This window comes from Amblyomma maculatum, chromosome 7 (genome assembly GCF_055883805.1).
Source record: "Amblyomma maculatum isolate TAMU_Amacu chromosome 7, ASM5588380v1, whole genome shotgun sequence".
Lineage (NCBI taxonomy): Eukaryota > Metazoa > Arthropoda > Arachnida > Ixodida > Ixodidae > Amblyomma > Amblyomma maculatum.
The window spans coordinates 119307284-119595641 of record NC_139350.1 but is presented as its reverse complement, the minus strand read 5'-3'; the positions used below and the strand labels follow the sequence as shown (position 1 = coordinate 119595641).

General features: G+C 45.3%; 2 protein-coding genes, 1 long non-coding RNA gene and 1 other non-coding gene across 4 annotated transcripts; 2 read left to right on the top strand and 2 right to left on the bottom strand.

Annotated features, from left to right (window-relative positions):
* Window positions 1–27989: 27989 nt before the first annotated feature.
* LOC146184559 (uncharacterized) lies at window positions 27990–32289 on the bottom strand. Its single transcript, XM_084608578.1, has 3 exons — window positions 32165–32289; window positions 32023–32120; window positions 27990–28285 (listed from the first exon to the last, which is right to left on the bottom strand). Exons 1-3 carry the CDS (start codon window positions 32287–32289, stop codon window positions 27990–27992), a joined length of 519 nt encoding a protein of 172 aa, XP_084464704.1.
* A 5685-nt stretch (window positions 32290–37974) lies between these two features.
* TRNAS-GGA (transfer RNA serine (anticodon GGA)) lies at window positions 37975–38047 on the top strand. Its single transcript has one exon. It is a non-coding gene; the product is annotated as a tRNA-Ser (tRNA).
* Window positions 38048–61800: 23753 nt separating this feature from the next.
* Window positions 61801–148891, bottom strand: LOC146184557 (uncharacterized). The gene is made up of 5 exons (XM_084608811.1): window positions 148785–148891; window positions 115706–115887; window positions 96254–96463; window positions 85416–85736; window positions 61801–61942 (listed from the first exon to the last, which is right to left on the bottom strand). The coding sequence occupies exons 3-5, from the start codon at window positions 96421–96423 to the stop codon at window positions 61894–61896; spliced, it is 540 nt and encodes a 179-aa protein (XP_084464937.1). The 5' UTR covers window positions 96424–96463; window positions 115706–115887; window positions 148785–148891; the 3' UTR covers window positions 61801–61893.
* A 9197-nt stretch (window positions 148892–158088) lies between these two features.
* On the top strand, window positions 158089–165705 carry LOC146184556 (uncharacterized). Its single transcript, XR_014708887.1, has 4 exons — window positions 158089–158859; window positions 159520–159604; window positions 160721–160829; window positions 165385–165705. It is a non-coding gene; the product is annotated as an uncharacterized LOC146184556 (long non-coding RNA).
* Window positions 165706–288358: the final 122653 nt, after the last annotated feature.

The window sequence follows — 288358 nt, the reverse complement described above, 5'->3', positions numbered from 1 at the left end:
TTCTTGGTCAATCCTTTCCATTTTAAGTGGAATGGCATAGCAAGAAACACTAAACAAAGCAAAGCAGCACACATTTAAAAGAGTTATAAGTTAATCTGGGTGTTATGACTTTGTCCCAAAGTATTTCTGTCTAGATAGTTGTGCAAGCATAGGAGTTGAAAGCATATGCCATTCTCCTACCTGGCAGTTTGCTGTTGACAGTACAGGTACCTTGTCCCCAGGCGCATTCTACACCTACAAGGAAAGGAAAAGCAGTGAAACAACAAACTGAAATCTGAATTCACACATGTTTATTTATAGATGAGCCACAGTAGACATGAAAGATAAACAAAAAAGATAATTCTTTTGATATGGATAAGGTTATCTATATATGATTTCTACAGCCATGAAGAAAAGCCATCCTTACTACTCTTTTGTGTGCATATTTTCATTGCATTGTTTGCACTGTTTCCTGAAGAGCTAGAAACGGAAGGGATTTGTATAAGTAGTAAACAGCTTAATGAATAGACCAGTGGTTATGAGCAATGGGTGGGTTGGGGACCTCTTGTAAACCACTGAATGTTGACTGCAGAGGGGGGTGGGGATTCTTGTGAGGACTGCTGTTGCTGCAGTTCCAAGAGATCAAACTGGGATAGGATGAATATTAAACTGACCTATTAAAATGTGCACTTGATAAGCCAGTGGGCCACAGCTGCAGAGGACATAGACAGAGGCAGCATGTCAGTATTCACGCGGCTGGAAAGGACTGAACTCTTTCAAACACCGCGCTGTTCTTTCTCTCACCCCAAATGTTTTGCTTGCAGCCCCATCTAGCAGTGCAGCAAGAGCTCGAGTTTAACCAATGCCTGCATCAATAAAAAGCTCTCTATCCCTCTCTCACATGCAGACTCTCAATTTCTACACTCCTCTCCTGTGTCTTTACCTTTGAGAAGCTAGTTGGCTTTGAACCTCCATGCTTTTAACCCTACAAAGCTGTCTTGCCAGGCCAGCGCACAGATCTATTGCATAAACTTTCTTTTTGGGGGAGATGAGTGTTTGCAGACTCTCAAAATGTCTTCGCGGACCCCTATTTAAGAAACACTGGAATAGACCATCTGGAATGCTTCCACCAGATTCCAACTTATCTGTTGTACTGTTGTCAGCCTTATTGCTTATTAATAGTTTTAATATCCATGCAGATGCACAGTGGCAATATGGCAAACTATAGTAGTTGTTGAGCAGTGGGCATACATAATATGCACAATTACAGCCAACATTTAAAATTGAAAGGCACTCCAGAGACAACTGTACTCCATGTTTCATGTTGACATAGACTACTGTAACTTAGGCTAATTTTTAATTCCCCATTAACTGAATGATAAATTAAGCTTAATTACTATATGCAAGCTTGTAAAGTGCCAGTGGAAACCAATCATTAAATTGTTTCCTATATTATATGTATCATGTAGTACCTTCTTGCATTCTAAAGTTCGCAGAATATGAGAAACAAAAGCCATGTGACCAAATGCTTATGCCAAGTTGCTGTGCTGCTCTCAAGCATGCAGTGACTGACTGGGATTCCTGCTTTTTACTGCACAATGGCACAATAAATGTTCCTGACCGAACATTCCAAAGGAGAATGAAAGGCTCTTTTCTTTGTTTTGCAGTCAGCAATGGTCAGTGATTGCAGCATGTATTTGCGCCTTCACATGAAACAGGCTAGAGATCTAAAAGTATACAACACTCTGTTGCGTCGCCATGCCTACAGTCGTGCTGATGCCGACCTTACCCACTCATTACATATTCTCGACAGCTGCATAATAGCAAAGCTCAAGAGCCCAATCAAGTGACCTTTTCTTTCATATTTTATAGGCTTTAAAATGCAAAAAAAAACAAGTTTGTGAGGCATACCGTGCAAGAAACAATTTAATGAGTGTTTTCTGAAGTTGTTATAAAACCTTGCGTATCTCACATGGGGGCTGCAGGGAATAATGTAGGAGTTAAGCAAATATCATCAGGTAAGGGCAAAATAACCTTTTTGAAATCTTAGCTTAAGTTGCTTGGAAATTTCCAAGCAACTTAAGCTAAGATTTCATTCAGTGCTTCTGCTATACAAGCTTAAGCTTGTATAGCAGAAGCACTGAATGAAGTCATACACTGCATGTCCCACACTGAAGACCTATCAGTAATAGAACATTCTGCTCAGCAAAACTGCTTTAATGTTTCGAAGTTTGGCACTGTCTACGGAAAGTGATAGCAGATTGACAAAGAATGATGATATGAACTTCATATCAGCATCAATTTATACAGCAAAGCTGACACAGCCCAGTGATTATTAATTTAAACAGCGCGAACAAGAAGACAAAGGACAAGATAAAAGGAAGCCACAGTACAAGCGTTGACTCACAACTATGCCTAAGCCTTTACTTCAAGGCCCAGATAAAAACAAATATGACGAAAACCAAACAATCACGTGAAACAACCCCTGTTTAAATTAATAATGTATGTATACCAACTCGCCCAACAAAGCATCTTGGACAGCCTAGTGATCATACAAGATGTCTTTGTCATGTTTGCAGCTACTATACAACAATTATGGCACAAAGTTCATATCTGGACGTCAGAAGCAACACTAAAAGAGTGGAGTGCGGGCACACAGAATGCAACGAAAGGCGCATTCGTCTATTTTCATTGATACTCTGAAGAGGAGTCATTTTGACAGCTGAATGAAAATTGGTTGAAAACATTGTGTACACATAGCTAAAATCAAATGGTACATGATGGTTTCACTTGCAACTGCAGTCTGCTTAGTTCAGGAAGCCAGAGCCCAGTACCATCTATGCATGGCCATCACTTCAGCTGAGCAGGCAATGTCCTTGAAGTAATTTATGAGCCACATTTACAGCACCACAGAATTATGCTGTGGAACAAATTCTAGCATTCAACTGCTTTGTCTAGGGCAATGTGCTTGTTACTTGCTTTTATTTTTATGCATATTGCTTCAATGAGAGCACAGACTGTAACCGCTGAAACCTCCTGTAAAATGTCACTTCCTTTGATTTGTAGATAAGCTTGATCACGCCTATGCCCTGCAAAGTTAAGTCAGTGTGTGTGCCAGAAGCTCGAGGTCATGAGTAGTAGACATGGGGATGTTCCTGTTTCCACTTTGCCAGTGAGCTGCAGTTTACCGATAGTGTGTATAAACTTTCTCTTCATCAATGAGTTCAGCTGGCCTAGCTTGATGCCTTATTTTTTTTATTATGGGTGCAGCGCATTTACGACAAGCACGAGAGGAGACACAGACACCTCGGAGTAAATGCACTGCACCGATGTCTAACCAGCATGCCAAAACATCTACCCTGTCCATTTTTTTGCTTGCACCCAGGCTCCTACTTCTTAAATTCACTCATCTTTTGCTGCTCTAGCTCTTCATTTCATGTAATATCCTGCGGGAAACACTAAATGTTTAAAAATACACTGCACCAGGAACAAAAGTAAAAATATAAAGAAAACTAAAAAAAAAGCCAGTGCTTTAATTGCAGCATTGACTATGACAAGGTGTGATTTGACAAATATCACCACAGTCATTGATTTAAAAGGAGCAAACCTATAATGCCATTGGGAATTCTAAACTGGAAAGTGGTCGCCTCTCTAAAAATGCCACAACCACATGACCACTGGTAATGTGGCTAACTTGCCACTTGTGAGTTCTTGCACCAAAAGCTGCCTGCACTTCGGGCTTCGGCCGCATTAGCATTTTTGTGCGATGTTGCTTTTGTGCCCTGGCCTTTAACTTTTCTTCCAGATTTTTTCATGAAAAAAGAAACATGGGCCTACTGAGATTATCATATCTGCTTTGTAGATGCGCTTGCACGTTGATGCCCTTCTGTGAAGTGTAAAGCATGAATCAAAACATCCAAACTCATGTTGAAAGTTTAACGCACTTAGTAAGTGTATCTCGTCCTTTTGTCCTCGGCTGCCAGCCCTGCGATACCATAATGCTCGACAACTACTAGCTAGCCCAGCAAAATATCCTGCATTAGTTTTAATAATGCTGATTGCACAAATTCAGTAATTTTTGCACTTGTTTCAGTTTCATGTTTTAAAATTGGAAGATGGATCAGCAGGCCATGCAAATTTCACTGTGATGTATCTTCAGCCGTCACAACTTGCAACATTCTCCGAGCCGGATTAACAGAAATAAGGGCCGTAGGCTAGAGTGCATGCAACCTCCCCTTCCCCCCCCCCCCCAATTTGGAAGTCCCTCCTATCACTTCCATATTATACTTCTGCAAATACCCCATTTCATTTTACCTACACCAAACTAAAAAAACAACGTGTGATCACTTTGACTGGTACAACAGTGGTGTATTATTTGGTAGGAGACCTCCCAGAGTGGAGGGGAATTTCTGTTTTTGCAGCTCGACAGGGTCTGACAAAAGCAAAAGCTAAACAAAGTAAGATGAGGCGGGGGCCTCATCTCTTCATTCTGATTTTCTCTCTTCATACCTGTTGCTCAACATTCAATACATTGTGGTTTGGGCTCCCTTCTCCCATCCTCGGAGATAAGGTTCTGTGCTTCAGCATCCTTAGCCCCAACCTTTATCCAGTGCTACATTCTATCCTATTCCGTACACACAACGTTCCCATATTTCTGTACAAAAAGATGAAATACAACTAAAGAGTGCATTTTTAGTACACAATAATGACAGTTGTATTTTGAAGCGTGCCGTAAGAGTACGTAATTTTCAATGCAGCACATATTCTTCAACAGTACCTAGTACATAGATATGCATATTCTCTCTTGCAACACATCCCCCTCAGAGGTGCCACGCATATGTAGCAGCTAGTGACATCGACATCTACATTTACACCATAAGACAACAGAGACAGCGCCATTTCTTGGCATCATCTGTGTTCGCTCCAAATGTGCAAAGTGATCTTGGGTGCCGCCAGCACCTCTTGTGCTAGATGAGCAAACCAGAGGCCTAGGCTTTAGGCTGTGTGAATCAGTATCATCGAAATCAGTTAGTGCTCTTATTCACCTCACACACATTTTCTGCAAGTAATATACTTTCAAAATGTAGACACAACAGTTTATATGCGGCAGGAACACAAGTAAATCGATGCCTACAATAAGAAATCAGATTGCCTAGAACAGCTGCAAGGTGAATACACGTACAGTAATAAGGTAGAAAGCTGGGCGAGTTGGTATATAGACGTGGTTGAAAAATCCACTGCACTAAAAAAGATGATACCTAAACACTTAAAAAACAGGACGAGCGCAGACTCACAACTAAGGTTATTTGAACAAACTGACGAGATATATATATATATATACAGAGAAACAAACGGATGCACCTGCGCAGAACCGCCAGATAGTAAAAAAAACATTACGTTTCAAGTTTTATCTAGGTATAAAAGTTCACACTCTGCAAGGGAGACAAAGGCTGGCTGATGCATCTATCACCTTTTTCCTGATAGAGTAGGCCTGCTTAAGTTTTCATGTTAGCCTATCTCGATGATGGAAAAGAATGCTAGTTTGTGAGAACTGCGGACAGCAGTCTTGTCTATTTTTATTACTGTTCTTATTTTTTCCTTCGCTGCATTTCCTGTAGTGCACAGCCATGTGCGAGTAAGCGTCGGATTATATATGGCTCCCAAATGCTCCTTCAGACATACATTTATACATCGGCCTATCTGGCCAACATACACCATCATCATCATCACCAGCCTAACTATACCCAGTGCAGGGCGAAGGCCTCTCCCATATTTCTCCAATTAACCCGGTTCTGTGCAAGCTGCATCCACTTGACCCCTGCGAACTTCTTAACCTCATCTGTCCACCTAACTTTTTGCCGCCCCCTGCTATGCTTTCTTCTCTTGGAATCCAGTTTGTTACCCTAAGCGAAGAGAGGACAACTGATGGTCGCTTAGGGTAACATACACCTTACCGCAAGATAAAGGGAACTCATACACAACCACACACGCAGGGGACATGCCATGATCTGTGCCTAATACTAAACTGAAATGGGCCAATACTCTGGGACGAATCAGTTTTTTGCTGTACAAAGGGACACAATCTGGCCAATTTGAAGGGTGCAGAAAAAACCTCTCTAACCTCATAACAATGACCACATTCTTTATGTTATGAGAGAGTTGTATTTATAAGAGATGATCCACGTTTAGAGTGTATAGTCGTGGTGTTTTTTAGCACAGTAGATTTTTTCAACTGAGTACAGTAATAACTGACTGCGATGATGCCAATAGAGAACTTATTCCCGCAGCTAATGTCACTGATTTTCCAAAGCAGCTGGATACACTCAAGGTCACTCACTGCACGTACTCAGTGAACACAGATGGTGCCCAGCGGCGACTATGTCTCTGGTGTCTTCCGGTTGTAACTATACATTTTAGTCGATTCCTGACATTTTTGTTAGAAAACATTGCTTGCTACAGATAAATGACAACAGAGTTTGAAACAAGATTCCAAGCACAAATAGTATTTTGGCCTGTCCAAAATTGAACACTTGACATTAAAATTAATAGTTAGGAAATGACAGGCTATTACAGCATGTTACAGAGACTACACACAGCTATATATAATGCAGATTACTGTCAGCACACATCAAACAGAATGCTTATAATTCCGCTCTTAACTCGCTGCATTTAAAACTTAAAAACAAATCATAATTTCAAAAGATAAGTGTTTATAACTTGCCAAATTTCTTGGGCAGAAATCCTGGAGGCGGCTATTTTAATCTTCAACCATTTCAGCTTCTCCTCCAGCTTTGTGACCTTTCTTAGCAGGGACTTGCTATTTACTTGCCCTTCCTTAGCAACCATTTCTCAATAAGCTCATCAACCGAGCTTTCAGGCGATGGGAGTCTTGTCCGAGAAGGAGCAGTTTTCTTTTTTACTGCGTTTCACCTTCAGAATACAGAAAGTATAGATTAACAAGTAACATCTTCAAGCATCCATGCAGCTTCTGAGCAAATAAAAGCATTCAGGCAAAATTCACCAGCTTACTTTATCAAATAATTGCCACATTTTGCACGCAACACAAATACCTACATGTGTTATTTCGGAACCTATAGTAAACCAAGATCTTGATATGGCTGGCAGAGGTGCTGGCTCATGGGCATCAGTGCCTCTGCCAGCATGACGTCTGGGCAAATACACTCCCCCCCCGCCCCCTACTGGGATGAGCGAGTTTGGCTCCATAAGATAAAAAAAGACAACATCCTGCCGTCACCCATGCACTGATGTGACATTCCAATAGGATCTGTTTGCCTATATGAGAATTGCACTACGTTTGCAAACTACTTTCATAAAAGGCCCAGAAAAACAGGAACACTGCTCAATGGACCTTTTTTTCTCATTCCTGCAGTAGCTAACAAAAAATGCAATAAGACTGCAAAGATGAAGCAATGCATGAAGCAATGCATTAGTATCAAAATCACCGAACAGCAGCAATGCATTTCTAGCAGGTGCACTTTGTGCATGCTGATCTGCACCTTTACAACAATGGGCCACCACTGTAATGAAGAACTCAAGTTTCTTTATTTCAGATATGAAACTGTAAAGAAATGAAAGATATGCACCCACAGTACAAGTGACGCGGTGATTAGAGACATTTTGCTATTGCAATCGGTGCTGCAAATGTGCACGACCGAGAATCCAGCTTCGGTGAAAAAGTCATAGGTGTAGTGATCCCGTTAGTTCGAATTATAGCCCATCACTTACAAGCAGAATAAGATTGAAATTTCAAGCTAACTGCTTGAAGAGGTTTTCTTGCAACATAGCGCTAGATAGACAGGAACACAGCGAGCCACACGGGACGGGCGTATGTTGCACCCGTCCCGTATGTCTCGCTGTGTCCCTGTCTATTTAGCGCTATGTTGCATGAAAACCGTCACCAACTCGCCCAAGCTTCCATCCTGCTTGAAGAGCCTCGGTATATGCTACCTTTTGAGAATGGTGCAATGACTACCAGCAAGCGTGCTCATGTATGTTATATGTATATATTGCCTGCCCTAATAAATAACTGCCTATTAACGGATCTATAGGCTTTGATTTTTTCTCAAGTAAAGAAACTGCACCACATCGGAGTCTATGCAGTGATACATAAGTGTCACTATAGTAATAGTCCAACGTTTTAGAAACATGTGCTCTTTTCTGGTGCACACAGATTACACACATATCCACTGAATCATACTGGTGTAAGCCAGAAGCATTGAAGTACTACAGCAGCTTCGATTGTGCAGGATGAAGCAGCTAGGGACCAATAAGTTGATTAGATCCGTGCGCCATGCCGCCTGACGTGTTACAGCCTACCTGCATGATGAAATGGCAGCCACTGTGGCCCAAGTGCAAGCTCTCTATATATCCCAACAATCGCCTTTTTCCCCCATTAAGTTTACATTACTCTCCCCCTACGTTTTTGACCATTCATTCAATATGCTCAATATATGCTTTTCTGGAATCCTGTACACTTACTGGTCAGTTTTCTAGTTCTCTTCCTCCACTGCAAGTCCGCACTCTTCCTATACAAATATTTAGGTAATACCTTCATTGCAGGTCGGTTTTGCTCATTCTCCACACCCATCCTTCCTACCAGCATTTATTCTATGCCTCTCAAGCTTTCAATGATATTCGCTTTATGTCACCCTGTACTGCCATATCATTGGTTTATTTCTAGTAGCGCTGGTACTTCCGAAAGTGATCTCTGGTGCCAATACTCCTTTTCACATACCTCTCAGCACCTTTACGCATTGTATTTTCATACTGCTCTATGCTTCATTACTCCGACATATCTCTTCCCCTTCAGCTAAATACTGTTCCTATTTTCCCACATACATATTGTCCTCGTTCGTCTATCCTGTAAGATATCTGTATTTTACAAAAGCCTCTCCTTCCTTAAATATCGATGACATGCTGTAGCAGACGACCCCACTGAATGTGACCGCGGTTGGATAAATTTTAATGGCAGCAGATAAATGCGCAACAGATGCACGTCCTTTTTTGTCATTTGTCTGCTAATTGTGCTAGCCTATGCAGCATGCAGAGAGAGACATTTATGGAAGCTAAACTTATTGCTAACTAAAGGACATGTGAAACAGCACTTTGCAATGGAATATGAGAATGTATGTACACATTCTATTACGTTTTCAGTGGTCAGCGTCAGATAATATGAGTATAAATAACGAGCAGATAAACTTGTCACACTTCTAGTTGGCAAGTACCGCCACCCGTGCAACGTAAACATTTGCTTGCGAGAAGACGCACGCGGCTCGTGTCACTGTCCGGGACAGCAAAAATGTCTAAATATGTTTCCACGGCCATCAGCACGTCAAACTGTTTGCGACTTGCACATTGCAAAATATGTGCCGATTATAATCTGCGGCGCACGCACAGTGCAGTGGAGTGCTGCAAGCCAAATAACTGCGCGCAAGCAGTTGCATAGTACATTGAACACATTATTTTATCGGACACTATTCAAGCCCTCAAGAAAAGCCGGCTCATGCCAATAAGCGAATGCGCACACGCAGGAATGCTTCAATAAAAGGGCGGGGAATGCGGCAACTGCTGTGAGCATGCGTACTCGCTGTCCGTTATTCCCTTATTCAAGAAGGGTTATTACTGTGAGCATACTTACTAGCTTTCCGTTATTTGTAAGTACTTTGGTGCGTACGTAAGCGTGGTTGTGTTTGACCGTACACACAGCGTTGACGGCGGGCCGACACCGATCAAAATCTATTCAACGCCTCCATCACCTTTTGCCGAACAATAATATAAGAGCCGCAAACTTACACAGAAGCTACATCAGCAGGCAGTAATAGTACGATCGAGACAAAAAGTATCGCAATATACTTATAACACATGCAGACATACATCCAAGAAGCAGAACGTCGCTGGGGTGGTAGGATTCTTGTACCTCACCGTTGAACGTCTCCTTCCAGTAGATTCTCTTGCATTTAGCAGAGTCAGCGCATGTGACCGGGTTAAAAGCTTTGATTACGGAGACGTCCACTACAGCTTTATACCCATCTTGTATGCTGCCCTCGCTTCTCTCACAACACAAGCCGCAGAGGCACTGGCGAAGCACACTGCGTGGGAATAAATAGACGCGCGCCAGCAGCCGTAACACTACACCAAGAAAAGTCGTTTCGGCGGGAGCAAGCCGCGGAGGATAAAAGAGGAAGCGGACCGGAGAGAGAATTTAAGAATGAGGCGGAAAGGCGAGAGTGAAGAAAAGAAAGCGGAGAGCGAAGTTTTTTCCTAACGGAGAGTGATAACTCGTTTCGGCGTGAGCTATGTGGAGAGAGCACGGGGACTGCGGAGCAGCGGAGGAGAAGGAGAAACGAGAAAGCGCAGCAAGTTTATAGATGTGGAGAGAATGACAGAACGCGGCGAAAACGTGAGGGAGGAAAAGAAAAAAGCGGAGAGCTTCGACAAGTTTTTCCTTACCCGGTAGACGCGAGGCAACGAAACATGGTGATGGTAGAAGCTTTAATTGCCATATATACACACGGGGGGGGGGGGGGGGGGGGGGGAAGCCCACTGGGTGCTCTCGAGGAGACATTCCTTGCAATGCAAAATAAAGCCCTTGGATCGCACATTCGCAATCCCTTTCATGGCATTGGAAATGATGCGGCGCTGGACTACTTCCAAGCTCAAATAAAATAAATCCAGTTATTTCATTCACGAATTATTAAGAGTATCCATGCTGAAGTGGAGGTTGGTACAACAATACGACAAAAAGAATGCATCATATCATAGCATAGGTTTGCAAAACAAAAACAAAAATGTACAGTTGAACAAGTACAAGTCTGTCAATAGGACATTCTGTTATGATTTGTGCATATGTTTCTGCAAATACCGATGATACGAGTTTTCCCAAATAATTGCATTGTCGTGAAGTTGAAAAAAACAACAACTGAAGAAAGGCTATGTCTGATCAGCTACCTCCTTTCGTCCAGCGTAGGAGGTGACGAGTTGAGATAAACCGAATGTGAGGCAAGGACTTTCGATGTTCTGTTCACTTAGTGTTGTCACAAGATAATATTCGATGATATCGAAGGAAAGTTCAAGCCATCGAATAAAATGAAGGTGTACAGATATGATGTGGATTATAGAATGAAGCATAAGGTGGAATTCCGCTGCAAACGAAGCTGCCGCGTGTGAGAGCCGGTAAAAGCAGCCGAAAATAGCGGTTAGGCTAAAAGCTCTAGAGTGAACGTGATTCAGTTCAAAAGTTTGGGGCAATATTTATGGGGCGGCAGAACAAACTTTCATGAGTAACTATAATTATGGTGCCGCCACCCCGTATGCTGAAAAAAAGAAAGGAGTAACAGGCAAACATTGCATAGCCGTTTATATTTTCCCAAAGACCATCTAGAGAAAGACCTCAAGCCATTGTTTACAAAATACAGTGGATACCACTTATAACGTAACCGCTTATTGTGAAGGAGGTACCATGTCGTGGGGGGCCACAACAGTGCACTAAACACTAAATGAGGATTCCTCTATCACCCTCACTGCACAGCTTGTGTTCTAACTAAAAGGTCTTGTTCCGAGACTCCTCATATTATTTGTGGGAATTCAAAGAGACAAGGATGCTTCAGCCCACCACATTTCTGACTGCCAAGGTTAGCACCACCGCCTTTACGAAAATGACCATGCGTTAGCGCATACACAGTTCATTTACGCGGTTGCGCGCTGCATGCGGTATACTGAAACTAATCTGTGCTCAGAAGACTTAGCGCGTCGCGTTTTGTTCATTTATTAATGAGATGCGTGTGTAGCTTCAGTTCAAAAAGTGCGGTACCGCTTTCAGTTCAGCGTTCGAGGTTCCGCGACCTACGTTATAAGCGGTCTACACTGCATGTATACTGGTCCTCGACTGCAAACTGGCAAAGAAGTGCCTAAAATATATATGCGGCAAGGTAAAAATGGTATGTAAGGAATTTTTTTTAACGTAGCCACACCATAACCGAATATTCCGAAGACTCCGACAAAAAGAAAAACTTCCAAGAACCATCCGTCCTGGAGACCGAGATCAAGTATCGAAAAAAAAAACACGACTTCTTCAGTTAGATGACCTGAAGCCACGTGAACCGTACGAGCTAGCCACAACGCAGAAAAAAAATAGCCCCAGAGAGCACAGCTGCGCACACCTGAACCTGCCGGCACCTTGACTCAATATAGGCTTTTAAATCTCCCGCCCCCCCCCCCCCCCCCATTCCTATCCCTTCAAACCCCACTCGCTCTCTTCTCCTTTATTCGTCCCTCCTTGCCTCTTCTCAACAAGCCCTGCGTCATCCGCGCCGGAGTCGAGCAGTAGGAATTTAAAAAGTGATAGTTGGAGAAGTCTCAAGTTCAGAGAGCAGATGCGAGCGAGGGGAGAGTGGTGTTGAGGGCTTTCACAATTAAGCAGCTGCAGCAAAGGAACTGACCTCGAACGAGACAAAAAAATAGAACAGCCGTAACGAAGGAAGCAGCGTCGTATACAGGGGTCGAAGGCGATGGGAGAGGGACAAGCTGGCGGTACCTGCACAACACGAAAAAATGGGGGTGGGGGGGGGGGATTTTTGTTTTTTGGCCGGGCCCGGGCTGGGCTCGGGCTTGAAGTTGCGGGCCTGGGCCGGGTCCGGGATTGAAGTAGAAGCGCGCGGATCCAAGCAGGGCTGAGGCTGTGCTGTGTACGGCCACGGCCGGTCTCGAGGGAGAGCGCGCGCTCTTTCTTACGGCCTTTTCAATCGCCGCGGTAACAATGGGAACGTTTCTCCTGAGTTACGCTCTCCGCCGCCGCAAGGAGCGCGACCTGCTCACTGTTCGCTCCGCGTCTGCTTCAGTGGCGGCGGGTGGCTTTTGCTTGGTTTCGCGCTGTTGCTCGCGAGTTTCGTGGTGAGTGCAGCCTGAAATAAAAGAAAACAGAAGGTATACATGCTGCAGCGGCATGTCGTCAACGTACTACGCACGTGAACGGATATAAAAAACACTGTCGTTCAGCAAACGTTCGACAAGCACGACATACATTGCAGCATGGTAGCTACTTTTGTCCATTTTCCCAATCGTGTTTCAGCAGTGATCACATCCAAGCTTCTTCAAGGCTAACATGACAGCAACTCGTCTGCAACAGCAAAACCGTCTTTCAGCGCTAAATGCGCAACCATCCATGTAGCACCGAAGATGAAAATACCTTCATAAAATGTAATGTAAATTGCAAAATGCTTGCATGATATAAAGTATTAGTATAACAGTCAAAGTAAACGTTGTAGGGTTGAGTTTTAAATGTTATTACAATTCATATATTAGCCAATGTGGGGTATTATAAACATTATATTAATTTTGCATATAAAAGTTTTCAATGGAATTTTTACATGATATTAAGCTTATTATGAAAACAATCAAAAATGGTTTTATATTCATGACACCACTTGTGCTGGCAGTGGTAAAATGTGGCCAATAAATGATGGTGATACTCGATGCAGTGACTTACAAATGAGTTCACCTGCTATATCGAAAGTATGCAAGAAACTTCTAAAGCGTTAAATAAGGACACTCTCACTAAAGACGCCCTATATAGCGACCCATTGCGGCTCTCTTCGGGAAAGTAAGGTTAATGTGCGGAAGGGAGCGACATATGCTAGATGCGAGGGCCGTAACAGCTAGCGGCACTTGATTATACATTCTCAAGACGAACGTTTCATCTGATAGCAAAATCAAGGCACCTTGCGTCGATGCCAAAAAAAAAAAAAGTCATTTCTGATATCCCGCAAACAGTAACCCAGGACCTGAAGGAAGTGATGGCATCTCCTACCATCCCATTTCCCACTGTCACATATTCCAGTTTACCTTACGTTGATGGATACATTAAGTTAACTTCGGATGTGACGCTTGTGCTATTCTTCTTAAAACTAGCGAAAGAAGCAGCCCCATGTAGCATACTCTTCTACAAGGACAATATTCGCGAGAATATTAACGAATTAAGAATATTAACGAGAGGCCAACTCGTTATGTGCATAAGCCGTGCAGGAAGATTTTGAGACTGAATTTTCTAGACGCAGGTCGCATTTTGATGAATTGATGAATATGTAATGCAATGTGCAACTTTGAAGGATAATTGTTTTATTGTTTGCCACTCTTTTCAATTCTGCTTAGCTGTTTATGCCCATTTCCTTGATTAAAAGTAGTCGCAAGACTACATATATATCTTCGGTCTTTCAACCGATTGATATGTTTTGAACGAAGCTAGAACAGCCCACTCCACTAGACAAGGGAAATTTTAACTATATGAGTAGATTTTTGTTCTTTACTCTGAATCTGAGACGCGCCATGAATTTTCGCCGGTGCCTCTTTTGATTTAAATGAAGACGGTAGCGGATGACATGATCAACACCCAACAGTTCACCATGCACTCACGTCAGGTCGCGCTACACCTGCTTACAACATTCAAAGCACATTGCATAGCGTGGTAAATTTATTTTTGTACAAAACGTAGGGCCAAAAAATGTTGAAGTGTAACCGAATTGCTTCATTCGACTGTGCACGGTCGCACTGACGAAGGCGCGCGCGCGTGAGCGGATTGTTGACTGTATTTATTCCTCGTACACGATAAATGTTCGATGCTGATTACGGCCTTTGTATAAACCATAAGGGGCGAAATGTCACGACCTACCGGTTGCAACTGACGCGGGCAGAGCTTAAAGCGAGCGCGCGTTTCCCTTGCGCGTGAACGGCAGTAGCGGAGGAGCAGCAGTGGGGCGGTGGCGACCCCACCGAGGCGCGGCGGGCGGTGGAAACAGACCCCATTGGAGAGACCGGTAGAGAAGAGAAGCGCGCTTTCCCTCGAGACCGGCCGTGGTACGGCTTATTCTTTCGGAAACATAGGAACAAGAGCACTAAAATCGTCCAAGTGGTTTATAAATAAACCCTATACTAGTACATTTGTTAACGTAGAATGAGAGAAAGCTCATTTGTAGACTAACCGCCAAACTCTAAAAGCTTCCTTACCTCAGTAAGGAAGCCTTCACTGCGGTTAGGTTTCTTCATGTTAATCTGGAAGCTTCTTACTGAGGAGCCCTTAGCAAACCCGTTCTCGGTGCTTCCTCTGAGCAAGGTAGCTAGTAGCTGCCTTCATGCGCCCTCGTCGAGCTCCGCGCCCTGGAAAAAGCGCTTCACCTTACTACTGCCACACGTGACTCCACTCTCTCGCGCGCGCGACGAGACGCGAGCGAGGCGATCCCGGCGTTGTGACGCATAAGCGTGGGAGCGTTGGCGCAGTCGGGAAGAAAATGGCATAGTGGGCCGACAGCTACGCGGTTGACTGCAGTGATTTTTTTTTTTACCCTTGCTTGTGAATGTGCCTTCGATGAAGCGTACGTTTATCCTCCTACAGCTAAGTCACTTCGCGATGTCACAAATCCTATGGAAATCTACTCGGAAGAGGGATTCGCGTTTCGCTTCCGATTTAGCAAGACGTCCGTGCTGGCCATCTTGGCGGAGCTGCAGGGGAAGGCCAAGACCGACCTGAGAGGAGCGCCGCGTCCACCGCTTCTGAAGGTGCTTATCGCGCTTCGCTTCTACGGCACTGGTGCAATGCAGACTGTGATTGGTGACCTCGTCAATGTTTTGCAGCAGTCCGTGTCGTGCTGCGTTTGGGAAGTAACACAAGCCTCATGCTTACGCCTGTTCCCAAAGTATGTGCAGCTCCCCAAAGAAGCGGAGATAAAGGGAGTCATGGCTCGTTTTCCATTGGCCGGTTTTCCGGCATCACTGGGTGCATTGATTGCACTCATGTCCCCATTGACAGTCCTGGAGGAGAAAACGCCGAAGTGTTCCGCAATCGGAAGGGATTCTCCATTAAAGGGGCCCAAAACAGCCATAGCAATACAGTTTCCCTATGAAACTGTATTGAAAGAATGTCGATGTAAGATAACGTGAAAGAATGTCGATGTAAGATAACCTTAGCGCAAACATTTTTTAAATGCGGCATTTGGAAGCAGAGTTATTTGCAATCAAATTTTGAATATCTGCGCCTTCGCGGCTTTCCTCCTCTTTTCAACTTTTTAGCGCGCGCAAAGGCTGGCCCTCCTCCAAGGCCTCGCCCACTGACACGTCACAACTGACGCATCTGCGCTTTTACTTTTTTTGCTTAGCGCCGCACGCCGCAACTTCCGTTTTGTCGCGCTTGCTTGCCGACGCGCCGCCGGGGGCCTCTTGTCGTCTGCTTCATCGTCATCGCCCTTCTGCACGAACTCGCAAGTTTTGTTGCCACGCTATACATCCCTGGCGTTGACCACACCTTCGATTTTGTGTTACGCCGTGTGCGCGACGTGTGCAGGACAGTTCTAGGCTAGACTGGTCGCTCTCTTGAGTTCGCGAAGGCAGTTATCGAAGCGCTGAATTGTTGTTGTTGACGGGACATGAGCGGGAGGTTGTTACAGTGTGCAGTCCCTGGCTGCGAAGGTATTGCTAGTGACGGCAGGAAAAGCATTCTGCACCAAGTGCTTCAAAACGCCAACCTCCGGAAACAGTGGCTACAGCTCATCGGATAGCCAGCATCGGTGAACAAAGCGTTTATCTACGTTTGCTTTACCAGGATATGTGGTTCGCGATGGGGGATCCCAACAAGACTGAGTCTGCGTGAAGGAGCGGTACCAACGCTGTTTCTTCCAACCCTGCCGGTTGGAAGAAACAGCAAGATTTGTCATGATCACTGTGAACTACACTGCTCAAAATAAACCAGCGGCGAGCTTACGATGGGATTTTATTTTTTAATGTTACGCTAGTCGACCCCACGCACCAATGCACCCATGTAAGCCGTATACTATCATCGTCGGGGTTCAGCAGCGGATTCTTCAACGGCGTGTACTTATGGGGGTCGAATCCCTTCTCGGTACTCATTCGCCGAAGTCGCTTTTCGAGCTCGGGGTCCATAATATCCGTACCGCAGCAAGGGCATGAGTTGTTAGCGAAAGACTAGAAATTCAGAATCGAGATCGCAGAGAACGGTCTTCCGGGCGTTGCGGGGGAACTCTCTCGTGCACCTTGCCCGAACCGCCCGAACCTTGAAACCTTCGTGTTTAGGTTCCTCTTGCGTTTGACTATACGATGCCCCTTCGTGAAAGATAACGATCGATTGTAAAGAAAAAAAAAAGGAAGGGGATGAGGAGAAGGGGACTGCGTAGTTGTGCGCTGTGGTGTAGTTTGTCAGTCGCGGTTCGGCGTCAGCTGACTGCAACGGAGAACGCGCGCGCCGACAGGAAGTAAACAAACTCTGTTCGGTGCCCTATTATTTTCGCAGCATGACTCCCGCCCTGTAGCATTTCTTTTTCTTTTTTTTTTTTTACGCCATGTGGTGTTTGCACAGAGCGCACTCTGAAATGTCGCGCGAATGGAGCCGCGTCCAAGTTCACCAACCGAGGCAGCCAGGAAAGAAACACGTGAAACCGAGATGGGCGTTGATAAGAAGAAAGAGAAGGGGGGACACTGTCAGGAATGAAGAGATGGAAACAGAAAAAAAAAATGTGCCAAGAGGCTTTACCCTTCAGCAAAAAGGGGGGAGGGGGGGTGGGGATCGCAAAATAAACGTTATCACTCGCGTGAACTGGGCGTGAACTGGCTTAGTTGCTCAAAGTTGTGCCTCTTTATCCCTAAGCGATCAGCTGCCGATCGGAAGTGTAAGAGTTGGTTTTGACAGGAGCATAGACAGGAGTTATACATAACTAGATTTTTCCTGCGGAAAAGGCGGGGGGGGGGGGGGGGGGGGAAGAGATAAACCGCAACAAGGGAAGAGGACTTCTCCAAATAGCTCACCGACAGCAATAAGAGCAGGAGCCTTCTCCGGTTCCTAACGGAAAATAATTTGCACGGGTTCTTATAATATGCCTTATGGCAAGCTTGCGTAATAAAGAAAGAAAAAAACAGCGCGCGCATGCAGTAGTGCAACGATCGAGTGACACAGTTCGGCACAATGTTACAAGTGGCTCACAAATTCACATTTATTTTTGTCCCAGATTTTCCAGGAACAGCGGGTACTGATCATCAGTCAGCTGGATGGAATGGAAGTGGACCTCATAGGAGATGGGCGTTGCGACTCCCCGGGCTACAGCGCCAAGTACTGCACGTACAACGTTGTTATCATTCAGACTGACCATATTCTACAATGGGAACAGGTAAGAATAGGAGAGGTAAGGCAATGCTGCAATACGAAAATTGGCAAGCTGCAATTCATATATATTCAGACTGACCATATTCTACAATGGGAACAGGTAAGAATAGGAGAGGTAAGGCAATGCTGCAATACGAAAATTGGCAAGCTGGAATTCATATTAACTGTGTGAAGTCAGCTGCAGTGCCCAATAGTGCGATCATGGGGCCTGGCCTCAACTAACGAGTCTCAGTGCAGTCTTTAACAAAAGGCGCCAATTTCTGCATATTATTAGGAGAAATTTATTTCAGCCTCACCAAGAGTGCCCTTGGCAAGTGCTGCTTGCATGTGTATATATAAAAAGAATAAATTAATCATTATATAATACAAACAATTGAATTACAAAATGTGTTATCGTTGCAAACCACTGGGGAAGAGGTACATTTGCTGACATATATTATTATGTAATGAGGTTTTAATTTCATCTATCTACAAACTGCCACCCAGCTATCTACACATATTGCAAGAGCAGCAAATCGCCCATACAGCACTACTTTGATGCTTGGCGCATTACTAAAGATGCATGCAGTTGCTTGCTTTAATAATTAGGGCGAATACATGGTAATAACATTATTCTATACTGCATTTACTAAGTTAAAAGCTGTGAGCAGGTCAAAGGGCTGTGAAGCAATAGAACCATGGATCCAGACAATCACAAGTCTATGTTGCTGCCCTGGGCCAGGGTAATGATGACCTGATCATCAGCATGTAGTGCAGCCTGTTGAACCACATATGCGATAAGCGTGATGGCCATGATAGACCATACAGCAAATGCCTGCATTAGCTCCTTGCAAACAGGCAACGGATGAGCAGAGGTAATCTGTTTTGTATAGGTTTTTTTTTCTAAAGTTTTTCACTTTGATGTTGTTTGGAAGATGCACGGCTCACACTTGTGGCATTTGTCAACCAATGATAAATTTAAGAGATAGGTAATGCAAATAGAACTTCACGGAAAAACCTTTTTACACATCCGCACATTACAGCAAGACATAGCCAAGAAAGAAACCCATAATGAAGTGAAGAAACAACATACTGTAAATGTGAGTGCTGAGACTGTGTCACAAACCCCCGCCTTTACGGTCAAAAGAGGTGCGGGATCCTCTTTACGATTACTCGTCGTTCCTCTATGAGGGTTGTGAACACATTTAAAAGTTAGGCCGGTCAACCCGTGAAGCACGTGTGTCGGTGTGTGATTGAGGAATAAGTACAAATAGGTCACTTTCTTTTACAAACAATTGAAGGTTTATAAATAGCAGACCAAAATTACACTGATAATAATAGAGTACAATGAAAGAGAATACAACGCCACGACAAGATATTGATAAAGACGAAGAAATAAATGATAAGAGAAAAAAATAACCCGACAATGAACAAAACAATGTGATAAAAATATGAAGACTATAAAGATAATAAAGCAGGTATTTCAGATATTATAAGTATGAGCAAAAGTTACATAAGAACACAGCGCAAAATACTACTAAGTCAGGTCAAAAGTTAACAAAGCGAAAATAATGTTCGATTGAACAACAGTCCGTGGCGAATGGAGTTCTCACGTCTTCTTGTTTGCTGAGGCGTCGAAGGCTGTGTTGCTCGGTAGCGGCGGCCGTACAGGTGCAGAGGACGATGCGTCGATCGCGGGCCCGAAGAACACAATACGCTTTCGGAGCACCGCGGAGTGGCCGGAAGTTTGAATCTTCCCAAACGCACTGGTGAGGGCGTTCTGCTGTCGGTTATTTTATACCCTCGGCCGACTGCGCAGCAGCCGCGTCAAGGACAGGCGGTCACTGCCCAATCGGCTTGTCGAATCTTGTCCAGAGGAGCGACGGAGTCCCGTGAATTTCGCTCTATATTCCAGCCATAAGCTCCCGCATCTTCCGCTGTATAATAGGTGAGGCAGCTTGTGACAGACTGCGAGATTAATTTAATACTGAGGCAGCTTGGTTATAACGCCAGTAAGAAACACAAAAACCATGGGATGTTGTATACTTTCTTACACTGACAATTGTTTGGTCAACAACACCTCTTAGATTTCTTGTCACAGTAAAATAGCAGTACAAGACCAGGTGTCTTTTAACGAATATGTTGCTAAAACTGTTTTCAACTGCAATGCAGCAGCTGTAAGCAGGTTCAGCCTCTATGATTGACTAGAATACACACCAACACTACCAACTCATCAAATATATAATATATATATATATATATATATAACAACGCGCCGACGGTATATATATATATATATATATATATATATATATATATATATATATATGTATGTATATATATATATATATATACACTGTCGGCGCGTTGTTTTTCCTTCCGGTTTGCATTTAATGCTCTTTATTCCAATAATCATCATAAGAGGAATTCCTGTAAATGTCAACAGTATAAACAAAAAAAAATGTTTGCCTTGCACTCGCAGACTGTTCGCTCCTTTGAATGCTATATATATATATATATATATATATATATATATATATATATATATATATATATATATATATATATATATATGTACATTTTTCACAGATTCATGCGCTTTTAGGAAGCTAAACTGCATTCTCATGAACTCCCTGTTCCTGAAGGACATTCGACAACTCTCCCCTAAAGCCCAAACATCCTCCCTTGAATCATTTCATAATTTGGTCATCAGATTTGCTCCCAAATCAATTGCATACTCGGATGATGGGATGCAAGCAAGGTAAGTTGAATGAAAGAGAAGGATTTGACATTATTTTTTACTCCAGTGCCAGTACGCATTCCAACTTTTCTGCATTGCATATGCAAACAATCAATCCTTGCATGAAGCATTTAATGTATGTTCATAATATTGTCATTGTAAAAGGAACAGAGGCCAGAGCAAATAGAACTCAGTAAAAAAAAACAAAAAAACAGAAGTTCATCTATGAAAGCCTGTGCTTCATTCGCACCATATCCTTTTCCTCCTTTCAATTCTTCAACTTGCTAAGTAGCCCAACTAAGCAGATCGCGTTTAGTTAATGCTACAATAGCCACTACGACCAGCATTCCCCTTAGTACAGTGCTTGATCTGGAGCTGTCATGTTATCAGGCCAGGTAATATGAGACCTTACAATTACGACTCACAGGAGTCAATTCTGACATCTGCCAAAAAAGGGCACTCACTATGTCAAGTGAATCCCAACTCCTGCTCAAAGTATGCACCCAATGAGAAATTTTCCACAATCCTTCCATCCTGACATTAAATACTCTGCTGTAAAATTAGCTGAACCTATCTTGTGTCTTTCTCTTCGAATCTCAAGACTGCTGCCATGTCTAAGGTAGTTTTCATACATTTTGAGGAGACTGCGGTGCACACTTCTGACATTCTAAGAATGCTTCATATAATATCGTAAAAACATATTTGCTAGCATGGTAGCACTAGCCATTCTATAATCCCCTTCCGTAGAAAAAGTGAGACAGGAGGCTGCAGACTGCACAATTGGAATTCACTGCTCTTATGTTAAAATAGGCAGATGGGATGACATAAAGAACGAAGTTGAGGACAAGCATGAAGCGCAGGCTGACAAAACACCTCGTCTCTCTTTTGTGCTCCTCATCTTAGTGCAGTCCCAAGACAAAGGCAGTTTTTAAAGAACTGGAAGTTATCAGCGCAAGTTTCCGACCCCTCTAGAACCATCTCGAATGTCCCGAGGCAACTGTATTGAAGCTGCAAGAATGCTCAAGGTTCACTTGACCACTTGAACTAATGATGATCGCTAGAATACGACAGCAGGGAGAGCACGGGTGATTCACGATATGATGTTGTATAGCCCATGTCATACATTCATTTTGCTGCTTGGAGATCATTGCATCACATTCTTAATTCTAAAGGCGCTGAACATAGTAGCTAAATCAGAAGCAATTTCTGCTGCAGTGTTGTGAATATAATGTATAATGGTTCCTTATGGTAGCATCTTCTGTATAATTTTGCTGGTAGGCAACAAGAAACACATTTTTTTCAAAAGTATGAAAAATTAATTCATATTTACCTTTTTTATAGGTCACATCTGGCTGTAATTCACTTTAATGAAAATTCCTCAAGGCTCCAGGCACAGACAAAAAAAGGAGATGACCGCTGGAAAGTAAAGATGGCAAAAGCAAGGAAAGGACATTTCTTTGTCGCTCCAGTGAAAACGCAGCCTACGTTTTGTAAGTTCAAAGTTTGTTCTACTTATAATATTACACGAAAAACTAAGTGCACTGTTGTAATCTCGATGACTATTTCATGCAGCGTACGTCCACAAGCTCCTCCAAGATGTGGAGAAACGGTCTGAGGGCTCTTCGCACAGAGAGACAGCTGCAAGCACAGCTTCAGAGCATCACTTTATGACGGATGCCTATGAAAGACCGTCAAAAGAAGAACTGATTGCTGCTCACAGACACAAATTTGCTCTTCACAATGACTAGTCAATTACACAGTACAACTTTCAGTGTGCTTAACCTAAATGCTAAACAGACTGGCATCATTTTTTTTAAATACACAGCGCAACAAACATAGGACAAGCGAGTAGACGGGAACAGCGCTGACTATCAACTGCATGATCTATTGAAAGAACACTAATATATACAAAAATGCTCTGAATGTTTTATCTACGAACATGCGCACTTGGTTGTCAGAGCATTTTTGTTTATATTAGTGTTCTTTCAATAAATCATGCAGTTGATAGTCAGCGCTGTTCCCGTCTACTCGCTTGTCCTATGTTTGTTGCGCTGTGTATTTTTAAAAAATGATGCACCAACTAGCTCAACTCACAGTTCTTTTGAGACTGGCATCAGCGCCGCAAAGAATTGGCCACTGGTGCCAAGAAAATTGTTTCAATATGTTTGCTGCGGCTGACAATAGCTGGAGCGCAGTTTCATATGACTTTTGTTGTCTGAGTGAGTGCAATCTTGTACCCATATCTCTGCGTTTTCCTTGAGGCTGCGGCTAAGCAAAAGTGCACACAAAACATGTTGCTGTTTGCTTATCGCGGCAACTACACATGGTGTGCGACCGCTCGCAGGCCTTTCAAGTATTATATCAAAGCTGCCGCTTGAAACAAAAGTAAAAAAGGCAGAGCAACTGTGGGTTCAAGGTGTGTAAGGCTAGATTGCGAATAATTATGCCAATCAGAGTTTTTGAGGCCAAACTAGAAGTAAATAGAAATTTCAAGTGAGCCGGCTTCACAAGTGACCATGTAACATCTCTCTTTTCATGGGCTTGCAGTTCCCCATCAGTTAAGCTACACAGTTTACAAGACAACAGTGTAATTATGCTGATTATTATTATGTGCGCGAAATAATACAGTGTTCTTAGCGGCAATTTAAACTGCTGAGCGACTCAATCAACTTCATTCAGATTTTTTTCCTCCTGTCGACAGAAAAACAAATGCTAAGGTAGGAACAAAAGGCTACTAATACAGTAGCTTGACGAGGTTTTAGCCCTGTTTGACATGGACGACAGACAGTCATATTTTTACAGTGATCTGCTAGCGAAAAAAAAAAGATCAGCAAGTAAAAGAAATGTGCAATATGGACAGGGGCTGTGTCGGAAACAAAGTGTGAGAAATGTACATGTATTTACATTCACTTGCCACTGACTCTTGTACACACTTTGAGTATCTTTAACTCGCAGAACATAAAAGAAAGACATGGTGACAAAAAATATTAAAGTGTCACATACATTCGAATGTACACCGGCTCAAGCATAAGAAACAACAAGGTTATAAAACTAAGAAAGCACAGTTTTTCGCCGAGGAGAGCAACTCTAGGAATATTCTCGAAATAAAGTCGTTTTCTTTGTTTCTTCGGTGCGTCCTCATCACTGCACGTCATGTGAAACCTTGCAAGGGCCAGATACAGCATGCGTATCCTAATACTACATGTTTACCGCGGCGGCTTGTACCTCTCCGGCTCTACGGCTTAGTCGTTTGTGGTGAAACTGCGCACGGAGCTTTGATATTACGGTAAACTTTATTCGCTCGTAGGAAGTTAGGTAAGGGTGCTTAATTCGTTGCTGCTGCGTACAATGCAAACCCGCAGTCTGTACCGGGATCGGGGCCGAAAGCCGCCAACGCCGGCGCACGATTCCGCGGGTTCGCGCACGGCCGAGCCAGGTAGGCGCAGTTGTCTTAGGTAATTTACTATAAGGCAAAAGTTTATAACCTACAAACTTACTACGAGACAAAATGCAACCTTCGTGAGTAGTTTCACGCAATAGCCGCCACAGTAATGATGCATCACAACAATGACTAACTCATTGCACCTGTGAAACCGTCGCTTATCTGTGCGCTATGTTCAAGCTAGTAAACACATTACTTACCAGCGTATGTTGTCGCCTTGACTCGATCCGAGGTGCGTATTTTGGTTTGGTGGACACAGGGACGGAGCAGCGGTTGCCTCCGAAATTTTGCTGCACTACGTAAGGCGCAGTGGATTGGGGCCCGACATTTAAAGCACCGACTTAATGCTGTAAACCTGTAAGCCGACTTCGAAGTTCATTTCGCATGGGCGACACAAGAAACGAGAACATTCACAGGCGGAAAGTGCCCCGCAAGTACACTGCTAGGAACTGAAACGAGACCGCCGCTTGCGACCGCGCCGCGATTGCCGTGGTGCCTGCGCGAAGGGCAAAGATGCGCGCGTGCGCGCGCGAGACCGGAAGTGCAGGAAAAAAAAGCTTTGAAAAAATGTTTCTGTCTAAAGAACATCCTAATTTTCTTTCCTGATAATTAAAAGTTAAGCGTATTTCCATTTTTCTGGCATAAGCGATAGTTTAATGGCTGTGTGACGTCGCAAAGTAGCAGACCAATAGTCATTCGAAAACGCATGCGCGTAGCAGCGTTGCACAGAGGAGGAGGAGGACTGGCAAAAGTCGAAGGAAAGAACGCGCCAATTTTCGAATGGGATTGTGGGACCTGCACTGCGCGTAGACGTGTATTATTGCGTTCAAATGTGTATCGCAGCATAATCTAGCGACTGAGATAGTTTGTGAGGAGTGCTCGGGAAGTGTTTGTGGGCCCCTTTAACGTACAGATAAGCTTCCGTCGTTTCTTTTCCGCTGAGACGTGTGCACGTTATATCATGTTCAGGACTTCCAGATACGAGATATTTCGATATTGGAAGGTATTTGTGCATGCAGTGTAATCGTTTCTTTCGTGCTTGTTTTGGTAACTGTCTCACGACGAGCGGGAGAGTGTTTACGTCTCGGCTCGAGGCCGCGCGTTTGTCACATATATATGCCACGTTCATATTGTTTTGGTGCGAAAGCTCATACGATCGTTAGAGGCGAGAAAAAAGCTTTCTTGTGTAGGTGTCCACCAAGAACTGAGGCATTGCGCCTTCCTTTCTACCAAAAGCAGACCAACTAAAGACGTTTTAACATTGCGCCAGTCTCTTCAGTGCTAAACCGCCAAGCAAAATCATGCCAAACAATGCTTTTCGGTAACCTAGGCAAGAGTGGTTACAACATGCACAATGTTTGGTCCACAACAGATTACAACATAGAAAAAAAAATGCGCACAGTAATGTTCCTGCGGAGCACATCAGGTTGTTATAAACTTTAGATAATCGCATAATACATTCCCATCTAAACAAAAAGAAAAAAAAAGGAACATATCAAGGGCATTCACTGGAAGAATCAAACATACGCTAAACTTACTGGCTGGAACTCTTTGCATATGAAAATTATTCTGGAGATAAGGTTGCTACATTGTAAGGTAACTTGTTCCAATCAGCTATTGTTCTTGGAAATAACGAGAGCTTGTAGGCAGTATATAGTTCTGCACTGAGGCATTAAAATTGTTTTCTCATGTTTGAACCGTGCACATTTCTTTCCTCACAGGCTATCACTGGTCCAGAGCTCCAGTTTTACTACGTTGTTGCAAGCTGGCCTGGATCCGTCCACGATTACTGGATATTTGCCAACAGCAGAGTAATAGCTCTGTATGAACAAGGACCTATGCCAGGCGTTCTCCTTGGCGACCTGTCTACCATATTCCTGATGCCACCTCTGAGGAATCTTCTATAAAGTGCAGAAAAGAGGTATATGGTGATATGATGATGGGGTGTAAGAAAACACTCGTTGAATGCTCAGAAAGAGAGTACATGTAGAGACACATTTAAAAAAAACGGTGCCTGGGAAACAGCTTGATTCCTCGCATTTACTGAAGTCGAACATGCATGAGGTTGTAAGTGTGCATGAATGAATTTGTACTAAAACAGATTTCTTGTTTCTAATGAATTATTTCCACACTTTCTGCCTAAGAGATACAACACAAGCCAGATCAGAACCAGGAATACCGTGGAACGGGCCTTCGGTGTCGGGAAGAGGCGCTTCGCATGCCTAAAAGTAAAGCTGCTGACGGCCACTGACCGGTCCGCAGCCATCATAACAGCTTGTGCAGCTTTGCAGAACATTGCATGTGCACTGAAAGACCCTTGCCCAGGTCCTGAAGAGGAAGACCCCGACCTGGGTGAAAATTACACCCCAGAGGAATCCGATGCGGTTCTGGGTACACAAACCCGTAGCTGCCTCATTCGCTGGTGCTTCTCCTCTGGGCGCTGATATGACGGAGTGGACTCTGTGCAAAGGTAAAGCCATTACTGTCAGCAATACATTACTGATTGAAAAAGCTATCTTGTGTTTCAGCCCCAAACAGTGTGTATCTGTTCAGTCAAGCAGAGACAGTCCTCAGCAAAATACAGCATGCCAACTGTACTGTGCATAAAGCTTTGTTGTGTTGCAATGAAAAACAAATGGAGGCTCATTGTTGAAAACACTAGTTTAAAGATTTTATTGGAACTTGAACACATTTAAAAAACACTCTGAGCAAACAAAAGAAAGAGTTGCGCTCAGAAACTGTGCATGTTTTGTGGCTTCGTAATGAAGTTGTAGGCACCGCTCTTGGCACATGCATTGCTGTCACATTGTCGCTTTCTCGTCTCCATGGGCATGCAGCATCAAGTGTTACAACATCGTGCTCCCATAGGGTGCAAGCACACATTGGCTATAAGCTCACAAGGACAGGTGACATCTAAACACATGACAAAATTAAATAATTGACTAATCGCCTGCAAAATAAAATTAAAGTTGAGAATTATGTTTATCATCTGTGATGGAATGTACTTATGGCCGTAACTACATTCATTGTATTTGAACATAATGCTTAAAATAATGTAGGTCACCGAATTGTTACTTGTATGTTTTCTTTCAAGTATGCGTTTGGCATTAGAACAGATAGACCACTAGGAATTCATCTACAAATGGTAAAGAATAATTGAGCCACTACTTCATGTTGTTTCGGTTTCATTAACGAAATGATGGTTGTGTCATGTTGTTCGCCTTTAGCTACAGTGATTCATTGTTTCATTCCTCGTGACTAAACATACTCTCCGTGTCAGAGGCATCATTCAGTTAATGAAACAAAAGTAACATCAAGAAGAGATTCAATTATTTTGCAGTTGTAGGCAACTGACTCTTGGTGATCCATCCATCCATGTATTACAATATCTAACGCATCATCTGAAAGCAAACACTCAACTAAAATTAGTTGTCCATAGTCCTCACTGCGAAAGTGCGAAATAAGAATTGTGCTATTTGGAGTCAGCTGCCTGGAGCTGCTCCCTGAGGACAGCCTGTTCCAGTTTCTGCACATTTTCGTTTTCTTTTAAAATGCGAAGCCGCATTTTATGTAGCACCTTGCGCTTGTTCCTCTCATCAGCATGCTGTTCCCTCATGTTGCTCATTCTGTTCTGATGCTCCTCTGTGAGACACCGAAACCTTTCCCTGTGTTCAGTTTTTCTGGTTTTTTTTTTCGCTCCTTATAGCATCAAGACGAGCCTCAAGCTCGGCGTCAAGCGTCTGCTGCAACAGCGCTAGCCTGCCTCCACGGGCACGCTGCACACTTGGTTCAGCTGCTGCCCTTTGGTTATGTGCAGATGCATCTGTTCCATGCACCGTTGTTTCAGGCCCTGTGGTTCCAGGCTCATCTGCTGCTCTATCTTCACTTTCCCTGGGTGGTGTACTTGAGCTGTGCACCATGCACTGCATAGCTGCCACATCACCTGAGCTGTGCTCCAGTGTTCGCTCTGCAAAAAGCAAAAACAAAAATGCTTCAGACATGAAATCCACATATATGTTACATGAAATAAAGTAATTATGTGCAAGAGTTGCTGTTTCTGTCTGATGGACTTTCAGCATACTTCAAAATGAAAAATAAAATACAGGAATAATGAGACCTGGCAACGGTTAAAGTACGGATAGGTTAGCAGCAGCGGCTGCTTTTGAAACATATGCAGCGCAGATCAGCAGTCAGTAATCGTGCAATTCCCAACCCAGTTGCAGAACAGAACGGTATGCACATTTTTTTTGCACACTACCCACAGCTCCTGCTTGTCAATACAGTACGGGGGAGCAGTCAACATAATCATTATGGTATAGTGGCGCAAAAACAAAATATAACGCATCTTATGTTAATGCAAACAAATACAAGCATAGATACTACAGCAGTGAGGCAAACGATTCATTGGATTTTGTGGAAACGACTTCCTGGGATAACTTGTACCATTAATTTATTTTTGGAAACAAAAATGAATTGTAGTCCCCTTCATGGATCACTGCCTTGTCGTGGCGGAGGGGCTTGCGAAACTCGATGAAGTCGTGAGCTCTGCTGTGTAGGGCCACCCAAGATAGACAGGTCACGGCAGAGAGTTCTGACAAAATGTGATTCACTGGAGAAGGTAATGGCAACACACTCCAGTATTTCCTGCCAAGAAAACCCCATGACCAGTCACAATACCATTAAATATATGGCGCCGGAAGATGAGCCCTTCAGGTTGGAAGGCGTCCCACATGTTACTGGGGATGAACAAAGGGCGATTACTAGTAGCTCCAGGACGAATGAAGCGGCTGGGCTAAAGCCAAAAGGACGCTCAGTTGTGGATGTGTCGGGAAGCGACCAGAAAGTCCGATGTTGCAAGGAGATATGTCACATAGCAACATGGAATGTAAGATCTATGACGCAAGGTAAACTGGATATCTTCAAGCGAGAAATGGACAGATTGAACATTGATATCTTGGGTATCAGCGAGCTCAAGTGCACCGGTATGGGAGAATTTAACTCCGGCGACCATTATGTTTTTTATTGTGGGCACGAATCCAAGAGAAGGAATGGGGTCGCTCTCATAGTAAACAGTAGAATGGGCAAAGCAGTGCTAGGGTACAACCCCAAAAACGACCGAATGATTTCACTTCGGATCCAAGGTCACCCTTTCAACATAACAGTTATCCAAGTCTATGCACCGACCACTACTGCTGAAGAAGCTGACGTTGAGAGATTTTATGCGGACCTACAATGCCTTTTAGACCTCACCCCATCATCAGACGTCGTTTTTCTCATAGGAGACTGGAATGCTAAGGTCGGGAGTGAAGAAATATCCGGAATTATAGGCAAGTTCGGTCTTGGCGAGCCAAATGAAGCTCGGCAGAGGGTAGTAGAGTTTTGTCAAGAAAACAACCTGACCATAGCGAATACTCATTTTCAACAGCACAAGAGGCGCCTGTACACATGGACTTCACCGGACGGTCTGTACAGGAATCAGATCGATTATATGCTTTGCCGGCAGAGATGGAGAAGCGCTATACAAGTAGTAAAAACAAGGCCTGGGGCCGATTGTGGCACCGATCGTCAGCTTCTTGTTGCCAAAATTAAGCTTCGATTGAGGAAAACGCAGAAAACTAGAAGGCCTTTCAGGTATGATCTGGATCAAATTCTATTAGAATATGCTGTGGAAGTGAGGAATCGATTTCAAGAATTAGATCTAGAAGACAGAGAGCCCGAAGAGATGTGGACTGATGTTCGTGATATAATACAAGAAGTTGCTACTAAGGTAGTTCCAAAGCAAAAGAAATTCAAGAAAGCAAACTGTTTATCTGAAGAGGCTTTGCAAATAGGTGGGGAAAGGGGGATGGCAAAAGTTATGGGGGAAAGAGAAAGATACAAGGTTCTCAATGCGGATTTTCAGAAAATAGCAAGGAGAGATAAGAATGCCTTCCTGAACATACAGTGCCAAGCGGTTGAGGACAACAGCCAATTAAAGAACATAAGAGCTCTGTATAAGACAATCAAAGATATCAAAGGAAGCTTCTGTGCTAAGCAGGGCGTGATAAAGGACAAACGAGGCATGGACGTCACTGAAGCCTCAGAGATAAAGAAGAGGTGGCTGGAACACACAGAAGAACTGTACAAGAAGGACCCGAATGTGCAAACCCAACATAAGACGGTTGTGATTACTGATCTCGAGCCGTGCATACTGAAGAGTGAAGTTGAATGGGCCTTAGCCAGCCTTTCTAAAAACAAAGCTAGCGGAATTGATGGCATTCCAGCTGAGTTGCTTCAAAACCTCAACCATGACGCTGTTAACATTCTGTATACATTATGTCAGAAGATTTGGACAACCCTGCAGTGGCCACAGGATTGGAGGAGGTCAGTTTACATCCCATTCCAAAGAAAGGCAGTGCCAAAGATTGTTCCAACTACCGCACGATCGCGCTTATTTCGCATGCTAGCAAGGTGATGTTGAAAATCCTCCAAGGAAGGCTGCAGCAGTATGTGGATCGGGAGCTTCCGGATGTGCAAGCTGGGTTTCGCAAGGGCAGAGGAACTAGAGACCAAATTGTCAACCTTCGCTGGATCATGGAAAAAGCAAGAGAGTTCCAGAAACCCATCTACTTCTGCTTTATTGATTATGCGAAAGCGTTTGCCTGCGTAGATCACAGCAGATTGTGGCAAGTTCTCCAAGAGATGGGAGTTCCAATTCACCTCATCTGTCCCCTCAGGAACCTGTATGAAGGACAAGAGGCCACAGTCAGAACTGGGCATGGTCTTACTGATTGGTTTCCGATTGAGAAAGGAGTGAGGCAAGGCTGCATACTGTCGCCCTGCCTATTTAACCTATATGCAGAGTGCATCATGAGGAAGGCCGGTCTGGACGAGTCTTCAGCTGGAGTGAAGATTGCTGGAAAACGTATCAACAACCTTAGATATGCGGATGATACCACTTTAATGGCAGAAAGTGAAGTGGAACTCAAGAGACTTCTGATGCGCGTGCAAGAAGAGAGTGAGAAGTTTGGGCTTAAACTGAACATTAAAAAGACAAAAATCATGGCATCTTGCCCTATCAAGTCCTGGAGCATCAATGGACAAGAAGTGGAAGCTGTGACAGATTTTCTCTTCTTGGGGTCCAAGATTACCTCGGAAGGAGACTGCAGCCATGAAATTAGGAGACGCCTGCTTCTGGGAAAGAGAGCAATGGTTAGCCTTGACCGCCTAGTAAAGAGCAGAGACATTAGTCTGCCAACGAAGATCCGTATAACTCGTGCTATGGTCTTTCCAGTTGTGATGTATGGATGCGAGAGTTGGACTGTGAAAAAGTCTAACCGCCGAAGAATTGACGCGTTTGAATTCTGGTGCTGGCGAAGACTCTTGAGAGTTCCTTGGACTGCCAGAAGATCAGATCAGTCGATATTGTCGACCATAAACCCTGACTGCTCATTGGAGGGTCAAATTCTAAAGTTAAAGCTCAGCTGCTTTGGTCGTCTGATGAAAAGAGAGGAGTCGCTGGAGAAAGATTTGATGTTGGGAAAGGTTGAGGGTCGCCGGAGAAGGGGTAGGCAGCGAACGCGATGGTTAGATGGCATCCTCGAGGCACTGCAGATGAAGTTATGTGATGTTAGGAAGGTAGTGAGAGACCGGAAAACATGGTCCATAGGGTCACGAAGAGTCGGACACGACTGAACGACTGAACTGAACGTATGTAGTGCATACCTGTCGCCATGATGTCTCGTATTTGCTTCGCTTTCTCTCGCTTCCACCGCTGTTTCATGTTGTCCCACAGCTTTTTTAACTGCTTCGGCTCTCGAAGGCTTAAGAAGGGCCTACTATTGAAGTCTCGCAAAGTCTCTCCCACGCTTTGCTTTTCGCGCTTAGCGAAACGGAGTCCGTGCGCTTGTTTTCAATGACAGAGCTGCGCTGTCGGATGAGCTCCGTCAAGAGGTCCTTTTCTTCCTCGGTGAAGTATGCTTTGCCAGGCATGGTCGTCTCCTTCGGTGGTCAGTTCAGGTAGTGATCCCCCCCCCCCAAAAAAAAACGCCAAAGGGGCGTAGCGGCGTGCAACAGGGCATGTACTTGCAGCGCAGAGTTGACATCGGCTTGGCTCGCCAGTGTTGATAGACGGCCGCCAGCTGGCGGTTGCCTTTAGCAATATATATGTTTCGCGTTTAGTAGACGAAATCGAAAGAAGAATGCGACACGCCTGTATGTCAGTAATTAAATTAAAAATTGTGCAACAAAGTGTATTTTTATTATTGAATAAAAGCGTTGGAGTAAAGCTTCTGGCGATACCCTCCAACGCGGACGCGTGGCATGCGTTCCTTACGTGAGGAGGCGTGAGGAGTATTTTCAGAGTACGCTGGCTGCCTCGATCAAAGACATGCGGAAAGGAGGCCTCGCATAAGGTTAGGAAGAGACCGACGGAAAGGAAGCTTTCAGAGTTTGGCGGTAAGGTTAATCAGCGGCACGTAGTGGTTTGTTAAAGTAATTTCAGACAAGCACGCCTGGCGGCGTACAACGACACAGCGAAAAAGTGGAAAAAGCTGAAAAAGCTGAAAAAGCGAAAAACCGGGAGCGCGCTTTACTATACAGTGCAGGTCTTATGAAGCGCTGCAACAAACATGGCTCCTGTGCATGAGCACGCGCCTGCTAAAGTACACAACACCGCTAGCTCGGGATTTCTCAGCAACCAATGAGCGCCCTGTGTCAGATCAAGCAGACTCTTTAATCTTCTCGATATTGTGTTACCACTTAAGACTGGATATTTGAAGCCCTATAAGAGCCGCCGGAGAAGGACCTTTAATCGACTGCTCGGCAGGCAGCAACTGGTGCGTCAGTACAAAGATAGCCTTTGCTTGCTTCGCACCCCCTGCCCCCCGCCCCCCCTTCTCAAAAAAGGAAAAGAAACATCTCTATGCTGCGATAAACGCCTTTGGATAAGAGCGCACTGCTTCATGGCTCTGCGGTTTTCAAGCACATATATATGCACAAAACAAGCGTTTAGCTTTATAGAGATGAAGGGCGGCCACGAATTCTTCACAAGAATATAGATTTTTTTTTTCCTTTTCCCATAACCTGCTCGCACAGGTTGCTGTGGCATATTTGCCTTGGGCAGTACGTATATGTGGTTAAGCAAATAACTTGCCCCAATATGTAATTTCTAATAAGGATATATATTTAAAATGCCTTTAATCCATAGTCTTAAACATACACTTCGAGCACAATATCATTCTATAAAAGGGCATGCCAAAAATTTCTTGACCAAGCATTTGCTTCTGTCGGTACTTTAGATGCCCTTCTCTGCTGAGAATATTTGTCAGATTGTTATCCCATCTTGATTTGTTATTATGTACCATATTTAAGCAATATTTATTGGTAACCTTATCAGTTCTATTCGGGACATAGATGGGAGTAGGTTGGCTACATCAAAAGTGCGCACATAGTAGTAAACTAAGCAATTACAAATGAAGTACAGTCATGACCGAAGGAAACAAAATCGCGCACAGCATATATCTACAATCGCTAATTCAGCAATTTAGATAACAGAAATAATTACTCATAGCTGTTAGCGCATACATTATTATTGGTAAGTTTATTGCAACTAGCTCCCTTCCAACATAGTGTCTCGCAGTAGGTGTACAAAGTAGGTTGGTGTAGGTGTAGGTGTAGAAAGCAGGTGTACACTTCCTCGTGCACTATCCGCTACATCGGAACCTATAGCAACTAGCCCAATTAAGAGCCTTGGTAGTACAGTCTTTTAAGGAGCCCGCGTAGGCTGGCTTTGTAGGGCCTATGCCGGGCCGAGTCTCGGAAGCACATGTTAGCATGGGCCCGGGCTTGGAGCCATGGCTCGGGCTTCAAACGATGGGCCGGGGCCAGGCCGGCTGGAAATTCAGGCCCGTGCAGTGCTCATCACTCCGCGCTGCGGCGGTTGCGGCAATTTTCGAGGGTAAGCGGCGTGCGATATGCTGAAACAATAATCAAGTGCTGAGCAGACTTAGTGGGTTGCTTTTCGCTCACTCATTAATGAGATGTTCTCGAAAGGGAAGTTACCCATCTGGCGTGAGCCATGAGGCCAAAAAATAAGTGCGATACGCGTTTGTAATGCGAATTTTCGCAGCTTCACGACCTAGGTGTTATAAGCAGTATACATTCTATACTGCGCTTTGACTGCAATATGGTAATACAAGTACATAAAGAGAAAAATCCGGCAACATAAGAATGATATGTAAGGAATTTTCTAAGGAAACGCGCGACACCTACCATATAGCCAAACATCCCCCCCCCCCTCCCCATACTCTGAAAAAAAAAACTTCCAAAAGCCCTTCGTCCCGGAGACGGAGATCAATTATTGAAAAAAAAACGCCTTCTTCAGTTAGATGACCCCAAACCACTTGAACCGTATACGAGCTAGCCACAACGCAGAGGAAAAATAAAAATTACCCCAGCGAGCAGTTGCTACCGCACACCTGTACCTACCTGTACATGCCGGCACCTTGACTTAAATAGGCTTTTAAACCTCCCCCTCTCCCCCTTCCTACCCCTTTAAACCCACTTCCCCTTTCCTGTATTCATCCCTCCTTGCCTTTTCTCAACAAGCCCTTCGTCACCGGGGCAGAAGTCGAGCCGTCTCCCAAACATCGCGTTTCTGGGAATTAAAAAAGGGATGGTTGGAGAAGTTTCAAGTTTAGAGAGAATCGGATGCGAGCGAGGGGAGAGCGGTGGGGAGCGCTTTAACAATTAAGCAGCTGCAGCATGGGTATCGACCTCGAACGAAAAAAAAAAAATAGGCGAAACGAAGGAAGCAGCGTGCTATGCAGGGGATGAAGGCGATGGGAGAGGGACAAGCTGGCGGTGCATGACAACACGAAAAAATTTGGGAGGGGGGAGGCTGATCTTTCTTTTTTCTGCTTTTAATGATTACGTGTCGTTGTGGAAGCCGAATATTTCTCTTGATCTAAGAAAGAAATTGGATTATTGAAATTTTGTGTTATGTATATTTTTGTGATAATGGCACATTAAGTTCAATGACACACTTTATTACATCAAATGAACAGCTTCCTTCAAGCCATTTAATTGTTCCATGCACATAAGCAGAATGTAACTACTTTTGGCCATTGTCAAGCATCCAAACGCACCATCTATTCAAGGATGCATTTTAGTATTGTACGATTAAGCAATCACGCCTGTAACTACATACTTTATTATGAATTGCTTCACTGTTTTCTTTGTGTAACAGCACCCTGGTGGGGAGTGATAAATTGTACCATCACTGTGTTTTGATAAGTTTGAGTGATTTTGACACCTTGTCATAGATAAAGGTACTGTGTTGTTTACATATGGATCCCCAGGTGATGTACATTTTCACCATAATACGACAAATGACCCAGTGACAATCCAGGTTTGGTTGATATATGAACACCCATATGAACTCTGCACCCATATGCCCAGTGCCCATATGATCCATATGGGCACAATACGGGGTACATATGGCCTCATACCACTTGCCCATATAAACTGCGACTAGTCCTATATGCCCCATATGGTGTAAATCTGACCCCATATTAATGGATATGTGGCCTATATGAATTCATATGTGACCTATAAAAATTCATATGTGGCCTATTTGAAAATAATATGAGTCCTTTACAGTAGGGCAGGTTAGCACAAAAGCTAACAATGGAGAACCATAACTACAGTCATTCTTCCTTCATATTTGAATACTAATTCTAGCCGATTTCGAAGGCATCTAGGTAAGAGAAGTGATAGAGCGAAAACTGATGAAACCACGTTACTTAATAGCCAGGAAATTGCAAATTCCTTCAATCAACTTTTAAAGTGTTTTCATGACAAAATCTATCCTTACTAGGCTGAAAGAATGTGAGATCGTGGTAATATTGCTTCCATCTCAACAAAGTGAATGTTATCCTTCCTACCTCAGCTTGATACAAAGGAAGGCTGCGGAGTGGACGGCATTTCAAAAACTTTTTTAAGACGCTTTGCTTCACAGCTAGCTGAGTATTTAGCCAACATGTTTTCAGTTTCGTTCCGTATAAGCAATTTATCCTTGACTGGAAAGTAGCGTGTGTAGTGCCTATTCACAAGTCAGGGAATCGATCAATTTTGTCTAATTACCGACCTGTATCAGTTATTCAGCTGTTGCAAAATTCTAGAACACCTTCTGACGCGTATCGTTAGGAATTTCCTCAGTAACAAATTCATTTCTCACCATTTCTGCACGGATTCCGAAAAGGAATGTCAACAGTTACCTAACTGCTGTTCATGACTTATCCTATGTTCTTGACAATTCCGGCCAAGTGGACATATTGGTCTTGGACTTAGCCAAGGCCTTCAATATGGTCCCACACTTAAACTTATTCATAAATTAGATCTAATAGGTCTCCCACAATCAATGCATAGGTGCACACTTAGAAAAGTGGAGTTAGTTTGTTTAGGTGAACGGTGCTGTTTTCGAATCACTGGTTATCACTTCCTGTGTACCGCAGGGAAGCAAATGGGTCTGTTACTGTTTCTTATATATATTAATGATTTCCCTGATGTCGTTCCAAATTCTGTATCCATAAGATTATTATATATGACTGCATATTGTTTAAGGGGAAATGAGGGTACTCGTTATAATACATGAAGGAAAGAAGCCAACAGTCGGCGAGGCCAAGGAAAGCGCTGGGTATGGTACTTTATCTTTTTTTTAATGTTTTACTTGGATAAGCACAGAAATTATTAATGTAATCTGTTTAGGGGAAAGATAATTAAACACAAAGTAGAAGAAAAAACAACGTGCCGATGGTGGGAACCGAACCCACGACCTCCGAATATCGCGTCCGGTGCTCTTCCAACTGAGCTACATCGGCCGCTGTCCCCCCTGCTACTTGCTTGGGTATTTATGTTGTCTGTATACGAACCTTGAGAGTGTTCACCAGTGCTTGTAGCTTACGGGGGTCTCGGCTATGGCAGTCTTGAAGCCATAGGTAGCGTAAGAGGGTTCTAGCACAGCTGTCGCCCTCGCTCTTGATCACGTTCTACGTGACGCTGGCGGTAACAAAGGACGTTCCACGTCCGCCGCTGTGACTGAGGGTGGCGCTGGTGAACACTCTCAAGGTTCGTATACAGACAACATAAATACCCAAGCAAGTAGCAGGGGGGACAGCGGCTGATGTAGCTCAGTTGGAAGAGCACCGGACGCGATATTCGGAGGTCGTTGGTTCGGTTCCCACCATCGGCACGTTGTTTTTTCTTCTACTTTGTATTTAATTATCTTTCCCCTAAACAGATTACATTACTAATTTGTGTCCTTATCCAAGTAAAACATTAAAAAAAAAGATAAAGTACCATACCCAGAGCTTTCCTTGGCCTCGCCGACTGTTGGCTTCTTTCCTTCATGTATTATAACGAGTACCCTCATTTCCCCTTAATTGATCTGCTTGTAGCTTACGGGGATCTCGGCTCTGGTAGTCTTGAAGCCATAGGTAGCGTAAGAGGGTTCTAGCACAGCTGTCGCCCTCGCTCTTGATCACGTTCTACGTGACGCTGGCGGTAACAAAGGACGTTCCACGTCCGCCGCTGTGACTGAGGGTGGCGCTGGTGAACACTCTCAAGGTTCGTATACAGACAACATAAATACCCAAGCAAGTAGCAGGGGGGACAGCGGCTGATGTAGCTCAGTTGGAAGAGCACCGGACCGGATATTCGGAGGACGTGGGTTCGGTTCCCACCATCGGCACTTTGGTTTTTCTTCTACTTTGTGTTTAATTATCTTTCCCCTAAACAGATTACATTACTAATTTCTGTGCTTAATCAAGTAAGACAATAAAAAAAAAGATAAAGTACCATACCCAGCACTTTCCTTGGCCTCGCCGACTGTTGGCTTCTTTCCTTTATGCATATTGTTTAAGCAGATAAGGGAAACTTCTGATCATGATATCCTCCAAGCTTGTAATACAGCTATTTACCAATTGTGTGTGGAAGGCCGCACACGACTTAACATCACGAAAACTGTACTCCAACGTGTACCGAGGAAAAAAACATTTTAGCTCAAGGCTTCGATATTAAAGAAGAAGCAAGCGACAAGCATTTAGTTTTGACACTTACCAATCAATTTAACTGGTCACCGCATATCGCACAAATTTGTTCTTCAGCATTCTCTACAGTCTGTTTTCTAAAACGAAAACTTAATCGCGTCCCATCCAATATTATGCTTTTGGCATATAACACATTCATCCGGGCTAAGCTCGAGTACGCCTCTATCATTTGGGATCCGCGCACAAAGAACATATCCGCTCCAAATGACTCAAAGGAAAGCAGTCAGGTTTGCTTTCCACACGTACAGCAGATTCTCCCACATTGTTAATAGATGAAAATAACATCCCGCTCCTTTCAGTCCTTCGCAAAATAAACCGAATTTTGTTCCTTCGAAAGATTTTATTACAGGAAGAAAATATTGCCATACTTAAATTTGTCCAACTTTCTACCTCACCGCCAGACGAACACGACACACTAGGGAACACACGCTGCAACCTATCTTTGCCCGAATAAATTCATTTAAGTGCAGTCTTTTTTCCCTCGGACCATCTCCAATTGGAATTTGCTGCCAGAATTTATTTTCCAATGTAGTAATTTTAGCAAGGCACTGCAAGATCATTTGCTTTTTTAGGCTGTTCAACTTTTCCTATTATTAATATTGTTCTATATTTGTTTCCTATGTTCACGCCGAATTGTGCTGTGTTTTGATTTAATCATCCACTTTTGTATTTTTAGGCTGCCAAATTTTGTATTATTATTATTATTATTTGGATGCGTTTGTTCTCGCCGAATTGTGCTGTGTGTTGTTGTATTTCTTTTTTCTGCGTGATTGTTACTTTTTATGCCCCTCGTGCTTGGGCCATACAGCCTGCAGTATTTTGAAATAAATAAATAAATAATACAAATATGCTGGTCGTCTCATACTGCGCCCACACACCTGCAGCTTTGTAGTCGCGGAAAAGAAATACCTTTAGGACAGCGGTAGCACCTTTTAAGGGCGTGTAAACGACGTTTGTAATTATGCTGCGAAATTATACAAGATGATGCTCAGCTTGTGAATGAACAATTTTTCGGCACTGTTGTTTCACATAACGGGTGTAACGTAAGGCACAAAAAGCGGCCGGTTGTGCCCATTGCAGTGCTCTAACGCGCCGCGCACAGAAGAGGACAAGGTCACCGCAGGCCGTGCCTCAACGCTAGGGAAAAAAGCAAGCGTGCATAGTGCTCCGCTCAATGACGGCGAGACCCACCCCCCCTCCCCTTACACACACACAAAATTAAGCGAGTGCCGAGGACAGCCCCAAGCAGTCACTCGTTTTCACCGTGCCATAACCGCGCTGTCTGAGTTGGCCAGCCTGCCCGCCCATCCTTTCATTCTTTCTCCGCATTGGACTTAGAGAAAGAGAGATGTTACATTCCCCTTTTCCCTTCCAACGGAAAGAGAGAAAAGAAAACACCAGCAGGATACTGCTTGAGGTACGGCGGTACGTATATAGAAGTGACATAGGCACTACGTCACTCGTGTTACGTGATTGTATGCCCAGAACCTGCAAAAATATCCCCCCCCCCCTCAAAACAGCCAGCACTGCAAACAGCGGGGGCAGTACTATTGAAACTATTTGTCCCCCATCACGATTAACTGCATATAAACCTCCATGCACTCCAAAGCCGTTAAGAATAAACAAACTGATGGCTCCCATGAACGCAGGCGCCGAGAAGCGCGTGTACACGGTGCTTGTCACTCTGTCAGTTGGAAACGGGGAATACCGTTACAGTTACGAGTCACTAGACCTCAGTCGGAACTCTCGACGCAGCAGCAGTTCAGTCAAAAAGGTTGCAGTCGGTGCTCAGTTCATGCACAGGTGTGTCTACGTTGTCAACAAAGACGGCACACGCGAGTGCGCTCAAGGTTACATTTAATGAACAGCGATATGGGCTCCGAAATTGCACGCGAGAATGGATACACACGATCTCTTCGCACGCGCATTTGCAATCATAAGCTGGTGCAGCAAATAGGCTGTTTCAATACGATAGTACCTACCTATTTCAGCTTTGACCAGCTTGTGCGGCGCAGCCGCGGCGAAGTCATGCGCCAGTGCCATGGCACGGGTGACACGACGCGCCCCTTTTTTTTTCGCTGCGGTCGCCGCTGCAGCTGAAGTGCTCATAGTGACGATGCTGTGGCGCCGGTGGGGCTAATGAAGATCGTGATTGTGAAGCCAAGGAAGGCACTGCTGGTTTGGTCGACGGTGAGCACACTGATCTGGACTTCGCGCTATCATAGCGAAAGAGCAACAAACAAACAAAACATCAACACACAACACATGAGCCATCAAAGTTGAAACAGTGCGCTATGCAGGGACGAATCGACAAACATATAGCAAAATATAGCTGCGACTACAGATTGCGACAATAAAAGAGTAAATGAGAGCAACACTACAACCGAAGACCGCAAAGAGGAAACAACATACCGACACTAAGCACTTAAGTTCTCCCTTACTGCAGTCACCTTTGCTGTCCTGTATACAAATCACACGTTCACATGATCGTGGACTGGTCAGGGTTTGCTTCCCCACTAAGTGAAGGTTCTCTCCGACATTCGAGCCAGCGATTTAGCCGGAAGAAGTTTTCTGCCACTCTCTTCGAGCGGCACAACGGTCAGTACACGTACAACGATCATAGCAGGAATGGAAAGTTCATATCATACCTTTCTAAGGGCTTAAACTTCGGCCCACACTGCAGTACCAACAGCAACACCTGGCTAATACCCCTCTCAACAAATGCCTTCAACAAATTAAGCCGATGAGCAAACAACAGGAAAATAGCTGTTGGTTAATTACAACCACCAGTAAGCAACACCCTGGAAGTACAGAGTTCGGCGTTGGGTGGTATAGCAAGTACAGCAGTTAAGCGCCGAGCAGTGAGCATAGGACTGGGCACGCCTACACAGTGAGGCGAGATGAAGGCTATTTTTTTTATTGCTGTTAGATGCAAACAAATACATAGTCCTTCAGATCACAACGTCTAGACTCGGCCTCGACTCGAATCTGGCGGCGGGGTTTCCCGCTCTCGGTTTTCAAAGTGCACTTCAGCAGCAGTTGCACCAGCAATCGCGGCGTCCGGCGACCACCACGGCGACCTAACATAGATGCTCGAGCGTGTTCTTGAAGTTGCGGTGACGATTAGTATTTACATGCAAGCGCCGAAGCTCTTCGGCCCGCGATCTGTCAGTGCTTCAAATCTTCGATATTCCAGGCTTTTCTGCACACCGGTAACTCAACAACGTCGGTAGCTCAACGACACTGGTAGCTCAACAACGTCGGGAAAGTCGGCCGTGACATATCGACCTTTTTTTTCGCGCATGCATTTGCACTTACCATTGAGTCTGCATGTTCATCTCCTAACGCAAGACGACTCGCTTATGACGCGACAGCAACCGTTACTTTGAATCAGAGCACTGCGCATGCGTAATCGAGTCGAGTGATCTCGCCACCTAGAAGCGCAGCAAGGAGATGGCGCGAAGAATTGAATATTTATTTATGTTTTGTGTTTTGTTTTTCAATAGACCTACGGCGCCCCTTGCGCTGCGCTCTTATCGCAAGCCACGGTACGGCGCTGGACAAAGAAGAGGTTGCCACAAGACGCCTCAACGCAATAATAATAATAAAACTGTTGGATCCCGAACGCTGTCGGAGCTGGATATTCCTCGTCTTAGTTCCGACATATTTGATGATCCGGTGTCCTATTTTCGACAATTTGCCAATTTGTTCAAATTGTGGCGTACGCGTGACGTATGTAGTAGGGCGGTGCCAGGTTACGTAAACACACAATCGGGTTACGCATTACAGGGTGTCTCGTAGCATCCTTGATCACCGCGCATTGGGTGCGCCCCAAAACTGGCGCGGTGCCCTGTGCACCGCGGCGGTGGCACCCTGAGAAGGATAGACATCGAGCACAAAATGCACCCCGCGGGTGCTTGCATGCTGCGACACCTTTCTTCTGGGGCACGAATTTGATTGTCTGCTGCCATCTCGTCAAACTACGTGCCCCACACACACCGTTGTAGAAAGCAACAATATCAACGGTACGAGGCATCATTCGGCAATGTCTGTAAGGAACTGAATAATGCCATGAAAGCGGCTACACGGTCGGTTAACCTACAGTACTTTCTGTTATGCCCCTGCAATGAAGTTTGCTGTATCGATCGCCGCGCCGTAACACATATCCTAGCGAGAAGAGCAAATACTTCTGAGGCGGCGTTTTAGGTCATTTCACACCACCAGCATGAGCTTACAGGAATCATATCACATGCTGTGTGGAAGCTTTGCGAGGCGTGTGTCAGATAAGTGGGCTATATCCAGAGTGCCTGGACAAGGACTTAATCTGTCACACTCCTATCTATAATGTTGCTGAACATGCTCGGTCGTTTATAGCGAACCAAACGGCTAACAGCAGCATTTTTGAGTCACGCTGCGGGACAATTGCAGCGGTATACCTATGCAGTGCAGGTTCCCCATATTACGGCGACGGTTTGTTCTCTACTTTTGTTTCCCGCAAACCGTAAGAGAGTTAAATCCAGTCACTGCACACAATCTTGATTACTCAAAAACAAGAAATGAAAGGACTTGTTCTTCAGCCGTCTTCTGTCTGTAAGGGCCCCGCTGAGCTTAAAAGAACACTTCTCATAGCCGTGCCAATCACACCGTAGCAGATGTTTCTGCTCAACCAGAAATGCTTTCGGAACTGCATATAAATCACAATTCACGTCTCAAAGGCACATGTCATACGTTAGATTGATGTGTCAAAGGATCAGCACTCTGCTATGTTAAGCCCAGACGGCCATAGACGTCCGACGGACGACCGACGGACGTCCGTTTTCGGACCTTCGGACATCCGACGGAAGTCCGGTTATATTCGATATACGTACAGCGGACGTCCGTCTATCGTTCGTGGATCCGGATCGCGTCCGGCGGACAGCCGGCGGACATTCGGACGTTTCCCGGAACTTGCTTGCAGGGCCCGCTATTAGTGTAAAAACTTGCCAATAACATTCGTGTAAAGCTCAGCAAGCATGTGCCATGAAACTTTCAGTCACCTACTAGTGCTCAATGCCTTTGTCGTGAGAGTAAAGCAGACAACATAATATGCAACAGGTTCAAGTTTCCTGTTGTCTGCTTTACTTTCACACACAAAGCGCTGAACAGCAGTGGGTAATTAAAACTTCCATCAAAGAGGCACATATGCTAGCTGAGCTTTACACAAATGCACCATTCCTGAAAACATGCTAAGTGCATAGGTATACCAGCATGTGAGGTTGTAAAAACAGCATTTTTTAGGCTTTAAAAACTGCATGCATATATAGTCTACATTAAAAAATATCCACTTTAAAGCTGCATGCAAACATAGACGGAATGGCGTGGTAAAATGCAGGCCAACTGGAGTATTAAGAATCTACTTGAATAGTTTTTTAATTATCCTTGGCTGTGACAGCTCTTCCCTTAGGGAGATGGTGGAGGAAGAGGTATTTATTGAAACCTAATATTTCGGAATTAGCGAGGCGATGAAAATGTCCTCTATGGGAGGCCTCCGCAGGCCGGGATTCCAGGAGCTGCTACCATCCTGTGCATTCGCTCGATCAGCTGTTGCTGGTCTTGCAGGCCTAAGCTGGAAGAGCAGGTTGGGCTCCTCCTGCAATAGAAGGGAAAATGAAATTCAAGTTATCTGTGCTGAACTTTGATTACACATCTCCAAAGGTACCTCGATTGCTTTTTCCAGATGGCACTGCATGCATGCATATCCATTCAGAACAGTTGCATACTATGTAGAAAGGTCATATAACTAACTGCAGCAAAACCCATGCAGGACACCAAAAGATACAAACGTAGTTTGACCAGAATCTGGCGTTCAGTATTTTAATGATTTTATGCCGTCTCTTTGAACATGCCACTCTGACTGAACATGGCATGTTATGTTTGCTGCTATGCGCCCTCAGCAATGCCCAGGACATGGAGTGCGCATGCAGAGGAACTAAGCATAAAGGATGCTGTATATTAACATAAAGCACAGCCAGAGCATTGCAGTATTACACAAGTACGCATTGGTGGCAGAAACCTGCATTTTGAGTGGTTTAACAGGCAAATTTCTAGTCATTGTTCCTGCTCTGAAAAGAAGTGATCAATAATAACATCATTTAAAATTGCTACCTTTTTATTCTGTAATCTGCACGTTTCGCTGGTTTCCATGTACCCTCTACCGAAGACATTCCCTGGGCGTGTCAGGGGTATATCGACATCAACATCTAGGCTACAAGCGTCTAGAAAGCATCTCCTTAGAGCAGCTGTGACGAAGTAAGTTATGTTACTGTAACTGATAACATGCAAGCTGCAGCAGCAGAATAAAGATAGATATTTGACATGTGGCTAAGGCCCAATGGGGAAGCATAGCCCGCAGCAGTGATTGCGCAGTTTGCATGCTTCTGCAAGAGTTAAAAGTAAAGTTATTTGTTTACCTACAGCGCTATATGTGACATTACAATAGCAAGGCTTATAGTTACACAAAACACAAAAAGCTGACAACCACAAGCTCCTGATGTATTACCGGCAGTATACAGTTCTCAACTACACACCACAAATTACAAAAAAATAATGGTCTTTAAAAATGCTGCCAGCTGTTCACAAGAAACACTGTACCTTTTTTAGGGGGGAAGGTAGTGGGCGCCAAAGAAACTGCCCCTGTCCAAGGACGGCCCATAATTTGCCCCTATGGAATATTGGGGACAGTTTCTGTGGACCACACAAACTGCAATCAAAGCACATAACTTTCACATCGAACAGGAAACTCGTACCATACTTGTCGATGTGAAAGTTGAACATTAGTTCTTTAATGTGTGCAAGAGAAATAAGGTCACATTTCGTTTATATCGCGATTCTAGTCCAAAATCTCCAGACATACAGTCCAGAGACTTTCGCCCCCGCAGTATAAGCCACCACTTGGGTAAGAGATTAGTAAAAGAAGTCTATAAAAGACATGAGTGCTGTTGGACAGCCATAGCTATATAATAGTATTGACATTAGAGTACTGCCTTACGGCGGGGCCTAGGGGATTACAAAAGCAAGAGTTAGTGTCCGCTGGTCCTCATTTGAACGAACAAAAAGAGGGGGGGGGGGCAAAGAAATCTACCTGAACTACATGTTTTGTGTGACATCAAGCCGCAGTTAGCATTAAAGATATCACACAGTTTTGCGGAAGATTTGGAAACCCTTTGCTGCTTTCTTACAGGATTGGGCAAAAGAGCTCACCATCTTCAGAAAGGCATGTTACATAGAAATGAAAATAGTGAATTTACTGCATCTGGCCACAACAACTTGTACACGGAGAGGAAGATGAACTGAAAACTTTATACATGAATGCACGTATTTACAACAGGTGAAACAACGAGCATGATCTATGCCGAAGAGGCAAGAGATCAAGATCTAGCTCAGAACGAGTTCTTGAGGCCGCGGGACCCAGTTTCATTAACTTCGGGACTCGGCTCACCATTTCTCATCCCCAATAACAACAAACTTACACATGACTGGCTAACAAACATTTTGGCATGTTTTTCCATTTTCATAAGGTTCTTCACCCTCTCCCTTTAACAAACAATGCAAAAGGCACCACAAATTCGTTTCACAACAAAGGGAATTTAGAGAATGGACCTCGAAATGATTGGCTCACTAGGTCACATGCCAAACTCTCTCCCCTAGGAAAGAAAAAGAAAAAAAAAATTAAAACCCATCAAAACGGAGTCCCACGTGCGCAACCATTGCCCAAAGCTTGCACCCTTGGCGGCTCCTTTTACGGGGCAATTATCGGCGACCGAGTCAGCACCATTGCGGACCACATCAGAAGAGCCAAACCACATCCTCCCGCTCCGCATCATACCATCACTGTTGCACACTTGCCCTGCTTCAACGCCGCCATCTCTCACCATTGTTGGCACCCAGGGTTGGAATCCACAACGAGACCCACTCAGCGCGCCTGCATTGAATAATTGTCACTTTTATGGGCTCCCCGTCAAGGAAGAGGGCCTTACACCCTTCAGCCTGACAGTGTTCGTTCTTTGAACATTATGCCGTTCTTGCAAAAGAGGCGCTCGTTTCAAAGGTGCGCTGCCTCCGGGCGATAGGTCCAGTCAGCGTACTAAGGGGTCGTCGTTGTATACTGTTCGTAAAGCTCCTTAAATAAAAATGAGCCCCCTACATGACGCAGCAATGAGAACAAACATCCTGTCCCCGCGTCTTCGAGTGCGACCACAAAGTCCTCGGAAGAAGGGACTTCTTTCCCTCTCTGCCTACGTTTCCGTTAAGCCGGACCCTGCTGTAGCTGCCTCTCTGTGCGCGTCTCCCCGACTCCTGTCCGAGGGCAAGTGGGAGACGGCCGCAGCTGAGCATTGAACAAGGGACCAAAAAAGAGTAGACTGTAATAATGGTGCCTAGCATACCCACCGATCCCTTACAGAAATCATTAAAGGAGTGAAAGCAACACATCGAATAACGCTACAATGATTCTAAGTGCAAAGCCGACAACTCCAAGTCATATAAATATATGCCCATCTCTGCACATTAACTAGACAGAAACAGTGCAGAGTAAACTAATAAATCAGTGTCTGGAACACTATTAAAAGGGGATAAAGGCTACGGGGGGCTACGATTATTAGTACCATTTTGCCTTTAAACTACAATATCATACTTGTTGCAAGCTTAAAATCAAAGATTCACACCTGTACCACCCACAGCAATGGAACACACATCTGACTCAAGTATGCAGAGAAAGAGCAAGCTAGACTATTACAGACTTGGTTGTTTTTCTGGCATTTCTGAGGGTGAAGAATCTTACTTGTCAGTAGCATGTATATGATTAAGAATCCTATGACAGTAAATGCATCACATTTTCTGGAGTGGCTTTTCTTTGCTGACCACATATGATGTGAGCTATAATTTATACAACTTGGCCTAGCTTTATTCTATAATAACAGAGCTATAGCAGGCACACAGTCGTCCACTCTTAGGCTGAACATGCGAGTGCGCGGCATGCACGTTTCGAGATGCCACTGCGTCCATCGCAGCTGCAAACCCTAGTGAAGAGGCAGACAGCGTGAAGTAGCAGCCTCTGGTCCCTCTACCGCCACTGGGGCCCAAAACTAGGGACCCCCCGTGTTTGTCAGGGCAGGCCTCCTCAGGGTCAGCTAGTGCCTAACCTCCTGTATTTGTATCTGATGGAAATGCTTTCCACCACCACCCCAAATACGCAGCTGCGCATCATAGTAGATGTGAACCAACAGTTCCTGGTCCTTCTACGCATAAGCCACTTTGCCTTGATGCATGCCTGCGCACCATAGTAAAGATGTAGACGACATGAAGCAGCAACTCATGGTACCTTTACACATGAGCCATTGTACTTTGATGCTCAAGTGCGCACCATAGCAAATATACAGACTACGTCACGCAGCAGCTCCTGGTCCCTCTATGCAGAAGCCACTTTGCCTCAATACGTACCTGCTTACCTTAGCGAAGAGGCAGACGTGAAGCTGCAGCTCCTGGGCCCTCCATGCACAAGCCACTTAGCATCAATGCACGGCTGTGCACTGTAGTAAAGAGGCGAAGGACGTTGAGCAGCAGCTCCTGGTCCCTCTACATATAAGCCATTTTGCCTCGATGCGCATCTGCACACCGTAACAAACAGCCAGATGTGACAAAAAAGCTCCTGGTTTCTCTACACTTAAACCACTTCGCCTCAATGCACGCCTGCACACCGCAACAAAGAGGCGGTATGTCAAATTTGTGCCAGAACAGTGCAGAACAACGAGTTAAGAAAAAGACAAGCGCTGACTTCTTCCTTGTCTCGTCTCCTTGTCCGGTTGTTCTGCGCTGTTCGGTCCCACATGCATAACCAACATGCGCAAGGTGCTGTCCTGGATTGTCAAAGCTGAAGGAGAGCACTAAACCTTTAGTTATTTAGTAGCTAGAACACAGTGCACACAGCCGTTCCTTCTATAAACTGTAGTTGCCATAAAACTCAAGAGAGAAAGATCAGCGGCTGCCCATTAAAAAAAACCAAAAAAAGAAATCCGCGTGTCGATGGAATTGCATACACAGGTTTGGGGTGCGACCTGATGCCGGTGAACACCTCCAGCAACGCACCCCCTCACCAGAACAGGAGTTGGCCACCCTGGTGCAGTAATTGGCCACAACCTCCTATGACAAGCTCCATAAAACCCCGGCCCTCAGTCACCAGCGGCTGCGGAACAACTGATCACGGCGGCGGTCAGACCTGTGACGCAGCAGGGGGTGCTAAGAAAGCCTGGCTCCGCTGGACAGGCCGCCATTGGAAACTGACCCTGGCAACGTTTAATGCTAGAACCCTAGCTAGTGAAGCTAGTTTAGCAGTGCTGTTAGAGGAACTAGAGGGCATGAAATGGGATGTCATAGGGCTTAGTGAGGTTAGGAGGCCGAATGAGGCATATACTGTACTGAAGGATGGACATGTACTGTGTTATCGAGGTTTACTGGAGAGGCGACAACTAGGAGTAGGTTTCCTTGTCAATAAGTATATAGCGGGTAATATAGATGAATTCTATAGTATTAATGAGAGGGTTGCTGGCATCGTAATTAGGCTTAATAAGCGGTATAAACTGAAGGTTGTACAGGCCTATGCACCTACATGTAGTTATGATGACCAGGCAGTTGAAAGCTTCTATGAAGATGTAGAATCAGCAATGCGAAAAGTAAAAACACAGTATACTGTACTAATGGGCGACTTCAATGCCAATGTAGGGAAAAAACAGGCAGGAGACAAGGCAGTAGGTGACTATGGCATTGGCGCTAGGAATAGCAGGGGGGAGTTTCTAGTTGAGTTTGCAGAGCGCAATAACTTACGAATCATGAATACCTTCTTCAGCAAACGGAAGAACCGGAAATGGACATGGAAAAGTCCTAACGGAGAGACTAAAAATGAAATCGACTTCATAATGTGTTCAACCCCCGCCATTGTGCAGGATGTAGAGGTAATCGGGAAGTGCGATGCAGTGACCACAGGATGGTGAGGTCCCGAATTAGCCTAAATCTGAAGAAGGAACGCAATAGATTAGTAAGAAAGAAACCCATCAACGAATTAGCGGTGAGGGGGAGGGCAGAAAAGTTCAGGATCTCGCTACAGAATAGGTATTCAGCTCTAACTGAGGATGGCGACACTACCCTAGGGGCAAGGAACAATAATTTCAGAAATATCATTACTGAGTGCGCGGTAGAAGTAGGCGGTAGGATAGTTAGAGAGGATACCGGTAAGCTGTCTAAGGAGACGAAAGATTTGATTAAGAAACGCCAGAGTATGAAAGCTTCCAATCCAACAAACCAGATCGAATTGGCCGAGATATCAAAGCTAATCAATAAGCGCAAGGTGGCCGATATAAGGAAGTATAACATGGACAAAATTCAGCATGCTGTAAAAAACGGGGGAAGCCCTAAAGCGGTGAAAAAGAAATAGGCATGGGGAAAAACCAGATGTATGCGATAAGGGACAAGGCGGGCAACGTCATCACTAATATGGACAAGATAGTCAAAGTAGCCGAGGAGTTCTATATAGATCTCTACAGTAGCCAAAGCAGTCAGGATCGTAATGAGATTGGCGGTAGGGAAAAACAGTCAGACGTTCTACCAGTGACGAAGGACGAGGTCAAGAAAGCACTAGAAACTATTAAAAGGGGGAAATCAGCTGGAGAGGATCAGATAACTACAGATTTGCTGAAGGACGGGGGGGTTAACGTGCTAGAAAAACTGGCCACCCTGTATACGCAGTGCCTGGTGTCATCGACGGTACCTGAACCATGGAAAAACGCAAACATTATCCTCATTCACAAGAAAGGGGACTCTAAGGACCTTAAAAATTGCAGACCAATCAGCTTACTGTCTGTTACGTATAAGGTATTTACTAAGGTAATCACTAATAGAATCAGGACAACCTTAAACAGCAATCAAGCAAAGGATCAAGCAGGGTTTCGGAAACGGTACTCTACTATCGATCATATCCATACCATCAATCAGGTGATAGAAAAATGCTCGGAATATAACCAGCCCTTATACATAGCATTCATTGATTACGAAAAAGCATTCGACTCAGTTGAAACCTCGGCGGTGATGCAGGCATTGCGAAATCAGGGGGTAGACGAGCCGTACGTGAAATTGCTGGAAGATATATATAGTGGCTGCACAGCAACCATAGTTCTGCATAAAGAAAGTAACAAAATTCCCATAAAGAAAGGTGTTAGGCAAGGAGACACAATTTCCCCAGTACTATTCACAGCTTGTTTAGAGGAAGTATTCAGAGACATGGAATGGGAGCAGTTAGGGATAAGGGTAGATGGAGAATACCTCAGTAATCTGCGATTTGCTGATGACATTGCCTTGCTAAGCAACTCGGGGGATGAACTGCAAATAATGATTGATGACCTAGACAGAAAAAGTAGAAAGGTAGGCTTGAAAATCAATATGCAGAAGACTAAGGTAATGTTCAACAGCCTCGGGAAGGAACAGCAGTTTACATTAGGTAGCGAAATACTGGAAGTAGTAGGCGAATATATCTACTTAGGACAGGTAGTAACCGCCGATCCGGACCATGAAAAGGAAATAACAAGAAGAATAAGATTGGGATGGAGCGCATTTGGCAAGCACTCGCAGATTATGTCTAGCAGCTTACCGGTATCGCTCAAGAGGAAAGTATACAACAGTTGCATCTTGCCTGTACTCACCTATGGGGCTGAAACGTGGAGGCTAACCAAAAGAGTTCTACTTAAGTTGAGGACAACCCAGAGGGCTATGGAACGAAAAATGGTAGGGGTAACATTAAGAGATAGAAAGCGTGCAGAGTGGGTCAGAGAAATAACTCAAGTTACCGACATTCTAGTGGAAATTAAGAAGAAGAAATGGACATGGGCAGGACATATAGTGCGAAGAGAGGATAACCGATGGTCGCTGAGGGTAACAAACTGGATTCCAAGGGAAGGAAAGCGTAGCAGGGGGCGGCAGAAAGTTAGGTGGGCGGATGAGATTAAGAAGTTCGCAGGGGTCATGTGGATGCAGCTAGCACAGAACCGGGTTAAGTGGAGAAATATGGGAGAGGCCTTCGCCCTGCAGTGGGTATAATCAGGCTGATGATGATGATGAACCACCGATTTTCGGGGTGCGTGACGGGGCAGCGAAAAACTGCCCCGGCGAGGGGCCCTTCCGGTGATCGAGGACAGCGGTTGCGCACCGGTGCGGTTGATCAAGGATAGATTGTACGCACCAGGGCGCCCCGGTGTGCACTGGTGCGGGCGATCGAGGATGCTAAAGCAAACCACTGTTTTAAAAATCCCTGACTTTTCCAGGTTTTCCCTGATTATTTCAGGCCAAATTCCCTGACGAGTGAAGAGGCTCAAAAAAGTAGCTGCTGTGATAATGAGCATGGACGAATAATTCCCAACAAAAAGCTATTTATTAATTATATTCTCCAGTTTACAATAGTGAAAGGCTGTTATTAGTGTGAATTGCGGGTAAAAACATCGCAAGTTAACTGAAAATTAAAAGCGCACTGATGCCAGATTTGCAGTAGCAAAAATTCTTAAAGAAAACAGCCGTAGAGTTAAGTAAGGGGAGACACGGCTCTCACAACGGTCGAAAATGGTCTAAATTGATTTTAAGAAAACACAATTTCAGACTACACAGCGCAACAAACATAGGACAGGCGAGTAGACGGGAACAGCGCTGTTCCCGTCTACTCGCTTATCCTATGTTTGTTGCGCTGTGTATTTTAAAAAAAAATGATGCACCAACTAGCTCAACTCACAGTTCTTTTACAATTTCAGAACATTTATCCTCTCGAGCACCTGCACTCAAATTATTAACGCTGAATTCGCTCCGGAAATGCGATAAAATCGGCTTTCAAAACGTCATTGCAGCCACGAAACGCCCCCCGAAAAGAATTTTATTCGAAATTCCCACGCGCCGGGGGCGTTGCACCGGCCGATCGCCGCCATCTTGGGCTTGGTTAATAATAATAATAATAATAATAATAATTGGTTCACAGAAAGGGAAAGGCGCAGTATCTGTCTACGTAGTTTAAAGCTGTTTTCTTTGTGCGCAATATGCGCTATCTCAAAATTGCTTTGCTCAAGCCGACTGGCTGCGCGCGCCGGTTTTCCGAAGGTCGTTATTGTCTCTGATAAGCTTTAAAGCGGCGCGCTTCACAGCACGCCGTTCCGAGTCTCCCATTGGCTGGCGTGATCGGCGCGTCATTTTTTTATTGTGTTTTGCGTTCACTGCCGTCGCCGTCGCTTGACGCGATTCTCCTTTTGCGCTCGCGTTTCTTGATGCACAGCTTTGTGCACAGTTTTTGCTTGCGATCGAGATGCCAGAAAACAGTAGATTGTAACCGCGCACACAAAGAGCCTTCGTAAGCCATAAAAAACAGGCGTGGAACAAAAATCACAAGACGACGGCCACAAGCGTGCCGTCGGGACCTGGGTTACAGCCGGTGCCAGACTTGCTATATGTGCAGGGAACGTCAACCACGCTACCCGCTGATGACACCGACGGTTCAAATTACAGCACGAATTGCATCCAGGATCACGGTACACTGAGTTGACGCCGACGCCGCGTACTACTCTACGGCGGAAGTTCGTTCTGTCGAGAAAGTCCGCGATCCAACGGGAGTATCACCTCGGCGTTTAGCCCGGAATGCATGCGGTGTTTTTTTTTTCGCGATTTTCGCGCCTCGAAAAGTGCCGTGCCAACTCGAAATACACGGAACGACGGAGCGCTGCCGCGACTCGTTCGATGCGAAAGCAAATGCATCAGCGAGCGGAAATAACCGCAGAGCGAGGTACGTGATAGAAGTGACGCTCTCCTATAATTCGAAAATTGCGAAAGGGTTCATTCCAACGCTACTGTGCGAAATGTAGAAACCGTACATAGGTCGCACAAGGATTTAGCGCGCATGGACGAACGAAGGTACCTCAAAATGCCCGCTCAAATCTCAGCGGCACGTTTTCTGTTTTTTTTTTTTTTTTTTTACATTTTTCGCTTCACGGAGAAAACACATACATAACTATCCGAGCGTAGGCCCTATATTCACAAAAAAGCAACATTCCGTGCTTGATCAAGAGTTTATTTTCAATGACATTTCTGCGGCCAAATTGCAGCCCGCCTCGTCGGCCATGTTGTAAGCGACTGCTCAAACCGGAAATGCCAGCTTTCCGCGCTCCTATTGGCTCGCGTCCGCAGCAACTTCCGTTCGACAGGACGCCACGCCGCCCGAGCTTCAAATATCTGGCATAGCTGGATCAGCGGTGGCGGGCGTTTTTTCCGACGCCAGGAGTCTAGTGTGCGCCGTCTGGCGAAAAACGCCGGCTTGACGCGGCAAAAACGCTTCATGTATTCCGGGCGGAATGCGATGCCGGTACCGAGTTCGTGATTGTGGACATAAAAGTGTTAAGCAATTTTATCGAGCACACGAAGCGCAGAACCTGCGGCGAAATCGCGAAGACGTGAGCGGTAAACCACTGGATTGTCAGAACGGACCTCAGCTTAGCTCAGCTCGCCGACCTCTTCCGCGCTGGCCGCAGCCGACGCGATTATTCCTGCTTTTTGTCGCGTACTACTCTCATGCAACGCTTATGCATATTTTATTGAGTACCCAATTCGTGTCCGTATTGCTTCTTCTATTGTGGCAGCTCAGCCAAGCGCTGGCGTGAAAGTAACATATATCGCGCCTCGTCTTGCATCGCGGCCACGGTGGGGGCCGCGCGCTTAGTACAAAAAAGAAACATCTGCATGAATATCATACTTGCTGTCCACCAACTTAAAATGAAAATGCCCTGCAGAATATATCGTGCCATTTTCTCTGACTTGGTGAAAGTTTTGATGGTTTCCCTGACATTTCACAGATTTTTCTCAGTGCGTGAAGTTTCCCTGACAATTTCCGGTTTTCCCGGTTGCTAGACACCCTGATTACAAACATGACCCCTGCCTGTGCCGGGTACCCACAAGCGGCGGCATCCACTGCCTGCTGCGCTAGCCAGAAGGGTCCCATGGATGCCTCCGGCTCGATGTGCACGCCCATTGTGATGCAAGAATCGTCGATTTAGGGCCACTACTGCCAGAACTACGCTCGATGGCCACATGTAACCGGTGAAGCTTGTGAATTCGCGTTCCGTAATCGTCGTAACTGTAGACCTGAACCCCGCGTAATCGCTCTAGGCCTACTCGTCGCAGAACTGGCCGGCAATTCAGCGCCGACTAACATTTCTGGACAAGGTCCTTGCTGAAGAAACGGGGAATATATAAAGTGTAGCTGCTTGTTTTCTTTTTTCTAACACCGTTAAGCTACAGACAAGCGCAGCTGTTCGGGTGCCATGCTCTCGCTCTGCATCCGATCCGACCAAAACAGATCGGGCGACCGTTCGCTGATCAGTTCCGTCGGCGTCGCGGGGACGAAAATCTCATTGCGGTGGTAGGCGACCCTTGGTCGTGCTAGTGTTGTCGCCGGTGTAATGTGACAGATCAATGTGTCGATAAGCTAAGTAACCTAACCGTGCAGCTAACTGACCGTACTGTTATTTATGCTGAAGGAAACATGCCTTACTCTATATCGCTTTTGTTCGGTACATTTTCATCAAGCACTTCTGGATGAGGGACGACCATTGTAATAATCGTCCACAAAAGAAAAAGGGACGTGCCCATTGGTATTGCGACCTGGTGTTCTGAGGTGGCATCTGAAAGAAAACCACGTTGAAGTTGGTCCTGCGCTGTCGCCAGAATGCTGTTTGTTCAAAAATCCTCGCCAGCCTTTTTCGTGAAGTCTATAGACCTGCTTTACGTCAAAAATTTTGATGTCGGCGCCTGGCATCGATCCCAGCATATGTCCCGCACACCTTCGCACGCTCAGTACTCAACTCCTGTAGTTGTCAGCACCCCTGTTCACCTTGCTATCCGGATAAATCAAAGCCAGCCCCCTGAGCACTGGCAGTTGGAGTTTAGTACCACAGCCGCCCTTCGACCTGCAATTCAAGCTAGGTTACTAAACGCTGCAGTACCCACCACTGCCTCAGGCCTTCTATGGCAGTCAGACCGAAGACGTAGGAAAACTGGCACGTCGAGTTTGAACAGGTCGTCTCGTTTAATCAGTGAAACGCCACCGCCAAGTTTGGAGATGTATTTTTCAGCCTGAAAGATGGCGCTAGTACTTGGTACGAGAAACGAGAAAATGCCCTAACATCGTGGCGCGAGTTCTTCCGACGCATCTATGAGCCTTATATCAGCGCGGATCGATGTGAACGGGCGAAAGGGCTTTACACTCTCGCATGCAGATACCGAATAAGACTAAGTACGTGGAGTACATGACCCGGCTCTTCTGGCCATCTGACCCGGCCATGGCTGAAGACAAAAAGGTGCGCCACTTCCTGTGCGGCCTTAAAGAGCAACTCTTCGCTGGCCTTGTGCGTAATCCATCCAGTCCGGTTGCAGTTTCTTGCGGAAGCAGTCACAATGGAGAGGATGCTCCAGCAGCGGTCAACCACCTACGACAGGCCGGTACTCGCCGCTTCGGATGTGGAGCCACCTTAGGCCTTCGCGGCTACCCCGAATCTACGCAACAGTTTTACGCGAAGAGCTCCAGACGGTTTCGGTGCTCTTCAGCCGATGGTCGGCTCTATAACTAGCATTGTCCGCGAAGACCTTCAAGCATTGAGGCCTTCGGTACCGGCTTCTGATCCGCCTTCTCCCACGGAGTACCATTGTCCAACTTATTCAGATATCTTTCGAAGCCCTGTACCTGCTTCACACGCCATTAACGCCGCCCGATCAAGGCTCACTGTATTCTGCACATATTGAGCCGTACATCGATAACCAACGACCACCCCAGCGGAAGGCAGATCTGTGGCGCACCCCAAATCGCCAGCGCCTGTGCTTCCATGGCGGGGAGCCACAACATCTATATCGCCATTGCCCCTATCAACAGCCGAGACTGCCCGGATTTCCCATCAACATGTCTCGCCCTTCATTAGGTCAACGACCGCGTGACATTGAGGACTACTTAGCCCAGCAGCGCAGTGCGCCAACATCACAGCGGCAGTCACGATCCCCGTCCCCACATCGACAATCGCCGCAGCCCGGATCCTCCTGGATGGCTCAGCGACGGTCGCCAAGTCTCCGCCGGGAAAACAACAGACAGCGAACTTCGGGTGCAAGGCCGCTTGCAATTGTCATCATGAAAGTCAGTCAAGTGCGAGAACCACCCACATCATTCACGTCATGAGAGAAAGCGAGGTCGATTGATGATTCAGCTCATCACCCTCAGACACACAGTCTTATCATACCCTGATTCATGACATCGTGGTCGTAAATTCTGCGGCAGGAGCCTATTCTTCAAAATGGTTTGCAAAAATATTGATATTGAAAACAGAAAAATTTCGAGAGCACAGTTACTCACTTATATTCTTTTAGATCTGTAATAATTTCTTTGTAATGACATAGCATAGGGCAACACTCACACAAGACACCCTTTGGCTAGACTGAGTCTGCGTGTATATTTGGTGCATCAGCATTCGGGTCGTCTCGCAACCAGAGGGCGAGGTGGTCGAATACCGGTATGTCATAGTATAATTTTTACATTTTTTTTTCATTGTGGCTAACTGTGCAGCCCAGACAGCTCTGGAAGATAGTCGAGACAACCTTCCCTGGTCCCGACGGGGGAATTCGATCGTGCACTGTGCAGCTTCCCGGAGGAACAACCCTGCGTCGTCCGCTACAAGCGCTCTACCCAGTAGAGCTTGTGCAGTTACTGCTATGTCTGTCAAATGCCTGTGCCATTTCGGGCGGGAATGTGTAGTGAACATTGTTCGCGAAAGAACGATTGTCCGCGCGGGGAATACTTCGACCACCATCCCCGCTCTTTCAGACACTCGGGCGGTCTAATTTACGACCTCCTGGCCCCTTCGAGGAGGACGTCGCTCGACCCCCTGGGTCGCGCCAGGCGCTCGACGACGGCTGGAGCCTCGAGTGGGGAGAAAAGATCGGGGCGAGGACGTGGGAAGCGGGGATAATGAAGACGGCGGTAGTTGGACTCGTTGGGAAGCAATCGCTAAAAGAACTTTGTGTGAAACAGACGCATTTGAAAGAGCTCCCTTTTCTATTAAGCAGTAAATTCAGTTGTTTACTCATTCGTTTGCTTTTCTTCCTTATCGATTACGTATTACTGAAACGATTAGACGTATAAAAAGCGTCTAGGTGTAGGGTTCAGTTCAGTTGAGTCGTGTGGGACTCTTCGTGACCCTATGGACATTATCACGCCACGCTTTCCAGTCTCTCACTATCTTCCTAATATCACATAACTTCATCTGCAGCGCCTCGAGGATGCCATCTAACCTTCGCGTTCGCTGCCTACCCTTCATCCGGTGACCCTCCACCTTTTTTCAACATCAAATCTTCCTCCAGCGACTCCTCTCTTCTCATCAGATGATCAAAGTAGCTGAGCTTTACCTTAAGAATTTGACCCTCCAATGAGCAGTCAGGGTTTATGGTCGACAATATCGACTGATTTGATCTTCTGGCAGTCCAAGGAACTCTCAAGAGTCTCCGCCAGCATCACAATTCAAACGCGTCAATTCTTCGGCCTGTCAGCCTTTTTCACATTCCAACTCTCGCATCCATACATCACAACTGGAAGGACCAAAGCACGAGTCATACGAATCTTGGTTGGCAGACTAATGTCTCTGCTCTTTACCAGGCGGTCAAGGCTGGCCATGGCTCTTTTTCGCAGAAGAAGGCGTGTCCTAATTTCATGGCTGTAGTCTCCTTCCAGGGTAATCTTGGAGCCCAAGAAGAGAAAATCTGTCACAGCTTCCACTTCTTGTCCCTTGATGCTCCAGGACTTGATAGGGCAAGACGTCATACTCTTTGTCTTTTTAATGTTCAGTTTAAGCCCAAAGTTCTCACTCTCTTCTTCTACGCGCATCAAAAGTCTCTTGAGTTCCACTTCACTTTCCGCCATTAAAGTGGTATCATCCGCATATCCAAGGTTGCTGATACCTTTTCCAGCAATCTTCACTCCAGTTGAAGACTCGTCCAGACCGGCCTTCCTCATGATTCACTCAGCATATAGGTAAATAGGCAGGGAGACAGTATGCAGCCTTGTCTCACTCTTTTCTCAATCGGAAACCAATCAGTAAGACCATGCCCAGTTCTGACTGTGGCCTCTTGCCATTCATACAGGTTCCTGAGGAGACAGATGAGGTGAATTGGAACTCCCATCTCTTGGAGAGCTTGCCACAATCTGCTGTAATCTACGCAGTCAAACGCTTTCACATAATCAATAAAGCAGAAGTAGATGGGTTTCTGAAACTGTCTTGCTTTTTCAATGATCCAGCGAAGGTTGGCAATCTGGTCTCTAGTTCCTCTGCCCTTGCGAAACCCAGCTTGCACGTCCGGAAGCTCCCGATCCACATACTGCTGCAGCCTTCCTTGGAGGATTTTCAACATCACCTTGCTAGCATGCGAAATAAGCGCGATCGTGCGGTAGTTGGAACAATCTTTGGCACTGCCTTTCTTTGGAATGGGATGTAAACTGACCTCCTCCAATCCTGTGGCCACTGCAGGGTTGTCCAAATCTTCTGACATAATGTATGCAGAATGTTAACAGCGTCATGGTTGAGGTTTTGAAGCAACTCAGCTGGAATGCCATCAATTCCGCTAGCTTTGTTCTTAGAAAGGCTGGCTAAGGCCCATTCAACTTCACTCTTCAGGATGCACGGCTCGAGATCAGTAATCACAACCGTCTTACGTTGGGTTTGCACATTCGGGTCCTTCTTGTACAGTTCTTCTGTGTATTCCTGCCACCTCTTCTTTATCTCTGAGGCTTCAGTGACGTCCATGCCTCGTTTGTCCTTTGTCACGTTCAGCTTACCACAGAAGCTTCCTTTGATATCTTTGATTGTCTTAAACAGAGCTCTTGTGTTCCTCAGTTGGCTGTTATCAACTGCCTGGCACTGTATGTTCAGGAAGGCATTCTCATCTCCTTGCTATTTTCTGAAAATCCGCATTGAGAATCTTGTATCTTTCTCTTTCCCCCATAACTTTTGCCATCCTTCTATGCTCAGCTATTTGCAAAGCCTCCTCGGATAACCAGTTTGTTTTCTTGCAATTCTTTTGCTTTGGAACTACCTTAGTAGCAACTTCTTGTATTATATCACGAACATCAGTCCACATCTCTTCAGGCTCTCTGTCTTCTAGATCTAATTGCAATCGATTCCTCACTTCCACAGCATTTTCTGATGGAATTTGGTCCAGATCATACCTGAAAGGACTTCTAGTTTTCTGTGTTTTCCTCAATCGAAGCTTAAATTTGGCGCAAAGTAGCTATGATCGGTGCAATAATCGGCCAAAGGTCTGTTTTTACTACTTGTGTAGCGCTCCTCCATCTCTGCCGGCAAATAATATAATCAGTCTGATTCCTGTAAAGACCGTTAGGTGAAGTTCATGTGTATAGGCACCTCTTATGCTGTTGAAAATGAGTACTCGCTATGATCAGGTTGTTTTCTTGACAAAACTATACTAGCCTCTGCCCAGCTTCATTTGGCTCACCAAGACCGAGCTTGCCTGTAATTCCGGATATTTCTTCGGTCCCCACCTTAGCATTCCAGTCTCCAATGAGAAAAAGGACGTCTGATGATCGAGTGCGGTCTAAAAGGCATTGCAGGTCAGCATAAAATCTCTCAATGTCAGCTTCTTCAGCAGTGGGTAACTGTTATGTTGAAAGGGTGGCCTTGGATCCGAAGTGAAATCACTCGGTCGTTTTTGGGGTTGTACCGCAGCACTGCTTTGCTCATTCTTCTGTTTACTATGAGAGCGACCCCGTTGCTTCTTCTGGATTCGTGCCCACAATAAAAGACATAATGGTCGCCGGAAAAAAATTCTCCAATTCCGGTCCACTTGAGCTCGCTGATACCCAAGATATCAAAGTTCAATCTGTCGATTTCTCATTTGACGACATCCAGTTTACATTGCGTTATAGATCGTACATTTCCTATTGCTATGTGATATATCTCCTTGCAACATCGGACTTTCCGGTCGCTTCCTGACACATTCACACCTGAGCGTCCTTCTGGCTTTAGCCCAGCCGCTTCATTCGTCGTGGAGCTACTAGGAATCGCCCTTTGTTAATCCCCACTAACATATGGGACGCCTTCCAGCCTGGGGGCTCATCTTCCGGCACCATATTATTAATGTTTTTTTGACTGGCCATAGGGTTTTCTTGCCAGGAAATACTGTAGTGGGTTGCCATTACCTTTTCCAGGGAATCAAATTTTTTCAAAACTCTCTGCCGTAACCTGTCTATCTTGGGTGGCCCTACACAGCAGAGCTCACGACTTCATCGAGTTTCGCAAGCCCCTCCGCCACAACAAGGCAGTGGTCCATGAAGGGGAGGGGTAAGGTACCCAGCTGCATATCGTCTGAAGAAGCAGACGCGGAGTTTTCATGCAAAACTGGCGACGAGCAAGCGAGAATGAACAGTCTCAAGATACGATGGAATTTTAGAACTATAAAGTATACACTACAATTTGTTTTTCACTACCTCTACCTTTTGGTTTGTTAGTTTGAGCCACTTCATGTTCGGCCGGTTGTGAGTGGGTTGGCGCTTTCGTACATCCGGACACACAGCTTAATGTCTCAAGTTCGGACTTGGTCGTGCCAACGGCATACTTACGGTGGCGAAATACAAAAACAAAGTTGCACTTAGGTTCAGGTAGACGCAAGGGAACACACGTGACCGATTTATTCTGCAGCCCTTTACTTCAGGTGGATCACAAGATTTAAGTTAGTCAGTATTTCTCAGTTCGCAATCGGGTAACAGACTAGTAAACTGTGGGTTTGAATGTAATGGCAGAAATAGTGACTTATCTATTACATGGGTTTGAATATGGTGACAGTAGTGACCATTATCTATTATGTGTGATTATGTGTGACTGACTTATAAACACTGTTTATTATTGAAGTGGCGTTACATTGGAGCAATTTCCGGCAGAACCCACAAGGCTAATCCCATCTGTAATCAGCAACAACCTCACATTCAACGTCTCAATTTCGTAAACGCTAGCAATAGAATGCTAGTGTAAACAAAATGCTTTGTTAAGGCGTTGGCTCTGGTTGCTCACAGCGCGTGAGGATATCATGGGCCTGTGAGCCAAGTGGTGTTATGTCGGGAATTTCGGTCGACAAAGTACGAAGCAAACCAACTGCAGGAAGATGTTTATACATCGACACTGCTTGTGTTAAAATATTTCAGGATTCCTGGGACCGGTTAACCTTGTCATGAACTACAGAGAAATGACACGACCAACCCTTGCTTTGCCATGCAAAAGAATTGAAAAAAATGAAACCGGCTTTTTCAAGCAGTTTTATAGCAAGATGATCCTCATGATGCCCGCAAATATGGTCGTGCATTTGGTAGAACATATGCACGATATTGCACACATCAATGCTAGATCCGCGGCATCCGGGGTCTTGAGGTCCCACGGTGCAACTGGAACCTAAAAACAGGGGAAAAAGGAAGAGTGGATGTTGAAAATACCGTTTTTTTTGTTTAAAAAGTGCAGTGCCATAAAGGCTTCCTAAAACTCCAAGAAACATTTATGTTGTAAGTGAGATGGATGAATTCTCGCCAGGCTCCCCGTTCTAATCACTCATGGTGAGAAGTATATCTCTACACAGGGTACAAGCAGCCATCACAATCCTGGTTTGACGCCAGAGCGTAAGCCGCGGTAAACTACCGTTTCCGCGATCTTAACCAGCCGCAAATCGATACAACTACGTTGTGCCGCCTGACTATCACAAGCTCTGTGATTCTCATGTACTATCAGCAGACGTTTACGGGACGTCATCGCGGGGAAAGTGATTATTTCGGCGCAGTAAAGTAAACGAGTCGCGTGATATCTATCAACGTATGAGGGAGCCTATCTTTTTTTTGTCGACAGTACATATATCAAGGGGCTGGGTCAAGAAGCACTTCTGGAATAAATATTTTTCCAGGAGTACGCACCTCGTCAACTTTTGCTACCGATGGTACATCTCTCTCTGTCCGTGTAATGAAAACCAAACCTGCTCGCCGTTTTACGGGTCTCTCTATTCTTGCTTTGCAAGCGCTGAGGTGGGCACTCTTCAGAATGGTTGAGCATCCTTATGAGCACGCACTTTTCCGGCCAGCATGGCGCCCTCTAGATTTCTCTCCGTAGTATCGAGTACGGAGTACACTGCTATGCTTTCGAGTCGGGGATGCTCGTGTGCGCTCTATGATAACGCGTTTTTTTCTTTTCTCAATGGGGCAGTAATTGACGCTTGCTAAGAGAAGCCTTATAGATGCGGCCGCCTTCAAATAGGTTTGTTATAGCCTGCTCGAAAACACGCAGGATATTTTGTGGTGCAGTGCCGGATGCGCCATTCATTCTGAACTTAACGCATGCTGATGCTTAGGTGATATAACACAAAACTGATTTAGCTTACTCTGCGATGTATCATCCCACTCACATAAAGCCATTGAAACACCTGTCGTATACACCGGGCGTTTAATTAAAAAGTAGACTTCGAGTGAAGAATCAATAAACCGGCTGTTCGGCTATGTGGCACATGACTAAATGATACGAGGTGTAACGAATGACAGTACGAACACAGAATAAATACGGTCATGGCGCTATGGCAACTGAAGATCTATTGTATGGCCTTGCCTTTTTTAAAATGTGCAGAGATCGGAGCCGAGCAGAACAAAAACAGTTTGCATGACTTTGTGCCGATAACTATGAGCATCAACGCGCTCGCCCCGCTATATAACTAGTTCTTTTTCCATCAGAAATACATCAGGGGTGCGACATAAACCTCACATTCACAGAATATGTAAGTATATTGACGATTGCGTGGTATTACTAGAGTATCACAAGGACTTCTGCTTTACTGCTAGTGTTGTTTCTGCGTTTAAAGAGAGCCTTCAAACTTCAGGTTTGACATATGAAGCTCCAAAAAATGACGGCATGTTTTTTGATCTTATTATGTCGGCTGATGCTATGAGCCAAGAGCCAATAAGCCCCTCCTGCCCAGTGCCTCTGCTCATTCAAAAGTAGTAAAAAGGGGTATCATCACCTTTTGCTTTAGGAATTCCAATCAGATATCTTGTTGTCAACTGCCAACCCACAGTTTCAGGCCTTTTAGCTGCTAGATACAAAAAAAAAACAGTTGCTGTTCTCTGTGAACTGCTGTATATTAAAGAAGTGTCAACATAATGGAGCTAATCAACGAGAGAATGAGACCGTAGTCATTCCGTACATGCATAGCGTTAGCCACAACCTGGAAAAGATTACAAGCAGGATTATCATGAAAGTTGTTTTCTCTGCACCTGTAACGCTAGGTAGACTGTGCGCAAAGGTAAATTCTGAAGAGGTGTCTCCTAAGGGCTGCTCCATAAAACAAAGTGAACCTTTCTGTACCATGTGAGGTAGGAGTTGTTTACAGCATTACATAATTTTGCGGCAAGGGATGTATCAGGTAAGCTGGAAGATATTTTAATAAACGGTTGTTTGAGCATCAACGATGCAGAGAAAGTTGCGGCACCTTGCTGCTCATCGCAGAGGCAGCAAATATTGTGCTCCCATTTTTTCCAACGCGCGTGTCATTAGTGAGTACAAAGAAAGACACCGCATAAATTATTGAACTATTCTAATAAAAAACCAGGTGACGTTCGTGTCAGCACCAATTTTATATTCCTGACGGAAAACGAACTTTCGTGCTTGGCTTAGCGTGCGCGTTAATGTCTTAAAATGATCTTCACAGACATATGCGAATTGCTTTTCTTTTTGTTCTTATCGGCTTCGAGCTTTGCATAGTGCTGGAAAATGCCAGGGCGTGCCATAACTCTTCAGTTGCAGCCGTGTCCATGTTTATTCCGTGTTAGTGCCATCCATTCTTGCGCCTTCTATCCACTAGCTCCGAGTGAAGCCTACTGCTGCTCGTGATCAGGCTTCTTGAACGCCTCTGGCTCAGCGCCCTGTAATGCAACCGTTTCTTTCCTCTTCCAGTTGCCGATTCGGGAAATACGATCAAACCAAGAATACTGCAAAGTAGAATTTAAAACTAAGGTCCGCGCGGTGATATATCAGTGGTTAGGGCTTTGCGATATCAGTGCACGTAAAAAGCCTCACATGGCTGAAATGTTTGTATTATTCCACTACAGCATACCTAACACACGCAGCTTTGAGGTGTAATTTTATGAACAAAAACACCAGCACATTTTTTTTTCCAGTCGGTACATTAGTCAATACGTTGTTTTGCAGTCAGTTGAAGTATGCCCTATACCTAAAGCTCCTTTCTACATGCGTCATCTGCTGACTGTCACGAGCTGCTTCTACGTGGGGTGTGGAGGCGGGTTGTTAAAAATGTTACCACCATGTTCTAAGAATCTGCCACATGCTTTGATTTTCTGTTGAAAAAATTATGTGCTGGATAGGGAACAAGGAATATAGTGAGTATAAAGGCAATAGTAACTAAAGGACTACTAGAAAATCTATTGTTTTCTCCCATCATCCCTGCGTTCCTATGATGTGCGGCCAGTGAATGATATTGTTTTGCTTGGAGCGGAACTTCGGCGTAGTTGCAAGTTGTCATATAATGCTCAAGGGTGTAGCCGGGATCAACGGGTGTGAGAATAATGTGGACATTAGTTCGAGCATATAAAAGCTTCCGAATTGGCATGCGACTCTTTCGGGAGAAGTATTACATTAAATATGCCAATGAAAACGGAATTTAACAAATTTTATCTGAACTATTTTATTAGTCCTTGTGGAATTTTAATTATGGACGACACCATTCCCAGAGGAAATGACTGCGGCTGAAGTTTTAAGAACACGAAGTGCATTAATTTTCTTTCTCAGACATTCACGACAGAAACTTTCTACTCCTACAGGTGCCACAAGGATAGGTAAAACCTTACATAAAGACAGCGGGCGGCCTCACCTTTTGCTACCGCCGTCTATTCCACACGTGCTCTCAGGGATGCGGATAGAATGACGCGTAACAGCGAGAGGGGTCAGCGTTACAGCCACAATTGCATTTGTGGACTGCCCGCCATTGTAGTGAATGTCACCCTCATAACATACAGGTCTCTTGTGTATTTTGTTAGCACACGCTTACGTTACAGTAATGAAGGACCAACTAACACAATGTAAATCTTCGAATACCATCCTGCAGTCTGATTGCTATCTTCGATTAAAACTGTCGCTTAAAATTTTGTAGACTGCAAGACTGTTTCCCAGCAGAGGTCGTGATAAGAGAGTGGCACCATTACGTGTTTGTTTCCGCCATGATTCAGTATCAGTGCCGATGACAACAGGCTGAGCAATGTACAATTCGGAGGCAATTATGCTACTTGTGAAGAAGATGGACCCCTTCGCTGGACGCTGATGAGAAAGAAGAAGGTGTGTGGAATTGCCATCACGCAGATCGTGTTGGTCTTGATCGCCCCGCTTCCCCGTCGACCTCGATGCCGTCCTGAACGTCCTTCTTCTACATTTGGTGGAGGTGCGGCCCGATAACCTTGTCTCACGCTGGAGCTTCGCACCCGCACGCTCCCTGTAACTCGCATGGCTAACGACGAACAGATCCCAGCCAACCCGATGACCCCGCCGATTGTCTGCTCTGGCTCCTTACGCCAGCGAGACTCTGCGCTCTTCAGCGGGACTGACGACTCTGACTGCGAAGACTGGCTTGCTTCGTACGAGCGAGTGAGTTTGTACAATAAGTGGGACGACGCCACAAAGTTAACAAACGTCACATTTTATTTGACCGGCGTTGCCACCTTGTGGTATCGTAACCAGGAAGCCGATATCACGACTTGGGACTCATTCAAAGCTAGTCTTACAAGCGTCTTTGGTCATCCAGCAGTACGAAAGCTCCGCGCCGAACAACGTTTGCAGGATCGAACACAGCGGCTCGGCGAGACATTTGCAAGTTATATTGAAGATGTACTCTAGCTGTGCAGTCGCGTAAATGCTCAGATGTCCGAGCCACAGAAGATAAAGCGCATCATGAAGGGCATCAAACATGACGCCTTTCAAATGTTAAACTCCCGGGATTTGACTACCGTTGCTCAAGTTATAAACCTCTGCCAGAGCTACGATGAGTTGCGCAAGCAGCGCATCCTCCCTCGACAGCCTTCCACGCTTGCGGAGTCACTTTCTGGCCCCTCCGCAACATCTGAGACCTCCTCGCTGCTGCAGCAGCTCAGACTTCATCCGCGAGGAAGTTGCTCGCCAAATATCTCTGCTACCAACAAATTGCGAGCTGTCCCGCAATTTGGCGCCCCTTCGACAGGTCATCGCCGACCGCGTGGCGGAGGCCCTTCCATCTGCCCCTCCGCCAGCGCCCATGCCTCAGACCGCGCCGGCCGTGGAGCCCCTCTCATACACCGACGTCCCTGTCGCTCCACCACTGACATGCGCCCCACTCCTATCGCACCACTGACGTACGCTGCCGTCGCTGCACGACCACGGCCGCCTCAGGGATGCGGATAGTGTACGCGGTGTACGCTACGCCTGTGCAAGAATTTCTTCAGGCCCCACAGCCATTGGTTCCACTACGTCCGCTGCGCCGCAATCCATGGCGAACCAGTGATAACCGTCCCATCTGTTATTCCTGCGGATTTCCTGGCCATATTTCCCGCTACTGCCGAAATCGCACTCCCGATGATTTTCTACCGCACCGAACGTCAGCTTCCTGGCAGCCGCCCCGAGGTCAGTACGCCGCCGGCGATCCATCTGCAAGTTCCGTCGCGGATGACCGTACCACCTTTTCTCCTCGCCGCTCAACCTCGCCGCGTCGCCGTTCTCTATCCCCTCTGCGACGCCGTACCAATCTTGCGCAAGAGGAAAACTGAATGCCGCAGTTCCTGAGGCGAGAACTGCACAACGAGCGAACTGTCAAAGGCCTCACGTATCTCCTGAAAATCTGCTTGAAGTTTGTGTTGACGGCGTTATAGTACTGGCTCTGGTCGACACCGGCGCTGCTGTTTCTGCCATGGCTGCAAGTCTTTGCCGTTCATTGCGCAAAGTGACGACACCAATTTCAGGATTGTCGCTATGCATTGCAAATGCCCAGCCGATAAAGCCTATAGCTGTGTGCACAGCACGAGTCGTCATTCAGGAAGTTGTGTACGCAATAGAGTTCGTCGTTTTGACTTCCTGCTCGCATGATCTCATCTTGGGCTGGGATTTTCTATCGCGACATAATGCGGTGATTAACTGTGTTCGTGCCGAACTGGAGATTTTTGCTCTAGACGAACCACCACCGGACGTTCCTTATCTCAAAGTCGTCGTTGCCGAAGATACTGATCTTCCTGCGTGCTATTACGTTCTTGTGCCCACCGCTTCTGCTTTTTCCCGCAGTACCGATCTACTTTTCACCCCATCACCTACCTTTCTAAACCGCAAAAGTCTCCCCCTGCCTTATGCCGTACTTTCTATATCAGCTGGCCTCACCGCGATCTGGATTTCTAATCCGTTCTCATTTCCCGTATCCCTGCGTCGTGGTGAATGCCTTGGCATCATCCAGCTCATGGATTCTATTCTCCCCGCTGACGAAACACCCTCTTCGCAGCCCGCTGATTTGGCTGCACTCACACCGCCTGTTCTTGCGCTGGACCAGTCTTCTGCCGACGTTTTTCTCCGCTCCATCGATGCCAGTCTTCCTGGCCCTCAACGCTCTGAACTCCTCGCACTGCTTCATCAGTTCCGCTCTTCATTCGACTCTCATCAGCCTGCTTTGAGCCGCACATCAACTGTTGCCCACCGCATTGATACCAGTTCCCATGCTCCTCTGCGCCAGCGTCCCTATCGAGTGTCTGCCACCGAGCGCCGAGTTATTGAAGCTCAAGTTCATACTATGCTTGAGAATGGCGTGATTGAGCCGTCTAACAGTCCGTGGTCCTCTCCTGTTGTCTTACTGAGGAAGAAAGACGGTTCTATATGCTTCCGCGTCGACTACCGTCGCCTGAACAAAATCACAAGAAAAGACGTCTACCCCCTTCCGCGTATAGATGATGCATTGGACTGCTTACAAGGTGCTGAACTCTTTTCCTCGCTCGATTTACGATCCGGCTATTGGTAGGTACCCATGCCTGCGGAAGATCGCCCTAAAACCGCATTTGTCACCCCCGATGGCCTCTTTGAATTCACCGTCATGCCTTTCGGTCTCTGTAATGCCCCTGCTACATTCGAGCGTATGATGGATACTATACTGCGTGGCCTGAAGTGGAAGACGTGCCTCTGCTACCATGACGACATCGTGGTGTTCTCGCCGGACTTTGCGACCCACATCTCTCGCCTGAAGCAGGTCTTGACATGCATTGCGAACGCCGGCCTGCAGCTCAACTTGAAAAAGGGTCGTTTCGCTGCTCGTGAGCTGACCATTTTAGGCCACGTTGTGTCGAAGGAGGATATACGTCCTGATCCCGCCAAACTTCGAGCTGTGACCGAGTTTCCGAAGCCTACTACCATCAAGCAATTAAGAAGTTTTTGTGCCTGTGCTCATACTTTCGGCGTTTTATACGGAACTTTGCTTCCATTGTCGCCCCGCTGACTCAGCTCCTCGGAAATACCTCAGATATTTCGCTGTTGTCACCAGCATGCGAGGACGCTTACAACACATTGCGCCGCCTCCTCACAGCCCCACCCATCCTGCGCCATTTTGACCCTGAGGCGCCCACCGAAGTGCATGCAGACGCCAGTGGTGTCGGCATCGGCGCTGTGCTTGCTCAGCGCCCCCCCCCCCCCCCCGGCTTCGGTGAATACGTAGTTGCGTATGCCAGCCGTACTCTCACAAAAGCCGACGCGAACTACTCTGTAACGGAAAAGGAGTGCTTGGCCATCGTGTGGGCCCTCACAAAGTTTCGCCCCACCTTTACGGCCGTTCGTTTGATGTAGTCGCGGACCATCATGCCCTCTGCTGGCTTTCATCACTCAAAGACCCTTCTGGCCACTTGGCACGGTGGGCTCTTCGTCTACAAGAATATGACATCCGTGTTATTTACCGATCTGGTCGCAAGCATACAGACGCCGACGCTTTGTCTCGCTCACCGCTGCCAGCCTCTCCGTCTCGGACTCTGCGGTATCTTCCCTCGACATCAGTGACATGCCGCTGAACAACGAAAGGATCCGTGGATCGCATCCCTTATTGACTACCTTTCCAACAATTCAGTGATTACCCCTTCACGCGCACTTCGCCGTCAAGCTTCCCCCTATGAGATTCGGGATCACCTCCTTTACCGGCGCAACTACAACTCGAGTGGACGGAAATGGGTCCTCGTGATTCCGCGCCATCTACGGACTAAAATATATACAGCTTTTCACGCCGATCCGCAGTGCGGTCACGCCGGAGGTTTCAAGACCTACACTCGAATCCGTCTTCGCTACTATTGGCGCGGTATGTACAACTCGATACTTCGGTACGTTCGATCGTGCTTGACTTGCCAACGCCGCAAACGTGCTTCTCACCGTTCGACTGGTGAGTTACAGCCTCTAACATGCTCGCTTAGATCCTTAGACCGCATTGGAATTGACCTCTATGGCCCTCTTCCGTACACAGCTGATGGCAATCGCTGGGTCATTGTCGCCGTCGACCACCCGACGCGATATGCCGAAACCGCCGCGCTCCCAGCTGCAACAGCCCGATATGTGGCCGGTTTCTTATTGAACAACTTCATTCTCCGTCACTGTGCTCCTCGTGAATTACTCAGTGACAGAGGCCGTGCTTTCTTATCTGACGTCATTCAAGCCCTGCTCGCACAGTGCAAAATCATTCACCGGACTTGCTCCGCCTACCACCCGCAAACCAACGGCCTTACTGAACGATTTAATCGCACCCTCGATGACATGCTCGCGAAGTACGTCGGATCCAACCACACAGACTGGGACATTGTCCTTCCTTACATCACTTACGCGTACAACATTGCTACGCAATCCAGCACGGGTTTCTCTCTGTTTTTTTTTTGCTTTACGGTCGGCATCCATCTGCTCCCCTTGATACTGTCCTCCCCTACAAACCTTACGCATCAGAATGTACCACAGTGACCGAAGCTGCACAGCACGCAAAAGAATGCCACCAGATTGCATGGACAATAACAACCGACTCTCAGTGGCGCCAAAAATATCGTTATGACACCATTCAGAAGACTTCACCGCCCTTCGAGCCCGGCTCCCTCGTGTGGCTATGTGTTCCATCCGGCAGCCCCGGCCTCTCAACAAAACTGATCTCAAAGTATCATGGGCCCTACCGCGTCGTCGAGCGCACTTTACCAGTGAACTATGTTGTTGAGCCGCTTACGCCATCTTCCGATTTGCGACGCCGTGGCCGTGAAACTGTTCATGTGCAGCGCCTTAAGCCGTTCTACGACCCCATCGTGTCTTCGTCCTCTTAAATCGCCAGGATGGCTCTTTTTTCCCTGGGGGGCATTGTGAAGAAGACGATGGACCCCTTCGCTGGACGCTGATGAGAAAGAAGGTGTGTGGAATTGCCATCGCGCAGATCATGTTGGTCTTGATCGCCCCGCTTCCCCGTCGACCTCGACGCCGTCCTGAACGTCCTTCTTCTACATACGTTTATCTGGAAATATGCAGGTCCACGCAGCAGCGTATTAATTTCTTTACTACATGCATGCCCAGGACACCGACAAAGGACAAGAAAGGAGAGAAACAAAAAGGCAAATGTGACGCAGTTAGACGAGCCGACTATGGCAATAAATTTGGCATGTTGAAAAGCAAAGGAACCCAAAAACATTAAAAGGGTAGAGACAGCAATATTTCGAGTTCTGATTTTATGGTTCTGCTTGATGCCTTGGTACCCAGTGGTCTAGAATGGGGCATGAAAAGTTCCAGCGCACCACGAATAATTAATTACACAGCGATTTATCAGGGTCAGTTTTGGTTTCCAATGTTAGCAGTACGAAATGCGGTTTGACGTCGACGACGCGCGAGCGCAAAAAGGTAGTGATGACGTGACCTCACAAACCTTCTTACGCGGATGTGTAAGCATTCGTCTGCTGTGAAGGAGACGTGCGTGACACATCACATGTGTCCGCGCTGACCACGACATCACCGTCGTTGTCGTTTCCGTCCTGGCCGTCCTCAAGCGATATTGATGATTTATGGGAAGACCATATTGCCGCCAATGTGGGCCCGCAGAAGCATTATTGGTTTGACCCTCTGGCAGCCCGTCACCTAGCCCGCCGCTCGATGGTCCGGGCGACGCTGCTGAGAGTGAGGAAGCGGGCTACCGCGATGTCCACCGAGGCAACAACTGGTAAGTAAGTGGTCGATGAACCGCATAAAATTGTAACGCGGTACGCTATGCAACAGCTACGTGTATCGTTTGTTATTAGTTCCTAATTTCATGAGGGCGTACCGGTTTTCGACCAGCGCCATATGCGAATGATTAAACAAAGCTGCTAATTGTACCTGAGTGAAATGAGTACTAGTATTAGGCACACGCACGTTTTCGGCCAGCGCCATGTGAGTGATGTTGCAAAAAAGCTGCTAAATAGATGAATGAGTGAAACAAGAATATCTTAGGCACGCGCATTTTTTTACCGATGCAATAACTGCAACCCTATGCGTCTGCTTATTCGCTGAATATTGTGCGCGTTGTGTGTCAAGCAAGGGCGGAAGTGAACGCTACCGAAAATTTTTGTAGGTGCCAGTGCAGCCGATGCCGCCTGATGACACCGAGCAGGAAAGCCTTTGCTGCCGCATGTGTGGAGTGTGAATGCCCTGGTGCAAGAAAACGCAGAATGCATCACCGAGAACGCTGCATTTTATGCCGCAGTGCTCAACATCCACCACGCTATAGAGGCCTCCATTTCGAACTGATGGACAACCGGCCGGCCGCTCTATAGTACCAGCGGGAGATACACTGGTATGTGACAAGAGTATTCACTCTTTAGTTGTGCTCAGTGCACCAATTTTCGTATCATAAAGCGCCTCTGCAAGATTTTGTATTATTACCTTTGTATTTTCGCAAAATTTGCATTGGCTCTCCAAAAATCTAATTCACAGTTTCGAAGTGACGCATTGTTCAAGGAAACAAGGCATCTGTAAATTGTTTAATGTCAGTGCATGCTGAAGAAACCTAGGTGGTGGAAACATCCTCCATGGCGTCCATCATAGCTAGAGTCACTTTGGTGCCTAAGTTCTATAAATCAAAGGAAACATTTTTCAAAACTGAATTTGTGTATAAGCCATATTACATCTGTGCTAAAACACAGATAGATGTAATATGGCCTACAGCTGCAATGCAGTGATAAAATCAAAGCTCTGAAAGTATATTTTTGGAACTGCAGTCATGTATTCTCACATTTGTTAAATCAGCTTTCCTTTTTCGTCCACTGCAGATTTGGTGCTTACTAGCAGTTTTTACGGTGTGTCTACCACCGGCTCGGCAAGTACAACAGAATGCTGCCAAGCGGTATGATACACGCAATAAGGGACAGATTCCCTTCAGAGGAATACACAGAATTTAGGTTTCCCGGTTTTAATAAACACACCTCGTACAAAAGAAAAAGTATCTTATTTTAAGTCGCCATTTGTTATGAAGACATAAAAGAGTGAAAAAATGAGTGGCATCAACAAAGGTACAGAACAAACTATTATGAGGCACACACAAAAAGCATGCTCTACAAAGCACTTCCTGTACAGAAGCCACATAGGTCCATGCAGACAAGGTACCAATGCCATAAGGTCAACATATGTACAATGTGGCACCATCAAATCAGCTCAGCAAATGCAGAAATAAGATGAACACAGCCCACCTATATACTGCGCATGTCAAGGGGACGAGAAAGCATGCGTGAGCATGCTTGCTATGTGAATAGCAAGCCAGTCAATGCATGCAGCTGGCATGAATTCTCATAACTTGAGGTGTCTGCAGCAAGTGCTGATCCAGTAAGCAACCCATGCAGCCATCCAACTTGTTTAGCTGAGGATTGAGATGATGGAGTCTTTTGAGAGGTTCACTCACATAATGAAGAACAATTACGAAAAGAAAAGCAATGTGACAACTATGAGAGGAGTAGGCTGGCCTCATTCTGCCACTTTACAGGAACAAACATCTGCTTAAATTGTACAGAGCAGTCGTTAAATATTAGTGGTCGCAAGTACAAGCCTCGGTAATTACATTTTGTGGCAAAGGAATCGCTGCCCAAGCAGACAAGCATGTTAACTGCTAACCTGCCGAAAATAAGTGGGGGCTGGATAATCTCATTCTCTACAATTTGTGTTAAATTAAGTGTTGTGTACAGGCCAATGTTCTACTGGAGCAGATATCCCGCATTGCAGGGAGTAAAGTAAAGGGTAGCAATAAATTTCGCTCGTAACACCTTGGTGAGGATAAGTCCCTTGTAGCCTTGTGTGTAACAATATTCGGCATTTTGGATTCAAGAATGCAGTGAAAAATTGCAAATGACTGAGAAGCGGCCTTGTTATTGTCTTCGTGTTGTGCAGTGCGTAGTACTGTTATCGCTCGCCTTGCCCTGTATTTTTGCGGATTTCATGTGCTAGCACAGACAAGTGTTTTAGTGCTCCTTCTCTTGCTTTGTATATTGTCTGGCCACGTGAAACGGGCGTCTCATGCCATGTAGTGTGTTTTTCTTGCATTGTGTATTACCGGATAACGTGAGATCCTCTGGAAGAACGGTGGGCCCGTCTATGTTGACTGGCTTTGGTAGCAGCGGCGAATAGAGTGGACCCAACGTTATACCTCTTCTCTCTGCAGTGCCACGTGTTTGGGCCCATTGCTGCACTTTGGTGCCAGGAAACAGCCTCAACAAAAGCCGTTGTATGCAGCCAAAATTGCGACCAGGACCAATCCGGTCTTTCTGCGGAGACTTTCTTGGACTCTGCTATCCAAACTTCGCGTCAACAAAGGAAAGCACAGACAGCATTGATATCTACAGCTCATTGTGACACACCCTTCGGCTTCTTTACTTTGGCAGCAGTGGTGAAAGCTCGAGGAAGCAAAGTTCAACTTCCTCTATCTGCAGGTATGTATAATTCATCTCACGTAGTTTGCCTCTGCTGCTTTCTTGTCGCTGCTGCTGCCAAGTGATTTAAATGTCTGTGAACTGCTTCAGATGCAACGAAACTGTGGATTGCGAGGATGAGTCAGTTGTCTGCTCTGAGTGCTTCTACAGCTACCACGTCGGCGCGTGTTCAGGGATGCAGGAAACGGTTGTTCGCACGAGGGGAGGCGCAGCTCGTAAAAGCTATAAATGCTAACTGTCGTTCAGGCATATCACTGCAGATGAACAAAGAAAAAAAGAGCCAGGAGGAAAGTGTTGATCTGCCTTGTTTGCAAACCTTCTTAAGCAGGCATATGAACTCTTGGCCTGGAATCTACTCTTGCTGATCTCGAGGCATCGGTGGAAATGATGCCATCCAAATATGATCAACTACTGCAACCTGTCGACAAACAAGACCAAACAATCGAAAGCTTGCAAAAGCGCGTCGAGAGGGTAGAAGGGGGACAGCAGGCAGATGTAGTAATGAAAAAAAAAAAAACAATTTGCGAGATGCTGGAGCACCGCTTTAAAATCGCGTTGGCGTTACTAGGCGGCGATATGATAGCGTCGAGGTTATGTTAGGCGGTGATTAGTTCACATGCGTGTCCTATACTCGCATGCTTGCCAGCCTGATAGCTAGCTTCGTGTGGGCAGCGGCATTTTCCGAGCTTGGCAAGGGCAGCCGCTTTTCGGCGCTCGAGCTCGTCAATCACCGTATTCAAATTCAAATTCATTTTATTTTCCTTGTGTGCAAGGAAGGAGCAGCCACAAAAAGCTACCGTTCGCGGCAGCTTGACGAGGTGGCTACCCCTACAAGTGATGACAGCAGCGGCGCGCATACATCGAGGAGTACAAAAACAAGCATATTTTAAACACTTCAGCTCACAATAATATACACATTCTGCTTTGCATACACAGCACGGTTAACAAAATCAACTCCACGATTGTTATTACAGACATGATAAAGAAAGAAATAGTCGAGAGTCGGAAAACACAAAAATTGTACACAAACACTAAATCAACAGCCAAGCACGAGAGACATTGGGGAAACAGAAGGATACTATCATAATAAAATAAAAACAGTTCGAAGGCCGTTCTTTGACATACAAGTGATATTATTTTTCGGTGATCCAAATTATTTAACATTGATAGAAGCGTATATGTCAAGGACTGCAGGGAATAGTTGTTTCGAGGTGTAGGAACATGCTAGTACTCGGGTTGGTGGGTATTAAACTGCAAGGAGTTTGGCGTGAGTTAAGAGAGATGAGCAAAGATCGGATTATTTCCTTTAGTGGCCATGAGATACGATTCGGCTAAACGATGTTTATACAAATTATCCATTCTAACTGCTTTAGAATAGTCAAACGACTCTGCAGAGGGAAAGTCGAAGGGAACATTTGCAATTATCCTTAATGCCTTTGTCTGCACAATGAGTAACTTGTTGATATTTGTTCTGGTTGTTGTCCCACAAATCAACAGTCCGTAATTTATTTTGAACATAATTAAAGAATTATATATCAACAGTTTTACTCGTTCTGACAATAGATATCTATTTTTATTAAGTAGACCAATTATCCTGCACAATTGTTTATGTAGTTCATTGATATGGGAGTCCCAACTCATACTGCAGGATAAGTGAACCCCAAGTGTTTTTATGCATTCAACAATGTCAATGGAAATTTCACCATGAGCTTTTTGGACAAGGCAACAGTTTTGTTCTTTGGCTGGAATAGTACCGCTTTTGTCTTTGCAGTGTTCATTAGTAGCAAGTTGTGATCCATCCAGTCTAAAACCAGTTTTAAGATCTTATTAGTGGTTGTTTCGATGTCCTCGGTTTTATAGCTGGTAATTAAAAATTTTGTGCCATCAGCGTAGCATACGAGAATGGCAGGAGGATCAGATATAATATCTTGCAAATCATTGACATATAGGGATCACAACAGTGGTCCCAAGACACTTCCCTGTGGTACACCTCTTTCAATGCATCTCAGTTCCGAGGAATAGTGATACATTATGCTTGCGATGGCTTAAATATGGTGTGAATAGGTTATACGCAACGCCGTGTACGCCGTAAGAGAAGAGTTTGTGCATTAACCTTTAGTGGCAGAGGATGTCAAATGCTTTTGACAGATCGATGTCAACCCCTCATGTTAGGAGATTATTCGAGAAATTGTGCAAAATTATTTCTTTTTGTTTTAATAATGCTGTTTCAGTTAAACAATTCCTTCGGAATCCATGTTGAAAGCTATTTAACAATGAATATTTAGACAGAAAGATTGCCAATCTACTGTGTATAAGTTTTTCAAACAGCTTAGAGAAAACTGGTAGGATTGAAATGGGTCTGTAGTTCTTTAACATATTGTTATGGGAACCCTTATATATTAAAATAACTTTAGCAACTTTCATTTTTTTCAGGAAATATTCCTGTTGATAAAACCGAGTTAAATATATAAGTGAAAAGCGATGCTATAAGGTCGGCTACAAACTTTACTGGTTTTACTTGTAGGTCTTCCGCGTCACAAGCACCACTGTTGTTCAAATTCGGAAAAGTAGATTCAACTTCGCGTTCGTCAGCCGGGGATAAAAACAAAAAGTTTGCTGTCGTCTGTGTCCACGAATTGCTCAAAATATCTCTTTCCGCTGAGTTTGAGAATTGATTTATATAAAAGTCATTGAAAAGGTTTGCCAGCCGAGCTCCGGAAAACGTTTCACCAGCGTAAAGAACTCATTGGACTTCGCTTTTTTCTGGCCGCGGCAGAGCACAGATTTTAGGTTTTTCCATAGCAAATCTGATCTTTTTGCATTTCGTGAAAATAAATCATGGTAATATGCTGCTCTCGCCTTTCTCAGTACAGTAGTAAGTTTATTACTCAGGCACTTGAATTTTGTGAAAACGTTTTCGTCCATTGTTTCAAAGAATATTTGATATAGGCTATTTTTGAGGGGAATCTTTTCTAATAAATTTGTGCTTACCCACGGCCGCCATAACTGGCTCGCGGCCCGGCTGCTGCGATGACGGAAACATTGACAGCGTCGATCGCATTCAATCCTGTTTTTTATTTCATGAACATAGCTGACTTTTTTTTTCTTTCGCTAATCATTTTTAACTTCTTCCCTCAGTCTGAGGCCGGATTTTAGAAAACAGTCCGCTGTGGTCTGCTATAAGTCTACTTTTTCATCGATTAGGGTTACGATTAGGATTACGAGGCCGTAAAAAGAGACTTAAATGCGACGGGCGCCATAAATGCGCTCCTAATCGCAAGCGCCGGGCCACGCACCATGTACGCCGGCCAAACGGCGGCTGACGAGAAAAAACGACTAAAAGAGGCAGCCAGTGGCCAAGCTCACAAAAAGCAACTGCCCCTTGAAACGCGCTATTAGGCAAGCAAGCCGGCAAATATAGGTCGCGCATGCGCATAGTCATCACCAAGGGTAACCTCGACGATATAGTGTTCTAGAATTCGACACTATCATATTGCTGCCTAGTGAGGCCAACGCTGTTTTAAAACGGTGCTCCGGCCATCTCGCAAACTTTTGTCCATGACTGTACGTAAATTAAAATAGAACTTGAATGCTATAGAACAGCACAGCCGATCCTTGAACCTAGCAATTCACGGCGTTCAGAGTTGTCCCAGCGAGAACTAGCTATCAAAAATCAATGAGTTAGCGGAAAATATAAAGCTATGAGCGGTGGCCCAACATGACGTTATTGCCTTGCACAGACTGCTGGCTAAATATTCTAAAATCCCCATAATCCTTGTTCGCTTTGCCAATAAACACACACGTGATGAGTGGCTTCAGAACAGATTAGAAGTGCAGCATTTATCTGAATGAGAACCGGAAAAGTGGAAATGCAGCGGTTGCAGCATGCAAAGACGTGGGCGGATGACCATGGATTCCGTTTTGCATGGTACAGACACGGAAGAATTTATGTGAGAAAAAAAAGCGGCGAGACCGCCTATCTGATCAAATACGAACGCGATCTTGACAAGATAGTGACCTTGGCCACCACTGTCTTGAAGTGCGGTTAATACACGCGAAGAAGAAAAATGAATTCTTCCTACTGGCTTCCCGAGGAACTGAAAGGCGTTCTTGGTTCGAAATATCACGCATAACCTAAACGTTTCTCTATAAATGTGCAGTCACTAAATAAATTTTCAAAAATAGAGGTATTGTTATCATCATGTCATTTCAGCAGCAATGTTATGCTCACGAAACTTGGCTGACTGATGATGATACGTTCATCATGATATAAAAGCTTTTTATTAACCGTAGCGCTGGTCGTGGTGGTGGCGCGACTTAATTCGTCAATGAGGAACTTAAATGTGACACACTTGCTGAATATTTTGTTTCCAGTGATTACTATGAAATATTAACGGCAATTACTGGCGAAATGGTTTTCTTTGTAGTCTACTGACCGCCCGATGACAATTGTTCAAATTTTGTTAACTTCCTTGACTAGTTTCTTGCCTTTGTAAATGTGAAAAAGTTAAAAGTACTACATGGAGGCGACCTGAATCTAGACGTTATGTGTGACAGTATTATTAAGCGGTGTTTGAACATTGTGATCAAAAGCAATAACTGTGGAAATGTCCTTTCTAAACCAACTCGTGTTACTTGTGCTACTGAAACTCTGCTTGATCTTTTTATAACAGATTATGGTGCTTTATGTGTTAAGTCAGAAGTAGTCGTATTTACATTAGTGACCACCTTGGTTTATTTATGGGGTTAATAATCCTAAACGTTGTAATAGGTTAATGCTTACTCATTCCATTCAGTGTGTGTCAGACAAAACTTAGAAAAGTTTCGAGATGATATTAGCAACACAGTGTTCTCTGAGCTTTATTCTTTGGAAGGCTGCAATGTTGCATATCAGATTATGACTAGCTGCTTACCGGTATCGCTCAAGAGGAAAGTATACAACCGTTGCATCTTACCTGCGCTCCCCTATGGGGCTGAAACGTGGAGGCTAACCAAGAGGGTTCTACTTAAGTTGAGGACAACGCAGAGGGCTATGGAACGAAAAACGTTAGGGGCAGCATTAAGAGATAGGAAGCGTGCAGATTGGGTGAGAAAAATAGCTCAAGTTACCAACATTATACTTCTAGCGGAAATTAAAAAGAAATGGACATGGGCAGGACATGTAGTGCGAAGAGAGGATAACCGATGGTCGCTTAAGGTAACAAACTGGATTCCAAGGCAAGGAAAGCGTAGCAGGGGGCGGCAGAAAGTTAGGTGTGCGGATGAGGTTAAGACGTTCGCAGGGCTGAAGTGGATGCAGCTAGCACAGAACCGGGTTAATTGGAAAAGTAAGGGAGAGGCCTTCGCCCTGCAGTGGGTATAGTCAGACTGATGATGATGATGTTGATGATAACGGTGATGAATGTTGAATATTAACTGTTCATTGATATTGTGAAAAAAGTGTATGCAAGCACTTTCTATATATAATTAAAAGGCGCTCTAGACGTATAAGAAAAGCATGGATTACACGTGAGATTAAAGCGAATCAAGGAGAAAAAGAAACTATACAGCACATTCATTAAATGTACGGATCCTGAATTGTTTGCTACGCACAAAGCTTATCGAAACAAGCTAAACGAGGGCATTAGGTTTGCTATAAATCAGTATTTCTGTGAATATTGTGAAGATTGTTAAAATAATTCAGGCCTGTTGTGGAAAAAACTTAATTCGCTGTTGACACCCTCGAGAAAGGATGGTGTCATTGAAACTATTATTTATGGCGATAATGTGCTCACGGGGACCGCTATATCGAATGATTTTAGTAGCTTCCTCACACATGTGACTACCATGCCTTTTGACAATACTGATTAACCATAAATTAATGGTCCCTTAAAACATAGCTTATTCCTCAATTTTGTTTCTGAGGTTGAGGTCATATTAGCATTTTTGGGACTTTCCAATAGTTCGGTCTATGACATAAACGATTTCCAGTCCAGGCCAATTAAATTTGTCATAGACATACTATCATCCCCGCTAACTTATTTATTCAACCTCGTCGGGGTGGCGCAGTGGTCATGGCGCCCGACAACTGTTCCCAAGCAGGCGGGATCGAATCCCGGCCTCGGTGGTCGCTTTTGGATGAAGGCAAAAAGCAAGGCTGCGTGATGTCAGTGAACGTTACAGAACCCCAGGTGGTCGAAATTTCCGGAGTCCTTCACTACAGCGTCTATCGTAGCCTCAGTCATTTTGGGACTAAATCCCACAAACCAACCATATTAACGAACCTTATTTATTTAACTTATGTTTTTTTAAGCGTTACATTTTCTAATCAAATGCAGGTGGCTAAGTAGTCATAATTTACAAGAAAAATTATAAGAACTCCCATGAAAAATACAGACCGATTTCTTTTCTTCCTATCGTCTCGAAGGGCCTACAAAAAATTTCTCCCGGCTAGAAAAATGCATACAAATAAAATAACATTATAACAGGATGAAGCTGGATTGTGTAGAAACACTCCACTGATCTAGCGCTTCTGTATGAAAAATAGTGTATCTTGGACAGCTTTGAAAAGCAGCATGTCGCACTAAGAACTTTCATAAATTTCAGAAAAGCATTTAACTCTCTAAAGCACGAATTGCTGTTTGGAAAGTTGGAAGTGTATGGAATTACAGGCCTTCTACTGCAACTTTTAAAATTCCATCATTCGAACTGCCCACAATATACTAGCATCAACCGGCTTGAATATAGCTTAAATAATAACAAATGTGGCGTACCAGATGGCAGCATATTAGAGCCCTTACTTTTCAACTTGTATAATAACGAGATAGTAAACCTCATTGACCAGGCACCGTTTATCTGTGGAGATGGCACTAGTATCTTCCTCTTCTCGTATGACTGCAATGGCCTGGTAGGCAAAAGAAACGGTATTTTATCCCAGCTAAACACCTGGACCGAACAAAATGGGCTAAAAATAACTGCAAATAAAAGCAAAGCTGTGTTATCTTCCAACCAAAGAACAAACTTCTGCATAGTAGTAAAATACTACTATTAAATTCAGAAGACATTGCAATAGCAGACAAATTTAAAACTGTCGGAGCCCTTTTTTCACAAAACAATGCCACGGAATCATCATGTAGACACTATAATGCCCAAACTCGCTCGAGTCGTAGAACATTTATATTGCCTGAAAACAGTACTTCCAAAGAAAATCAAAGAACTCATATAAAAATCATTGCTTTTGTCTCATCTGAATTATTGCCAAATTGTTGCGGACATGACTACCCTGAACAATCTGCAAAAAATTTACCTACTTCAAAAGAAAGTGATAAGAAGTATGTTAATGCTTAATTTTAACCAAAGTACAAGACAGTACATTGGAGGCGCGGATATTTTGAGAATTCTCTATATCTGTAGTTTTCAATTGCTGTCGAGGTATCATACTTATTATTTAGGACACTAGCCTGTCTAACGCCGAACGAAAAACTATCCCACGAGACAACATTCCCTATGGCAGATTAAAACTCCAACAAACTACGGGTTACAAATGATTACTTCCCAGCTACCGAAACACTTAAACACGTTACACCATAAAAATATTGATATAATTAGTAAACCGATCCGTGATCTTCGTGAGCCTTTCCTTCGCTGTAAAGAATATCCTGGTTGTATATTCTTCTTTTTTTCCCTTTTTTACAATGTGTACATTATAAGGTTTGAAAATATTTTTGTTATTTTGACATCGTTGACTAATATGTTTTTAATGTTACCGTGATGCCTTTGCACAAGTAGGGGCCCAGGGCTCGTCAAACACCTCAAGCTTTTTTCCTAGCACCTTTTCATCGTTTTGATGAATAAATATGTGTTATTATTATTATTATTATTATTATTATTATTATTATTATTATAATTATTATTATTATTATTATTATTATTATTATTATTATTATTATTATTATTATTATTATTATTATTATTATTATTATTATTATTATTATTATTATTATTATTATGTAAGCGGCTACAGGCTACTGCTACTTCAGAAGGCCTGACCATGAGAGGTGCTGCCCAATCGGCGACGAGCCGAGGGATTAAGAAGAGATGTCGAGAACCTAAAGTTCTCGTCGTGAGCTTCTGACAAAAGAAACTCTAAGCAGCTTCATGTAATTGGCACTATAAAACTTTGTCCGTCTTCACTTTAACCATGCTATATTAATATAAAGAGTTTTTTTATTTGTCAACCTCTTAGTTCCCGTCGTCATCGTTCGCGACCAAATGCCAGTCAATGACAAGAACAAACAATGAAAGAACCTGGAGTTGTATCCACCCACATGCTTGGTATTCTGAGACCACAGTATTTTCCAAATAAAAATAAATAACCGGATAAATTCATGAGCACTGAAAAATTTATTCTTCTCCCACCTTCCCAAGTCATATCATTCCTAAGACTTGGCCGCTTCTCCCAGTTTGTTTATGTCATATCGCCTGAGTAAGTCGCGTAAACCCCCGAAGAACTGAAGAATAAATGAATTACAAGAAACCTTTGGGAGAGAAATGAAAAACTGGAAACTGGCTCCATAGATATTTCCTTTACCGGGAAGACACAAAATGTGAAGGCCTCCTCCGAGTCATCATTTGAGAGAACTGAACATGGCAGCGAGCAACTGGGACGTTCGTACTTTCTAACTGGAGAAAACGGCTGAAAAGACCAGTTTATTGGGTGCAGTTCCAGTGAAGTTGTAAAGTACTTCGCAGAAGGTTTCCTATCGGTTGCCACCTCTTTTTGCATTGACATTGAAGTCTTGTTCTACTCAATATGGTAGATTTGAGGCAGTTAGATAACTTAAGTGAATGGTAAAGCTTACTTCTGGAGTATGGCAGGTGTAAGCACAGAGCCCCGCTTTCAATTGCTAGTTTTTTTTATAAACTGCGCAATCATCGAATTCAGTGGAATGATTTTTGTACGGAACATTGGCATTTGTTTCGGCTCCTCCGTGGCCCTTGTCTTCTGCGATATATGCATATCTGTCAGCCTTCAATAGGTGTGTCGAACTTCTTTCTTAATCTGGATGCTCAGGTGGGTTGGTGGTCCACAGATTTTGATACAGCGCAACAGATGCAGAGGAGAAGGGGACACAAACAGAACACACACGGGCACAGCGCCCGTGTGTATTCTGTTTGTGTACCCTTCTTTTCCGCGTCCTTTGCGCTGTATCAAGAACTTCTTTACGCTTGCTAGTTTTGCGCTCCTTTGCGATTACCTTTCTATACTAACACTGTCGCCTGATGATAATCTTGACGACGCCATCACTAGCATACTTGAAATATTCATGTCTTGTGGATGCCTTTTATGACTCACGAGCTGGCGAGCAATGCTGGCAGCTCCGGGACTTGAAGCTGCGTTTTGCGGACAGACACATTTACTAAGTCTGCAACCCGAGGACCACGAAGACTCCCTGTCATTTAAAAGTTCCGTTCCAAGCTTGTGAAGCTGCTAGCATTACTTTAGCCTGGCAGTTTGTCTTGGAAAAAAAGGTGTGTACATCCTTTGGAAACAAGCTTTACTGGGAAATGCAGCGCCACCGTTCAGAGGGATACCCTCATCACCTTATCACCACTGCGAGCGAAAGTTTACTCCAGAAAATTAAAGGACGAAAAAGCAGAACGATGATTAGAAGAAAGATCGTTTGCAGGTTATGATCTACATTCAACGAATATTACACAGCGTCAGAAAAGTGGCCAGCCGTTAAGAGGTTATGTCGTCTTCTTGGCAGTATAGAAACTCAGTAGTGTGTGCTTTTTTGAAGCAAGAGAGAAGACTAATCTGCAGTGCACAAAGAAGCTCGGAAAGCAGTTTGCGGGGTGTACCTCGGAAATACTGTGTAAATTCCCTCTCTCTTCAGGCCAATTCTATACTGCGCAGACTGGTAAGTGTTTCAGCGGAAGGGCACGCGAGCATACCTTGGATGTGAAGAACAAGTCGGAAGGCAATGTAGCCCAGTATTACAGTGGATGCAAAGGCAAGGCATAGGGAAAAAAAAGGTTCCTTGCATACCGATACTTGAATGAACAACCTTTTTGTTCAGATTAAGTGACAGGACTTGAAGGGAAATTGTGGAAGCTTTCTACATCAGTAAAACGAACAACTTTTACCTAACGAAATCTCTGTTCTGGAAAACCACCTGTACACAATTTTTCGTTAGTTTTTCTACTCACTGTTTATGTATATTTAACTTTTGCTGTCAGTCGTAGCAGACCGCATTTTTCAAGACTTTAATGTCTTGGTTTTAATTTTGGCCGTCCGTATCTCTATTGTTTCCTTGCCCCTTGTTTTGCCATTCTTTAGACTAATTTTCTGCCCTCTCCTTCGCCTCTATTCCAGTTTACCTTTGGTCCACCGCCTTTGCTTTTTTGTTTTACTTGGATCCTCTGCTGTCTTTGCTTCTCACTTATACTCCAGTTTTCTTTTAAAGGTTTATTGTCTTCTGCACTGTGTTCTGTTTTGTTTTTAAAGTTACCTTGGTCCCACTAGCCTCCACTACTTATACATTATTTCGAGATTAGTTTTCATCGTTTCTCCTAAACTTTCCTTATTTGTGTTTGCATGAGCGAGTGAAAAAGTGTGATCACGTGCCTCGGCTTCTGCCTTATAGTGTGCGCTTCCGTTTTTGCAAATAAAAGTTTACACCCTGCGCCTGTGACGTATTAGTCCCTTTTCCTTGTCTTTTAGCGCAGTTTTTTTTTCTTCAAAGAATCAGTGTTTGACCATATGTCAGCTGCCAGCGAGTGTAACCGTGTGCTATTTTTTGTGGTTGCGTTTTTCTCAGCTTTCTTAGTTGCGCGTCTTTCTCAGCTTAAATGGACACAATCACCAAGCAGACATGCCTTGGCGCTCAGCACAGAATGCCACCTGTCACCATTGAGCAAACAATAGCTGCTGCTGCCATTTTATTTGGTGTTACCTGATAGATCCTCTGGGAGGCCTCGTCGGTGAAGATGGCGGTGTTGCCCCGCCAGTCCACCTTCGCCATCTGCAGCGTCTGCAGACAAAACCCCTGATGCAGCATCTTATTCGGGTCCCCCACTGGCCGTTGCTTGTCGGCGGCAACCGACGTGGCGGCTCTGCGAACACAGGTTCCGCCAGACCCCATCCGACGGCATCGGCCTCAGTCACAGCTGGAAACCCAAAAACATGCTCGGTGGAAGGAGGAGCGGGAAGAGGACAGCTTGCCTGAGCGTCGTCCAGGAGCTGCCGCTCTGTCGGAGATGCCGACAGGGACGAGCTGCAAAGATTTAAGCAAGAACTGATGTGAAAATATAAAAAGTATGCAGTATTTCCATCGCAGCGCAGCTGTTTCTGTGACCCTAATTTGTGCAAGCAGTGCTCGAGGCAGAGGCATCCCCTCTCTCGCAAAGCCGCTGGACTATGGAGTGCGCATTTGCTTAGGTGTTGCACCGGGTGTCCCAGTTAAAAGTACTGTAAGGTCATCGTGCGCCTTTTTGTTTGGGTTTCTTTTTTTTCGCGGTTTCAAAGAGTCGTCCCGCAAGGCGCGTAGACGGAGCGCTGTCCGTATCAAAAAGGGGACCTTTTGCTTTGGTTCCCGGTGCGGCAGTCCGGCGGCGAGGCGGCTCGGGTCACGCGCTCGTCGCCCACCTATTTTTGTGTGAGAGAGGATATCTTTTCAGTGTAAATTTCCCTACGTGTATGTGTTCTCTTTTTTAGTTCTTTCCTTGGTGGGTGGCGAGTCTACACTGGCATTGAAGAGCGTTCAGCTGTTCTGTGTTTGGCCGCTTAGTTCGCGAGCCTCAAAACGCCGTTGGTGAACACCTTCAGGCGCCAGTACGTACGTCTGTACATACGTACAGACATTATCTCGTATGCTCGTTCGGGACAACGGACCGTCCTAAGCGGCAAGGAGACCCAACTCAGTGTGTCTGATCTGTCTTCATTTTGATTGTGTATATTGTTCATCTGCTTAATAAATTCTCCTAATTAAACCAGCTTTCTAATTTATTCGGCCCATTTGAACGATTTCCTCGAGAACAAGGAGGCAGGACCTACTCCAACAACGAGAAGAAACTTCAAAGAGCAATTATTAGAAGTTAACTACTCTAAAGATCCAAAAAAATGCGAAGTGTCTGAGCCAATTTAAACTATTTTAATATTTGTAAGGATGTAATTATTGGTATTGCCTTCAATAAGAAACCGTGGTTTAAAGACTTATAGTGCGTGTTTAAAAAAACAGCTGGCTGATAATTTCACACCACGGTAGCCTTGACGCAGCTGCATTTAGCGACATTTATAAAAAGCTCACAAAATATGAAATATAGTACACAGCTGCTAGCGCATATCCCATACCCAGCGCATACGCGAAGCTTTGTGGCGAGGAGTACCACGGAGAAAGGGGAAGCCCCGAACGCGTTCAATTCAGAAGTGCTGGAACTAAGTATGCACACAAACAAAGTCAAATATCGAGAAACTTCGCAGTCGAAAAAGCCTACATTCTGCTCCGGGTTTCAGGCCAGGAACCCCCAACTCACCGGGACAGAGAGGCTTTGCAAAGCACGAAAATTGTGGGGAAGCTGCACAGCTTTTTTTTTCGGAGCAATATATAAACGTCTACATTTTTTGCTCTGTGGGTGCTCTCATATTGTTCAATGAACAGTCGTGTGCACCCCATGCAATCGCTCTGGAAGCTGCCTGTCCAGGGAAGACGAATTTGGACAACTCCCTCACCTGGTGCTGAGGTCTAATATGGCTGCGCATGGGCGGTTAATGTCAATGTAAATATATACCTTGCTTTTACAAAGGATCCTCCTCCCTCTTGGAGAATCCCCCTAACACCGCACGAACATCCTTCCCAGTTCGAATTTGTGATCAATTCATTCTCGCAATGCCGTATGCTAGACTAAAAAGTTTACACATTGAAGGTGCTAAAAGGGTACTCCTGCAAAATACAGCCACTGGGGTACGTAAGCACCTTAAGTTCGATATATACACCTCCGTTGTTTTGTCTAGAAGGGTGCTTTTTATCCAAGCACCCGTGATTCTGTGTAAGGTGTAGAAAGGGGGCAAAAAACCTACTCAAAAATGTGTACACATTGCATTTCAGTACTTACCTATCCCTTATATAAAAATAGACGAGCCTAGAGTCACGGCTAAAGAACCGTCTATGAACCTCACTGTTCCCAAAGTTCAGCTCTAAAGAGAAGATCTGTGTTAAGCACCCACCTGAATATGTTCGCAGCATGCACCTTCCAAAATATTTATTTATTTATTTATTCAAATACCTCACGGGCTCCGATTGGAGTATTATGTGAGGGGGTTACATAACTGGGGTGCGAAACAGAAGCATGTAGAAGATGGTTATTTTAACATCGTTATGTTCAAAACGTTAACATTATACAATGGCAAACACAAGAAAAGAGAACAAAATTTGAAAAGCACACTATAGAACACACTTCAGTAACAGCACACTTCAGAACAAAATGTTGCTTATTTTTTCTTTGAAAATAACATAATCTGAAGTGTGAACAATGTTATCAGGAAGACTATTCCAATAAATGATGGCACGGGGCAGGGCTGATGAGTGGAATGCAGTGGTTCTTCCCGAAAGGCGTTTAAAACTGAGGTGATTATGCAATCGGTGAGATGTGCGGTCCGGTTTTGTGAGAGGTAGCTGGCCGTAATGCGTACTCTTAACGTGCCTTTTACCTACAGTGGAAAAACCATGTCTGTATTCTCCACATTATTAACTCTCTTCATGCCAGTGGGATATTTGCTGTATATTCAAGTAAGTTATAGTTATTTTTCCACCAATATAAGAAGGCATATAATCTTTTTGACTGAGGCCTTAGCATTTAAAGAGGTGCTTGTACTTGCTGATCAAATTTATGCTTTCTTTCGATTTTGCTAGACAAGCAGGTGCAAAGGAATACAAATCGACAATCACTATTTTATTCGTATATAAAGGAAAGCATAAAAGATGGAATTAAGAGAGAAGATACCTGCATAGACATCTCGACTAAAGTATCTGATAGTCACACCTACGATCACAAAAAAGTGGAAACCTGGCACCTGCAATAAAAAGGACTATATTTAATCAGTGCTGCTTTTGTACCACCCTTCCTTTTATCACACAGTGGCAGATACAAAACTATTTCAAGAAATGGTTTATATGCGAGAGAAAAACTTACATCAAAGTAAACATAATACCCAGCCTCATCGCTACAATTTTGGCAAGTCAAGCCGTCAAGCCTGTTTATCCACTGCAATGAACTTTTCTGGATCAAAATGAGCTGAATCAAAAATGAAAATGGTCTGATTAGCTGTGCCCTATTTAAATCCAGGATTAAACAGATTACTTGCAACCCTAATAACATATCGTTACGAAGCCGAGACCGCAAAGGGCAGGACTGCATCTCCTAAGAATAAGAAAAGAGCTGAGTCAGGCTAGTTTATGGACAATAACAGAAACGACAGAACAGCACTGTATAAGGTTCTAACAAAGGCGAACTAAATTTAGTAACAAAGTAGAACCTCAAGTCTCGCAACACGAGAAAGCTCGAAAGTCAACTGTCCTGGAAGTTGCGACGTCAAAAGTGCTAGGCGATCGAAAAGCTGATCATCGAGCGATCGAACAAACGGCTACCTGCAGCGGTGTCTACAAGGATTCATGTATGCAGCAGCGAGCGGCAACGTAAAGAAAAAGAGCTGAACAGCTTTGGTAAAATTGACAAGGTGCACTCGCTGATAGCTGCTACGGTCTCAGCTGCCAAAGTGTATGTGTGCTGGCGACAGAAGCAAAACACGTCTGGCGCTCGTGTTTCTGCGCTTCGCTGTTCCTTTTACTTTTGTATATTCCGCGGTTTCTACAAAGCTTCGGGTTTAGCGAGCGGTAACGTAAAACCAAACCGGTGTAGTAATTCAAAAGATGACGGTGACATCAGCCCGCTGTACACGAAGGCCGTAAGACATTCATTCGACTGAAACGCGTTCGCAGGTGTACTCGCCGCAACGTAGCGCCACGAATACACTGCGCGCTTTTTGACACTTGCCATATTTCCTTTGCGCTCCTTTCCTCATGCTAGCTACCGTTGTTAGCTGGGAAGTAAGACTGGACACCAGAAAGTACCATGTCCCAGTCTCACATAAATCATCAGCCCATCATCATCCGTTCCACACCTCCGAGAGCCCCCACCCTTCCCTTCCCAGGGTCACGTGGGTTCTGGGACAGTGTTTTGGGTTCTAGATGAGAGCCCTACCCGGTCAAGGAGGCACCACGTGATGCCGCCACAGGGGTGAGCTGCATCAAAAGCGAAGACTGCCTGCTGCGCCTACGTGGCCTTGAGCCAACGAGGCGTTGCACCTTCATGACTAGGCAACAGGTGCCTCTAAGGACGACCGTTACCTACGATGGAATCACATCAAAACAGAAAGTGTTTTACCAGTAACCAAAAAATCACAGACGGCTGATACCAAATCTCCGAGAACCTCCGCTCACCGAGAATGCGACGTTTCAGCTGCAAGTGGAACCATACTTCTCTTCATATCTTTGCAGTTACTTCATGGAGGCCTGCAAATCTGCTGAGTATGCGGCCGCGCAGCGTGCCAGCCCACCTGGTACGTGCACTAGACAAGTACGAAGACAAACTTGTAACGCGTTAACTTGGCAACGAATTGAGGTATCGCGAAGTCTGATACGATATACGCGGAAGCTGGAAAACGTCAGCTACACGATGGAGAGGTGCTCCAGGGAGAAGACACTGAAAACGTGTGCACAATGCCCTCTCTACCGCCACGAAACAGACAAGTTGGTCGCAAAATTGTTCGTGTGAACGCAGGGGATGATCCCCTGGCAAAGTGATTCAAAAAGGACGCTCTGCTTGCTTCCAAAACGGCATCATACTGGCGGTGGTGAGAAGGAAGACTTGGAGTGACGAGCCTAACCAATTTCTCGAGAGAAGCGAAACCACATCGACGTCCACCTTCACCTTATGAAGACGCTAAAGGCAGGTGGCTGCCTGGGTTTAAAAGGGTGATGAAGAGCCCAGCCGTGACACGCAGTGAGAGTGCGTACTCGGGATAAAAAGGCGGGGTCGAGTGGTCCGAAATTAAAAAGTCGCTTCGAGTGAGAGGCATGTCCGAGCTCAGTGTCACTTGGGTCTACTTGAAGTGAAAACCAGGAGCTACGGTTTCCAGGACAGGGATGCAGAGGTCCCCCGTATCCCTAGGCAACTTCATAAGTCTTTTGATTTTGTCCGGAACTCCGCCCCACAAGCAACAGAAAAGGAACCACTCCAAGCAGAGCTTCGCCCATGCCGTCAAAGTTGTTATGCCGGCGACATAGGTGAGCACCGAGTGCAGGAGGGACCGTGGGATAGTGGCCCGAGCCGTGAGCGGATGCAAAAGCTTCTGGTAATCTCTCGCTTTAGATTCAATTTTATCCTTAGCCAAGGACAAATTTTTATCTAAAACACCTTCTGGAGTGAAGTAAAAGCCAAGGAAGCGGACTTCAGACTTCATGGAAAAACCGAAACCAGGCTGAGGACTGGATGATGTACAACCAAAAAGAAATACAAGGTGCACTCTTCCAACTGTTATCCTTAGCCTCATTCGTCTCACAGTACATCTTCATGATGTCCAGGAAAGAGTAGACAGTAGCCTCACCCGGGACGACATTGGTCAGGTAATCTGCGTAGGCAAAGATGGGAGCTGCTGGAGAATGTGGTGGTAAAGCAAATCGAGCTATCCGACTGTCCCGAGAGAGCCTTAGTAAAATATAGATAGATAGATGTATTTATTGAAAGGAAAAGGCAGAGTGGTTGGCCGGAATAATTCAAATCTGGCCTGCCACTCTGAACTGGGGAAGGGGAAGGAGAGAAGAAAGAGGGTCATGATGGGTGACGATGTGGGAGAATGCATATTAAATACATATACAGACACAGTAGCTTGTTTTACAAGCGCGAATCAAGTCCGCTGGCGCACAAAAAACGGCAAAGAGCACGCACTGCCTGGACACCCTTCTCCTTGTCCTGCCAAGCGCCCAGCAGCAGTTCTTCCGACAGAGGCTTCTTGTCTAAACGCTTCAAGGAAGCCGCTAGCACACTTCTTTCGCGCGAATACCCTGGGCACACCAATAATATATGGTCCACAGTCTCTGGGATGCCACAAGTTGACCATTCCGGCGAGTCCATCTGTCCAATTAAATTTAAGTACTTGTGCGTGAAAGCCACGTTTAAACAAAGTCTATGTAGTAAGCATGCCTAATGACGCGGAATATCACGCGGAACATAAAATTTTAATGTTTGATCGAGCCTTCTTAGACGAATGTATCGGGCGTCTGGCTGGGCCCAGTAAGCTGTTGTAGCATTATTCATACAACTCGTAAGAAGGTACGTCGTGTCACCTCTTGAAAAGGCACAGCTGTTTGGAGGCCATTGATGAGTGCGCTTTTCGCTTCAACATCGGCCTGTTCATTCCCATGGAGCCTGCAGTGGGCAGGGATCCATTCAAACATTATCCTGTGGCCTTGCAGCTGGGCAGATGTGAGGAGCTCCATGATGTTTAGTGCCAGGGACTGATAGGCAGTGTGGCGTAAGAAGTTTCCCAAAATTTGTAATGCCGTTTTTGAGTCCGTGAATATACACCATTTTTGACGTGGTTCCCCACATATGTATCGAATAGCTTCCCGAATGGCTACAAGTTAAAGCAGCGATTGATGTAGAGTTATGTCCCAAAAGGAAATGCAGAGTCGTTTTCAGAGTTGGTATGACCACAGCTGCAGCGGATGCCTGTGCTGACACAGATCCATCGGTGTATACGTAAATATTGTCACGAAGACAGGGATTTATGGGTATCGGCAACAGGGGCAGATACACACAGTCAAGGCAGAGGTTCCCGGGAAATGGTAACACGAAGACACAAGCTCAAGAGTCCACAGTCCTAGCTAGCCGAAGCACGTGAGAGTCTCCAATTTCTTCGTCGTTCAAGCGCTACCTCGAACCGTCAGGTGGCATTATTCCCTCCCCTCAAAAAAAAAGACCGCAAGCTCACAGAAAAAAAACTGCTCCGGATGGCAAATACGACTTTTAGCGGGTAAAATACGGCTTCATGCGAAGCACATGCACCAGGTCAGACGATCACTGACGACTAGAACTCGGTACAGTTCCGTCTGGATATAATGAGGATATTCTGACCAGATGTGCGCCACAGTAAGTTGGGCCCACTAATTGGTACCACTGATTTCTTCAGTATTCCGGGAACACGAAGGTGCACCAAAGGTTTATCTATCGTCCAAGGTGGTTGGGCGGGACGATATGGGAGGGCATATCCTGTCGGTACTTGCGACTGATGGCAGCGGAATGCACTTGTAAAGCTGCAGTGTGGCCTTTCATCCAGAATCTTGCTGAGTGGGTGAAAACTGTCTTGTAAGTGCTCGTAAATATACACGAAGTGGTTCGTGTGATAAGTATATGGATATTGGGCGAGCATGTGCCTCTTCAATTGTACCTTTGTTAGAGGTGCATCTAGGCAGTCCAAGGCATATTTTCAGTGCCTGCGATTGTACGCTCTCTAAAGTCCGCAAGCATGAAAGTCTCATACTAGAGAGTACAGGAAGACTGTACCGGATGTAGCCAACAAACAGGGTCTCGTAAAGACGTATTAAGGAGCGCTCAGTTGGACCCCATTTGATGCCAGCTATGTAACGAAGTACATGGCAAAAATTAATTAGCCTTTTCTTCAACATAGTGACATGTTTCGACCAAGATAGTCGGTGGTCAATAATTACTCCCAAGAATCTGTGCCTGGAGACGTATGGTATTACGGCTCCATGAAGGGTAATCGGGTTGCGGTTAGTAAAAGAGGCTCGAACGCGAGCACGTAGAGAGCAGGAGATAAGGGGCATCCCTCCCGGACTCCACTGCCCACCTCGAAAGCTTCTGACGTACAGCCTAATAGAGTGGCGGCTGAAACTGGCCTGGAATATAGAACTTTGACCAGCGCTGGAAATCAGCCTATAGCGGCTTCCTCTAGGACTTGAAATAAGTATACATGGCTAACATCGAATGCCTTTTCCTGGTCAAAGAAGCCGAGAAAACCCGGAAGATTTCTGTGTTGAGCCAAAAGCAAGAGGTGCCTCAAGGTAAAACAGTGGAGTTGGGTAGAGCGACCTGGAAGACAACAAGCCGGATAAGGACCTATAATATCTGGAAGGGGCGAAGTGTGTTGAGAGGACAGGCACTTGGCTATAACCTTTTACTCGATATTTAGGAGCGTGATAGGATGCCAGTCTCGCAGGTGAGTGCGTCTCAACTATTCCTTAAAGAGGAGAGTAATCAACCCTTCCCATTGAATGTCTGAAGGCACCCCTTTACCCTGGAGCCTGTTCACAAGGGCGGTGAAAGGCTTCTCGAGCTACCACAGAACTTGACACAAAACTCAGTAGTCAGGACGTCCGAACCTCAGCTACGATTTTTGTGGAAGGGCTTAAGCGCCGCTTCAAATTCAATCTCACCCAAATTGGCCTATGATAAGTGAACTGGACTGAAGGGTCTTTAGAAAGGGAAAGTAACTGATAGAGAGTGGAATAGAACTGCACTGATGCTTCAAGAACAGCGTCCGGCGTGTTGGCGACGTGACCCGTAACTGGCTCTACCAATTCCGTGAGGGAAGTCTCCGTGTGAGCTAAGCGGCGTCGAAGGTGGTGCCTGTGGCACCAATGTTCCCTCTCCCACTGCGCAGTGCGCGCCATAACCCTGAAGCTATCATCACTCGTCTTAGCTGGAGAGGAGAGCGCTGAGTCCGCCCACCACTCGAGACGGTCATGCTCATTCTTTATTCAAATAGGATCTTGATCTGGCCTAGATCGTTCATAGCTTTCAAAAAATTCACACAGCGCGAAGAAACCGGACACAAGAAGGCAAGACACTAGACGGGACGGGCACTGTATTAATCCTCCTTTATTCGTTTAGTCACATGTCCACGGCGCAGCGGGCGCTGCCGTGTTTATCCTCGCCGCTGTCCACGTGACGCGATTCTTCCTGTTATCCCTCGGTCTTAAAAACTGGCGCACTGGTGCTGACGGTTGAGCCAGCGTGTTCTTTGTTAGTCGTCGGGCGTTCGCAGCGCAGAAATGTCTAATGTGCATTGCTTTCCTTGGTTTCTGCATTCTATGTAATTGCGAAGAAGGCGTTTATTTCTGTTAGGCTTCTGGCATGCTTGACAGAAGAACAGCATTGTGCACTGTGTTTGGCGGTCTCGTCAACCCGTCGTCACCGTCGTCCTTGAAATTTCAGGTAAGCATACCTATATTAGGTCCTCGTTTTGTCACATACTCAGCGTAAAATTAGGTAGGCTTATGTTTGTGCAAATTTCGTATTGAATGGTGTGTGGATATGATCGCATTTATAAGATGGGGACATCATGTTTCGCAGTCTACAAGCCATTGCTGCCGCTCTAACAATTACACCTTCTTGATCATTGGAGCTTGCTGCCTGCTCTCACGGCTTACAACTAATGTTCTGGATGCCTATGCGCGCTATTTTGTACATTGAAATCATTTTAACATGTGGAGTTTGACATCGCTGGCAAATTTGCCAACGCCGGCTCTTCGGTGGTGCTCGTCTACCGTGGGCGTAAGTTTCGCTGAACACGGAGCTTTGGTACAAACCTTCAAGGAAAAAAGTACGACCAAGCTTCAATACCCTCTAAGCGCAGCAGCGACGACACTATTTTGCGTGTAACTAAACCTTATTTGTATGTAAACATTCTGGGAAGCGTTGCGATGACCTAGGGCTCGGCTGCTTCATACGCAGAGCAAGAAGGAGCACAAAAGCTTGAGAAACACTCAAAATATTCTGCATTACAAGATCTGTATGTTGTTGTCTTTTTTTTCTCTCTCATGGGCCCATCGCTCAGTAAACTACTGTCGTCCTCGTTTTATTTTTTCTTTCTGCTGTTTATACTGGGCCGCGGTGCAGGCTACGCTCGCCTGCGATTGAACCCGCATTGAACATTTTGGCAGTAATCATTGTGTTAGGTGCCCTTAAGATCAGATGTGAAGTTTGTTATGCATGGAAGCCCACATTATTCAATTCCAGTTTTAGTTGTACGTTAATCGTCAGTGTGTCATGAGATATCAGAAGTGCGGCGGTCGTGGTCTCTCTCGAAACGCTCGAAATGGCCGATCGAAATATGGCAACTCTAGAAAAAGATACTGCCTTTGTTTTCTTGCAGGTGCGCAAAGACTTCACAGCAAAAAACGCTTACTTGAACCATATTTTTCATATGCACCCCGATGGTTGATTGCGAGTACGCTGTTGCTATGTTGGCCCCTCAGGGATGATAACCGGTCGACGCCGCGAGCCGCACCGGCTATATTTGGATACTGGGACCAGTGCGGGCCCCAGCGCACATACAGCGCTTCTCCCAGTGCATCGCAGATGCCGACGCACCCAGCGTCAAAAAGCTAATCCCAGCGTTTTTCTTCCATCGTACCAGTGCAACCAGTGTCTTCCAGTTACTGATTCAGTGAATATCGCAGACCTCGAGCGTGTCTAGCAGATCCAGTGCAAAACCAGCGCTGAAAGCTGACTGGTTTCGCATTGGACGCTGGTTTTTGCAATAGGGGACCTCGTGCCTCCATCAACAGCAGGGGACATGCCAAGCCCAATGCCACGTCATCTGATGGCGAATCAAATCTCATGTTCCTGAACGGTCAGATCTAAAGAGCGGATTGTTGAGAATCTCCACAACAGACTCAATCATGGCCACTGAATTTTTGATAACAGTAGTTACCTGGGAGTGAACTCCTGCGACGGATGATGTATGTCGGTGTCTTCGGGCACAGACGCCTCTGGTAGATGCAAGTAGACACCTCGTGGGAACTCGTCCATTGGGTCCTCGTGCAAGCCTCCGCCATAGACAGTGTCGGTAGATTCGATCACGTTCAACTTGGAGTGCGCCATCGCCGAGATTAGGGCCAGCGGTTCGCGAAGGCGCTTGACCCTGCATGCGGACCACTGGATTAAATAATGGCGCTCTGAATTGGGACCTGAAAAAAGAGCGATAAGCTTGCAGCGTGAAGCCATAATCGTGTTCGGAATTTAATGCAGCACATTCCGGGAGCACCAGAGTCTATCAGGATGGCGCTTCATCGACGATGCTGTGTGAGACAAAACATGGTCGCTGACCGCCCTCTGTGCAACGCGCTTTTGGCTCCCGCTATGTGAGTCCCCACAAAATGAGTTATTTCAGTTCCTGCAGATTTGATTGGGACCGAGCAGAGTCTCAGAATGTTTAGGAGCTCCATATAGAGAAAGTCCTTGAGGGCATGTCTAATAAAGGAACTGAAAGTTGCCCTGAGGTAACAAAAATAATGAATAGGGAAAAACATTTCTACCTGCCCTGTCTTCGTTTCGCCTTCGGGTAGTTTCACTCGCTGGTTTAATCGTCTCAGAGTGGATCAGCTATCTAGACAAAAAGTTCTCGAGGACGACTGAGACACTACCGGGTGGAGCGGTATGTCTTGTACCACACGATGGAGAATGGGAATTTCGTTCTGGGGGATAGTTTATGTAGTGCAACTATAGGACAGAAAACGAGTTTGCTTATACCTTTCTCCACACTTGTGAAGGCTTTCATCTGGCCTATAGGGATTACAGTTCTGCACAGAAGTCTTGCCTGTGCTCTCTGCAATGTTGAAGCCTTCGGTCGAAGGCACTTGTCGTGTCGTTACGATAGCTGCATTTTACCGCTCTTCCAGAGATGCTCAGCTGGAAGCAGTAATGCTGAGGCAAAGGACGCACGCGCGCACTAGAGCCCGAAGTGCGACAGAAGCTCCAAAGATATTGTACCTGTGTGCAGAAGACCGAAGTGTTATGCGTTTAGCTGAATGTAGCTCGGCAATAATCATGTACTGGTTTTAATAACGTGACACTGACACGTGTGTAGGGCTGATGAACACTCTCAAGGTTAGGTTACATGCTTACAAGGAGTATTAATGCGCCCCATTCCCGTCAAAAGAGTGGAATAATTCACAGTCGTTGCTGCAGCTAAATCGGTAAGAGCAGCTAACAAGGAATGGTGAAGCCGTGGGTTCAAATCTGATCACGAGATCACGTGACAAAGCCGATATGGCAGGTGCACTGGGCACGTGACGCGGCTGAGCGCGCTGAGCGCCGATATCGTTTTGTTTGCGAACAATATGACTTCAGGAAAGCACGTGGGTGGTGGACGCGCCTGGGCCGGCTTGCACGATAAAGTCTGAGCGAAGCCCAGACTTAAACTGTTTCTCTAGTAAGACCAGCCTTCTTTAAGACGGTTCGGGTTCCGAACGCTTAGGTTCGTCTCGTGTTCATCAGAGTGGTTCTTGAACACCCTCAGCAACCACTTAGGGCACTTTACCTCGTAACACAATCTGAAGCCGCAAAATGCAATGGCACGGATTTTACGCAGCGCAAGACTGACGGAATGCTTACATCTTACAGCGGGGGCAGGGCCAGCGCATCCCTGTATCTCCCTAAATTCTCTAATCAGGTGCCTGGCGTCCTTGTGTCTTAACTAAGACGGCACCGAGTCGAAATCGTGCAAGCGACTTATTCAAGTCAGGACTGAAGCCCAGTCTCGACTCCAATCTTAAACCGCCATACTAGCGGCCTATCCTTTAGACTCAGTTAAGTCTGGACTTAGCAAATTTACAATCCTGAATGTCACTAAGATGCATCAATACCCTGTTCTTAATGGCGTGTGCGGTGTCCGGCCTCCTCACGTGAACCCCCGCTGAAACAAACTAATGAGGCGCTATCGACATGCATCGACGGAGCACCAAGGAGCATTCGCTCATTAAGTATCCCGGCCTGCCTTCATTTTTTTTTCGCATGAGGCACACATATGTTTCCTCACTGACGAGTACGCGAAACACTTGAAAGTAGCCCGAGGTGGAGAATGAATATCGTTATCAAAGTGCTGCGCCGCAAACCACATCCAACGACTTCACGTTAGCAGAGTACAAGTTCAAGCATGCAGTTGACGTGAGTTGTTATGCTTTAATCGCGGTTGCCCTCGCTAAATATTAGCACGTCAAACAAAAAGCGAGTATATCAGCCTAATAAGTTATTCTTTTGCCTTGCACACTTTCCTGTTTTAGAGCACACGTCTTTTGTAACAGTTCTTGAATTCGGTGTTGTATAATTGCCGTTGTTACGCAAAGATCTAAGCGCCCGCTGTTAAAGCTAGTAGGTTATAGAAGGAGGGGCAGAGATCTCTCCATATAAAGGGTCAAGGGAGGGAGTGAGAGGCGACGGATATCGTTTTGGATGGTGGGTGTGACCAGAGTAGAGGAATGCGCCGCCAGAACGTTGGCTCCGCGGCAAAACTCAGACGAATATGGGGGAAGGTGAAGGTTATCACGTGGACGTGTGCCGAATAAGTTACTACCTCAGAGCAGTGCAGCGAGGAGAAACAGAAGAGTGACTACCGTGAAAGCTAAAACATCAGGTGAGAGAAGAAAATTGCTAGAACACTAGGCCGTGAATGAATAAGGGTGGTTGGGGATACGGCTGCAGTGTGTGCAGAGAGCAATGACGGGGGAGGTAAAATGGATTTGTGAGTGGGAACGTAAAGGAGGAGAACAATGGTACGGAGCGATCTGTTGTGAGCAGATAATCCCGAGCATGCATCCGGCATGTGTGTGATATGTATTGCATTGTATATCAGGTACAGAAGGGGCCACCCTCCGGGTTCTTCCCCCGTTGGCCGCCTTCCGGATACGCGTTGCGCTCTCGTCACGCAGGACAAGCGTATCACCACATTCGGCCTATCGTGTGAAGCACTCACCTACCTATGACGTCGCGCAAATTACTGCGCGCGTCGTATTAGCCACACATTGACACCGATAGTTGGCAACTGCAACGCAGACGTGATGGCAAACAACATACTATCTGCCGCACGAAAACAACTCTGTGCTCGCCAACGTCACTCCTCCCAACGTTTTGTCGAGTTTTGCACGGACTGAGGCCGGACCGAAAGCCCGTACCAAGCCCAGCCCGCGACTCGGGCTGGGACCGCTCGGAAGCCGTTTCCTTGGAGCTTGGGCCACGTCGGGAACAAGGTATATTTGTCTCGGGCGGGCCGGGCCGGGCAGCCACATCATTAACACAAGCAACTTTTGCGAAAGTGTGAATACGGTTATATTGAGATAGGTGTCCAGAATTCACAGCATTTTCCTGCCTTTACCCACGCGAGAGCGTCAGAGTTCTTTCTTGGCGTCGACTTGCTACTCCTACGGGCCTTCTCGCTCGTCAGTGAACGAGAAGAGGGCCGCTTGTGTGCTATTTATTTTCGAGTTTCGCATATCCACTTCGTTGACACCAGAGTGCTTAATATGTTTCGGTATCCGCTTCGGCATTCCCGCTACGCTGTCGTCTATCACACGTCTTAGTTGTGACTTGCTCTTGCATCGACATGTCCTAGGTTGAAGCGGGACAAAGCTCAATGCATTCGCGGTGCACGAGTTTCTTGTAGTTTCTTGGCATAGGCGAGCGCTATGGAATGCAGGGGTGACGCTTGCCGGCGCCGCGAAAACTTCACGTGAAAGGCAAACGGTGAGCCAGGTGAGCACGCCGAGTACTTGGCGGCCACAAAATCAACCCTTATTTGGATCTAGAGCTAGCCATTTTTGGAGAAGCAAGCAAGCTGCTTACCAAAACTTGATTTCCTATCAAAAATTATGGTAGTGATTCCAGCCGAAATTGGAGCACCAAAAGTTCAGCGCTACTGGATTCACTATCCTGGAGCGCCGATAATGGCTAGATTCAATGTATAACTTGTTGTTTTTTCACAATAAATTATAATGATGTTGTAAGAAAAAATACTGACTTAAAGGAAATGACACCAGGTGTAAATTTAGTGGACATTTGTTTACGAAATGCAAATGGCAAGCAAGCGATAATCTGCTGCAAAGTACCGCTTTTATTTTCAGGATTGAAACCACTCGAAAATAATTCGGCAGAATGCATCGACTCGACAAGGCGGGGGAAAAAGAATAAGTTAGCTGGTGCTTGTTTGTTTACAAAATGAAAACAAGAATTGGTTCCAAACTGAACGGAAGCAGTATATACCTGTTAAGGCCTACTCGCTAAAACAGTCATGGTACCAACATCTTTGTGGAACAGTGCTGCCAATAAGCTTGTACGGAAAGTCAACTTTATAACAAGAAACTATGTGTAGTTAGAGAATTGATATTTATGAGGGCATTAGGATTCTAGAACGGAACTTAAGCCTAGAAATAATGTATACGCTTAGTTTATTCCGAATACTTGGTATATTGTTACAAGAAACGAAACTTAACAATAAAGTGACAGACATGAAGAAGGCTTTTTTTACCTTTAAGCTGTGTTGTTGGGATGGATGAACGAGGCGAGGTGAGTTGACAGTTTTGGCAAAGCAGAATGTGCCGTAGTTCTTTCGCATCAGGCTGATGATAAATACACAGTCGGCGTTGACGATTTCGTGCCAGAAGTAATTTTGCGATGTATGATGTTCTTCATTGTTTTCGTGAACACGCTGACTCGGCGATATGAAGCGTTGAGCAGCGATAAGACATTCTTTGAGCTATATGCGTCTGTTTGCAGTTATTTACACTTCGTCGTCAGGTGCGACTTGCTTAGCAAAAATTCTCAAAATCTCGCCAAGAGTTCAATGGTTGGACACTGGAGAACTCCGGCAAGAGCAAGGCGTCTCAGCCTCACGCTACACAATAGACCCGAGTCTCGAATGTCCTTCGATCGTTACCTTCATCTCCGTCCGAGTCGAGAGTCTCGTTCGCCATCCTCCAAACAACCACCAGATCTCGTATTTGTGGACGCACGCTTAGGTGTTCGGGGGAAAATTTGGTTTTGTCAAATCGGGACTTTTCTCTGGTTCAGAAAAACAAAGTAAAACATTAGAAAACAGCCAGAAGGGCGATAGCATCGCACATGCCGCTTCTACTAATCGCCCTTGAGACGTAGAGCACCCGAGCGCTCCGGCGAGAGCTAAGCTGTGCAGAAAGAGTTTAAGCTGTTTTGCGGCAGGACGCGCACTCCGGCATTGTTTTGCCTCCTGTTCTCAGTGGCCATCCCCAAAGGCTCCGATTCCTTCCGCGCTCACATTGAGGAAGCCCTTAGAAACTGAGCGCTCGTGCGACTCGAGTCACGAATGGTGCCCTTCCGATATCGTGCTGGAGTTCATGGCACATGCGCTTTGTCCTTTATCCCTCTTAGTATTTACTAAGTGGACACGAAAGATGACTCATGTCGAGTTTACAGGCGCTCAAAATGAGGACAAATGAACGCAAGCATCGGGGAATGCAGACTAAATATGTGCAACCTTTGACTTCCTCTTCGTCCACATCGTATATTCGGACTGTATAAAACTCTTGCAGCATCCATATATTACCGGTGAATACCGCAGTGTAAGGCCGCGGAGGCCCATTCTCTAATGTTTCGGCGCGCGCGCTGCAGAGAGCGGCGATGGAAATTTCTACAAGCTTCGAGAGCGTGACGCGACCGATTACGCAATCTCGGCCACCGTTCTGCGCCTCCTCGCCCTCGTCGTCATGGGCTGAGTGACGCGTCCATTCCCCCGCACGGACCCGGCCTTCCTCCTCACTTTGCGCTGAAGGCGGCGCGTGCTGACGATATTCGAGTAAATTCAAGACCATTCTAGCGAGCCGAGGAAGGAAGGCGTAGCTTTGGCAGCGCTAAGATGTTTCCCGCTCCTCCTCCGCGTCTAAAAGATTCTGCGCTGGCTATTTAAGAGCGCGCTGCGCAGCTATCGGCGGTTCTGGTTCTGATTCTGGTTTGATTCTCGCTCGGAGAAAACAGCATAGCAGGCAGGCCCCGACTGAGAAGTCGTAAAAAAAGCGATGCGCTCAGTTTGCAGTTAGTCTATCGCCCAGTCTGTGAAGTGGTCGCCTTTCTGCCTCTTTTTTAAACACGTTTTCGGTACTTTGTGTCATTATTGTTATATAAAGTTAATGCTCGTCGTTTTCTTACTGCAAGTTCGTCGTCCTACGTCTCAGTGTGCTTGTGTGTGAACTACACGTCGCCTGCCGAATCGTGGATCCCCTTGCAGAGGTCCGGAAGATTTGAGGAACGTAAAGAAGCTGTCCTTTACTTGCGCAGTCGACAGTACGATTCGGCAACTGCAGCCCGCAAGCCTAGCCCGTTACTCGAACCGTCGCAAAGTTATTGGCGCTCATCGAAGACTGCCGCCCGCTTAAGGTGGAAGAGCAACGCATTGTGCAAGGGCCTATAGGGACCCCAAGAGGTGACGGTCAGAGGCAGCGGCGAAAGCAAGTGCCCACCAGCGAGGAGCAACGCGAGAAGGAGGGAGCAACCGTTGCTGAGGTGCTGAGATCTCCCGGTCGTTCAGGGTAGGAGCTTCATCAACGCGTGCAGCGGTGACGGTCAGAGACAGCGACGATTGGAAGTTCCCCATAGCGAGGAGCGACGCGGCGAGGAAGGCACAATCGTTGCTCAGATAAGGGGATTTCTTGTTTGTTGGTGTGCGTGGCTCTCGCATTAGGAGCGGGAAGGGCACGGTGTCGACGTGCAGTTCGATTAGTAAAAATGACCAGCAGAAAATCAGTGTTTTCCGGATGGACCAGTGTGTGCGTAAGGTGGGTTCAGACGAAAGGACCGGAGCGCGGATGGTCCGCGCGCGTCAGCATGGATCTGGTGCCCCGTGACCACGCGTCCGCACGTCCATCCAGCCTTCGAGCATTCACACGACGCCAGCGGACCATCCGCGTGTACCCTCCTCCCCAGCGCTGTTCGCATGCTACCGAAAACCTTTCTACCGGGAGTTTCAGCATGGACGCCGAACGAAACTGTCGTCTCGCTACTTTGGCTGTTCTACGTGAAGTGTTCGAGGGCAACGAAGAAGCGAAAAAGCGTTCATTTATTCCAAGCATTCTTTATTGCAAGCATCTTCAATATTCCATATCGGTGGGCAGCTCTCTACGAGCGCTAAAAACGTGACTGTCGCTTCATCACTGAGCACTTTTTTTCGCTACTTCACCCATAATCAGCACTATAAACCGAGTAAAGCTACAACTCTGACACACCCAGAAGCGCAAAGACAAATAATGCACTGCTGCGAAAACAGAGCGAACGACTCAGTCGACGCAGTGCAGTGCATGCAGCGACGCGGCGCTCGCACTGATACGAGACGAAAAGCGCGGGCGTAGCAACGCGGAGGTATCAACCATAAAGCAAAAAGAGCAAAAACAATCTCGGTCCGCGCCGAACGCTCTGTCCGCGTGGACTGAAAAAGGCGCTTGGCATATTCAGTGCGCTCCGCGATCCGGAGCCCCGGACGACCCCGCCGCTCTCTCGCCGTCGCTCAGAGCAGTGACGTCGGCGTCATGTGTGGCGCGGGTAGCGCTGACGCGCGCGGACCGTCCACGCTCCGGTCCTTCCGTCTGAACCCACCTTAAGAGTCCCCGTAGCCTCAGTGAGACGGAAGGATTGCTTAGCAAAGACGGAGAGTAAGGACCCAGTGAAGCGTCGAGAAACAGAGGCTGAGAGAGACTCGGAGGCTATTGAAATGCAAAGAGGAATGGAAAGAAAGTAGACCAGAAAGATAGAGAGAGAAGCCGAGATAGAAATGAAAAGAATCGAATTGAGAAAGCGTGAGCTAGATAAAAAGCGTTAGCTGAAGCAGAAATTAGATTACTAGAAATAAAACAAGAGTCCCATGGACGCCAGATCGAAAGAAGTAAAGCAGAAGAAACTAATGCCAGCGCAAAAAAGCTGCCCCGAACGGTGCTTGCAAGCGGCGTGTCAGGTGACGAAGCTAAGGAAGCCGTGGCGTTCAACGCGGCAGCGAGCAAGCCGGGGAAGACGACCTTCGCCAGGAAGAGCAATTTAGTCGGCCTGCGGCGCGTCGCCGGCTAAAGAAGTAAAAACCGCCAAAACTACGACGGAAGCCTTCCCAATAGAAGTGCCCGCGTGCGCTCAGATTACAGAGGGCGTTAGCGTGTTGTCAGGTGCACCGGAAGGCGCGTGGCAGCAGGCGACCGAACTCAAACTTGCTGTAGACGAGGTAATCGAGGAGCGGAAAGCTGCTGCGTGTTTACAAACTCGTCATAACAAGTTAAATGCAGCAAATGCGAATGAAACAGTGGCACCTGGCGCGAGCGCTTATAAAGAACAGGGCGCCACAGTTGATTCAGCGATAGCGGTCACGAGCGATGCGATCGGCGAGATCAGCGATTATGCGTTGACCGCTAGAGATGCTGCTTGTAGGGCAGAAGACTCAGCAGCTGTCACAAATACCAAAGTCAGCACCACAATAAGCACGGAATTAGTCACCGCTCGCTATTGTGATCCCGAGACGCTTCGTGATGCGACGAGTCCCCTATTCGAAGGCGAGCGGTTTGTGCAGACCTACCCGAGCCGTACGATGGGCGCCCTTCCCTAGCTCTAACGGGTGTCGAGATGAAAAAAATTCTCCACTTGAGCCACAGCGGCGTCGCGCCGGCTGGCGTGAGCGGTCTGCTCGCCTGTGCATGAAAGTGTGTGCACTCGCGAGCATGGAGTGACAAGTGAAGCGTGCAAAGAACACTTGCCGGACTTGACCATATGTGATCCGTGCAGAACTTCAGGAACTGGGACTGCGGTGAACGTTTGGCATGACGTGCAGTGACTGTGCATGAGAAGGTGCTTGTTGACAGTGGATGACAATATTTGCGACCTATCGTGAATGTGATCTGGGCCACCCGAGGACTGTAGACAAAGTGTGCATGTTAGCCGTGTTATAGAGGACGGAAAGTCGCGGCCTTTTGTATGTGTTTGGTTTGGCTGGGCAAAAACACCCAGCAATCCTGTTATGGTGGGGAGTGTAAGGCCGCGGTGGCCCTTTCCTTAATGTTTCGGGGCGCGCGCCGCAAAAAGCGGCGATGTAAATTTCTACAAGCTTCGAGAACGCGACGCGACTGATTACGCAATCTCTGACACCGCTCTGCGCCTCCTCGCCCTCGTCGTCATGGGCTGAGTCACGCGTGCATTCCTCCACACGGACCCGGCCCTCCTCCTCACTTTGCACAGGAAGGCGGCGCGTGCTGACGATATTCGAAAAAATTCGCAACCATTCTATAGCGAGCCGAGGAAGAAAGGCATAGCTTTGGCAGCGCTAAGCTGTTTCCGGCTCCTCCTCCGCTCCTAGAAGCTTCTGCGCTGGCTATTTAAGAGCGCGCCACGCAGCTATCGGCAGTTCTGGTTCTGATTCTGGTTTGTATCTCGCTCGGAGAAAACAGCATAGCAGGCAGACACGACTCAGAAGTCGTAAAAAAAGTGATGCGCTCAGTTTGCAGTCAGTCTTTCGCCCAGTCTCTGTTTGTTAAGTGTGTCGTCTCTCTGCCTCTTTTGTAAACAAGTCTTCTGTACTTTGTGTCATTATTGTTATATAAAGTAAGTTTCGTCGTTTTGTTACTGCAAGTTCGTCATCGACGTCTCAGTTTGTTTGTGTGTGAACTACACATCGCCTGCCGAATCGAGGATCACCTTGCAGAGGTGCGGAAGATATAAATAACGTAAAGAGCCTGACCTTTACTCGCAGGAAGTTATATCCGAGTTAGTGTGGTGCACCTAAATATTGGCATTAAGAATTGTCTTTTTTCTTAATTCAGCAGAGCAAATACAGCATACAAATACAATAGCAAATACAAGAAAGAAACCCATCAACGAATTAGAGCTGAGGGGGAGGGCAGAAGAGTTCAGGATCTCGTTACAGAATAGGTATTCAGCTCTAACCGAGGATGGCGACATTACCCCAGAAGCAAGGAACAAGTAAACGGAAGAACCGGAAATGGACATGGAAAAGTCCTAACGGGGAGACTAAAAATGAAATTGACTTCACACTGTATTCAACCCCGCCATTATTCAAGATGTAGAGATAATCGGGAAAGTGTGATGCAGTGACCACAGGATGGTGAGGTCCCGATCTAGCCTAAATCTGAAGAAGGAACGCAACAGATTAGTAAGGAAGACACCCATCAACGAATTAGCGGTGAGGGGAAGGGCAGAAGAGTTCAGGATCTCGCTACAGAATAGATATTCAGCTTTAACCGAGGATGGAGACATTCCTCTAGAAGCAATGAACAATAATTTAAGAGATATCATTACTGAGCGCTCGGTAGAAGTAGGCGGTAGGATAGTTAGAGAGGATACCGGTAAGTTGTCTAAGGAGACGAAAGATTTGGTTAAGAAACGCCAGAGTATAAAAGCTTCCAATCCAACAGACTAGATCGAATTGGCCGAGATATCAAAGCTAATCAATAAGCGCAAGGTGGCAGATATAAGGAAGTATAACATGGATAAAATTGAGCATGCTCTAAAGAACGGGGGAAGCCTTAAAGCGGTGAAAAAGAAATTGGGCATAGGCAAAAACCATATGTATGCGATAAGGGACAAGGTGAGCAACGTCATTACGAATATGGACAAGATATTCAAAGTAGCCGAGTAGTTCTATACAGATCTCTACAGTAGCCAAAGTAGTCAGGACCGTAATGAGATTGGCGGTAAGGAAAAACAGTCAGACGTTACATCAGTGACGTAGGACGAGGTCAAGAAAGCACTAGGAACTATGAAAAGGGGGAAATGAGCTGGAGATGTTCAGATAACTACAGATTTGCTGAAGGACGGGGGGGGGGGGATATCGTGCTTGAAAAACTGGCCACCCTGTATACGCAGTGCCTGGTGTCATCGACGGTACCGGAACCATGGAAGAATGCAAAGATTATCCTCATTCATAAGAAAGGGGAGTCTAAGGACCTTAAAAATTAGAGACCAATCAGCTTACTGTCTGTTACGTATAAGGTATTTACTAAGGTAATCGCTAATAGAGTCAGGAAAACCTTACACTTCAATCAAGCAAAGGATCAAGCAGTGTTTCGGAAACGGTACTCTACTATCGATCATATCCATACCATCAATCAGGTGATAGAAAAATGCTCGGAATATAACCAGCCCTTGTACATAGCATTCATTGATTACGAAAAAGCATTTGACTCAGTTGAAACCTCGGCGGTGACGCAGGCATTGCGAAATCAGGGGGTAGACGAGCCATACGTGAAAGTGCTGGAAGATATATACAGTGGCTGCACAGCTACCATAGTTCTGCATAAAGAAAGTAACGAAATTCCCATAAAGAAAGGTGTTAAGCAAGGAGCCACAATCTCCCCAGTACTATTCACAGCTTGTTTAGAGGAAGTATTCAGAGACTTGGAATGGGAGCAGTTAGGAATAAGGGTAGATGGAGAATACCTCAGTAATCTGCGATTTGCTGATGACATTGCCTTGCTAAGCAACTCTGGGGATGAACTGCAAATAATGATTGATGACCTAGACAGGAAAAGCAGAAAGGTAGGCTTAAAATTATTATGCAGAAGACTAAGGTAATGTTCTACAGCCTCGGGAAGGAACCGCAGTTTACATTAGGTAGCGAAGTACTGGAAGTAGTAGGCGAATATGTCTACTTAGGACAGGTAGTAACCGCAGATCCGGACCATGAAAAGGAAATAACAAAGGATAAGAGTGGGATGGAGCGCATTTGGCAAGCACTCGCAGATTATGACTAGCAGCTTACCGGTATCGCTCAACAGGAAAGTATACAACAGTTGCATCTTGCCTGTACTCACCCATGGGGCTGAAACGTGGAGGCTAACCAAGAGAGTTCTACTTAAGTTGAGGACAACCAACAGGGCTATGGAACGAAAAATGGTAGGGGTAACATTAAGAGATAGGAAGCGTGCACAGTGGGTCAGAGAAATAACTCAAGTTGCCGACATTCTAGTGGAAATTAAGAAGAAGAAATGGGCATGGGCAGGACATGTAGTGCGATGAGAGGATAACCGATGGTCGCTGAGGGTAATAAACTGGATTCCAAGGGAAGGAAAGCGTAGCAGGGTGCGGCAGAAAGTTAGGTGGGCGGATGAGATTAAGAAGTTCGCAGGGGTCAAGTGAATGCAACTAGCGCAGACCTGGGTTAAGTGGAGAAATATGGGAGAGGCATTCGCCCTGCACTGGGTATAGTCGGGCTGATTATGATGATGATGATGATGATGAGATTACATTCCATGTCAGTATGCAATGCTGGGATATCTTGCGTAGAATCATGATCAATCTGATAGTCAATCCCCGTACAGAACATCAGATGCTATTAAGACATCTTTAATGTGCTTTTTAGCCTACATAAATAGGCTTCGATATTTATTGCAGCCTATATGTTATTACGAATAACAGCCTTTTGTTATGCGAATGCTAGTTTTGCTCAGATCGTTTTTGATTTTAGCGTGCGTCCTTTATTATGGCGGAATGGTGAACAGAATTTCCTTCGCCGCCACAGATATAGAGCTTTCGGAGTAGTTTGTAGTAGTAAAGCTGGTTGTCCCTCAACATTTTGTACTTTAAGAACAAAAGAGAAGTTCGTAAAAAGTGCCAGTACTCATAATAGTTTTCATTGCAACGCAATATTTTCTTCTGTGGCATTATAATCTTATTGTAATTAGTATATGTTGTGGTTCCCTGCACCATGATTCCATAGAACAGTTTTGAATAGAAAAGTTTAGTATGCAAAAGTTTCTTTGTTCATAGGGAGGCTATATGGGCTACTTACTATAAATAACCAACGGTTCGTATCAGTTCATGCATTAAATGGTTCACGTGTGGCGTCCATCTCGATGACAATTCTTCCTGGAGCTACATGCCTAGGAATTTTTGTTGTGTAACCATGGAAGGGCTTAGCTCATCAAACTTCAGTGCTATTGTATTTTGTAATGGTTTGTTGACCCGGTGAAATACGATATGGGTTGTCTTATTTTTTAAAATTTTGTTCCAGCATATTTTTCTTTAGCCACATGAAGAGGTGCACAATTTAGTTCACTTTGATTTCGCGTATTGTTATATCATGCCGTGCTAAAAAAATACTAGTATCATCTGCGTACATGATTACTTCTGGTGGTTCAGTTATTTTGAGGATACCATTTATATAAGTTAGGAATGGAAACGGTATATAGATTCCTGTGGCACACCCTCATTTAATTTTAGTTGTGATGAGCTCGAGCCATTTATGCCTGCGATATGGTAGTGACCAGAAGAATAACACGAGAAAAGCTCTAGCGCTCTAACGTGTACACCATACATAGATAATGTTTTTAGTAAGATGCTGTACTGGATAGAATCGAATGCCTTTTTGATATCCAAAAAAGTCCTACTGTGTGTCATCTACCCTCAATGTTTGAAATTATTTTTTAAATTTATAATCGAACTTGCTCTATAGATTTTCTTCAAAATAACATTGGCTTTTTGTGATAATGATTTTGTTTATAAAAAAAAAAACTACGTTAGTCGGCTGTGAATGACACTTTTAAAGATTTCTGACAGTGCTGGCATCACGGATATAGGACGATAATTTGTCAGGTTATCAGTCCCCCCACATTGCTTTACTTGAGTAACTATATCTGTAGTTTTTGCGGAACCTCTCCTGTAGATAGCGTAAGATTTATAATATAAGCTAAATATTCAGATATACCTGTAGAATAAACTTCAATTCAATCGGGCCAATGCCATCGATTCTAAGGGCAGCGTTAATCAACTTGTTCATTAAGAGCTGTACCTCATGGGAACCTGTTGAATGCATTACATAAAGTCACGTAACGGTGTTGCTACCAATACTGGCCATTGTGCAATCTTTAATGCTGTACACTTATTAGAGCCAAATTTGATAACATTGATGTTCATAGCGTTGGCGGGAGTGCCGCTGCGTACAACATTGCCATCATTGGTAATTCCCAACATGTTTGAACTGCAATTTCTTCCCCCAGTGAATGTATTTATTGCATCCCACACTTTTCGAGGCTTCTCCCGTATGTTTTTCAATTTACAGTGGAAATATTCGTCCCTAGTTTTCTTCAAACCGGATAAAAGTGTGTTCCGGCAATTTTTTAAATTTCAAGAATAAAGCTGAGTCTCTTTTGTTCATATCCTCGCGATACGTTTTAAACCTTATTTTTATGCGACTGTAACGAAGTGAAGTCATCCATGGTTTCCGGAATTTTTTGTTTCTGTCAGAAGGGCCATTTTCTTCTGCAAATGCTGCATTATAGGAGGCACATAACAAAGCTAAGAATATGTCAAAAAGCGCTGTCAGCGTTTTTTTGTTTGTACACTTTGCTCCAATCAACTCTTTCGATTAAGTGGACAATGCACTGCAGTGTTGCATCATTGATGTTTCCACGCGGATGAAGCTGTGCTTCCGGATCTTTTTACTTCTCTTTTGGGACACTGCTATGAAGAATAATGGTAAGTGATCGCTACAGGCAGATAACCTTACGCCAGCATAAAATTCATGTCATTCTAAATTTGTTGAGCATATATACAACAATGTTGTAGTGTATATAGTTATTCTTGTTGGTAAGCGTAGACTATTTTCACAATGGTGCGGGAAAACAGTGTTTTTAGCTCATCTGCGTATAACTAATTAGAGAATAGGTCAATTTTACGTCTCCCAGAATAGCACATGAATGCTCTTTTCAGCCAAGAAAGCAGAAAAACTTGTCAAGGAATTGGGAGAATTTTTTTGTGTCCTAGTTGTGGCTGGTAAACCACTAAAATGACAAAATGTTCCCACTCGTACTTCTAGGCATTCGATATTGCCGCGAAACCTTCAAAACTATATTTGTTGTTTTTCAACAGCCACCGGCATACAGGCTTATCACTCTGATTCTGGATCGCGTATCAGTTCCGTAATCTTTGTTTGTTAATGCTCGATGTCGCGAGTCGTACCTTTATCAGTTTCGTTGTAGCGCAAGATGCACCCAGATCTATCTCGAAGATTCCGGCCACTCGTGTGTCTTTCCACAATGTTCCAGTCCGTGCTGGTAGCTGTTTGCGACGTTATCTAGATTGTTCTGTGCAGCCTTTAAATTCAGCGTTGACGAGTGTGACGGGCCTTCTTTGTTCGACGATCGACGAGCACGTTTGTTTCTATCGCCACCGCCGAGTTGCTTAGTTCGTTTGCGGGCGCAAGTCAGCCCAAATAAAGAGCTTCTTTAGTGCAATCATCAACCCTTCATTTGTGTCGTCGACCTCATCACCACCACGTGACATCAGGTGGAGGTGCTGCCTTTGATCGTTCAAGCGAAGACCCAAGCCGTGTTCCTGTCGCCCTGGAATACCAGCCTACATGTCACCGAGCCAGCCGCCGACTTCAAGGCCTACAACCCGAACACGGTCTGCTGCCTGACCCCATTCGACCTCGGAAGGCATCGACGCTGACAATGGCCCAGCCTACAGCACCGGTTGTTTTCGTCAAACCCCGTGAGCCCCCCTGCTTCCATGGACGACCGGATGAAGATGCTGGAGACTGGATGGACCTTTTCGACCATGTGGCAGAATTCAACGGTTGGAACGACACTGCGAAACTCCGGCAGGTCTACTTTGTTCTTCAAGGATATGCCTGAGTTTGGTTCGAAAATCATGAGGCAGCTATGAAGGATTGGGACATTTTCAAGGAAGCGTTTTTGACTGCCTTTTCAAACGTCATCAGAAAGGAAAGAGCCCAGGCCTTCCTTCAGTCAAGACTTCAACTTCCTAACAGCCTGTCCTGGCGTACGTTGAGGAGATGAAGCGCCTCTTTCGCCGCGCCGACCCTAACATGACTGAAGGTGAGAGAGTCAAATTTTTAATGCGAGGCGTCAAAGAATCGCTGTTTGCAAATCTTGCCCGAAATCCGCGAAAAACCGTGGCGGGATTTGAAACGGAAGCGTCTGCCATCGAGAAGACGTTGTACACCTGGATGCACCACTACGAGCGGCAACTTCAGCCAGACTACTCAAGCCACTACCCCAGCGCATCTGCAAGTGGAGAGAACCTTCGGGACCTCGTCCGGGAGATCGTGCGAGAGGAGCTCCGCCGATTGATGCCATCATCGCAACAACCCCAGGTGGCGACGCTTGCGGACGTCGTCCGTGAAGAAGTCCAGCAGGCGCTGGGCGTTCCTCAAGTGACGGCTGCGACTGTTCCAGCACAAGAGGCAAAGGCAATGAACTACACTGGTGCATTACGTCGCCCTGCGCCCCGACGTGATGACTTTCCGAGCCCTCGCCGCTACCATCCTGTTCCTGAAAACCGCCCCTTGGCCCCCGCCCGCCAAGCCTACCAACGACCCCCAAACCCCAGGAAGTGCGACTCCTGGAGGACTGCAAACAACCGGCCATTATGCTTCCATTGCGATGAGGCCGGCCACATTCTGCGCCACTGCCCGTACCGACGAATCGGTCTCCGCGGATTTGCAGTCGACGCTCCACGACCACGCCCAGGTGAACGACCACAAGAAATTGACAAATATCTGCGTAGCGGTGAGATTGCGCTGCCAAGCCATCGGTTCAGATCTCCATCGCCGTACAGGGCCCGCTTTGCGTCGCCAGGCCGTACCTATGATGAGAGTATGCGCGGAAGGTCCCCAAACCGCGCAGGGGAAACTAAACAGAGCAACCTTTGGAGGTGAGGTTGCTCAACGGCGAAAAGACGAACATCCTCCGCCGCAGACGACCACTAACGACGACGCAGCCATTTCACCGCCGCTCCACACGTCATCGACGACAACACGACCAGAGTGCAAGCAGACACCGCCGCCCAGCGAAGTAACAACGGTATGCCCCGGCCATGACCTGAAGAAACGACGGAGCCGAGATCGGACACTAAGGCCCAAGTGCAATGCGAGGACGCGAACAAGTGACCTTGAAGTTGATATCGACGGTCGCAGAGTCACTGCCCTAATAGACACCGGAGCTGACTATTCAGTCATTAGTGGACCGTTAGCCTCTCAGCTCAGAAAAGTTACCACCGCTTGGGATGGCCCGCTGATTCGCACCGCAGGTGGCAACCTGATTGCTCCATCGGGACGATGCACTGCAAGAATAACCGTAAATGGGCGTACTTACCCCATCAGCTTTGTGGTCTTGCAGCAGTGCTCCCGCGACGTGATTTTAGGCATGGACTTCCTAAATGAACATAGGGCTACCATCGACCTGCGATCCAAGCTCATCAAGCTCTCTGCAGGCAAAGCCATTCCTGCTACGACGACGTCGATGCAACACATCGCTCTAAACGTCCTCGACGAAGAATTGACCGTGCCGCCCCGATTAAGCGTCGCAGTCAGTGTAGTTAGCGCCAACATCGAAACCGATGAAGGCATCGTCGAAGGAAATGTCCAATTGCTCTTGGAACGAGGTGTCGGCATCGCAAGAGGCATCGTGAAATTCCAGAGGACGAGCTCAGGTGCTGGTAACAAACTTCACTGAAGAATACCGGCATTTCAACAAGGGCACGACAATCGCTTTTCTCGACGAATTAAAGGACCTCAAAGATGTATTCACCCTCCACGACCAAACGCTGGAAGACGCACCGAACCTATCCCGTCAGCCCACATTTGATATCAACCCGGCATTGACCCACAGCAGGAAAGACCATATTCTCAGTCTGCTTCGGAGCTACGGGGAGCACAGCTAGAGAGCCGCTTCTGAGCCGTCGCCGACTCCTCCGCTGCGCGGGTGACTCAGAGGTGCTGCCGCCGTCACTGTAGTGTCAGACAGCAGCAATATTTACTTTTTATTATTTCTTACGGTGAGGAGAACACTTCGCAAGCACAGCCAAGTAGCAGCGTACTATTGTAAGAACCACTTTGTTATGCAGTATAAAAGCTATTTTTTTGTTCTTTCATGTGGTAACCTTGTTTCTTTCATGATATGAGAGGAGGTGGTCTCCATCAAAAATCTAACGACAAGGGCACAGAAGCGAAGATCTTATTAGAGGGAAATTCTGGCTACTCAGCTCTGTTCGCTGTGGGAAATGAACCGAGCGGGCTGTATGCTGTTTCCCTCCTATCCGTTGTTCTCATCAATGTACCGAATTCTGCCAGCCTGTCACAAATAGTGGCCAAGCGAAGAGAATACCTGTTTAGCCTGCATGCATTATCTCAGAGGATGCGACAGAGCGACTGCATTAGTTCTTGTTTCGGTACGTATCTGTCTGTTCCCGCTCATATGACGCAATTCGGGCTGTCTTCACGTGTTTGTCGGCAATCTGATGCGTTATTTCTCCGCGACATGCGACATTACGTATTGTTATAGTGTGGTGACATTATGCATTCATCTTTCTTTGCTTTAATTCTTGTATAAGTTCTACGCGCTTTTGTTTGATTTGTGAGGTTTTAGATTATATTTTCTTCTTTTCATTGGTAGTTTTACGAATGTATAAGCGATAACTAACTTTCTTCATGTTTATTGTAAAGTTACTGCCTCTGATGTCTCCAACTTTGACGATTGGGCGCCTGCAACCTATGTACTTTTTCCATTGTACCCTTTACTAGCCGCTGGCTATGGGTCCAAGCAGTGTATGCCTATTTTCCTGTAGCGCACCAAAAAACAAACAAAAAATAATAATTATGGCTGGTCATTGACACATGGGGGTTGGCTTGTGAAGTCCTGTTAGCACAAGTTAAAAAAAAATACATTCTTATCGCACATATTGTGCACTTCGAACGGAGCGTTCGCCGTAGGCCCTCTTCCTGTCCTGAGGCGTGCAAATTGCCTCGGGATAACAAACAGCGTTCATTTCCGTCCGCACATAGGAATAGCCGTGAAGCCTCCCGACACATGTCTGCCTACTACCTACGTTGTTAAACCCTGCGGCTAGCTTGTGATGACGAAGCCTAATTCGAGATAGCTCTTCACCTTTTCGGCCGCAGTGTACTTTTCGCGTTTCCTTCGGTCATATGTGCGTTTTCTGCCGCACATTTAAAATTTATTTCCCCTAAACAATGTGCCTACGTCTGCGCGAGTGATGCCTCAGCGCCTGGAACAAGCGACCTGCTTGGTGTCCGACCTCTTCTTGTGCCAAGACTTGACTACAGTGCCACGGTTTACAACTGCGTCCCATTTTGTCAATTCTGGCTTGGAAAGACTCCTGATGTTTCTATAGTTGTGAAACTTAGATTTTTTTTCAAATATATTCATCACCGCTTCTCTACTCGTTCTTTAAAGTACACTACAGAGTTTGTTGCTGAATGGACATATAGTTGCCAGCAAGGTTCGTTTTCAATGCTTGGAAGTCATCCGCATTTATTTTGTATGAAGAACTACTGGTCTCTAGGCTACTCTGTTCGTAATTGCTGCCATGCACTTGGGTTTCCCCGTGAACTTACTTGAAGCGTAAAACTCGTGTGGTTGCAGCCACGTGGAGCAATAAAGGTGTGAGGCTGGCGCAGGCTCCCGTGCAGTGCGAACGCCTTCAGGTATATGCGTGTCGACGTCGTTCCTCGCTGTCCCTAGGCCGAGGCTGTGGTTTCACTGGGGCTCCCGAATTCCTTGTGAGCGTTTTAATGAACTGTGAGTGGAAACAAGAGAATGTTGCTGTGAATAAGGCTTTCTTCGCCTATCCAGATCGGAACGGCTTGATGTTACCCTTTTTCCATTATTGGGCTACTATAACGATTTAAGGGCTAGTGAAATGCTACCTGTGGTAAAATTCTAATGCATGAAATCCACAGAGGGGGTGTGTTTGAGTATTTGAGCCAAATTTTAAAACTTTACGTTGAACCATTAACTTGCAAATAATTTTAAATAGTTCTCCTGGGGACCGCTCGCAACCGATTGGGGCGACATCTCCACGCGCGAACCTCCCCACTGACGCCAGGGTTGATGCCGGGCGCTCCCGCTCACTGGACGTTCTCAAGTTAGGAGGGCTGGACGGGGCGTGGGGGGGGAGGGGGGGCGCCGTCGGGACTTGCTTGCCTCTTTTTTTCTTACGCGTTGGCGTGGATTGAGTTGAGGGCGGAGAGGAGGTGCAGCATTTTCGTTCGCCCAAATGTTAGGTGCTAATAAAGCTAGATTAAAACTTTTTGCTCTGCACAGAGGATTGATAGAATACCTAATGCTTGTGCGCATTTTATAATTTTAGTATATAGCCTTTTTATGGGCCCTTTAACGCCCCTTGTAGGCTAGGTCATATGTGTCTGTTTATTTTGCATATGACGGCATTCCTCAGGCCCGCTGCTGACAGTCAGGCTGAGAGCCCAAAAGACAACATGCGGTATGTTGTAGTCACTAAATCAGCTTTCAGTGATTCCAGCAAATATCGATGCAGCCGGTTTTAACACATGATTTGTGCGTAGAATGCAAAGTACCTCAAGTCTGCAGTGATGGTTACGAAATTCGAAACCTGGGTTTGCTAAGCATTAAAATAGTGCCTTCAATGCCGCGCGTTAGGATAAACTGTAAGTAAAAAAAGATGCTTATTACTAGCCTCACTTTGAAAGGAGTAATAACAGGAGAAATGCCGACCAGCACTGTACAAACGTCGTGAGGCGGTCCTTCGAATTCACAGTTGATATATAGTGTACTCACAAAGTTCGCATTCAAGTGCTGCTCCTTCAGTTGATCATAATGTTTCCTAACGCCAGATGATTGCACTGGACCACCTCAGATTTGTTCACGTACATTCATGAAATTTGCCACAGCGGCAGTAACCTACAGACCGCGAAACGTTCGAGTAATGAACATAGCCTGAGCGTAAAAATTCTGATTTGGTTTGTGGTTTGTGGGGTTTAGCGTCCCAAAGCGACTCAGGTTATGAGAGACGCCGTAGTGGAGGACTCCGGAAACTGCGACCACCTGGGGTTATTTAACGTGCACTGACATCGAACAGCACACGGGCGCCTTGCTTTTCGCCTCCAGCGAAAAGCGGCCGCCGAGGCCGGGATTCAATATCGCGTCCTTGGGAACAGTAGTCGAGCGTCGTAACCAGTGTGCCACCCCGGCGGGGCCTTAAAAATTCTGGGCCTAACGATTCACCAATCAGGATCAGTGACTGCTTAGCTTTATCAGGCAGAAAAGCAGGCTTTAAGGCTATGGATTTGATTACAATTGCCTCTGTTACGTTTCGCCACCGACAAGTGTGACAGCTGACGCGGCCACCGTGTAGCAACAGGCAAAGCAGCGAGCGTTTCGGCCACTTCGGTGCCGTCCGGTCGACCGCTCAACGCTTCCTCCCGCGAACGTGTCTCGTCCTGTCCGTGCCACACGCCGAGTGTGTGTGCGTGCGTGTGTGTGCAAACGCTAGCCAAGCCCGCTGCTCGAGAGAGAGAGCATCGCCCTTGCCCGTCTGCAGAGGTGGAGGAGATCTCTGTTGCACCGCCGACGATTGAGTCACCTCGACTTGTTGGGACATGCGGGCTCTCCCCTTCCTTCTGAACTGGCAAGCCTATAAAAAGCAGCGGCAGACTCCGCTGAGACAGTCTACTGGGAAGACGTCGCAGTGACGACGCCAAACACTAGCTGTGTGAGCGTGTCGGTATTCTCTCCGGGTCAGCTTCTCTGCCCGTTCCTTCATGATATATTAAACGTTTGTTTAGTTAGAAGACGTTTCGTCTTTGCTGGGGCCACTGTGGCCGTCCGCCGAGCCACGGAGCCGCCAGGCCAACGCTGCCTAGGGGCCGCGAGCCGCATGTAACAAATGGCGAGAGCGGTGAGATGAGACACGCGAGCCCCAAATCTAACAACAGGTAGGCAGCGGTGGGACGACCAAGCCGTAACCGTGGTCGGTGGGACGAGTCAGACGAGTCAAGCGTGACCGTCATCCAACAACTGGGGAAGAGCGGTGGGACGACGACGACCAAGCCGTGACCGTGGTTGGTGAGATGAGCCAGGCCTAACCGAGGTGCAACCTCTGGTGAGTAGAGCGGAGATGTCCCAGGCGTGACCCGTGCAACAAGCAGCTCTGCGGAAAGCCGGGACCAGTGCAACGAGCCCTGTGTGATGACTGGTTGCCTGCAGCGGAAAGACTGCCCTGGATTCTTGGCTTCGTGGTTTTCTGAGTGTGGGACTTTCTTCTACTGAGTTTTGCAGGCTTTTGTTAAGTAGAAAACAGAGCTGGTAATTGTGTTGTCGTTGTTGCTGGGTTAATTTGCAGCAATTAAGGCATAGTTGGCAGTAGAGAAGGCAGCACTCGGAACAGCCATGGATTTGGATTTGAAGTCGTTGCGCAAACCGAAATTGTTGGAGATTGCGAAAAAGTTGGGTCTGAATTTGTCAGCCAAACTCAAAAAACCAGAAATGTTAAGAGCTATTCTTATGCTGAAAGCTGAAGATGGCGAGCTTTCGGAATGCCTTGCCATCACTGACGAACGTCAAGAGAAAGAGGAATGTGAACGTAGGGAACGTCACGCGAAAGATGAACGTGAACGTCACGAGAAAGAGGATCGTGAAAGTAGAGAGCGTCACGAGAAAGAAGACGCCCGCGTAAGGAAACGGATGCAGCTGGAGATTTCAGCACATGGAATGAGCGTGGGAAAGCTTAAAGCCTAAGGCTCATCGCCGAGGATCTGGCAGAGTATTTGGTAGGCTTCGAGAGTGTTTGTAGACGTAAACGCTTCGAGAGAGATAGCTGGGCGCAGAAGATGGTATTTCTCTCCGCTGAAGCGTCGGAATAAATCAAGCGCTTGGTTGGCAACCGCTTGAAAAATTACGATAAGCTATTTGAGCTGATACGGTATCAGATAACGCTTCATGATCTTCGGAAGAGGTATGACAGCGAGAAACATTGTTACAAGTCGTACTTTGATTTTGCATATCAGTTGAAAGGTGCTGTAAGCGAATGGCTAGACAGTGCGGAAGTTTCGGAGCAAATCAAACTTACACCGGAGTGTGAGAAACAGCTTGGGGAAGCGACCGAGCAACGTGACCGCAGTAGCGAGCCTACCGAGCCTCGAACAGAAGAGTATCGTGTTACCTTGGTCGAACCACTGGCTGAGAAGGTTAGCACCGGCTCTAACGGCGAGAAGTCCGAAGTGACGCCGTTAAGCGAGATGAACTGCACGCCGACCCAAGTAGCTGTATGTGATACGGTTCAATCTTATGAGTGTGGGGAACTATCAGTAAGTGAACCGCTTCTCGAGACAAAAGCAGAAGCTCGTGTAGAGCGTGGCGGAGATGGAAACCAGCTAGGAAATGACAGAATCACTGGTTCTGAAATCGGCTGTGTGATGGAGCAGGGCACGCCGAAAAACGGAGTGTCGATCAGGGAAACTGCGCAGCCCACGAGTACTGATCAGCCAGGGCAGTCCCATGATGAGTGCGCGTCCACTGTAGAAAGCCGCGCTGTTGACAGCGAACGACTAGAGCGGAGTCAGCATCATTCGTGTCTTGATACGCCAGGTTGTAATCACGACAGCAACCACAGTGCGGACACGGCACACATGGCCCTCACGCAATCCGAAGCGCCCCAGCTGTCGAAGGAGCCTGATTGTGCGCCGGTCAGCGCTGAGCGAGACGACGCACTGAGTGGAGAGCCGCCAGATTAAATTCCTATCAGGGGGACTGACGTGAGCGGTTGTTGTTCGGATTTGACTGAAATGGAGTCATGCGCTGCTGGCTGCGGTGCAGACGCAGCGGCGCACTTTGACAACTTTGACGACACCAGTGCCCTACTAGCTCCGGTTACCGCTAGCTTGTCAGAGATGGCGTCAAAAGAAAGTAGAAAGGGAGTACTCAAGTTCTGCCACCGGAAAAAGCGGAAATGCAGGCGCGAAAAAGATTGTAGCCATCGTAAGGAGAGCAAACTCAAACGTTTGCGAACAGAAAGCAGAAAGCCTGTCTTCCAGTGTTGCCGTAGAAAAAAGACGGAAAGGCAGGCGCGAGAAAGAATAGAGCAAGTTGAAGCTATCGCGAAAAAGAAAACGACTATCCCAGAGGCACAAATGCGCCCGTGCCAAGAAAATGTGACTGGTTCGAAAAACTTAAGGAGAGGGATAGGTTGTTTAGAAAAGCGATTGACTATTGCTCGTATGTTTCTTTGCCTAGAAACAGGAGGGTAAGGTTGTTCCGGGAAACGGACAGCCGGAGCTTCAGTGAAAAAGGTGATCTCAACGGTAACGCCAATGGCTTAAGTCGGAGCCCCTAACGAAGCCTGTTTTCACTTGTTTTTCTTCCTGACATAGGGTTTTGAACATTTGTAATCAATATCTTTGTTTGGAAGTGATGTTTTTTTTTTTTGAAAATGCGAGTTTCACATTTGTGGGCACGTTCCAAGTGCTGCTGAGCTGCCCTTTAATATAGATGGGGACATAAAAGAGAAATAGTCTGGCATAACTTAGTGAAGGTTGTGCCGTGCTTGCTGGCTGACCGGTTGAGGTTGGTTTTAGCGTCGTTGTGACGTTGTGGGTTGTCAGAAAACTCTCCCGAAGACAAGTTGTAGAGTGTGTGGGATTCTCTACGGGGCTGCGGCTCCGCTCTCAGAGCAAACAGCGCTCCGCTAACTCAGACCACAGTGGTGGCCCCCAAGAACAACACGAACACCGAGGACCAAAGGGTAAACCGGTTTAATGGTTTTGCTCAGCCGCGCACGCGCGATCAACCAAATCAGTTCACCTGGTTCCAGTCCCTCTTTTCCGGACGCGTCCGCACTGCTGGCCCGTCCGGTCCGCTCTGTCAGAGGTTGCACACCACCACACACACCACACACGCACTCCCTCTCCCCGAAAACCACACCCAGCCAACACATCGCGCTCTTCCCCTGCCACAGCAGTCGAAGGAGAGAGGAGGAAGGAGGCTGTCACGTGGTGGAGAGAGAGAAGAGGCCACACCTCACCCTCGCCACCGCGTCGTAGCCAGGAGGGGAAGTAGCGGCGATATGTTCCTTCCCACACCCCTCCTACCTCAATCGAGGCGTCCGCCCGGGGGTGCAGGCGCGCGTTGCTTCCACCCTTTAGTGCCGCGGGCCTGGCTTCTCGGCAGTTCCCTGCCGCTGGACACCAGGTTGTGCCACGGAGAGGCAGGCTCTGCATTTGCGATCTTAGTCGCTGCTGCCGGGGTGAAGGCGCGAAGTTTGAAAGCTGGAATCGTGGTGCGCCGCTTGCTTCAAGCAGCGTCGACGCCCTGGGATTGTCAACCAGGGCAGGAGGCAGGGCGCGTTCATCTTTTCCAGCCAGGGCTGAACAGACGTACTCGGGTCCGGGAAAGCCCAGACTGCGGCGGGAGAGGTCAGAGTGCACTGGTATCTCCTCGCCCTCCCGTTCGTTATTCGGTCGAGCTCGAATGCGAGCTGCTCCAAGAATTTTTGCAGGCTGGCGCAGCCACAGGGCGCGCTATCTAAACATCAGCTTCGCCGCTCTCGCCGCCTGAATGCAGACAGCGTGGCCCATGCGTCCGGAGTGCCGGTGTCATAAATAAGGCCAGTCGGCGGGCTAGGTCCCTCTGAACGTGCTCAGCACAGGCTTCGCGTAAAGGAACACTGCCGGCTTGTGTACCGACACGCGCCGGATAAACACGAGACCTCTCGTGCCCTAGCGGTTGACATTAGGCGACTTCGCCTACCTTCCGCACTGTAACATCTCGGAAAGGACTGCCTTCCCTTGCATGCGCTTGCGCGCGAACTCGCGCGTCTGGCGTTCCTCCCTCAACAGCTCGAATGCGAACTGTGCAAGCAAGGACCGCGTTTGAGGCCTGCATGTGCGCTCTCACGCATGCGGCCTCAACGATTTCGCTGGCTGCGGGTGTTATAGCGATGCCGGTAGAGACTGCTCTCAGCATCGCCCGCCTCGGCGCTCTCCGGAACGAGAGGCGTTTCAGCTTCCGCAGCATCTCTCTGGAAATACTGCTTCAGCTCTCCCAAATGAATGGGTCCGCTTATTCGGCCCGAGTGCGGGTCTTTCAGACGGTAAATCAGCCGCGACTGTTTCTCTGCGATCACAAAGGGCCCGACCCATCGGGGCGCAAGGCCGTCCGCGAATCCGGCGGATGCATCGCTGAGAACATGATTTCGCCTCAGAACGGTGTCTCCCAACTGGAACTCAAGGTCCCTGTGGGGTTGGTCGTAGCTCGCCTTTTGGCTTGTCCTGGCCTTCTCACGGCTGCGGCTCGCTTCCTTAATGGCATTGGCCAAACAGTTGCGGCAAAGTGACATTTCTTCAAGTTGAGCTGTAGGCCGGCTTCAGTAAGGCACGTAAGGACATGCTGAAGGCGCAGAAGGTGGGAAGGGAAATCTTTCGAGAAAACGACAATGTCATCTAAATAACAAAGACACGTTTCCCATTTGAGCCCACTGAGAATGTTATTCATCATTCTCTCGAAGGTGGCGGAGGCGTTGCACAGTCCGAACGGCATCACATTGACTTCATACAACCCATTTGGAGTGATGAAGGCTGTTTTCGGGCGGTCAGCGGAAGCCATCGGTACTTGCCAATAGCCAGAGCGCAAATCTAGCGACGAAAAGAACTCCGCTCCTTGGAAACAATCTAGCGTGTCGTCAATTCGTGGTAGTGGGTAAACTTCTTTGCGGGTTATCTTATTCAGACGCCGGTAGTCCACACAGAAGCGGATCGTGCCATCTTTCTTCGTTCCAACACTACGGGGGAGGCCCAAGGGCTATGAGATGGTCGTATGATGCCCCGTTGAAGCATATCGGCGACATTGTCACTAATGACGGTCAAGGCGCGGCCCAAGGAAGGCTGGGACACGTCAAAAGATGCACTGAAGCGCTGAAGGAGGGAGACTATTTGGTCCCGTTGGGCGGACGGAAGGTCGGTCGCGATAGCTCGATGAAGGGCGTCGACAGGAAGCTCATCACTCGTAGCAGCACAAGACGTCAGGGCAGCGATGTGAGGAAAAACTTCAGGTTCGGAGAACATGTAAGTGCGATCAGGGCCCAGGTCTTCAATGCAGCCGAGGCACTCCCCTCGAAGAACAACCGTCGGGCAGGGAAAAGGGTTGGAAGCATAGATGACACAGCTGCCTCAGAAATCGTTAGAACGGCGAAAGGAAGAAGGAGGCGGTTATGGTGGGCGGAGGCGAGTTTGGGCATAAAGAGAACAGGACTAGGGAGGGCAGATGTCGAAATAAGGGGAACGAGAACAGAAGAAAAGGGAGGAATGTCGGTGTCTGCAGCTGCAAGGAGTCTAGCAGGGCGCACAGGCGGGTCACACAGGGAAACATTACACACAGGGGAAAGCTCAACTTCAGCACGGGCACAATCAATCACAGCACTGTGAGTCGACAGAAAGTCGTAGCCGAGGATGATGTCGTGGGAGCAGGCGTAAAGCACCACCATCTCGACGAGATACGTTATGTCTTTGATGCAAACTCGTACCGTGCACGCTGCCACAGGGGTGATGCGCTCTGAACTGGCCGTACGAAGCGAAAAAGCAGAAAGCGGCGTCGTGACCTTGCGAATTTTGCGGCGAAAGGCATCACTAATTACGGAAACGGCAGCTCTGTATCCACCAGCGCAAGAACGGGAAAACCTTCTACGAACACTTCAATGACGTTGGCGTTACAAGGCGGAGGACTTAACGAGTTCGTCAAAAGCGCAGTTCTTGCCTCCGGAACTGCGGCATTTAGTTTTCCCCTTGCGTAGGGCCCTGTCGCCGGAGCATCGGCGAAATGGAACCTCGGCGAGGCGAAGATGAACGGCGCGTCGAGTACTGAGCCCGAGGTGGAGACGATCCTGAAGAGACGTTGCTCAAGGGCGACTCGGGATCGTAGTGGTACTGATGGCCTGCGTTCTCATGATGAAGCGGGCGCTGACGGCAAAGGCGAGCGACGTCACCCGGGAGCCCGCAAGCATAGCAAATTGGGCGATTGTCGGCGGTTCGCCATGGGTTCGTAATGCGCCGTCGCGGTCGAGGCATCGGAGACTGAGGGGCCATGAAACGAGGTGGAGCATAAAAAGTAGGGCCGTTCTGGTAAGACGATGTAGGAAGCGGACTGCGCGTTCCAGCGGTTACTTGAGCGTAAGTGAGTGGGGCTTGCACAGGAGGGATGGGAACAATAGAAGGCAGCGCTTCGGCGACTTCCTCCTCGATAACTTGGCGGATAGCCGGCGAGATGGATGGCGCGTTGACCGGCGCTAATTGCGAAGTGCAGACGGTCGGCTGAACTGGATGCAAGAGGGGCAGCTGGCGTGCAACGTCTTCGCGGATCAAATCTTGGATATTCTGCATAAATTGAGACTGTTTCGCAGACGACGTAGCCAGTGCCAAGCCGGCAATGCCGGCAGGTGCGGCAGCCCGCCGCGCAGAAGCGCGTTGCTTTCGTAGCTCGTCAAACCTCTGGCACAGGGTTATAATGTCGGATACGGAAGTAGGGTTCCTGGCCGACGTCATATAGTACGCATCATCAGTGAGACCTTTTAGACAATGTATGACTCTTTCGGGCTCGGGCATGGACGGATTGACCCGCTTGCAGAGGTCAACCACGTCCTCAATGTAGCTGGTAAACGTTTCCTCTGGAAGTTGAAGCCGTGCATGGAGGCGTTGTTCGGCGCGGAGTTTGCGTACCGCAGGACGGCCGAAGAAATCCGCGAAGTTCTTGAAGACAGACCACGTCGAAAGATCAGCTTCGTGGTTTCGAAACCACAGATTTGCCACGTCCGTGAGGTAGAAGAGGACGTTGCTCAGTTTTATGGAATCGTCCCAACGGTTGTAAGTGCTGACGCGCTCGAAAGAGGCCAGCCAGTGGTCAACGTCATGGTCGTCGGTACCACTGAAGAAAGGTGGGTCACGGGGGCGTTGCGCCCCGGGACAGAAGATGGTGGCAGGAGTGGTAGGGATAGGCGCCGATGGTTGGCTGGTAGCGTCCTGCATGGTTGTGACCGAAGGCGGTAGCGTGCGGTTTCGAAGTTCCAGGGTGAAATCTGCGAGGAGAATTGGGGCGACGACTGAGACACCTCCACCAAGTGTAAGGTGTTTATTGGAGCACCAAGACCGTAGGCAACGTCCGCAAACCAAAGCGACGGGGGTAGCGTTCAAACCCACAGCGCAGTGCCAACAAGGCTCCGGCTCCACTTCGTCTACCTCTTCGGGTTGATGCTGATGATGCTGATGCGGCCATTCCCCTTTCTATCGGGGGATCACAAAGTTCTGGATCAGGCCAGGAGAGAAATTTAACAGGCTTCTCTGTTGCGCCACCAGTCCTCGAGGCGGCGCTTTGTCGTCTCCACTGCCCTGATGATTACGCTAGTCTCTTCGGGTAGTGGCGCGCGAGCTGATGGCGATCGGGATTACTACAGCCTGAACAGAAATTATTTTCGGTCAGTAAAAATAGAAATTAGAATAGAAAATTCGCAAGATATTCACACAACGTTCGCCAGAGGAGAAATCATTTTCGGTCAGTAAAGAAAGAAATTAGAATTGAAAATGCCCAAGACGTTCGCACGACGTTCGCGAGAAAAGAAATCATTTCCCGTCAGTAAAGAAAGAAATTAGAAAAGAAAATGCGCAATACATTGGAACGACGTTCGCAAGAAGAAAAATCGTTTTCGGTCATTAAAGAAAAAAAATAGAATATAAAATGCGCAAGACATTCGTGGGACGTTCGCCAGCAGAGAAATCATTTTCGGTCAGTAAAAGAAATTAGAATAGGAAATGCGCAATACATTCGCACGACGTTCGCCAGAAAAGAAATCATTTTCGGTCAGTAAAGAGAGAAATTAGAATAGAAAATGCGCAAGACGTTCGCCAGAAGAGAAACCGTTTTAGATCAGTAAAGAAAGACTAGAATAGAAAATGCGGAAGACATTCGCACGGCGTTTGCCAGAAGTTAAACCATTTTCGGTCAATACAGAAATAAATTATAATAGAAAATGCGTAAGACATTCGCACGACGTTCGCCAGAAGAGAAATCATTTTCGGTCAGTAAAGGAAGAAATTAGAATAGAAAATCCGCAAGACATTCGCACGGCGATCGCCAGAAGAGAAATCATATTTCGGTCAGTAAAGAAAGTTATTACAAAACCGTCTACTTATGTGCTACCAAGAAGATGCACAAAATAAAATTAACTTATTGTAACGGGGACAACGTAATGATTCATGTAGTTTAGTACAGATACCTTGGCGTGACCCTAACATCGAATTTGAAATCACCATTCCATATCTCAAACATATGCGTCTCTGCAAGAAAAAAATCTAGGCTGCTTAAAACGCCCATTACGTGATTCTACAAGCACACTTGGACTGTAAGCGTGCAAATCAATTGTTCGATTTACTCTTGAATATGCCAGCATAGTATGGGACCTACACACTGCAGTCAATGTTGAAAAATTAGAAAAAAATCTAAATATTAGCAGTAATATTTATATATATAGCGGGTATAAGCGAAAGGACTTTTCGACAGCCATATTACAAGCAGCCCTCAAAATCTATGCATTCAACCACATGACTATATTGAAAGGGACACAGCCAGACCTTCAAGACATGAACGTAGCCATGGCGTGAAGCCCATGTTTGCTCGTACGATTTTGTTGAAATTTTTATTTTTACCAACAACATCTGATTATAATTCCTTGCCTCAAGATTCAACTGTCCTTTATTCACTTATGTGGTATTCTATACATCTGTCTCTATGGTTTATGGTGTCTTCATGATTATCATCATCATTATTATGCGCTTTCTTGTGTTTGTGGTTTTGATCGCGACGTGTTCTTCCACAAATATTACTGCCTGCGTACCTTTGACTACTCGTGTTAGTGCAATTCACTGTTTAAATCGATTAATTGGCTTAATATTGTTGCTGATCCCATTGAATAATGCGTATTACCAAATAATGTGCCTCTCTTGCTTGGAACGTTTCAGTCCACATTGCTGTTCAAATAGATAAATGCCTTTTTGGCACAAAATGGTGTCTGCGTGGCTGAGAAAACCGCAAATGAATGTCCCTTTCGGAATGAAAAGGCCATGGTAAGAGTGAACTGCGGTCACGTCACTTGAATGACGCCTTTGGAATGAAGCCCTCTGACCAAGCAGGCAAGCCGCTTCTAGACTCCAGGAAAGTTGTCAGAAACAGTTTCCCAGCCGTACATTGAACGGTCGCATAAGCGGTTACGGCGGCAAGGTGCAAGTGCAGGCCTACACCCTATGGCAGCACATAAGATGCTCTCTGGTGCATCGCCTGTGACTGCGCCTCGTTATAAGTATCATGTACGGCAGAAGCAGGCTGCGTGGGTGAGAAATTAGTCATGTGAATCTCCGAAGAGAAACCACGGACTGCACAACAAACTAATCGTAGCGCTCAAGCACGTATATAGCCTTATCATTCCAACGACGAGGCGATCTCGCAGCCGTCAGTGTGATTCTTTTATTGTCAAGTAACTCGGGGGATGAACTGCAAATAATGATTGATGACCTACACAGGAAAAGAAGAAAGGTAGGCTTAAAAATCAATATGCAGAAGACTAAAGTAATCTTCGACAGCCTCGGGAAGGAACAGCAGTTTACTTTAGGTAGCGAAGCACTGAAAGTAGTAGGCGAATATATCTACTTAGGACAGGTAGTAACCGCAGATCTGGATCATGAAAAGGAAATAACAAGAATAAGATTAGGATGGAGCGCATTTGGCAAGCACTCGCATATTATGACTAACTGGTATCGCTCAAGAGGAAAGTATAGGGGAGCGCACCTGAAGCTTGCTCCCACTACACCAGCGCCGCATCCTCCTCTGGCGGTCATTTCTGAACGACTGGTCGGGGACGTCGCCGGGGGAGCGCATTGAACCACCTACGTCCCGACTGGTACACGCGCTGCTCGCGCCGTTGGTACTCTCTCCTTCATTGTATGCACGCGCCGTCTCACTCGCAGGTGCACAAAAGAGATGTTGCTGGTCGCTGCGAGTCTGGTCGGCATTCCAAGGCGTTCAGAGAGTGAAAAAAAGGTTATTGTGTCCAGGGGTGCGGAATGGCCCCTCTTGGTTCTTCTTATTAAAAGCACACAACAGCACCATGCTTGCAGTGCCACAGAATGCTAGCCGTGCAAGTGCATTTGCCACTGTTTGTAAACTGCTGCTTTGGAGAGCATTGCCATGAATGGTAATAAAAATGTTCGCAATGAAACTTCTTTGTCGCACAGTTTACAAGTACAGAGAAAGAGGAGACGCGCCCCTAATTGTTTTGCCATGAACGGCCTCCAACTACACCAGACTTCTATCCAATTGAAAAAGTATGACATTATTTATTGCAGAAACATTTATTTACCACACTTTTGCGCGGAATCGTAGCGTTTAGTTAAGCATTTCTCCATTATTGTTATTTATTTACGAATGTTCATGCGGCCGAATGCAGTTTCGAAAAAAGAATTTTGAAGTCAAAACGTTTGTCATCCACATCAGTGAGCATTCGCTTATGATCGATGGCTTTGCAGATAGGTTGTCTTGAGGGTACGCGTGCACTGTGATAGTATGAAATAAATAAGCAACCGCTTTTCTCTATGGTACTTATTAATCAAGCTTACGACATTTTTCTTTTAACCATAAGCGAGCATTTGGTAGGCATATTCGGTGAACGGTCTCGTCTTTCTCTTCAGCCTCGCATATCGCCTTCAGGACTCTTAATTTGCGTTAAAATAACGGTAATTTGCAATATTATTAGCGCAAAAAATATCAAAATTCAATCTATTAAGTCAGCGAAGTTTCGTGCACCACACTGAGCCATCAAATAAAATTTTGCATTGTGAAGATGACTATGTAAAAAAGATATTTACTTAACACGTTGTAAACTGTTTTGCCTCTTAATTACTTGCGGCACTATAAGCGCCGTTAACACATTGGCGTTTTCGTCAATTTGCCTCGAGGAGGGGACAGTATCCACAATTTTTTTTTCGCGTTTGCTCTGAAAGATTTTCCTAATTCTCTGAAGAATGCGCATGCGTAAGCGTTCAAGCTTCAAGGAGAAAGCACGCGACTGCACAACAGATCTGCAGCAGCCCAGAACGTGCAGAACTGACCCCTTTCAAGGGCCACTCGCGCAGCTGTTCAATGGGAGGGGGAACCGGCCTTCCTGGTCAATTATCGCGACGCCGCCGAAGAGGGCGCTTTTCACTGGCGCTTGCAGCGCCCCCCTGCGAAGCTGCGGTCCCCTATACAACAGCTGCATCTTACCTGTACTCACCTATGGAGCTGAAACGTGGAGGCTAACTAAGAGGGTTCTACGTAAGTTAAGGACAACCCAGAGAGCTATGGAACGAAAAATGGTAGGGGTAACATTAAGGGATCGGAAGCATGCAGAGTGGGTCAGGGAAATGAACTTAAGTAATCGACATTCTAGTGCAATATGCAACAAGCATGATCGCAAGCGATCCGTGATTGACACTGCTATGGTTGCTGCAATTTCTATGTTGCTGAATTATTTCCTGTCATTTGGTAGAGAAAACTAATCAGAGCATACGTTCCTGTCAGTTGTAGTTCGCACTCTGCAGCCTGGCGCCTACAGATGGCGGCAGTGAATGCGCGCATTAGATTGAAGAACATGCATTAGCTGATTAAAGATTTTTCAAGCCGAGAATCCTGCTTTGCGTATGACCATAGCCTCCTTTATACGCTCTGTGCGTGACAACTCCGCGTTCCGCGGCTGTCGCCGCCGCTCCTCCTCCGTTGATAAGTTACGCCGCTGGCTGCCGAGGGATGGCGACACCGACGTAGGGTCACCCTCGCCAGGCGAGTGCCGGGAGCGCCGTTGCAAAGCAGTACGGATAGCCTCGCGCTGCCGCTTTCTCGCGATTTCGTGGGCTGTTTAGCAGTGTATAAGGCCATGCTACTTTTCTCTCAAAAGCGTAGCTTTTTGGGCTTGTTGGTGCAGGAACATAGCGATATTGTAGCGCAAGACAGACAAGACACGAGAGAAGACCGAAGAACACGAGAGCTAACTTCCAACATTTTTTTTCTCCCACATGCAGCACATTTATACGCCAAAGACAAGATATTTATCATGCGGTGGCCACTACATCGGAGATACAGGACGATGCTTAAATGAGCAATTAATGGAACACGCACGTAACGTCAAGAACGGGAAGGGGGGTTCTCTTGTGGATCCCATTCTTTCTTGTAAATCGAGAACTTGCAAGCCATACTTTGAACAAACTGCTGTGCTACAAGAGGTTTTAATATGACCACACGTGTAATAATTGAAGCGGAGAGAATAAATGCTTCCGGAGAGACGTGTTAACACTTCGTCGATTTGTTTGTGGGATAAGGAACGGTCTTTTCTCCGGCGATGATATTGTTAGCGCATGTGATATCTTGTCTTTGGCGTGTAAATATGCTGCATATGAGAAAATAAACTTTTGTTGGAAGTTAGCGCTCGTGTTGTTCGGTATTCTTGTGTGTCTTTTCTGTTTGCGGTACAATATGCTATGTACTTTTCTATGCCTTCGGATGCTGCAGGAATACAGCATTGCACCAACTGGTAAGTGCAAGCTTTTCTTTGTGCTTGCGGCGATCGCTGCGTAGTGTTCAGCTGCTTTGAGGCTTGTAAAAAACAGTGACAGTACCAAACACCGTGTTTATTAAGCGTCAATACTGCAATAGTAATGTTAGGTGTGCACCTGCGCTTTCTGAACTCCAATGCTAATTGCTTTCCTGCCTAGCTCGTCTGCGTAGTGTGTTAGATGTGCTCCTGCGAAGTTTTTTGTTTTGCAGTATACGCTAATTACGAAATTTGTAATAAAATAGAAACACAATATTTGCATATTGTGAAGACGACTACTTTAAAGTTAGTTAAACCAAATCGCGCAAAGCCTATAATAGCTTTCCTTGTCAACTATATCGCTGTGCCCTCTCTAGCATCGGAAACCGCAAAACTCGTACTCAACCGTATTACGGCCTGTGAAAAATAATAACGGCACGAGAAGTGTGTTTATTACGCGTCAGTAAGGTAAAAATAATATCAAATGTGCACGTGTATTTTCTGGACTGCGATGCTAACTTCCTCCCTGGATAGCTCGTCTGTGAGGTATGTTACAAGTGCTCCAGCGCAGTATTTTTTGTTTCGCTAACTGCGCAATTCTGTGAAAAAATAAAAACACAAGCTTTGCCTATTGTGACGATTATTTTGGAGTGATCGAAACAGAAAGATGCAACGCGTATATTTGTCTTTCCTTACAAATCTCAATGGCATAGTGGGATGCAACTGATACAGTCATCTGTAAATCAAGCTGGCTTCTGAAGTGCTATCAGTGACAGCAGTCACCGTGAACATTTCTCCCTACTTGTGGCAACTATTCATCACACCACTTCAACAGGGTACTCTTGTAGTACAATTGCTGTTGTGAAATGTGTAAATAAATGCTGGTGCCTTTCTTCTTAAATTTTGTTTTATTGCAGCGTAGACTAGCATTGTACGTTTTCTATTACCATTGGCGCTAAGTCATGCAGTTTTTCGAGCCATGCGCAATTTATTTAAACTGCCTGACATAAAATGCCATATAGCGTTGGTGTTATTGCCCAACAAGTATAATGATCACTTATATGCTTTGTGGACGTCGGCCTTACAAATAAATATGCTGAATATGCACGATTGATGCTCAGGAACAGTTATTCCGCTAGCGAATAACAGCGCTCCCGCTCCGCGCCGACGTTCGTACCCGTGCGCCTCGACCCCTACGTCAGTGGCGCCCTCAGCGAGAGGAGCGGCAGCGCCGCGCAACTTTACCCGACGGGGCTCTATTGTTCGCGCGGCGCGTTGACAGGCACAGAGAGTATAAAGGAGGCTATGGTATGACACATAGAATACGGCATGCGTGATGATTAGGAAGAGCAGGACGAGTAAGAACAATAATTGATGTCCAGCAGGGTTTACCGCGACCGGGCTTAGGTCTCCCACGTAGGAGCGTCGAGATATTGTCTCTTCGCCGCCACCAGAGCCTGCTGGACGGCCCAGAGTTGGTCGTTGAGACAGGAGAGTCGCAGCGCTGTGAATTGTTTTCTTGATGAGCCCTTTAAGAGTCGACAGTAGTACATGCATGTGTATACTTATCAGGTACTGTACAGCACATCTCGCATCATTGCGCCTTTCCACTGCGTAAAAAAATGGTGAATACGACGCGCCCTGATTGTGCATCAAAACACAATTGGAGTGCTTTTAAGGGCTCGCTGATCTCATCATCCAGAGGAAGCTGAATTCGTGCAAAAAGATAAGCAATCGTGTTTCAGCCCAGCCTTTCTCGCAACCGCTTGTTTTGAGTTAGTTGAATTAGGTGAAGACTTGGCATTCCTGAGTATGCTCACAGCGCTACTCTCGTCGCGTTTCGATGGTTGCAGTGGCACACTGAGACGCCGAAATAACGCTCCTCGAGAAACCTTATGAACCCATCGCAACTCGACGAATCCAGATTGCTCGTGCCGCAAGTACTTCGTTTTTAGGCAATTTTTCCTGGATTACAGTATAATAGTTTTATTTCGGTACCTTAATTATTTCATGATAATGCGTCATTCTAGCCTGAATAACTGTTTCGCTTTTGTGTCGCTTTATCCTACAACAGATTTAACAGACTTTATTTATTTATTTACTGTGCACCTCAAATACCCTGAAATGATAGGAGTAACGCGACAAATAGGGAATTATCGCGTCGTTATAACCCAACCTTGCAAACTCCCCTTTTAAAAGGCTGGAATGACGGTGTGTTTATGCTGGGTTGGCTACAAATAACAGTCATACAGAGCTGATTATGGAGTTTAGATTCTGGTAAGGCCATGGCGATGATTAGGTATACTCAGCGTCATATCAGACTGCTGATTATTCGTGGTGGAAGTTTTTCCCATATTTGCATGTGCCCTTTAATAAGCTTCTCCAAATGGCTTGCTAAAATCAAGGGGCGAGGGCTCTATACGAATGTTGCTTCCTCCTAAGCCAGTGTGCTCGCTAAAATCGCGGTGCAGCGGTGGCGTAGCGGTAGAACATCCGCCTCGCGTGCAAGAGGACCGGGGCTCAAATCCCGGTGCCCCGCAATTCTCCACCGGGGAGGAAAGAAAAAAAAAACACTGCGTGCCGATGCAATTTCATAAACAGGTTTGGGGTGCGACCTGATACCGCTGAACACCTCCGGCAACGCACTTCCTCACCAGAACAGGAGTTGGCCACCCTGGTGCAGTAATTGGCCGCAACCTCTCATGATTAGCTCTATAAAAATTTGGCCCTCAGTCACCAGCGGCTGCGGAACAACTGACCACGGCGGCGGTAAGACCTGTGACGCAGCAGGGGGTGCTAAGAATATCTGGCTCCGTTGGACAGGCCGCCATTGGAAACTGACCCTGGCAACGTTTAACGTTAGAACCCTAGCTAGTGAAGCTAGTTTAGCAGTACTGTTAGAAGAACTAGAGGGTATGAAATGGGATGTCATAGGGCTTAGTGAGGTTAGGAGGCCGAATGAGGCATATACTGTACTGAAGGATGGGCATGTACTGTGTTATCGAGTTTTACCGGAGAGGCGACAACTAGGAGAAGGTTTCCTTGTCAATAAGTATATAGCGGGCAATATAGATGAATTATATAGTATTAATGAGACAGTGGCAGGCATCGTAATTGAGCTTAATAAGAGGTATAAACTGAAGGTTGTACAGGCCTATGCACCCACATGTAGTTATGACGACGAGGCAGTTGAAAGCTTTTACGCAGATGTAGAATCGGCAATGCGAAAAGTAAAGACGCAGTATACTGTACTAATGGGCGACTTCAATGCCAATGTAGGGAAAAAGCAGGCAGGAGACTAGGTAGTAGGTAACTATGGCATTGGCTCTAGGAATAGCAGGGCAGAGCGCAATAACTTAAGAATCATGAGTACCTTCTTCAGCAAACGGAAGAACCAGAAATGGACATGGGAAAGTCCTAACGGGGAGACTAAAAATGAAATTGACTTCATACTGTGTTCAACCCCGCCATTATTCAAGATGTAGAGGTAATCGGGAAAGTGCGATGCAGTGACCACAGGATGGTGAAGTCCCGAATTAGCCTAAATCTGAAGAAGGAACGCAAAAGATTAGTAAGAAAGACACCCATCAACGAGTTAGCGGTGAGGGGAAGGGCAGAAGAGTTCAGGATCTCGCTACAGAATAGATATTCAGCTTTAACCGAGGATGGCGACATTACTCTAGAAGCAATGAACAATAATTTCAGAGATATCATTACTGAGTGCGCTGTAGAAGTAGGCGGTAGGATAGTTAGAGAGGATACCGGTAAGCTGTCTAAGGAGACGAAAGATTTGATTAAGAAACACCAGAGCATGAAAACGTCGAATCCAACAGACCAGATCGAATTGGCCGAGATATCAAAGCTAATCAATAAGCGCAAGGTGGCCGATATAAGGAAGTATAACATGGAGAAAATTGAGCATGCTGTAAAGAACGGGGGAAGCCTTAAAGCCTTAAAGACGAAATTGGGCATAGGCAAAAACCAGATGTATGCGATAAGGGACAAGGCGGGCAACGTCATCACTAATATGGAAAAGATAGTCAAAGTAGCCGAGAAGTTCTATACAGACTTCTACAGTAGTCAAAGTAGTCAGGGCCGTAATGAGACTGGCGGTAGAGAAAAACAGTCAGACGTTCCACCAGTGACGAAGGACGAGGTCAAGAAAGCACTAGAAACTATGAAAAGGGAGAAATCAGCTGGAGAGGATCAGATAACTACAGATTTGTTAAAGGACGGGGGGATATCGTGCTAGAAAAACTGGTCACCCTGTAAACACAGTGTCTGGTCTCATCGACGGTACCGGAGCCATGGAAGAATGCAAACATTATCCTCATTCAAGAGAGGAAATTCTAAGGACCTTCAAAATTACAGACCGATCAGCTTACTGCTTGTTACTTATAAGGTATTTACTGAGGATCGCTAATAGAATCAGGACAACCTTAGACTGCAATCAAGCAAAGGATCAAGCAGGTTTTCGGAAACTGTACTCTACTATCGATCATATCCATACCATCAACCAGGTGATAGAAAAATGCTCGGAATATAACCAGCCCTTATACATAGCATTCATTGATTACGAAAAAGCATTTGACTCAGTTGAAACCTCGGCGGTGATGCAGGCATTGCGAAATCAAGGGGTAGACGAGCCGTACGTGGAAGTGCTTGAAGATATATATAGTGACTGCGCAGCACCCATAGGCCTGCATAAAGAAATTAACAAAATTTAAATAAAGAAAGGTGTTAGGCAAGGAGACACGATCTCCCAAGTACTATTCACAGCTTGCTTAGAGGAAGTATTCAGAGACTTGGAATGGGAGCAGTTAGGAATAAGGGTAGATGGATAATACCTCAGTAATCGGCGATTTGCTGATGACATTGCCTTGCTAAGTAACTCGAGGGATGAACTGCAAATAATGATTGATGACTTAGACAGGAAAAGTAGAAAGGTAGCCTTAAAAATCAATATGCAGAAGACTAAGGTAATGTTCAACAGCCTCGGGAAGGAACAGCAGTTTACGTTAGGTAGCGAAGCACTGGAAGTAGTAGGCGAATATGTCTACTTAGGGCAGGTAGTAACCGCAGATCCAGACCATGAAAAGGAAATACCAAGAAGAATAAGATTGGGATGGAGTGCATTTGGCAAGCGCTCGCAGGTTATGACTAGCAGCTTACCGGTATCGCCCAAGAGGAAAGCATACAACAATTGCATCTTACCTGCACTCACCTATGGGCTTAAACGTGGAGGCTAACCACGAGGGTTCTACTTAAGTTGAGGGCAACTCAGAGGGCTATGGAACGAAAAATGTTAGGGGTAACATTAAGAGATAGGAAGCGTGCAGAATGGGTCAGAGAAATAGCTCAAGTTACTGACATTCTAGTGGAAATTAAGAATAAGAAATGGGCATGGGCAGGACATGTAGTGCGAAGAGAGGATAACCGATGGTCGCTTAGGGTGACAAACTGGATTCCAAGGGAAGGAAAGCGTAGCAGGGGGGGGCAGAAAGTTAGGTGGGCGGATGAAGTTAAGAAGTTCGCAGGGGTCAAGTGGATGTAGCTAGTACAGAACCGGGTTAATTGGAGAAATATGGGAGATGCCTTCGCCCTGCAGTGGGTGTAATCAGGCTGATGATGATGATGATGATGATGATGAAGAAGCCAAGGTGCACAAAATCTATAGGTGACATCCAGTGCAAATAGTTTGCTTCTAGGATGAGCACAGCTCGCTTTCAGACGCGCGAATGCATCACAGTGGCGTTCTCCTCTCGAGCAGCCGTCGTTTTCCGCCACGGCCGCGCGGCCTGCCTTTAGCTCACATGAGTCTCCATTTCGACAATCCTACTCTCTTGTTTGCGCCGCCGTCAGCGAGCGGGAAAACACGGCCGCGTCCGTTCTCACGGATCGCGTAGCAGCGTGGGCCGAAAGGGAGCCGCTCTGCCTTAGCTCTGCGAAACAGCGCTGCCGACGTACGGAATAAACCGCGCACATTCTTCCAACGCGGTCGCCTTACAAAGATAGATGTGCGGCTGCAGCTTCATCGTTCGCTGCTCGCTTTGGAGCTGTTCCTGAGATCTTTAAATGCATCAAAACGCAGATTCACGTTTTCTTCCTTTTAGGGAGATAGGACAATAGCCCCGCGCACCACAAAAAGACATGGTTCATTCCTCAGCCACACAAATCTCGACCACTGGCATACATTTCGCAGCAACTCCATCTAAACAGAGCTGAAATCATTACAAAAAAGTACCACATTTGTGCATACGAGTATACCACCACTGCTCACAAGGATCGTGTAATGACAGAAGACTGCATCACGCAAGATAACTGCTCTGGCGTTGCCAGTGCAGGATTAACATCCGTCTATAGTTGTCAAGCGTTTTTTTTTTTAAGTAATCCCAGTCTTTGAAGAGCGCCGCTGCCTTCTTTACGTGCCCGCATATGACTTTTCCCATTTCCACTTTCTGACTTCCACCAGCAGCCGTCCATTTTGAATCTGCTCGTATCGCTCGTATCGCTCGTATCCGCTCGTATTCTGAGTTGGCCTGCCTCGCCGGGCCGCAGCGTACTTTAATGGTCTTGCAGATATTGTATCATCTCTCATACGCTGCTTCTCGGCTTCTATAGCGGACTAGTCGACTTGTTAGTCGCAACCACTGAGTCGCTACTAGTATACAGAATGGTAGCTGTTCCGTTCAAGACCGGAAGTCGGAAAGCTATTTAGGAGGAAGATTTAGGAGGAAGAGCCATTGGGGGCCTTCAACGTCACCAGCGTCATGAAGGGGCTTTATGCTGGACATGTATGTTTGATTTCCATGATGAAATAGCGATAGAGCGATACGGAATTCCCGATTAAACGGAGAATATTGCAAATCACTGCATTTTGGCTTTGCAAATTTTGTTCTGCTCAGTGCTCCCTTTATTGTGCAATGCCCTCACAAACAGGACTGAAGAAAAAATTTGGAGGACGCTTAAGCTTCGCCTTCAAGAGTGGAACGCGATAGCGTTATTGCATCTCGTTCGCACCGCCCACTCATTCGCTCGGTATGCTCTTGAGTCACTCAGTGTTCGGCGCGGCAACGAAACGTGCGCCTGAGCAAGCGGAACGAATCAAAGAACTAGGTGTCTCGGAGGGAGAAAGCCGGGCAGCGACACGCCATGAAGGCGGACGCGATCATGGGGCTGACGCCTTGGTGGAATCGTCCTTTATCTCGCTTGGGAGCACCACGCAGAAGCATGATTCATCGAAAGCAGCTCGGCACACATCGCAGGGGACGCTTTCCCAGCAGAAGCGCTACGGCGCAGCGATCACGTCACAGGCGTCCGGCATCAGACGCTGCACCTAGCAATCGCGCTGTGAGCGGAAAGAGGAGCCGCGTCGCCTAAACACCACTGTTCGAGTGACGCACGTTGGATGTTGGAAGGGGAGAGAGCGAGAAAACTTATTAAACGCAAGGGTATTGGGGCATCCTCGCACCGGTACCCGCGCGGCTCGAAGGGGAGAAGAGGGTGAGTGAAGATAGTGATCTCAAGAAAGGAAAGACGCTTGATTTTACAACCCGTGAGGGTGCACGGCGAAACGTCAGGGGCGAGTGGCGCGCCACGTGTCGGGGCAGCGCCGCACATTGCGAGGAGGAGTTCTTCTGTGTTTGCCGTTTATGAAGTGCATGCCGGGATTTATCGCTCACCGCCAACGCCGCCGACGACACCGGCTTTTCTGCGACCCGAGCTCCTTAACGCTACCGCGTTAATATGCAATGAACGAAGCGCTCCTGTTTATAGAGAAATATGTCAACATGGTTGTAAAGTATAAGCTTAGTTACGAGGTCGCAGCGACTTCAGTGCGCTAGAGAACGGCTGAACAAGGAAGAAGGTAAAGAGGGAGAGAGAACAAAGGTAGGTTCCACAGTTTGGAGAAGAAACTTAATTTTCAGGAAGGAACACTTATACACCCAATTATTAAGGAACTGCTCCACTGAAAATACGCACATGCAGTTCATCTTTTTACCGGTCATGATCAGCCGTGTTGAGAAACGGAGACCATGATTCATCAGCCGGTTGCCGGCGACGAAATGTGCCTTCAATATTTCTTAGCTATCATCATGTCCACGAAGAAAAACATACGTAATTATTCGATGGCACTTAACTGTTGACAGGCGTCGCGGTACTCCGTCATGACAACACAGTACCAAGGAATGCTGCGCGGAAACTCTCCTTCAGTGGCCATCAGTTTTACATTTTTGTGTTTTTGTTCCCCCTTGATGTCTATCGTAGTCTTCATATCTCCAGAGCCGAGAATATGACCGCCAAGTCACGGCTCTGAAAAATTGTTCTTGCCCAAGTTACTCAGGGAGCTAAGTAACCACCCAAGAAAAAAAAAAAAAAAATCTCCTGGCCTCTTCGTCGCGAGTTGGCTACCTATTGAGGGCAGTTAAAAAAGAACGTATAGCGCTTTTAAGACTACTCATTCATAGCGGCAGCTGCACATCGGTATTGTCCAGGGCCTTTGGCTGGCGAGCATTCTTTCGGGAGCTACAAAAAATGTTATACTTAAAATTACAAATCACAAAATTACAGATAATACATCAGTCATACATCGCAAAGCAGAGAACAGCGACACTAGACAAATGTATTAGCATGATTCTACGAGATCAAACTGCCTAAATATTTATTATTTTTATTTATTTTGTTTTTGCATATATTGTACACGTAGTACTCAATATCTCAACAGAGCAGTTATTTTTTCCTAACGTTAATATTAACGGAGAGAAAAATAAACAACACAGGCAGACTTTTCGCACACATCGCTGTGTCCGGATTTTGCAATGACGTAAACAAATGAAGTCATTCAAGCCATAGTAAATATATTTTGTGCACTCAAACTACAGGCAGCGCCAAAGAGTAAGCTCGGTGTCATTCAGCCATTCTGAAAAGTTACTGAGGCCAATTAATATTTTCAAAAAGTGCAATGATGAGAAATTACGACTTGTTTACGGACTATTTTCTCCACGAATAGACACAGCACCTTCTTCAAAACTTTTGAACTAATAGGCACTTGCACAATAATTAATCTCACACATTTTAATTCTTATAAATAAAGAGAAATCATAAGAAGTCTTATGCCAAATATTTCACTTTTGGCTGTATGAGTTATTTTCAAAATCAAATTATAAAAAAGCCATTCTTAATTTTGCTCAAAGTTTCTCAAACAATGCTAAAGAAGTTGGCAAGAAATCATGTTGCATTATTTTGCTCCTTATCAAATTACGAGAGCTTACTTAACCTTGTCACTTCTACAGCATTGACAAAAGCTCCTCATTGGCGGTCATGATCTAGCTGCTACTCCATCCCTTGCTTTAAATTTACCGTAATTGGTTTGGTTTGCGGGGTTTAACGTCCCAAAACGACTCAGGCTATGAGAGGACGCCATAGTGGAGGCCTCCGGAAATTTCGACCTCCTGGAGTTCTTCAACGTGCACTGACATGACACAGCACACGGGCGCCTTGCTTTTCGTCTCCATCGAAAAGCGGCCGCCGAAGCCGGGATTCGATCTCGCATTCTCGGGAACAGTAGTCGAGGGCCGTAACCACTGCGCCACCCCGGCGGGGCAAATTTACCGTAATTGCGATGACAGACATTTTCCCTAGTGTAATTTATTAATTAATTAATAATGTAATTTATTTTTGATACGCAGCATCAATGTGTGATTTAAGCGTGAGGAAGTTGCGCCACGGCAGCCGAATGGAAGTAACAGCATTGCTATGTCACGGCCGCCTGGATCGGCGAGCGCGGCGGGGCTTGCTCCGACCGTCCCATTCGCACGGAGAAAGCGTAATTGCGGAGAGGGGCCTGTACGCTCCTTTCGCCGCACCGCGGCGCGCTCTCCTCACTCCTCGCTCCCGCTCGGACGGCCGCGCGCAATGCGTTGTGCGGCGCCTGGGAAGCGTTGCGTGATATCCAATGTTGAAAAACAACGATTAAAAAAAAAAAAAACGTACACAAGAACAGTAGCACCTTCTGCACTCGTTCAGCGTGGTACAACCAAGCTATGCTTCCGCAACGCCCTGGAGAAATCTTGCCGGCACGCAATGGCACAAAGATTTCAGATTCAAGTCGAGGGCTTGGAAGCGACAGAATACCCGACTTGCCTGTTAACGCCCGTTTCAGAAAACGTGTTAAACGACACCTTGACCTCAGCTCGCAGTGGATCCAATGAACGGAAAAAAGAAAAGAAAAAAGAAAAGTCGCAGTTATCCCCCACTTAATTAGATTTCTCACAACTCAAGAAGGTGGGCTCACGTGCCAATATGAATATAGGTTTTCGGCGCCCGATAAGCTGTCTAAGCTTTGTCACTTGAACTCTGGTAGCGCAAGCAAGGGGGGCTGCGCCAAGAAGCATAATATAAAATTGAAAATACATTACTTCTTATAAATGAAGTACCCTGACTGACGAGGCAACGCAGTAATATATATATATTTTTTTTCAGTTAGCTCATGTCCATGACGTACTAGCTCGGTCAGAACACGTTTGCCGATCGAAATAGGGCTCGGAAGGAAAAAATAAAGGCAAGTGTACTACGGTGAAAATGGAGAGGTGATGTTGCATGCTGTGCAACCGATTTATGTTCATTGTGTGAGCTCATTGCGGTTGCTCCTGTACGAGACAAGCTGCTCATCTGAGTTGACAGCCATGGAGAGCAACGACCAGTGACCCTCATTAATCTGTATAATTGGATATCATGGTTGTATTCGTGGCGAAAACTACCAGCATCAGGACGTCGCAGTACACACAGCAATTTATTCACAACAAAAAGTTCTTAGCACCACGCTTATGCTGTTTAAACGCGCAAAACCGTTTGACTGAGCAGCTTAGTGATTAATTCTTTCCGACAAGCCACTCTGTCCGTAAAAACAGCAGTGATTTTTAATAAGAGGAGCTTTATAAATTTCGTTGCCACTATCGAAGATGTGACAGAGGCGTGGTATTCTCGTTCCTCGCGAATAAAAAGAGGGCAGCTCTCTAGATGCGGCACAATCGTTGCCGTCAAATTCTTGCACACATCATTACAGCACCCTTTGGTTTAGGAACGGCGCAAGATGACTGTTCCTACTTCAACTTTCACCGTTTTTTTTTCTTTTTTGGTATCTGCGATTGCACGTGACTTGAGTATCCAAGAAAAATACTGCGTACAGTAGTCCGGTTCAGACGACGAATCTTTGCGGATTGAGAACGGTAGTTACTTCCCAAGAAGTGGAAAGAGTAGACGACACTGCTGGCGGACTTATCATTTAGAATAAACTCTTTCCTCGATGTAGCTTTCAGCCATGCTTGCCGGAGAGTTTCATCTGCTTGGAATTCGTAGAAAAGTAAACCAAGCTTTTTTTCTTTATTTTTTCTTGTTGGACTTGCAGCATAGCACGCAGCAGTGCGGCATCTTCCCGAAAATACAGGAAATTACGCATTAGATCCAAGTCCCTGATTAACCACATTATTTTTTTCTGAAATCGACGTGGTTCTAACAACGCGATAATACATATAATCACATGTAGCAGAGCGCCTTAAGCAGCAACATATTGTCACGTAGTGGTGACAAGGTTGGCGACACAAATGAAGGGGGTCGATGATTGCACTAAAGAAACTCTTTATTTGGGCTGACTTGCGCCCGCAAAAGGAATAAGCAACTCGGCGGCGGCGATAGAAACAAACGTGCTCGTCGATCGTCGAACAAAGAATGCTCGTCACACTCGGCAACGCTCAATTTAAAGGCTGCACAGAAGAATCTAGATAACGTCGCAAACAGCTACCAGCACGGGCTGGAACATTGTGGAAAGACAAGCGAGTGGCCGGAACCTTCGAGACAGATCTTGGTGCGTCTTGCGCTACAACAAAACTGATAAAGGTGTGACTCGCGACATCGAGCAGTAACAAACAAAAATTACGGAACTGATACGCGGTCCGGAATCAGAGTGATAAGCCTGTATGCCGGCGGCTGTTAAAAAACAACAAATACTGTTTTGAAGGTTTCGCGGCATTACTCCCCCCTTAAAAAAACATCGCCTCGATGTTTCAAAACAAAGAAACCTAAACATAAACACTGCAAAGTTTAAACACCACAGATTCTTTAACGCGCGTAATATGGCTTCAGTCGTACATGTACAATTTCTGGGCGTGCGCGTCGCCGTTGTGATGCTGATGTTCCGTCGGGAATGACTTCATAGTCCAGTGGTCCGACGCGGCGAAGGATTTTGTATGGCCCAAAGTATCGACGCAACAACTTTTCACTTAATCCGCGACGGCGAATTGGTGTCCAAACCCACACTTAGTCTCCTGGATTGTACTCTGCGTGGAGTCGTCGTAAATTGTATCGTCGGCTGTCGGTGCGCTGTTGGTCTTTAATACGCAGCCGTGCGAGTCATCGGGCTTCCTCTGCACGCTGCAGGTAGGCGGCGACGTCAAGGTTGTCTTCGCTGGTTACGTGCGGCAGCATTGCGTCGAGCGTCGTCGTGGGCTCCCTGCCGTACACAAGCTTAAACGGGGTCGCTCTGGTCGTCTCCTGGGCTGCCGTGTTATACGCGAAGATCACGTACGGCAAGATGGCGTCCCAGGTCTTGTGTTCAGCGTCGACGTACATAGCGATCATGTCCGCGATCGTTTTGTTCAGGCGCTCCGTAAGGCCATTGGTCTGGGGATGGTACGCAGTTGTTCGTCGATGGCTTGTGTGACTGTATTCCAGGATGGCTTGCGTCAACTCTGCCGTAAACGCTGTTCCCCTGTCCGTGATGAGCACTTCTGGGGCGCCGTGTCGCAAGAGAATTTGTTCGACAAAAAATTTGGCGACTTCTGCCGCGGTACCATTTGGTAGTGCTCTTGCTTCGGCGTAACGGGTAAGGTAGTCAGTGGCCACGATGATCCACTTGTTACCCATAGACGAAGATGGAAAGGGGCCGAGGAGATCCATCCCAATTTGTTGAAAGGGCACGATTGGGGGCGGAATAGGGTTTAGTAGTCCTGCTGGTCTGTTCGGCGGCGTCTTGCGTCGTTGGCACTCACGACACGTCTTCACGTAGTGGGCAACTTCGGCAGGCAGTCGCGGCCAGTAATACTTCTCCTGGATTCGACGCAATGTGCGCGCAAATCCGAGGTGGCCTGCTGTGGGCTCATCGTGCAACGCCTGCAGAATTTTTTGCCGAAGGGTTTTAGGCACTACGAGAAGCTGCGTGGTCTTGTTAGGTGCGAAGTTCTTCTTCACGAGGAGGCCATTGTTTAACATGAAGGATGATAAATGTCGCCTGAACACACCAGGAGGGGAAGCGGTCTTTCCTTCCAAGTAATCGGCTAGCGCTTTCAGCTCAGGGTCTGATCGCTGTTGTTCTGCGAAACTGCTGGCGCTTACCGGTCCCAAAAAGGCGTCGTCGTCATCGTCCTTCGGGGGAGCATCGACCGGAGCGCGGGATAAGCAGTCTGCGTCGGAATGCTTGCGGCCCGACTTATAGACTACAGTCATGTCAAATTCTTGAAGTCGTAGGCTCCATCTGGCAAGGCGGCCGGAGGGATCTTTCAAATTAGCCAGCCAGCAGAGCGCGTGATGGTCGCTTACCACCTTGAATGGTCGGCCGTATAGGTATGGACGAAACTTAGAAGTGGCCCAGATGATTGCAAGGCACTCCTTCTCGGTCGTCGAGTAATTGACTTCGGCTTTTGTGAGGGATCTGCTAGCGTAGGCGATTACTTTCTCCTGTCCGGCACTCTTCTGGACAAGAACGGCTCCTAGGCCCACACTGCTCGCGTCGGTGTGAATTTCGGTCTCGGCGTTTTCATCAAAGTGGCCAAGTACAGGAGGGCATTGCAGGCGGCGCTTAAGTTCGTCGAAGGCTTCTTCTTGCGGCGCTTCCCATTTAAAAGGTACGTCAGCCTTTGTAAGCTGCGTCAACGGTTCGGCGATCCGCGAAAAGTTTCTGACAAATCGTCGATAATAATTGCACAGGCCAAGGAATCTGCGCACAGCTTTCTTGTCGGCAGGCGGTGGAAATTGTGCGATTGCAGCTGTTTTCTCCGGGTCTGGGCGAATACCGTCCTTGCTAACGATGTGACCTAGGAACCGGAGTTCTTGATGGCTTCCAGCACTGTTTGTAGTCGTTTTAGGTGGTCTTCAAAGTTTGACGAGAAGACAACAACGTCGTCCAAATATACCAAACAAATCTGCCACTTCAAGCCTGCCAGGACTGTGTCCATTACTCGTTGAAACGTGGCTGGTGCGGAGCAGAGGCCAAATGGCATCACCTTGAGCTCATAAAGGCCATCCGGTGTGATGAATGCGGTCTTTTCGCGATCTCTTTCGTCGACCTCAATTTGCCAATATCCGCTCTTCAGGTCCATCGATGAGAAGTACCTTGCATTGCAGAGCCGGTCTAGAGTGTCGTCGATGCGGGGAAGCGGGTAGACATCCTTCTTCGTTATGCTATTCAAGCGGCGGTAATCAACGCAGAAGCGAAGTGTGCTGTCTTTCTTCTTGACCAAAACGACTGGTGCCGCCCAGGGGCTGTTCGAGGGCTGGATTACGTCATCACGTAGCATTTCCTCAACTTGATGGCGAATGGCCTGGCGTTCTCGCGGCGATACACGATAAGGGCTTTGGCGCAGAGGTCGGGCGTGTTCGTCCATTATAATGCGGTGCTTGGCCAGTGGTGTTTGTCGTACCTTCGATGATGACGAGAAGCACTCCCCGTAGCTTCGAAGAAGACTAAGAATCTGGTCTTTCCTGCTGTGGGTCAATGCCGGGTTGATGTCAAATTTGGGCTGACGGAATTGGTCCGGTGAGTCTTCCAGCGTTTGGTCGTGGAGGGAGAATACATCTTTGAGGTCGGCTAATTCGTCGAGAAAAGCGATCGTCGTGCCCTTGTTGAGATGCCGGTATTCTTCGGTGAAGTTTGTTACCAGCACCTGAGTTTGACCTCTCTGGAATTTCGCGATGCCTCTTGCGATACCGACACCTCGTTCTAAGAGCAATTGGATATTTCCTTCGACGATGCCTTCAGCGGTTTCGATGTTTGCGCTACCTACGCAGACTGCGATGCTTGATCGGGGCGGGAAGGTCAATTCTTCATCGAGGACGTTTAGAGCGATGTGTTGCATCGACGTCGGCGTAGCAGGAATTGCTTTGTCTGCAGAGAGCTTGATGAGCTTGGATCGCAGGTCGATGATAGCCCTATGTTCATTTAGGAAGTCCATGCCTAAAATCACGTCGCGGGAGCACTGTTGCAAGACCACAAAGCTGGTGGGGTAAGTACGCCCATTTACGGTTATTCTTGCAGTGCATCGTCCCGATGGAGTAATCAGGTTACCACCTGCTGTGCGAATCAGCGGGCCATCCAAAGCGGTGGTAACTTTTCTTAGCTGAGAGGCTAACGGTCCACTAATGACTGAATAGTCAGCTCCGGTGTCTACTAGGGCAGTGATTCTGCGACCGTCGACATCAACTTCAAGGTCACTTGTTCGCGTCCTCGCATTGCACGTGGGCCTTAGTGTCCGATCCCGGCTGCGTCGTTTCTTCAGGTCATGGCCGGGGCATACCGTTGTTACTTCGCTGGGCGGCGGTCTCTGCTTGCACTTTGGTCGTGTTGTCGTCGATGACGTCGTGTGGAGCGGTGGTGAAACGGCTGCGTCGTCGTTAGTGGTCGTCGGCGGCGGAGGATCTTCGTCTTTTCGCCGTTGAGCAACCTCACCTCCAAAGGTTGCTGCCCTTAGTTTCCCCTACGGGGGCTTGGGGACCTTCCGCGCACACTATCGTCATAGTTACGTCCTGGCGACGCAAAGCGGGCCCTTTACGGCGATGGAGACCTGAGTCGACGGCTTGGTGGCGCAATCTCACCGCTACGCAGATAGTTGTCGATTTCTTGCGGTCGTTCACCAGGGCGCGGTCGTGGAGCGTCGACTGCAAATCCGCGGAGACCGATTCGTCGGTACGGGCAGTGCCGCAGAATGTGGCCGGCCTCACCGCAGTGGAAGCATAATGGCCGGTTGTTTGCAGTCCTCCAGGCGTCGCACTTCCTGGGGTTTGGGGGTCGTTGGTAGGCTTGGCGGGCGGGGGCCAAGGGGCGGTTTTCAGGAACAGGACGGTTGCGGCGAGGGCTCGGAAAGTCATCACGTCGGGGCGGAGGGCGACGTAATGCACTAGCGTAGTTCATCGCTGTTGCCTCGTGTGCTGGAACAGTCGCAGCCGTCGCTTGAGGAACGCCCAGCGCCTGCTGGACTTCTTCACGGACGACGTCCGCGAGCGTCGCCACCTGCGGTTGTTGCGATGATGGCATCAGTCGGCGAAGCTCCTCTCGCACGATCTCCCGGATGAGGTCCCGAAGGTTCTCTCCGCTTGTAGATGCGCTGGGGTAGTGGATTGAGCAGTCCGGCTGAAGTGGTCGTTCGTAGTGGCGCGTTCGGGTGGCCAACGTCTTCTCAATAGTAGATGCCTCCGTTTCAAATTCCGCCACAGTTCTTGGCGGATTTCGCACAAGACCCGCAAAGAGCGACTCTTTAACGCCTCGCAATAGAAGTTTGACTTGCTCACCTTCGGTCATGGTCGGCGCGGCGAAAGAGGCGCTTCATCTCCTCAACATACGCCAAGACAGGCTCGTTAGGGAGTTGAAGTCTTGACTGAAGGAGGGCCTGGGCTCTTTCCTTTCGGACGGCGCTTGAAAAGGCAGTCAGAAACGCTTCCTTGAAAATCTCCCAATCCTTCATAGCTGCCTCATGATTTTCGAACCAAACTCGGGCATGTCCTTGAAGAACAAAGTAGACTTGCCTGAGTTTCGCGGCGTCGTTCCAGCCATTGAATTCTGCAACACGGTCGAAAAGGTCCATCCAGTCTTCTGCATCTTCGTCCGGTCGTCCATGGAAGCAGGGGGGCTCACGGGGTTGAACGAAAACAACCGGTGCTGTAGGCTGGGCCATTGTCAGCGTCGATGTCTTCCGAAATCGAATGGGGTCAGGTAGCAGACTGTGCTCTGGCTGTAGGCCTTGAAGTCGGCGGCTGGCTCGGTGACCTGTAGGCTGATCTTCCAGGGCGACAGGAACACGGCTTGGCTCTTCGCTTGAAGGATAAAAGGCAGCACCTCCACCAGATGTCACGTAGTGGTGACAAGGTTGGCGACACAAATGAAGGGGGTCGATGATTGCACTAAAGAAACTGTTTATTTGGGCTGACTTGCGCCCGCAAAAGGAATAAGCAACTCGGCGGCGGCGATAGAAACAAACGTGCTCGTCGATCGTCGAACAAAGAATGCTCGTCACACTCGGCAACGCTCAATTTAAAGGCTGCCCAGAAGAATCTAGATAACGTCGCAAACAGCTACCAGCACGGGCTGGAACATTGTGGAAAGACAAGCGAGTGGCCGGAACCTTCAAGACAGATCTCGGTGCGTCTTGCGCTACAACTAAACTGATAAAGGTGTGACTCGCGACATCGAGCAGTAACAAACAAAAATTACGGAACTGATACGCGGTCCGGAATCAGAGTGATAAGCCTGTATGCCGGCGGCTGTTAAAAAACAACAAATACTGTTTTGAAGGTTTCGCGGCAATATGAGGACTGGGAAGCCCACTCCTAACACCACTCAAATTCGCTTGAAGGTACAAAATGTAAAAACTGTCATGCGTGGAAGGACCCCGAGTGTATAATTTGTCCGGTATAAGGCTAGAGAAAATGTACCTCAAAATTACGGCCACTGTCATGACTGAATTCTTTGAACCCAACGCTCGAACCGTGAAGGCGACCAGAAACCACGTTGAAAGGACAGCTCGGAAACAGTATGCATGTTGTTGTTTTATTTTTGTTTTTTTTTGTTTTTTTTTTAACGGAAAAGATAGAAAGGAAGACAAGCGTCGTCGGGGCAGCGTTTGGCTAAGCACACCGGCAGCTCACTCGCAGGATTTGATATTTTATTACACGTGCAATGCGCTGCATCGTCATCAAGTCATACATCCCAGCAGCCTCAACTGCGCCTCAATTGTATCATATGCTACAAAGAACAAAGGCGCTGTCTAAACCAAATTTTAAGATATAGAGGGACGTACCTTGATTTCCTTGTTGTTTCCTCTAGTTCTCACCACATTTTACAGCGAAGCTGTCTCCCGACTCGCAAATGCACCATTCAAAGTATGCTCTTCTGCACCCATGTGCCATGCCGCGACGCGTCGACAGAGTACAGGAGGAGAGCGCCTTCCGCGGCGCGCGTGGGAACTTCTCCGATTACACTTTTTCAATGAGGTGCGCGCCGAATGGGACGGCCGTAGCAAGTCACGCAGCGCGCGCGCGCCGGTCGAGGCGGCCGTGGCTATGCGCTTCTCGGACTCCAATTTTAGTCTTTGCACCTCAAAATGTAGCTATCGTAATAATCTCGAGCTCAGTGACTGCACAAACTGACAACTTGAAAAAATAATCAATATTTATATGACCGACCACGCGCACTAAATTATGAAGATACTGTCAGGTCATTATGCGGGAAATTGACCAGCCGAACAAAGGTCAGTGCCTAAGCTGAGGCATATGCAAATAGGACGCATTCTCACAAGCGTAAAGGAACAGCATTACCAGCGTTCCATAATTCTGTTGCAGCAGAACGCTACTCCTTCATATATCCTTGTGTCTGGGACTATAATAATGGCGACAGTCTCTCTTGCTCATTCATCCCACTAATGGCGTTAATTTCAACCGCACCGACAGCCAATCTCATGAATACCGTTTATTAGGCTAAGCAGCTCGCATCTGTTAACAAAGAAGCCATATTAGTGCTGCGTTGTTTGTACAATATGCAAATTTTTATATGACCACGCTGGGGGTGCTGTTTGCTTTGAAATCCGCGTATTGAAGCTACGAAAAAACACCAATTACCGGCGAATTGTTTGTTTTTTGCTTTGTGGCGCATGTGGCCTTCTTATAGACAATTGGCTATGAATTTACGTTTTTTTTTTTTTAGTGTAGGGGGCACAACTGCGCAGTAACTGTTATGCCATGTGGCATCATGCGCGGAATGGATAAAACGGAAGCCGTATTTCTATGTAACATTGGTGGAACACGAAACCTCAACGAAAGAGTGAAGCTTGCGCCGTTTGCTGCGGGAACGGAGGAGGCCTTCACGGGGCGCAGTGCGTAGCAATAAGCCTTCAACTCCAGTGGAAGCGGCGATGATGAGGGGTCGTTCGAATATGCTCGCGAGTATTTATACTATATATAGTGACTGCTATTTGGTCACAGGTGGGTAATAAATCGATGATGCTGGAGTAGTAAGTGTTTTGCTTCTGTGTTGTTCGTTGACGGTGGGGATGCCGCTGCCTGTTAACGCTCCCAAGACCAGAAGTCGGTGAGCTACGAGTGGAAGCACACGCGTGACAGCTATGTTCGAGGGATAAGCATCTCCGCCAGAAAGGCTGCTACTTCGCGCAAGGCCACTGCTCGCCGTGCTAATGCAAAGAGGAGACGGCAACGTACGAAGTTGGAAGATTCGAGGTGTACGCGGAGATGGATCCTAATTCGTTGCTTGGTTTGCTTGTCGCGAGCACAAAATGTCTTTAAATATAGTTGTGCCATGTGCTAGCTTCGTTGCCGCTTGAATCGGCTTTACCGCTCGGAAATGCGATGAATGCGGAGATTATAAACGAAACAAGCTCGAGTTTGCAGGCGTCGAAACGACCACATGAGACGTGAAGTTGAGCCTCCCACTCCAAGCTTCTCCGCAACTAATCGAAATAAGCTTTCGCTCCTTAATTCGCTCAACCGGCAAACTTAGCTCTACTATGTTTTTTATTTCAACGTCGTGCAGCTTGCGTTGCCAAAGTCCCCGTGCTCGTGGATAGTATATGCCTTGGTGCAGCGAGGAACAGTGTTCTCACAGACCAGGAAAACGATTTTTGCTGTTCTGCATTCTTTTTGGAATATTCAGCAACTTTAAAAACAAAACATATATGCGCCGAAACGAGGATAAATCTTTATCCCAAAGAAAAGAAACATTTTGTTGCAAGTACGGTACATGTCCTTACGCTTCTGCGTGCTTCGCTCAAGAGGAAAGTATACAACAGTTGCATCTTGCCTGTACTCACCTATGGGGCTGAAACGTGGAGGCTAACCAAGGGAGTTCTACTTAAGTTGAGGACAACCCAGAGGGCTATGGAACGAAAAATGGTAGGGGTAACATTAAGAGATAGAAAGCGTGCAGAGTGGGTCAGAGAAATAACTCAAGTTACCGACATTCTAGTAGAAATTAAGAAGAAGAAATGGACATGGGCAGGACATGTAATGCGAAGAGAGGATAACCGATGGTCGCTGAGGGTAACAAACTGGATTCCAAGGGAGGAAAGCGTAGCAGGGGGCGGCAGAAAGTTAGGTGGGCGGATGAGATTAAGAAGTTCGCAGGGGTCAAGTGGATGCAGCTAGCACAGAACCGGGTTAAGTGAAGAAATATGGGAGAGGCCTTCGCCCTGCAGTGGGTATAATCAGGCTGATGATGATGATGATGAAGCACCCTGGATATAGTGAGCAAGGCTGGAGAGACGAGGACAACGCTAATGATATAGAAATGCCTCACCGCAGCAGTCGTCTGGCGTGAAACTGACTGCGGGCCATACAACCCGCTCAAGAAAGCCTGATGTATATAAAATGTTAAAGAGAAAACTTTAAAGGGAAGCTGAGACGGTTTTCAAATTGCATAAAATTCTTTCTAAATTCTTTCCATTAAAAAACAGAAATCTCTTGTTAAAGACGTGCCACGGCTACACCCTTGTCGCTGCCGGGAGCGGCAGGGGCGGGGCGCTGAAACTGCGGGGAACAGGCGGTTGTGACGTCAATGTCGGAATGTCGGCCAGCGGGCTAGGCCGGCCGCGCGTTTTGCAGGCTTGCTTCGCTCCATCTCGCTCTTTAGCGATCGACGGATCAGCGCAATCTGCTGCCGGTGTCGTTTGTTTTCTCCAGTTTGGTAGTTCTGTGCTGAGGGTTCCACGTGTTCGGAGATTTCATGAGTCAACCAGCAAATACGCAGCTGTTTCGGAGTGGCGCGCCACGCGCTTCGACGCCCTCCGACTAGTGAGCCTCTTTTGCTGAGTTGTGAAATAAGCGTCGTTCGATGTTCGAAATTTATTTTGCTCATGTCATTAGGAAACAAACATTCTTGTGAGTGCTGGAAGCGACTAGTGGCTATCAGCATGGCTTCCTATTGTGCGGATATCGGCACTACAGCCGAGACAGTGCTTCATAATTTACCAGAGAATAACAAACTGTCGGTGCAGTGGCTCTCTGTCATGAAAAGGAAAAAAAAAAATTCTTGCCTTTTTAATCAACTGCGTTCTGAACTGATGATTTTCGTGCTGATGACGATAATCGAATTGTGGCAGTGATTGCAGCCACTTGGAATTTCAATAATTCAGCGCAACTGATAAAGTTAATACCGTTGTTGCGCGGCTGCCGTCACCGGCGTTACGCTTAACCGAGGATACTGAATCGAAAATGCGATTCGCGGCTCACTGTTGTTACACAGCTCGCCACGTTCTCGACTACGTAAACAATTACTAATTAGGTGCAGCAAACGTAATGCATGATCGGCATAGAACGAAGCTGCATTTGTAACAGTCATTTATAACGCACTGTCTGGAATGCCGTGCTGCTCGGCGGCAACTGCGCGCAAAAGGATCTTTCGAACGCAGCACTGCCTCCACATGCCGCGCCGGCCGCTCCTTCCTCAAGCTGACCATGGATCCCTTCCGTGCTAGTGTCAAGAAAGCACGCTCAAATTATCTTAAGTAACAAGCCAAGGGAGAACGAAATGTCAAAAATGTGCCATTATTGATAATTGCTGACCTTTACTGAGATGCTGGTAGGAGTGATATCTGCTATACAAGCAAGTTCCTCTAAACAGCTGCACTGACAGTCGCCGGTGCGTCGCGGCTCATCCGACCTTCTTGTGTACATTAGCTCCACTGCTAAGGCGGCGACGTAATCCATAATATTTTCATTTCATTGAGAGACAAAGTGGTTTACAGCAGCCAATTCTATGAGTAGCCCGTTTGCTATAGTGCTTCTCAATTCCCAAGCGTCGTGTGCTTTGACACCGATGCGAGATGATATAGGCCTAGCGATGAGTGCGCTAGGCCAGAGCGACCGTCCGCCGCGCTCGTTGCCTGCACCGTTCCGGTAAGCTCGCTTAATCTTGCGCTACAGTAGCTGCGAACTTCTGTTATTTCATGAACAAGCTGAAGCCAGACCATTTTCGGCATTGAGTTGAACAACGCACCGGGAAAGCTAAGCTGCAAAGACGTTAGGGGCAGCAGGTATACAGTACGCGCGAGTTTGTCGTTGCGCCGCTGGGAGACACTCGAAGGTTGTATAAACTTGCTGTAGACTAGTATAGCACCGTATATAATGCCTACTCCATTTGTTGCAACACTGGAAACATATAAAAGCCCAAGTAGGAGCATAAATGGTTGGCGTCGTCTTTTACATCTTTATGCGAAATTATTAAACTCTTTATAAGAAGTAAAGATGAGGACGTCCCTTTTTTTGCTGCTGTCACAAAATTAAAAAGTAAAATTGAGTTTTGACATCATTGTGCTGCTTCTACAAAGAGGAGTTTGTCGGCATGAACACTCCTTCCTTCGTCAGCGTCTTGGCGCTCGGCCGCTGCCTGGCGCCAGCTCACTCTTTGCCTCGCTAGAAGGTGACAAGTCCACGGCTTGAAGTCAGGGGGATCACGCTGGGTCTGAGACCGCTCAGCAGCATTTAAGAGGGGTCTGAGTCCCCTCCGTACTCGAATATTGTATACAAATTGCATGAATATGAAGCAGGCTTCCATCTTTTTTCTTCTCAATCAGTTCAGTCGTTCAGTCGTGTCCGACTCTTCGTGACCCTATGGACCATGTCACGCCACGCTGTCCGGTCTCTCACTATCTTCCTAACATCACATGACTTCATCTGCAGTGCCTCGAGATGCAATCTAACCATCAAGTTCGCTGCCTACCTCTTCTCTGGCGACCCTCAACCTTTCCAACACCAAATCTTTCTCCAGCGGCTCCTCTCTTCTCATCAGATGACCAAAGTAGCTGAGCTTTAACTTTAGAATTTGACCGTCCAATGAGCAGTCAGGGTTTATGGTCGACAATATCGACTGGTTTGATCTTCTGGCAGTCCAAGGAACTCTCAAGAGTCTTCGCCAGCACCACAATTCAAACGCGTCAATTCTTCGGCGGTCAGCCTTCTTCACAGTCCAACTCTCGCATCCATACATCACAACTGGAAAGACCATAGCACGAGTTATACGGATCTTGGTTGGCAGACTGATGTCTCTGCTCTTTACTAGGCGGTCAAGGCTAACCATGGCTCTCTTTCCCAGAAGCAGGCGTCTCCTAATTTCATGGCTGCAGTCTCCTTCTGGGGTAATCTTGGAGCCCAAGCAGAGAAAATCTGTCACAGCTTCCACTTCTTTTCCCTTCATACTCCAGGACTTGATAGGGCAAGACGCCATGATCTTTGTCTTTTTAATGTTCAGTTTAAGCCCAAACTTCTCTCTCTTCTTGTACGCGCATCAGAAGTCTCTTGAGTTCCACTTCACTTTCTGCCATTTAAGGGGTCTCATCCGCATATCTAAGGTTGTTGATACGTTTTCCAGCAGTCTTCACTCCAGCTGAAGACTCGTCTATACCGGACTTCCTCATGATGCACTCAGCATATAGGTTAAATAGGCAGGGCGACAGTATGCAGCCTTGCCTCACTCCTTTCTCAATCGGAAACCAATCAGTAAGACCATGCCCAGTTCTGACTGTGGCCTCTTGCCCATCATACAGGTTCCTCAGGAGGCAGGTGAGGTGAATTAGAACTCCCATCTCTTGGAAAGCTTGCCACAATCTGCTATGATCTACGCAGTCAAACGCTTTCGCATAATCAATAAAGCAGAAGTAGATGGGTTTCTGGAACTCTCTTGCTTTTTTTTTTTTCACAAATGAAAAAATAGGGTTTATACAGTGGATGGTTCTGGTGTTACTGATAAATCAGATATTGCTAAAAGGTGTAATGGTTATTTTTAATCTGTATTTCACGCCTCAACCTCCCTGCCCCATAATTCTGTAACAATTTTCATTCTATGTTGTTTCGGCAGTTTTTCAGTAAGTTTTATTAGCAACGATCAACATATTTTCTAAAACCCTAGGAGAAAAGTGATTTCTCCTTTTAAATATGTATAAAACGATGTGAGAGGCAGGTAATCCAGTCGCTTTCTATCTCTCCCTCTTTATTTCCCTTTCCACCTGTGCTCGAACCACTACAGACCCACTTCCGATAATCCAGACTTTAAACCATGCAGTCAGGCTCGTCTGTCACATCCGCTTTAGTTTTTTCACTAGCATTTACCGTCACAGATTACATCAAAATGGCTTTGGTTTCATTTGATGGGAAAGATTTACGTCAATACTTTGGGGGAGCAGTTTAAAAACGTAGTTACGTACTGCCTAAAAAAGTTTGTTCCACAACGTAATAAAGCAATCAGGAAACGTAGTTCTTGAATAAATAGTGAAATAATCCAGATAAACTGAAAAATAAAGCGGAGAAAGCGCATGAGAGAAAGGAATCAAAATGTACACCTATCTTCAATGCTTAAACAGAAATTGCTGAAAGCGAAAGATCAGTACTTTTCAGAAAAGCTTACGCAGTTTATGAAGACTTCCCTGCAGCTTTTTTGGGGTCACCTTTCAACCTCAAATGAAAAAATAGGGTTTATTACAGTGGATGGTTTTGTTATTACTGATAAATCGGAAATTGCTAAAAGGTGTAATGGTTATTTTTAATCTGTATTTCGCGCTTCAGCCTCCTAGCCCCAGAATTCTAGAAGTGAACTGTGTTCCCGCCGTCTGACATGTCAGATATTACCTTGTCCCAACAAGGTATTTTTTCACTCCTTAGTGCAGATACAAAAAACGTCTTCCGGTCCTGATGCTACTCCTAATGAGTTCCTGAGGCGGTACGCGGAATGGGTCGCTAAATATCTAATTATTATATTCAACGCATCTCTAACAACATTCCTTACCAAACGGTTGGCTGCAGGCTAGGGTAGTACCAGTACACAAATCTGGAAGCAAGCACACTCCTGACAATTACAGACCAATTTCTATCACTTGCACTTGTTGCAAGATACTTGAGCAAGTTGTGGCCAACTGCTTATCGAAGTGCCTTGAGGACACAAACAAGCTAAATCCCAATTAACATGGTTTCAGAGAGAATCTGTCTACTGTTGCTCAACTTATCAAAACCCTGCATGACTTTTCAAAAGCAATAAATGACAGGAATAAAGTGGATGCAATTTGCTTAGACATGTCTAAAGCATTTGACCGTGTGCCCCATGATGAACTATTTAACAGACTGATTGACCTTGGCATAAACAGACATATTGTACACTGAATAAAAGCTTATCTCAGAAACAGAACCCAGTTTGTGGAGGTAGACAGCGCGAAATCTGACATCCTGGGTGTGCCATCAAGTGTACCTCGAGGGTCTGTGCTGGGGCCCATATTATTTTTATGTTATGTCAATAACATTGCAGTCTCACTTCCTCCCCATATTACAGTCCGGCTGTTTGCGGATGATTGTTTCATTCACTCAGTCATTTCAAAGCCGGAAGACCAGCTGGCATTAAATTCGGCGTTGAACTCTAATAATAAATGGTGCTCAACTTCCCAAACGAAGATTAATTTCACAAAATCTAAATATATTACAGTGACTAACAAAACTAAAAATATTTTTCATTTGGTTATGAAATAGAGGGACGAATTATAAAACGCGTAAGCTCTTTTAAACATTTAGGTCTTACTGTATCCTCTAACCTAAGTTGGAATTCACACATTAATAACATTTGTTCAAACGCCAAAAATAAGTTGTGGTTTATTAGAAGGAAACTGAAGCTTGCTTCCACAAAAGCAAAACTGCCTGCCTATCTCGCGCTGGTACGTCCGACACTTGAGTACGCAAGCGTCATTTGGGATCCCTATCAGTCAAAACAAATTGATAAGATTGAAAAGGTTCAGAGAAGGGCGGCCAGATTCATTCTATCGAAATATAGATACACAGATTCTGTGACAGACATGCTACATGAATTACAACCTCCTCCACTATCTAAACGACGAAAGATCGCGAGGCTAAAATTTCTTTATCTGCTGTGTAATGATCACTTCAACATAAACACAAGACTGTATTTGCAACAGCGTTCCTGTCGTCCTGTACGAAGCTCTCACAGCTATCAGGTTGCACCTATGAATGCCCGTGCTAACTGCTTTAGATATTCATTTTTCCCTAGAACCATAACAGAATGAAATTCCCTGCCTCAGGCCTTTCTGCAAACAGACAATATGCTTCAATTTGAAAAATGCTTACACAGTCGCATACCGGACTAGATATCCCTGTCACTTTTAGTTTTTCCTATTTTTCCCTTGTTGTGATTTTGGTGGCTTGCAGGCCGAATTATTTAGGGAATACTTTGTTCGCTATTGTTGTACGAAAGTCCTGTATCTGCAGAGCTGGACGGTGTTTTCATTTTTGGAATTGATTTTTCTAGAAATGTGTAAGGTTGTACTTTTGGCTGTGTGTTCCTTAATTGCATGTATTTGTATTCACCCTGTAACTGCCTTACGGCTGACAGTATCAATAAATAAAGAAATAAAATAAAATACAAGACACCGGTTTACCGACGCTTTCTGGAAAATAATGCTGCACAAACAGCCTCTGAAGATTGCAGCAAGTTCACGGAACGCTTCTGACTGCTTCTCCGGCGCCGCTGATCCGCGAGAGGCAAGGCCTAGCTTCGGTGAGCAGTATGGCGGCGTGCGATGCATCGGCATTGATGCATCGGCCCTGCCACCGCCTGCTCTTGGACAGTTTTTTTGTTCTTTTTGTGCACGCTTGCGTGATAGAAAGACTGTGTTCCATCGACCTAAGCAACAAAGTACTGCAAGAAACTGTGTTCAAGCAACGCCTGAAGATATGCAGTCTGCATAAGTAAGAGGCAAAAATGTGCCGCTTCGGCGGGTTGAAATGGCTGTGGACTGGTGACGGACGTTTCCTCGGTGCTGACGGCCCTCGCTCATTCGCTGCTACTTTACGTGCAGCGGCGGAGATATCCAGCATAACGAGCATTTTTATTCACTTAAAATTCAAAAGAAATGCTCGCTATGCTGGTTAGGCCATTGACGCACACCCAATTATTCTAGTTCTTATTCACGGAGCAGCTACAGGCTTCGATCTCCGCGAGGAATATATGCACTGTAAAAAAAAAGAGTGTAAAAGGAGGGTAACTTCGGGATTTATGCTATCTGAAACCGCATGGCTTAAATATACCCTGCGCAATCACCCGCACGGAAGACGTTAGTCTCTCTCGCATGACTTTACACCATTTCGTCCCTGCAGCTCAAGCAAAAAAAAGTTTGCCGCTTGTTTCTTCTTTTTTTTTTTTTATGATGGTAACCGGTTTCAAGCTGGGTGCGGCTGTGTTCCTACTTCCCGTCCGATGTCCTTTCAAGAGCTACCACAAAAGGACCCCTCGTTTTTCCCCGGAGGAGGTGGGGAATCGTCGAAAGTTGGGAGCATCTTATCTTCTTACAAAAAGCGGTGCCTCCCCCCTTCACCCCCCCCCCCCCGACACCCGTCCCGTCTTTTGACTCCTACGCGAGCTTGACCGTGGAGAGAGCAAGGCCGAACTCAGAACAAGGGCGGACAGACAAGTGTGTACGCTGCAAAACAGGGAGAAAGGGGAGGTGAGGGGGGAGTGGTGGTGAGACGAGAAGCGAAGCAGTTGCTTTTTAGTTTTGTTGCTTTTATTCTCAACGCAGCGTCACGTGTTCGTAGTTGCTTGAGCCTGCCTGCGTTCCCTGCGACTCTGCTAGTCCGAGAAGACGACGACGGCGATTGCCGCACGAGTCAGCGTTCGTGCTCTTTGTCGTTGGTACTCATCTGTGTTTTTAGAAAAGTTCGGTTGCTCTCAGCGATTATTTCATCGAGTGCGCTCATCGATGCCTCACTATGAAACGACTTCGTGAAAGTGTGAACTTCGGAATGAAACGGCGGATGGCTGGTCGTCGCGGTGGTGGCGTTCCAACGGATCCTTGGCGCCAAATTTCAGCCGCGCATGTAAGTGACGTTTTACATTTCGTTTTACGTGTTTTTCTCTGCTATTTAACTTGGCCTGAACATGTTTTGTTATTGCTTACGTCCGCGACGCTGCTTGTTTGTCTGTGAAACGGCCTCTGAGCACGACGTCTTGGATCCCAACCTGAGCATACCACTCCCTCAGTTCAGACTGGAGGAGCGGCGCATCCCAAAATTTTTAGATGGTCACGACCTTTTTGCGGGATGTTAATGGTGCATTTTTAGTCGTCTACGACGCTCACAAGCATATCCCGCGGTCGAAAGTATGCGTCGACGAGCGCTAATGCAGTCCCGGTGATACGCATTGACGTGTTTGCATGCCGCATTATTTTTGCTTGCTGCCTACAATCGATTTTGATCGTCTGTTGTTGCTGCTTTACGGGAACGTTGCCATAAATGCGGGAGAGCATGCAGGGTGATGGGTTAAGTTTACGGTTCGTTTGCCAGCAACTTGTACGTTCGAAGGCAGCGCGCTTGATATCCTAAAGTCACGCTTTCAGAACGCCGATTTAACCCCGCAGTTTTGAGCTGATGGCGTCGAGACCAGAGGTGGGACCGAGCCGATTCGTGTACATGTATACTGTCGCAGTGACGCAATGTGCAGGAAAGACATTTCTCACGCTTTTTTTTTTTTCGCTGCAGGCTCAAGTCCTTCGTCTCGTCTGCGCAAGAACGTAGACTGTCGTTTCTTCAAAGAATTTGAAACTGGTCTCTGCTATCCGTGCTGGTAAGTCCAAAGCATTGTTTCCGTCCAGAAAGGGGCGTTTAAATTGACACGCGCACTTTTGTGGCACATATTGCTGATCACTGACATCTGCCTCAATGTATACTGCTTGGGATTCTCGTCGGAGAATATTTATGTCGCGTGCCATGTGTGTGTCTCCTTGCGTGTTGCCATTTTCGCTCATGCCGTGCAATATGGTGCACGCCCAGACAGTGACTTATCAATTGAGTTTCATTGTGTTTGAGGGCGTGTGCGAGTAAATGGTGTTATTTAACTTGCTGATCACTTATGTTAAAAACTGATAATAAATATTGGACTCGATCAAATCACTTAACAAGTGAAAAATCTGGGTTAGCTGGTGATCAGATGTCTTCAGCATTGAAGCAAACCATGTGTCACCCCTTCTCTGCTTTAAGACTGACTTTCTTTTTGTAATCGGTACATAAAAAGACCAGCGCAAAAAAAAAATAATAATTACGGGGACAAAGGAACAAAAAATGACAGGATGGGCACTGAAATACGTTTTGTGTTCCTTTGTACCTGTTTTCTTTTTTTTCGCTGGTCTTTTAGGGTGTAAGTATGAACCAACTGGCCCAAACAGCTATTTTGATTAAATGTGCTAATTTTCGTTAGCGAGCTAAGGAAAATTTTTATATCACTAATATTTTTCATTTGGGGATTTGCTATAGTTTCTACTCAGCTATTTCCATTCTGAACTTTTCAGCCTCCTGACCCATAGAAAGGAGGCTATGCCTGACCAATAACAACACATTCTTTTCCTTCTGTAGTTTCTGTTGTCAGACATTGTGTTATACTCATTACTACAATTCACTGGTACTGAGACATTCCCTCATTGAAGTTAATGTGTATTGTCATTGTGCTAGCAGTTTGTCATAAATCTGCTATTCTAGTTTATTTAAGCAGTTATTTCGACTGTAAAGAGGTGGCAGATATTGTTACAGATATATCTAGGAACAGGAGTTGTAGCTTTTAAGCTCATTGTCAAAATATTTGAGTCATTGTTGTGACATGTGTGGTGCCATTATTTTTTGTACTATAGTTATGTATGTACTAGTTACAAGTATCATGCTAATGTTATGAATGATACCTTTGCTGCAGCGTACCTGCCAGTAGGAGGAATACGGTGTAGAAGTGCTGTTACTCCTGCTTCTAAAGATCAACCTGCTTTCTTCAGCGCTGGACGACTACTTACGGCAAGATTTGTGTGGTATGTATTTTTCGACATAGCTGTGGCATTGTGGTCTGTTCATTGTTGCTTTATGTCTATCAAAGAGCATATTTTTCGATGCTGAGGAGCAATAGCCCTGGCATTACATTGATTTTGGAACCATTCAGTGCTATTGAGCAAGTTAGCAAGGGAGGAATTTTTTCAGTATGTAATCGATCTGAACATGTTGACTTCTTTTTATTGAGTGAGCTGTTAATGTATGCCTCTTTTCTTTTTTTCTTCAAAACCTAATATTTAAATTGTTTGCACTTGGTTCTCAGCAGTAAGGTTATGTTCTCTGATGGGTGTAATTTTCAATAACTCACATGCTCTTATGTTGCTAGGTATGTCCACAATAGAATGAAACTAAAAATGAAGTACTGCAGGTGATATGTAATGGACGGTATTTTAGCACTTTCAGCTTTATTGTTTCTTTTGTGTTCTTTATATTGTTTTGTGCCATTTGTACTCAGCGTATTTTCCTTGTGTTCCACCACTACCATTTAACAAATATATATATATATATATATATGCCCCCACCCCTTATGTCATGTCTATGGGAATATAAAGGGAGAATGAATGAAATGAAATTTGCAGTACAATTAGAACTGGATTGTGCAGCACAGTGGACATGTCTGTGGTAGAGGATAATGGTTGAATGGCTAATCAACCAAAATTGACTTAACTTTTGCATTTTAATTTTAGGGGACAGTATTATATACCAGAAATGAAGGGTCCCCAATATTATAGGTGAGCCCTGTTCTAAAATTTTCTGAAAGAGCAATGTAGTTCAAAATACTGAACAAGGAAAGGCGTATTTGAAAACTATTGTCTTGCTTTCCCACATTGCATGTAAAAAATGTTGCTGCACTTGGTATTGTTGCCAGAATCATGTTAGCTTCTTCTGCATCATCAAAAACACAAAATATGTCTATATTATCTGAATAAGAAATGTCAGCAACACCCTTTTTTAGTTATGTAATGTGGAAAAACCAACTTACAAAGCTTTTAAAGGAATATTTTTGATGCTCATTATGTTAGACCACATAGATGATTAGGAGGGTTTTAGGCCTAGGCTCACTCATTAATAGCCTTCAATTTTGCAGTTTTCATATTGCCTCTTATAAACAAAAAGAATAGATAATGAAGTCTAATCCTGAAGCTGTACCAGGTACCCAAAGTCCACATTGCTGCACAACCCACCGGCAGAGACTGCACGGGTGTCTCTTCATAGTTTATGATTTGCAATCTGTAAAGGTAAAGAACATAATCTTCGAGAAATTTGTTGTAAACACTTTTTAATAATCATTCTTGTATAATATTGGTCAGCATTTACAATTTCATTAGTTAGGCATCTAAAGAGATAAGCAGTTGACAGTTCTGGCAAATTGCAGTTTATGAGAAGTTTTATTCCTGCTGCATGTGCTGCGAGCATTACATGAAACAGCAATACATAGAATCTCAAGCTTTGTGGTTTGTTCAAGGAATTATAGGGGTATTGAAGTGTATTGTTTTTTGCCTCCTGAGCAAGATAATGTAGTTTTGAAGTGAAACGGCAGTCTCGAGAAGTTTTTGGCATCGGCATACCCTTACAAAAAAGCTTAATGAGTTTCTGATTAAATGGTAATTACATTCCTTATCATGCACATTAACATTTCTATACATTTTCTTGATGCATTTTTGATGAGTTTCACAAGAAAGTTGGCCACCGTGTTTCTGGTTGGTACTTAACGTGTGCATTTCTTGTGTGTTCTTCATGAGTGTTGACCAATGAGCACTTTTGGATAAAAAGTAAAAGCTAAAACGTAGCGAAGCACCTCAACTACATTAAAAAAAAGCTAAAAACTAAAAAAAAATTAAAACTAAGCGAAAAAAAAAACTGGACCTCTGGCGCGATTCGAACTCGGTACCTCTTACTCCGTAGCTTTCTACGCTAACCACTCGGCCACTTGGGGAACTGGTAATGTCAGTAACGTATTTGCCTCTTATGTCTGGACTGCATTCATAAGATTGCGACATAGTGTTTCGAAGCAAGTTTCGAAGTGTACAGGCGATTGCGGCTGCTCTAACAATTACAACTTCTTGACCATTAGAACTTGCATCTAACGTTCTAGATACCTATACGCACTATTTTGTCCACTGCAGTCATTTTAACATGTCGAGTTTGGCATCGCTGGCAAATTTATCAGCGCTGGCTCTTCGGTGGTTGCTACCTTGAGCGTAATTTTCGCTGAACACGGAGCTGTAGCACGAACCTTTAAAGAAAAAAAGTGCGACCAAGCTTCAATACCGGCAAGCGCAGCAGCGCCAACACTATTTTACTGGTAACTAAATCTTATTTGTATCTAAACATTTCGGGAAGCGTTGCGATGACTGAGGGCTCGGCTAATCTATACGCAGAGCAAGAAGGAGCTCGAAAGCTTAAGAAACACGCAAAATATCATACATTATAAAGAAGGCATTGCTTCTCGTGCCCTGGTCGCGCACATGCTCCCAGGACGGTCCAGTTCCGAGTCAACGCACGGCTCGGGTTACGTCCGCGCGTCGTCGTCGGCGCAGGCCGGGGTATCCCTGCTGGTCTCTCCAAAACGGCCTGCTCGCAGGTGCAAGGAGGCATTGGAAATGGAGCGGCCTTGCGTCCGTTAGCTTGGAGGCGGTGTGGCAGTGCGTCGGTTCGCGTACACAACAATATCCTTGCCCGTAACACCCTCAAGCATATTGTCCAACCACAGCACCCATTCGCTTGGCAAGAAGTGATTTGCAATGGCACAAACACCCAAGACGCAGGGTGTAAGCGTGTTTTGAATGAAACAAATGTCCAAAAAGTTGTTTTTGTTTTTACAGTGCATGCTAAACAGAAATGAAAACATATTAAAGAATATACATTCGCTTAGTGATGTATAATTTCCCTCATTTGAGAAAGTCAATGTATTTCCACATTAGCTCCTATACAAAAATACTGTTTTGTTTTCCAAGTACAAAACTTCTTGCGTAATCTCAAATGAAAGTCTGTTGCGGATCTCATGTTAAAACACATAAAAATTGTTTCTTAGGCAACATCCTACATATGCTAATCAGAAATGAAAACATAGGGCTCTGAAAGTGTGCAGTTAACAAAGAAATAATATATATTCACTTAGTGATGTATTTGAGAAAGTCAATGTATTTCCACATTAGATCCTACCCAAAAATACTGTTGCGTTTTCCAAGCACAAAACTTCATGTGGGATCTCAAAGGAAAGTCTGCTGCGGATATGATGTTAAAACACATCTAATCTTGAATCTCCTTTGAGTGGTTGATGACTCATCAAAAACACATTACGTGGGTAACAGAAATTCAATATCCATTTTTGTAAGGGTAAGCTGATGTGTGGTGTGAAACTAGCAATGAACTTATGTAAAAGTTGCATTTTATTGTCATGCTTTACATAATTCTGCATCTGTGACATCACTGCAGTAATGCACATGTGCAAAAGGTGCTTTGGATGTGCCTTGCTATCATTGCTCTTTTAGCATGAAATGTTCCATCTTTCAGAAGTGGTATCCCGCATTTTATAAGGCATAGCCTTTGTGGTATATTCATGCCTTTTTCCAGGAATGTAAACTGCACTAAAGGCAGAAACAATAGAATGGCCTTAGACATACCCCTGCAGGAGCAAGCTCTGCAGGAACAAGCTTCATTCGTTATATTCATGAGAAATGACAACGAATGCAAGAACAAAAGAACCTCCCCCCATCCCTCCTCCCCCCCCCAAAAAAAAAAAAGAAGAAGAAGAGATTTGCAGTTGTCACTTGTGATGGATGATCAGATGACTAAAGACAGTGTAGTCTCAGGAAAACATTAACACTATAGGCAACATAAGATAATGTCATGAAGGACCAGAGACAGTGTTTTCTAGGAGGGTGAGACCATAGTGACTAGAAACAAGACCACTGGTATGGTCAGGTGTGAAAGCAAACTATAATGTTTGGGTGTTGGAGTGGAAACCAGCAAACAACAAAGGTGAAAGTGAAGGTGATAAAACAAAGTTTAACATAAAAAGCTAATAATAAAAAAAAGGAGAACTGCACATATGAACGAGTAGAGGGAGGGGTTTTTTAAATCACATCTTTTGCCTTTATTAGGCTAGTTTCTATTTTATCAATATGTTTTCATTCATATTTCTTTAAATAACCCTCTGGGTAGTCCAACATCAGTGATGCCTATGGCTTGACCCTGCTCCTAACAAGAATATGTCTCATTGTATATTGTGTCTTATTGAGCATATTGTCAATTTTTTCTGAGATTGCAATGTGCTAGTTGTCTATGTGTGTGTTAGTGGCACAGGTAAAGCTCAGATTTGGAGAATTTTCATTGATCTATATATTGTGTGATTTCACAATTCTCATTATATAAACACTTGGAAGCCTGTACTGGTGCACTATTTCCATCTGTCTTCCTTTTTACTTGCCCTTTGTGCAGTGTTATTTTTATATGTGAATTAATTACTCCATAAGCATGTTTTGTGAGACTTTCTTCGTGAGTAACTGATTACAAGTTCTCTTTTCTATGCAGGTCAAATACGTGGTACATCCCTGCCCTGACTGTGCGGAGAAGATTATCCAGTCCCTTGCTGCAACTTCGGTGTATAATGAGGTAAAATAAACACCATGGTATGTTATCTTAACCGATTGTTCTGTAAATTCTTTTTGTTCACTCTGCAACATAACTTACGGCTTGAATACAACATGACACAGCCTACCTCACCTGAAACATTGCTCACTGTCACACTCCAGACGACACAAAGATATTGCAATGTTTCAACATAATCTTTCCTTCCAGAAAATCTTGAAATGTATTGGTTAGCTTTATTCCTGCTTCCAGTGACCAAGTTTACGATGCAGATTGGTAATAGTACTCTTGTGTGGATAGCATATATATACCACAAGATGATGCTTAGATACCCTATGTAATATGGCATTACTTTAAACTGCTTGGAGGGCAACGTTATCCTTCTCCTGGTGGTATAAGCTTGCACCATAAAGGTGCAAAACTTTGCGCTCTTTGTCGTAATATAAATTTATACTCTAAAATGGTAACTTTGCACCTGTACATACAGGATAAGCTTACATTGTCAAGGTGCAAACTTGCACCTTTGAGGCAAGGGTATGCTTATGCCATCGACAGACTAAAACATAGGCCTTTATGAAAGGTGCAACGTTATGCCTAGGTAGAATACAGTTACACTGCTTGTGAAGGTGCAAGTTTATACTACCAGAAGCGTAATGTTACACTACATGCAATGGTATAAATACTTAGTCTTCCAAGACACAGCGTAACCTTACCCCAAAAAGGTGTTAGCTCAGCGACAAGCAGTTTACCCCCCAAAAAGACTAAGATCACACTTTTTTTTTTAGAGTGTGGGTGCTGAGGTCACAATAATTTTATCTTCGCCCCGTGAAGCCAGATTATCCAGTTGCCACGAAAATGACTACCTTCGAAATATAGTTTCCCTTTCCTTAGAAGGAATGCAATGGCGGTCGCGCCTCGTTACGTTTTAAGTGCGGGTGTATCAACAGCTCTCCATGAAAGCAAACTTCCTCATTGGTATTTATGTCCTGTTGATACGGTAATGCGGTGCAGGCAATATAACACGCGGTGAAAGTTCAGGAACCTATCAGGCATAATGTATTTTGATAAACGGCAACAAGGAATGTATTATCTATAATAATGTTGTTGTAATCTCAGGCTACATTGATTGTTAAAACGTTTATTTGGGGCCTGCAGTAGAACGCGCGCGCTCCGTACGGGGTATACGTCGTCCTCTGAGCACCGGCCGCGCGGCCTGGGTCCCCGCTCGCCGTTGCCGGCTCGCTGGTTCCCTGCCGGGCCAGTGCCTTGATGACCTGCTGGACGGCCCAGAGTTGTTCCTTTTGATTGTCGCTCCCTGCGGCTGCTTCCAGTCGCGGCGGGATCCTCCCAGACTTAGCTTCTTCCTGGTACTTGGTACAATTCCACAGCATGTGTGCGAAGCCGGCCGTCTCCTTTCGGCAGACTCTGCATTTGTCTGTCGGGTGCGTCTCGGGATACATTCTGTCCATCAGCGACGGGCTGGGGAGTGAGCCCGTCTGTAGCTGTCTGAATAAAACGGCTTGCTCTCGACTGAGCCCCGAGCAAGGGGATGGAAGAGTTCTGCGAGCTAGGCGGAACGCCTTGGTTATTTCGTTGTAGTCGATCATTCGGTCCTTGGTGTTGAACCACAGCGGCCAGTCGACCGAGGCGCAGTCCGTTAGCGTGCGCGCGCCCTGGCGTGTGCCGTCTCGTTGTGGTTGGCGTTGCGGTCTGACGCCTCGCCCGCGTGCGCCGGGAACCACTTGATTCCCACTTGTTTGCTGCCATCGTCGTTCTTGGTTGCCTGCAGTATGCGCACCGCTTCCTTCGCTATCCTGCCTTTGGTGTAATTTCTCACCGCCTGCCTCGAGTCGCATAGCACTGTGTGGCAGTCGCGGTCGGCGATGGCCAGGGCGATGGCCACCTCCTCCGCTTGCTCTGCCTTGGTGCATCTCGTGCTGGCGGTCGTGCGAACGGTGCCGGTTGCGTCGACGACGACCGTCGTGAAGCCGTGTATCTTGGCGTACTCAGCCGCGTCAACATAGCGTGCGTGTGTGTCGACCGCGTGCTGGTCTTTCAGCGCCTTGGCTCTCGCTGCTCTCCTCCCTTTGTTATACTCCGGGTGCATGTTCTTCGGTACCGAGTCCACTCTGATGTTGCGCCTGATTTCATCGGGGACGGGGAGCTGCGTCTGCTCCCTGCCTTGATATCCAATTCCCAGATTGTCCAGGATTTTCCGGCCGGCCTTGGTCGTAGACAGTCTTTCCAGTAGTGCGGCGCGTTGGGCCTCCGCTATCTCCTCCAGCGTGTTGTGCACCCCCAGCTGCAGGAGGCGTTTGGTGCTCGTTGTTTCGAACAGTCCCAGTGCCGTCTTGTAGGCTCTGTGGGTATCTATCTTGTTTCTCTCGCTCTTCTTCCACTTTTGGTAGACCGCCACGTACGCTACGTGACATATGACGAACTAGTGGATCAGTCTGATCAGGCTCTCTTCCCTCATTCCACTTTTCTTGTTCGTGACTCGTTTGAGTACTCTCGTGGCGTTCGCTGCTTTCGTAATGAGCCGGATGACGGTCTCGACGTTTCTGCCGTGCGTCTCGATCGTCATTCCCAACACTCTGATCTTGTTGACTCTTGGGATCGCGTTTCCCTTTCTGGTCTTGACTTTGATTGCCTCGTACTCTCTCGGGCTGCTCTTGGATTTGCGGTGCTTGACGGGCGGGTAGACGAGGAGCTCCGACTTGCTCGGCGAGCATCTGAGCCCCGTTCCGTCGAGTTGGTCTTCGATCGCATCAACGGCCGCCTGTAGGGTGGATTCAATTTTTTTTTTCTGCCTGGTGGTGTCGAAACGCCGCGCGGAATTTTCGGCAGCGGACGTAACGTGGAAAAGACTGCGTGCTATATCTCTTTGGTTGGCTGTGCGTGCTGTTCAAAATGTGTCAGCCTTTAGCGTTGTAAACTTCTTGAATAAAAAAAAGGGGAAATATTAGCTCATTCCGATTCGTTTCTTTGTTTCTGGTTTGCAAGGCCCTTCGTTCTGCTGTTAAAAATGCCAATATCGAGAAGGCAAAAAAGAAATAGATAAAGATCCGTCGACAAACTCCGGCCGCGAAAGCAAAGCCATGTGAAGAATGAAGGCGGGCTGGAAATGAGGATGTGAGGTTCGTAGTGGATGCGAAATGGATTACAATATAAGCTCCCCCTACTTGTCGTCCCCGAAACCCGTACGCGGAGCGAAGACGCCCTAACAATGCCTCTCTGTGGGTTACCCAATCTTCTACTGCATTTGTACAAGAAGCGGGACCTCAGTTCACATGCTATATTTTTAGTTAAGATTTAAACGTTCGTTTAGAACGCTTGATGAACTCAATAATTGGAACAACCTGTAGTGCAAAAAAGCCACTATTCCAATCTTTGTAGTAAACCAGTAAAATGTAATGCAAAAGTACCAGTGGGTCTATAATAAACTTTATTTTTCACTTTTATTATTCACAAGTAATAGGTACGCAAGTGACACTGCTTTCAATTGACCGCATTGAATCAATGCCCTTGAAAGAGACTGTGCAGCGTCTAATATCCTCAGAAACCGGTCCAGCATGTTCTCAGCCGACTAGGAACGGGTAGATGTTAGTAGATTAGTTATTAATGCAGGTATGTAGAACCGGCACTAATCGATAACAAAGTTATTCCATATATCATTGTAAGAAAAATAATTTCAACAAAGGCAGTTTCACAAAAAACATATTGTAAATTGGTTTATTCGCACTTGACTGAAACTGAACTAGAACCGTGTAATATAATGGAAGCTTATATGTGTGCAGCTGTTCTGGCGATTTTTTTTTCTTTGTTACTTTCTGAAGGAACATCCTTTGACGTCATCTCACGCAAGCAGCGGTAAGAAGGGATGCCTGAATATCGACTAGCAATACTAAAAAGGTGTCCTCCACGGCTAAAGTGTGCCATCTCTGTTTTCCCTTTCCTGAATTTCACACTGGATACTCAAGTAGAGCGCAGGTGAAGACATTCCACTTTTCGTTCTCCGCAAAGTTCTAAAGTCAGCTACCAAATACTGGGCTCAAAGTTTCTGCAGCAATAAAAGCATTCATTGCAATCAGTGTTTGTTATGTCATTGATGCATTCACTCTGGAACACCAACCTCTAAAATTAGTCTTGTGTCTTAGTGCTGCATTTAAAGTGAGCTCCTTAGTTAAGTGACTATATTTTTTGGAACCTGAATGTCACCATTATGGCATTAAAAATTACTTCCAGAATTACAATTTTAAACCACTTCAAAGGAAGGAGCCGAAATACTACTCAAATGAGTATTTAACAGTGCCAATCGATGCCGCAATAACTTCTTTGTGACCCGATATGTACTAAAAAACAACAAAAAACCCTGTCCTTAGAGAAGTAAAATGATTAGTCCTTTGAACACTTTAAATACCTCTCTGTACGCAAGAGTAAAGCAGAACTCCTTTTTTAGGGATAAAGAAACCACCTTTTTAAGAGTGCGCTGGATCGCACTCTTTGGGTTGTCCTGAGTTTACGGTGTATGGAGATGCGATTTAGTGTATAAAGAGCAGTTGTTAAAGCGTGCCAGTCCGTGCGCTTTTAGCACTCGGGAGCGGATTTTCCACTCTCGCAAATGTGGTAATTTTGTATTTGCTGTAGGTGTACTCGACAACGTTGTTCGTAGCACCGTTTTTTTTTTGAGCTGCTGGTTGCTCGAATGCGTACGGTAAGTGTCCAATGTGTTTTCCGTTGTTCGAATAATAAATAACATTTTAACATTTAAAACTTAGCTCTCAAGTCACCTGAAGCAACGCGCACGCAGCAACACCTGCGGCGCCGGCCTGGCAAACCGAGAATTACGTCATCATGGGCCCGGCCAATCACGGACAGCAGCGGCGTTGGCTGGAGGGCGGAACTGCTGGTGGTCGTTTTCTTGTAAAAACTGCTGTTTGCGTTCATTTCTACCACATTTAAGTATGATAGTCTTGTTCATCGGGCAAAAAAAACCAATGAAATGCCGCACACAACTCAATTTTTTTTGCGAAAAGAGTTTAGGCTTAACTTTAAGTAATATTAAATAGTTTGCTTTCACAGGTAAAACTTTTGTGCGTAGCACTACTAGCCGCCATCACGGATTTCGACGATTTCTGTCCGGAGCCGCTCACTTTCTCTTCGTGAACTTGAAGTGACGCGCGCGGCTCGGCATTGGGGAGGTGGAGCGGCCGTGCAGCTGTAGCAGAAGCTGCTCTCTCTCTCTCTGTTCGCCTCGGCCTGAACGTGAAGGAAAAGAGAAGGTGGCGACGCCCACATTACGCTACTTAACAATGAGGGGGCGGAGCGGCCGCTCAGATCCAATCAGTGAGAGAGTGGGACGTGTCACAGTTGCGGGCGTCGCGGCCTTCACCGGGCTATGTTGTACGAATGTGGGTTACTCCGGACGGAGCAGTCGTGTGTCGCTCGCGCGTCCTCAACATCTGCATCTCTCCCCTCGCATCAAGCAGATAAATGAAGGGGAAATGAGGGTACTCGTTATAATACATGAAGGAAAGCAGCCAACAGTCGGGGAGGCCAAGGAAAGCATTGGGGAGTGTACATTGTCTTCTTTTTAATTTTTACTTCGGTAATCACATAAATTAGTAACGTAACCTGTCTAGGGGAAAAGTAAGCACAAAGTAGAAGGAAAAACAACGTGCCGATGGTGGGGACCGAACCTACGACCTCCGAATATCGCGTCCGGTGCTCTTCCTTCACGAACAGCAGACAAACATGCGAGGTGCTCCCTGGACTTCGGTTCCGAGCCGCTACCCGCGTCGTGAAGCAGCTTGTGCTTACCTCCTCGCCTGAACTGGCGCTCGTCTTCAAGCGCATTTCCCTGCTCTTGGATCACCTTTTTTCTCTTCCTGGAGACCTTCTTCCACTGCTCGGAATGTGTTGACGTAGAAACTCTGGACAATCTGTTTTGCTGATTCCCTACACTCTCCTCAAATCACTTTATCTTCCCGTTCGATCCCACCGAAGACATTTCAGGCGCAGAGTAGTGCATTCCAAAGAGGGATGCAATACATCGTGGCTATTTTCACTCATGTGTAATAAGAACCACTGAACATGGTGCAAGGAAAGCTGAGGACGCGGCTGCGAAGCGCGTTTGCTTCGTACCACAATGAATGAAGCCGGGCCTTCTGGCACTGCGGCGCAAGTTTACCTCGCTCGACGTGCGGAAGTACAGCGGTTACGAAGAGAGCGGGAACGCGACTCTACTGATTCTTTTATATCAGATAAACGATGAAAGAACCTAGAAGCACAAAGAATGAGTATACGTGCCGAGCGTGCTCATGCAAAACGGACCATAACAAAGTGTAAAATGCGTGAATTATAAAGCCTTTACCTTTGATTAACTATGCAAATGAGCTGTAATTTTGTTGATGAACTGATCAGAGGCCATTGCGGGTGCTATAAAACGGCGTATATGTGCTGTTTAGTGGAATAATAACTTGAATTTGTCAGTTAGTATTTTAAATATTGCAAGTAGCTGCCTAATTGTAATTTAGAAATAGGAGACGATCGTGTTACGACGATATTTATTGTTAGTTTCCAAAAACTTAATTGTGTGGAGAGCTGCAGCGCTCAGAACATCAGCTCTCCGGACGCGCGTTACGGGCTTCGTGCGGCAGCTGACCGCCGGAAAGTAACGCCCCCGTGGTGACGTCACTCACAGTTTTCGGCAAAACACGCGCGCTGCGCGTTATCTTCGACCAAAAAGCGGCGTCGTGGCCATCATCCGTTAAACCCTCCCCTGCCGCCCAAATATGACGTCATCACGAGCGCTGAGTGGGGACGCGACATGCGGTCCCAAAAATGCATTGCCCGATGGGAAATAATTTTGATTTATGGTACCACTGAGGTCGCTTTTGAAAAGCGTTTAACGGCTTTTGCGCTCCGGAAAAAAAAACAGAAAAAAAAAACAGAACCGCAACCAAACATACACTGTGGTCGCAGTCATGATATATTATTTCTTTAGCTCATAGCAAATGCTGAAAATGGTAGGCTTGCATGCCAATACATAAGCGCGCAATGTTTTAATTACCGTACAGAACGCACAATCATGTCACGTGAGACGTTTGCCAACGCTGTGATGATTCGGTCCTTGAGATTTTTCAGCTCTTTTGGAGCCGTTTCTTACAGTTTACTTTTAACATGCCCCCAAAGAAAAAAGTTCAATGGCGTCAAGTCTGGTGACCTTGGCCCAGTTCAATCCATTGCGAAGGAAAGTTGATATCAAGAAAACGCACAGCACAGGAAGACGAATGTAGTGGCGTGTTGGTACCACATCGAACACGTAAAGGTAAGAGGAAGTTCCGATGCGAAGTCTTCGATCACATCCTTTAGAATGCAGTCTGTGTACCGCTTGCCTGTCATGTTTCCTTCCACAATGCATGACCCAATGATGCCGCCCTAAAACATTCCACACCTCACACAAAAAACTGTGACTGGAGCCTGTGTTCTTGCAGACAGTGTGGGGTTCCTATAGGCGAGTAGTGCGCATTGTACAAGGTGACTCCCGTACCTCAATGAAACTGCCCCTCGTCGGTCAAAAGCATATTCTTTCAAAATATGTTCATCTTGGTCGCACTGGATGAGGCACCAATTGTAGAAATCTAGCATTGGCTGGAAGTAGCTGTCCGTGAGTCCCTGATGCAGAGATATGATACCGTTAAAACTAATGTTAACTGTTCTAACTGAAGTGGCATGGCTTTGACATGCATCAGCGATTTCTTTGGCGCTCGTCTATGACTTCCAGTTAACGTAGGCTAAGACACCGGTCTCAAAAATCTTCGCTGAGGACAAGGTCACGTCGTCTTCTTTGAGGATGCACAGCTCCGGTGTTGCGAAAACGGTTGAACACCGTTTTGAACTAAGTGATGGCATGCGACGACCGTGGTGCCGTGCGGCTAACAGCGAGGTTCACGTATGCAATAACAATGTCGACTCCCTCAGCCGTCAAAAAATGCATGCCACACTCAGCTTCAGTCCCTTGAGTAGCGGAAAGGATAAAACAGCCGATGCTCATGCGTTCCAAAAGAATTTGGTATCGCGGGCTTCGAGACTACAAATTTATTTTTCGGAACTCATGGCCACGTTCCCTGGGCTCGAGTAACGACAAGTCATATTTGGCTGGGAGGAGGTTGCACGCAGACAGCGTCCACGGCGAGCCACTTTCAGTTCGAACAGGAGATAAAGCGCCGCACGCGTCTGATGTGTACAACCGTGAGTGAAGTCAACAAGGAGGCGTGACTTTGTGAATTCTCTAGCGTCCGGCCATTTAGTCCTCATCCCAGACCCCTGTCCAAAACCCCCACCCTACCTGCCCTTTCTACTTAGCGGATACCAACCAGGGCCTACAGACAGCCATATCCCGGTCCTGACCGCCCTTGTATTGTGCATCTAAATTAAGGCTGCCAGTAAAAGTCGAGGAGGTTATAACAAAAACCTTCCGGAGTGGAAGTGGCGCCCAAAAAGTGAACCCCGGCGTCAGCCATTTCGGGAGAGGCAAAAACGGTGGAGTGCGGAAGGTTCACTCCATATCAAACGTCCCATATGTGACGCGCTCAACTGTTTCGCATTTGTCTGGAAATTTTCACGCTTCTGTATCTCGCAGAAAAAGCGAGTTTCAAGCAAATTTTCTTTACGTGATATTTTTTATCATTTTAGCCCTATTAAGAGTTTTCAACTGGGTGCTAAGCAATCAAGGCTATGGGAAACAAATTGACTGAAAATCGAATGTTTCGCGAACCACTTTTCATGGTTGTTTTTTCCTTGAAAACAAGCCTGAAAATAACCTGAAATAAACTGCGAAATGAAATTTATTTCTGTAATCTCTCTAAAACTCTCTAATTAGTGTTTTTCAAGAATTGGCAAATAAAATATTTTGCTGACTTCAGATGCCAGAGTGAAAAATCGAAAAATATATATATATTCTAGCCCTAGAATAATAAACTAAACACACCTATATTTTATATGATTTATTAAAATTTCAATACTTCTCGCTTCATTTATCTATAACGCCCGTGTTATTTTGCCTTAGTGTTACTGTAAGTTGCCAATGAATAAACGAATTTTTCATTGAAGTCATATGCACTCGGGCAAAAAAAGGCTACCAATTTTGTCACCATCGCCTGAAATCGAGTTAATGGGCTCCTAGAGGAGAAATTTGCTGATTAATAGAATAGAATGACATATCTTGCATTTTTTTATATTTAACAAAATACTTTAGTCGTGGGAGTAGTTTGTCGAAAGGCCGATTATTTACTAGCAAAAAGAAACAATACTAGCCATAAACAATCTGCCTAACAGAGAAACTAATAAATGAGCTCCAATCAGAATAATTCCATTAAATCCCACACAGTCTGTAGAGCAAACAACTAACCAAAATACTCATACAATCAGCTGCGCTAAAGTTATTTAAGAGATTTACGACAGTGCATTGATGTCAACACTTATAATAGAGTAGGAACATAAGGAGTTGTATTTATACACGATCAACACAGCAGAATACCTAGCTACACGAGCGCATTAACATATCGGAGGCTCTGGTTTGATCAACTGCATTCTCTTTACGACGTTGCTGTGCAAATTACAAATTAAATTGCTAAAATACTCTCACAATCGGCGGTAAAATAGACAACAAACGTCGCTTGTTTGCAGCTTGAAATTGCATACATTAATTGCGTCACAGAGCGCAATGCGAGCATATGTATGCATTGGACAATAGCGTGCTTTAATCGACGTGTTCACTGCATGATTTCAAAGCCAGTTTACTGCTGTATTTTGCGCGCTATACAAGCCTAATAAAGCTGCCTGTATCAGTGTGGTTGCTGAGTTTATTATTAACAGCAGTATGTGTTTTTTGTGTGAAGCATCGGAAGCTACGTTTTTCCTTTTGTCTTCAAAATAGTGAATTCATAGTTACATACGTTTGTTGAATGGTTATTTCTCATGCCTTGAATTATAGCTGTCTTGAAAACTTACATTCCAAGAGAATATATAAAAAAAGAAGAAACGCAAATACCTGCGCATATTAATTCCTATTTTAGGCCGGGGCTAGGTGCATTTAGATCTTGAGAGGGAGCTTGCAAATTCAGCCGCAGTGGGCCTTGGCAAAGGCTAATTCAAGCTGCACGCTAGTGCCGCTAAAATAGATAGAGTTCTCGCCTGACTCAGTTGAATAGAGTTAGACGAGCATCAGGTCTTTTTTACATGGCTTTGGTGTTTGATTTTTGGATTCTGTTTGTCGAGACCATTTCAACAATATATGACTTGAAGTTGTAGCACAATTCTATTGCAATCATAATTACTAATCATCACATGTTAGGACTTGGTGTAGTGCAATGACATTTGTTTAGTACAACCGTATTCGATATAGACATGCAACAATTTATGACTAGAAATTATAGCACACCTTTGAAGCTGACTCACAATTAGCTTCGTAGTAGTAATTATTTATGATGTGCAGTCTAGCGCAAAATTATACTACTCATATGCTATCCAATGATATATGACTTAAAGCTATACCATAATAATTGCTCTATTAGGTATTAACAGCAATCAGGCCCTAGAATGAGCTCAGTGCCATTATACTTGACATAAGGTACCTAATGATATATGGCTCCATGACGTCGCATTAAATCCAAAGTTTAATGGCAGTTAACAAACTAAAAATATGTAATTAACGCACGATTAGACCAGTGCATTATACTCTACTTGAGCTACGCAACTATGTAGCACCTACGTTCTTATAGCTTGACTCAAATTTTTAAAATTGAGGTTGATCTGCGACTTTAACTTAGGAGAGTTAAAACCACACCAGTATACAGGGATGTCGTTGATGTTTTCAAAGATTCAAATGGTTCAAGGTGATTCGGAGGCGTCCAGTATGATTCGCCTCATTACCCACAGTATTACTTCTGAAGTTAAGAATCTTTTAACCTCTTGAAACAAACTGGCAACGCCTGCGAACAGCTCTCACAAGCGCTTGGCAGGCCGCTTCTTGCTCCAGACGAAAGGGCTGACGCAGGCTTCACCGGAGACCATTGGCAGACGTAGGCGACTTCCACTACAGCAGTTTTTTTATAACCTTCTTGGTAGAAGCGTTTGCGCCCCTCCCCGTTCATATTTGTCACTACAAATGCCGCGGCCGTCTAGGAGCGCTGGGCGAGCGTTAGTAAGAACCATAAATTAACAAATACTGACGTACAGTCTACCTACTTCGCTATACTTGAAATTAGGTTTAGAGGCTGGAAACTTGTCACTCTCAACGGGCTCGCAGAAGTCTGCACGCGCTGTGAATCTTTGCTGGAACCTTCAATGGGAATTTGTGCAGCGCTCTCTCTCACTCTCTCTCTCACACACACACACACACACACACACACACACACACACACACACACACACACACACACACACACACACACACACACACACACACACACACACACACACACACACACACACACACACACACACACACACACACACACACACACACACACACACACACACACACACACACACACACACACACACACACACACGCGCGCGCGCGCGCGTGTGTGTGTGCGTGTGTGCGCGCTCTTGGCTGATAAATGTACCAGAAACTCTTTCATGAGCTCTGAATCCAGTCGCAATGGCGTTAAATAGTTATCGCTTTCACAAGCAAGTTGATGGCGTTCAAATGCAAATAAAACGTTCAGCCAAAAATAACAGCAGCGGTTGCCACAAAAGGCCTGCGAATATTATTTCAATTCCGCCAGTAAGTTTGGAATCCTGCGTACAAAATATTCAGAAGTTTGCAGTGGCCTCCCCATGCCCCAAGATCGGAAGCTCTGTATGGCCTACATGCTCAATGCCCCTGTCATGATGTATTACTTATATTTAAAAATTGGTGACCCTCTTTTTGAATACCGCATGTTGGAGCTAGCCATAGCCTCATGTACTAATTAAAAGCATGCAGAAATATAACAGTGGAAATCCTTACCGCTTCGGAGCACCACCAGGTGTGGCTATGTGACCGGAGCGGCTTCCTCTGCACAGCTGCACCTCTGGCTGTTGAGAATGGTTGTGCCGAATGATGGCCTCTAACGCCACGCAACCAGTGGCTCCAGGCACGATCACGTGGCCTTCCAGACGCAGCCAATAAGAGCTCTGCGGGGATTTTCCTGCGGTTCCATTGTTCGCCGCACCTCCAGCCGAGAGGAAGTGCGGCTGCGTAGGAGGGTCGGTTTACGTGCGAGAGTAACGCTAGCCTTCTTCCCGTGGGAATGCGGCAAGGAAACTTCCAGTGCAGAAGCATGTTGCACCTTTCTCGGCTTCCCTCCCGAGTCGGGTTAACATCTTCATTGAACTGCTCCCAGTTTCCTATTCTGTCTTGTGACGTACCGGTATACAAGAATCTTCGTCTCTTCCCTCTACCAGGCCGGCATCGGTAAAAAGCGCGATTATACAAAAGTGGAAGCTTCCTCCGCAGCCTACGTTGGCTAATGCCGCTAGGAGGACACGCAAGTTTAAACGCAAATTCAGAATCTACCAATTAAGGTGTCGACTGAATTACACTGCCACTCGGATGCACATGTTGAAAGGAATAATCAATTATTTTCACGATGTCGAAAATCTTTGTTTCCTGGACACCGTCTCCTTATTGAATAACGGAAGAGGCTACGTAATTGAAGGTCGAATATACAGGCCGATTATTATCCACACTAAACAGCTCGGTGTATTTTTGGCTGGCAGGCATTGAAAAGAGTCAGTAAAGAGTTTTTGTAATAAATATGGAAGTAAATAGCTAAACTGCCTACCTATGCTAAAACCTAGATTTAGTGAACTTTTTGCAGGGCGATATGTTTTCTTTCACTTATCAGTCCCAATGCTCCGAAGTACAAACTGCATCAGGAAGCAAATAAAATCAAGAAGCAGCATACTTCTTCAAGAGGCAATACAAAAAATAAGGAAATTGGTTTATTATTGTAGTTAATATTAGTTTTTATTGACCTTTCACATTTTTGTTTGCAAGACCCTTTTCAATGCGTGTTTCTCTGCACGTTAATGTTTGTTAGGAAGCGAAAGACGCAATAATTGGCGAGGAAATTGGATTTTGAATATTTCTATCCATTTTACACTTTCAAAATTAACTCCTTGATAAAGCTTTTAAATTTAACGGCGCTGTGTCCTGCAATGTGTATCCCGCGGCCAAAACTGTCGACGCTACTTCTGAAAGCGATCGGTGGTGGGATATTTTCCCCATATGAAAGGTGCGTTCTCATATCAAGCACTCGCGTGTTAGTCAGACTAGTACTCTATCAATGCAGGCTAAATTGAATCCCTCCTCATGGTCCATTTAACAGAAAGCTATCAGAAAGACATCAAAGTTTTTCTAATTACTACCCTTCGCCGTGCTAGAATTTGGTTTACGGAAATAAGTGTGTTGGAAAGGAACGAAGTTAGTAAGTAACGCACCCTTGTTTTACTGAAAATACTATCTTGTCTGAATGTATGTAAGTTGCTTAGTAATGTGTGGAATTAGTGTCCGTGTAATAGTCGTAGCAGAAACAACCTCCGATTATGTTTCCTTTATGTATCAGACTATTCTGTTCGCGACTCAGGCTATGAGAGACGTAGTATGGAGGACTCCGAAAATTTTGTGTGCCTCGGTATCTGTAACGTGCACTGACATCGCACAGCACACGGGTACCTTGCTTCTCGCCGCTATCGAAAAGCTGCCACGAAGACCGCGATTCGATCCCGCAAACTTGGGCACAGTAGTCGAGAACCCTAACCACTGCGCCATCGCGGTGGCGTACTTTCTATTCAGGCTATTCGTTTCTTTGCGTAACAGAGGGTTATTTTGACGGTTTCCACCAATGCGTGTTTTGCGCGGCCTGCGCACGCGTTATGACCCCTCCTGCTTCCCATACCTCCACGCGTGCCGTGTACGGTCTCGCGTGTGTGACCCCGTCACTGGCGCCGCAAGAATTCCTGCCCTTCTACATGCTCGGGTGCTGTCTGTCGAACAAAGCAGTCAGCAACCGGGTGCGCATATCGTGGGATGCTAGGTAGAGGCTGCCAGGATGAGGCACGAATGCGCGGCAGCAGCAAAAACAGGAAATATCAGGTGGCGGCTGCATCGGCGTTTCTGAGACAGCGCCGCCTAGCGTTGCGTTTCGCGGCGCCGACCGGTACGGCCGGCATCCTGAGAAAGAACGTCGTTGGGCTCCCTCTCCACGCCGCTGAACAGGATATCCAGGATGCAGACGCCTATAGAGAAGATAGTCTTTGTTCTTGGATGACTACGCTTATTTTGATTTTTATTAACCAGAAATACGAAATGTTCGAGCTCGAGCAAATGGCCTGAACTAACAAGACTGTTCCATGTTCATTGGCCTCAGAGACTGAGTTCTTGGAGTTCTATTCTTGATAACTGTTTCTAAACTGCTATGCTCTCATATATATTCATTCTCGAAAGGAACAATCTACGCCTCTAGGCAATGGATGTTCCGTTCATTATAAATCCTTAGATTTTAGTCCATGAAATTGTGCTTGCCTATTTTGACAACAAAACAGAAGAATCGTCAACACAATGAACCCAGTTTCTGTCGGTAAACTCAATTAAAATCCAGGATCACAGGGAGGTACACTTGCCTCAGATATTAGTTGTACTTTAAACCATCTGTGTACCTAAACTTGAACATTTTATTCAACCTTACTAAAGTGTTTCTCGGAACATCATTCTGGAATATTTTGCACGCGTATGGTAATGAGGAAAGTTCGTTTAAGAGCAAGCATGGGAAAGTCGGCCTATTCGTACCATCGGGTTTCCTACAGTTATCAATATCCGCCCATCGCAATTTTTTCAGTTACCGCGAACGCCACAATAGAAATATGCCCCGCCATATATTGACTTCGAATGCTTCCTCTGAACCTCAATAAAAACGGCTGATATTGTAGACTACATTGCCTCATTAAAAATATCGTCTTTATTAGATCTCAATCCCATTTTCATTAAACACTGACTCAATCTTCTTCAGTAAATACAAAACATACCTCTTCTTACCACAATTCTACCAGGATTCTTTACGTAATGAATTAAATGTTTGGATTTTCCTATGACTCTATTGTCGTAGCTCACATTCCTCATTAAGCTATATGCCCATTCCTGCTAGCACAGGGGAGGACATATTTTTGATCGCCTTATGAACGACTGTAGTCTATTGCACCATCTGTGTTTGTTAACCATTATGTTTGGAAGGCCTTTTTTTTAAGAAACACATCTGTTCAGCTTTACACGGTCGGTATATACTCTGCTAGAAGAGTATTTACAAACTGACTTTCCGTTTTGTTTCAATATGCAGCCCAAGTAAGTGTTAAAGTAGTAGAAAAACCACGTTCGAGAGACCGGTGGTTTCTACGTATAGGCTCCCATCCCGAGAAACATCGCGCGTTTGCACTCCTCGAAATGCCGGTACTGTCAGGTGTTCTCTCACTTTGCCTTCCACCACGAGTTTGATGCCGAGGACATCGTATTTTCTATTCTTGAAAAGCTTAAACCAGTGACTACAAGGGTCACGTTTAGGAGGAATGGTGACGGCGCTATGGCAGCAAACCTATGCAGCGCGTGCGCCTCAATTTGTGTGTCAAGCAGGCGTTCCGCGATCCTCGCGCAGAGCGAAGGCTTCTTCGATGAAAATAATTGAAATAACACCTACATTATGACTTAAGGTTGGCGGATGTTTCAGATGGCTTCGCTTTGAAAATTAATGTGGTTTTGTATGATGAAAACTTATCATGTTCCAGGCTTGAATTCCCTCACGAAACTTCGTTCAACAGCCAAGCACAGCACCCCTTATGCCAGAAATGCGCTCCTGTCGGGGCTGCTATACAAAGGAGTTCACATGTGTGTCGTCTATGGTATCATATAGAGTGGTATCTTAAGAGTGGTTGCTAATGATTTTGTGTATCATTAGGGAAGTTAATTTTTCGCGAACAACAATTATGGTTGGCATAGTGCTTGTCTTTTTTTTCTTGACGACGCCTACTGCTGCCGTGCATAGAGCGGTGACTACTGGAACTTGCGAGGTCAGATACACTGCTGCTCCAAAACATGGTACAAAGTTTGAAAGCTCCTTTATCGCTTAAGATTTTTCAGGTCGAATGTGCATTTGGCGCTGTAAACTCTGAAAGCTTTGTTGCATTTCTCATGACGAAAGCATCGCGGACATCACAGGCCCCTTTTCCTCAACACCTTTTGGATGTTCAGGGCACAAAATATTTTCTTACTGTAAGTCTGCTTTGTATAATATGTGTAAATATTACTAAACATGGATCACAACCTGCAATTTGCCTACGTCTTGCACACAAATTATACCCGAATTGATTGTGCCACACAGCTTTGATTTCAGGTTGCCCGACAATGGCATAAAGTCGCAAGTTAGCAGAAGATCACTTGAGGTCTGCAATATAATACATTTGTCCAGTCGCTGTTATTTCGGCATCTAAACAGAGAAGGAAAACCTTCAGATAAAGAAATAAAATCATTATTGGTCGACCCTAGTTCGTGTCGCCTCCTGAACCTGATGACTTGAGGCCTACACCGTTGAACACGTAGGTGATACAGGCAAGGAGCTGTGACCATATTAACAGACGGAGTTAAACAGATGGAGCGTCCCAACTCTCTCAGTATGACAGCACGCGGGCTGTTAGGGAGCTACGTTGCGGCCAATGTTGTGACTTGTGTGAACGTGTGCCGGTTATATATGTTTCTGCCCCTTAGCGAAGAAGTGCTCTCTAATAGAAACTGAAAAGCAGCGTATATGCTTATTCTTTTGTAAGCATCGTGTCATCATTCATTAGTCAGTTTCGAATTAGGATTCATTCTGCAACCAGAAACCAAACCTCAGACTACAGAATAAAGAGATTAATTCAAAAGTAATCAGTGCTGGCTAATACCATGTAATGATCTTGCTCAAGGTTCCAAAGCATAATGGCACTAGCAAAAAAAATAAAAATTAATGGATGCCTTTAAATGCGCCTAAGGGAATGAGGCAAACGGAAGACAAGTTCAAGTTCTATTTTTCGCTTCTTTCAATGCACGAGTCAAGACTAGAAGCCATTGCAAAAGCCTGACTGAGGGGCTCCACTCCTGACGATAGTGGCGGTACATAGCACTGCGAGGGTTTCACATCATTTCACAGTAGAATAGATGCAAAGAAACGGATGCACAAAGTTACACACTCGTCACACACACACACATACAGACTAAGCGCCATGCAGCCGTAACTGGTGGTATTGCCAATGTTGAAAAGGCAGAAACCTGTATCACGCAGACAACGTGCAGGAGACAAATTACAAATCGCAAAACTAATATGCCAGGAGAGCAAATAGTTTAAGTAACTTTTGAAATATATTTACTTAAATAAATAAATAGTAGGCCCTGATAGTAACCAAATGGATACTATCAGGGCCGTTGAGGCGTAACAGATAGGAGTGGTAAGTAATTTTACAAAATAAAAATTAACAGTGCTTTTAATTTACGCGATGAACAAGCGACGACTTGAAGGCTTCAGGTTCATAAATAGAGATGATGCAGGCGAGGAGATGGTGCTAGTTTGAGCTGCAGTCTTGGGGAGGAAAGAGTAGGCATACTGGTTTGTGCCTCTACTTGAACATTACCTCTGAAATTATGATCACTGCGTGAAGATACGTAACTTGGAACAGAGAATTGACTTAGTTTCATTGATTCATTTGCGTAATACATTTTGCGAAAGGTGAACAGCCTAGAAAAGCGACGCCGCTCGAAAAGATCTGGGAGATCTAGGGGTGTTTTTTTTTTTTTTTTTCATGAATGTAACCCTAGGTGAACGGGAGCAATTCAAAATAAAACGAGCTGAACGATTCTGAACAGATTCTAAGACATTAAGAGACATGATGCTAGGATCCCGTAAGAAAGGCGCGTATTCCCTCTTACCCCTAATGACCGTTTTGTACAAAAGCAGTTTTAAAGCAACCGGAGCCATTGAAAAGTTGCGGCGAATGAAGTCAAGCATGCGATTATTATGGTTACTTGCACGTTTGTTATACATTTTTCATGAGTATATTCTGATGTATATATGACAAGATAATATACACTGAAACTAAGACTAAAGGACAGCCATTAAGAATGTATGAATTGGGGTTAGCCTTGTTAGGAAGTCGTGTAACTTTCATTGCTTTGCATTTGCATACGTTAAATTTCATAAGCCAAGTTTTACACCATGCGAAGGTGTTATTAGTGTTGCGCTGTTAGTAATGTTAATAATGTAAATAATGTTTGATGTTAAAAGAGAAAGAAGATAATTAACGTGGATTAGAAAGAAGAGAGGTTCTAGTACAGATCGTTGAGGAATGCCCAATGTTACCGAAGAAATCTTGCAGTTATGGTCCCTAGCTGTCACATATATGGTTGCAACCCCAAAACAAACATTCAATTCGTTCTAATGTGTCGTAATCTGTGTTGAGTTTACCAAGGCTTATGAGTAGAAGAGGATGAGACACGGTACCAGAGACTTTAGCAATATCAATGAAAAAGCAATCAATGATCAACGAAGGATACAAAACTGTTATAAAGGTCAATAGTAAACCGATTAATTGTGTTTCACAAGAGTGATCACGCCGAAAAACATCCTCATTGGCTCTAAGAAAAGGAATTGATCTCAAGGTAATTCACAAGGGCAGATTAGATAACAGGCTCAAGAAATATTTAAGGAATAGATGTTAATAAAATTGGTCTATAATTTAAGGGGCAGTTAATATCACCAGACTTCGGCACCGCGACTACCTTGCTCACCTTTCAGTCGTCAGGTAGCGTGGCGGACAGCAAAGATTGAATAAATATCTCTGATAAACATAGGCGAAGAACAAAAAATGGTGTTTTTAAAAAATTGTTGCTGATACCGTCAACGCCTGCGGATGCTGAAATTTTAGCATTATCGATAAATTTGAAAATCCCTTCCCGGTGAATGGTGATAGTATCCGTCAATGAGAAGCCCAGGAAAGATACGTCAAGAATGCTAGACGGCGTAACTCTCGTGAAACATGCAGAAAGCATATAATTTAATAACGTGCAACATTGCTTCGATGGAAAAAGGCCACTTATAGGCTACTTTTCCGTACCATAGCTTTTTTTGGGATTTACATCAAGAATAGCTCCAATCTTCCGCCGCTTAGTATTAACAAGTAATCTAGACTAGGTATTTTGAAAAAAGGCCCGTTTTGCAGGGGAGAGAGCGTTTCTATATTGCGATGACACACCACGATAATCATTCCATCTCTCATTACAGTTAGATTCGGTGCAGTGACAAAAGAGACATTTTTCTTGTATGGGAGTCGCTTAGTGCACGTTATTCTACGAACAGGTATGCACTTTTAACTAAGAGCTTCTTAGAGCTTTAAATTTGTCACTAAAAAGGGACCAGATATAATGCGGCGAACGGTACCAAAATCTGGATGTTTTATAGAATCCTTTTTTATAACCACGAAATATTTTACAATGTTTGACTTGATGAGGTGAGCGAGACGGCTTAGTGAATGTGATAACTTAAATGGTCACTCAGTCCTGGTAGAAACACTGGAATCATTTTCTAACGGTAAATAAAAACAGGCACACACACAAAGACAACATGCACGTGTCAATTTTTATCAACAGAAACGTTACCAGCTAGCCCAATTTAAAGTTTTAATGAAGTTCCTGGTAGAAGTGTGAGAGATGAAATCAAATCAGGATTGGTTGCTAAAACAATGTCTATTATGTTTGCAACGGATGCTGTAACGCGAGTTGGCTCTTTTACAAGGTGGCAAATGTGGATATAAGCATAAATGAATGAAGGATAGGGGGAATTAAATTCGCGTAAAACGAAAAAAAAATGCGCTTATCAAACCTCGCAGCAATTTTGTTAATACAGTCATCATGATCATCACAAAAACTGGTTGCTAATAGCGTCGATTGGTGACAGACCCAAAAACGGCCTCTTTATAGCCTATCTAGATGCACGCGCAAAGGAAATCAAGCTGCAACGGTACGGAGACGTTATAAGAAAATAAATCATACGCCACCGCGATCAAAATCCGGCCATCCGAGCGCCCGGGACGGTTTCGTCTATAAACAGGTTAATGCTGCTGGCAACCAAACAGTTCAGAATTATCAATTTTGCCAGAACCAAGTTTACTTGGAATGTTTGAAAGGCTTCTTATAATGGTGAAAAGGAATGTGAGGTCACGAGTACTTTGTGTCAACGGCCTCTGATCCCCAAGGGCTAAGGCCAGGCGAGTTGAGTTGAAAGAGGCTGGTGCGTTATGGGCACCCGTGGGCGCTGGCAAAACGGACCAAATTTCGCACACGCGATTAGTTTGCCAACAATAAAAGTAGCATTTTTTATCACATATAGTTTGTTTTACCTCATCTTATAGAACGAACCGGTGCCTTTTGCAAATTCCGTAAGATTTTCAGGGATTGTCTAGTCGCCTTACAGAAATCTTGAACACAAACGGAGCTGATTTTTTAGTTTGTACCAATAGGATGCTGTCAGTTGTGCTGGGGGAAAGAAATTTTACAAATATTCGGCAGGTTTTGGCCGCTGCAAAAGGCCGTAATCTGTGTACACGTGATATTCTGTAATGACGCAATTGCAGAAAACGTACCTGTTGAAAATGAACGCCCGTTTTGCTCGGTTTGGGCCCAAGTCTCATCTGCTTCATCTTCAGATCTATTGGAAATTAAATTATCTCGGCGCGAACTATCCTCATACTCATTGAGACGAGAATGGATAGTAGCAGTCTGACGTTGAACAGCTTTTGTTACCACATGGTTAGGTTCCGCAGTATATGGAGACTATTCCAGCAAGTCGACTCTGGTTATCAGATGCTGCTAGCCTCACGGTGATATCGGAAACACGCTGCTCGAGAATGTTTTGACTATCTTTCACCGAACTAAGTGTCGCCATCAATTCTGCGTGACGTGGTTTCATTCCGCTTGCCAAGGTTTGTATGGCCGTAATATTTCGCTTCTGGTGTTGTCACCATCATTCATCTTAGGGCCACTAAGTTCAACGTCTCCCAACATCAAAAGCAACATTGCTACATCCGCGCAAAGAGCAACCGATACTGACAAAACTTGTGGGTATGGGATAAGCAGCAAGCCCCTATTGCTTGTGCGTTTAGAGTAAAGTGAATAAATGTGAATATCCTGGGTAACGAAGAAGAACGGTTTAAGTAGCGTCCGCACCCTTGCCGCTCTCCCATACGCCCACTGGCGCGCGTACTTGACAACAGGAAATTTAAATGTGGTGTCGATGCTGCTACTGTCAATGCGATTAGTTTGTATTTTCAAAGCACTGGTGTTGTTCCAGCGATTGGGGGCATTAGAATACAATGTGTCATGGGAGAGTAAACATGGAATTTTACTCTCCTGCAAAAGAATTTGCACACACAGAAAAAATTTCGGAAGCATTCAATCATTTTACGTATTGAATTATGGCAAATATGAAATTTTTAGCTGCTTAATTTATTTAGCTCGAAGATAAGATTGAAACATAAGCAATTGGTTATAGAGTTGGCGCTTATAAGTGTGGTAATCCAGATTTCTCTCTGTAATATATCACGACAGGTGGAGTTATTTCAAAGCTGCCAAAATTATACGTTGAACGAACTATCGCGGCATTGTGAAGGGTAGTTTAACATAAGGGCATAAATGTTAACAGCGAATTCGGAGGAAATCATATATTTTTAGTCATTAACGTTCTTGCGTCATACCCATCAAGTTAGACCTAAATTACCCCCCCTCCCCCTCCGTTTTTCGTTTTAGGTTGTATCCACAGCTATAAACGGGCGGACACTTTGATACAAAAACGTTCGCTTTCCTTGAGGAGAGTATTATGTCAGTTAAAATACATTTCCTCAGAGCGAATGATTTCAACACACCAGTGCCGCTTTTGTTTGCATTTTGTAGAACTAGCTAGGTAAGAATGCATTCTGTGCATTTTACAACGCGCCAAGGGCTTCACAGCATTTTTGAACAGCTCTTCATTATTAGCGATGGAAATGGTCTCGCTGAAGTCAAATGGGACCGGCAGCAAGCGAGGTGATTAGCAGCGGTACAGGTCCGCATTTCGCGCCTTAAGTCATATTTGAGACTACATTTCAAACGCCACCGTGTATGAAACTGTCAGACAGACGAATAAGGAAACATTTAATTTCGGCTACAAGGTGGCTATTTGTTAGACAGGTTGCAACTTGCATGATTACCTCAAGAGTTGCTTATTACTTTCTACTACACCCTTTCCACCGGTTTACATCCAGGGTCCCTTCGTGGAAAGCGCCATTGAATTCGCTGAGATCAGTGACCTGGTCCACGCGCCGGAAGCCAACACCTCACCAGGAATGGTGTTCGACCAGTGGTGCTGCCCTTCAGACGCCTGCCAAGAGAAGATCGGCGCGCTAGAAACGTGCGCAAGGTCTGCTCAAATTCTCGCGAACATCTGTTTCCCCTCAGCACTGCTGCCTCGCTTCCTGCCTGGTCGTGCTCTCGCAAAGTGTCACCATAAAGCGTTCGTCCTTGTGGTCAGAGGAGCGGCCACTGTCGTACCCAAACACGGACGTAATTCTTATGCGCTTCAGCACTGACTCACCCGATTCCCTGGAGAACATCCCCGAGTAGTGTACACCAGAGAAGACTAGCGTGTGGTTTTATTTATACGCCATCCTTGAGTAGGACAATGCAAGTCGCCGTTCCGTGCAGTTCGCGCTTGCAGCGGACGATCTTGAATATCTGCTTTACGTTTTCGGTCTTAGAAGGCACGTCACTGTGTGTCTGCATATGTGTGTATTTATATCTGATTCGTTTATTCGTATGTCGTCGTTTGCAAGAAATAAGCACTTCAATATTTCTGGTTACAAGCAGCAGCTTTCATTGAATATACGTGTTGTCCCCTTGTAGATACATGTCAATAAATCTGCCCGTTCGAGGTATATCTCGGCGTACCTTGCATGGCAAAAAAAATGATAATGCGTCCTCTCGGTGACACTGAGCATGGACAAGACCTTTTGGTGTGTTACAATCCCAATGACAATGTCGTGCGCTTGCGCCTTTTGAAAATAACAAATGAACATTTCAGTGGTTCCTGACACCACTCCCTCCTTACAAAGCATCGTGTCGATGTTTCCCAAAACAAACAGAGGAAGTAAACATAAACATTACAGATTAAAACATAATTTGCCCTAAACCAGCGTAATAAGGCTTCAGGCACACAACTTGCATTATTTCTGGGCACGTCCGGCAACCCAGGCATGTGGTCGTACCGTCGGGGATGACTTCATAGTCCAATTACCGATGCGTCTGAGGACTTTGCATGGCCCGAAGTGCCTCCGTAAGAGTTTTTCACTCAATCCACGACAGCGAATCGGTGTCCAAACCCATACTTGAACTCTCGGCTCGTACTCCGCGTCGCGTCAATGCAAAGGGTGTAGAAAATATGCCATCGCATGCTGTTTTATCCAAGTCTAGACGAACACCGCCCTGCCTCAGCATGGGACCTAGGAACAGCAGATCCTCGTAGGCGAAGTAGCACTTCTTTGGTTTAAATGTCAGCCCTGAAAACCCGGTCTCGATTGAGAGCGTGCTCTTTCCTATGGCCTTCTCAACCTCCGCAGAAGCAACAGCAGTGTTTCTCATTGAGTTACTCTCTCCACGGCCGCACTGGGCGTGAACACTACACCGGTCGCTCCGCGCCTGCTGCAGCGGCGACGGGTAGTTTTCGCTTGGTTGCGCGCTGTCATCCGCAGGTTTAGTAGGCGGCGCAGCACCGAAACGAAAAATAAAAGCACAATACTTTAGATGCATGTAGTTAGCGTATTACACACATGAAGGAAGTCTGTGAACGAAATCTGCCAGTTAGAACCATTGAAAACTTTGATCTTCTCCAAAAGTATAAGGAGCAAATGACAGACACTGCCGCCTTAAATACAGAAGATTGTGGATGCAGACAACGAGCTATGGTCATATTAACAGATGTGTTCAACAGGACCGGCCAACCTGTCTTAAGATTAGGGTACGTGGATTGTTAGGGACCTACGTTGCGATCAGTGCTAGGACTTGTGTAGCACATGGACCAGTCCAATATTTTCAGACACTAATATTGCAAATTAAAACTATAAACGAGCGAATATATTTCAACTTTTCTTACCATCGTGTGATCATTCATTTGTCAGTTTGGAAGTAAGCTTCGCTCAGCAACCTGAAACCAAACCTCAGACTACAGAATAAACAGTTTATATAAAACTTTTTCAATTCTGGCGAATACCATGTAGTGATCCATATTTCCTAAAGTCATGCTCAAGGTTCCAAAAAAATACAGTGCTAAGAAAGAAAGGCAAATGAATGGACGCTAACGTAGATGCACCAAGAAATCTGGCAAACTAAATACCAGTTCGAAATTAATTTTTTTGTTCTTTATTCATGACTAAACAGCCGTTGTAACAGCCTGAGAGGGTGAGCAGTCACAGGCACACACCAAGCGCCAGGCAGCAGTAATTCCCGAGATGGAATCATAAGTGTTGAAGAGGCACCAATCTACATCATGAAGGCAACGACAAGCACATCTGAGAAAAAATATAAATAACAAAACACAAATCTCTGGAGAGGGAATGGCTCCAGTATCTCTTTAAATAAGCACAGTGCTACAGACGAATAAACATGGAACTTGACATGTCTATCCCTGGTGTAAAATAACAGGGGTTTTCAGATATAAATAATTGCGACAGTAGTTATTGGTTTTGTGTCTAGGATTAAGTGTCATATCAAAGTTATCGCTGCTTAATATACTTAGCAAGATGAAAAAACTGTAGCTTATAGGATGAATAATAGAGTAAGCGCTTGGCATGGGGCAATCCAGATTTTTCTTTCTTATGCCACGACATGTGGAGTTTTAGTCTGATCGGTCGAAAATGTGATGAACAAACTATCAAGTTGCTGTGAATGATAGTTTAACAACACAAAAGTATGGAAGAACACAGTTCGAATCTTGGAAAAACATCATATTTTACAAAGTCATTAACGCTGTCTTGTCATAATCATTAAAGTAGGCCTAACTTTTCTCCCCCCCCCCCCTTCCTCCTTGTTTCGTTTTAGCTATATCCACGGCACCAAACGGGCGCAAGCTAAGAAATCAAAATCGTCGAGTTCTTTTCGGCAGTGTTCTGGCAGTTAATTTCCTCACAGCAGTTCTTGTAATACAAAAGAGGCGCTTTTGTTAGCACGGAAGAGATATTTGCTAGGAGAGCTAAGGTAGGAATGCATTCTGTGAACTTGACAACGCGTCAAGGGTTCGGCAGCTATTCAAAACAGCACTTCATGATTAGCTGACAAAATAATTAGCCATGCCAAACGGTCTCGCTACACCAATGTCAGACCAGGCTACAAGTGACGTGAGTAGGACCGGTACACGCAGGCAATTCCCGCCTAGTCATATTTGAGACTGCGTTTGAAACGCTAATATATATAAACATTTCTGCCGTGCGAATAAGCAAATATTTCATTTCGGCTAATCAAAGCGGTCGTCCTTGGGGTTAGAGGAGCCGCCAATATGGTGCCCAGGCACAGACGTAATTTTTATGTGCGCCAGCATCGACTCGCTGGAGAACATCCCCGAAAAGTGGAAGCCCGACAGTACCAGTGTCTAGTCTTGATTATACGCCATTGTTGCGCAGAACAATGTTGACCGCAGGACCGTACGACAGTTCGCACTAGCAACGAACAATATTGAATATCTGGTTTATGTTTTGGTCATTGCGGCCGTCTAGAGGGCTGATGTGTGTGCGCACATGTGTGTGTATTGATGCATGTGCTCCGTTTCTACAACTGTCTTCGTTTTCAAGAAATAACTTCAAGATTTGTAGCTGTAAAGCTACAGCATTTATTGTACGGACATGTTCACCAAGTGACAGTGCGTGTTTTCTTTTTTTATTGTAAAGTGGCCATCACTGTGGTATAAAGCTTTAATGCGATAGCTGTCGCGCTTCCGTCCTGCAAAAAAATTCAACGTTTTGGGCGTTTTGAGCGAAAACTTCTGGACATTGCTCTGGCAGACTACTTGGCAGGTCAAGTGGCTGACTAGTGACGACAGCATACAGGGACTACCAACTCGGGCATTTCTGGCGAGATAAGTGGCAATCCTTAAACGATGAGTAAGATGCGCTTCTTTCACGCCGCACAAGCGCATCCGTGTGGCATGTTTAATGCAGGTCCTCATAGGCACCTTTGTCCCCTGGTTTGTCGCATATCTGGGTAGCTTACAACTCAATACCATTGAATATTGCCGAGAAATTCGATGCACGAACTAAATGAATAGAGCTTGAGAAACTAGCAGAGTAGGTGGGCGCGAAGGAATAAACAAGGGGAGCTCCTGGCGGGAGCCGTTAACTATAGTTAAGCCCTTACAAGCACAGCTTTACAATTTTTTGCACAGACTTATTGCATTTCACTCCAAACATGTGAAATTATAATTCTTCGAACTGTGAGCTCATTCGGTGCAGTGGAGTTTTTTTAATGATTTTTTGATTAATTCCAATGTGTCTTTCTGGTCTATTCACCATTGGCCGCTGACGTCACAACAACATATAATCCCCATGTCGTCTGCTATTCCCGGTGTCGGCTGCAATCTTGGATGCACGCCGTGGACGGTTGTCGCTAAGATTTTTTTTCTTCAACTAAAATATTTTATTGCATATTCTCTTTTTATTTGAGAAGCCTTCGCAGCGTCCCTAGTGGTACTCGTACACTTTGTGGGCTTCCGTCTAGAGATTGTAGAGGAGGTTGAAATCTATGGGCTCTTGCTGTATTATTTAGGCATACAATCAGAAACCTATTATTCGTACGTTACGAAAGATAGCTTGTTTTTGCAAGAAGCGCTTCCGCACATATAAAGGTACAGTCTATGTCACCCTTGTGTAGAGCGCTCGATCGGCGCACTTCCCTGCATAAACATTGATACCTCGTCGCAGTTTGTATGTTTTACAACAATTGCTTGTATGGAAGTTGATCCACACAGTCCTGTGAAGAAGATGAGCAGGAGCACTTTGTCCGAAAATGGTGGGGTGATTTTTAATTTCAGTTTTTACTGAGAGATGAGCACTGTCGAAGCGCTCTTCACAAGGGTGACGTCGACTGTGCATGCCCAACGTTTCCTTTTGCCGTGTGCGCCGTGTAAAGGGCGAGGGGTTAGCGTTAAGTTGCTGATTGCTGCGCTCTTGCCCGTCGCTCTTTCTGTCCGAAAAACTAACAGGAAAACTCAACCAAGCATACGTTGACACGAGAGGACACCTTGCGACATTCAGGAGCAGGCAAAGCTTTTAGACGAAGCGGTACCTCGTGACTTGTTGTGTGCGCGTGATAGTCAAACTTTATTATTTTCGACAGGCAAATTTTCAGACTGCCACGGCCAGCGCATAAAAGCATGATCTGCCGCCGCCGCATCACTCTCGTCATCGCGAAACACAACACTATTCGAATGCGCTTCACTGACTGCACCAAACAACAGCCTCCCAGCCGCCGCTGACTCCGTCACGCCTATCCCGCAGCCGCACGTGCGCGACTGCGACCAACTCAAGAGCCTAGTCTTGCGTTTTTCTAGACCTTGTCCAGCAAATGACTCGTGAGTTATTCAACGTAAATATGCAATAGTTAGTATTTGGTCTCCGAGCCTTAAACCCCGCCAGGAATGCGGCTATTCGCACATAACGAGTGCACGACGAAAGTGTTTACACAGCTTTTGTAAATGACTGGATGTATGCTGCTTGTTCGCACGGCATGAAATGCGAGCTGAGTGCAATGCCTAAACTATCCACTTTTTTCACACAAGTTGCACCTTTATTTGTTTGCAAGTAAAAACTGCGCTGCAAGAAGCGCCGTGGATGCTACTTCCCATGCCGGCGCCGGGTAACCACAAGCGGCGCCTATACAGCTCTGGCGGCTGCGCTCGCCAGACAGGGTCACATCGATGCTTCCCACTCAATGTTAACTTGGTTTAGGATGTAAGCAGTCGTCGATTTGGGGTCACTACTGCAAGAAATATGCTCGATGGCCACATGCAACCACTAAAGATTGTGAATACGTGCTTCGTATTCTTCGAAACTGCAGACCCGAGCTCCGTGTACTCACGCTAGGCCTACTCGGCGCGAAACAGGCCGGCAGTTCTGCGCCTACTAACATTTTTCGCCAAGGTCATTTGCTGATGAGAAGAGGAAACACGTAAAGTGTAGCTGCTTGTTCTTTTTTCTAACACGGTTAAGCTACAAACAAGCGCAGCTGTTCAGGCCGTTAACATCGGGTGTCAAGTTTTCTCTCGGCCTTCGATATGAACAAACGAGGCCGGGCAACCGTTCACTTATCAGCTTCATAGGCGTCGTGAGGACGAAATCGTCACTCCACGCCGATAGGCGACCGTTGGTAGCGCGACAGATCAGTGGATCGGTAAGCTTAAGAGACATAACCGCGCAGCCCCTGACTCTGGCTGTGCCTTATACTGAAGAAAACATACTTAACTCTATACCGCTTTTCTGTAGTAACATCTCCATTAAGCACTTCTGCATGAGGGACGACCACTGGGTCAATTGTCCACGAGAATTGAGAGACGAGTGGCCTGCTTTGCAGACGACGCTCCGCCGCCAATTATCTTGATTCGTCACACGAGTATTTCAGAACGGCGGTCACTCTCGGTGGGAGGAGATCCCCGAAACAAATCTCTATCGAATGTTTTGTAATATCCGTCGTGTGCAAGGCAATAAAACTTTGCGAGTGCAATCAGAGACTTGTTATTATCCACAGATGTGTGTATTATTCACAGACTTTCCTATGTGACTTTTCTTTGATACATTTCCTTTTTAGCGTTATTTGTGATCTGTGTATATTTTGTTTCTGACATTGACATGTAGTTTCATATACTAATGCACAGAAATGCTTTGTAGCTGCTGCCTTGTATGGGCCCCAGGCATCCTCAAGCTGTTTCTCAACAGTTTGTTCGTCCGGGGACCCCCAATGACGTGGAAAAATAAATTATGATGATAAAACAGCAATACATCGAATGAACCTGTCACTGCCTCTTTAAAGGTTCTTCTTTTCTTCTTCTCGTGTTATTTTCCGCTGTAGCGAGTCCAGGCGGCCTATACCCTCCATAGCTGTTCAAAACTCGGGCTCTGGTTGTGAAGGTTCCCTTAACGTTGCATGTTTATGATTTAGAAAGCGGGATTAAAACAGTAATATCGGATTGTAGAATAAAATTTTTTGAAGCACAATTCAAAAACTGGCATCGTGTCAAACGAGCGGGGAAAGCTTAGGTTTTCAGCATTTGTTTTCAAGTCCCAAAGCGATTCAGGGTACGAGGGAACCACTAACGGAGGAATTCGAAAACCACGGCTACGCCTAAAGAACACCGATATCGTGCATCGGACGGGTGTCTTGCTTCTTGCGTCAGTAGACAACCGGTCGGCGTGACTGCGCTCGAACTCATTTGCTTGTAATCAACACGTGAGTGCTTTAACAACGGAGCCACAGCGGTGGGGAAAAGAGTTTCTGTGTACGCATTGCGGCACCGAAATCTCCCTTTTTTGTAAGTGTGTTTGTGGGAACTCGGCATTAGGTGCCTGCTTCTGGACCATTAAACCTCAGTGCTGAAAATCTGTTTACTGAGCCAAAAGCGCTTAAAGTTTATAAGACCAAAAAAAAAAAAAAAGATGTTTTTTCTCGCTTACTGCATAACCGAACAGTAAGCCTTTCTCAGCGCAATAATGACGTCCGAAACTTACACAAACTCTCTCTGCTCCAAATGACTCGAGAAACCATTCAATGGTTCCTCGCCTCGCGAAGAACGCGAAGAACCGCTCGGACAGGTCTCTACGAATGCCATGGTTTTAATTCATAATTCACGGCATGGGTTGCCAACATGCCGTTAATCATCTTTTATTAGCAAGAACATCGTCATTTTTGGGTGCGGTCGGGTTCTGTCTTGGAGCGAACGCCTTTGCGTAGATCTTAGAATCTGTCTTAGAATTAGAATCTTTCCTGTCATACAAGTAACTCGGCATTCACATCACTTCCACCTTTTCTTGGAAAACGGACATAGAATACATCGTCAACAAAGCTAATCGCATGCTCGGGTATCTCAAGCGTAACTTCCATTCAGCCCCTACTAACACGAAGCTAGTGCTTTACAAAACCATAATTCGTTCGCAAGTAGAATATGCATCGGCTATATGGGACCCAGGCGTTGAAGGTCTTACAAATAAGATAGAATCAGTTCAAAACAAATCAGCACGTTTCATTTTATCGAACTTTCATTGCACCGCCAGCGTGACCGCCATAAAATCAAACCTAGGCTTACCACTTCTAGCAACGCGCCGCAGACTTGCGCGGCTGTACCTCTTTTACAAAATATTTTATCACGAAATACTACATGACGAATTGCTCGTACAACCCACATACATATCTTCACGTCTTGATCATGCACACAAAGTCGGCCTAATTTCATGTAACACCAAAGCATTTTCTGACTCGTTTATACCTCGCACATCTGTGGACTGGAACCACCTTCCTTCGTCAGTGGCAACAATTGAGCCGTTACCATTGCTCCAGTTATCATTGTCCAATGTTGCGCAATGATGCCTAGCACAAAAGTGCTTTACGTATATGCTATAATGTACTGACGTTTATGTATGACCATGATCTGCTTAATTGTTTGTTTGTTTTTCTCACCATTTCATTACATGCTGTACGTTTTTATATGTGCCAAATGTTTTGTTGTAATCCCCACTCCCCTCTGTAATGTTTTACCTTGAGGGTACCAATAAAATAAATAAAATAAATAAAGAAATAAATAAATATTGGATGTAGGGCTAAGAAAAAAGGAAAGGCTTGGTGGCACTCGATGGAGTATTTGCAATTTAAATGTGACGTTTCGCTTTTTTATTTGTCTGATAATATTGTCGCTTGTAGTCGCTGTCACAGCGGCAGCTGCTTAATCGTGGTTAATTTCTTGATTAATACATAACCATTAAGTAGGTAAATCGGTAATTTCGGGTCACCAGAATTGTCATCACGATTAAGTTCGAGCGAATCAAGGTAAAGGAAAGAACGGTTGCATTAGATAAAGAACAAAACATCTTGGTGTCCAAAAAATTGGAGCATATAGGATAATTAGGTATATAATTAGAGCCAAGTAAGTCATCAGACATTGAATTAACCGGGAGGGCAATGGTGGCCTCCATATAGGGTCACGTGGTACTGGCCTTCAGGGACATAGGCCAAACTTCCGGTGACGAGAAATGTTTCCGGGAAAGCAATGGCGATTCGCTTCAAAATTGTTTTTAGGTTCAACATTCCGCAACGACACCGCGCCGGGGTGGTGCAGTGGTTACGGCGCTCGACTACTGTTCCCAAGGACACGGGATCGAATCCCGGCCTTGGCGGCCGCTTTTCGTTGGAGGCGAAAAGCAAGGTGCCCGTGTGCTGTGCGATGTACGGCACGTTAAAGAACCCCAGGTGGTGGAAATTCCCGGAGTCCTCCACTACGGCGTCTACAATAGCCTGAGTCGCTTTGGGACGTTAAATCCCACAAACCAAACCAAACCATTCCTCAACGACGACCCCTACCAGAACTGGAAATAGTAAGAATGCGAACAGAAATATTTTCGCTGACGTTGCGGCCTATGTGTGTTGAACTTGATTTAGAAATCTCGCTGCAAAACGTATTGTGATATTGCATATTTTTAATATGAGGTTGAAGTTTGCTGATATCGAAAACATGTAGTGTTAGATGTATTATAGCGGCAAACATCACTGGACCACAATCTCCGTCGTGTCAAGGCGATGCAGAGAAAGCTGAAGATCTCGAACTCGCGACTCTGGCACGTTCCCGATGCGCGCGCAACGTTCTGCCGCGGCTGGAATTCATGGTCGTGTCTTGTCGCAGCGATTCCTACAGCGTCCCCCCTTAGTTCCTAGTCAGGGTTACCGTGGAAAGCTGTGCAGTCGAACCCTTGCCGCTCCTACGACACGTAAGTATTATTGCAGGCGTCATCGGGTGCACAGTGGCCGTGCACAAAGGAAGCTCCAGGAACAAGACGTCATTGCCGCTTTTCTTCTGCCTACTTTTCAGGTGCGTCCAATAAATCCTGTGGGGCCTCATCTTCTTGCTATGAGCAGCGTTCGTGTTCGCCGCCCATCGAGTTCCGAGGAGCAGCGCCCCTTTAAGGACCGCCAAGAGGGCGATCAAGCAGCGTGCTCAAGTTCTTCGTATGAGCCAGGTAGGCTGTACGGCATAGTGTGGTTTACGATAGCCTTGCGCTGAAGGTTATCTCTTGTATACTTCCTTACTTGGTGAGGGTGTCGTTAGCTACTATTACTTTGATTCCAAGGGAACTCGTGGCAGCATGTGCGGCTAGAAACTTTCATTGTAATAGGTCAAGCAACGAAAGACGCACTGATCTTCCTAACTGCCCGCTTTGCTTTGAAGAACGTCAGCAAAATCAACCTGAAAATTTCGAAGCAAAGCGCTACATTCCCTCTGCCGATTAACTCTGCGTTTTACCAACAGCCTTTCTCGACGTACTCAGAAACGCTCCCTTACACTCGAGAAATTCGTGGGCCGGTTTCTCTATTTTTCATAACATATTTTTGTGCCCTGAACAATGGACTGCTAGCTAACGCATTTTAACAACGCACAGCTGAAGTTGAGGCTCGGTAGTTTTGCCTCCTTTCACGAGAGGAACCTTTATTTATTAATCTAAATTTTTACAGTGTTCATACCAGTGTTGACCAGACATAAAATCAACTGAACAGTTGCATTAGTAGAAATTCTTAGCCATAAGCGTCGTAGCTGTAACTGCGAAGGAAAAAAAGAAATAAACGAAGCGATTCTCAGAAGATGACGGCAATAGCAGACAGCTTCTTTTGTCGCTTCTAGATGGTGCCACATTTCCTGGACACCCGAAAAATGCACGGTGAAACCGATCACTTTTACAAGCAAAATTTTCTAACTGATACGACCAAAAAGCACTACGCCCGACTAGAGCAACTTCTAGGTGTTTCTGACCCAATATGGCTCTGGCTCGTGTGCAACAAGCTTGAATAAATGTGATGCAGGCGGTGTTTTTTTGTTCATAAATCCCTTCATTGGAAATTTTCTTTCTTCATTTCTTCTACTTCCTGCTGTTCCTTGACATTAGAATGCCTCCTTTTCGTAGCACATGCTTCGGCTCGGCGCAGCGCCATCCCAAAGCTATGTGGCAGTCTTCCATTTCTACCTCTGTGGAGGCGAGGACGAAAATCGGTTGTTCGGTACGACATCGCTACGAAACCACCCTTACCGCTGCAAGTGAGTGCACTGCCTGCTACAGTCTAGATTCGAGCGCTAATGCAGGCTGCTTCTTTAAAAGACTTCCCTCATATATATATTCTACATCCGCTGTCCTTAGTATAGTATTGTGCAGCCAATTCTAGAAAATCATTTTCAAAGTTTCACCTCACCTCAAGTTCGCAGTGTGTTCGGAGTAATCCACAGCAGTGCAAACGCCAGAGCTTTTAAGTTTAGTGGTTGAAGAGCATATTTGGTTATAAATGCGCTAACTTATGATATGAGTTGAGTATGGGGCAGATAGAGTGAATGATAAGTCTACAACGCTCACTTTTGGGGATCCCGATGCTTGCTACCTAATTCAGATTTTTTTCCGGCAGTCATGCGGCCGTCATTGTACTTTTTTTTTTTTTTTTTACACGATAGGGTTAAACACCCGCTTCTTAGAAAATCCTGCCTCGGCGTCGGTGGCCTTTGAGTAGTCAGCGAAAATTAACTGCTGTAGCTCTGGATCTGGTAGATGGCACATTTCACAATCGTGCACTGACGTCTAGCCGAAATTCGTGTCGTCATGATACCGCATGACACGGCTGAATTGGCAGATACTGCCAACTCCGGCTGCACCTCTGCGATGGGAGGCAGAGCATGAAATCCAGCATTCTAGGACCGTCTGGTCTCGGCTTAGTCACACGACACCTAGGCGAATATGCACGTACGGCTTGGTTAAAGCGGTGCTTTATATTTATGCTGCAGGGTATTTCACATAATGAAGTTTATTGTGACCGTATGCTCATTGGTATATGCGGGATAAGATTCACAAAATAAACTTTAATGTATAGGCGGCTAGAAACGTGCGTGTACACAAACGAGTATATAAAAAGGGAGCCGGCGAACCGGAGCCATTAACTCCCTGCCGCCATAGCCTTCGGGGGAGCTTAATTATTGCGCCTCAATTTTGTTAACCGTCTCATATATTTCCGTAAACTCCAGTTTAATGTGTGGAATGGAAGCGAAGATACTCATGTCCGCCTTTAATGGTGTGACCGGGTCGAGTTAATGACTCCTGTTTGGGGCTCCAATTGCAGATGCTCCGTTGCACACATGCACTTTCCTACTAGTTAATTCACTAACTCCTTAATTGGTTTCGTTTGGTCCCAAACCGACTCAGGCTGTGAGAGGCGCCGTAGTGGAAGACACCAGAAATTTTCAACACCTGGCACTGTTTAACTTGCACTAACATCGCATAGCCGACGGGCGTTAAACTTTCGCCTCCATCGAAAAGCGGCCGCCGCTGCCGGGAGTCGATCCCACATCCTTGACTGCAGTAGTCCGGCGCCGTAATCACTGCACTACCATGGCGTGGCTACCCCCTTTGTTAGCGCCTTTATATTCTCACAGAGACTAATTAACCTGAAGTGGTAAGCAACCACATTACGTGTAATCCCACATGATAGATACAGTTTCCAGCTTTAACCAAGCCGTATCCTTATTTGTCTGCGTCGCCTAAGAGTAGCCCGTCTGACTCACGACCTGATAGAACCGGGATTGATTCCCGCCTTACTCTCGTATTTCAAAGGAGCTGCTTAGTTGGCACCTCCTACCAATGTCATGTTATTGTATGACGTCACATAACCCACTGTCCAATCAGTGTCCACCCATGTCACCTGCGTCTACCATCTGGCATAAGCTATGCTCGTGGTTCTACGCTCAATGTCGCTGACAGCATCGCATTTTCTACGCAATAGCATCTTTAACTCTATTGAGTTAATAATCTTCTGTTTATATATCATAGCAGCCTGTGCAAATTGCATTGTTTTAAAGCTTTTCGTACCTCAGCGGAACTTGGTCTAGGACTTTAAAGGTTAATTTGCATCTCATAGTTGCGTCAATTGCGAGGGTTGTAGCGAATCCATCTACGCTGCGTAGCCCCACTTCACACTTATCAGGATGGAGCTTCTTCTCTCGGTTGGCGCATATATTTGGATGATAGTTGTACATCCCAATTCAAATACCTAGCCTAAATCACACCCCACACACTGCCCTTATGGCTTTTGTTTCACGTGCCGTTTAAAATTACTCTATAACCCTGCCATATAACAAGCCCCAATCGTATCACGTTGTAATATCAGCGTCTGCTAATATTGCACTATCACTTGTGCCGAAGCCCACCCCGGTGGCGCATTGTTAAGTGCGCTCGACTGTTGCGCCCAACGATGCGGGATCGAATTCGGTCGTGGTGGCTGCTTTTTGATGGCGGCGAAAAGCAAGGCACCCCTGTGTTGTGCCATGCCATTTTAAGTTAAAGAACCTTAGTTGACCGAAATTTCCGGAGCCCTCCACTAAGGCACCTCTAATAGCCTGAGTTACTTTTGGACGTTAAACCCATGAACTTAAGCAAACCGTTTGTGCCCAGCATGATATGATGAGACATGAGCATTAATAATCCCCTATTTCCATTCACCTGCCCTAGTTGCACAGTCAGAATACCGCTGCATAGTCGTGCCTTAATTTGAAAAAAAAAAACACTTTAACCTCATCCTATTCAGTATCAATAACCAACAGAAACAATACACATCTGAAGTCTCTGGGCTTCCAGGCATGCTCAGTTAAAAAAACGGCTTCCCTGCGCACTGTATTGTCGCCAATTGTAAGCAGTTTTTTAGCCATCAATAAATACAGAAACAACACCTGTATTATTTGCATAAATATAGAAGGGATGCTATCTAAGCGCCAACCAATATTGTAAGCACATCTCAACCAGCTATAAAATTTCATATTAGAGTTGCACTCCCGTAGAGAAAATTTAAAGGGTACACGCCTTTGAGGTAAATAGCTTTCTTTCCTCAATATTGCGCCCTTTAAACTGAAAAGTAAGATTTATTTTGTATTTAGAAAATTAAGGGTCTAGTCTTAAGCTTTCAACGTGCGTACAAGATCTGTACTTAGCGCATTTCAAGTCAACAAGTGCTTGCTATAAATTATTTCTTTGTAATATATGAGGTTGTATATAATAGGGGGATAAATGCGTTTTCCCTGCTTAGTCGAGGCTGACAGTCCAAACCGCCGACCCCACCCAGTGATCGCGTGCGCTACCGAGCGCCGATCACTGCGGGCCGTGCTCTTGGGAACAAAGGAACAACACGCGCTGACAACAAACAGGCATTGATTGCTATAGTAACAACGCCAGCTAGCAATAGAACACGCTAATGAATACAGGTCGTCTGACTCAACTACAAGGCTACAGGCGAATGTTCGCCTACGCTGGGGCAGGGGATAAACTCCGAGGCCGGACAAGACGGGCAAGCGGGAGAAGTCCCGCGAGGATTCACCTAGAGGAGACGTCCGCTAGCGCCCAGTTCCCGATGCCAAGAAAACCGATGCAGGGGAGAGGCTCCCGAGACTCCCAAGCTACCGCGACGCTGGCGCCATCTCTCGACAGTTAATGTTAACCACCAGAGCTGACGTCATATCGCGAGTAAAGCCGACTTTAAAGGGGAACGAGGGGAAATCGTTCCTCACAAATATTACGCAATAACGTATACAACTCGTTCCTCTGAAAAGCAGCCGCCGAAGGCAGCAGTCGAAAAACAAAACCCTGAGCATCAGACGGGGTCATGTCGCCACAATCCTATGAACGAGCGCGGGAATTTCAAACAACCTACATTGAAACAAGCCTAAAGAATTGTGGAGGGTACAAATGCCTGACAAAATTGGCGTGAAACATCCTCTCCTGGGGGCTTCAGAGAACAGAAGTATATGAAATAAAATAAATCAGTCACTTTTTTGCGGTTCAAACCCATGCCTGCTCCATTGCAGGGGGTAGGGCAAATGACACAAGGGCCGCGATGGGATGGCTTAAGTGCAATAAGGTATCGGGTAGGGAATTTGGATGGGGATAGGGAAAGGGGGAAACTTTTGAATAGCGATAGAAAATACAATAATTTGGAAAGGCATATAGTCTTAGAACGATCTTAGAAAATTCGCTGAATAAAAAGCAGTGTTGAAGAAGCTGTCGCATTTTCTCGCAAAGCAAAGCTTAAGTAGGCTCTTAAATGTCTTATTGTTCGATTGCGTTTTCATTGAACCGTTCAGGCTTTGGTTCAGCACCAGAGACCGCATTTAATTTTTCGAATACATTATCCGCAGACGCTTTTAATGCGAGTGTGGTTAGAATTGTTTTGTTCTTGAAATGTGGTGGTGGTGGCGTGAGCGAAAAGTTATGAGCATGCCTCTTTTTGGTGCTGGTATGTCAGGAGACACGGCAGGGGCAAAAGCGCGCGGTATGGCATAATACGTCGCAGCTGAGAACTCGGCCAGCTTCTTTGAAATGGGAGGGAGGAGAAGGAGGAGGACGAAAAACTTTTATTCTATATTTCCTTATCTTCCTGAGTGGAGCCCTCAGTTCAGGGCTCCATGTGGCGCCTCAATCCTGCAGGCCCGCCAGGACAGCTGTCGGCGATCATGGCGGGCCATGGGAGAAATTTCTTTTATGGCGCCAGAAGTTCAAACACAAAGAAAGCAAATATAATGATCATTATTCTCTATGTTCGGTTATTTTTGACAAGCTCAAATCGTTGACTGTAATCTGTTACATTTAACGTGAAGTAAGTTTAATTGAGAGTCGTAAATTAATTTCAGTACCGTGTACGAGGCTGCGGCGTACACAATGTTCGCTTCGCTGTACAACACATTTGCACTGAACCCACAGCGGTATTTAGGAAGCTTTTGAAATACGAATTCCTAAAGACTGGAGAAATCACCCGGTATATACATAAGCGAGCTTTTGAGTGTTCTAACATGAATCCAGTAAAACGTGCGCAAAAGCACTACTTTTTTACAATTTTGTGACGGCATACCTGGAAAAGCAACGCTTACAAAGATCAGATTGTGCTGCAAGTATCTTTTCCGCAGAGTATTTGACTTGACTGCATTAAGGACCCCATTCTCAAGAAAATCTCTCCTCGGCATTGTCGATGTATATGGCGTTGCCCGTTTATAAATGGCAGGTGAAATGGCCGTGCACTGGCTGGTTGATGGGCAGTGGGATGTTTGGCTGCCATATGATATAGCCGAATTTGCCGGGGCTGCCAACGCAGTCCTCGGCATTGAAATCAGAGGCTGAGGTCAGAACCGAACGTTCCACAACCCATCGATGCCTAGCTGCACATGCTGCGCCTATGCCATGGATCCCCATTCGTGCAGCATGTTTATAGCAGATATTTATATGTCGGGTAGTCTTGCACATAATGCAGTATCTCATGACTATTCTAATAAATACATTGTAAAGAAGGGCTTCGCGGACCAAGCTTATTGAGACCTGATGCGTGAGCCGCTCACCGGAGCGAACAGCCCGAAGCGACAACGATGGTTATATACAGGAGAGGAGGATGAAGACAAAACTTGTGAGGTGAGAAAGACAAAGCTCCATATACAGCACTCACAGTGTGTGGGATAATACAGACCTAAATGCGACTCCATATTATGTGACTAACAAAATGAATGGACGCCATCGAAGGTCCGCAAGGGGATAAGGCAAACCGAAAAAGTTCAAATTTTGTGTGCTTTCTTACGAAGGAGGACTCGGGACTAAAAGCTGCGCTAACAGCTTAGTTCGTGGTTCCGGCTGGTTGCGATAGTGGCAGTTAGGAATGAAGGCGAGGGTTTCGCGTCAGCTCAAGTATCGTAAATTGAAAGAAACGGGTACACAAAGACACACTACACTAAGACCAACGCAGAAATGACTCTCGAGATGGAATTAGAGAAGGAGTGAATAAGGCGCAAATATATACCACGAAAAATATCAGGAGAAAATTAAAAAAATCACTATCACAAACCTGTCATGCAGGGACAGCAAAGGGTTTCAAGTAACAATATAAAATATGAAGTTTTTGTTCTGGAAAATAATGAACGCATAATTGTTTTTGTCTCATGTAAGATATTTTGTTTTCAAAAACAGAAATGGGTCCGCCAGTAGTCATAAAATCATCATCATCATCATCATCATCATCATCATCATCATCATCATCATCATCATCATCATCATCATCATCATCATCAGCCTGATTATACCCACTGCAGGGCGAAGGCCTCTCCCATATTTCTCCACTTAACCCGGTTCTGTGCTAGCTGCATCCACTTGACCCCTGCGAACTTCTTAATCTCATCCGCCCACCTAACTTTCTGCCGCCCCCTGCTACGCTTTCCTTCCCTTGGAATCCAGTTTGTTACCCTCAGCGACCATCAGTTATCCTCTCTTCGCACTACATGTCCTGCCCATGTCCATTTCTTCTTTTTAATTTCTACTAGAATGTCGGTAACTTGAGTTATTTCTCTGACCCACTCTGCACGCTTTCTATCTCTTAATGTTACCCCTACCATTTTTCGTTCCATAGCCCTCTGGGTTGTCCTCAACTTAAGTAGAACTCTCTTGGTTAGCCTCCATGTTTCAGCCCCATAGGTGAGTACAGGCAAGATGCAACTGTTGTATACAAAAATATAGTCATAAAATACAAATCTCTAAAGACTGCAGAAATCACCCGGTATAGACAATAAGAGGACGTTTGAAAGTTCGGACTTCTATTCAGTAAAACGTTTTGCTAAAGCGCTGCTTTTTAAAGCCCTTTAGGGAGAAATGGTCGGATCCTCATTTGTTCAGAAAAAATGAAAATATAACTTAAGGAGTCATTCATTGAGTAACCATTGGGCGTTGGGTTGATCCAGTATTCTGGGTCCAATCTCGTTTTCTCTGCATTGTTCATAATAATGGAAGTATCTCAAATAAAGTAAGAACACTGGAATACTATCATATTTTGCATAGTCATTAATGCGGTCGTTTCATAGCCGTTCAGGTCGACCTCAAGAGTCTTCCCAAAGTTTAGTTTCAGCTTCTGTCCACAGCACCAACCGGGCGCACTCTATGATATCCAATCATTGCATTACATTTGAAGGCTGTCGTCCCAATTAATGACAATTTTTCAGAGGGAACGCTTGCAACAGAGCTGCGGCGCTTCTGTTAGTACTGACGAGATAGGTGTGAAAACTACAGTAGGAATGTTTTCAGTGCATTTTACAATGCGTCAAGGGTCAAGGGCTTGGCAACTATTTAAAGAGGCCCTTGATGATTAGATGTGGGAGTGATTAACCCTGACAAATAATCTCAATAAAGCCGGATCGTTCGGATTAGGTGTCAGACCTGCCACACGCGATGTAACTAAGACCTCTACGAAGGGCAAATTGTCACTTTAAGTCACGTTTGTAACCGTGTTTGAAACGCTACCGTATAAGAAACTTCAGGGCTAATGAAGAAAGTATTTAATTTCGGCTATAGAGCTCCTAGCACTTGGAATATTACGTCAAGCGTTGCTTATTACTTTCCGCTATGTTTCTTCGACCACTTTACTTGCAGGATCCCCTTGTGGAAGGCTTTGTGGAATTAGTGAAGTTCAGTGACCTGGTCAACACGCGGGAAACCAACACCTTGCAAGGAGTTGGGCTCGACCTATGCTGTTTCACAGCAGACGCCTGCCAAGAGCTGATCGGCATGGTCGAGGAATGCGCAGGATCTGCGCAGGTTATCTTCAACATGCGTTTCCCCTCAGTGCCGCTGTCTAGCTGCCTCCTTGCGGATGGAGATGATCGCACTCAGTGTCTCGTGGAGCACTCTTGCTACTGGTTTTAGGGGGCAGTCACCCTCCTCCCGAGACACGGACGTAATTCTTATGTGCTTCAGCATCGATTCACCCGATTCGCTGCGGAACATCGCCGAGAAGTGGACGCCCGAGGAGAGCCGCGTCTGCTCCTCTTGATTCGCCTTCTCTGCGGAGCACTGTACAGACCAGCGGACCGAACTGTTCGGGCTGGCAAAGACCAATCTTTAATGTCTGATTTCATTTGCTGGCCATGTAGTCAATGCAGAGAGCATGTCTGTTCAAGCAATAAAACCTTCAATATTCGTGGCTGAAGAGCAGCAGCTTTCATTGAATGATCCACTGAGTTGACTGTGCCCTGTTGGCCCCTTTTTTTGCCTAAAATATGAAACGTGGTTACCACATGGTATACAGTGTTAAAACGATAGCTTTGAAGGTATCGTCCTTCGTCGGATTTTGAGCAAAAAATCCCGGAAGTGGCTCTGGTAGACCAGTTGCCAGGTGAAATGGCCTGCAAATTCTGGTCGGTATGTTTTAAGCCATTCGAAAATCATATAGCATATCAGAAGCTCCAAACTCGGCTTCTTTGTCAAAATAGGTTGATTAGATGCCAAACGAACCTTCCAAAACGCTTGAAAAATGCGTGAGAGACGCACATCTTAGGTCATGGAGGCACGTACACATACAGCGCGGCTAAAATGCGTATTTAGGGATGCATACGTCCCCTGGTGTTTCACATGGTAGCTCACTACTTAATACAGGCTAATATGGTCGAGGTTCCCAAGACACAAATGATTTATACTCAAGCTATTAGCAAAGTGACATGTTTAAACGGAAATATGCAGGATGAGCTGCAGAGGAGACCAGTGAACTCTATCGTGGTACGTGCTTGCCGGCAGAGCTTAAGGGTCCCCAAATTTCTTTTCTCGAGTTTATTTGCAGAATGCGAGTCCAGACGTCCTCGCTCCATAATCCTTCACAATTCAGACTCTGGTCGCGGAGGCTCTTTTATGTTTCGAGTTTATCAGTAAGACAGCGGTATAAAACCCTGATATCGGATGCGAGAGTGAATTATTGGAAGCACAGCTCCAGAAAAGCGGCGTTGCTAAACGCGTAGGTTAAACTTAGGTATGCTTTATTGGGATTCAAGCCCCAAAGAGACTATGGCTTCGAGGAAAGCAGTAATGGAGGCATCAAATTAAATATCGGCCATACCTAATCAGCAGTGATAGCGCACAATATGCGAGTGCCTTTCTTTTCGCATCGATAGAAAAGCGTCCGGTGCGACTAGGATCGAACCCATTTCCTGGTTATGAACAGTCGAGTGTTCCAACCAGTGAGCCACAGTGGCTGGTGGGAAAGTTTTGATACCCGTGTTGTGGCACCGAAGTGTGTCTTTTAAGCGTCGGTGGGTGCTCAGTGCTTGGCGCCTGCTGCCAGACCCAAGAGATGCTGTGCCTGAAATTGTATAATTACAAAGTGGGCAGCGATCGAAGCTTGCAAGAGAGCAAAAAAGCTTTCCCCCGCACATTAGGCAGCCGAAAACAATGTCCTTCTCAGCTAAATATGACGTCACGCTTTTCACTACTCGCGACGTACCGCTCACAAAATGTATGTACACATGGGCCGATTTTCAGTCCCCGGATAGGGAGTGCGTTTGTAACGTCCCGTTCACATTTATGAGTAGGAAAGGCAGGATCGCTTCCCGATTCACCGTGTTTTGTCCCCAGGAGCAAATTCTGTCATAAAATGCAGTTCAATGTACTGCCCTCCCACCAATGTACCAGAACTCTGGGAGCACAGCTGCAATGCCCAAGCTTGAGAAGGGCGAGGATGAGATTTTTATCACATGCGACATTGCAAATGCTGCAGACGCGCAACAAATCCTGTTACAGTCCCTAGAGGTAAACGCCTTTGAACTGGATATATTCGACAAAACTGTACTGCTCCTGCATCTTATGGTGCGGCGCGAAACTTGAGAAATTGAATGAAGAGTAGGATGTTCAATCATGCCTATATCCAGAGACTGGGAATAGACGAAAGCACATATATAATTACTTGTGTATGGTGTCTGCAAGCTACACTTCATATTAGGATATATATATATATATATATATATATATATATATATATATATATATATATATATATATATATATATATATATATATATGTATGTAAGTATTCCCTCAACAACTCGGGAAAGGAAACAGCGGTCACGCACGGTACGTAGTTGACGGGGAGCACCCTGGTGAAGTATGACGCCGTACAAAAGCAAGTCAGCAGCGTCTGTGGCGCAGCTAGTTGGAATGGCGCGAGTGATCACGTACCGCGTGGCATAACCGGCGGCCACAGCAATCCATTTGTTTCCTGACAAGCACTCGGGGAAGGGACGTAGGAGGCCAAGGCGAACACGAGAAAACGGCTCAGTCGGGATAGCAATCGGCTGCAGGTGTCCAGGTGGTAGCACAGGGGGTTTCTTCCGGCGTTGACAGAGGTCGCAAGCGGCTACATAACGTTGGACGGAGCGGTAGAGTCCGGACCAGAAGAAACGCCGGCGCACGCAGTCGTATGGGCGTGAGAGGCCAAGATGACAAGCTGGGGGCAATGCATTTGTTCGAGAACGGCAGAGCGCATGTGTTGGGGAACGACCAGCAAGTGTTCAGCGCCATCAGGTCGCATGTTGCGGCGGTACAGTGTGTTCCCATGAAGAAAGAAAAGGGCGAGGGAAGTCACGGCTGCCTGTGCGGAGGCGGTCGATAAGAGAACTCAGGGTAGGGTCCAAGCGCTGTTCTTCGTCTATGTGGGAAAAGTGGGATATAGAGAAAACACAGGGATCCGTCTAATTGTCGGTAGAGCAAGGGGGATCGACGGGATAACGGGACAGACAGTCTGCATCCTCGTGGAGCCGATCGGATTAGTATACAACGGAAAAAGTTTGCTCCTGCAAGCGCAGTGCTCAGCGGCCGAGGCGGCCAGCAGGATTCTTGAGTGAAGAGAGCCAACATAAGGCATGGTGATCGGTTATAACAGTGAAGGGCAGCCAAACAAGTAGGGTCGGAATTTTCCAATGGCCCAGACGAGAGCCAGGCACTCCCGTTCCGTAATAGAATAGCTCTGTTCCACTGGCGACAGGAGACGACTGGCGTAGGCAATCACGCAGTGTTGGCTGCGGTATCGCTGTGCAAGAATGGCACCAATCCCCTGGCCACTGGCATCGGTGCGAAGTTCCGTCGGAGCAGAACAGCGATGAGGGTGGAGAATGCGTTAGCCTTCTCTGCTCCACAAGAAAAAGAAACGCCTTTCTTCAGTAGATTGGCGAGAGGATGAGCAACAGCGGCAAAGGTTGGGACGCACCGGCGAAAATAAGAGCACAGTCCTATAAAGCTGCGGACAACACGGGGTGAACGGCGAGATGAAAAAGCACTGACAGCGCAAACTTCTTCGGGATCGGGTTGTACGCCGGTGGCATTCACCAAATGGCCAAGCACTTTAAGTGCGCGGCGACCAAAACTGCACTTCGTTGAGTTCAATTGAAGTCCGGCTCGGCGGAAAAGTGCCAAGATGGAAGAAAGCCGATGAAGGCGGCTTTAGAACAAAGGCGAGAAGACAATCACGTCATCCAAGTAACATAGACATGTCGTCCATATGAAGCCGTGGAGTAAGGAGTCCATCATCCGTTTAAACGTGGCAGGAGCGTAGCAAAGTCCAAAGGGCATAACCTTAAATTGGTAAAGCCCATCGGGTGTGACGAAAGCTATCTTCTCGCGGTGCTGTTCATCAACAGAGATTTGCGAGTAGCCGCTACGAAGGTCGATGAAGGAAAAGTAGTGTGCTCCATGTAAACAATACAAGGCATTGTCTATCCGCAGAAGCGGATAAACATCTTTCCTTGTAATCCTGTACAGATATCGATAGTCGATGCAAAAGCCCCAACTGCTGTCTTTCGTTCTAACAAGCACGACAGGAGATGCCCAGGGGCTGTTCGAAGGTTTGATGATATTGGCCAACATCTTGTCGACCTCCTGTTGGATGACTTGGCGCGCAGAAAGGGACACACGATAAGGCCTCCGATGTACAGGTTTTGCATGGCCGGTGTCAATGCGGTGAGGCACAACTGATGTTTGGCCTAGAGAAACGTCAGCAATGTAAAACATGTCGGTGAAGGACAACAAAATCAAAGGACTGGAACCACAAATCAAACAACAGCAAAAGTCTGGAACCACCTTCCCGGAACTACTGCTTCCATAATTGATCATCAGCGTTTTTGTTCCGCGTTAGCTAATATTGTATGAGCAGAATTGTAACACCCTCTACATAACTGCATATCTACTGCACTGTATATATATCTATTGCATTCTACCACTCCTCTCTTAAATGCCCTCGGGCCTTGAGGGTAAAATAAATGAAATGAAATGAAAATGTTGCGGAGGCCCTGAGCGTATTCGGCGCTGAGGTCAGAAGCAATCTTTGCGGAAATAAGGTCGGTAATTGTGGCGGGGAGTACGGTTGTGTGAAGGACGCTTGAAGGTGCGCCATGGGTGAGTGCACAAATGGTGCAGTCTGTGACAGGGCACAAGGTAGCAAGGGATATTCCTTCGGGAACAACTTGGGCCGACAGACTGAAGTTCAGGATAGCAAGGTAGGAGCTGTTCTGGGTAACGCGTACCGTGTTACCCAGGGTGTAGTGTAATCGGGAAACGCGTGACCTGAGTGATGTGCTCCCATAGACGACGACCGAGGAACGCGTGCACCACGAAGCGTTTCTCAGTCGTCGTCTTTGTGAGTACATCACTTCGGTCACGCGTTTCCCGGTAACAATATATATATATATATATATATATATATATATATATATATATATATATATATATATATATATATATATATATATATATCCCTCGGGGTATTCTAGATCTTGTGAGCTGCCGCTAGAACGAACGTCTATATTCCAGGCTGAATCATCCGAACACCGGTGAATGACGGCGATGATCGGTATGTACAGGTGAATGAGTCGGAGGTTGATGCTACGCACTCACACAAATCCCCTGGCCAAGATATATATATATATATATATATATATATATATATATATATATATATATATATATATATATATATATATATATATACCGGTTTGAACATACCACGACTGCCAGTTTCAATTACGCCGTGCGTTAAAAATTTTAGAAGAAAATAGCGTGCTCTGTTTACTGTGGTCCGCAGCGGTACAAAGGGTCGATCTGAAAAACCTAAAACATTTAGTTCGACATTTCGGTGATATATATATATAAATATATAAAGAAAGATGTTAGGCAAGGAGACAATCTCCCCAGTACTATTCACAGCTTGCTTACAGGAAGTATTCAGAGACTTGGAATGGGAGCAGTTAGGCATAAGGGTAGATGGAGAATACCTCAGTAATCTGCGATTTGCTGATGACATTGCCTTGCTAAGCAACTCGGGAGATGAACTACAAATAATGATTGATGACCTAGACAGGAAAGGTAGAAAGGTAGGCTTGAAAATCAATATGCAGAAGACTAAGGTAATGTTCAACAGCCTCGGGAAGGAACAGCAGTTTACATTAGGTAGTGAAGTACTGGAAGTAGTAGGCGAATATGCCTACTTAGGACAGGTAGTAACCGCAGATCCGGACCATGAAAAGGAAATAACAAGAGGAATAAGATTGGGATGGAGCGCATTTGGCAAGCACTCGCAGATTATGTCTAGCAGCTTACCTGTATCGCTAAAGAGGAAAGCAGATAATAGTTGCATCTTACCTGTACTCGCCTATGGCGCTGAAACGTGGAGGCTAACCAAGAGAGTTCTACTTAAGTTGAGGACAACCCAGGGGACTATAGAACGAAAAATGGTAGCGGTAACATTAAGAGATAGGAAGCGTGCAGAGTGGGTCAGAGAAATTACTCAAGTTACCGACATTCTAGTAGAAATTAAGAAGAACAAATGGACATGGGCAGGACATGTAGTGCGAAGAGAGGATAACCGATGGTCGCTTAGGGTAACAAACTGGATTCCAAGGGAAGGAAATCGTAGCAAGGGGCAGCAGAAAGTTAGGTGGGCGGATGAGATTAAGAAGTTCGCAGAGGTCAAGTGGATTCAGCCAGCACAGAACCGGGTTAAGTGGAGAAATATGGGAGAAGCCTATAGTCAGGCTGATGATAATATATATATATATATATATATATATATATATATATATAACATTTAGTTCGACTTTTCTGTCGTAGCACGACCTTTTTCAATAATGGTTTACAGGAGGGCGCTCAGGCGCCTTGTTAAAGGTATTACAATGACAGCAACAGAAGGCAGAGAAAAACAAAATGAAAGGTAAAATCGGAAGGAGGGGCGGGAAAAATAAGACTCAGAAAACCTAGGGGCATTTCGCCGCCACGGGGAGCGAACACAACAAAGGAGGTGGTGCCGCGCAATAAAGGGGGAAACAAGCAATCAGCAACAAGGGTGGGTGGTAAACAATTCAAGACAGAGACGGGGCATCTGGATGGGTGTACACACTTGCTTATGTGCAGGTATTGGCAGCGCCTTAGGGCTGGTGGGGGGCAGCAACAAGACACAGGTGTACATAAGGCAAATAAAGCATGTAAAAGGCACCCAGTAAGTAATACGGGGGAGAAAAAAAAAGAAAGTTAACGCCTTAGGGACAGACGAATATATAACTGTACACGCTGTCTATACAACTTTCTTGTAGAAAACACGGCATGGAGGGATTGATTGAAGGTGTCCGAAAACCGCATATTAAATAGGATTTCACTCAGTGGCGTAGCGCCCAAGATCAAAACAAGTTGCCACTATAGAAACATACATATGCACTCCATAATAAAGGCAGTGTTCAGCGTCAATGAAGAAATAAATTTTTAAAAATTTGCAGAAATAACTGGTTATAAAAATGAAGACAATAAGCCCATAAACTGCCACCAGAAGCAATGAGCCCATTGGTTGGAATTTACGTGGAAAGGTCGGAGAGCTTGCCAGCACTCTCATTAATGCCAGCATTCAAGGTATTGAATTTTTAAGATAAGTACGACTCGCAAGCTTTCCTGTCATAATGTGTTTAGAAGCCTGCCTGTAATAGCGTCATCCTGAAGGAGTCAAGGGAATGCCCTTTTGTGCCTACATGTCTCGAGATAGGAAGACTTGGCAGCGATCGTATATGTGCCCGGTGGTTGTATGTTGTTAATCGGAAAGGCGTTTCTGTTTGCCCAATATATTGCTCATGGCACACGCCACACTCGGGAAGATAGACCACATTACTTGTGGCAGAGTTGAAGTCTCCTCTAATTTTGAATGAATAAGAGGAGGCTGTGCTTTGGACCTTTGTGGCTGCATTAATCATTGGACAAACCTTACAGCGAGGTTTATTTCACGATGTACATCCTGAGACTTTGTCATTGTTTAATTTCGCTGAGGTCACTATGTGTGATTTTTTTCGCCCTTCTGTACACGACACGGGGTGGTTCAGGAAGTAGGCTCCTCATTTTTTTCGCTTTGGAGAAGAATATTATGGTGCTTTTTTAGAATAGTATTGATGTTTGCGGCTGATGCTGCGATAGGTTAAGAGTATGTTAGTTTGTAAACCAGATTACGTAGGCCTCTTGCGACTTAGGATGGTACGGCAATCTTGCGCTGCAGCTTTTTTGCCGGAATCATCAATAATGGGTTGCGGGCAGCGCTGTCGGGCCAAATCTTTGCGGAGCGTCTCACAGTTGGAAATGAAGTTCTCCTCACATGAGCATATGCGCTTGAATCTTAGAGCCTGGCTGTATAGGATGCCCTTTTTGCAGGGCTTTACGTGGCTACTTTCAAAATGTAAGTACAGCTGTCTGTTCGTTGGCTTCCTAAACACTGATGGTATAAGTTGGTTATACGACACATGAAGTGTGACATCCAGGAAAATAATTAACGAGGCGGAATAAGTATGAGAGAAAGAAATACTGAGGTGGACATTTTTAAAATTAGCAATGCACTTCAGTAGTTCATCTTCACCATGACATCTTATAAGAAAAATATCGTCTATAAATCTCATATAGAAAAGAGGCTTGAGGAGGCAACTTTCAAGAAATTCAGTTTCCAGAATGCCCATAAATATATTGGCATAATTAGGACCAACCTTAGTGTCCATTGACGTTCCATTTATTCGTATATAATGTTGGCCGTCGAATTCGAAGTTATTCATTTCTGACACTAAGCGCAGAAGTCTTTCAAGGATCATGTCGTCGAATAATTTCTCAGCTTTAGAATCTCTGTAAGCACTTACGGCTGCCCTAATCCCATTCGAGTGGAGTATGTTAGTATATAAAGACAAAACGTAGAGGGTAACAAGGAGGCTATTTTCTGGAATGAATAGATCAACTATGTCTGAAAGGAACTGAGTTGTGTTCTTGAGAAACGAAGGGAAAGTGGGGCGATATTGACCACGTTTGTATCAGACCCGGCCGTTGGCGCGCTTCCCTCGCTGCCCGACAGATGACGCACCATGTCAAAATAGCGTTTCAACTCTTCTGCGAAAATTGTGCACGTCACCGAGAGCAGTTTTTTCTCGATTTCGGAAAATCTAGGCAAGTACCGATGTTGAATGACTTATCAGATAACGTAGACTATATTTTGCTACTTTGTGTGACGTTATTTCAGCTCGAATGCGGTAGTAGATTTTGCATCGGAATTTTTTAAATCCCAGCTCCCAAATATTCAAGACCCTGTACAATCCCGGTCTTAATCACTGGTGTCAAAGTTTGACAGCAGGTAAATAGACATGAAGGATCGCGTCTATAGACGCCTCAAGGTGGTCTCCGATTTTGTCCAAAGTTGTCTGAGGCTTTGTCTGGAGGGAGGATATCGTCCTTTCAAGCCTAAAGTGATAGTATGTCATGTAATAATGCTAGGTCGTCTTTCGAGAAACTCTCAGTATCTACCCCGTTGCCTCCTCGGCTGACAAATCCTTTTGTTTTGATGTGTTACGATTCGGGGGATGAACTGCAAATGATTGATGACCTAGACAGGAAAAGTAGAAAGGTAAGCTTGAAAATCAATATGCAGAAGACTAAGGTAATGTTCAACAGCCTCGGGAAGGAACAGCGGTTTACATTAGGTAGCGAAATACTGGAAGTAGTAGGCGATTATGTCTACTTAGGACAGGTAGTAACCGCAGATCCGGGCCATGAAAAGGAAATAACAAGAAGAATAAGATTGGGATGGAGCGCATTTGGCAAGCACTCGCAGGTTATGACTAGCAGCTTACCGGTATCGCTCAAGAGGAAAGTATACAACAGTTGCATCTTACCTGTACTCACCTATGGGGCTGAAACGTGGAGGCTAACCAAGAGCGTTCTACTTAAGTTGAGGATTACCCAGAGGGCTAAGGAACGAAAAATGGTAGGGGTAACATTTAGATATAGGAAGCGTGCAGAGTGGGTCAGAGCAATAACTCAAGTTACCGACATTCTAGTGGAAATTAAGAAGAAGAAATGGGCATGGGCAGGACGTGTAGTGCGAAGAGAGGATAACCGATGGTCGCTTAGGGTAACAAACTGGATTCCAAGGGAAGGAAAGCGTAGCAGGGGGTGGCAGAAAGTTAGGTGGGCGGATGAGGTTAAGAATTTCGCAGGGGTCAAGTGGATGCAGCTAGCACAGAATCGGGTTAAGTGGAGAAATATGGTAGAGGCCTTCGCCCTGCAGTGGGTATAATCAGGCTGCTGCTGATGATGATGATGATTTGTTACCAAGGTTCACCGAGTGAGCCAGGACCCATATCAATGCAATAATTATTTCTTAGGGTTTCGTTTGACCCAATGTTTTCTTTTCTGCCTGAGAAATTTTGTGCCCCGGTGGATTTCGGTTTGGTATTGTCCGAAACTATTAGTGTGCCTATCTTCATCACCGCCGCTAGGGTGAACGGTTGTTCTTGTGGATGTTCTTCGGCATCTACGTATATCGCCAATTTATCTTGGCTGTATATGTTGCATAGAGCTTTTGCCCTTAACATCCTTCTCACCTGGAGGTGAAGAGGGTGCATATTGCGAAGTAGTGGTTGGGCTCTTAGCGATACGTTTGGGTATCTAGGTCTTCATTCCTTCCCTTTTTCCCGCACCAAATCAAGAAGGGCCAGGCTTGATCGTTTTGAGGTGCCTGTAAACGCGAGATTCCCTACTGCCGGCTAGTTTATGGAAGCGTGCTGGGTTTCCACTGGGAGATTTTCGGCCAGAAAAGGCAGTTGCGTGGTCCTGTTTGGTGCAAAGTTTTTCACGACGTCATCGTTGTGTAAGAGAAAAGAGAGAATCTGACGCTTCAGTACTGCTGGGGGTAAAAGGATCTTGCTTCCAGGTAGTCAACCTGGGGCATTGTGCGGATGGACACTTGTGGCAGTAATCATTCGGGACACATCTCGGCGCATCTCACGCGGCTAAAGAAGAGACAAAGCCACGTCTCCCGGCCCGGAGCGTAAAAACAAGATATTTATGTGCGGTATAAGCAAAGTGATAAGGCGCATACCAGTGGCTACCAGCAACAAATAGGGATTTCAACGGTTAGCGGCTATACGTATCCACAGTAGCCTTCGCGTCTGATAGTGCACCAGCAATTACTGCTCTTCCAGTATCGATTGCGCTATTCATGCTGCCGTTCTACACCAAAACCCCGCTTATTCAAATGATTTGTATTTGAGTGCTGTTTTGACTCCGTGTTCTGCAACAGCAGCTCCAGCAGAAGTCTATATACTTAGAAATCGTATAGGTGTGTTTGGTTTATGCGGTTTAACGTGCTAAATCAATTCAGGCTATGAGAGACACAACAGGGGAGGACTTGGGAAATTGTGACTACCTGGTGTCTTTACCGTGCTCTGATATCGCTCAGGAAATGGGCGCCTTGCTGATCGAAAAGCGGCCTCCGCGGCCAGAATTTGATCCTATGCTCTTGGATGCAGAAAGCGATCGCCCCAATGATAGCACCACAACGGTGGGGCGAAAATAGTAATGATGCCTGCAAAAATTCTACAGACGTTAGGGCCAAGAGTACTGACCAGAAATTACGAAATCTTGCTGGAGACTCGAAATATAACTTCAGCAGATTAGCACCAGCTTGAACTTTGCTGCGGGCGCAAATAAACGGTAATAGGCATGTTATAGTGCTGAAAAACATTGAACCACAATATCCGTTAACCTATATTCTCGCTTCAATTATTTACTTCAAAGGCTTGATGACGGACCTTGCATAATGGATGGGTTACAAATAACAGTGCGGTCGGCAAGTGTTAACATACTGAAAAATAACTGCGATGATTGTCGGCGAAGTTCGAGGAGACATGATGGCCGCAGTTACACTGGGTGGATAGTTCTACCCATTAATGGTGAGGAAAAAAAAAAAGAAGCTGCCAAAGTGAAATTACGGTACGTGATCGAGAATCTGGGAAAGGATGATGAGTTCGATGAGACATGGTACTGGTGGGACAAAGTATGCAGCGCAGGAAAGTGAACTGTGGAAAAATTTGTGAAATAAGCAAAGGTAGGCGATACGGCGGTGTGCTGAGAGGCATGGTATATCAGATTAATTTCTTAACCCTGACACACTGTTGTCATTAGAGTATGAAGAATGCATGAATCTGGTCTACTGTGATTTTTTTCAAGCGCGTTAATAGTTGGCGTTATTCGGGCTCCAAACAGATGATGCATATTCTAATTTGGATTTGACAAAAGATTGGAATGCAAATAATTTCACACATTGAGGGGGATGGCTGAGATGATGTCGTAAAACGTCAAGAGTTCTATTAGCAGATGTGCTAATATTAGTGATGTGCGTACTCCAGGACAAATCATTACACAATGTGACGAATAAATACTTGTAGGATAGACAAGAGTGTATATGAACGTTATCAGTTCCCCATGGAAAATAAAGCGGGTTATGCCGGTGATGAAATGAGAGGCTTTTACATTTATAAGTGTTATTTCCATTAAATAATTGGCACAGCATTCCTGAATGCGGTTATGGTCGACTCTAAGAGAATTTTGGACGATGGTGGTAGTAATTGAGCGTTAAATAACGCATTCGCCTGAACTTGTACGCATTAGAACAAATGTTGCGTGGCATGTCATTAATAGAAATTAAAAACAAATTTGCACCGAGTGGAGACCTTTGGGGGATGCCAAAACATATAAGAATTCAGTTAGAATTTTGGTTCTTAATAGTGACAAACTGTGAGTGGTTGTTAAGGAATTCTATTCATTTTAAAAGATCGGCAGGCGAGTTTAAACATGAACGTTTTAGTAGTAAACATTTGTGCAGTACCCTGTCGAACGTTTTCGCATTAACAGTTGATAACGGCATCTGTCTGTATGTCATGATTAGCGTGCAAATAATGAAAAAATCAAGCCTTGTTTCACATGACAGGCCTTTTCTAAACCGTGCTTAAAAAACAAAAGTGATTAGAGTCGAGGAAGCTCATATTTTTGTAAATTACGTGTTCTATGAGTATACAGAGCCTCTAGTAAAGAATTTGAGACGGTAAGTGAACCGTTTTGACCCATTTGAAGACTGAAACAACACTGCCGCTTTTCCAGTCGTCTTGTAGTCGTCCTGATGAAAGGGACTGTGAAAAAAAGTAATCATAAAAGTTCCGAACAAGTATTCCAGCTATTCTTCAGACGTAACGAGTTCATATTATCAATATTATAATACCATTATTATATTGTCAATGTCATGCACAGACTGACGAATTGACAGGCAGGCAGAGACTTACATACAGACAGACAGGCACAGGCAGCCAGGCATATGCAGTCCAGCACAGACAGGCAGAGACAGGCAGGGACTGACAGGCCGACACATCCAGGCAGGCACAGGACGGCAAGCTAGGCAGGCACTGACAGGCCGATACAGCCAGGCAGGCACAGGCAGGCAGGCACAGGAAGGCAATCACAGGTAGCGAGGCGCAGACAGGCAGAAACAGGCAGACAGGCACACACTGACATACAGACAAGCCGGCACAGGCAGGCAGAGAGAGACACCTACAAACAAACATACACTTACAGGCAAAGTTACAGGCGCAGACATAGGGCAGGCAGGCACAGGCAGGTACACGCTGACATATAGGCAGGGTGGCACAGGAAGGCTGTAGGGGTAGCAGTGGTAGCGGTAGCAGCAGTATCAGTAGGAGCAGTAGCATTAGTAGCATTAGTAGCGGCAGTGGTGGTCGTAGTAGTAGCTGTAGTAGGAGTAGTAGTAGTAGTAGTAGTAGCGGTAGCAGCATTAGCGATAGAACAGTAGCGTTAATACCGGCAGTAGTAGCATTACGGTAGCAGTAGCAGAGGTAATACTGATAGTATTAGTAGTGGCAGTAGTAAATGCAGCAGTAGTAGCGGTAGCAGCAGTGGAGGTAGTAGCGGTAGTAGTAGTAAAAGTAAGAGCGGTAATTGTGGTAGTAGTAGTAGCTGTAGTAGTGGTGAGGGTAATAGTAGTAAAGTACTTTAGCAGTAGCAGCAGTAGTGGTAGTAACGGTACTTGTAGTTGTGGTACCAGTAGTAGTAGCGGTAGTAGTAATATTAGTAGTAGCAACGGTAGCCGTAGAAGCTTTGGTAGTGGTAGTAGTAGTAGTAGCAATAGTAGTAGTAGTAGTGGTAGAGTACCAGTAGTGGCAGCACCGGTAGTAGTGGTCGTAGTAGTAGAGGCAGTAATGATAGTTGTAGCAGCAGTGGTAGCTGTAGTAACGGTAGTAGTGGTAGTAGTAGGAGCACCAAGTGGCGCAGTTGAGGTAGTAGTGTCATTAGTAATAATAGTGTTAGCTTTAGTAGTGGTAGCGGTAGCAATAGTAATGGTGGTAGTAGGAGTAGCAGTAGTAGCAGCACCAGTTGTGGCAATAGCAGAAGTGGCAGTGGTAGTAGTAGTAACGGAAGTAACAGTAGCGATAGTAGGGACAGAAGTGTAGATGCAGTATTAGTAGTAGCGGTACAAATAGTAGTTGTAGCGGTAGTAGTAGTGGTCGTAGTAGTAGCAGTAGCAGTAGTAGTGGTAGAAGTAGTGTTGGCATTAGTAACGGCAGTGTTGGTAGTAGTGGTAGCAGTATTAGTAGCGGTAGTAGTAGTATTAGTATTAGTAATAGTGGTAGCGGTAGTTGTAGTAGTACGGGTAGTAGTAGGAGTAGTTAGTAGTATTGGTAGTAGTAGTAGCGGTAGCAGCAGTATAGCGGTTATATAGTAGCGGTAGTAGTAGTATAATAGTATAATAGTAGGAGTAGAAGCGGAAGCAGTAGTAGTGATAGTAGTAGTTGTAGTACTAATGATAGTAGTAGTAGTAGTAGTAGCGGTAGCAGAAGTAGCATTAGTAGAGGGAGTAGTGGTAGTAGTGGGCCTATTATACTGTTTTGCTTTTGCCGCACGCTCCTATCCTGCCCCGTTTGGTAGGGGGTCAGGGCTTCCAAGTTGTTTTGGCAGCGCTTTTTTTCTTACCTACATGTACACGTTTATTTGAAAATAAATTTGAAATTAGTGGCGGTTGTTGTAGTAGTAGTAGTAGCATTACTGGTAGTAGCAGCGGTAGCAGTGGTAGTGGAAGCAGGAGTAGCGGTAGTAGTGGCTGTAGTTGTTGAGGTAACGGTAGTATTTGTAGTAGCAGTAGTAGCATTAGTAGCGGTGGTAGTAGTAGAAGCAGTAACGATAGTAGCAGTAGTAGTCGTAGTAGTAGTAGTAGCGGTAGTACTTGTAACGGGATCAGTAGTAGTAGTAGTAGTAGTAGTAGCGGTAGTACACGTAGCGGGAGGAGCAGTAGCGGTAGTAGTGGTAGTTATAGCTATAGGAGTGAGGTGTATTATCGTTAGTAGTAAGTAGTAACGGTAGCAGTAGCAGCGGTTGCGGTAGCAGCAGCCTCGGTAGTAGTGATAGTAGCAGCAGTATTACTAGCAGTGCTTGTAATAGTAACAGTACTACATAAAGACGGCGTCAGACCTGTTCCCAAAAGGAGAGCAGCGGTCATCCCACAAACGTGGCAGCGAGACGGTTTCACCAAATCACACCAAACGGATCACCACATGAGCAAGTGGACATTGATCTCTTTGGCCCCCTTCCGCTATTCCGTAATGGGAACCGCTGGATGGATACTTGTCTGAACTCCCTCACTCGATATTGTGAGACGGGAGTCATACCCGCGGCCACCGCGTACCAAGTCTCCTGCTTTATGCAACTTGCGATAGTTCGCCGCCACGGACCACCAGGCGTTGTTATTAGCGACCGCGGTCGGCATTTGCCACCGACGTAATGGAATCGAGGCTGAGTTTATGTGCCTGTGATTTTCGCCATTCATCGCTTGTCCTCACCAAACCAATGGTCTAACTGAACGCACCAACCGTACGATTCCAAATATGCTATCTATGTAGGTCGGTGAAAATCACAAGAATTGGAAGAGCATCCTAACGCTTAAGGCCCCAATACAGTACGACGTTTTCGACGCGACTGGCAGAGCTGGCTGGCAGAGCCGGCCGTTCACGGTACGTCGGCTGCGACTGGCGCGTCAAAAAACTGCCGCCCCTACAGTCTGACGCGGCTGGTGTGCATGGTGCCGCGGCGCGCATGCGCACAATGCGCCCTCGAGGGCTGATACGTTTTCCGTGTGCCTTTTCGAGCAGACGAAATGGCACCTGCAGGGAGGAACTGGCTGCCTATCGAGGCACTAATTACTGTTGTGATTAAGGCAATGAAGCGATGTGTTTACTGCAAATGTTCAAATGGCATAAAGCATATTCAGCTAGCCGGGGAGACGTCGAGCCCCGGGCTGAGCCCGTGTCGGCGACGGCACCGGACGGAAAGATTATTGTGTACGTGCGTGGATTACTGAAAACTAATCATAATTTAAGTATTTTTACCATAACAGAACAGTTAGAGATTATACAGTGATGTGGATCACTTTCTCGGTCGACCGTAGCTCCTGTAGAATTCCGTCAATTTCGCAAATTCTGCTGAGCCGCTGACGTTCCATCTGGCGAAATCGTGTACGGCCTTCGATTCCGGCATGTACCGCAGTTTCTGGCATTCTTCCACTGAATGTACTGCAGATAAGTGAAACAACAACATTGTTACACCTCCTAGAGCACTGCATTAAAACGGGTATGGCACACCCACTGCACCGAAGAACTCACAGCTGTACCCGGCCGCACTGACAGATTGCATCCCAGGCATTTCTTTTCCTCTGAACGTATCTGTGGCCAATCCGCTTGGTATCATTGACGCAGGGCTGCCCTCGAATGCCTTCTAGCAACTTTTCCGAAACAGTGTTTGAAACGCGCGCGCGGTGGCTGTCTACATTGTAAGCCGCCATCTTCACTGCGCGTGAGGAATGCTGGGATGCGCGGGCGATGCGGCGGACTCGGTCAGCGAGAAATAGGCGACATTCTATTTGCGCGTTGGCGACGTCGGGCCGCGTCGGCTCGCGCTCGCTACGTCCATCACACCGTGACGTTGGAGTATAGACCTCGGTTTTTCGCCGACGTAACGTCGCGAAGGCCGACGTGCACGCGCGCGTGCGTTACGTCGGAATATATTGGGGCCTTTTTACGGCTTCAATACTGCCCGTCAGGAGACCACTGCCTTCAGAGCATCTTTCTTGCTCTACGCTCGCCACCCACAACTACCTTGTACAGCATCCTCCCGTTTACTGCCAGTACGCAATGAAGATTACTCGGTAGAAGAGACAATCTGCCTTGCCAAGAAGCCCGCCGGTTAGCCTGACATCGCATCATAGTCTCTCAGGATCGCTCGAAAGCCCGGTACGATGCCCTCCACCGTTTCGTCATGTATCAGCCTGGACTTAGTCCTGCCGTGGCGATAACAGGAAGCGGGGTCTGTCACAAAAGCTACTTTGCCAATGCGATGAACCATTTGTCCTCCTTGCCCAAGTTAGCGAGCTCAATTATCGCATTGCAAGCCTCATTAGAAGCGGCCACCGCTGTGCGAAAAGCGAAATGGCGCACGTTGTTCGTTTATAACCTTGCCGATGACGCGACGCTGTCCCCAGCATCGCCAAGCATGCATTGGCTGCATATGGGGAAGTGTTATGCATAGGAGGAGAGGCGCAAGATATACATGTTTGTATATATATGTGTATATATATATATATATATATATATATATATATATATATATATATATATATATATATATATATATATATATATATATATATATATATATATATATATATATAAGAACAGCAGCGTTAATGCTGCGAATATCATTTTAATTCCATTAGTAAGTATGAAATCCTGCAGAAAATATATTCATAAATATCCCATGGCCTACCCCATACTGCAACATCGGAAGCTCTCTGCAGCCAACATTCTCAGTACGCCTGTGATGATGTATTATTTAACAATGGTCGGCCGTCTCTTTTTACTACCGCATGTTAGACATGGGCAGCAGCCTCCTGCGCTAGTTAAAACCATGTAGAAATATGACAGTGGTAATGCTTACCACTTCGGAGCTCCGCCGAGTGTGGCTATGTGACTGGAGTGGCTTCCTTTGCGCAGCTCCACCTCTGGCTGTCGAGAATGGTTGTGCCGAATGATGGCCTTTACACCTCGCGGCCGGTTGGTCCAGGCACGGTCACGTGACCTTCCAGTCACAGCCAATAAGAGCTTTGCCGGGAATTTCCTGCGGTTCCATTGTTCGCCGCACTCCCAGCCGAGAGGAAGTGCGGCTGCGTATGAGTATCGGTTTACGTGTGAGAGCACGGCTAGCCGCCTTCTCGTGGGAATGTGACTAGGAATGTTCCAGCGCAGAAGCACGAGGCACCTTTCTCGGCTTCCGTTCCGAGTCGAGTTAACATCTTCATGAACTGCACACAGTTTCCTATTATTTCTTGTGACGTGCCGCTATACAACAATCTTCCATTCTCTTCCGTCTACCAGCGAGGCATCGGCAAAGGAAATACTATCACACGAACTTGGAGCTCCGGAGTAGCTGATGCCTCTAGAAGAACACAAAAGTTGAAGCAAATATTCAGAGTCGGTCAATGAGGGTGCCAACTGAATTATACCGGCCCTCAGATGTACATGTAGAATAAAATAATCCCATCGTGTGACGAGGTCGAAAAGGTTGTTTCTTGGACACCCTTTCCGGGGCCGGCCTTACCCCAACCGCCGCCCAGTGCAAACCACGGCCGAGGCGCCCCCAGCCTTTTAATTTCTTTTTCTTGCTTTTAGGAGAATTTTCACGACTGAATGTTTTCCGGAATTTTCCGTAAGGAAGCATAATAGCGCAATAAAATTCTACGATATTCCATGAGATATATTTAGAAGAGACTTAATAGGTCGAATAATACACGGAAACTAAGGGAGAAACATTTTTCTTTATGATTCAGTATATTATTGCAAAAAGAACGAAACTTTCAAGACATAATAATTTTGTTTGTGATGTGACTCATTCTTGACCCAGAGTTGTGGTTTCGCTGTCTAATAGCGATAATATATCACAAGGCGAGATTGGTAAAGGCTGGCCAGCCATATTTTCCATGGCGCGCCCTAGTTTCATGCTTCGATATATATCGACGCTTACGGTTCGACTATTGGCTTCCACTTCATTGTAGAGTCATTAGTTCAATTTATCGGCATGGCTCATTGGTGATCCACTTTTCAGAACATGCTAACGTGCGTCGCAAAATAATTACAGGGTTTCAGATAAGGTTAAAAGGAGGTGGCGTGTTCGAAAGCACGGATTAATTCGGTTTAGCAGTTAATCGGAATGTCTTTTTTTTTAGTCAAAGTTTCGATTTGATTACGCGATAGAGCATACACATATGAGGCACGTGTTCACGCTTACGGCGTCTTTTCTCCCGTTCCAACTCCACCCGCTGAACACGGCGCACTTATTTAGCAGAGACAGTAGAAAGACCCGGTTCACTCGTCGTTCTGGCGTTCTCTAGAGGGCCGTAGCAATTGCAAACTGCGCCTGTGCAGGCAACCATGGCGCACAGAAAGATAATATTTTTTTATTTTTATTTTTAGCCTTTATTTTATTAATTATTCTAATAGTTATGAATAATTTTTTATCAGTATTTGTTATATATACCACCATCGCTATCTATCATTTTGCCTAGTTACAGGCTTCCTAGAAAGGAAAGGCATTGTATCCACGGCGCACGTTCCGAATGTCCCGTCAGACCTCGCGAAATACTGGATTCGCACTAAAATTTTCCCTATTCAGCCTCTGAATTCTGTCGCCTCGCGCGTACCGCAGATTAGATTCCCCCGTCTTCTGTGGCCTGTGAACAAAATTGGTCGGAGTTTGGGAATGAGGACATCAACAGTTGGGCGCCTTTAATTGCGCTAAGGGGCTGAAGGATGATTTGTTCTCTCCGAAGATCCCACACATCATACTCACTCATACCCGCAGCATACTCGCTCATAGCATACTCGACGGAGCACACTTGGTCTCGCGCGAATGTGATCTTTCTTAAATGCACCTTTCGCTTACTTTGCCATTGCAGCTCGAAGATGGCTGCAGTGCCAGGTGTAGCGTGACCAGCTCGCAGCTACAATGGCAAAGTAGGCGAAATGCATTAAAGGCAGGTCATTCGCCGGCATACGCGCGCATGGAGCGCGATTTCCGGAGAGCGCACATCAACTAAACACCATGTCCAACGAGATTTGATGGTCGCAGAAATGACAAATTAGGTAAAAAAATGCATTTTTTGGAGCTTGAGAGCGCTCTCTCACACCCGCGTGCAATGTATGCGACATCGCTCGTTAACAGGTAGCGTTCACTGAAGCGATAAGAAAGTCCTTAAATATTAGGTGAAGTTTTGCTCGTCTTTTATTCAAAACTTGCCCTTGAACTGAATCTTTGTTATAAAAATGGGGCGACATTCATGAAAACGCAGCATAGATAAAAGTTTTAGACGGCACTTTGAACCACTTAAGCGCGATGAAGCGAAAGTCATTATAGAGTGGTGAATTGTAGCCTTCCACTACGGCACCTCTATCTTCCTCTCTTCTTTCACTTCCACCTTGCTCTCTTCCTTTACGGTGTGGTAAATTTGTCCGCGGAGAATTGTGACCGACACTGCGCGTTTTCCCTCCTGTAAATCAATTTAAAACGCCGCTGATGCCGGCTGTATTAACGCCTCCAAGACATCCTGGTCTGCTTTTGTTTCCTGTGTGGTGCGGCGTTCGAGCAAGCGGCAATTGATAGGCGCCGCATGGATGCCTCGATGGGACGCCCGGCGAGGTCAGCTTTGTATTTGCATGAATCGCCAGGTGACGTCACGACCTGCCGTGACGGTGCATCGCGCGCCTCATCTCGAACACAAGCTGCATTTCATTGAACACATCAAAGTTCACAGGCGTTCTGTATTTCGTTTAGGGGAAAGGAAAGGCGCAGTATCTGCCACCCGCGGAATTCCGCTATCATCCTCACGGTAGAAAAGGGAAATTATGAAGAGCGTTTCACGATCCGGGGCGTGGCGCAGTTGGTAAAGCGCTGGGCTGGGAATAAAAGGCAGGGAGGTTCAATTTGTGGAGATGACAAGGTTTATTAATTACTTTGTAGCTCTCGCTCTCAAAAGCGTGACACCCCTACTGACACCCTTCTGTCGACAACGATGAGGCCTTAAAGGTTTATTAATTACTTTGTAGCTCTCGCTCTCAAAAGCGTGACACCCCTACTGACACCCTTCTGTCGACAACGATGAGGCCTTAAAGGCTTTCACATTAAAATACATACCTACATCACGTACGGGTGAAAAGGCGCTGTGTGCACTCGCTTCATGTGCTCGTCCACTGTCTCCAAAGGCATACCGGCTCTTCTGCATGTCGATCCGAATTGTATCCGAACAATTTCAAAAACAACGACGCGTAAGCAGTGCCATCCAAATCTAAGCGCTGCCCTTTGGTGAACCATAGGATTTTTAAAAGGTGTCAGGCCGGTGCTTCTTGAGACAGATCGAGATAGGGACAGATTTCGAACTTCACGGGCACAAAACAAATGCCTACTGTAGCTGTCGTTACTCTGGCATGACCAAATTACGACCACGTGAAGAAATAACATAAGAAAGCGACCAGAGGCGTAAAGTCTGCTCACCAAAGGCAACACCGGCAAAGCGGCTGTCGGAGCGCCCGAAACACACAAACACACACCATTCAAATGACGCCGGCGATGCGTGGTTCAATGGTTGCGAAGCGGCGGCGGCGTGGCAGTCGAAGATTCAAAACGAGTAGAAGGAAGGGACGGAAAAGAGATAGATCGAGAAAAAAGAAGCGCAGAATTTCGTCCTCGGACCTACACTGCGGCCTCCAAGGCTAAGGAGGTTAGTCAAATTACACAGGACGGAGGTGGGCCGCTCTTTCGTCCCCGTGACTGAAGGCCCAATATCCCTGGTAAATTCTCGACTGCAAGTCGCGTTCGAAATGCACGCTAAACGGTTTGGTGAACTTGTCGGTGGTAGGAATTGAAAAGCTTCAGGAAAGATTTCTTTTAATAAATATGGAAATAAACTACTAAACTGTCACTCTCTGCCAAAACTTGGATTTAGTAAACATTCGGTAGGTCGACATGTTTTCCTTCGCTTATCCCTCACATTGCTCGAAAGTATAAACTATTTGCGGAGGCAAATAAAGTATAGGAACCGCATGTTCATTGCAGAGGCAATAAAAAAAATATACGACAATTTTTTATTATTATATATATTACTTTTTCATTTGCCTTTCATATTTTTATTACGAAATAACATTTTCAGTTGCTGTTTTTGTGCATGTTAAGGTTTGTTAGGAAGCGAAAGACGCAATAATCGAGGAGAAAATCGGGTATCAAAAGTTTCTATCGGTTTTACACTTAACTCCATGATGGGGCTTTTAAAAGGAACGGCGCTGTGTGGTGTACTGTGCATCCCGCGGCCGAAACTGCCGATGTAACGTTCTTCTGAAAGCGATCAGTGGTGTGGCGGGATAATTGCACCATATAAAAACTTGCGTTTTCAGTGCAAGTAGCCACTTTTAATTTAGGTATCAGTAACCTATGAATGCAACTAACGTAAACCCTTCTCGATTGTCCATTTATCAGAAAGTTATCAGAAAATATCAAAATTTTTTCTTATTACTACCCCCCCTCCGTGCTAGAATTTGGTTTATGGAAATAAGTGTGCTGGAAAGGAAGAAAGTAAGTAGCACAAGCTTGCTTTAGTGCATATACTACGACATGTCACATCTGCATGTAAGCACGTTGTTTAACAATATGTCAAGTGTTTGCGTACTGCACTATACATCCCATTCACCGCCTATAGGTGCACCGCTGAAAGCCGCCTAGCGGTCGCTTTCAAAAGTTTTTCCGGGTTACAAGCTGCGGCTTGCAAATTACGAGCGCTGCGACGGAGAACAACAACGAGAGAGTAATGAGAGAGTAAGTTACATAACTATATGTAAAATCGGTCCTCGCGTATTGCGCTATACGTCCCGTTCGTCGCCTATAGGGGCACTGCTGCAAGCCATCTAAGGGTCGTTTTCAAAGGTCATTCCGGGAAACAAGTTGCGGCTTCTCATGCGTTGTAGCGAGGATCGACGATGTTCGAAGGGGCAATTTTGTTCTCGAGCTCCTGCGATTTTTTCACTGGCGACCTGAAGCATAATGTCAAGACTTGCCTTTGTGTAGAGGCGAAAACGTTAATGATGCTGCACCTATCTGGGGGAAACTAATGTCTGTAACACGCGCCAAGTGCTCCTAGAAGCACGCGCTAAAGGACCAGCTGAATTTTTCAGCCCTACTTTTCGGTGGCTATGCTGTATCGACTGATTATTTTAACAAAACAATCTTGTGTTATTTTATTTACACTGCCTTTCCCTTGTAAGCTCTTTTTATATGTGCTCATGGTGACATGCCTCGACCTAATGTATGGTGACATGCCATTACACCGTGCCAGCACCGCTCTCTTGCAGGCATATCTCTTCATCGGTCGAATTCGCAAGGCATTATTGGAACATAGCTAAGGGTCCCGTATCGCAGAAAATTCATTGTCTCCGTGGTCGTTCACTGTGAACGAAAACGCTTGATGGAAAAGGCAGGTGCAGATTTAAATGTTCAGATTAACGCTAAATTTCTTGAGAAAGCTGCGTAACTGAGGGAAGATAATTGATCGGAAATTAAACTGAGTCAATTTTGAGCGAGGGTGTAAAATATAATAATTGGTTCACGGGAAGGGAAAGGCGCACTCTCTGTCACACTTGTTTCTGTGGACCCTTGTACCGAGCCGAAGGGAAGGGGAGAAGGTGGGAGTGAAAGTGGAGAGAAAGGGGAGCCGTTCTACGGAGTAATTTCGACCACCTGGGGATCTTTAACGTGCGGCATATCGCACAGCACACGGACGCCTCTTCGTTTCGCCTCCATCGAAACGCAGCCGCCGAGGTCGGATTCGAACCCGGGTACTCCGGCACAGTAGTCGGGCGTCTTACCACTCCACCAACCCGGCGGGCCGAGGTGTACATCGAACCCAGGGTTTTCGTGATGTGAGACAGACACAGGCATAGGTCGCGACGGCTCGTTGCTTCAATCTTAGTGAAGGTCGACTTACTGAATTCGCCTTGCGAAAGCTGTCCGACAACGCAATCGCGTTCTGATATTAATAGGCGACGCTTAAATAAGCGCTCCGATGTTTAAAGCATCCCTCACGATAGTCAGGTCCTCATGGGCATCATGTATGCTTCTATGAAAAGAAGTATGTTTTCCTTTTTTGTTGACTATTTGGTCCTGTGATACGTTTTGACTCTTATGCTGCTGTTGTCATGCCTGTGCGGTATAGTGGTGTGGTAAGTTTGTTTTAGGCATCTTCTTCCAGCACTTCTCTTACCGAGCCTTTTCCGGATTAATATAACCTCGTGCAGTGACGGCCGTCTTTTGCATCACACTATGTTCCCTAACATTTTTCTTTTTCTTCTGTTTTGTCTAGGCTATACCTTTCTTTTCCTCTTTCGGTTGTGTTGGGTTTATGAGCACTTTCTCTGCTTTTGTTTTTCTGTTTCATTATTCGGTTCCTTATTATAGTTTTTTTCTCTTTGGGAATTTTTGTGAACCTACCATTACAATGCCGTAGGTGACTGCCAAGCTCGATTTTTCACCCTATTTTATTTCTATTAAATTTCTATTTGTTATAGACTATCGTGCTTACTGTTTTGCTCCAGTCTCTGTTTTTTCCTATGTTTTTGTGTTCTGTAGGCCTGTGTCTTTCACCGCATTTTGTCATTTTCGGTAAATCCGTTGAGGTTGTTGATGACTACAGGTGAGATTAGCCTTGCGGGTTCTGCCGGCAATTCGTATATCCGTTGTTTTGCTGCTCTTATTCGCTTTTCCGGTATTGTTTCCTGCTTTTGTCTTGCTTTCAGGTGTAGATACTACCTTTTGGACTTTTGCTTTCTTCTTTAGGCCAGCGTATATCATTTTGCAACTCGGACCTCGTTTTGTTTTTATATTGTTAATATTATTATTTTTTTCCCGCAGTTTCCTTTATTTTTTTTAAATCAAGGGGTTTGTTTCTTTTTATTTATTTTTAGTTGGTTCAAGCCCGGTAAGGCTTTTGTTGGTACTGCGTTCCTCGTGTTTTCAAAAGTTTTTTTTTTTTTTAGTTGTTCGATAGGATGAATAAAATGGGTAAGATGGGCTTAGCCGTAACGACGAATTGGACCGCGGCGATAGCACATTTTGTAGTGTATGCAGACGAAAATTGCTCAAACGCGACAAAGCGAGCGCTCACATTCTGCGCTTTTTAATGCTTATGCGCTTAGGTAAAAGGACAAAATATTTAGAGATGCTGCTCTTAACAAACACCACTTATAAGACATTAAATGCATATGCCATGCGTTGGCAGCATCATGTTTTATTAATTGAATTTCGCACTTGACACTCATCATATCCGCCTTTACACTCAGGACCTAAGAATGGCTTCAAAAATAAAGGCAATAAAATATGCAGCACTGCACTAAGTAAATGAACTGTTAAAGGTTTACTCAGTATCCAACATATATTATTTTTCCTGTACCTAAACGCGAATAACAGCGATCTTCAGAAAATTGACAATGATGCGCCGATATGATTTGAAGAGCTATCATACCCAAATATGAGAGAGGAATGACAAGCGATTTGGTAACGCGAAGCAAACTCGCACAATACGCTGTAGGTAGTATTGCTAGCCGAGCTGGGACGAATAAATACAATCTACAGCACATTTTTATAGCTTGTGTCACATTGCATTAGGCAGCGGATGATGTTTATACAACGATGCAAGCGCCGCAGGAAAACGAATTCATGACGCGAGGACCGCTAGAAACACATGGCTAGCAGATGATGCGGCCGGCTCCGCTCCCGGATTTACTTTCAACTCCGCCACCAGTGGCGTGGCCGTCGCTTTGCACCGGGCGTATAGTATCAGCAGCAACAACCTGCGAAAAATATATTTTATTTTTTGTGTCAGACCATTTTGTTTAGTCCGTATATGTTGTTTCTCATATGTTTACGCAATGCATTGAATGAGACTTTCACCTGAAAAAGCATCGCCATTCGGCCTGAGATACCCTCATCGCCAACCGGGTTGCCGTGGAGCTTAAGGGCAACAGTGTATTTCGCCTTTCCTTCCATGCTGTGAGCAATTTTAGTTGCTATATTTCAAGTTTCATGAAGCAAAGCCCATGTGTTTTATTCGTATTCGGCATATCATTCATTGCATGTTTGATCTGCTGTTCTAAATTTCACAGCCTTTCGATACTGCAACTCTTGTTAGCGGCTACTTTCAGAAGAGCCCTATTAGCTTTCCAAGCGCCTTCAGTGGAAGACGCAGGGGCGAATATTTGAGTCACAGAGAAGTGTGTTGCGGATGTGCAGCAAAGCCAGGCGAGGCATGGTCACTTGTCTTGAAGTTTGCTCTTTTGTGTCAATATTTGATATGTCTGCCTGTTTATAATACAGCCAATGGAGAGTTCACGGGAAACTCTGCCGGAACAGCAAGTCAGACAAACTTGCTTTTGATTTGTTTGTGGCGTTTGTGAGGTACTTTTAACGCCCAAAGGAGACTCGGGCTATGATAGACGTAGTAATGAAGGTCTGCAGCAATTTTGTCCACCTGAGGACCTTTAACGTGCACTGAAATCGCACGGCACACGGGCAGATTGCATCTCGCCGCCGTTGAAAAGCTGTCACCGAGGAACCGGGATTCGATTCAGCAATGTTGGGTGGAGTAGTTGAGCGCCGCAATTACTGCGCCACCCCAGCGGTGTGCTTGCTTTTGAGTCGATTTATTTCTTTGCATATCACCGGGTTCTTTACACGCGTTACAACGGCTACCGCCCGTTTACCTAGGATGCTAGGTAAACGCTGCCAGGCTGACGGAAGAATGCGCGGCAGCAGCAACAACAGGAAGCATCAGGTGGCGGCTGCATCGGCGTTTCTCACAGCGCCGGCTAGCGTAACGTTTCGCGGTGCCGACAGGAACGCCCGAGACCCTGAGAAAGAACGTCGTTAGCCTCCCTCGCCAAGCCGCTGAACAAGATATCGAGGATGCAGACGCATATTGAGCCGTTCCTTTCGCCTACGCAGGAAACAGTACAGCTGCATGAAGCTTCCGGCCAGAAAATCTTCGGATCGACCCTGGCTGCACCGCTTATCACCTGAGCCTTAAAGCATCAAGTTGTCTGCAGCATCTCAGCAACGCGCCTGTGCGGAATCCCAAGCCTCACAGTTAAAAGCCCAGCAGGAAGCACCTTCACATCAGTTGGCAGCAGCAGTTGCGGCCGCATGCACGCATATTGAGCCGTTCCTTTCGCCTACGCAAGTTCGTAATTTTTCAAATACTTGTTTTGTATACTACAAGGGCATTCTGCCGTAGCTGCTGCTGCCTCATTTGTGTTTCACAAACGTTCATCCTATTGTATTTTCGTGATTCCAAACTTCTTTCGCTTGCCATCACGTTCACTTTTCTTTTTTGTTGGCAATGTCAGACAAGCAAGAGTTTACGAAATTGTTCGAAGAACTTAAACGTGAACTGAAGAATGAATATAAGAACTGTGTGAATGCCTTGAAAGAGACATAAGAAAAGAAATCAGAGAAATGAGGGGGTTCTTAGAACTTGCGAACGAGAATTACGAGGAAATGAAAACGTCGGTCAGTAAGTTGGAAAATGAGAACTTAGAGCTAAAGAACACAGTAATCGCTCTCAAAAAGGACCGAGATGCCCTGGTTTTACAACTCAAAGATCATGAAGTAAGACTTTTGTAAAAGGAACAGCATACTAGGTGTTCTAATGTAGAAATCAAACGTGTACCGCTAGGACCAAAGGAAAGCACTCTCGAAATAACAAGAAAACTTGCATCGGCACTTGATATACCCTTTGGGGATGACGATGTTGAAGCTTGCCACCGGGTTAGGACTGCAGGCAACGACCAAAGCCCTAACATTGTGGTACAGTTCAAACACAGGGCAAAGCGTGACTGTTTTCTGGATAAAGCCAGAAAACAACGACTTACAACCGAGGACATCGACATAGAAATGCAGCCAAGCACTTCGGTTTACATTAAAGAGCACTTAAGTCAAGCCATGAAGCTTTTGTTCGGGGCTGCCAACGGCAAAAAGAAGGCACTTGGCTGGAAATGTGCGTGGTATCGAAATGGCAAGATCTTTACCCGAAAATCTGAAGGCAGCCCAATTGTTTCTATTGCGCATCTTGGCGATCTGCAAAAGATTACGTAGAAGTAACAGATGTGAACAGGTTTGTTGCAATTCCCTATTTTAATATATGGGTTATGTGCCTTCTGAACTAAAACAACTTGTATCAGACAAAAAGCTAGAAATGACTTTTTTTCCATCAAAATGTAAGATCTCTAGCAAATAAGAATGATGATTTGGAAATGTTAATCCACTGTTTCGGAATACCTATTACTGTCATAATGTTAACCGAAACTTGGCTAACGCCCACATCGCATGCGTTTCAGCTTTCCGGTTATCAATCCTTCTTCTATAGTCGTCGAGATAAGCGAGGGGGCGGCGTAGCGCTTATGCTCAAAGAATATATTGTTGCTGAACCTGTCCACTATTTCACTGATACAACTCCTGATTATGAGGTGCTAACATTGCAAAGCCGCACAAATGTGTTCTCTGTCGTGTACAAACCGCCGTCAGGTGATGCAACCCGCTTTCTTGCTTTCCTTGAAAAACTCTTCACTTATGTAACGGAAGAGAAAATGAATCTTGTTTTAGGACGCGATGTCAATATAAACATTCTATCATCATCTCAGCTACAGAAAGATTTCCAGTCCCTAATTACAAGTTCAGGTTTCTTAAACACCATATCTACTGCAACGCGCGTGACTGTTGATGGCGCCTCTTTATTAGATGTGTTCATTTCAAACATTAATATCGATTCTTTAGAGGCTGATGTTGTATACACTGACATTAGTGACCATCTGGGTATAATTCTGATAGTTAAAAGAAACCCTCATGTAACTCGGAAAACTAAGAAGCCGGTTTATTCTGTTACTTCATCACATCTTGAGGCTTTTCGCCACGCAGTCATCCAAAAAACTTGGGAAAGCGTTTATGTTGCACAAGACAGTGACTCTGCCTATTCAGCTTTTATAAATATTTTCAAAGCTTTATATAATGCACATTTCCCACTGAAGAAACTTGCAACGACAACTAAGGCGCGGAAACCTTGGCTAACTACCCAGCTTCTTGACATGATTGAACAAAAACATGCCCTGTATGCACAATTTGTGAAAACTCGAGATGGAGCACTGCTTGCGGAGTATAAAAAAATTTAGGAACAGTCTGAAAAATAAGCTTAGGGCAGCAAACGATTCTTATTTTTTAGGTATATTTAGTGACCCTGACAATCAAAGAAGTGATGTAATCTGGCGCAAATTGAATGCACTGCTGCATTCCACCTCCAATTCAGCTATTCCAGATATTTTGTACCATGATGGAAAGCAACTTTCCGGAAATGCAATTCCACAAGTTTGCACCATGAAACCCGACCAGTATGACGAGCTCAGCCTGAACAACTGCTCGCAGTTTCTGCCAGTAAATAGAAATGCGGCATCGCTTTTCCTTGCTCCAACAAGTTCTCCAGAAGTTTTTTTCTGTATCAGTAGCACAAAAAAGAGCAAGTCACTGGATGCCGACGGTACCCAAATTCGCCCTATAAAGTACGTGATCGATATTATCAGCCCTGTTCTTGCTCATATTTAGAACATAATATTGTCTACAGGTATATTTCCCAAGAAAATGCAGATTGCCCGCGTTGTTCCCATCTATAAACACGGTGATAAGACTTGCCTAACTAATTATAGACCTATTTCAATCATACCGGTATTTTCAAAAGGTATCGAGAAAATAGTGCACGATAGATTACTATCATTTTTTGATCTCCCCAGCCTGTTCCATGACTTTCAACATGGTTTTAGAAAGCACCGTTCTACCGAAACAGCCCTCCTCACTCAAAGAGAAATTATCATAGATGCATTCAGTCGCAAACACATGGCACTAGGTATTTACATCGATTTCTCCAAGGCATTTGATTTGATTAACCATTCTATCCTTCTCAACAAATTAGAAAATTATGGTATGCGTGGAACAGCCCATACGCTTTTTAAATCTTATCTTTCTTTTAGAATGTAATTTGTAGATGCCAATAATTCCACTTCCGCAATGAAGCCGGTTATTGTGGGTGTATCGCAAGGAAGCATTTTAGGGCCACTTTTATGTTTGATGTATGTAAATGAAATTGTACATTGCACAGATAATTCTTCCGTTATTTCGTACGCAGATGATACCACAGTCTTTATTACTGGCAGTTTGTACAAAGATATTGAAAGTAAGGCTAACAAGACACTAGCTGATTTAAAGGCCTGGGCTGAGGTAAATTGTTTGAAAATAAACCCCATTAAAACAAAGGTCATGCCTAGAGGTAAAGTGATGACAGAACAGATGAGTCTGTTTCTTGGCTCCCAACCGTTAGAGATGGTGGACTCTGTAAATAGTCTTGGAGTACATTTTTCAGAGAATCTTGCCTGGAATGAACACATTGACTATCTCCAATCGAAGTTGTCATCTGCCACCGGTGCCATTGCTCGTGTGCGGCGCATTCTCCCTGCCAAAGTGAAAATCATTCTTTACATTGCTTTAGTGTTATCGCTCATGCAGTACTGAATAATGGTGTGGGGCACAACTGGTGTGACAAATTTGCGCAGGCTATATTTGCTGCAGAAAAGAGCCGTGCGTTATATTGCTGATGTTCACTACACTTTCTCCACGAAACCTTTTTCTTTTCCAAAATATGATATTCTTCCTGTATTTTGCTTGTACAATTATAGGTTGATGCTACGTTATAAAGATTTTGTTAAGTTTCACAAGGATTATGCAATGCGTCTTGCAAAATTACAGGTGAACGCAAGCGATCGTCAGACCAGATATAAAGAAATGTGGCTTGTGCCCACACCTAGAGCATGTTATGATCAACAATCTTTATCTTACACGCTACCCTCGCTGCTAAACTTACTAAACCGGCAGGAGTTTGATCCTACCTGTCACCAAAAGGGTATCATCAAATGTTTTTGCCAACTTGCTTTTTTGCAGGACTAAAATAATGGATTCCATTTTGTTCGCATTCTAATCGACAGCTTCTATTTTATTGTTAAAATTATTTGTGCCGGCATTTTCCTTGATTTGTTTTTCGTGTGTTTGCCACTTGCAGTGTGTGTTTTTCCATGCTCTTTGCTACTTGTCTATTTTTGTAAATTTGATCTATGACTGGCCGTCATCTTGCTGTTTGCTGACTTGTAAAGGGTCGGGACCTCGTCAAGCTCTCCGAGCTTTTAGTCCCGTACTCCTCCTTTTCAAAGGAAATAAAGACGTGATTGATTGATTGATTGACTAATTGATTGACCTGGAGCATAGTCTTTGTTCTTGGATGACCACGCTTGGTTGATTTTGTTAACCAGAAATAGGAAATGTTCGAGCTCGAGAAAATAGCCTGAACTTACAAAACTGTTCCTTGTTGATTGGCCTTAGAGACTGAGTTCTTGAAGTTCTATTATTGAGAGCTGTTTGTGAACTGCTAAGCTCTCGTATATGCTTAACCTCGAAAGAAGCAATCCACGCCTTTATGCAATGAATGTTTCGTTCGTTATGAATCCTCAGATTTTAGTCCACCAAATGTTTTTGCCTTTTTTGACAACAAAACAGAAGAATTGTCAACACAATGAACCCAGTTTCTGTCGGTAAGCTCAATTAAAACAGTGGATCCTAAGGAGGTGCACTTGCTTCAGCAATTAGTTGTACTTTAAACCTAAACTTAAATATTTTATTCAACCTTACTAAAGGGCTCTTCAGAACATCGTTCTGGAATATTATGTACGCGTATGACAATGACGAAAGTTTGTTTTACAGATAGTATGGCAAAGTCTGCCTATTCGTACTACTGGGTTCAATATCCCACCCCTCGGAATTTCCTCAGTTACCTTGAACGCCACACGAAATGCGCCCCGTCATATATTGACTTTAACTGCTTCTTTTGAGCTTTAATAAAAGCTGCCGTTACTGTAGACTGCAATGGCTCATTGAAAGTATCGTCATTATGACATCTCAATTTTCCACTTCGCTGCTTTAGAGGAATATCAAGGTGTCTGCAAAGTTCATAAAACTACATATTATGACTTGCGGTTAGTTAGGTGCATTTAATGTAATTGTTTAGGATGAAATGTAAACAACTGCAGAATGTAGTTACGTTTTATCTCATGCGTAATCAGCCCCCATCTCAGTGCTTAAAAATTGTCTTTTGTTTGTTAACAGGCTTATAACTGCTTACAATGGATTAAATTCGCTATTTTATGTAATATATGTTGGAAAAGGCAAGTGACGGTATAACTCTGTCTATAACCTGTAATATTTACATGGTGAGGTGGATTGGTATTCAATGGAGTTCTTAAATGTATTATTTTATTTCTTGGTGATTCCAACAATTAATAATATATTTTTTCAAATTACTTTTTCTAATGTGCAAATATGTTTTTTCATAAAAAAGTTTTTCCAAATTAATAGTTTTGTAGATCTATGGCGGCGGCGTAAATGGGCCGAGATTCCGTTCAGTTTGCAGCGGGTGTTTTCCAGCGCAGAGAAAACACGAGGCAACACAAAAGAAAATCCGCTGTTCGCGCACCCTATAAAGCCTCAAGCGAAACGCGAGAATAGAAAACAATCTTCCTACCTTATGTATGCGCTGACTAGACCCCGGCTCATTAGATGGACCTGCTGGTATAACTATAACTAAGCACAAGAAACGACTACCAACACGAGATGAAAGTGTCTGCGAGAGATATAGATGACATTAGACTTGTACGCTATTAGAATGAGCTATAAACATATGTTGTCGTGGACCAACGTCAACAATAATATAGTGGAGACGTCTGCTGGGTATGCACGTGTGAGGTCAGTGTAGTGCACTTAAATTCGAACGGAAGAAGCTGTTGCAGCCGTTAGAATCACGCCTTCCGGACGTTCGCTGAACCATGCCAGCGGTCCACCAAAGTCCCTGTGAATGGCGCCAGCAGAGTCAGTGGGAAACAAGAAGTAGAATAGCTTGCGCAATTCGTCAGCTGACGCCAAATCACCGACATCATGAGCGCATTCTATTGCTGGGATCTGCTCGAGATCGGGCTTGGTTTCATCTCCGCAGGCACATTCCGTTTCGATTCTAACCGTCTTGACCCTACCGAGCCGGTTCCAACGTTTACAGAAATAAGACAGAAATTTTCGGGTTTATTTGTTGTTAGGCACTTTTTTAACACCGAGTTTTATTGCCTGTTTCAGTAAATAATGAAAGCTGAAATTTCATATAGCAATCAGTCTATTATATGTTTTTGTCGATACATGGGACAGGCTCCACAGTACATGCAGGCTTAGCAAAAGGTTGTACAGGCATCAGCAAAATGTTTTTATGAGTGTTGGACGATTAGAGCAAGATGTGGGGGAGGGGCGGGGGGTTAAGGATTATTTTCATCGGAACATAACCAACTGAAGCTGTGAGGCTCCGAATGTTACTAGAGCATGTTTCCTGCTGCGCTTTTCAGGTACACAAAATTTCACAGGAATTTCAGTTTAGAGCAAAACCTCAACTATTGCATGTATAACATTGTTTCATTCGGCTCTCACTAAAGGATTTTGACACCAGATCAAGGCCGAACCAAGCACACACCCAAAGACTAACCATGTATATACTTTATGTGTATCTATATATAACACCACGCGAACGCTTTTGCATTTCGCTTTTGTATAGAGGTGAAACACAAACCCACTCCGGTGACGAGGCCCGGAAGGCGCTGAAAAACGTCCCCTTCGCCAGGTATTGGCTTTGGAATCATTATCGCATTTACCGTAAAACCGGATTAATTTTCTCCCTCCTGTAGCCGTGACGCGATGCGGCCTCCGTCTGGTTGCGCGTCAAGGTTGGCAGCTAGACGTGCTATGTGCCTCCTTCTAGACCCACTTTGTCTCGACTGGCATGTTTAGTCGCATTATTCATGCAAGCATGACATGAAATCATGGCTACTCTGATATATTGTTATGTGCTCAGTACTTTCTGCTAACAACTTTTTTATTTGCCAGCATAGAAACAGCGAGGAAAGACCGCATTACCAAGAGTTGTTGAATACAAATACAAATACAAATAATTTTATTTAGCATCAACACTGATTATACAGTACTCGTGATGCTGCAGGGTGCTAGCAAAAAGCCTGCAATGGCTTGACAAAGGCTAGCACACCGCTTGCAGTGCAATACAGCAGCGGACAAAACGCAACAAAACAAGAAAAAGACATTATAAACATAAAGACGGCTTTATATATTACAAAGTACATTTAGAGAATAGGACTAATATTTGGTGGTACAGAACTGCATGTGTTAACAATATTTTGATTTGAGGACATATACTGTTGTATAGATTAGCTGGACTTGTTAACAGAGGAATTAAGAGCTTGTGGTAGCATGTACATCAACATTTGGCGGCCATAGTTGGTACGGGTATGGGGAATCTTCCAAATCTGACTGCTTCGTGTGCCATACGTTTTTTCAACTGGAGTCAGCATTGCAAGTGTTTCAAGGAAAGGGTCACTATTTATGCGATAAGTATGATAACGTTTTAGCAGAATTGCGTTGAACAGGTTCGGTAATGGTTTTATTCTAAGGTCATATATTTATACATTTATTTATACAAGTACCTGCAGCGCCCAGGGGCATTATAGCAGGGGGGGGGGGGCAATAACGGTAAAAAAAGCACCTAAAATGAGCATGTTACAATACTGAAAGTATACAGTAAAGCACATTTGTTTAACAATAAAAAGAACAACACTGAAAATGTGAGTGCGAGAAACAGGTTTAAAAGGGTGGAAAGCTACTACGACAAATTGGACGCCAGGAAAGACTGAAAATGTTTACCTGTTTTACATTGTTCTATGCTCTTAGGAAGACTATTCCAAAGTGAAGAAGTGTGAGGAAAAAAGGAATTACGGAACACATCAGTTCGACATCGCGTTACAAGAACTTTCAGCTTATGGTCGCGGCGTTCTTAGATAAAATGTGGAGGTAGAATGTACAAGCTCTCGTTTATTCCCGTAAGATCAGAGTATATTTGGAAAAAAAAGTTATAATTTTGCGGTTAGTCTCCGGTGAGCCAATGTTTTCCATCTAAGGTTTTCTTTAATTAATGTGATGCTACTACGGAAGTTATAGTTGCCGGAAACAAACCTGGCAGCGCGGTTTTGGATGCGTTCAAGTTTTTCCACAAGGTAAGAGCTTTGAGGGTCTCATGCCGCACAATCATACTCGAGTAGTGGACGGACGTTAGTTACGTATAGCTGTTCTTTTACTTTTGTGGGGGCTTTATAAAAATTTCGTCTGAGATTTAGCGTTCTAGATGACTTTAAGGTTAAATATTCTATGTGTCGGTTCCATGTGAAATTTTCTGAAAAATAGACCCCTAGATACTTGTAATGTTGGACCTTTTCAAGTGGTAGCCCGTCCAAATTATAGACTGATCTCACGGGAAGACGTTTACGGGAATATGACACATACTGACATTTAGCAGTGTCCAAAGACATGCCCCATTTAGTGCACCAACAATCAATTTTGTTCAGATCACTCTGTATACTACTCACATCAAGGTCATTTCGTATATTCCTGTAAATGGCACAATCGTCAGCATATAATCTCACTTTACATTCAAGCCCTTCAACAATGTCATTTATAAAGACTAGAAATAGCAAATAGCAAAGGCCCCAAGACAGACCCTTGGGGCACGCCAGAGGTTACGGTGACATTCGTTGAATTAGTACCATTGATTACAACATTTTGAGTTCGCCCAGATAAGTAATCTCTAATCCAGTCTACTACTTCAGGGTGTATACAGAGAGAAGATAATTTATATAACAATAAAGCATGAGGAACGGTATCAAAGGCTTTGCGGAAATCCAAAAAGATGCAGTCTACCTGAAAACCAAGATCAAAATAATAAAAGAGATCATGAGAAAATTCTACCAGTTGAGTCGTGCACGACAAGCCAGGCCTGAAGCCGTGTTGAGCATTTGAGAAGAAATTATTGTTTTGGAGATGTTTCATCACAGAGCTGTAAATAATGTGTTCTATAGTTTTGCAGCATATGCATTAGAGAGAGATTGGTCTGTAGTTTTGCAATGCCTTTTTGGGACCACTTTTGTGGACTGGGATGACATTTGCTGCCTTCCAGTCTGCAGGTAAAGAAATGCTGTATAGTGATTTATTAAACAAGGCTACTAAGAAATGCGCAATTTCTTGTGAGCAAGATTTCAATACATGCGACGGGATGGCATCAGGCCCACTGGCTGATTTGTTTTTTAGGCTAGAAAGTAACTTGAGGACACCGTTATATGTGACAGTAACCGCGGGCATGTCCTCGTAGGCTTTTTCTTGTGTTTCAGGCAATTCACCAGAGAATGCGGCAGTAAAGACGGATTGAAAATAAAAATTGAAACAGCAGGCCTTCTCATAATCGTCGGACACTGTTTTCTCGTCAACTAACAAAGTAGGGACAGAGGTCACCTACTTACTATTGATTTTAACAAATTTACAAAATTCTTTTGGATTTTCTCTTAACCTTGTATCAAGCGATGAAATATAAATATGTTTATTTACCTTTATTTCTTGCTCAATTTTGTAGCTGATCTGGCGCATTTCCTGGAAAACAGACTGCTTGTGATTTCTTATATATGTGGCATACAGACGGCGTTTCTTATTAATTATTGCCCGAATTTTCTTATCCACCCATGGCTTATCATTCCGGCGTCTACGTGTAGTAATTTTTGAAGGGATGTGTTGCTCAATTAAAGCCATTAGTTTATCTCTGAAAAGAATCCAAGCTCCATCTATATCCAGTGACTGGATGACTTCATAAAAAAGAGGGTAGAAACTAGAAAGTTCTCTTGAAATTGACGTGTGATCACCTCGATCGTAAGAAAACTGTTTCCTGGGTTGTTTGTGGGCAGATCTGACTGAAGTGGTAGAGCACGCGGCCACAACACTGTCATGGTCGCTGATACCAGGCATGACAACTACATCTTTAATCAATGACTCAGAGTTAGCAAAAAACAAATCCAAGGTACTCTTACTATCATGACCTCGTCTGGTGCTCTCAGTCACGAATTGGGTCAGGTCATTAGTTGTAATAAACTCTGAAAAAGCTAGAGATAAGGTAGTCGAATCAGCCAAAACAGGTTTCCCATCATTCCAGTGAACGGCAGGCATATTAAAGTCTCCTCCAAGTATATAATCACTATTTATGGTAGTTAAAAAGCTTGATAACTCATTAAATGATTCTGGATTAGAAGAACCAGGAGGCCGGTAAAAGGACCCAATAGCGTTGTAACTGCCATGGTTAAGTCTAATCCTGCACCACACAGATTCAGAATTATCAAAAGAGCTAGGTAACTCATTACTCTGAAGGCATTCATCAATAAGGACAAAAACACCACCACCATGTGTGTTTCTATCACACCGGTAAACTTCATAGCCACAAGGAAAGACTTCGATATCTGCAACGGATTCATGAAGCCAAGATTCAGTCCCGATAATAACATGTGGTCGAACAGAGGAAAGCAATGCAGCAAATTCGTCTACCTTATTTTTCAAACTTCGGCAGTTAACTAGCAAAATACTAAGCGGAAGGCTGCAAGAAGAATCAGATTTTGCACTGGCGCACGAAGCTTTAGACTTTGAGCAGTGGTTGACATTTAGCTATCTATTTATTTCCGTCACCATGTCATCTCCGCTATCGTAGACAAAAATTTTGTTGCCTATATGTAGTTTGTCGAAACGCAGTTTGAATGAGAGGTTTGTGGTTTGAGCATATTCGTACAGTTTTGAGCGAGCGCGTCTAACAGCGGGACTGAAATCCTCACGAATAGCATATCGTTTACCCTTTTGCTTTGATCCGCACGACAACAGTAGTTCTTTAGCTTTAAACCTACAGAAATTTACAATAATCGGCCGGTTCTTTCCTTCACGAAAAGTTCCGAGCCTGTGAGCACGTTCCATATCATCTGCGTGGGTGATCTGGTCAAGCTCAGTTTTGAAAAACGCGATAACATTTTTCTCAGATTCTTTCAAACTTTCATTTTCACAGTCAGATAAGCCAAAAACTATCAAGTTATTTCTGCGTGTCCTGTTATTTGCATCCTCCAGGGACGATTTCGCGTTTACCAGTTTACGCCGATTATCTGAGGCGCCTTCTTTGACTGCAAGTAAATCATTTTGCAGTACAGCGACTGAGTTTTTAAGTTCCTGCAGCGAACGAGCAAGAGCATTCTGTTCCTTTATAACTACTTCAAGATCGGCAAGAAAGCGTGTCTGTCCCTGCTCTAACCTGCGGACAACTGCAAAAATGCCCCCAATAGTACATGCATCAATACTACCACTGTCCGGACTAGGGCCAGAATTTAATTCAACATCTCCCGAGAGGAGTAAAAGCAATGCAGAGAAAGCACGATGGGACAAAGTACGTAAACCCACGCATTTCTTAACCCACTCCAACAGACTGTCGGGGCACGACACCGCAATCACACATCGGTTAGAGCACCGGTAACAAGAAGCAGAGTTTCGATAACCAACCTGTGCGAGAAGCACCGCTGTCGACATGTGTTCTGTGTGTGCGTCATAGGGTTCATTAGAAATGATTCTTACAGCTTTTTTCTGTAGTCGATAGATTTTGGACAGGTTTGTGTAGGTCCTTGTTCCCCATACCAAATAACCATACGATAGCGTGGACATGAAAAGAGAGTTGTATAAGAGCAATTTAATGTGCTTTGGCAAAAAATAACGAAAGCGTGCAAGAATACCTACTATTCGCGAAAGTTTGGAGTGAACAAGATCAGCATGCGCGCTCCACTGCATATTCTCTTGAAAAAGAACACCTAACGTTTTTATAGCTGGTACCAAATCTATGACCGAACGACCTAGTCGAAGGACATTATTGGAATTAACTGGCTTATTTTTAGGGCGAAAAAGAACTGATTTTGTCTTCGAGACGTTTATAGTTAAAGAATTAGTTTGACTCGAAGTGTTTAGTACATCAAGCACTTCATTCGCTTTCTTAACAAGCAGGGGTAAACTGTGATGTGAGAAAAATAGGCTTGTATCGTCGGCATAAATAACAAATGAAGTGTTTAAATCTATGTTAACAAGGTCGTTAATATATAGGTTGAAAAGCAGCGGCCCGAGAATACTTCCCTGCGGTACGCCGTGTAATAATGGTTTGAAACTGGAGCAAGATTTTTTTTTTTCACCAACTGACCCAGATTTCAACCCTCCTTCAAGATTTATTTATGTGTACCCTTTGTTGGCGGTGTTGTAGGTAAGACTTATTGAGAGATAGAAAACAGCCTCTGAAACCATAACATTCCAATTTTTTTAATAGCGTGGTGTGATTTATTTTGTCAAATGCTTTTGAATAGTCTACAAATATTCCAAGTGTATAAAATTCACGCTCAAAAGCATCAAGAATGATTTCTTTTTGCGCCAGCAAGGCGCTTTCTGTGGATAGTTTTTTTGTAAACCCAAACTGATATTGTGTCATGATGTGATGCTTGGTTAGGAATGAGCTCATTCGAACGTGTATTAGTTTTTCAACGACTTTGGAGAAAACAGGGAGTATTGAAATGGGCCTGTAGTTAGACATGTTGCATTTCTCACCACCTTTAAAAATGGTAGTAACTTTAACCACTTGGAGTCGGCGAGGAAATTGACCGCATGAAAATATTTGATTAATGATATACTCTAAAACTGGAGCTATAATAATAGTAACATAAGTGGCCGAATCTGTCAGCCATCTATATCAGTACAAGTAGAATTGTTTAAAGACATGATTGTAGACACGACCTCATCTGCAGTTACTGGAGATAAAAATGCACTATCTTCTGTTCGTTGGTGCATAATCTGTACAGCTGGGGTCATGATGGCTATTTCCTACTGATGTGAAAAAATCATTAAAAGCTACAGCTAAGTTTTCTCCAGCAAGAGTTGTACCATTTACAGTTATGTCGTTGGGGTTATCATTTGCATCAGGGTGGCTGTTTAGGAGCGTATTTAATTTTTTCCAAATGAATTCTGGAGTTTGCTTCGTGTCCTGGACGAAAAGGTTTTCAAAGTACTCTCTTTTAGTTTTCCGTACAAGACTGTTTGTTCTGTTTCTGTGTTTTTTAAATTGTTCTAAATCGGTTTTGTTTCTGTATTTCAAAAAATTTTGATAAAGAATATTTTTCAGCTTTATTGCTTTGATGCATTCTGCAGTAATCCAGGGTTTGCGTGCTTTGCGTGGCCGTTTGTGGGTTCTGAAGGGAAAGCAATCATTATAAACATTTATAAATTTGTGTATGAAGGTGTTGTAAGCCCCCTCCGCATCAGTGCTCGAAAGAACGCTCTCCCAGGATATCTTAGAAAGTAAGTTGTAAAAAACCTTCAGGGTGCTTTCATTTATCTGCCGATATGTATTAACACTCCGCTTCGCGTCTTTTAATTGGAACTTTTTATGACTAAGCACTAAATATATAGGTAAGTGGCCACTAATATGTGTTTGAAGAACTCCTGAGCTGATAGGCACATTTATAGTGTTTGTGATAAAAATGTCTATGAGTGTGGATGTACCATGCTGTATACGAGTGGGTTGCTCTATGATATTAGTGAACGCATTAGTTTCTAAAGTGCAGCACAATTCTTCACTTTGTGGGGACGAATACAGAAGGTCAATGTTCAAGTCTCCGCCGAGAATTAGTTTGCAGTCGTTTTCGTGAACTCAACTTAGAAATGCTTCAAGAAACGGAAAAAAAAGCACTATTTCTACCTTGAGGTGGACGGTATGCCACAGAAAAAATAGTCATATTACATCTCAAAGTTAGCATTTCGTAATCATCAGCTATATCTTAAAAAGAGTCAACAATGTCGCATTGAAATGCATCTTTCACTAACAGCATTACACCACCCCCTATCCTCCCATTGCGATTCAAGTGGAAGGTTTGATTGCCGTGCACACGAAGTGCTTCTGAATCATCCTGGCACCAAGTTTCAGTTACCATCACTACATCAAACTTAAAACTAAATCCAGGTTCGACGACAAGACAGAATGCTCTCTCGACCCTGACTTCGTTCGACTCTGAGAGTCGGTTCTTGGCGTCGCAAATTCCCTTCCTCCCCAAAATCAAAACACTCGAGTTCTTGCGTATTCTGTATACCTTTTCAAATGAGTAGAGCGTGGCTCTGTACGTCGTCCGTTTTGAGAGAACTGACGATTCTTCGAGCCTTTGTAGGCATTCTTCTTCTCTTTCCTTAAAAAAACGCTTCAAGCTCTTCCTCAGCTTATAAGCTTGATCTTAGGGGGAGATTCTTCTGACGCTTGTATCGGTACTTGATCGCCGCTGGTAATCCTGCGATGCCGATTCCATGTGGTGACCAAATGCTGTTTTGCTCAGCACCTTTCCTCGCTGGTCGACGTACTGTGATATCGAGGGTCTCACGCTGCAGTTCACCGATTGCAGAATTACTCTCAATCCCTCTTTTATTTTTGTTTTTTCTTATTACTTTTTCACAGGCACCTCCGGTCCTCTTGACCTCGTCCTTCTCCCTGCTTTTCAAGGTTTCTGCCCCGATCTCCTTCGTCACTGCGCAACCCCTAGAGCAGGGTACTCATTACTTAAGTTTTCTATCCGTAGTGCGCTTCTAGATTTCAGTGCCACCTTTTTAGACCATTTGAGGTATTCGCATCAGCGTTTGTGGATCAAGCGATAAAAAGCATTCTTTTTTTCCAAACCGTTGTACGGGCCCTATTGATGGCACACCACATAGAGCTTATCAATTAATACTCACACCATTAATTCCACTCAGTTCCTTACTCCACCCAGTCTTCACATTTGAACACCAAAGCTTCACTCCTGACGCACTTTAATTTGCCAAGGGAAATAAAACAAGCAGTCATTGTTAGGAACAAAAGGAAGAAATGTCAAAATGGTAGACCATTTCATGGAATCATATTTGTGCTAAGCTCAGGTGCAACTCAGGAACAGACTGGTAAATTGCTCCCCAAGGCGGCCATCCCACCGTTAGCGTCGGCTTATCGTTCAGAAGTCTCGGTTAACCAAGTCGAATCTGCTGGCGTCGCATCGCATACGGTTGCTATGCGTGTGTTTTACTGATTGCGACTTCGTCGAACGATATTAAATGATTTGAGCGAAAAACATTTTTTAGCAGATCCGGCATTTCGTTTCCGAGTTCTACATGAATATTTATTTATCGAAATATAACTGAAATTGCGCATTATCTACTATTATTTTACTGCCTAGGACGGCTCTGGACGTCGCAAATTTCTCCATAGCGCCGCTCATGGAGACATTTATCTTTTCAAAAGGTAAATTCTCCATGAGCGGCGCCATGGCGCAGTGCAGCGGCCACCCATGCTAGGGTTTAAACGACCGCCCGACATCAGAGATTGGTGCTAGGCATGTCGAAACATATATCTTTCGCTCTTCTTATCTTTTTCAAGTTGCGATTTATCATTATAGATGTGATGTTTGCGGTAAGCAGTGGCACTTTGTAAATAAGCGAGGAGAGCGCTTTACAAGCACAGATGAAAGAAAAAAAAATGAACCTATGTTGCTAGCAAAAGTCGGTCGGAACCGTGCCGCGAACCGGTTCGAAACGGTTTTGTTTCAGTTCAGGTTCAATTGCAAGATTAAAAAATTCGGGTCCGGTTTGGTTCCGGTTCCGATTCGACACTCTGCCATAGTGCCAGCGCAGCGTCGGCGATAACTTAATCCGGAGTTCTCACCGTGATCCCTATACGCAGCTTCTCCGCTTATCTTGCTTTTTTTCGTATTTAGTTTATATTCTTATATATTACTGCCTGTGATGCAGTCTTTTATATTTTATTTGCTGTTTTAGTTGAGCTTAGTTTTCTGTGTTAGTTTATTATTATCCTTTTTCCCCGAGTTCCTGTTCGCTTGCCAGCGCACTGATAAGCGTGAAGCTTCTACAGACTGACCGGCCTCAAGAAAGTTAATTGTCAAAAGCTGACTCATAGTTCAGATTAAAGGTAAAACAGCCCTGTGCCTCCATAGTTTGTTGCACCTGGCCTCCACACAATGAGCAGTTTGTGGCACTTATATTAGATCTCAAAACAACCTCAAGGATCCAACACATAACCTCCATCCCTGTGTCATGTGAAATGTATCTAAGTGCAGTCCGTGCAGAAAAAAAACTTCAGACGGATTCTCTTAAAAAAAAAAACTTTATGCCTCCTCTTTCTCTTCTTAAAAGACAGCCATAAGCAGTTTTAGAGGATACAATTATACGCTCAGATATACATTTATATTATATATTTAAACAATATAATGCAATACTTTTCAAGTGAATTGCAATCATGAAGTACTGTTTATTGTTTTGGGGAAATCTTAATGAAGACTGAAGAGGCATGTTTAACCCAAGCAGGATGTTGTCAATGGGCTGCCAACAGCCCAGTATTGAAATACCCGACACCAATATTGAAGTCAAAAATAGCGTTTCATTGTGGCGCTATTCGTTCCAACATTTGGTCCAATCTGCTAGACTGGCTTTCCTACAGTGGACACCAATGGCAGACTAGCTTATTTATTGGCATACTCAACGGTTACCAAATATTTTCCACCCAAGCATACTCACATCCAGTCACTTTGACTGGCTAGCCAATGCTCGCAACCAAGTGTACTCACTGGCTTTTAGGAACTGCTATCAAGCTAGGCTTGATAGCAGTCCACTGGATTTGCTTCACTGGCATCCAGGCAATCCCATTATTGTTGAATGTTTTTTTTTGTGGCTATTTTTTTATTTGATGGGTGTTACGGCGCAAATGCAGCTAACACTGTTAAAAAAAAAAGATTGGCGAATTTACTAAGTAATTATTAACCTTTTATCTGTCCCATAGATCACGACCTATTTATGTATTTATTTATTCACAATAGCTTACTGGCCTCCAGGGAGGCTTTGTGTAAGAGCGGTACAGAAGAAATATACATACATATAATAGTGCCTAAATAAGCAGCAAATTTCGCAGCAATGAACAGTGTAAATACAAAAATATATTAAGCAATCATTGCAAATATAACAACCATGAAAAAGAAAAATCCCCAACATGAACAAAATAATTAAACAAGAAAACATACATAAAAAGTAGCATAGCAGAAAAACATATGTATATCATTCAGATGGGGAAATAGAAAATAGTAACAATATAGCAACCACATGTGATAAGACAGGGAAAAATAAAGTGAAACAAATTCATGACTTTCTGATACAGATGTGAACGTCCTAAGTACAATTGTCGATAAAATATTTGATTACATTATCATGGAAACATTCACGATTGCGCTGAGAGGCGATGTGGTTTGGAAGGTCGTTGCACAGGCGTATAACACGTGGGAGCGCCGAAAAGCTAAAGGCATGAGTACTGCCATAAATGCGTGTAAAACTGTAGTTAGTGTGGGATCTGGTTGACGAATAAAAGGGTCGTTGCAGGCGCCATAACGTTCAATGAGTGGCATGGAATAATTTGTGAAGTAGAGATAGAAGGGCAATATCTCTACCCAGTCTTAACGGAGGGATCGAAAGTTACAGCTTTATTTGTGATACGCTTGAATGATAACTATAATTTCGTGTAATGAAATGACTGGCCCTGTTTTGGATTGATTATATTATATCGACTAAGTATTTCTGATGGGGAGAGCAAATTGAAGAGGCGTATTCTAGTTGAGATCTAACGAATGTTAAATAGGCTTGTTTACGCACATTAGAAGGAGCGCTATGTAAGTTGCGGCGCAGGAAGCCTAATGACCGGGAAGCATTAGCTGAAATTGTAATTATGTGATTCGCCCACGAGAGATTTGGTGTTAGGTGAACGCCTAGGTATTTATACTCATTTTTGCGCGTCAATATGTTGTTACTAATGGTGCAAGGAAAATGAGAAGTAGCTGGCTTTTGAGTAAAAGAGATTATGTTACACTTGGAGACATTCAAGGTTATTAGGCATGTGTTACACCAATTGTGAATGATATTCAAGTCACATTGAAGTACACTTTGGACACCAGTACTTTTTATTACTCGATATATAATGCAGTCATCAGCAAATATTCGCATTTTAGGTGAAATGTTGTTCGGTAAGTCGTTCATATAAATTAAGAGTAACGGAACAAGGACACTTCCTTGCGGTACACCCGACGTAACATCAGAGAGAGGAGAGGAGTAATTATTAACAACTGTGAATTGCTGGGGATTAGAAAGGAAGTTGCGAATCCATGACAAAGTTAGAGACTGTATGCTTAGAGCAGAAAGCTTCGATATTAGGCGACAGTGTGCTACGCGATCAAATGCTTTTGAGTAGTCAAGAAAGGCGCAGTCAGTTTGTTTCATATTGGAATTAAGGTCAGTAGTGAATTCGAAAAGCTGTGACTCGCAGGAAAAGCCTTTCCTAAAGCCATGTTGATTGGGAAAGAAGAAATTTTTAGATTCCAGGTGACCATAAATGTGCTCAATGACGCAATGATGTGCTCAAGCATCTTTCAGCAGATGTATGTTAGTGAAATGGGGCGGTAGTTATCGCGGGAATGTTTAGTGCCACTTTTGTAAGCTGGTACCACTTTTGCTATTTTCCAATCGTCAGGGAGCATGCTCGTTAATAATGATTGCCGAAATATATGAAGTAAGAGAGTATTAGACACGGAAATAATATTTTTTAGTATTTTGGAATTGGACCTCATCAATTCCACTTGAAGAGGATACCTTAAGGCTAGTGATCAAACGGACTTTGCCATCTAGTGTAATGGCAATCGGAGCCATATACGGGTAGTCAAAATTAGGTACGTGGGGAACATTAGAACTGTCTTCTGTAGTGAATACTGATGTAAAAAAAGAGTCAAATGCTTTTGAACAGTCATAATCAGAGTAAGGAATGTTATTGATGTCGTGTATTGAAATGTCGTTATTCATGCTATGCTGACTTATTATCTTCCAGAATTTTCTCGGATTATTCTTTAGCAGAGAAGGAAGGCCTTGTGAAAAGTATTTATCTTTAGCGTCACAAAGAACAGAGCAGTAAGTCTTCAGTTAGTTTTTATACTTACTCCAAGCAATCTGAGAATTCACGCATTTTGCATTTTTGTACAGCCGTTTTTTCTTATTCCTCATTCGATGATAATTTTTTGTATACCAAGGGTTTGACTTATCATTTATTATAGTGACTAGGGGAACATGGTTTTGCACCAAACTTGCCAGGTTCTTAAATAGCACCCAGTTGTCATTTACATACCGGCCAGAGAAACCAGGGAGCAGTAACTTGTCTGAAAATTCCTCAAGTTCTGTGTTTAAAGCATTGTAATCAGCTCTATTGTAATCACAAATTTGCTTTCGCGCTGTGCCACAAAATGGTAGCGGAATGTTAATAGTCACCTGAAGCAAATTGTGGTTACTGAATCTATCTAAAAAAATTATGTTTATAATTGTTTCAGGTGCTGTTGTAAAGATGAGGTCCAATATATTGAAACCACGGCTGGGCTTGCTATCTATTTGAAATAGGTTAAAATCTAATGTCATGTTTATGAAATTTGTTGAGGCATTACAAGGGGATGATAGCTTTATCCAGTAAATCTGCAGAAAGTTAAAATCCCCAAACAGGTAAGTGATAACGGCCTGAAAGAGTTCAAGCGCCGTCGTCTTGCTTTCACTAAGTTTATTTGAAAAACAACTGTCGGAATCTGGTGCGCGGTAGCAGTTAGCTGTTCAAAGTTTGGAAGACGAAGTCATGCAAGCTGTCCAGATTATTTCTAAATCGGATCCAGTGTCAATGACGAATGATGTAAACGTTTTTCTTATTCCTAGGAGGACGCCTCCCCCGCGCCTTTGAGGCCGATCACACCTATATATATATATATATATATATATATATATATATATATATATATATATATATATATATATATATATATATATATATATATATATATATATATATAATGAAGTGAAGCCCGATAGCGCTTCATGATCCCTGATATCGAGGTGGAGCCATGTTTCGGTGAACACGATAATGTGAGAATCGCTATCTTCAAGAAAAGATGTGACAAGACTCACAAGAGTGCGCTTCGATAGAATACTTAGTATGTTAGCAAATGAAATGGACAAAAATGAGGAGATGACAGCTGGTTTAGGCTTTTGGTGGTTGGGAAAATCAGATCTGTATAGTGGCTACTGTTCAAAAGGGTTGACAGCGTTACAAGTGATGTCGTAGAAGCGCGTTTGCGAATCCATGCGCAGTTTGTCTACCGATAGCTTGAATTTCTTATCATGCATTTTTGCGAATTCAATCAGCTTTGACCTGACCTTCCGTTTCCGCATTGCAAGTGAAAAATCCTCACGAATGGAAAACGTCGTTCCTTTCAATTTATAACCACAAGACAGAATGCGATCCTTGTCTTTAAAATACGTAAACTTTGCTATTATAGGGCGTTGCTTTTCAGACTGATATTTTCCTACCCTGTGAACTCTTTGGCATTGTTGCCCAGTTGTGGCGACACGTAGTTTGTCCCAGCAGAGGTTAATTACTTTTTGTTCACACGTTGCCCAGTCCTCTTTTGGGTCGTCTTCCACCCTAAAGAAAAGCAGAATGCAACGTCGCATCCTATTTTCAGTATTGTCACACAGTGACGAAATGGCTGTCAACTGGTCTGCGACAACAACCGCATCCGCAGCGTTTGTCCCATCGTCCGTAGTAGTGTGCGAGGCAAGGGTTGCTTCCAAAGCCGCCACTTTAGTACTCAGTAGTTGCACTTGATTTTCTGCTGCTACTTGTTTTTCTTTGACGATTTTGAATTCATCCAATAGTGTACCACATCCTTCCTCAAGTATACTAATAGTTTCAAGAGCCTCAGCAAGTGCTTCAGCTTCAGCTTTAATCATTGGACCAGGGTTTGTTTCCACGTCACCCGCGAGCATGAGCAGAATTTCACACAAAGCAAAGTAAAAACCAGACAAAGACGCTTGCCCGAAATGTCCGAGTGGTAGGTGGCTTTTAAGCTGCGCTCCAGCCGCTTAGAATTTTGAAGCAGTTCCAGGTCCAGATAAAAAAACAAGTTTCTTTCAAAGTTGGTGTCTGGCGAGTCGTGGTCGGCAAAGTAGGACGCAGGAAGGTCGGCGGCAGCAGGTCGGTTGTTAGAAGCCCAGAGCAGGCCACCCAGTTGACAGCGTTCTGTAACATCAACCAGCGTGAGTAAGGCATCCTTTGCGCGGCGTCGTGCCCCTTGCTTTCGTGCCCCTTCTTAGTAACTGGAGGTAGTAAAAATACAGCTAGTGAAATTTACTACCCCAGGAAGTTAGTGAACAGTACTAGCGCCAGCTAGTAGTAGGTTAGCGAACATCAACACCTTCGTGCATTATACTTTTCCATTGAAGGGTAGTGAAACATGCTACCTTCTAGGTAGTACGCAGTACTACCTAGAAGTACGGAGTACTTCTACGGTAGTACGCAGTACTAGTACGGTAGTAAGTACGGTAGTACGCAGTACTACCGCACCTAGAGATTCAATAAAATTTCGGTTGGGGCTAGTTGATGCATTATTCCTAAGGTAAATTGATGCGTAAACGAAAGACGATCCACAAAGAAGAGGCAAACCCCCTTGTATTTGCCTCTTCTTTGTGGATCGTCTTTCGTTTGCGCTTCAATTAACCTAGAGATTTGTACTACGTAGGCTGTAGGGCTTATTACGGGTTACCATTGAGAAGGTAGTATAATGTGCAATCTTTTATTTAGTATAAAATACTACGTGGCCTAGAGGTTCTCACCACATAAATCCTAGTGCTTACTGCAGCAGAAACCTAGTATCAATTGCTACCTGTAGGGAGCAATATATGCATTGATAGGTAAATTATTTGTGAAAATATTGAATATTTAATGAAGGTTTAGTAATTAAGATTAATTGTAATATTTTAATATGTGGTCAATTGTAATCGGCTTCAAGTTCGGTGCATCTTTGAGCTGATTTGCAAATAAGATGTTAGCTAATTTTACCTTATTCACACCAGTCTTCAATCAATGATGACGACCAAATTTCTCACTTTATTAGAAATTCAAGGCAAAGTGGCTACGCCCTTTTCAATCACAGAAATCGGCCTGAAAGCTAATGGGCATAGTGGCGATGAACCTCATAGGCTGCAGAAACACTGTAGCACTGCGCAAACGCTTTCGTTGCGCGGTTAATGCCTGACATTAAATATCCAGTAGCGCTCAATGGCATGCGTGAGTTCCACGATGACGTCCAAGCATTCGACCTTGATATCTTCAAATCCAGCATATATTGCGTCGGCGTCATCAGGGTTCATCCGGACCTGCTCCAATGCTGGGTTGACATCCTAAAATACAACATTCAAATTAATGAAATTAGAAGGCATAAATGAATTTATAGCAAATTTATACTTACTGCCCTCATCAGGAAATGTGGCTTTTATTTCTTTCACAACTATGCACAGGAAAAGGTTCTAACATTCAGTAGCAAAGTGATCTGCAAGTATTACAGAATTGACACATTTCAAAGCCCCTTCTTCAATGACAATAAAAGGGAGCATAAGACTTAGACCTTATGAAATTGTTAATTTTTTTTTTCAAATAATGAAGTCCGCAGTTCTATTGAACACGCTTAAATTCCCCAGAAAATTATTACCTTTATTTCATATATTCTGCTGCTTTGAGATTTATAGGCTGTTTTGTTTTCGCTAAACAGAAAGCAACATTCATAGAATTATGATACCAAACACAGATAAAAACTTTGGGATGGGTATTTTATACAATCATTTCCAGAAAAAGATATTATTTACAGCGCTAATAAATATACGCACATTGGGCATGCGCTGACTTTCTTTTTTTCGAAACACCATAATTAAACTTCTTTGCAAAAAAAAAAGAAAATAGGATTCTATATGCAGTTCAAAAATTCCTACAGCCTTGTCACCAACTGGAAATGATTTAGTCAAGTAAAACCAATTGCTGGGCTAGTTGGTGCATTTCACCAAAATGAAATTTAAAAAAATAGATGTAGATACGCAGATATAAATATTGGGATGGATATTTAGAGTATAATTTACAGAAAAGGAAAGATTCACAGCGCTAACAAATACACACACAGGAAAGGCGCTGACTCCATCTTTTGTATCGAAAGGACACCAAAATGAAATTGCCTAAAAAAAAAGATCTGTATGCCGTTTAAAAACTTCCTACAGCCTTGTCGCAAAGTGGAAATGATTTAGTCCAGTAACACCAGTTGCTGAGCTAGTAAATTTATTTCACCAAAATGAAGTTTCGTCCAAAACGATAGATATAAATACACACAGATATAAATTTTGGGATAGATATTTTATGCAATAATTTCCAGAAAAGGGAAGGTTCACAGCGCTAGCAAATACACACTCACAAATAGACACTCACAGGAAAGGCGCTGAAAAAAATTTTTTAAGTTTCATTTCGCTATCGTTTCAAAATAAAAAAAGTTGGAGTCGGCGACTATTCTGTGTGTGTGTCTATTTGTGAGTGTGTATTTGCTGGCGCTGTCAATCTTTCCCTTTATGTGAAATGCACTAGCCCAGCAATTAATTTCACTTCACTTAATCATTTCCAGTTTTCGACAAGGCAGTACAATTTCTTTGGACCTACAGATTACACAAATATATTTCAAAGACGCGCGTAGCTCGAGCAGGCGCACTAGGATTCAATAATTATATACAAAACGAAGCAGAAAAACTCAGCTCATATGGTCTTGAAGTAAGCTTGTGACAAGTTATATGTTCTCGACAAACAGCAAAAATGTCAGCAAAGGTTTGAATTTACTATAAACCTACAGTTTGCTACAAAAAATTCTAGGACTTCGGGTGCCGAAAAATAACAAAAATGTCCGCAAGGTTTGGGGTTATACAAATCTACAAATTACTACAAAGCCGCGATAGAACTGCGGTGTAATCACGTGCGAAAAAGCATTATTTAGTTATATTTGTGCAAACCTGATTCCAAAAAAAAAAATTACACATTGCTTCTTTCGTACGAGGCATTATTTTTACTGGGTTGGTTCGTTTTGCTTTGAGCGGTGTTTATGCTCAACGAAAACAGCATTTTCACCTGACAAAGAAAGGCGACAACCGGACATGTGCTAATGTCCTCTCAAAACGTGTCGTTTTCGTTGAGCATAATGTCTGCAGCAAATGCCTCTACAGCTTACTCTGTTCAATTTCACTTCAACAGAGTTGGCACTATTTCTATGGTGTTTACTTTTTGTCAGGATTAGGAAACACGCGGCCACAATTTACTAACAATGGCGATAAATAATTACTTTTGCAATGCGCAGGTCTTTTTGTTCCAAGCAATGAAGATGAAAAGAGGCTACTCACCTCGAAGCGCACGTTTTCTGCACCATCCCTAAAATCGCCACCCAGCCAAGCATTTATCAAATATTCCTGCCGATGCTGCCCGCTGGCTTGAATAACTGTCATCCGGTATTTCCAAGTCACTAAACATAGGCGCCGAACACAGCGCCTGCCTTTCCTCCGACATTGTTCGGCGTCACTCATCTCGTCAAAATCAGTATGGGTGGCAGACGGCGAACACCTTGAAGCAGAACGAATGAGAATAAGCCAGTCGGTCAAGTCGATGCTGGCCCAATGCGCGGCAAACGAGCAGCGGCGCTGCTGTCAGAAACGATGGGATCCTGGAGTCGATGTCTGCAAGAGCAATATTTACGTGGTGCTTGATGTGTGAACTTTCCGATGGTGCTCAATAACTTTAATATGTTGACCAGAACACGCAGACATTTACGAAAGTGAGACTCGACAACCACCATTCCACCAACACAGCGGAAAGCATGCGTAAAATGAGAGGAGAATATGCCCAAGTAGTAGCCATCGCACCATTGTTCTTTTTATGGCCGAGTGTGGGAACCGTTTCATATTTCGGCGTCTACTCCCGCCATACTTCGGCCACTTGCAGCACCGGCGCGTTTCGATGCCTGGATGAAATGTCTACGCTACAGCCCCTGCCAGCCGTCGAGGCCACGCGTATTCCTCCCGGCACCGTTTGGTGTTTTTTTTTTTTTGCTTACAGGGTGTTGATGCTTGGACCATACTTATGAAAATGGAATAAAAGTTGATTTCAGGCACTACATGCGAGGTGGAAAGCATAATGTTAAGATGAACAAAACAACAGCACTAGACGAAAAAACCTTGTGCTATGCAACGTGAATACAAATTATTTTCAATTTAAAAAAAAATGTCTTGCTTCTAAAGTGACGCCATCCGCACTTGAGCGTTTGTCCGTGACTGACTGCAGGTCGTTGTAACAAAGCGTCCCAGTTCACTAATCTGCAGGCTTTTCCTGGAAGAGCTAAGTGTCGCTTTGACTTTTTTCCTCGCCGCATGACGCTGTCAGGAGCTCGCATGGGGCACGAAAACACAAATCCTGTGATGTTTTTTTCTTTAGCTTCAAGTCCGCAAAAAAAAAAAAAACAGACATAAGAAAAAAAAAAAACGAACGCCAATAAATGATCGAAGATAAAGTATCTCGTTAATTACGGAATACGTTTCATTGTATGACTGGCAAGAACAGCCGAAGCATGTATTTCTGAAAAATGTTGGTAAAGTTACCCTAGCAAGACACCATGGTAAAGTTGCCCTGGGATTCTAGCATTTAACTCGTCACAACGACTAACAGAAATTCACTTTTGGTAATGGGAGTCGTTACTACCCCAAAAAGTTGCGAGTTAGTTCAAGGGTAGTAAAAAGGTAGTAAAACCTATTCGAAGTTAGTAACTGCTGCACTTACTAGCTTCTTACTAGCCTTTTTTCTAAGAGTGAAGGCCGTCATGCGCCAAACACAAGGTCGAGTTTGCTTTTGTGCAGATATTTTACATGCAGGTAATCATATATATATATACAGCATCCTGAAAGTATAGATACACACAAAAAAGCCAGAAAGGCTCATTGCATGAACATTGATTAGGTGCGCATGTGGTACATAGTAAAAAAACTCTAGGCAGAATTCTATCAGACTTCCAGGACTTCACGTGTGGTTGGGTTCATTGACAAGGTGTCGGCTGAACCCAGGTTGTAGGAACACGCCGCAATAATGAGAGCTTTTATTCGTTTATTTATACATTTATTCATACATACTGCAGCGCATATGTGCGCTATGGCAGCAGTGGGCTACAAAAGCACAGGCATGTATACCGAGTATATCACGAAATCAAAGTGCAATACGGTACCCAGAAGAAAAAAATATATACAAGAAAATTCACAAGCACGCGCCGGGCATTAAGGCTCAAGGTTATTTATCCTGGATAGCGGGTAAAAACCTGTGGGGAGGAGCTGAGCAAATAGACCCAGGTAAAGAATTCCAGTGCTCAATAGAGCGGGGGAAGAAACTGAATTTGAACATATTAGTACGTGCGTGGTAGGGTACTAAGTTGAGGTCGTGATGACTACTTGTAGATGAGGATGGCGCGAGGTTAATGTAATTATCACGAGAAATTAAAACTGTAGAGATGACTATGGAATGCAAGAATTTTAAGGATTTGACACGGCGACGTCAGGAGAGCGTGGTTAGGTTCAAAGAAGAGTGCGTAGAAGAGGGGGAAAAGTTGCGGTCGTAACGATAAGATATAAATTGCTTCAGGCTTGTTAATTTCCAACTATTAATAAGAGTCCCAAACAACAGACCAATACCCGAGAACTGGATGGATTAAGAATTTATACATTAGTTTTTTGTGTCTTTGGAAAAATGGGTTAGCGTTCGCCTAAGGTAACCTAAATTTTTAGTGCTTTTCTACATATCTAATCGACGTGGTTAGACCATGGCATGTTATGTGTAAAAATAACACCAAGGTGCTTATACACAGGAACTTTATCTATGGTACGGCCATTGGAAGAGTAACTGAAAAAGGAGGGTGAAGACTTATTATAGATGGACAAGACGACAGTTTTCGTAACGTTGATTCTCATTTGCTATGTCTTACACCAGTTGCAAAACTTATTAAAAGACTCTTGGAGACGATAATGATCATTAGGGCTGTTAATCACTTCATATGAAACACAGTCGTGAGCATAAAGACGAATGTTGGAAGAAATATTCAATGGGAGATGGTTAATATCTATTAAAAATAGTAGTGTCCGAAGGAAGGAACTTTGGTGTACACCCGATGTCACATCAATAGCAGTGAAATTAGTTAAGCAGTAAGGTACATATTGTGAGCGAAAGGACAGAAAGCTTAAAATCTAGTTAACTAAATGAGGATTATTTACCACAGCATTAAGTTTAGCTATAAATTTAGAGTGTAACATGGTGTCAAACGCTTTGGAGAAATCAATAAAAATTGCATCGACTTGGTTGCCAACATCAAGGTTAAGTGAGAAGTCATGCGCAAACTCTGCTAACTAGTTGATTGTGCTAAAACCGTGCCTAAAGCCATGTTGTATAGTGAATAGTAAATTATTTGATTCCAAAAAGAGCATGATAGTTTTATGAATGACATGTTCAAGCATTTGGCATGACTGGAATGTCAATGAAATTGGCCTATAGTTGGACTAGCAGCTGCTTATCGCCGGATTTATAGAGAGAGCGCGTGGGCTAATATCCATGAAGATGAAAGAGTAGCAGATGATAAGAACTTATTGCATCTGATAGTCATATATTTTGAAGACCACAAGGAATATCGAACTAAGAAAGCATTGGGTATCCCATCTGGGCCGGTACAATGTTTGGCATCCAAGTTTATTAAAAGGTTGAGACTACCCTCACTGTTAATCACGACGTCATTGACTGCTATGGAAGAAACGACATTGGTAAGTGGCGGTATAAGGTTCTATGTTACACACACGGCCTGAAAATACCTATTTAAAGCTTCTGATATAACTGCCGGTCATTGGTGACGTCATTATTAATTCTGAAAGAAGTAGATGAAACATCGTGAGGTAAAATGAAACACCAAAATCTTCGAGTCTTAGTCCGTAACAGATCATGCAGATTAACTCGATAAAATAAATCTTTAGCATTTCGAAGCTTAATAATAAGTTCATTCTTTGCTTTAAGAAATCTATCTAAGTTTAACGGATTGATGTTTTTCGAACTCCCAAGTCTTCTAACGCGATGGGACAGATGCAAGGTATCACGAGTAATCCAGGGAACGTTATTGTTTTTTTTTCTTAGTTTTAAGAGGTACGAAGCGTTGGATACAAAACCTAACAAGACACTCAAAGTAATTAACAAGGCAGTTTATGTCCTGGCTGTCTGAAAGCGCACTAAACGTATCTAATTGCTCTGCAAAAACATCCGTAATGGCATTGTCATCCGCGTCTGTCAAATCATGAAAACTAGAAAAAGTACCGAGAAATTTGGAGATTTGACAGGGCAGTGTTAATAAAGCGCCTTTGTGGTCTGACAAACCATCAATTACCTCACAAGAGAAAGCTTGTTCAGCAAGATTAGCTCTTAGAAAGATTAAGTCGAGGATGGAATCTAGTCTTTTTGCACTAGTAACGATTTCAGCGAGTCCAAAGGACAAGGAAATGTTTATTAATTCTCTTCAAATAGCGATGTCGTGTGTCACCCGTTAATAATTAGAAGGATTATTAACGATGCGCCCTTAACAGTGCGCACACTCATAGACACCCTTAGAGTGAGTGGGGGTAGCTGTTCCGGTCGCAAAGGAGATGCCCTCGACCTGAGTGGCAAGCTCAGCCGGAATTCAACTACCTTGTAGTGGCAGAAGGGGGTGGCCGTTTGGTGCCCAGCTGTCGCCGGTTCAAGCCAGAGTAAGGATCGGAGTCAGAAGTAACAAACAAAACACAATTTATGCACAGCGAGAGACGATACAAAGGAATACACAAGATCACTTGAAATGCACAGACGAGAGGTTCACGGAATAACAAACGCTAAGCATGCAATTACAGAGGTATTCAATAACATAGAGGCTTTACAACACAGATGAAATACGAGAGAGTTACATAAACAAACACCAAATTGTTCACCGGGCACTATTCCAGTCCGACGCCTCAAGAGTCACGATGTGGCCGCCATACAAGACGAGCGCCGCTCCCTTGCAGGTCGGTGGTCTTGCCAGCAGCGGGTGATCCCCGGGAGTCCAGCCGAAGCACTGGCGAACACTGACTGAACTGACTGACCGACTGACTACACAAGCGGCGCGGTCTCTTTAAATAGGGCGCGCCGCGTCTGAGCACGCGCCAAAGCTAGCGCGCACACACACTTAGCTTCGCTGGTTGTAGCGCCCTCCCTTCCTCCCGTCGAGCCGCGCGTCGTCATTGGCCACGACCCGTAAACCATTCTGGAACCTTCTGGCGTTTTCCAGACTGATGAGTCCGCGTCATCGCCGTATGGTGAGAAAGAGGGCGACGCGTACAAAGCTACGCGCTCTCTCGCGCGGGGAAGGAGGTTTTTCTCGAATCTTGTGGAAGTTACCATGCGGCGACGCCGGCTTAGTAAAAATGTGCGCCGATTTCGTGACATCGTGGCCGATTGCAGACAGCCAGTGGATACCGGGATTATTGAAGTCACCCATGCAGATGAGTCTGGATGAGGCAATGTTAAGCTCGCCCATGAAGTCTCTGACAGCATGAAGGACATCAATGGAAGATCCAGGGGGCGATATATGACACTAATTACAATATGCCGATTTTTAGATACATTTTACACCGCACGGACTCTGTTTTTGGGGGAGAAGGCAAGATGGAAAAGCTTAGGTCGGAACGTGTGAGTAAAGCCACGCCACCTCCTACACCCCATTTGCTATCTAAGCGCACAGCAACAAAGCTTGGTGGAGTGAACTCGCAATCGTAAATACCGCTATGTAGCAATGTCTCTGTCCTTCCTATAAGAGGGAAGGAATGGACCGAAATAAGAGACAACAAACCTGGAAGCATTTCGACAATGCTGCGGGCATTGATATTAAGACTACAAGATTATCAGAATGAACTCGGGTCGGTCAGAAGACGAACGCACAGGCTCGGAAGAAACACTTTGATTAGGTGCAATTACTAATGAGTGTAAACTCTCATCCCAGTTATAACGAGTTTTGTCGATGAAAGCATGATCAAATCGTAACTTTACGTCACAACCCCTGCGCCGGAAGGCGGCTGATGCATCCCAGATTTTTAGGAAGAAGCCGAACCCATGCAGAGAAATCTTCTTTAATGACGAAATTTGTACCCTTGAGTTTTGAGACGTTTTTTAGGACCTCAGTTTTGTCTTTGAAGTTCGAGAGTTTGGTAGTAATGGGACGTGTACAATCAGTGCGTCTTCCACCGAATCTATGAAAGCGTTCAATATGGGGGCAGGTAATCTTCAGATTGTGAGCAAATAAAGGTGCAACACTATTGAGCAGAGCGGGGGAGGCTTCATGCCAAGCCAACTTCAGGTGTCTGCCAAGCCAGCATCTCCAGCATGCACCTTTTGCTCTCGGTTATAAGGACAGCAGCTTTCAGCAGCCCTTGCTGATGTATGCTTGCGCAGCTTGCATATCACCATATTCCCTTTTGTACAAAACATCTGCAAGTAAAAAACAACAGTTAGTGACAATATTATGCAGATTTATGATTTTTCAGTTCAACTTTGCCAAACTGTTAATGAGCCGTAAAATTTGACACTGCTACACAAGTTTGTGGGTCCAAGTCAGTGCGCCGAAATTGGAATTCATGAAGAGTGCATATGTTCTGTTTGACGCAATAGAGTTGAAGTAAAAGCTTTTTCTGACTCCCGGCGTGCATAAACAGCAGATAAGCACATTCTAATAATCACATCAGGTGTCAGTGACTGACAAGATGATTAATTTCTAGTTAATATGCCGCACTGTTTAAAAATGGATATCTTACCGGTCGTCCAGCACAGCCTTGCATGCAGCGTCAACCGAAGCAGCCCAAGAAGAAATTGGCACGCAAAGGTCCATCCTAGTGATCCTGAGACTTTATTCCGGCAGGGAAGTGTAGCAATATGGCAGGCAAATAAAGCAACAAATGCTCCACAAAACCTACTCCGGTACGAACATATATCTTAAAATAAAGGGCCAACGGTACTCACACTGAGTTGCAGACTGCCCTAAGATCCGCGAGACAGCACGATGCATGTCGAGGTTCTACTATTTATTCTCTGAGTGCGAGGGAAGCTGCGGTATACAACCCGCGAGACGCGCAACTGCGCTGTTAGAGAGAAGAGGGAAGAGCGAGAGCGCGCCAGTCGTGCGTGCGCGGCAGTGCTGTCAGCATGGTTTCATATGACACCGCAAGTTCGAATTCCACCGACGCTCACTGCGCGCTGCTGAGGCGTGGGAAAGAAGAACGCGTACGCTGCCACGGCGAAGGCTGGCGCCGCTGCGTAGCAAATAGCCGCATGTCTAACAATGCTAGAGAGAACGTAGATTTTTCTGAACTGTTAGAGAAAACGAGCGTATATTTTAGATTGTAATACTTTTGGTCTGGTCGCAATATGTTTCGGTAATAGTCACATAAAAGCATGGAGAATTTCCCCCGATTACTGCATAGGAACAAACCGGTAAACGCGTGATATTAAGCAGAGTTTGCACGCTGCCGTGTTGAGGCGGGCAAGATGACGGCATCTGGCGACACGAGATAAAAAATGGGTAGGTACCGATGTGGAGTAGTCGGGCGTAGAGAAGAAGGAAGCGTCGAGAATTGTAGTGGGAGGACGGCCATAAACGAGGAAAAATGAAGAATAACCGGTAGTCCGTTGTACTGCTGTGTTATAGGCGAATGTGACGAATGGTAGAATAGTGTCCCAATTTCGATGATTTGGTGTGATGTACATGGATATCATGTCTGACAAGGTGCGATGAAATCGCTGTCAGACCGTTAGTCTGGGGATGATAGCTTGAGGTTGTCTTATGAAGGGTGGATTACGCGCGAAGAACTTCGGCAACGACTGCCGATAGGAAGGCCGTCCCGCGGTCACTTAGGAGCACCAGAGGAGCGCCATGATGCAATACAATTGATCGCAAAAAGAAATTTGCTACTTCTTGAGCGGAACCGGTCGGTACAGGTGCTGTCTCAGCGTAGCGTGTAAGGTGGTCGACAGCTGTTATGATCCAATGGATACCCCCATCGGAGAGAGGTAGGGGACCATATAAGTCGATGCCGACTACGTCGAATGGTGTGGCTGGACAAGGAAGAGGTTGTAGAAGGCCAGCGGGCGAAGAAGTCAGCCGTTTGCGACGTTGGCACAGGGGGCAGGATGCGAGGTATTTGGCAACGGTGGAAGATAAGCCAGACCAAAAGAATCTTTTTCTCACGCGGTCGTAGGTTTTGTCAAAACCAAGGTGACCTGCAGTAGCGTCATCGTGGAGAGCCGCCAGTATACGTGGGCGAAGCACACGCGGCACGACTGGGATCCAGCGAGTTTCATCAGGGCAATACACGTAACGGAGTAGGATGCCATCTTCGAGCTTGAAATTGCGAAGCTGTCGGCGAAGCCTAGCATTGGGCGGGTCCGAAGCGCCGATAAGGCGGTCGATGATAGGACGGCAGTAGGCATCGGCTAATTGCTGTGAGCGGAGAGCGTGCTTGTTCTCAGAGTCGTCAAAACAAACGGTTGTGATATACGTCGGGCAAAGAGATGGTCGGCTCTGGTCAGAGGTGGAAAGGCATTGGGAAGAAAAACAGCAAGTTGATTCCGAAAGGGGACAGCGAGAGAGAGCGTCAGCGTCTTGGTGTTGGCGACCAGATTTATAAGTGGCGTCGAAATGGTATTCTTGCAGGCGTAGAATCCAGCGGCCAAGTCGGCCTGTCAAATTTTTGTGTGAAGACAACCAGCAAAGAGCATGGTGGTCGGTCACAACTGTGAAGTGCCGACCGTATAGGTAAGGGCGAAATTTTTGGACAGCCCAGACGACGGCAAGACACTCCTGCTCGGTAATGGTGTAGTTTTTCTCAGCTGGAGTCAGAGTCCGACTGGCAAAGGCAATCACTTTCTCACGCGATGTTGCATCACGCTGCAGAAGTACAGCGCCAAGACCGTGACCACTGGCATCGGTGTGCACGATAGTTGGAGCGCTGTCAGTGAAGTGGCCAAGAACAGGATCTTATGTGAGGGCGTGCTTTAGGTCATAAAAAGCAGTTTCGCACTGTTCCGTCCACACGAAAGGGCTGCGTGCTTTAAGTAGCTCATGAAGTGGTGCAGCAATAGTTGCAAAATGCCTTATAAAACGCCGGAAATAAGAGGCGAGGCCGAGGAAACTGCGCAAATCTGTAGTCCGTTGTGGACGAGCAAAGTTCAAGACCGCAATTATTTTTTCAGGATCTGGGCGAATGCCGTCATGGCTGACCAGATGTCCCAATATTCTAATTTCCTTCTGTGCAAAGTGGCACTTTTTGGTGTTGAGCTGAAGGCCTGCCGAAGCGAGACAGGTGAGGACTTCATTCAGGCGCGTGAGATGGTCATTAAAAGTTTCCGAAAAGATAACAATATCGTCCAAGTAACACAAACAGGTTCTCCATTTTAGGCCACGAAGCACAGTATCGATCATTCTTTGAAATGTCGCTGGTGCGTTACAAAGTCCGAAAGGCATAACATTAAATTCGTACTGGCCATCCGGTGTTGCGAAAGCGGTTTTTTCTTTGTCGTCCTCATGCATAGGTATTTGCCAATAACCTGAGCGGAGGTCCAAGGTGGAAAAATATTCGGAGCCTTGGAGAGAGTCAAGGGCGTCATCAATTCGTGGCATCGGATATACATCTTTGCGGGTAATTTTGTTGAGTGCGCGGTAATCAACACAAAAGCATACATAGCCGTCCTTTTTTTTAACTAGCACTGCTGGGGAGGACCATGGGCTTGTTGAGGGACGAATTATATTGCGATGGAGCATGTCATTTACATTTTCTTCAATTACTTTTCGTTCAGAGAGGGAAACCCGATAAGGCCGTCGGCGAACGATAGAGTTACCTTCAGTAATGATGCGATGGTGCGCAACACTAGTCCGTCCCAGTGGTGTGGAAGTGGCGTCAAAAATGGCTTGGTGGTGTCGAAGCAATGTCAGCCGTTCTTAGTGTTGGTTCGGCGTGAGTTTAGGATTAATAGTCTTTGCGAGAACAGAAAGAGAGACGTCTGACGAAACACTTTGCTGAGGCGGAGGGGCGGTGAGCACCATCAGGGAAAAAGGTTGAACATCCACCATGCAATGCAGAGAAGTTCCTTTTGGGAGCACGAGGGATTCACGTGAAGTGTTAGTGGCCAGTACTGTCGCTGAGCCGTTGTGGAACCGGACAAGACTTGACGGGAAAGCGATGCCGCGTGCAAGATGACTATATGATGGTGCTATGAGTACGTCCCCGTCAGTGATGTGGTCAGAAACAACGGTAAGCAGTTTTTCGCACTGAGGAGGCAAAACAGTATCAGCGGCGGCAACGAGGGGATGATGTCGTTCAGAAACTTCAGATGAAAAATCGCTGTCTGTCATATGGATAACACGGTCGCCACAAGAAATTAACGCCGAAGCGGTGGACAAAAAATCCCATCCTAAAATCATCAGGTGCGCACAAGGTGAGAGCACAGCAAACTGCACATGATGGCGAATGCCGTCGATAACAACTCGTACGGTGCACTTCGCTGAAGGGCGCAAAGGGACGTTATTGGCTCCACGGAGTTCAGGCCCATCATATGGTGTTGTCACTTTTCGCAAACAGTAGCACAAATCAGCGTGAATGACAGAAATTGCAGCCCCTGTATCAATCAAAGCTTCGACTGGTAAACCTTCAGCGATAACAGCAATCACATTATACGGGCGATCAGGAGGACTTTTAGTAAGTTCGCAGAGTGCAGTTTGACCTCCGGAAACTGCAACACTTAGTTTTCCGGGTGGCGGACAGGGAGAACGGTTGCGGGGCGGAGAGGGGAAACTGAGCGGCGGTATAGGGATGTGGACCGGCGTCGGGGTACATGGTTCCCACGAGGCTCAGAGGAAGATACTGGAGGTGGGGAGTATCGTCGAGGTGGGCTTGGAATAGACCGGCGTTGATAATATGAGGTTGAAGGCATGTCAGTTTCGAAGGTGTCGTAACCACGGCGCTCGTTCTGAAGGCGGCGACGACAGAAGCGGGATATATGTCCTCTGATACCACAGTAATAGCAGACTGGTCGGGAGGGACGCCAAGGTGCGTAATAGGGTGGTGTAGGTTGAGCCATCGCCATTGCATTAACGTGATTGTAAGTTGGTGCCGGACGGGGCGGGGGAACCAAAGAAGGGGAGGATGCAGCGACGTGCGCGTAGGTCGGCGCTGGACGGTTTGCAGAAGGTTCCGATGTCATGGGGTGGCTGATAGTTGATAACTCTTCTTTAATCATGTTGCGGAGAATGGCGTCATTAGAAGGTGCGGAAGAATGATCGCACCTATGTCGACAAAAAGGATTGAGTGCTTGGAGCTCCCGCGGATGATTGCTCGAATCGTTGCCCGCAGGTCAAGGTCAGCAGAGGTCGGACCAGTTGCGAAGCTGGGCTGTAATCGAGAGGACTGCAGCTGGTCGAGGCGTTGACAGGTCGTTATAATTGAATCAACACTTGAAGGATTCTGGGCAACTAAGGTAAGATAAGCCATAGAATTGATCCCTTTTAAGACGTGGTGCACACGTTCAGGTTCTGTCATGGTGGGACTAATGCGCCGACAAAGTGCAAGAACAGCCTAAATGTAAAACGCATATGATTCATCAGGACCTTGAAGGCGGGAAGCGAGCTTGTTTCTCGCAATCTGAGTCCGAACTGCCGGGTCGGCGAAGTATTGTCGGAACTGCTCTTTGAAAGTGGTCCAGTTAGTAGTGTGGGGTTCGCGATTAATGAACCAGTTTCTGGCGACCTCAATGAGATAGAACGAAACGTTGAGGAATTTTAAAGCATCGTCCCAACCCCGCACCTCCACCACTTGTGAAAGAAGGCTAGGTTGAGACGGCAAGGTCGTGACGGCAAGGCCAGCGATGCCTTGTCTAGCGTTTTAATCCGATGACAAAAACCCAGGCGCGTGCCGGAGCCGGCGCCACGGGACGATGATGATGGTATGTACAAATGAAAGAAGAAGATCATGGAATGAACAAATTAAAGAACATCCACGGAAGGCTCACAATATACAGGTTGAGAATTGTTCTTAAAATCTGCAAGCCAGTACCCGCCAACACATTTCATAATATGTGCAATGCTTTTCCAGCCGTCAAAATTCAGTGGACAATATCGACCACTATAACCCAAAGTCATTTACATTGTTAGAAAGTCCCCAAAACTAGAGAGACCACATCTACGCAAAAATCATGATCAATGTCATTAATTATGGATATTTTATAATTTTGGCTGATTTGAAACGGTTTGGAGACAAAACTTGTCAATCTGGAGCTACAAATGTTAACTGGAATAAAGAACTAGGTCAACATAATGCAGGATAAAAAGCTTTAGTGGTAATTACTGAGATCATTGTGTCAAAATGCAAGGCTGAAAATTGAATTTTGCAGGTCATGAGCTCAGTTTCATGATTGCGTTTATAATATTAAACAACATAGTTCAACGCTTTTATTGATTCAAATTTATAAGGTAGTCAAGATTGTTGAGGGAGATCAGGAAAAAATCGTAAAAGGGATTATTTTAATTGAAATAAAAGGTCAGATTTGATGATTTTGAGCATTGGAAGAATTTGAAGGAATGTAACAAAACACTTGCAAGTCTAGGCCGATGAATATTGCCGGAAATGAATCACATGACCTGCATAACAGAGAGAAAATGTTCCAGTGGTAACAGTTTGTTACATGATATAGGGCTGAAAATTGACTTCTGTGCAGAGTGTAGCTTTGGGAAGAATGTTTTCGATTTATTACTAAAACAGCTGCTGCAATAAAAATCGTTTTTGCCAGTCTTTATAAATGCATACAATACATAGATTCTTGGAATAAAATATTATACATGACAAAAGTTTAATTCCCAAGCACCAGGGCTCTATACATACAACTTTTGGGAAATGGCCAATACAGAGCTTTACACTTCCTGTGATAGACGACCTTTTTTTGTCAAAAAAAAAAAAACTATTGCGTATGTTGCAAACCTAAGGATCATTTATTTGTGTCCGCATATCATCATCACATAAAAATTTAATTGAAAAGAAAGCTCGATTACCACTGCAACGTTTAGTATATATATATAAGCATATGTGCCGGGTGTTTCGTTTGACCCCTTCATAATAGTTATTTTAAATCCAGCGAGAAAGACGTTGGTAAAGTCTATTCAGCGGGAACTACCACTATCAATATCACAAGATGCCGAGAAAGCTGAAGTTCCCGATCTCGTGAGTCTAGCACGATCCCGTTGCGCGCGCAGTTGTTCTGCCGTGGTTCGAATTCGCCTAGATCGTCTCTTCTCAAGGTCACCGTGAACATCTGTGCAGTCGAGGACTCGTAAGTACGCACTCTACGTAAATATCTTTGCAAGCGTCATCGAGTCCACAGAGGCCACGCACGAAGAAACAGCCAGCAGCCCTTAACGCTTTTCTTCTGCTTTGTCTGCAGGTGTGTGCAAGCACTCCAGTGTGGTTTCTGCTTTGGACATGAGTTGCGGTCATGTCCGCCGCGTGTCGACTTGCAGGGAGCTGCGCCCCTTCAAGTACAGCCAAGTGCGAGCTCAAGCCCTGTGTCCATCTTATTCGTATGATCCAGGTAGGCTGTACGGCATGGTGTGGTTCACGCTATAGCCTGCCTGCTGTTTTCTTCAGGTATAGCTTCTTATTGGGTGAGGCTGTGTGTAGCTGGTATCAATGTGATTCCAAGGAAACTCATCCGGGAAAGTTTATTGGCAAAAAATGGAAGACGAGCCGTTCTTCATTACCGTGAACTATGCTGTGAAGTACGCCCGCATTTCTTACTTGGAATATAAATTGCAATGCGCCATGTTGATTGGCCCTGCTTTCCTACTGTTTTCCAATGGAATGGAGCGCCGTATTCAACGACGTTCGCTTGTACTCGACAAGTTCGAGGTGCGCTCTCTGCTCTGTTATGTGGCTGTTCTGAAGAGCGGATTGCGGATTAATAACGGCGTTAAAGAATATCCGCGGACGTCGAATATTGATTATGCTGTCTCATTTGCCAAGAAGATTTTTTTGAAATAAAAACACACCAGCGCACCGCTTTGTTTATGACTGGTACTCTAAAAACGAAGGCCAAGCGGTGTCGGAGCTTCGCGAAAGTGGTTGCCTGCTGCCATCTGCAGGTATTGTCTGCAACCCTTCTCAGCAGGTGCCATGAACGCAATGATTGAGAACCATACCGCACACTTTGCTGACCGCACGAAGGGCAGCCATCTTGGGTTTCATACCGCCTTTGTTCTGTTTCGGTGAAATATTACAAATCTTTGCATTCTCGGTTTCGTCAGGAAGGAATCTATTTGTAGGCTGTTTTCCTCGATATTTTCACCGCCGAGGCAAGCATAAGGAATTTTATTGCGATGATTTTAGGTGGCTCTGTTTCGCGTGTGACTGGTTTCAGTAACCGTCTTGCAGATGTTTTTCTTTTTTCTTCTTTTATTTCTTGCTCCCCATGTCGTCCTTTATATGTATGTTCTAGTTCTTTTTCATCTTGTTCTTTCCTACCGTTCCTGCACATCCGAAAATTCAGCTGTTGTTGCACACTTCCTCTTGAGTGCAGATGCTTCGACTCGGCTCATGGCCATCGCAAAGCGGCGTCTTCCCTTTCAACGTCTCGGGCGACGAGGACGGAAGCCTGTTGTTCGGCTTGACATCGCTACAAAACCACCCCTACCACTGCACGTAAGTGGTCTGCGTGCTGTCATGTAGATTTGACCTCGAATACATGCTGCGTCTTTAAGAAGACTTCGAAGTTATTTATTTCGCAGCCGCTGGTCTTACTAAGAATATTCTACAGTCGTTGCTTGAGAACTATTTTCAATGTTTGACCTCACCTTAAGTGCGAAGTGTATTCGGAGAATTCTACAGCAGTGCGAGTGCCACAAACTCTACGTTTAGAGTTAAAACAGTATATTAGGTCTTAGATGCAGTACCTTATCATATGACTATACTTCTTGTGCGAAACATCTGGCAAGCTGAAGAGAAAAATTTCTGTATTGAATGGCACGATGGCACTAATATGTCGGATTAAGTGGCCGATATCACGGTTGAGGGTTATTTCTGGAATCGATTATTTCAACCAACCAAATAATGTAATAAAACGTGTTCTTTTCACCGCCGTCAAGTCATGCAGAAAGTGTCGAGACTTAGTATACCACACTCATTTTCGGTGATCCCGCTGGTTCCTACTTTAATTTTGAGGCAGCTGGAAAGTTTCATTAGCGCGCAATGACTGGTGGCCGGAATGCATGACGTGGAGACGCCGAATGACATGGCTGAACTGGCAGACGCTGCTAACTCCGGCTGCACGGGATAGGGACCATGAAATCCAGCATTCTAGGACAGTCGCATTCCGAGTTATCCATACGACCCCTAGGCGAGCAGGCACGTACGGCTTGGTAAAGAGTGTTTGATATCTATGTGGAATATTCTTTACCGTTATCCGGTTTGCCCCGCTGTGGTGGCGCAGTGGTTAGGGCTATCGACTACTGCGCCGAAGGATAGGAGATCGAATCCCGACATTTTCTATGGAGGCGAACATCAAGGCGCTCGTATGCTGTGAGATGTCAGTGCACGTTGAAGAACCCTACGTGCTCAAAATATTCCGGCATCCTCCACTACGGCGTCTCCCATAGCCTGAGTTGCTTGGGGACGTTAAATGCCATAAAGCAAACCAAACGTTATGCAGTTTCTTACGACTGCGTGCTTGTTATAATATGCGGGATAAGAGAGGCCCAAAAATAAATATTACTGAATAGCCGGTTTGCGATGCAAGTGTACGGAAGCGAGGAATCCTGAGCGGAGCAGGCTGAAGGCAGTCATTCACGCCCTCATGCGATACCCCGGAAGAGGGAGCTTAATTAGGTGCGCCTCATTTTTTTCGTCAATGATCGCCCAATTTTGTGGAACTCTGGTTCAATCTGTGGAATTGGACAGGAAAACGTGGGAGGGTCATAACTCGGCGATTATAAAATGGTATGGCCCGGCAGCATTATTGAGCGCTGTCTGCGGCTCCATTAGAGGATCCTCATCTGCGTACATGCAAATTACTACTTGCTAATGCACTAACCGCTATAGTAGTTTTATTTGATAAGGTCTTTAACCCGCCAAGTGATTGAGGCTGCGATAGACGCCGTTGTGGAGGGCTCCGGAAATTTTGACCAAACATAGGGTCTGGACTGATATAGCGCAGCACAGCGCTCAACTTTTCGCCTCCATTGGAAAGCTGCCGCCGCGGCTGGCATTCGATCCCACATCCTTGGGTACAGTAGTCGAGCGTTCTAATCACTTCGCAACTGCGGTGGTGCTAACCCCTTTATTCATTCGTCTATTATCTCGCACATACTCAATGAGACCGTATCAAATGATATTACGTGCAAGACCACTGGATAGATAAATGGTTCCCCGCTTTAATCATGCCGTGGCCATAATGCGCTTAAGAGTGGCATGTCTGACTCGTTATCTAAGAGAACCGGGGTGGATTCGCAGATAAGCCTAAAATTTTAATTTATATTAAATTTAATATGTGACAGCTTTTACCCTCATCAGTGCCCGCCGATGTCAACTGCATCTAGTACCTAACAATGCTATGCTTGTGATTCTTCACTCAGTGGCGGAGTGAGCGCCAGATTATCTGCGCAGCGGAATCTCATTCTGTATCGCAATAGTACACTATTTCTCATCAAGTATTGCTTACCGAACAGTCTTACCCTTTTGCGTACCTTGACGAATCATGGTCAGGGCCTTTCAAGGTTATTTTCGGGACTACGGCTTAAAAATTACCTGAGCTGCAACAACCCCTGCTACAGCCCCACTTTACGCCTCTGTACTTGATATGGCTGTACATCTTAATGTCAAATAGCTAGCCTGTTTCAAAGCCCTTACTTGGCCCTTGTTATTGTTTGACATGCCGTTTAAAATTAGGCTAAATTTCTCATACAGTAAAAAATTCCTAGAGCACAGCAGAATATGCACTGCAGAAATGCGAAAGCCTGAGTGTTGCTGCTGCAGGCGGCCGGTACTGCGTCGCGTCTGTCGCATGGCATTTCTTTGCACGCACCCGTTCCAAGAGTGGGATTGGTGCTACAGCATAGCGCAGCTTATCATCGAGCCCCTACGTTGCCCTGGAGATGGCAGAAACGATAGACAAGGAGAACACATCTCATGGAATGTCGCGAACAGATTTCACGCACCCGAGATTTGGACCAAGAGAGGCTTTCGCCTTACATATCGCTTCACACTGCATTGTCAGCACCTGCTGGTTTTACGCTATTACGCTGTTTGACTGATTGAGGTAAGCGAGACGGCATAGCGAAAGTTATAGCTTAATAGTCACTTACTCCTCGTAGAATTACTGGAATCATTTTCTAGCGGTAAATGAAAACCGACATATACACAAAGAATATACGCAAGTGCGTTTTTACAAACAGAAAAGTTACCAACTAGCCCAATTTGAAAATTTAACGATGTGCATTGAACAAATGTGAGAGATAAAACAGAATCAGGGCTGATTGATAGAAGTTCTGATATTTTGGCAGTTAATGTTTTAACTGGATTTGGCTCTTTGACAACTTGGGAAAAGTTGAAACTTAGGTATAAATAGATGAAGGCTGGTGATTCTGAAGAAGGGAAAGTAACAGTATGGTAGGCTTCCGTATATGATAGTGCTTGGAAATTATTGTCGCCTAATTCATTTTGCGCTTTGGAAACGTCACAATGATTTTGTTAATACTCTAATAAAGGTAATAAGTAAAACTGTTTGCTCATGGCGACCTTCGGTGAAGCACACAAAAACATTCGCATTATCTTGAATCATGTGCAAAAAAATTCAGGGTTCTGCGGTATGAAAACGACATAATAAAATAAATCATTCGCATCTGCGATCAAAATTCCGCCACACGAGAGCCCGAGATGGTCCTGTCTATAAAAAAAAGTAGTGCCGCTGGCAACCAAAATGTTAAGGATGATCAATTCTACAACGAAGTTGTAGTTAGAATAATCACGTCGGCTGTGGACATGTCTATCAGCGACGATAAGGCGTCCAATTTGATTACAAGCTTCTTATATTCATATAAAGGAAGGTGAGGGGACGAGTACGCTGATCCCTAAGGGCCAAGAACTGGCGAGTTATGAGAGACTGCTGCGCCATGGGAACCTGTGGACGCTGGCGAAGCGGACTCAATTTCGCAAACACGATCAGTTTCTGAACAATAAAGTAGGATTATTTGTTTACAAATAGTTTTTTGTAACGCTTGTTATAGAACAAACCGGTGCCTTTTCCAAATTTCATAAGCTATTTCATGGATTGTGTGGTCGCCTTACAAAAATTTCGAACAGAGACCTAAGCGTTTTTTAGTTTCTACTTTTGCGATAGGATGTTATCCTTTTCTTGTGTTGGGGGAAAGAAAGTTAACAATTATTGGGCGGGTTTTCGGCCGCTACGAAAGGCCCTAATCTATGTGCGCGCGGTATTCTCTCATGACGCAGTTACAAGGAAAGTGTGTGTGTTGAAAATGAATGTACTTTTGTTTGTTTTGGGCCAAAGTATTGTCTGGTTCATCTTCATATCCATAGAAAATTATATCATGTCGGCTTTGCCTATCCTCATACTCATCGAAACGAGGATGGATCTTACGATTCTGACCTTAAACAGCTTCCGTGACCACACGATTAAATTCTGCACTATAAGGAAACCTTTCCAGCTAGTCGATTCTGGTCTCACGTGCTGCTAGCCTCCCGGTGATATCGGGAAAGCATTGCTCAAAAATGTTTTGGCTAGCTTTCAGCTCATTAAGGATCGTAATTACTTCTGTGTGATGAGATTCCATTGGACTTGGCAAGTGTTTAAAGCCGGTAATATTTTGTTCCTAGTGTTCTCACCATCATTCATAGGAGGCCCTGTGTTTAAGATCAACGTGACTCGGAGAACTTCAGAGCGGCTTTAGAAATGTTAGGCGCTTAGATGATAGCCTGTTCGTGCTTACCCAATGCATCGAAATATCTAGAGTGAAAAATAGACCTTTGTATTTAGCCTTCCTGGACATTCAGGAACTCCTGTGGAACATATTAAAAGAAGGCATCAGTTATGAGATAACAGAGCTCCTACAGGAAATATACCTTGATAACACAGTAGAAATTACATGGGAAGAGATAAGAAGTACGGAAGATGTCAAAGTATGCAAAGGATTAAGACAAGGCTGTCCTCTATTACCGCTGCTGTTCATGCTTTATATGATAAACCTGGAACGGAGGATACAACAGTAACCTAGATTTTAAACTGTCATATAGTTTAGGTGGAAAGGCGGTAGAGCAGCGCCTCCCCGGTTTGATGTATGCAGACGATATTGTGGTGCTAGCTGAGCGTCTGGAAGAATGGCAAACTCTAGTTAAGTATTGCGGAGACAAAGGGGACGCTCTAGGCTTCATTTTTAGCGCAGTTAAGTAGGGTCTGATGATTTTCAACGGCTCAACTGTTCAGGGTCTTAAAATATAAGGCCATGAAATACCCAGTGTAGCAGAATGCAAATATCTGGGGTAATGGGTAAACGAAGGATTGGCATACATAGGAGAGCATGAGCAATCACGTAAGGCCAAAGAACGAAGGAATGCCGGGATAATGAAGCATAGGGCATTGTGGGGATACAACAGGCATGAGGTTTTGAGGGGTATTTGGAAAGGAATTATGCCGTCCGGACTTGCTTTCGGAAATGCGAATTTGTTCCTAAAATCATAGGTACAGTCAACATTAGAAATAAATCAGAGAGCTAGGTGCCCACGGCAAAACCACAAATGAGGCGGTACAGGGCGATATGGGCTGGGCATCTTTCGAAGTACTGTAAGCTCAGAGTAAAATATTATATGAGGAACGCCTGAGGAAATTGGACAGTAACAGATGGGAAGCTAAAGTATTTAAATACCTGTACTTAAAAAGCGTTGACTCACAATGGAGGAAAAGACCTAGGAAACTGGTAAGTATGCTAGTCACAAGTACGGAGAAATAAAGAGCATTAAGCTACAGGTGAAAAACACAGAAGGTAAAAATTGGATAAATTCGATGGAGAAGAAACAGTGTGGAATTATACAGAAAGCGGAAAATGCAGATCAGGAAGGAAGCTTTCTTTGATAACTCAAGAGGCAGTGCCCTACTTTTTGAAGCTAGATCAGGGTGCCTTAAAACACGCAGCTACAAAAAGAAATTTAACAATGAAGATGACGCATGCGCTGTATGGGGTAACTCCAGTGAAACAATTGACCATATTATACTCGAATGTAATGGTATCCACCCGGAAGTTGATGCAGGCGCAGTAACTCTTCCTGAAGCTCTGGGGTTTAGAGATACCAGTGGCCGGATGAATAAACCGGCGGTGGAAACTAGCAAAAGCGACTGAATGGTTCGTGGCTTTAAAGCAGAGAAATGACAATGTTAGTAATGTAGAAACAAAAATTTTATAATTAGAATGTTTGTTTAGTTAAGCAATCTAAATCAATAATTAAGATAGGGAGAAAAATGAGCATGATAGCTGCTGCTACCAATCCGTTTCAAAGAGGACGATCCTATATTCCATCCATCCATCCATCCATCCATCCATCCATCCCTCCATCCATCCATCCATCCATCCATCCATCCATCCATCCATCCATCCATCCATCCATCCATCCATCCATCCATCCATCCATCCATCCATCCATCCATCCATCCATCCATCCATCCATCCATCCGTCCGTCCGTCCGTCCGTCCGTCCGTCCGTCCGTCCGTCCGTCCGTCCGTCCGTCCATCCATCCATCCATCCATCCATCCATCCATCCATCCGTCCGTCCGTCCGTCCGTCCGTCCGTCCATCCATCCATCCATCCATCCATCCATCCATCCATCCATCCATCCATCCATCCATCCATCCATCCGTCCGTCCGTCCATCCATCCATCCATCCATCCATCCATCCGTCCGTCCGTCCGTCCGTCCGTCCGTCCGTCCGTCCGTCCGTCCATCCATCCATCGATCCATCCATCCAACTCTCTCGGCGTCTTTCGACGGTTGAGCGTGCACTCGCATGGTAGCATTTTCCGTCGGGGAGACCGCTGCCTTCACCCTCTTCTCCCTGTGCCGCATGCATTTACTGCTGCAGGCCGTGAGCACGAAGCCGCGCCAGGTGAGCAGACACCTTCTCACCTCCTTGCGCTTGCTTCCTCATTAGGCGGTTTTAATTCACCCACGTACGCGACCGGGACGTTCGCTCGATACGGCGGTTGTTCTTGAGTGCTACTCTCTTTCCATGTATTCGAGCGCAATAAGCTTGTCGAGTACGTAACTCTCCTCTGGCTTGAACCCGCCGCAGTAGCAACTTCTTGCACCACGCGTTGGGAGTCACAGCGCTGTCTGTTAGGGCTGCACGTCGAGACTAGAAGACGACTCTAGCATCTAGCCCCCCGTGGCGCATTCTTGCGAGAATAATACCCTTATTCTTGGCGCCCCAATGTGGGGCCCGAGGTGTGACGGACGGAGTGTCTGTGTATCCGACAGTCGACACAGACAAGCCATGGAAGCGAGCAGGTCTGACTTCCGTCCCTGATAATGCTTTCCGATATGGCTTCCCAACGGCACCCTATTGGCGCTGCTGTACAGCTATAGCCGGTCCATTTACAGAGGCTGACGCTAGCGCCCGTGATCTGATATCGTTTGAGCCGAGCTGTGCTTCACGCGACGCATTCACTGAGACGCGCGGCGACGCAGGGCACTTATCGCTAAGCGCTATGACGCTAGGTATGGAGTGCACGAAGCGGCCGCTGCTACCCCGTACATCCTAACCGGTTGTTCAGCCAGATTTCTCTGGCCATACTAATCCCCAAGAGGCTGCGCGATGCTTTGCGGCTCAAGAAAGCCTCACGGGTGTCGTGTAAACGACTCGACATACATCCGCGCCAGCTGCGAGAGCGAGGTTAGAGTTGGATTTGCCCAGTTATTGGGGCTATCATGATCGTATCAGTGCCAACGAGACCTGGACCACATGCTGACTTACCAACAGGCGACAGGGCTTACCGATGGCGAGATTCTGACACGGGTCGTGCCAGTCTCACTGGGCGATCAGGCTGCCCGTTGGTTCCGCCTCACTGACCACCGGTCAAGCACGCTGGATGAGTTCTGAGTGCGGTTTAGCAAGGAAATCTTGCCATCAGATTACGAGCGTCGTCTGCAGCGTGAGCTGGAGCTCCGTACTTGGCATCCTGTCGAGTCCTTGCTCGAGTACGTTGAGGGCGATGGACGAATTGTACCACCTCGCAGACCCCTCGGCTCCGAAAAGCGAGAAGGTAGAGTGGGTAATGCGACAAGCTCACCTTACCTTCGCAGCCTACCTACGAAGAGTTCAGTTCAGATTTGGACGAGCTTGCTTCGGCAGCCAAGCGCATACAGAGACATACTAGCTTCGCGCACCTATCGGCCATCCCCGCCAGCGTCGCACGCACTTGAGCCTCGATGCGCTTGGAACGGAGGCACTCTCCGTACTCGTTCCCGGGGAGCCGAAACGGTTTAATTCAGTGACGGACAAACGCGGTTAGGACTTGTCTGACCGAACTTTCGACCCGTACACGTATGCCATGCGTACAGCAAACGCTACGGCTGGCCAAGACGCGCAGATTCGGGGTCGACATACGCATCTGCAGCAGTAAACCTGGCAGGGAAGTACGGTCAACCGGCGCTCGGCGACAGCTGCCCCGCCCGGCAACGACCGACTGCGCTGTGGTACCGGTGCAACCAACCGAGATCACGCGCTTTCGGTAAACTTGCGGAGCAGTCGGTGAGCATGCTTGCACAGCCGACGGCATCAACAGCGGCGATCAGTGAGTCACACGACCTCCTAGCCCCGTTGGCTTGTCGTTTTGGACCCCCAGTGACACGTCAGTGCCACTCATTGAGCTTACTGTCATCCGGCATAAGTCCATGGCTTTGCTAGGCACTGGAGCGTCCGCTTCCTTGTTTGGCGACTAGGTATGTGAACTTCTCCATCGGAGTGGGATCTGATTGCGAGAGAGCAACATCGCCTTCCGACTAGCCAGCGACACGGCGCACGCGAGAGGTGCAGCGCGGCTTGTGGTGCGATGGGAGAAACGAGTCAGGCGCCAGCGCTGCGCTCACTTCCGCAGCCAGACGGTCCCAATCATTCTTGATAGAGACTTCGTCGCTAAGACGGGCATTGTTATCGACGTCTGCAATGGAGGATATAGGGAGCGAGCAGGTGGCACCCTGAAACCTTTCTTTCGACTTCGTTCGTTTCGGAGCGACTTCTCGCACCGCGGCTTGGGGGTCACAGCTCTGCCTGTTAGGGCTGCACGTCGGGGCTAGAAGGTGACTGTAGCGTCTAGTCCCCGGTGGCGCATTCTGCGAGAATAACCCCATAGCGCATGGGATGAGCAGCAAGCACTTATTGCTTGCGCGTTTAGAGTAGAGGGAATAAGAGCGATTAACCTGGGTAACAAAAAGGAAGTTTTATGCATCTACATCCTTGCTACTCTCTCAATGCTCGCTGGCCCCCGCGCTTCACAACAGGAAATTTAAATGTGGTGACGACGCGGCTAATGTTTATTGGCAGAGCGAAAGTGTTGATCCAGCGATAGAGGGGTAATGCAATACAATGTTTCACGGGAGAATGAGCATGGAATTTTATCTCTCTTGCAAAATAACTTATTTCCACAGGCAGAAATGGTTCTGGTTGCAGTCATTGATTTTGTGTTTTCAATTATGGCAAATGTCAACATTCTCGCTGCTTAGTTTATTTAGCTAGAAGATAACACTGTAACTTGAGAAATAGTTCAGAGTAAGCACTTGTAATTTTGGCAATCCATATTCCTCTTTGTCTTATATCACTGCAATTGGCGTTACTTTGAGTTCTCAAAAATATACGTTGAACGAACTATCAAGGCGTTGTGAGTGGCAGCTCAACATAATATAAGGGCAAAATCTATGTTGCGAAGCTAGGAGGGAGTTGTATTTTATTCATTACCGCTTTTGCGTCATAACCATCAAGGTAGACCTAAGTTGCTCCTCTCCCACCCCCCCCCCCCCCCCTTCCATTTTTCGTTTCAGGTGGTATACACAGTATTAGACGGGCGCAAACTTAGATGCAAAAAACGTTTGCAACCCTTTTGCAGAGTATTATGCCAGTTAAAGACACTTCATCAGAGGGAATGCTTGCAACACAGCAGTTCTACATATGTTAGTTCGGTGGAGATCGGCTAGGAGAGCTGGCGTGAGAATGCATTCTGCACATTTTACAAACCATCGAGGTCCCGACAGTTATCTAGAAAACACTGCAAGATTAGCGGTGGAAATGATTAGCGGTGCCAAATGGTCGCGTTGAAGCCGGATATATAAAGATAGATGCCACACCGGTTATAAGCAAAGTGGTTAGGAGCTGTACACGTAGGCGTTTAGTGCCTTAAGACGTATCTAAGGCCGCGTTTGAAACGCTACAATGCATGAAACTCTCTGACAGACAAATAAGAAAATATTTAATTTCGGCTACAAGGTGCTACAAGGTGGGTATTTGTTGGAGCGGTTGGCACTTGGAGGATTTCAAAGAAACTGAATATTGGGCGAGTTGGTGGGAGTTAAGCATTTTGTAAAGCGCGAAAAACGAAGACTGGGAAAGAAACGCTTGCGGAACAACCAAGCGCTGACTAAATCCTGAATTTTTTATTAAAAACTCGTGCTTAAAACGTTCAAGCGTTGCCTTACAGAGGCGCACAAGGCATGAATAAACGCATAGAAAAACGTATCAGCCAAAAAAAAAAAACATACAAGCCAAACCACACATGCGCAAAATCTCATGGCACATGGCAGAGTACCGTGAAGATAATCCGCTTCTATCTGGTGTAATGCCACCGAAGGTTTTGCAATACGCGAGGCGCTCGATGAGGCTATCAAGTAAGCCTCTACTATCCCCCGGCACACTTGATCTATGTGCCGAAAGGCGATATCAGCATGCTCCAAATCCGGTGAACATATACGCTATTACTTACTTGGCTGCACTTGCGACAGTAAACAGCGAGGCTTGAAGAGGCAGCCAAGATCTCCAATGACCTCTCGTGTTTCCTCATGCGGACGTTGAGAGACCTTGCTGTTTATCCATAATACTTTCCCACACGAGAAAGGTACTTCGTACACGACCCCCGGGTTGCACGGCATGCATCTGTCCTCGTGTCTGACAGCACACCCGCCCGGAGGTGGCCTCAACTGATCCAGATTTTTTTTCTGTCCGCGGCACAAATACTGCCGACCTTGTTCTCAGCAGTAAATTCCCCTCTATGCCAAACCTGCCAGCAACCTTTTTCAGGTGCTGTGAGAGGCTATGTAATACGGGAGAGGAGCAATCCTTTCGCTTTTTCCATCGGGCCTTTTTAGGGCTTGGTTTGTTCGTGTATGTTTCTTTCCCAGTCTTAGTTTTTCGCACTGTGTAAAATGCCTAACTTGGATGATTACTTCAACAGATGCTTGTTACTTTCTGCTACACATCTTCCACCGTTTTACATCCAGGAACCCTTCGTGGAAGGCTTCGTTGAATTCGCAGAGATCAGTGACCTGGTCCACCCACCGGAAGCCAACACCCCACGAGGAAGGGGGTCCGACCTCTGCTGGTGCCCTTCAGGCGCCTGCCAAGAGCTGATCGATTCCCTCGAAACATGCGCAAGATCTACTCAAATTCTTGCCAACATTTGTTTCCCTTCAGCACTGCTGCCTCTCTGCCTTCCTGGAGGATGGTGATGCTCACACACAGTGTCACCATGGAGCGCACGTCCTTGTGGTTGCAAGAGCGGCCATTGTCGTACCCAGACACGGACGTAATCCTTATGTGCTTCAGCATCGATTCGCCCGATTCCCTGGAGAACATCCCTGAGAAGTGTAGACCAGAGAAGAGCAGCGTCTTGTCCTGTTTATACGACATCTTGTGTAGCACAGTGCAGGTCGCCGGAGCGTGCAGTTCGCGCTGGCAACGGACGATATTTAATAACTTCTTTAAGCTTTACACCTTATAAGGCACGCCACTGTGTGTCTTCATGTGTGTGTATTCATATCTGTTTCGTTTATTCATTTGTCGTCGCTTTCCAGAAATAAGAACTTCAATATTTGTGGCTAAAAACAGCAGTGTTCATTGGATATACGTATTGTCCACTTGTAGATGCATCTCAATGCATCTGTCCTTTTGAGATACACCTCAGGGTACCTTGCGCGACAAAGAAAGGGATTAAGCCTCCTCTCAGCGGGACTGAGCATGAATAAGACCGTTTCGAGCGTTACAATCGCAGTGCTAATACCGCGCGATGGTGGCTTTCGAAAATAACAAATAAAGCTTTCGGTGGTTCCGGACATCACTCCCCTCTTAAAAAGCCTCACCTGGATGCTTCACAAAACAGAGGAATTAAACATAAACATTAGATATGAAAAAATAAATTGCCTTTAACGCGCGCAGTAAGGCTTCAGGTGCACTACATGCACTATTTCTGGGCACATCCGGGGACCTAGGACGTGGTCGTGCCGTTGGGGATAACATCGTAGTCCAGTTGCCGATTCTTCTCAGGACTTTGTATGGCCCGAATTACCGCCGGAAGAGTTTTTCATTCAGTGCATGAAGGCCAATGGGCGGTGCCTAAACCAAGGAGGTTATAAAAAATTGCTGAAGAGGAAGTCGCCTATAGACCTTTTCAAAATTTGCCTCTGCGCGGCGCCATGTTAGCACTTCTGCGCCGCCTAATGGCGGAAAGAAGAATGGGCGCCATACTGGGCTGAGACAACCAATTTGCGCCTAGCAGTGCTTCGCTTCGCTTGTACAACAGAAATTCGTGTGAATGCTCAACGCCCCTCGAGTTCTGTTTTGTTTTTGCTGCCGTGTTGTCTGCTTTCATTGCCTTTCCCGGGGCATAAATAGTAGCTAGGTGGCATCTAGTTACACGATCTCGATGAGCGAAGAGAACGAAGCCCGCGGTGCCTGCACCTCGTCGAAGTCGTCGTCGACTGCATCGAGTTCGTCGTGAAGTGTGCTGATCAATGGTGAGTGTGTTTACTGCGACCCGATTCCTTTGTAGGCAGCAGTGTTAGTGTGCAACAACGCTCCATCAAGTTGCGGAGCTGCGAATTTTCCGGAGAAACTTAACACTTTCCTGTGCGCGCCTATTCCCATCGATAGCCCGCTATAAATGGTGTCACGATCCGCATTTTCCCGCTTTAGAAGCACTCGTTGACAAGTGGCGTCATCGAATGGGTAATAAAGGAACCACTCAGTCAGTTTTCCTTTTGATTTAATTTTTTCGTCGTGCCGCGCCCGTCCAGATGTTCTCCGGAGTCAGATGATCGGCGCTCCTTGTTTATATCATGGCGTCGACGTCGCGCGCTCCTGCTGCCCAGAAATGGGCATTTCCGCCGATATTTACGCATTGGATAGCTAATTTTTGGATGCGAACAGCAGCAGTGATGACTCGGAAGACGAATTCAGCTCTTCAGACTTTAACACTGACAGCTAAACTACGTCAAATCGACCTGGAACGTCGACAGCCAAGCCTTCATGTTCGCTCCCAAAAACTTTCCGGTTTTGCTGCGCGTTGATCGGAAGAGATCACTGTTCTGAAGGTTACAACTGTTTTCTGCAAGGTCACAACGTCTTATGGTTAATATTACTTGCCGCCGGCAGCGCAAGAATCGTTTTATTTGCTGCAATGTTGCATTGTAAAAAAACGTATACTTTGAAAATGATTTATGTTTAGTTGTATTAAGAAACTTTGATGCTTTTGTGTGCGTGTTTTTTTTACAATCTTTTGCTATCAGCAAAAGATTGCTGCTTTTTTTCGTCACTTATTCATTAAATATGTTGATTGTCACGCCATTGTAAAGAGGAATTCCTCCTCTGCATTTTGATACTAGACACTCCTGTACCCAGCAAGTTTTGTTAAAAAAGAAATATTAAAGACACCTCCCAAAAACCACCGCTTTACCCACGGACAGGAAAGTTAATCCGCGGTGCGCATTCAGTAACAGCAGGTCGTGATAGACTCGGTGCCGGTCAGCATGTGGTAACAATGATAATGCTCATTACGACCTGAGAGCGTGTTTACATTTACTTCCATTCTTCGCGTTCTGTGGCCCGTGCGACTGAAGGAGCGAAAGTGCGTACGTGAAGGAATTGCATCGCGTGAGTGAGACTTTCTTGAAAAATGGCTTTAAATAAGTTTCTTCACTGCAAAGTTTGCTAGTAGCTAGTGCACTGATACATAGCTCCATTTCATTCAATTTTCAGGTTACTGCACTGGGAATTCAACCATTTTACTGACATCCAGGCAGCAATCTGGATTTGCTGTATGCATTTTTCATTCAAGAGGTGTGCCATAAGGCATACTGAGAAATCGGCAGTAGTTTAACTGTCGTCTCTCTTAGACGGATTTTCGCACTGCTTAGTCAAAATGAGGTTTTGGATTCAGGATCTGAAAATTGCATTATGCAAGAGAAATGTGGCAATAATTAAATGCTGTTTTCGTTTGCAGAGACCATGATGTACACCAACCCAGATGGCATCCAAGACTGGTCGGAAGACATGCGCGGCTTGCCAGAGATAAGGGGGCCAGATATTGTCTATTATTTGGGGCAGACAAAAGCATGTTACCTACGTGAAGTAAGGGCATATAAATCATTAGAATCATATAATTACCTGCAGTCAGGGTGGGTGGGGAAAGTACTTTCACACAAATTGAGCGATGACATCGTATTACTGAAATCTGAAGTGACGCCCTGACAGGCTGTAAGTAGCAAGCCGCATCAAGTATGGGTGTCGGCACAGAGTGCGGGTGAAGTGCTGCGTGCTGGTTGCACCTGCATGGCCGGACAGGCCAGGGTATGCCGCCATGTGGGAGCTGTATTCTGGAAAGTGGACTGTGGTGTGTCTCATGGTTTCACTGGAAGAGCCGGCACAGATGCTGCCGCAATGTGGAATAGAGAGACGAAGCGCAACTTTGAGCCCAGTACACTTGACCACATAAACTTCAAGTTGAAGAGAACGACAGTCGAACTTGAAGTCCAGGCTAAGATTGGGCCCATTAAACCACCACTATCGGTGGAAGAAATAAAAAAAAATGCATCAGGAATCAGGATATCCTGAGCTGTTCACTAGTCCAGGTATTATACATTTTGTTATTGTGCACACAACTGCTCAGCTGTTTCTAACTTCTGTCTTTACTTGGCTGCCTGCTGTGGAAACGGCATATGCTAAATGTTCCCACGCAGTTTTGTGAAAAGAGAATTGCATGCTTGATTTCGAACTGCTCTCTCAAGTTTACTCTCATTTCTACAATTTCTCTGATATTTAAAAAGTTTGTCAGCACAGGCTGCAAAGCCTAACTTGCTATCACAAGCACATCAGCCTTTTTTGCATATTTGGAGCACATAAAATAAAGCTTAAATTCTTGTATTTTATCTGGATGGTGGTTAAAGAGCCTTTTTTGTTTCAACGTAGTGTATTTTCATTGCACTTCCAGGCACACAACTTTATGCAACCTTCAATGCAGCACCACGGCAGCTGAGGAGACCTTCAGAAAAGGCTGCACCACATGGCAGCCATGAAGTCATAAGTGATTTGCCAGCCAGCTGCCTTCGATGCTGTGCCTTCTATGACAAGTTTGTCAACTTATCAGCAAAAGCTACAGCAGCTCTGGAGGAAGAAACTAGAGGCCAGAATTAGCCACTTTGGGCAATGGCAAGGTGCCTTAGATTGACGGCGTCAAATATAAAAAGGTGCCCAAGAGAAGCAGCACACCAAGTACCAAAGCAGTGAATGCTATCATCAGTCCCACGTTTTCTGGTAATGCAGCTACGAAACATGGCCAGAAGTATGAAGCAGTAGCTCGTACACAATTTGAAAGAAAAACAGGACACAGTGTAACACAGTGCGGGACAATATTATGTGCAGATATGCCCTGGCTCTCTGCGTCTCCCGATGGCCTCCTTGAGACAGCTCCTGCCATACTATAAATCAAGTGTCCGCATGTGATGGACTGTTTCGAACTTGTTCGGTCAGGAAGCACGACGTAAAAGAGTATGATGGAAAGTACATCCTCTCTGAAAACGGGCCGAACGGTTACTGTGCCGAAGTTAAATTCCAGATGCTATGCACAGGCCGTGATCTCTGTTATTTTTACAAGTGCAGTTTTCACAGGCGCCCCTGTGAACCACCTTTTAAGTACCTGATAGCTAACTCAGAAATTGCAGCTGTAACCACATATAAATACCTTGGCCTTTACTTAACACATGATCTTAAGTGGACATACCACGTAACTCAAATTTCTAAAGAAGCAAATCGAGTTCTGGGGTATTTTCAGCGAACACTACGTCTAGCACCACCATCGTTAAAATCACTAGCTATGTAACATTTGCACGGCCCAAACTAGAATAAGCATGCGCTACTTGGGACAATAATCAACTTAATCTTTCTAACACACTAGAAGCAATACAAAACCGCGCCGCTAGATTCATCTTCTCTGCATATTCTTATCATGAAAATGTAACCAAACTAAAATGCAATGCTCATTTATCAAATTTAGCTAACCGGCGTAGCATCGCAAGACTATCTCCACTTCATAAATTCTATTATCATCTTTCGCACGAATCTGCTATCATCCCTGTAGATACCGCACCTCCTGCTGCACGAACCACGAAACGACAACCCATCCTCCGCAAGCCCGTACATCTGCAGATCTATATTCGTTTTTTGTTCGCACAGCAAAAGACTGGAATGACTTGCCTGCCGACGTCGTGCTCCATACAGATCCATCTATGTTCAAATCATCACTTGAAGCAATATTATGCCCTGAAACCCACTCCCTCATGTAATACCCCTTCAATGGGGCCTTCGAGGTTATAATAAATAAATAAATAAATAAATAAATAAATAAATAAATAAATAAATAAATAAATAAATAAATAAATAAATAAATAAATAAATAAATAAATAAATAAATAAATAAATAAATAAATAAATAAATAAATAAATAAATAAATAAATAAAAGTACAAACTGAAATTGTTGTTGAAGTGACTTTTGCATCCACGTTTGCGAATTCAAGCTTGCTACGACTGCAACAGTTCTACTTCTGTCACCTGCTACCTGAATTGGAAACGCGCC

Bases quoted from the DNA above. Each gene is read 5' to 3' on its own strand.
- LOC146184559 (XM_084608578.1), bottom strand. From the start codon at position 32,289: ATGCCTGGCAAAGCATACTTCACCGAGGAAGAAAAGGACCTCTTGACG. The intron at 32,121-32,164 runs GTGGGAGAGACT...GCCCTTCTTAAG, and splicing joins CTAAGCGCGAAAAGCAAAGC to CCTTCGAGAGCCGAAGCAGT. The intron at 28,286-32,022 runs GTATGCACTACA...TGCTTTTTGCAG, and splicing joins ACGAGACATCATGGCGACAG to AGCGAACACTGGAGCACAGC.
- LOC146184557 (XM_084608811.1), bottom strand. From the start codon at position 96,423: ATGGCGCACTCCAAGTTGAACGTGATCGAATCTACCGACACTGTCTAT. The intron at 85,737-96,253 runs GTAACTACTGTT...AAATCTTTGCAG, and splicing joins TCGCAGGAGTTCACTCCCAG to CTCGTCCCTGTCGGCATCTC. The intron at 61,943-85,415 runs GTAACACCAAAT...CCCTGTTTTTAG, and splicing joins CCTCCCAGAGGATCTATCAG to GTTCCAGTTGCACCGTGGGA.